Genomic DNA, 232,254 nt, shown 5'->3' with positions numbered 1-232,254 from the left:
TAGCTCTGAGGTAGAGCTGCGTCTGCTGTCGCCCATACAGGCCTGCAGGCACAAATGATGTGTATCATTATCCACAATGTCTGCGGTGGAGCTACCCAACTTCCATCATCCGTGCTTTATGTGTCTGTTACAGTTAAAAAGGATCTCTGAGCTTGGATCATCCCTCCCCCTCCTTCTAAATGCCTTTTTAATAACTCGTGTTACAATGTACGATCATCCTTCAGCCCGAGGGTACACATTTTTATTCCAATTACCACTTTTACACAAGAAAGGGATTATGGTTGTGGGCAACTATTTTAATCAGAGGTGTGTCCGGGATAGATAAATAAATAAATACATTCTAAACAAAGAAAAAAAACCTTCTCAGAAGGGTTTTCACTACCGAATCAATTCACAAGTGCACCGCGACTGTATAAATAAATTAAAAGTGGCTGCAGGCAGGATCATTGAATCCATCTCCCTTTTGTGAGGAAATTGAAATGTGTGAGTGGGATTTTTTTTTTTAAGGCAGAAAGAAAGTTCATATAACCAAACATTCATAGAAAGAGAGACAGAAGAATATTGTGATGAAAGAAGAAGTAACTCTTTATAAGTCCTCTACTGTGTTTGACATAAAAGACCTGGAAAACCTGACACAAGGTTGAGTGAATCATGTTTTTAAATGACATTAAGTACAATCAAGTGCATGTGTATGATTACCTAGAATAGACATGAAAGAAACAATCAGTTCTTTTATCAGCTCCTGTTCAAAGCACAGAGGAGATGAGTGGAGCTGATTCCTGGATACACAGCGTCTCCCAACGAAACCGGCGAGGTTTGAACCCTCAACCAGCTCCAATAACGGTGGTTTACTGCCCTCTAGCGGCGGAATGTGGGAACTGCAACACCAAAAAAAAGAAGAAGACAGAGCCCTCAGGTCAGACTGGGCGCAAAAGATCATGTTGGTTTTTAGATCCAACCGGTGAAAAGGAGCTTTACTTTAACATGAGCATGGTCATTGTTGTAATCTCTGCAGCCTTTTCTGCGCTAAACACAAATCTCTTAGATGAGGCTGTTCAGGAACGACAATCAATGGCAGATAATGCCGTGAAGTGGAAGATAAACACTCACTCTCATGCAGGAATTAGTAAAAGCTCTCACATCAAATTTATATGCTAAAACCTACACTTGTGTAGCACTCAGTGCCATGTTTAAACACATCAAAAAGCATACTTACTGTAATGATTTTCATACTTACCTGTAGCTATTATTACATAAAAAAGATTTTGCTCCCAGATAAAAATAGATTTTTTGGATAACGCTGCTTTTTTTGTATCTATACTCTCTAAAAAGGCAAATTTCAGCAATTACTTGTTACACCATTCAGTTAATTATGATGTGGTAGACTATTGTCAGTGCAATCAGGTAATGTCTTCTTAAGAAGAAAATATTTATAGAGAAAAAACATGATCATTAATGTGTTACTTTGACTCCCAAACCCAGTAACTACGTTAAAATCACGAACAGTTAAAACATTATTGCAAAGGCAACGTGCCGTATCTTTCTAGTAGTATTTCTTACTGCATGTTGACTTTCTTTAAAAAAAAAGAAAAGGCTTTAATAGGTTTTATTGATGTTTGCACACTGTGATTGTTGAACTTTGTCAGCTCGAAGATGTTTTTACAATCAAAAAGCTCCTTTCGCCGCTGCGTGCTGTTCATGAGCAGAATGACTTGAGAAACGGAGGTTGATGTTTTGTATCATTATTGTGAATTTAATAAAAACTTGAGTATATGTCTATAGTATATAGATATAGAGCCGACAACGGTGGGAGGTGAAGATCCTTCTGACAGGATCCGAGATGGGGGAGAAAGAAGTAATCCCAGTCCAGCTTAATGCATCTCACCGTGAACAACAATTACATCTCAACGTCTCAGTCTCGTGCACGAGCTCAGGCTCCTTCCCCGCCAGAGAGAGACATTCTCTGTCCCAAGAGCCAAGACCCACGTCCTTGGCCGCTACATGCTCGTATCCCACCTCCGGCATGAAGTGGAGTGACACAACACAGCTACAGGACTGTCTCAGAAAATTAGAATATTGTGATAAAGTTCTTTATTTTCTATAATGCAATTAAAAAAACAAAAATGTCATACATTCTGGATTCATTACAAATCAACTGAAATATTGCAAGCCTTTTATTATTTTAATAATTAATATTTTAATTTAAAATCCCAGAATATTCAAATTTTTTGAGATAGGATATTTGAGTTTTCTTAAACTGTAAGCCATGATCAGCAATATTAAAATAATAAAAGGTTTGCAATATTTCAGTTGATTTGTAATGAATCCAGAATGTATGACATTTTTGTTTTTGTAATTGCATTGCAGAAAATCACAATATTCTAATTTTCTGAGACAGTCCTGTATACAGCCTATATGGTTGGCATTTTTTCAATTTCACCGGTACTCAAGTGAAGCTGAAGTGATATTCTGTCTCACTCGACTGATCTAATGTGGTTGGAAAACTGGGAACCGTAACAGAGATAGACTGAGCAGTGAGATTCCATCAGGTTCTGCAGCTGACAGGTGCTCATCAACCTTCCTAAGGAAGCAGAGCTAACTGCAGCTAACTTTAACGTGATTACAGACTTCCTGCAGCCAGATAACATCTTCAGGGGGAACCTCTGTTGTGCCGATTGAATTCCCCGTCTAAAAGAGATGTCCAAACCAGGACACATTCAGTTGAACTGTTTAGTCAACGTACAGCTGGAGTAGCTCATTTAATCGGACTGGTTTCTTCGTACCAGCACAGGCGTGTGAGGAAAATCCCTTTAGAGGCTGAGGTGTGTCCAGGTCTGCGTGATAGGCGGTGACAGAGCTGCCTGTGGGATCGTGCTCTTATCGTACCTACCCGGGGGACTTCTGTTTCTGTGTGACGGAGTGTTTTGGATATGGTTACCAAGATACACCGTAGTACCTGCAGCCTCAGAGCAGGAAGACACAGGCAGAACGCAGGAGCATCACTGAATGCGGTTTGTCGTGGCGTGAGCTTTGACACGCCTGTTTCACTGAAACATCCCAGAACTGAAGCAGGAGACGCGTCACAAGGGCTGTGTTTATACAACCAGCTCCCCGTTGTGGATCAAGACCATCTTTTATGATCATAACCAGTACTGGAGTTGTAAAAAAACATCAGGGGGATGGTGGATTTTATCATACGGGGACAAATAATTTGTGCTGATTACAAATAATATAATATATTACAAATAATAGCAGTGACCAAAACAGCTGCAGAAATACTGCAGGAATGACATAGCAGCAGTTAAATGCAGCCTTCTGTAAGCTTTAAATATCCACTGGACTTACATCAAATACATCAAAACACAACAATAAAAAACACTTTTCTGAACTTATCAATATGACTCTGTCCTTCACAGGATAAGTAACATGGATCACTGCAAAAACTCACAATCTTAACGAGAATATTTGTCTTATTTCTAGTTAAAATGTCTTATTTTAGTAAAAAGAATCTCATTACACTTAAAACAAGACTCATCACTGGAAAAAACAACAATTTTCACCTGTTTCAAGTAGATTTTCAATTGAAATAAGTCGAAAAATCTGCCAGTGGAACAAGATTTTTTTGCTTGTAATAAGAAGATAAATCTTGTTCCACTGGCAGATTTTCCTACTTATTTCAAGTGAAAATGTACTTGAAACAGGTGAAAATTGTCAAATAAGTTATTTTTCTGGTGTTATTTTTCTGGTGATGACTCTAAATGTTGAAATAGCAGTAAAACCACATTCATTGATGAAATGACATAAGGGATGGCAGTTTTACAGGGGGGATGATTTGGACCGTTTTTATTTCAGGGGGGATGCCATCCCCCTCATCCCCCCTCATCCCCCCTCATCCCCCCTCATCCCCCCTCAACTCCAGTACTGGTCATAACTGACTGAGAGCGAATACAGTTTCTTTTTCACAGAATCTCAGAAGTCTACACCAAAAAGCTTGGTTGGATGGAGTAATCTTCTCGGCAGCGGGGGGAAAACGGCCCCGCTGAGACAAACTGCTCCGTCCTGTGATGGAAATGGTTTGTAACCATGAACAAGTGCCAGCGCGTCAAGCTGGGACAAAAACACGAGTGGCCTTCCCCTCCGTTTGTGTTGCGGCGCTGCAGAGTGACTGAGGATCTTCTCAGGAGCCTGAAACGACAGCTGAAACGCCGCCCGCATCATTTGTAGCCATGATTGATGCAGGACTGCTGAAAAGTGTAAACTCCTGAGTGAAATGTGTCCGGCAGAACAAGCGCGGGGGGAAATGCACAGACAGGTTGCAAATAGGTTAATTAAAAATGCCAGCTCTCACGGTTCCTGTCTTTGTGAATGTGGAAGGGCGTCTCCATGGAAACAGACGGAGATGTCACTCAGGCTTGGATGAAGACGTATGTGATGCTCGTGCAGAGCTTCTGGTGTAAACTATCCACACGAAACAAACAAAATCAATATATTTGAAACTTGAAAATGGCATCCAGTCAGAGGATGAACTCAGTTTTGAAAACATATCAATTAATTGAGATATTTGATGGCAGCAACACATCTCAAACAAGCTGGTACTTGGAGAAACAAAAGATTGGAAAAGTAAGTGATACTAAAAAGAAACGCCTGGAGGAATATCCATCCATCTGCTGCAGCTGTCACCGCTCTGTTTGGATGAACGGCAGGGGAACCTGTTCATCACAGGGCCACATATAAACACTCAGTCAGACGGGGAACTTAGGGGTCCCCAATGACATGTTTGGACTGTGGGAAGACGCTGGACTGACTGGAAAAAACTCATACAAGGCAAGACAAGGCAAGTTTATTTGTATAGCACATTTCAACAACAAAGTGATCCAAGGTTATTTAAAAAATAAATAAAAAGCATGATTTTTTAAATTGAAACCAAAAAAATATAGATACAAATCAGTAAGTTTCTAAACAATTTTAAAGTATCAGTGCAGATATTGAGCTTTACTCAAATACAGCTGAGAACAGGTGAGTCTTCAACCTGGATTTAAATCATGGATGTATTATATTAACTGGATACCGGAGCGGAAAATGGCCGCCGTTCATTTCAATGGAAGTTGCTCGCCTGGCGCATAAGCCGAAAAAGTTCCTGACTTCCGGGTTTACTTCTGCGTTAACGGGCCCATAGAGCATGCTCAGTTGAGTCACCTCCCATGATGCTCTGGGCCTCCCATCATGCCCCGGGGCAATGAGAACAACTATTAATATAATAAGATAAGATAAGATAAGATAAGATAAGATAAGATAATCCTTTAATAGTCCCACAGAGGGGAAATTTGCAGTTTACAGCAGCAAAGGGGACAGTGCAAAAACAAGAGGCATCAATAGAAAAGTAATAACACAGTAATAATAACACACTATAAACAGTAAACTGGTATATACAATAAGAAGAAGAAGAAGAAAAATAAATAATAAGAAATACTAGTATATAAAAAAATAAATAAAAATAACAGACGGATATTTACAGATGGATATTTACATAATTGCACGTTGCAGTGAATGATATTGCACATTATTTCCCTTATGTACATTTATTGTCAGGTTGCATGTGGTCTACTGTGCTGGTGCTGGTTGTGTAGTCTCACAGCTGCAGGAGGAAGGACCTTGTGTAGCTCCTTCACACACCTAGGGTGAAGGAGCTGTCGCTGAAGGAGCTCTCCAGAGCTCTGATGGTCCTTCATGGGGTGGGAGTCCTTCTCCATCATGGATGACAGCTTAGCCATCATCCTCCTCTCTCCCACCACCTGTACTGTGTCCAGAGTATGTCCATTAATATGTATTAATATATTAATTAATGTATATTATTACATATATTATTAATGTATTAATATAATATAATTATATAATATGTATTAATATAATACATCCATGGAATGCACGGACACGGCCGTGACATCACGGCCAGAAAGAGACTTTTCTTTGACTTTTCTGGCCGTTATAAAACATTTTTGACGGATATAAAGTCCATGACTTAAAAATATAGAATACAAAGATTAGTAATTGCCGGTGATTACAGGTGGAGGTTCCTGTAAACAGTTTTAGAGGCTTCTCTTTTACTATTGCAGTCTATGGGAAAAAAGCGTTCTGGGCCCCATGGGATTTTTTGTTGCAGTACCGCGGCTGGCCACTGGGAAAAATCGGCGTGCCTTCTGAGAGCGAGACTGGGGGCCTGATTTAAATACACAGAACATGTTTCAACTGATCTAAGGCCTTCTGGGACTTTGTTCCAGACATGTGGAGCATAGAAGCTGAATGCAGCTTCTCCATGTCTGGTTCTGACTCTGGGAACTGGTAACAAAAACTAGATCCAGGTGACGTAAGCGCAGGGAGGACATGCAAACTCCACACAGGCCGGTGCCGGGATTTGAACCAGGAACATCCTTGTTGTGAGGCAACAATGTGAAGCACCGAGCCACCACTCTGCTCTGGGGGGACATCCTACAACTAACTATGTTCACTGGCAGCAGGGTTGTTGAATGGCACTGGATCACAAATAGACATTATTCAGTCCAACTTAAAGAAAAACTTTTAAAAAAACATTCAAAATGTTGCAACAAAGCAGTTTTCTGTGAAACAAATGGTTGTCCTTGCATCGTTTTTCCAGTCTCTATACCAACACAGCATATTGCGATGTACTTAATTTGTCCCACAGCTCCAAGCCGCCGCTTAAAATTTGACATCAGCACATGACTCGCGGGATGAACACATCCCGACATCCTTGTGAGTTCAATAACAGAGACGGATCAAAACAACAGAAGATGGATTAGAGCGGATCAACAGATAAAGGCAGCACAACAGTTTTTAAGAGCGTAACATATTTCAACAGTGAAAGGACACTTGCTTCCTTATCTTCTCTCTGTGTAGACAATAATACTGAATCATCCACAGTCATCCTGACATTAGGCTGTTTGATAAACTCAAAGCATTGACATGACCTTCTGCATGAAGTCAGTCAAGAAAAGACAAAGAAATGGAAAGCTGCGAGTTTCAAAGAGACGAGAAGACAAATAACAGACTTTGAAAAACAATGTAGCGAACTGCAGGATAAGAAAAGAAAGATGGAACCCACCCTGGGTGATTAATGACCTTCATGGATAATATGCCTTCTTCATGGGAGTTTTCACAACAATGTGTCCTGTTCTCTGACAGTTCTCTGTTCAAGAAAACATGAAACGTGTACTACAGAGGACAATTAATCATTGGCTTGTTGATTTTTTAAGTAAAGTACATACATAGATAACAACATTTTAATGCATATCCATTTCCTTTTTTGGTCATTTATGTTGTTTTAAAATGGGAAGCTCATGTTACAACAATAAAGTTTTACTGGTTGTCTTGTTTTGGTTATACTTATCTATACTTCTCTCATTGTTTATTTGATTACTTTTTTTGACTAGATCTATAGTTATTTTTTAAACAATATCATGATTCATTAGAATTGATTAAATCGGCTCTTATTCACCATTTTAACGGAATTCGACAGTAACAACATACTAATCTCACAATGATGTTTTCTGCGCCTCTTTTGTCTCTATAAAAACTGAAGATGTCAAAAAAAACCTAGGAAAAAAATCAATTGAATATTTTCCTTATTTGACAATTATACTGAATAATTAAATTCTAAAACGAGCTAAATGTACATTTCGTCGTTTGGCCAGATTATTTTAGAGCGCGTTTCCTGGTTAATATTGGTCTTCTGCGACCGCCGTAGCTGAGTATAAAAGCTTCGTGACCCGGAAGTCCCGCCCCTCTTCATCCTCTCTCCGGCCGACTGAGTGAGTTTCTGCTTCTCACAGTGAAACCGAGCACATTTAATCAACATCCATCCTCTTTTCCAGCGATAAATAAAAGCCTGCTTGGGCCACATTATTATTATTTCACCTTATCGTCACATTTTCAGCTAAAAATTATTATTGTAACATATTTCTGACTGTTTTTGTGACATGAACTGACTCCAAATGTCTCTGTCTCCGCAGCTTCAGTCCGCTGACACGGCAGCATGGTGAGAGGCTTTTCTGATTTAAATGCTCGAATAGCCGCAGCCAGGCGGTGTATTGTCATGTCTTGTGTCTGCTGTCAGAAAAACGCGGAGATATTGTTGATCCGGTCGCGATATAAGTTAAAGTAAACACGACTGGCAGTGGTTTTAGCATTAGCATGGGCTAACTCGAGCCTCACGCTTCAAGTACTTGAGCAACTTGTAATTTAAAAACGGTCCAAATCATCCCCCTGTAAAACTGCCATCCCCCCTTTCCATGCCTTATGTCATTTCATCAATGAATGTGGTTTTACTGCTATTTCAACATTTAGTCATCACCAGAAAAAAGTAACACCAGTAAAATAACTTGACAATTTTCACATGTTTTAAGTACATTTTCACTTGAAATAAGTAGGAAAATCTGCCAGTGGGAAAAGATTTATCTTATTACAAGCAAAAAAATCTTGGCAGATTTTTCTACTTATTTCAAGTGAAAATCTACTTGAAACAGGTGAAAATTTATGTTTTTTCCAGTGATGAGTCTTTTAAGTGTAATGAGATTTTTTTTACTAAAATTAGACATTTTAATTAGAAATAAGACAAATATTCTTGTTAAGATTTTGAGTTTTTGCAGTGATCCATTTTACTTATCCTGTGAAGGACAGAGTCATATTGATAAGTTCAGAAAAGTGTTTTTTTTATAGTTGTGTTTTGATGTATTTGATGTAAGCCCAGTGGATATTTAAAGCTTACAGAAGGCTGCATTTAACTGCTGCTATGTCATTCCTGCAGTATTTCTGCAGGTGTTTTGGTCACTGCTATTATTTGTAATATATTATTTTATTTGTAATCAGCACAAATTATCTGTCCCCATATGATAAAATCCACCACCCCCCCTGACTTTATTTTTTTTACAACTCCAGTACTGGTTATAGATGTATTTTTCCGCCTGCAAGAAGTCCAAGCGTCATAGGCTGCTGTGCCCTTGATGCATTTTCATTCTTGCCAGAATAATGATGGACCTAGTGCTGAGTTTGACTCCTTAGAAACTTCAGTTCCACCGGTCCATGGACAAGAGCTCCTCCGTCAGCCCTGCATCCTTGAAGCTGTTTCCAAGTGTTTAATGTCTGATCTTTTCACTTGTAGCCTCGCAAGATCGAAGAAATCAAAGATTTCCTGCTGACAGCCAGGAGGAAGGATGCCAAGTGTAAGTGGAATGCAGCCTCATGGTACATTAAATAAGCAGTAGAAAATCTAGCACATATGTCCCTAACACAGCACAAATTTAACATGATTACCATGCCAGATTTATTGTTAAGGAATCTGAAATTTCTTCATATAGCAAATTGTTGATGACCTGAGTGTGTTCACTTGACGTTAACGCAGACTTGTCTCTGTCCTCTCAGCCGTAAAGATCAAGAAGAACAAGGACAATGTCAAATTCAAGGTGCGCTGCAGCAGGTACCTGTACACGCTGGTCATCACAGACAAGGAGAAGGCGGAGAAGCTGAAGCAGTCCCTGCCTCCAGGTCAGTACCGGGAAACACTGGTGCTGTAAGACGCCACGGAAATGGTTGATATGTAACTTGTGTGCCCCTGAATGTAGTTATTAAAGTACACCAAGGTGATATAAATGAGGTTTCAGAGCATTCAGAACAAGGCTTTGGAGATATTTTAATTATTTAATTTAGCGTTCATTAATAGGTAAACTTATATTCTTAACATTTCTTATTTTTGATTACTCAACTAGAATTGTGTCACATTGAAGAAAGGAGGGAGGACTCGCTTAACTGACACCTGATTTATACAACTGCGTCGTCTTAGTGCCTTTTAATAAGGCGCTTTTATTTTTTTTTACTACCACAGATGTCAAACATCTTTGTAGATACCCTAACAAGTTTATACTTCTTGCATGCTTTAGGATTGAAGATCAAATTAATTATTCTTGACTGATTATTCTTGACTGACATACAAATTATTTGACTGAGAATCGTCTCTAGGTCACGTGCAGAATAATTAAGACTAATGAGCCTCATGTTTGGGTCGTTTTGAAGCAGATGTATGTGTGATTGTAGGCTAAAATATGGTTGAGGTTTATGGTGTGAGAGTTCCTCATGGAAATGTTTTAAACCAAGCAACCAAAGATCAGCTGCAGAGGCTTGATGTAAATCTGTGCTTCTTGGAGCTTTATGAGGAAAACACCAGCGGACAAGTGTCTGTATTGTCGTTTAGAAAGCATTAACATGGGTGGTCAGTCTTTGAAATCCACAATCTGCACCACAGTTTTGTGAGACTAAAACTGGATGCCTGCAGCTTAAACTGGTCTTTGGACTTGAATCAGTACTTCCAAATGGAGCGCTTATGTAGATGTCTCTTTATTTGTTTATATATTTGTAAATACTATACTGCTGTTAATGAAAAAGGCTCTGATTTTAGGAGAAGTGGACAGAGACTGGTTTAACTATGAAAAACCCTCTCTGTACATATGAGTCAGCAAAGCCGGGCATTAGACTTTTTATTGCGAAATGCAAGTTCCAATCAGCACTCGCTTCACAATAGTCTAAACTGTACACACCCCGAGGAATCAGCGCATCTGTGTCCTCCATACAGCACTGTCTCAGAACATTAGAATATTGTGATAAAGTTCTTTATTTTCTGTAATGCAATTGAAATGATTATGGCTTACAGTTTAAGATTCCCAGAATATTCAAATGTTTTGAGATAGGATATTTTAGTTTTCTTAAGCTGTAAGCCATGATCAGTAATATTAAAATAATAAAAGGCTTGCAATATTTCAGTTGATTGGTAATGAATCCAGAATGAATGACATTTTTGTTTTTGTAATTGCATTACAGAGAATCACAATATTCTAATTTTCTGAGACAGTCCTGTACATTATTACGGCATAGTTTTAACGTCTGAAACGTCCTTAGTTAGTCCGGGGTTGGCTGGTGCTACAAAACATGTCCACATGTTACTCAAATTCATACACAGACCAGACTGGAACTGATGTTCAAACTAGTTAGCGGAGTTAACCGTATTTCAGTTTGGTGAGTTAATGTTTGCTGGCGCTCCAGCAGGTCGTTGTGATATCCAGTTCAGATAGTTTTGAACCACTTCTCTGCATTTTGACAGGGAAACCGTTAAGTCAGGGAAACTTAGTCTAGACCGAGCGGCTAAAGAGTTGTGCGTTTTTAAAAAAGAATAAAAATAAATTGCCAGTTGTAGTGAAGTCTGAGAGGCGACGATAAAAGCAGAGTTTAAATGTCAGGTCTTTAATTCTAGCTGCCATCGTTTATCGCTGCCTCGTCTGTGAATCCTGCAGTTTACTGCACAACGTAGCATTCAGTTGTCACTGGAGTATCAGGTTTGCAAAGTGCCTGCAGTTGTTTGTTTCTGTTCGATTGATCAATCAATCAGATCACATAAAAAGTATAAAGCAGTTGCAGCAATCAGCTTACACACTCAGAAACTATGAATTGTCCCGAGGTTTACCTGCTTTGTTCATAGTTTGTATATGTCTACACCCTGAAACGACTTATTGTCAGAAGTTTGATTTGAAAATGTGTAGATGGCAATCCATTATGTTAAACGTTTTTAAATAATTGGCTGCAGTTGTAAACGGACCAAGCATGCTAATATGGTCTCTGTTCACAGTACAAGTTCAGTTGGTGTTTGTGGGATTGTTACAAATTTCACAAGAAAGTACACTGTAATCTTTGGAGATTAAACCCTATGAAAACAGTTTCTGGCTGATGTTTTGTTGCATGGTACGTGTGAGTAGTCTGTGCCTGGAGTTTGGTAGGGATGATGGTAACTAGGCAGGGAGTTACTCAGAACCAGGAGCACATTCTCGCTAAAGTTCATAATTGTAGCACACAACTCTATTTAAGAATGCATTTGCATTTCTAGAGGGTAATTTGACATGAGTGGACTTGTCATATCAAAGCAAATGTTCAAATATCTCATTTAAAATACATTAAACAAAGTATTGTAAACAAATTGGGTTCTTGAAATGATTTATTGAATTCCTGCATGAATCCACTAAGGAAATAGTGTTGTCTATAATAATGTAATGTTTTAATGAATATTAACTTTCTTTTTTTTTACCCCACAGGTCTGGCTGTGAAAGAGCTGAAGTAAATCTACATGGTGTACAGAAAATTGTAATAAAAGAGAAAAAAAGTGATTTTGTCTCTTTTTTTTTTCCCCCTTTCACGTTGACTATGTTGCCATATAACAAAAAAATCTGGATTATAAAAATACTTTTTCCTTTTTTTGAACAGCATTGTCATATTTAATTATACATGATATAAACTTAATTTGAGTCTCAACTTGAATGACGGACATCGGTGGATGTTGCTGCTAATGGTGGCTGATTTAAATTGGAAAATTATCTTGTGGAGTATATGCAAGCTTCTGGGGAAAGCCATTGAAAAACTGAAATGAATTCAGGCCAGGTCTGTGAGGTGAATATTTTGGGGAGCTGAAACTCCAGAGGTTCCATTAAGCTGTTCCTGGGGAGCAAGTTAAAACTGCAGACAAATGAGGCCCGTCTGGTTCTGAAGGTGGTACAGTACGTGCTCGGCTCACTTCACTCTGTTTTGTGATTACACATTTCCTCAAATCTGTGAGCCAAAATGAAAAGAATTGAACTAAACTTTTATACTCAATCTAATTTATCACACTAGAAAAGTGCATACTCGACACATCATTAGTGCAATACAAAATCTGCACCTTGAGGTGTTGCTGTGGCTGTATTTTTACCCAGTTGAAACCCAGTTTAATCCCTGGAGGGTTCAGCTGTCATCAGGTGGGCAACAGCCTGGACAGGTTGTCCCCATCACAGAAAATCAACCATGCGCCCTCATGTTTGCAAATATACTCTATAATGATTATCTACAGCAGGGGTCACCAATCCTGGTCTTCCTGCATGTTTTTTTTAGTTTTCTCTGCTTTAACACACCTGATTCTAATTAATAATCATCAGCTTGTCATTGAGGACTGCACAATTCTCTTAACGACAGTCACTTTTATCACGGTGCAATGAAGCAGCGAAACGTAAACATGCAGGACACCGGCCCTCGAGGACCAGGATTGGTGACCCCTGATCTACAGGACTGTCTCAGAAAATTAGAATATTGTGATAAAGTTCTTTATTTTCTGTAATGCAATTTTAAAAAAAAAAAAAAAAAAGTCATACATTCTGGATTCATTACAAATCAACTGAAATATTACAAGCCTTTTATTATTTTAATATTGCTGATTATGGCTTACAGTTTAAGATTTATTCCCAGAATATTCTAATTTTTTTAGATAGGATATGAGTTTTCTTAAACTGTAAGCCATGATCAGCAATATTAAAATAAAAGGCTTGCAATATTTCAGTTGATTTGTAATGAATCCAGAATGTATGACATTTTTGTTTTTGTAATTGCATTACAGAACATCACAATATTCTAATTTTCTGAGACAGTTATGTATGTATTCATTTATATTTTCACCTAAACTCTTTGTGGGAGGGTCTGACCAGATGCCTGGCATCTGGGACGAATGTTTCTGTGGTAACTTCTGTGCTGCTGGCTTGTAATGCCTTTAAATGGCCACTAGGTGTCAGTCTAGTCGCTTATTCCGTTGAAACTAAAACCAAAGACCGTTAAACATTAAACTGATATCTAAAATACGCTTAAACACTGGTAAATGTTTGTTTAAAACTTTTCATCGTTTATCAGAGCAAAGTTTTATCAGCTGAACTAAAATAATGTCTCACACCAAACCGAGCAGAGAGCGGTGTGCGCGCTCCCGCGGCTCCTCGTGGTCTCAGCGCGCTGCCAGGGCGCGCCCCCGCCGCTGACAGCGCCGTGCTCGGGTATGACAGAACTGCGGGTCCGCGGACGCGAGGGCACGGGAGCACCATGACTGCCAACTGGTTTGGTTTAGTTTGGTTGGTTTTTTTGAAGTAAAAACCCGAGCCACCGCGGGTTTCTGCGTGTGCGCTCCTGTGCGGGGTGATTTCAGCAGCTGAGCATGGTTCTCTGGTCGCCTTTGTTTGGTGTGAGACTTCATTGAGGTCTGCTCGGACCAGACTGCCCTCCTCGCAGACCCAGAGAGTCGCCCAGGCTGCAGCCCGAACTTTTCTCTCCGGGCAGGGATGTCTCAGGCTCGGGTGGATTACATTGCGCCCTGGTGGACTTACTGGCTGCACAATTTCCCTCACATCAACCTGAGATTTCACCCCACTGACAAAGCCTTCCAGCCCGGAGATGAGAACTACCAGCAGGTCAGTGAGAGAAGAGGGGATCCCAGTTGTGGACTCATAAAACTGGGACATAACTTGTCTGTGGTACTTCCCAGTGAGTTTAATTAAAGTACCATTTGCCATATGGCAATCTCTTTACAGGATACTCTTGTCCTATGATTACTAGTCTGTCTTGTAAACTTGTAGGCTATTTATTATGGGCTTTCTGCTGCAAATGCACATTACACTTTGCATTATTGATGTCAAAAGTGTCCCAATTAAGTCTCTCTGAAGGTCTCCTAGTCCACATAAATTGTAACCATCCATGAGGGTCCGTCATTTATCAGACATTTCAGCCAAGCCAAAAGTGATTTACAGTAAGTGCTGTCATTTCAAGGGGTCTCTCTCTTTCCACCACCAATGCTTCTTTGGAGGAGCACTTCACTGATTTAACTGGCCGGAAAGAACAGGACATGTGCTTGTGAAAACTGCTTTCAGAATGGACTTGCAACACTTTTTTTTCTTCTTCTTTTGAGTGCCACAAATGAGCTGTCTTCATACCTGGCTGGAGAGCCAGAGGCGGCCAGGCGAGCACAGTTATGGGAGAATAGTTGGTATAGGTGGGTGGCCCCTAAGGGATTCCCGTGAAACTCCAGGGGTACTGGCAGCATTGTTTCAGGCAGATCGGGATCAACCTTTAATGACTCACCTGTGAGCAGTTCATGTCCAGTGAATGTCTAATTAATTCACTGCTTCATTTATTCAAAGTTATGGTCCAGCATCTGGAGTGTAAGTGCCATAGGTAGGATACGTGTCTTTTCTTTTTATTTTAGCATAGTGGTCTCTCCAGAGTGGGTTACTACCCAAGACACGAAGAAATGTGCAAAGCTTAAATTTGAAATAACAGACACTGGGACTTGTGCATCGTTCAATTTCCAGAGATGAGATCCAGATGTTTTATGTTAGGGTGTGTGTGTGTGTGTGTGTGTGTGTGTGTGTGTGTGTTGATCACAAGATAAACTGTAGCTATTTTAAAGGACTATTGTGATGAAAAAGTCACAGGAAGTGACCACGATGGTATTGGGTTCCTGGTGTTCTCACAGCACACAGACATAGCAGGACGACTGGGGGTCAACAAAGGGAAGGTGTTTGTAGATGGGGAACCGAATACTCCTCTCATGAGTAAGGCGAGACCAAACAAAGCTAAAAGGAGGAGTGAAATTAGACTCGAGGTTAATAGATACAAGTCAATTTGGCCAAGGAGACATGATTTAATATAACTTTTTGAGGGTTAGAGGATTTACATTTTTTTTTTAGCTAATACTTGCCTGTCGACACAAATATAAATAGAAGGTTGTGGCTGTCGGTCGATATGAGTCCCTAATTGTTTAATTCTGGTGAAAAGGTTAAGTTTGGACAAAGAAACAACCAGTGTTCTGCTCAGAGGAACCCCCTATAGGAGTGGAGGTTTACTCATGCTCTGTAACTGTTATTTTCTGTGCTGTTGTTACTTTCTTGAGTCTTTTCGGTCTTCCGCTCTGTTCACGTTGCCAGCCCAAAAGCGATTCTTAGCGTATCCAATCAGAATCCCTTCATCATGACAGACTATTCCCACCACAGTCACAGCTATTCCGAGGAATCCTCATTACTCTCATAGACTTGGTTGTCTAACTTCTGGGTTGAGGCCCCTCCCCTCATGCGGAGCTAAGATGCGTTGCAGTTCCTTGGCTATACGATAGAGGCTCGCTGCAAAAGCGAGTCAGTCTCCACGGACTCCCACATTAAAATGTTCAACTAGCCTGGTTTGGTCCGAATTTCGTTCGATTTCACATACATGATGTCTTTGAGGAGGACATGTCAGGAGACGCCAGGATAATTTATATAAAGCAATGAATTTATTTCTAATACTTGATTGACAGTCGGCTCAGTCAATGGCTATCCGTTATCACTTTTTCATCCGTACTTGTCATGCTACTGTGCTAAGCGAAGCAACTGACTGTTGGTGCGAACCCAGCTTTGACTAAACACAGCAGTCATTTTAGATTTCACTGTTGAGAACATGTTAAACGGTGTATTCTCCTCTAAACGTCTGCGGGCAGCTCTGCAGGTGTTTCGGCAGGGATCTGTTGAAGGACCTGGTAGCTAAAGCTAACATTGATTGACATATGGTGGGCATGTTCCCGCCAGCTTCCCAAGCTACCTGGCTGTGCCCCGTACGAAGACAAATGGGCTTAAAACCGTTCTTCAGGTACCAGTGGGTCGTAATGCTTCCTCCATTGTAAAAAAAAAAAAAAAAACAATCTATTAAAAACACGCGAACCGTGGACTCAAATGGGATTTGACCGTCCGGACAGTCCGGATGGATCAGGTTGGAGAAGTATCGGTGCAAATCTGATGGGAATTACATTTGAAACAACCATTTTAGGTTTTGCTTCATTTTACACCAAGTTTTAGAGAAACATTTGGTATAAAATATTTAATTTTAACTGGATTGGTGTAGAGATATACTCCACATACAAATGCCAGTCGTGTTTTACCCGTGTTTATGGAACTAGAAGTCTGCTACCAGGGCCAAGTTAAGTCTTTTGGTTGTGCATACACCATAGAGTGTTGGAGTAACTTAGGTAGTTTAAGATAACTAACTATTTTAAAAGTGTTTTAAATAACACTCAGAAGAGTGGACGCATGTATAAACTTTTCCAAAGTGAAATTGAACACTGTGTTAATGTAACCTCAATGATTTTGCTGTGTGCAGATAGAGGGGAGACCATGAGACAAGAAATACAAAATTCCTTAATATTAAATCAAAAACATTCGAAACATTTCAACATGAGAAAAGAAAACCTTCTTGTGCTGCTGTTGTCATTCGATATCAGCACCCGCAGGGGTGAAGCCCACCAGTGGGTTAGAGGTGGAGGTGCCTTTTATGCCTGTGACTTGTGAGAAGATGCACCGTTATCATCAGTTATGTGCTGAAGGATTCAGCAGCAGAGCTCAGAACTGTATTTTGTTTTTATTGCTTTATTCAGTTTTTCAAAGACACATTCATTAAACGGGCAAGTCCCTGGCGGAAACCATTTGATTTGATGAAGCATACGCGTTTCAAAGTCATGAGTAAACTCCAAGCAGAATCACATGGTACCGGGCGGGGATTATTAGTCCTCCTTGATGATTGTCGTCATACCTAAAGCCCCCACATGGGTTGTTTAGGACTCAAAACGGTTCAAGGCTTTGTGTTTTGGTCACAAACACTGCAGTGTTCAGCAACTGATTAGTAGTGCTTGGTAGGACTCGTACTTTTATACTCAATCTAATTTATCATACTAGAAATAAAAGTGCCCCTCAGCGTTTAAACCAAATTAGAGGTTTTTCCTCAATGGCTCTTTGAGTCCAGAGTGCGTGACTCGGTAGCAAAGCCTCGGGGTGCAAACGTTGGGACCTGCATTAGTTGTGGTCCTGGCCTTTCTTTAGAACTTCCTTCTTTTCTCCTAAGAATAGCATTGACATATATCTCATACCGTTGGGCTGTTTGATATTTAGAAAGTTTTGCCCCGGTTGTAGGAAAAGAGAGTGCAAGAGGAATGGTGGGAACACTTTTTTTTTTTCTCCTCGCGCAGCCACTTTCTATTCCCGGGTACGCTGTACAAATCCACTCAGTCGGGGCATAAGAGGGGAAGACAGTGTGTCTTATCAGGAGACAATCGGTTCCTTTTTAGAAACTGTCAGCCATGTACAGTGAATGAGTCCAAAATGGGAAACCCCCGTCACTGCAACACACAGATCTTCCTTGTTTTTTTATTTCTTTGATATTACACCCATTTTATCTCCAAAAACCAACATTCCTACTCCTATTATCATATTATCATATTCCTACTTTTTTTTTGTTTGTTTGTTTCTGTTTCAGATACACACTAAGGCTGCTCTTGTTATGTTGAGCAGTTCACTAATAAAAAGTTCAGGCTGGTGCAGGACTATTTTGGGCACAGTATCTTTTATCTTTTTTTGGGCTGTTTAAATGCAATAGAGATCCTCGTGTTTTAACTATTAACAGCAGTGATTGTTTCTAAGGTTAAGGGATGAATATCTCGCAATAGAGGCGATGCACTGATCTTCAGTGTCTTTGTATAATTGTCAAGAAATGCAAGTCTTAACCTTGTAGTTGTGACTCATCAGTGTACTAAATCTATGTTTTCAACATCAAAACTACTAAATATGGTGGTTAAAAAAACGATTCAGCAGGCATTGGTTCATTATTTCTTCATTTTATAACTCTGTAATCCATGGATTGGTAGACCATTAAGTGCACCACATTATAAGGCACAACAATAATGAAGGGGTCTATTTTCCGACATAAGGTGCACCGGAACAACGTTGTATTCCAACATTTGGTTACAGTTGAATTATGATATAGATCTGAAAATTGGGTTTACGCTAAAAAGCTAACATTGGCTTAGGGGTGTGCGATATGACAATATTAGACCCTGAAGGATTACAACGTGAAGATGATCTTTCAAACTGCAGAGATTGTGGGATCGTCTAGGGCCCATTCTATAAATTGCAGTTCTATGCTGACGCACCGACTCACCAGATGTCTTGATGTCTGACCGACCAATGAGAATTACGGGCAGTGAAGCCCTTTCCTACCCGCTTATTGTTTGTGAGTGTAGCGCTAGCGCATGGAGTGATAGCTGAAGGCCAAACGGAGTTGGTCACAAAAAAATGTCCACCTCAGTTATGTGGATATAATTTGGATTTTTAATTTTGGATTTTCCGCAAGTGATCGAGTAATTTTGCAAAGTGTGCACATAATCCGTTCGTACGTCTTATGGTAACACGACAAATCTGTAATCACCTGGGGCCTCATTTAAAGTGGACTGCGTAGGATTCATACTAAAAGTGCACGTACACCCAAAAGCCGAAAATGCCGGGCGCAAAAAAAAATCTGGATCAATAAAACCATGTGCACGCAATCTTGCGCGCAATGTTCCTTTATGAATCACAGTCCAGCTGGAAGGTTGCTCAGCTGAATCTGCCTCATATCCCGCCCTCTACACGCCCACTTCATACCAAAAATGGTATGTTTTTGCATATGAATGAGCCTGCTGAGCATGCGCAGTGGCTTCCTGCAGCCTGTTTGGCTTCAGGATGAATGAGACGTGTCCAGCCACCGTGCCACTGAATTTCACTGAGATCTGAGATGGAGATGTTGAGGATGAGGTGGAGGACAGTAAAACTACATTATTTTGTGGTCACAGTGAAAGTAGAAATATAAATAGTAGGCTATAAAATAAAGCGAGTGAGTGGCAGCACGCCGTTGCTGCGCTAAACGCCGTGAGTGCCCCGGCACAACAGTGGGGACATGTCCCCCGTCTTTTCAAAATCATGTTTTTGTCCCCCCCACTTTTTACAGTTTAAAAACTAACGGTAGGATCAGCCATTAATTGCAAATCATCGACACACCCTGTGCGAAGACGATGCGAGAACAGCCCCGCAGCCCCGCAGCCCCGCTTCACCCCCCGCTCCCCTTCCTCCTCTCCCGTCTCCCCTCAGAGCTGCTCAGGGCTGATTTATGGTTCCGCGTCACACCAACGTAGAGCCTATGGCGTAGGTGCACGTCACCGCGTACCTTACGGCGTAGGCTCTGCGTCGTTTTAACGCAGGACCCTAATTTAGGCTTACACCCGCACCTAAAGGTTTCACACGCGCGTAAAACTCATTATATATAAAATAATCTGTGTCCCTTTAGGGAAGAAATGAGAGGCTCCGTGGAGCCCCTAAACGCTCTACGAAGCCCTTCATTTGTTCTGTCCTAAAGCGGTGGGTGAAGGAGGTTCCCGGCATGTCACCGCGGCTGCAGCAGCAGCAGAGTCCTGACTGACGCTGTGTTTCAAACACAGAGGAACACGATCAGCGCTATTTTATTATAAGTCTGATATATTTTGTGATATGTGATGACATTATTAAGAGTATGACATGAATCTGGCTTCATTTCACCACCTCAAACCCTGCGTCGCCAGTTCCCCGTGTCTTAAGTAAATTCTTACGGGAGGGTCAGGGTTGCCGTAAAGATAAGCAGATTTCTCGGTTAGTTTTTTCTTTTTAGATCCGAGCCTTTGCGTAGAAGGTGGCTTCCGCATCTTTCAAGCCCTTTTTGTGCGCAAGCTAGCTTTATAGATGAGGCCCCTGAAGAGGAAGCACCCCAAGCAGGACCGCAGGTGGAGGCCAGAGCAGCATGAAACAGGCATTTGACAAAAGCACGTCATATGACAAATCAAACAAACATTGGAATGGGGTCACAGAAGCTGTTACCTTTTATCTTGCAACAGGATATGGAACCGTTCAAGAGGGTAGAAAATGAGGGGTTCAAGCACCTGCTTAAAGTAGCTGACCTGCGGAAGGAGCTGCTACTCCGCTAGCTGAGGAAAGATTGAACGCAAAGTTCAGAAGGTCTAAACTGTCTGTTTATCTTTTACCAATTTAACCCTTTGATGCATGACCCATGATATACTGAGTTAAAAAAAATGTTACTAAGTGTTTTTATGTGTTTTTAGACATAAAAATAAGAACTGATTTGGTTCTGTTATTATACACCAAATTTTCAAGGAGCTATGAACATGACCACTCAGGTGGACAGCATGCGTTTGTGGATTTTAACTAAAATAATAAAAAATCAACAAAGATCAAGAGATATAACATTCACTGTTTATTGAACTATGCAAAAACAATAAAATATACTTTTCAAAATATTTTGCTCTCTTCAAACAACCATTCTGGGCTTTTCCTTTTCACTGAAAAATTAACTACAGTGTTTCAATTGCAAAACTAAACAAAGTGCAGTGCTTCAATTGACAAAACTACACAAACTACAGTGCTTCACTGCATGCTTATGTACTTCCAGTACAAGATCAGTTCACCATCTTGTGTGAAAATTTGCCATGCACCCAGGGCACACAGCCACATTGCAACACGTGGAGCTGGGTCTTGGCACCTTTTGGGCATCGTTTAGCTGGGGCCAGTGGTTTCCAGGGCCAAGTCTGACCTCACGGGTTACCTTGGATACAGGTTTGCGCTTCACAGGAAGAGGAGGTGGGGAAGTGTCACTTGGTCTCCCCTTTTTGCGGACAGTGCCTGAATTTATCAGTGAACGAGCCAAAGATGCCTTGTAAGGCAGAAGACCATCCTGCTCCAATCCAGAGAATCTTAGGAGTTGCCAGGCGTTCACAACAGTCACATCCAGAAAGTGGAAGAACATTCTGATGTACCAGCGCTTGTTCTTGCGTCTGTGGGGATACATTGCCACCATCTGGTCCATCAGGTCGACCCCTCCCATATAATCATTGTACACCTTCACTGCGAATGGCCTGTCAATGGTGATGATCTTCTTATCTTTCTTGGACCATCTCTGTGCAACATCTGTCGGGTGCTTGCCAAGACAGGAAGTGGCCATGTGGCCATGGCATCAGCAATCAAAGGTAAACGGAGTCCCTGTTCAGATGACCAATACATCCGTCTCTGTGGGTAGCTGATGAAGGTCATGACTAAGTTTATCCCAAGGAATGCCTTCATTTCTTCTGCTGTAGCATTCAGGTTCTCCCTTCCCTTCTGGAGGGCATAGAGGTTGGTGTGGTATGTCATATCATCATTCAAGGCCTGTTTTAAAATAGGGATTAGATGCCATAATATGTCCCCTTTAAGTGCACCTTATGGCGCTTTTACACTAGTACCTTCTTAGCCCGACTCGCCTCGCCTTGCCCTCTTTTCTTTTCAATACCCAGATCAGAAGTAGGCGGGGTTGGAGCGAAGCTGCTGTGACGTACCCGATTGTGCGATTGGGCCAATCCCCTGACCAATCGGCTGAGTAGGTACTAGTGTAAAAGCGCCATTATAGTGCGGATAATATGGTAATTTCCATTGATAGATGGAGCAAAGACTGAGTTTTAATTGACTTGTGTGACGATGACTTCGCTCCATTGTGCAGAAACTGCTGAAGTGAGGTTTGTTTGGCTGCTATCATGAATAGTATTGAGCGGTTCAGCGAAGCCCGTAACCCGGGACACATGCACATGCTTTGTTAGGGGAACTGCAATTGCAGCGTTGTAGTGTTGGCAGTCCCGGTGCAGTCTTCTCCTGGCTTGTGGCCATCGAATGTGAAGGAATGCAAGAGGTCGAGATCTTTCTGTTCTTTGTCTGAACCATTGTATGTGGGTGGATGTGTAGTTGTAGGTTCCCTGCTCTGTCTGACACTGCTCTTGTCTGTACAGGAATCACCCGCCTCCAGTTTCCCTCTAATTTCTGTCTTCTGACAATAATCAAGCTTCATTTTTTTCTTTTTTTAATCTGGCCCTCACATATTTCTGAAAATCTCATCAATTTCTGCAATAAACTGACTTGCTGACTCATGGACGATGAAGGAAAAAAAAAAGGCTTTGGCAACCAAGTCTTCATATCGGGACTTCTCCAGTGAAAGACACGTCATGTAGTGTCTTTTTCAGGTTGCTGACGGCAGGAGAATCCAACAACAATTGCTGATGATCATTTTGGGGATTGTGCTGTTTTCGGAGTGAATCTGCTTTGTTTCTCTCATCCAGGTCTGGCTGATGTGGGTCATGTATTCCCCAGCTCACTGTCTTCCTGTCTGGAAGCTGGGAGGATAGAAAGATGACAAAAACTGAACAAGCCAAAAAATAGGACGGGGGCACAGTTTGTCGTGTCTTTTGTGTTGAGACTGCCGTCGTGTGTAGGTCAGCAGGTCCGTGTCCATCTGATTCACTCTCCGTTTCCTTTTTTATCATCCAAATATGTGCCTTTTTGAAATGTCTGTGACGTGCTTTGTATAATGTTTTGACTTCACTACAAATTATTTGCCAAAAAAGAAACAAAAACATCACGTGGGCTTCATCAAGTACCATCTTACTGCTTCCTTATGACCTTAACAGTATAAGTTGCAGTCAGGTGCTGTGAATCTTCAGCCCTGGAAGAGCTGCTCGTCGGTAGATGTGCACCCTCTTTAACAGCAGACGTTTTGGCAGACACGCTCCGTTAAAGAGAAAAGCTTCTTTTTAAACCGTCTTTTACGGCTCCATTCAAAGCAGCTGGCCTTGCGGGTGGAGTCGGACCCCACCTCCCTCTCCTGAGATCTGTTATGGAGCTCCGTGCTACCCACTTTTACTCACAACAAACACAGCATCAGTTTTTTTAGAGAATACTATTTGACAGTCGATTCGAATAATCAGATATAATCAAGCAGGGATTTGTTTGTTTTTTTCTTTCGTTTCCATTTAAAGGGGACATATTATGGCATTTAATGTATATTTTAAACAGGCCTTGAATGTCTTAAAAACAATCTAAAGCTTGTTTTTTCTACATAAATCAGAAATTCAGCCTGTGGGCCGTGTCTATAGTTTTACCGCTTCTAAAGCCTTTTTCTGTGCTTCATTTTAGGGGAGGGGAGGCTATGATAATGAGGCTCTGTGCTGATTGGCTGCTTGAATGACGTGTAGCAGGGGAGGAGACAAAGCGTCGCTCCGGGGAGAAGAGCAGCGGCTGCGTAGCAAAGCGTGTCCACGGTTCTGCGTTAAATTGACATGTACCCTACGCCGTAGGCTCTGCGTTGGTGTAACGCGGAACCATAAATCAGCCTTTAGTCACCTCGTCTTCACACAGGAAGATTGAATTTAATTCTAAACAGTTACACCACGGTTATTTACTCCAATTCCTCATCATTTCACTTCTTATGTTACAAGACAAATGAATCCTGTTAACTGTAAAGAAATCACAACACTGAATTTTCACAAATGGCAACTTTATTGTTAAAATATATAAATACAATTTATGCACTATTGCTGGCTCAAGGAAGGACCGCGCGTCTTTTGAATGTGTCATTGAACAGCTCCAGGTGCATTGCTTGGAAGATCTGAAACCACAGAAGAAAAATGTATTACGGTACTAATAGAGCCGCCGGCGCCCGGAGCTCCCCCGGAGCCCCCGGGTTCGGAGCTCCGGGTTCGGAGCTCCGGGTTCGGAGCTCCGGGCTCGGAGCTCCGGGCCCGGGGCTCCTCGACGGTCCGGTCCGTGAGCAGCTCCGGTGCTCCGGAGCTAAGCTAAATACTTGCCCGTGCAAAGATCATACAAATATAAATAACATAAAAAAATAACGTCACTTACCCCTGACTCGTGTGCAGTTGCCGGGTCCGTTCTGTTGGAACTGATCCTTTTATGAGGGTAAGTGTCGATGCAAAACCTCATTTTAACCGTCCCTCGCTGTTGAAACCGGTGGAAAACAGTCCCCGCTTCTAAACAATGGCTGAAGCTCCAGCCGGCGGAGAGAGTTGTGGACGTGGTTTCAGCAGCAGAGGCCAACCTATGGAAATCTGCTCCTGTCGTGACGTCACGACAGGAGCAGAATCTGAACGGCTCAAAAAAATCACATGACACTGGGGGATTCTGCCGGGCGGGGGTCACAGACCTTGCAGAAATTCATGGGATTTCATCTCCCCTGTGTTGGCAGGGTGAGGGGAGACCACTTTATATATGTTAAAACAAGAAAAAACGTGTTTTTCATAATATGTCCCCTTTAAGCTTCCTTCTAATATTTCGGCGGTGCGCTGTTATCAGCAGCAATTACAGGAAGCTTATTAGCCTGATGCTTTCCGTCTTATTTGGAGATGAGCTGATTGATGCCTCAGTAGGGGTGTAACAATATATCGTGCCACGAAATTTCGCGATACAAAAACGTCACGAAACATGTAGTGGAGGTGACAAACTGTATCGCGATATTGGGTTATTAATATTAATCTATTAGGTCTACTAGTAACGCGCATCCGACCGCGCCTCGACCCGTGGACCAAAATCTTCCTCCGCTCAGAAGAAACTAGTACCGTTTTGAGCGTTTCTTGCATGGTTTTGAGCTATGAACTTTTACTTATGTAAGGCTGATGTAGAGTTAAGCCTTACCTTATTAAATTAAACCTTTTTTGGGGTGGTGAGTAGGAGAAACACGGGGACAACTTCTGCTGAGTTCCAGTGTACTTTAATGTCCCTCAACAGTGTAGGATTTTAGAACATCAACACAGCACCTAGTGCTGTATCACTCCGCCCAATCTAAAACAGTGTTTTTAGTGTCATTATAGTCCCTGATTTACATCAGAATATAAAGAATATATTTATAAAATAATGAACCCTGAATTACCAAAATAACCTTCTTAACAAAAATAAATCTCCTCTTACACTTGCATGAATCAATCTTTTTTTATGATGTAAAATTGGATATATTTATTTACTTCATTTAATTTTAGTTGTTAAATTTCTGGAAAAGAAAAAAGTCAAATCATACATGAGAGAAACTATTCAGTTTGTGGCTAAATATTTGTACTTGTATGAAACTGAAGATGCATAATGCAAACCTGACATTTACTTTTAGTTCAGTTTGTGTAAAATGTTTGGCCTGGCTTTCTCTTTAAAACTTAAACAGTTATAAAGCATTACAAACTGTAACAATAGGGCAAACGCACAGCATTGTTTTGTATTTTGTGTCTTTCAAATAAAAGACCATTTTTTCCAGTCATATGTTCCTCATTCAAGGTTGTTAAAAAAATACTGCTATAATATCGTATCGTATCGTTATCGTGACCTCAATATCGTGTATCGTACCGTATCATGAGATTAGTGTATCGTTACACCCCTATGCCTCAGCCTGGTAATTAGGGTTATTATTGGCTTTTAATTTCATCAAATCACCAGATTATTAGACAGAACCGACTGCCAATTATCTGCAGTGCAGGCTTCCTTATCAGCGGGGCAGTTGTAGATATTCAATTAGTTGATACAACTTCTACTTCAAATATGTTCGCTGCAGAGAAAACCCACAACAGCTCAGCTTCATTTATTTTTCTGTGCTCGATCAATATGCGGTCTGAGGTGCAAAGGTAGAACCGCTCATGTTATCATATGGCGTGACGTGCATGTCCTCAGAAATGCAGTTACACATCTCAGGTCCACACTAGTGAGTTGTGGTCTTAAGTATAAAGGGAATATGACCTCAGTTCATCAACATCATGTAGTGTTTTGATTGTACCATCATATATTTAACCAAAATGAAGTCTGCGTTAAACCAACGCAGAACCTTAAATTAGAGCCGTTGCCGTGACGCCGTTGCCGTGACGCCGTTGCCGTGACGCCGTTGCCGTGACGCCGTTGCCGTGACGCCGTTGCCGTGACGCCGTTGCCGTGACGCCGTTGCCGTGACGCCGTTGCCGTGACGCCGTTGCCGTGACGCCGTTGCCGTGACGCCGTTGCCGTTGCCGTTGCCGTGACGCCGTTGCCGTGACGGCGACGGCGTGACGCCATCGTGAATCCTTCGGACTTCTCCGTCACTCCATTTCTCCGCGGTGAAGTTCCCCCCCAGAGCACTAGTTGATACTTTGTTTAGCTTCCTGCTTTTCCGGTCACAGGGAATCAAAGAGATAAGGACAACTATTGTGCAAAAAAAAAAGAAGAAAAATCGCACACACACGAAGAAAAGAGCGCTGAAAGTTCACGACTGCTTCACGAACCGGAACCAGAAATGCGTTGCTACCAAGCGAACCAATCACAGCCCTCTCGGTCTGCGTTGGGTCGTAGTTCCATTTTTTGGGAGGTGCAGGTCAGGCTACGGCGTAGGCTACGGCGTAGGCTACGGAGAGACTCCCGCGTAGCCGCCTACCCTACGGCGTTGGTTTAACGCAGAACCATAATTCAGCCTTAAGCTGTAGCAAGGTGCTGTGAATTATTATATGATGAACATGTTATCAGCAGATGTGCAGATCTCTATAAGGACAGGTGTTTTGGCAGTTTGCTGAACCGGAGCGTCACTCTTGTTGCTGCATATGAAAAAGGTTATAAATTCATTTCCAAACAATTTGGAGTTTACTGTTTTACAAAGAGAACGATTATTCATTATTGGAAAGGATTCAAGACACTTCTTCCTGGGAACATAGGTCCCAAACTTTTACCCCAAGGTCTGACTCACGACAGGTAAAGTCAAGAGCTGAATCTCAGACCGTAGGGACTTTGCTGAGCGTGTTAAACGTTCAAGTTCGAGGCAGGAAGATTGAACAAATACAGTTTGTTGGGAGGCTTTGGCAGGACGAGGCCTCTTCTGCCTGAAAACAACATGGAAGCATGACTTGAGTTTGGCAAAACTCCATTGAAACACATCACAAGACTTCACACAATTGTCCGGTGGACACGTGAGATGAAGGTGGATTGGTTTTGACCTCAACGCCCAGCGCCGTGCTTGGGGGGAAAACTGAATTGAAGCATTTCAGAAACTCTTCACACTCATTGTCACGCATGGTGGGGGAAGTGTGATGATTTGGGCTTGTTTGTCAGCGCGGTTTCGTTGTTCAGGGAGTAAATGTGAGCCCTGAATCGAGGTTTTGACATGAGCTCAACACAGTTAGATGATTCAAAACAAGAAAATGTTTTTAAACTAAACTAATAAATGAAGAAAAAATGATTAAAAAAAACTGCTGAGTTTTATCATTACAATATAAACAAAACAACGTTGTGATGGACTGGTGACCCGTCCAGGGTTCATCCTCCCTGCATTAGACTTCAGACCTCCAAACCCTGAAAAGATGGATGGATGGATGGATGGATGGATGGACGGATGGACGGATGGACGGATGGACGGACAGTAAAAAATAAAAAAAACATGTCATGACTGTCCTCATCACAAATGGACACTGGTCGTTGAAAACCTAGCTCAGTTTCCCTGAGACTGTGGGCTGGTCAGTTCTACTACTTTATACTTTCCAGCAAAGATTTTTTTTTTCTTGTATTTATAAAATGCCCTTTTAAAAAAGAAAAAACAAGGAAAAAATAAACGACACACTTCTGGAGTAGTCCCATCTCTCCTGTTCTGTATCATCGCGGCTAAAACAATGTAGTCCACAAGTTATTTCGGTAAATGACGTTAATTTATTTGCACGCAGAAGTGAACGACTAAATACCTGGGGATTAGACTGTTCCATCTTTTTCTAAATGCTTTGCTGGAGGAAACAAAGACCAAAGAAATCCTTCATGCATCCCCTTAGCACAGAATAAAGCGTGTAGCATCAGGGTAGAACTGATCGTCTTGGACAAAACGTAACGTCTCACCCCTGATTACTCTGTCTCAGACTCTCTTTTGAAAGCTTTTATCTTGTTATTTCTTCTGGATTGGACGGACATGGGATGAAGTAACAAGCCGTGCACTCTTAATATCACTGTGCCTCAGTGACTTCGTTCCCTGGGCTGAGCTTCCACCCGGCTGCGTCCAGGCAGCCTAGTTTTTCAGACCTTTAAGGTTCTTGTGTTCATTTTTCATCCATCAGCATTTCTTTCACCTTCCTCCGGTCTGTTCACTGATGTTGGACCTCCTAATTTAAATGGTTTTCTTAGAGGCGTTCATGTTTCGCCAAAGCGGAGAGAATTTACTTGAACGTTTGTTTTGTTTTTCTCCACTTTTAAGAAAAGATAATGACCTCCCGAATGATACACTTAGCCTGACTGTACTGCTGCACTTATCTCCCATTAAAGTGCACATATTTGTCTCATAATACTCTTATAACATTAACATTTCACTATCCTGCACCTAAGTGCACCAATCACACCGTTGAGTTAATTGTGTTTGCTTTATGTGAAGCGGAGCTGCAACTTCCGTCGTCTGCTCAGCCGTCCCGATCGCCTTGGAAATGTGCCAACTCCACTCGCCTCCTCCCCGGGAAAATCAATTGTAAATCTGTCGCGTTTGATTCCTGTGCTCCTTGTCCCCCCTGAGCTTCTCCCCACGTGCACAGAGGATTGTGTAACCTCATTGTTAAATCGCTGGTTCACCTCAGCGGAGCCTCTTAAACTCACAGTTTTTTCACTTTCATTTCATTGGCAGCCAGCTATGCTTTTTTTTTTTATGTCTTGCACACACACATCGGACGTGCGCGCACGGCGTCCGCTCAGGCTCTCCAGAAGGTCATTAACCCCAATCTGTCTCAACAATGCTCCAAGCTCCTCATTAACGTCACCTCATTGGCTGGATTGTTTAGCTGGAGTCAGTAGCGTGGAGGCAGGATCCGTTCAGCTGGATGGAACTCCGATGAACCACGGTCTGTGATGGAGGGAGTCGGTGTTTCTGAGCATTTCTTTGGTGGGGGTCATGATTGTGCTTGGTGATCAACAGTAAAGTGGAAGACTTAGCTGGTCGGATAAAAACACTAGGGCTGGGGATTATTATCAAGATTTGATTCGATTCGGATATTGATTTGGGTTAGTGTTATTAAAACAGTTTTTTGAGCTGTTGCATGAATTATATGACTGTAGTTATGCAAAATATTACTACTAGTATTATATTGAGATTCAACAGCAAGTATTGCAGCTAATGATGCTGTAAGGACCAATCAGCTCCCAGAATGCTGATAGAACTGCTTTCAGAAACATCGTGTAGAATTACCAAACAGATCCAGGGAGGAAACAGAGACGGAGGAAATTGATTTTATTTTTTCCCACATTCCGTTTTTATTTGTTCCATTTTCGGTCTATTTTGGTTTTTAATTTTTGAGCATTTGGTTTTTATCATTTTTTGCAAATGTAACCCCAAGACAGTATATAAAGTAATGAAATATAGACAATTTATGCATTTATAATCTAACGCTTTAATGTTTTCATACCTTTAAACATATTTAAAGGCAAAAACATGGCACCATTTATTCTCATGTCCAACAAACATTCCTTTTTTGGGGATAAACAAAAAAATAACCAAAAGTTGTAATGTAATGATGAGAAAAAAATACATAAATAAATAAAATAAAAAAAAAAAATAAAAAAAAATCGATCTCTAGTTATATGAATCGATTTTTAGGAATTAATATGAGAATCGATTTAGAATTGGGAAATCGATTTTTTTCAACACAGGCCTAAAAACCGGGCTGTTAATTTTCCAAAGCTGCGTGAATTTGGGGCAAGTGGATTCAGGCGGCCGCGTCCCCCTCCAGGGTAAACAACAACGAAGTGTGCTCCTCCGTGGAAACGAGGGGGGTTGGGTTTCCTTTGTTGTGGGGGTGTAGCCTCAGCATCATGACCCCTGACTCCCCCGAGGGAAGGGCTGTGTCGGAGAGGGTGCCGAGGAAATAAAAATAACCTGCTTTGTTGCGATTCATGTCCCAGTCAGTGTGGCGTACACAGAGGAGCAATAGTACGCCGCAGCTAAGAGAGGGTTTACTGCATTTCTTTCAACAAAGCAGCACTCGACTCTTTTCAAACCAAGTACTTGCTGACACATGGCTACCAAAGTCCCAAATGATGTGAATTGGATTCAACCCACTCACCATTTAATTAATATTTGGCTTTTCCAAAATACCAAAGAACCACAACAAGGTCAAGTGGTACTTCTGAACAAGCAAGACTTTACTCACGACAGGTAAAGTCAAGAGCTGAATCTCAGACCGTAGGGACTTTGCTGAGCGTGTTAAACGTTCAAGTTGGCGCAGGAAGATTGAACACATACAGTTTGTTGGGAGGCTTTGGCAGGACGAGGCCTCTTCTGCCTGAAAACAACATGGAAGCAGGACTTGAGTTTCGCTAAACTCCATCGAAACACATCACAAGATTTCACACAATTGTCCGGTGGACACGTGAGATCAAGGTGGATTGGTTTTGACCTCAACGCCCAGCGCCGTGCTTGGGGGGGAAAACTGAATTGAAGCATTTCAGAAACTCTTCACACTCATTGTCACGCATGGTGGGGGAAGTGTGATGATTTGGGGTTGTTTGTCAGCGTGGTTTCGTTGTTCAGGGAGTAAATGTGAGCCCTGAATCGAGGTTTTGACATGAGCTCAACACAGTTAGATGATTCAAAACAAGAAAATGTTTTTAAACTAAACTAATGCAGGGGGATGATTCCCCTGCTGGGAATCGTCCCAGCATCCCCGTACGAGTACGACGTGCTTGTGTTGGCCGTGCCGGCGTCGGTGTACCATCAGCACTGCGCAGCAGATGTTAGGGATGGTTTGGTGTCGAACCCCCTCTCTACTTCCTGCCTTTTCGTCCTCTTCATCCATGTCATCCGGGTCACCATTCTTGGACTTAATGGCATCCCAGCTGTCCCCCCCACATCCTTCTAAGTGCACAGTGCTGGAGAGGGCCCCGGCCCCCGGAGGATTCACCTGAATGTTGGAGTGCAGCGGAGATTTGGGAGATGGGCTCCTCTATTGATCTTTTAGCCGGGGGGATTAGTCTCATCGTGATGGATCAGTTTCCCTTTTGAAAGGTGCAGAAGCCTTGATTCAATCCGTTCACGGTTGGACAAATTCATTATGGTAACGTGTAGGATTCTGTTTCAGGAGCTTTATTGACGAAACCCCTAATTCCCTGAAACATTCATTTAAAAGAAAAACGAAAAGACGAATCCCCTCCCACTAATGTGAGGTCATGAGGCTTGACATTTCCTCCATGTCTTCTTCTCTGACTAACTGACCCGACACCCGTTTAACCCCCTTCATGTTCAAAGATCATGGCTGTCCGTTCAGGCTGCACACATATGCATCCTGGTACGCTGGAGCGCACAGCGCCTGCAGACATCCTCCACCTACGCACAGCTGTCTCCCACCTGCTGCTCAGCACAAACACATCTTGCAGAAGATACATTTTATACGGCTTAGCTCGCATTAAGCACCGTGTCTTCCGCTACATGACTTAGTCCCGCTTCAGAGATGCTGCGTTTTCCTAGTGCAGTAATTATGTTTCTCATTTTTTATTAACTTTTTTTCCCTTTTATGATGGCACTTAAGGACATCCGCTTGATGCCTAACACTTATTCCTTCTCTCAGATTTCTATTTCTTTCTGTTCTTTTGCAGCTAGAAACTGTGAATGCTAATCAAGAGACATTTAATCAAGTCAAGTGATTTTTTTCTTTGCCTTTCTCTGATGGACGCTGGGATTGGACGCTTTAAATGGGACTTAAATCATGGCCATATCACAGCTCCCTTTGTCACTTTGATGCATTGCTGATGAAGCTCCTCAAGCTTCCCATGAAGCTGCACTGGGGGGTTTTTTCATCATTTTTTTTCAAAGAGCAATCACAGAGTTGTTTAAACGGTCTTTTTTTTTTTCAAATCTTTTTACGTTGGGAACAAGTGCAACTATTCTGGTCAGAAACCTAAGAATCGTTTCTTTGAATGCGTCCCGTCTTTGTTTTCCAGATGGCTTTGTAATAGGCTGTTAAAGCATCCCTGTCCATTTATCTCATAGTCCCATCTGCGCCACCACCCCCCGCTGGCTTTCATCATACTTCTGATGGGACTTGTGGGAGTAGAAATGCCCCCGGGTTATTTCTGACTCAGGTCATTACTGCTTCAATCAGGCTTCGGCCTTTGTCATGCAAGTGTGTTTTCATATTGGGGGGGGTTTAGACCTCAGCTTCTGTTCATTCTGTGTCATCTAAACTGTTCAGATACACTTCACACAGGGAAGTTCATGCATATATTAATTATGGCAGTGATTATTCATTACACTGTAAAATGTTCAATGTATGTTCGACGTTGTTTTGAACTGGTACAAATGAATAAATGAAAAAATCTAAAAAAAAGCATAATAAAAAAATAAAAAAATAAATATCATAAAATACAGAGATCAGTAAGTTCAAGAAAATGAGTAAATCAAAATGAATATAAAGTATTAACAGCTATAAAAATGTAAATAAAATTGATGTTGCCAAATAATTAACATAGTTACACAAATATATAATCAGTCATGTGCAAAAAATAATATACAGTTTTATTCCTATGATTTTCGTATGAAGACATAATAAAGATCATCTGATCCTAGTGGCTCTTGGGCAAATTCAGACTAACAGTTTGACTAACCTTTTTATATAACAAAGATGGAGAAAAAAGGAAACACTAAACATCCTCTTGTGCTTTCATTAGAAGGTAAGTTGCAACCAGGTGTGGTCTCTAATTCATCAGCCCTGATGAATGAATCATCAGCAGGTGTACAAACCTCTAAAGCAGACGTTTGGCAGTTTTCCAGCTCAAGCCCTGAACACTTTGTAGGTTTGATGGTCGATGGACGTTGTGTTGTAGAAGACTGGTATACTGCATTTGGTGCCTGAAACAGCGCAGCTCTAACTCTTATAAAAGAGAGGAGAGATTACACTCGCAGCAAGGAAATGGGATTAATTTTGTTTTGAGTTTACAAGTGGCAAAAAGTCAAATCTTTATGGTATCATGGCAGTAATTAGGGTAAAGTGCCCGAAAAAGACCACTCGTCTCTGCCAGTTCTGGTACCCAGCAGCATTTATATCCTGGGCCGGCTCTCAGTCTCACGCTGCTCATGGAAGTGTGTGAGTGTACTCATGAAAATATGTCATATGGCCACAGTCTTCAAAACTAAACAGGTGCAACTCAGAACTTTGGCAGCCAGCAACATGTTTAATTAATCATTCTCAATATGACGGTATTAGTCTCGCGCATCTTTTGTGGAGGAGGTGTGGCCCTCTCTTCTTTATAACATTGATTTAGTTCATTGGGGTTTGTGGACATTTGGTTTCCTTGCAGAACTGAAAGTTCCCACAGAAACATTTCAGTCACACTCACAATTAAAGCTGCAAGCAGCGATGAACGGTCCTCCACCCTTGTGCACGTTCAGGCTGCAGTGGAAGCTTGTATGACTTGATGTAGATTCTTCAGGCCTGGACACTTAGCGGATGACACCACCCACGACTCTCTATATCAAACCATTCAAAAGTTATGGCAGAAAGTAGGAACTATCAGATATCGACCAATCAGAAGAAGGGGCGGGGCTTATTTGCACCAATTATGTTCAAAGACTCAAAACCGAGTGCGATGACACCACCCACGACTCTCTATATCAAACCATTCAAAAGTTATGGCAGAAAGTAGGAACTATCAGATATCGACCAATCAGAAAAAGGGGCGGGGCTTATTTGCACCAATTATGTTGAAGGACTCAAAACCGAGTGCGATGACACCACCCACGACTCTCTATACCAAACTATTCAAAAGTTATGGCAGAAAGTAGAAACTATCACATATGGACCAATCAGATGAAGGGGGGCAGCGTTTTTTGGTGTCTAGCGTCGCCACGGTAACACTTTTGAAAGAGAAAAGTAATGCCCATCATCGCAGGATTGAGACCACATTTTGATGTATAACACACCTGGGTGCACGTTACGGCTCAGGCCGCATTAACGGCCCGAAGAAATGGCATAAATTGCGCCAAAATGACACGATTAATTCAAAATGGCTTTTCTTTAAGTTGCGACATGATACAGGTGTGTAGCGATTTTCGTGCATGTACGTCAAACCGTATAGTGGGGCTTGAGGCACAAAGTTTTCTAGGGGGCGCTGTTGAGCCATTAGGCCACGCCCATTAATGCAAACCATTAAATATCAAACTTTTCACCAGGCCTGGCTTGCGTGCAAAACTTGGTGACTTTTGGGGCCCGTTTAGGGGGAAAAAAGGCCCTCATTTCGTCGGAAGAAGGAAAATAAAAAATAACGAGGGAAAAAAAAAAGTTTTGGGGTCAGTCTAAAATTTCATTTTAAACTCTAATTCAATTCAAAAATACTTTATTAATCCCTGAAGGGCAATGAATTAGTGGTAAATACAAAATGTAGTAAATATGATTACATTTGTGTTTAGTTTTTGGCATGTACGGTGTACTGTATTACGGTTAAACATCCCCAAATAGGTCTCAAAATATCAAAAGGTTATCAAAATAACATCATGATAACATCATGAAGTTTCACACCAAACACGCCAAACTTCAGCTAGTCTGCAGAGTCTGAGACTTTCCCTTAATCTGACCCTTGGGTGAACCCTCTGGGATGTCCAAACGTGAACTAATGAGAAACGTACTTGAATGATTACCATATTAATGATTTTATATGATTATCTTTTCAACTGTAGAACGACGGACTCCATATTGTTAGAACATTTCTGTATGCTATTTCCCAGATTTATGGACAGTAACATTTCTTTCTCTAAGTCCATTGCTGATGTTGTTCCTCCTTGCCATTATGTTAACGTACACCTGAAAGCACCAGACAAATAAACAACCAATATTCTGTTTTCATAGAGGCCCTCAGGCTGCCTGGTGGTTGAGGAATCAGGTGCAGTTAGTTAGCAGCACCCGGCTGACGCTACGGATACAGTCATAGTCCAGGACTACTATTATTTATTTTACCCCCAATAACAAATGTACAGGACTGTCTCCGAAAATTAGAATATGGTGATAAAGTTCTTTATTTTCTATAATGCAATTTAAAAAAACAAAAATGTCATACATTCTGGATTAATTACAACTGAAATATTGCAAGCCTTTTATTATTTTAATATTGCTGATTATGGCTTACAGTTTAAGATTAAGATTCCCAGAATATTCTAATTTTTTGAGATAGGATATTTGAGTTTTCTTAAGCTGTAAACCATGATCAGCAATATTAAAATAATAAAAGGCTTGCAATATTTCAGTTGATTTGTAATGAATCCAGAATGTATGACATTTTTGCATTACAGAAAATAAAGGACTTTATCACAATATTCACATTTTCTGAGACACTCCTGTATGTTGTTTGTCCTTTCTTTTGTTAAGTCAGATGGTCCTTGAAATGCACATCATAAGATCTTACTCCTCAACATTCTTCTCTTCCAAATATGAAAAGTAATTTTTATGGTTCAGGATCAGGCAGCACAAATAAACGAGGAAGATTCATGAAGCCGAATGACAGTCAGTCTTTTTTTTTTTTTTTTTTTTAAAGAACTGTATCTCTACCCGTCTCTACAAGCTGCTGTCTTTGGGATAAATAAAAACATCCTTATTCTAGGAATAGGAGGCGTTCGACTATAAACCTGTTCATGGTCGTTGCATCGCCTTCATTTCTTTTCATTATGTTCTCAATTAAGTCTATTAAGCTCAAACAAACAAAGCAAAACATCTCGGCACAACCCTGAATTTAGACATTCAGGGTCTTTGAAGTCTTCCAGTCGATTCAGAATCAATTTGTTGTTCTTCTGGCATTTCAAGTATTGCAGGTTTGTACAAATGGCAGGTCCTTTCAGACACTTCAGTCTGTCCTGCTGCCAGTGTTGCACCACGGCCATGTCTTCTTTGCGTTAACACACAGCAATATCAAGCTGAAATTAAAGATACACATCTTTGTTTTTCCCCTTTTGGTCCTAAATAATGATGCATCTGCATTAAATTGCATAAAGCTAAGTCAGTTAACATGATTCATTTAAAACTCCCTAAGGTTTGTGCTTTGAAAGGCCATCTCCTAAAACGCGGTCACGGCAGGGCAGCTGCAAATATCACTGATGCATCTGTTCACTGCTCACTGTTGCCACTATACGTTGATAATAAATCCTGAGGTTTCTTACTTTTTAATGCCAAAACAGAGTTTTGCACAAGATTCCATGTATAACTAAATGTAACTTGTTGCAGTTACTTGTTGTGGAGGGGAGGGGAAACCTCCAGAAAATTAAATCAAATTCAGAAGTTGGAAAACACACTGTTTCATGAATGACCACTAAGGATGACTTCAAAAATCAATTCCTATTGATTTCAACCCCCAAATGTCCACATTTTTAGCTGAAATAACCATTCTGAGTTTAGTTTCAGGGTTTCCGGTTAAAAGTTTGTCCTTTTTTTAATACTAAATTACATTTGAAATTGACTTGAAGAGTGCTCCGGTGAAAGCAGCGAGCAGGTGTGTGTAGCTGAACTTCACCTTGTGAGATTAGCTATCATTATAGATTTCCACTTATTTAATAATGTTAAAGGGTAAACGGGAACTGAACACAATCTAATTGGACTGTAACACATCACATACCAGTGTTGTGTTTTTTGAGCAATGAATTAGATCATTTATTGACTCGGTAAGTTAAAAAAAATAGGTGGGGGGTGAATATTGTTTGATTACTCATCTTAAAATTATAAGAAAAAAAAGTAAAGCAAATGCCAACATTAAAACAGGCCAGATGTTTGAATCATCTTCTAACTGAACAAGGCCACTTTCAGAGTGCAATGGGACGATACCTGCTCAAATGTACCTGCTTTGAACTTTTAACACTTTCACAGGATGGAATTTGTCTCTAAAATTAAAACTACACAAAAGAAGAACAAGCTACATAAAACAAGAGTCTAATGACGAGGCCTAAGGCCTGTTAAATAAAACCCAAGGCTTTACATAAGAGAAGTCAGATATCTACATATATAAAAAAAGAAAAAACATAAATCTGAGGCTGTTATCCAGTCAGTGACTATGTTTCCATGCAGTCAAAATTCTGGTTATTGCTAATATTCCGGTTACTGAAACATTGGGAATATTCCGTTTACATGGTGATTAATCATTTGGGATATCTGGATCAAACCAGCGACGCACGGAGAACATCATGACGCAATTACCGTCATTTCTGCTTCTTCTTCCTGTATCCAAATTCAAAACAAATGCTGCTTCACGCAACTTTTTTCTCACCTTCTTGTAAATCTTCTATCCCGGTACTTTCTACCGTCTACAAATGCAGAAATGGAGGGAGGGAGGGAGGGAGGGAGGGAGGGAGGGAGGGTTGAATTGGTATTCTTTTTTTTATATCGTTACCAGGATAAATGCCAGAAGTGATCGTGATACATTTTTTTGTCCATACCGCCCATCCCTAGCTCCCACGCTTGTGTTTTTTTAAACCAGTTCTCAGAAACCTTTGGGTGACGTCACAGAAGGATTTTTCTGCTTCTTCTTTGCAGTCTTTGGTCAAAACAGCTCAAAAGTTCCAGTCTAAAGTGTGTCAACTCAAGAGCTCTCCCATGTGTCATCCCTTAAATGAGTCCGTCAGTCATCCTCTGAGACAGAGATGATCTGCCTCGTCATGCACTTGCTCATTTATTTCTGTCTTTTTTTCTTTTTTTTCTTAACATTCATCAGTAAGATTTACTCTGTACTCATGATAAATGGTGTTCCAGCCTCAGGGCTAAGTCATCAACAATGAAAGTGTAACTGGAGAGGAACTGGGTCGAGCTGTGAGAGACGAGAGTCTGCTTGAGGTAGCTGTGTCTCGGTGCATTATGAATGCACGAGCAACACACACAGTCAGTCACTTCTTCAGCTCCCCCACCCCTCTTTTACCTCCCACTGCGCCGTCTTAATGTTACCCGTATACTTTAGGCCTATCATTCTTTCTGTTATTATGTCATCCTCCCTTTCATGTTCCTCTGTGTCATCCTTGTCCAGATCTCGGACAGCCTTTACTCTCAGCCAGATCTTCCTTCCTTTCTTTCCCGTGCCGTTGCCCCCAGACTCATGCTCAACCCCCCCCATCCGTGAGGGCTCTTGGTAGGAAACAAAAGAGCAAAGACAGTAACAGCCCCACGAGATAGCGAGGAGAAAAACACCCGGAGGAGTGATAACACATTGAGCTTTTATGGGAAACTACTCAGACCTAATTTAGGAGAGCAATTAAGTTGTAGCAGCTGCCGGTTTGATTTTTCCCGAAGAGTAAATACGCGCAGACTCTGGTCAGGGAAAGATAAGTGGTGTTTTAGCTTAATGGAAGGTTGGAGTACTTGGGAAGCACTGGCTCCTTTCAGGACGGGCTTGAGGTTTGTATCTGTGCCGTCTCCGCGTACGTCCTCTCACCGAATGGTTGCTACATAATTCAGAAGCCATTATTCTTGGTCTCTACGCCTGAGAAGAAAGGAAAGTAGAGAAAAACAGAGAGAGGTTGAGTGTATTCTTCTCCAACTGTCCTGAAGGCTGGGATGCCTTTGAGTTTTCCTCACAAGCCCTCTGCATTTTTAAGTCATGAAACGGACTATGCATGGACTTGGAGGTTCAAATACACGTTAGCTCTTAGGCTCCATCTCTGGTTCCCCCCATCCTGCCACATTCCCTCCTTCCTCTGGACTGCACGGCTGCAGACGGATCACAAGACCGAGCCAGAGCAGTTTCAGCAAGCCTGTCACATGCTGCCTAATTCAGATTCTCCCTTTCTCTCATCGTCCCTCTCGCGAGGGCGCCGACCAGCCTTCGTGTTACCATGACGATGGGACCGGCTGTGGGGCCCAACATTGGTGCGTTCAGCAGTAGTTCCCCCCCCTTGTTTTCTTTAGGCAAATAATCTGAGGGTATCTGGCACCCATCCCCCCCGACATTCATATTGTCCACCTGCGCCCCACATATCCATCTCATTTGCTGCGTTCACCTCAATTACACCTAATTTATGGCAGCTCTCATCATTTGTAAGCTCACACTGCCACAAAATAAGACAGGCCTTTGTCTCACTTTTACAATCCCTCTATCGGAGCACAATTACTGCACTTACAGGCCCATGTCCTGAAATATTTCCACCATAAGGAACCTTACAGGGTGAAAATGTTCTTACAGGGCTGTGTGAACATTGGGATTTTTCTTCTTCTTTTGCTGTGTTCTTCTTTTTCATCGAATTTTGTGCTCTTGGCCATTTGCGAACAGCAAAAAATGCGCATTACTGCCACTTCGTGGTCGGCTGTGTTATTTTATTCAGTCGTAGTTTCTCGTGTGGCGCTATAGCGTAATGGAAAATGCAGTTGTACATCTTTTTTTGAAGAATAACAACATCAGAAGCACCAAAACATCAGCTTTGGTGGTTTTATGATAATTGCTAAATAACTGTTTTTTTTTTTGGGGGGGGGGGGGGGGGGGGGGGTTGTCAGTTGGAGCACCGTCACCACCATCAGTGGTGCTCCAACTGGGGACTCCATTGTTCTACTGGGGGACTTCAACGCTCACATGGGCGATGACAGTGATACCTGGAGAGGCGTGATTGGGAGGAACGGCCTCCCCGATCTGAACCCGAGCGGTGTTTTGTTGTTGGACTTCTGTGCTAGTCGCAGTTTGTCCATAACGAACACCATGTTCAAACATAAGGGTGTCCATCAGTGCACGTGGCACCAGGACACCCTCGGCCGGAGGTCAATGATCGACTTTGTTGTCGTTTCATCTGACCTTCGGCCGCATGTCTTGGACACTCGGGTGAAGAGAGGGGCTGAGCTGTCAACTGATCACCACCTGGTGGACAGACCGGGCAGACCCAAACGGATTGTGAGGGTCTGTTGGGAACGTCTGGCCGAGCCCTCTGTCAGGAACATTTTCAACTCCCACCTCTGAGAGAGCTTCTCTCAGATCCCGGGGGAGGCGGGGGACATCGAGTCCGAGTGGACTGTTTTTCTCTGCCTCCATTGTCAACGCGGCGGCTCGAAGTTGTGGTCGCAAGGTCAGGTGCCTGTCGTGGCGGCAATCCTAGAACCCGGTGGTGGACACCGGAAGTACAGGATGCCGTCAGACTGAAGAAGGAGTCCTACCAGGCTATGTTGGCCTGTGGGACTCCTGACGCAGTAGATGGGTACCGGCAGGCCAAGCGAGCCGCGGCTCGGGCGGTTCTGGAGGCAAAAACCCGGGTCTGGGAGGAGTTCGGGGAGGCCATGGAGGAAGACTTTCGGTCGGCCTCGAGGAAATTCTGGAGGACCGTTCGGCGCCTCAGAAGGGGGAAGCAGTACTCTGCCGGCACCGTTTACGGTGTGGGTGGGGAGCTGTTGACCTCGACTGGGGACATCGCCGGACGGTGGAAGGAATACTTCGAGGATCTCCTCAACCCGACTGACATGCCTTCCACTGAGGAAGCAGAGAGTGGGGACTCTGGGGCGTGCTCATCCATCACCCAAGCCGAGGTCACTGAGGTAGTTCGTAAGCTCCTCGGTGGCAGGGCACCGGGGGTGGATGAGATTCGCCCTGAGTACCTCAAGTGTCTGGATGTCGTAGGGCTGTCTTGGTTGACACGCCTCTGTGACATTGCATGGAGGAAGGGGACAGTACCGCTGGAGTGGCAAACCGGGGTGGTGGTCCCTCTGTTTAAAAAGGGGGACCGGAGAGTGTGTTCCAACTATAGGGGGATCACACTTCTCAGTCTCCCCGGGAAAGAGTACGCCAGGGTACTGGAGAGGAGATTACGGCCGATAGTTGAACCTCAGATTCAGGAGGAACAATGCGGTCGGAGCAGGAGTTTGGTTCGCATTGCCGGCAGTAGATCAGACTTGTTCCCGGTGCATGTTGGACTCCGGCAGGGCTTCCCTTTGTCACCGGTCCTGTTCATAATTTTTATGGACAGGATTTCTAGGCGCAGCCAGGGGCCGGAGGGGATCCGGTTTGGGGATCTCAGGATTTCATCTCTGCTTTTTGCGGATGACGTTGTCCTGTTGGCCGGGACCTTCAGCATGTGCTGGGGCGGTTTAAGGCAGAGTGCGACGCGGCAGGGATGAGAATCAGCACCTCCAAAACCGAGGCCATGGTTCTCCACCGGGAAAGGGTGGCGTGCCTTCTCCGGGTGGGTGGAGAAGTCCTGCCTCAGGTGGAGGAGTTCAAGTATCTCGGGGTCTTGTTCACGAGTGAGGGAACGATGGAGCGTGAGATTGACAGACGGATCGGTGCAGCGTCCGCAGTTATGCGGTCGATTTACCGGACCATCGTGGTGAAGAACGAGCTGAGTCGAAAGGCGAAGCTCTCGATTTACCGGTCAATCTACGCCCCTACCCTCACCTATGGTCATGAACTTTGGGTAGTGACCGAAAGGACAAGATCGCGGATACAAGCGGCCGAGATGAGTTTCCTCCGCAGGGTGGCTGGACGCTCCCTTAGAGATGAGTTTCCTCCCTTAGAGATGAGTTTCCTCCGCAGGGTGGTTGGACGCTCCCTTAGAAAATAGGGTGAGGAGTTCGGTCACCCGGGAGGAGCTCGGAGTCGAGCCGCTGCTCCTTCACATGGAGATGAGTCAGCTGAGGTGGCTTGGGCATCTGTACCGGATCCTCCTGGACACTTCCCTAGGGAGGTGTTCCAGGCATGTCCCTCCTCCTTAGGGAGGTGTTCCAGGCATGTCCCACCGGGAGGAGACCCCGGGGCAGACCCAGGACACGCTGGAGAAACTATGTCTCTCGGCTGGCCTGGGAACGCCTCGGACTCCCCTCGGAGGAGCTGGAGGAAGAGCTGGAGGAAGAGCTGGAGGAAGTGTCTGGGGTGAGGGAAGTCTGGGCATCTCTGCTGAGGCTGCTGCCCCCGCGACCCGGGAACGGATAAGCGGCGGATGATGGATGGATGGATGGAGGGTTTGTCAGTAAACGACCCTCCTACATGGTGACCGTAGTGAGGTGTCACAGCCATTCAGACGGAGCTAATGAATCTAGATGCAGAAAGGAGGATTGTTGCCGAGGGTTAAAATGTTGAGCAATAACTTTCAAAACAATAGTGTGAAAGTCCATCTCAGACTACATGAACTGTTGCGAGTTTAACATTCCAGAGTACTTTGCCTTCTGCACTTTTATAGACATCATTGACATTGTTCACATTGTTTCTGGATTTTAGTCCCAGCACTTGACTGGCAGGAGGCGTGACATCACAGCTGAACTGCAGATGGCTCAGTACCAGAACCATTTCATACAAACTAAAAGGAAGAAGAAAGGTGAAAGAAAATGGCCCCAAGCTGGAATGAGCCCATCTGCTCACAGATGGATGCAGAGTTTATTTGAGGCTGCTTCAACCGTCTCCTTGCTATTTTTGTCTTCACACTCCACCTTTCGCAGAAGGTGGGATGGGACCTGATGGAGAAATGAAAGGAGAGAAATGGATTTCTCAGGATGTGTCGGCTTTCCAGCGCAAAACAGGCTCCCAAAATGCAGCTGGCTTTGGTGTTGGTTCTGGGGCCGTGGCACTGACCACACATTGGTTTTGATGCTTATTGCACCACTAGCTGCAACTAACAGGAGCTTGTTTGTTGAGAGAACCTCATCCTCATCGTATCTCTATTAAATAGAGAGAATAAAAGCCTGCTTTGTCTGTAACCCTGCTGTCAAAGTAAAACATTGTGATTTTACGAGGCAGGTTGACTTACTGTTGGCATAAATAGTCATAACTACTGAGATTAATGTCCCCATTAAGGCATGTAAGTAAAGTACACATCCCACCCCACACTCATGCGTTTCTCTGTTTGAGTAATGTTTCTCACTTTGGCTTCCTCGTGAGTGCTGCTCAACAAGTCTCTCATCATCTATACGTTTACTGGCGTCACTCCTTCAGCCCTTCCTTTGCTATAGTTTCACAAAGGAAAAATATTTGCGCCTAAAAAAATCTTTGTTTTCTTTTCATATCCAACATCCTGCATTCTATCAGCGTGTTTGATCGTCCGTCCATTCGTTCCTCATGAGCACAAACAACTCTCTGTTAACACTTATACTAACAATTGTTGCTTTGGTTGTCACAGTGTCAGCAGAGCGTCTGACGGGCTGCTTTTCAGACACTATTCCAGACTTTTACACCCGGAAGAGATCAATAATGGCGTTAAAGCAGCTTAGTCGTAATAATAGCATGTGAAAGCAGAGTAGTGGAGGAGCATGTCACATAATCTAGTGATGTTAAGCACCTTTTTTCTGTTTTTTTTTAGCAGCAACTATCTATTTTGTTACTTTTATTACCTGTTTTGTGGTATTGGTTGTTATGTTTAATCTCAACAGTTGTTAGATCGTAACATTACGAGCCCGTTCTGATGCATGACAGTAAATCATCGTGAGGATGAATGAACTTCAAGAAACAACAGCCACTGTGTTTTAGCATGTTTACACATTCATGAGACGGCTTTCTGTTTTTATTCAAAGGCACCCAGCAGTCAAAGCAGGTTGTATTGTAGCTTACATGTAGCATTAAAGTAGTTTTGTACAATATTTGAATACTACAGGACTGTCTCAGAAAATTAGAATATTGTGATTTTCTGTAATGCAATTACAAAAACAAAAATGTCATCCATTCTGGATTCATTACAAGTCAACTGAAATATTGCAAGCCTTTTATTATTTTAATATTGCTGATCATGGCTTACAGCTTAAGAAAACTTAAATATCCTATCTCAAATAATTACAATATTCTGGGAATCTTAATCTTAAACTGTAAGCCATAATCAGCAATATTAAAATAATAAAAGGCTTGCAATATTTCAGTTGATTTGTAATGAATCCAGAATGTATGACATTTTAGTTTTTTTAATTGCATTACAGAAAATAAAGAACTTTATCACAATATTCTAATTTTCTGAGACAGTCCTGTATTTAACAGTGGTTTTACAGAGAAACTGTAAAAGCACTTTATTGCTCCACATTTGTGAGGCAGATCTTACTGAGCCAGCTCCAACATGTTTCTCATACAGTCGTGCCATTGGGAAGATATTACATATCAATTTCTATTTGAAGACTTTATCGTTTCAGCCATGGGACTTTTTCTAAAACATGTCTTGGTAGATAATTTAAATTTAATCATTATTCAAATTATCAGTAATATTTGGGGGATTTCCAGAGTAAAAGGCTTGAAAGTTGGCTACACATGAATAAAGACCTTGTACAACTTAAAGGAGCATGAGGCTCCTTTTAAGAAATGAGACTCTCTAGCGCCACCCTTCACCACGACGGCCGTTGGGGGTACTGCAGCCAACAGTGAAGCCGGCACGGGAGAACGGGGAGAACGTGCATGCAGCGTCATGTGACGTCACATCCACAGGACAGCGCGGGAAAATCGGGACCGAATTGCAGCACATTTTGCAAATAAAAAAAACAGCCTCAAGCTCCTTTAAGGGATGTTGCTGCTCTAACCAGAGCAAGGGTTTATGAAACTTCCCACCTCTCCGAATATTTTACCAGTTGATGTGTTCCTTTGAACTTAACAGAATCCCCTTCTCTCCCTTCTCTCCCTTCTCTCCTCTGCAGTCTCTCATCTTCCTGGGCTGCGTGGCAGCTGCCGGACTCGGCCTCAACCTCCTGTGCTTGGCCATCTACCTTAGCTGTTTGTGCTGCTGCCGGAAAGAAGAAGAGGACGACAGCAAGAAGCCCAACTCCTGCTGCGTCACCTGGTCGGCGGTGGCCGCCGGCCTCATCACATGGTGAGAGAGTTAAGACCCCGGCGGGGCTGTAATTACTCTCACGCAGGCACGCTCTCGCTCTCGCTTGATGTCTTCCCATTGTCTCCTCCATTGATCAGTCTCCGTTCACAGCAGAGATGGAAGTCACAGAATATTAACAGCACAGCAGAATCTGGGTTCCCACAGGGAATTCACACTTACTCGTCTGCAGCACTTTGACATTCTGTTCAGATGTAGCAGAGTTCCGGGCTGATGTATAGAGGGAAAATGAAACCTGGTACAAGCACACCAGACACGGTGTCAGTGCGATGCATTCTTAGCAAGATGCTGTAGTCGTCCCTGACGCATCGTTGCTCCTTATAGTCCATGTTCCAGACCAGATATCAGCACCACTCAAAGTCACAAAACTCGCTTATAGATGCTATTTTGGTCTGATAACCTTCCTGAGTGGCAGCTGGATCATCGTGTATTTGCAGATAAAGACCAGTTTGTGACATTAGTGGCTGTTATAGTTTCATAGGAGCCTAAGGATGCTCTTCTAGTTTAAAGGTATTGTGACATCATTTTTAACATGCTTTTAACACTATTAAAAGTCTTGGCCAACATCCCTCAAATGTGTCTAAAAGAGTGTAACAAGAAAAACTTCACTCTAGTACTCTATTCCTGGCTTTTTATTACAGTGTTTTTTTGCGCCGTGAAAAACGCTTCCTTTCCCCCCTTTCCTGTCAATCATTGCGCCGCTCCTCCTCCCAACCTCCTCCTCCTCCAGCCATACGCTCACAGCGGCGTCAGAGAGTTAAGCCGGGAGCGACAGGCGAAGCATGCACGGAAGAGCAGCAGGGCGAACCACAGCAAACAATCATAAAAATAAAGGCATGCAAGCAGCAGTGTCCCCTTATCTTAAGTCCAGTCAGTGGCCGCGGGTCTTCTTAGCAGTTTTCCTCCGGTGATTAGAACAAAAGAGGCTCTACAGCTCCGTGTTAAGCCTCATTTATGGTTCCGCGTTAAATCGACGCAGAGCCTACGCCGTAGGGTTCAGCGTACGGTGCGCGTCGCCGCGTAACCCTACGCCGTAGGCTCTGCGTCGGTGTAACGCGGAACCATAAATCAGCCTTTATGGTGCGCTGGAGAGGAGAGGAGAGGAGGCAGGGAGCTGGGTGGAGGGGGCGGTGATTTAGCGGGCCGTTACGTAACGGCCCGCCACCAAACCACATGCGCCGTTTTTGCACAGTTATGCGGAAAATCCCAGAAAGCACACAATACACTGAATGTTAAAAGTTCGTTGTTTTTTGGGTGTAATTGATGTCAAGACACCCACACAATGATATAGTAGGGGTATATTATACATTTCCTGAATCCTTATGGTCCTGTGAGTATTCCAGTTTTTGTATTTTGTGTCTCTGTTGTTCCTAGATGACACAGGGATAAAAGATAGTATATGATTTAGGCGAAAATTGTGTAAAAATGTGTGTTGTTTATAGTTTAAAGAGCTGCAGTGACCTCTATGTTGGTCAGAGAGATTCACATCTTAGCTTGAATGAATGTTTAAAAGGTCTCCTCTAAAATGATACCAAAGACAATATAGTAAAACATTAACAGATATCCTGTACATGAGTCTAAACCAGGACATGCAGCAGCATCTGGGGGGTGGGGGTGGGGGTGGGGGTATCTTCATGAGATGATAACTCTGATCCAGCTGCCACTCAGGAAGGTTATCATACCAGAATATCATCTACAGACATGGATATTTTCAAAAATCATAAGTAAGTTTGGTCACCTTGAGCGGTGCTTTTGGGCTCTGGCCCGTGGACTATTAGCCGGTCTCTGTCCTGCACGCCCGTCTGTCCACGTCTTCAAAGCTTCACTTCTGCACAGTAGATGTTTATTTTGGTTCTCAATAGAAAAGCCTGCATCTTTTTATTCCCTTTCTTTGATGATCACGATCCCTGATCCGTCCCCCCATTCTAACATGAATATTGATATGAATCCTTGTTTCAAAAAGATGTCACACCGGATGCTCTACATGGGAGCAGGTATTGTCAAACATAACTCACTCAAGTAGGCACTTGCTGTGCTGGAAAGCATCTTGGGATGGTTTCTCTGGAATATTGTGATTGATCGTTCAAGTGAACTGACACACAGACGTTATTCTGAAGGTCAAAGTGAAAGAATAATGGACTGAATAAACAAGACGCTGTGTGTTGACATGCAGTAAATTGAAGACTACAGTAATGCAGAGGAGATTTAGGAATAATCAGGAAGTATGTGAGTTTTTGTCTTTATGTGGTTAACAAGAGAGTATGATGTGAGGATTAAAAAGTACAAGAAGGTTATTATTCCATACTAAAGGTTTTCTAGTCTTTGACGTGACAGGTCTCAGGGTTTATTGTTTATTGTTTATTGAGATTAGCTGCAGCAGAAACTGAAGCTATTCTTCCTGGGGTCTTAACAAAATAATGCAATACAAAAGAAAACAAATAGAGAAAATAACTTAAAAAAAAAAATACAGAATAAGAGCAAGAAAAAAAAAAAAGAAGAAAAAAAAAAAAAAAAAAAAAATATATATATATATATATATATATATACAAAATCAAGACATTTTAAAATCAAGACAAGAACAGAAACCAAGTAAACTATATCATCCCCACATATACCTAAAATATATATATATATATATATATATACCTTATATATACCTTATATAATAACACTATTATGCAATAATACCATTATACCTCATTTACCAAAACAATCATATTACACAACTCTATTCCATACCAAAACCATTACTTGGATAGATGCTGTTTAAGTATATTCTGAATTGATTATTGTTAACAGAGAGTTTTACATGATTGGGTAGAATTCCATTCTTTCATTCCTCTATACAGAACTGTACGTGATGGCATTAGATCTAACCTTAGGTATTGTAACATTTCCAACAGTTGCATGTCTAGTGTTGTGACAGTGATTTTCTGCACTAAAAGAGAGGTTTTTAAACAAATCATATGGCTTTTTTAAAACAGATATGTTTCTTATCACAATCACCAGTGAGTATATGAGTCTGTCTTTGACAGGGTTGTGACTTGCAGTCACTATGGCTTCTTTTAGTTCCAGATACAGCTCTTAGCGCTCAAATTGCAGCTTTTTTTTTGTGCTTCCTCGAGTTTCCAAAAGTAGATTGAGAGGCAGAGCCTTCAGGCCTGATGCTGCGCTCTCATGGAACCAGTCCCAGATCAGGAAGCAGAGCCACAGTTAACATTCAGCCTGAAAATGTTTCTTTTTGATAAAACTCCTAGTTAGAGATAAGTTAATTTATGGAACGATGCCATCCACTTAGCCCCGCCCCGTCTCTGCGTCTCCATCCAGACCACTTCCTCACATACGGCAACACGTCAGGGGCATTTCAGGGAAAACATGTTGGGTGGACTGGGGCTGAAATTAGAGGGAAAAAATGAATACATTTAATTTAATAATCAGTATCTACCACACAAATTGCTCTCCACAGACACAAATATGAGCTAACACTGATCCTGGTGACAGTTTTGTCATTTTTGGGCCACACTCGAGAGTATTTCTTTGCTGCTAATTCCAGCTAGTATAATTTGATCCGGTATCTGAGCACAGGCACGACGCCTCAGGCATGCACCACCTGTGCTGTGGTTCTCTTTAAAGGAGCTTGAGGCTCCATTTAAGAAATGAGACTCATTAGCGCCACCCTTCACCACGACGGCCGTCGGGGGTACTGCAGCCAACAGCGAAACCGGCACGGAGAACGTGCATGCAGCGTCATGTGACGTCACATCCGCAGGACAGCGCGGGAAATTTGGGCCCGAATTGCAGCACATTTTGCAGCACACAGCCTGTTCAAGGCAACGGAGAGATACACTAGAGGGATCATTGTTTTGGGTTTGGAACGCTTCACCTGACATTATTACTAGAAAACTTAAAACGTATACGAATTTTTTTCATAAATTCTGCCTCAATCCGGCCTCAAGCTCCTTTAAGGTTATACACCAAATCTGTTACTAAAGTACCAATATCTAACTGCCCTGTGCATCATGGGAAATCCCCCAGCCTGGCCTCTACATCAGCGTGCTGTGACGTTCCCCACCGTAGACAAAATAGTCACTTTTAGTAACCTGATCTATATGATGTTTTATGCAAAAGGAAGGAGAAAAAAAAACTAAGAACTGTTTTTCTGACATAATGTCACTGCTTTGCCTCAGTTTTAACTTCCAAGCGGCAGTGGATGTAATCTGATTTGATTACTTGCTTGAGACTGTTGGATTTCCTCCAGCCTGACGTGTGTTTCTCTGCAGTATACAGGATATCTTCACCATGGTCAGAGCTGCAGTCTGTGCAGCTTTTTTTGCTAAATTTTAAACAAATATCCTGTTTAAGCGTCTCTTAGTGGAGAGTACAGTTGTAAGAGAGTTTGGGAGACACTTGGATGGACGCAGCGCAGTCAGCACCGGCATGGGCGGATGGAGAGAGTTCTCAGACCGTCAATGAGCCTGGCTGTTCTCGCAAAATAGATCATCTAATTTGTTGAGCAGAGCAGTCCATACTCCGCCATGTGACAACAGTCCTTATCAGCCACGGGGGAAGATATTCAATTAACCACAAGAATGACTGTTATCATGCTGGCCATGTATACAGGACTGTCTCAGAAAATTAGAATATTGTGATAAAGTTCTTTATTTTCTGTAATGCAATTAAAAAAAACTAAAATGTCATACATTCTGGATTCATTACTAATCAACTGAAATATTGCAAGTCTTTTATTATTTTAATATTGCTGATTATGGCTTACAGTTTAAGATTAAGATTCCCAGAATATTCTAATTTTTTGAGATAGGATATTTGAGTTTTCTTAAGCTGTAAGCCATGATCAGCAATATTAAAATAATAAAAGGCTTGCAATATTTCAGTTGATTTGTAATGAATCCAGAATGTATGACATTTTTGCATTACAGAAAATAAAGGACTTTATCACAATATTGTAATTTTCTGAGACAGTCCTGTACACGTGCAACAGTTTGAAAAAGTCAGCATTAGTCAGCCGGTGAATCACACCGACACAACTGTTTCTCCGCTGCTTGCAGTTTGAAAATATACATCTGATGGAAGAAAAAAGAAGCTTTTTATATTCATTCAGTATTATATATCCTCTTTATATCGTGGCTATGGTTTGAATTTTCCAAAAGATAGTGAGTTCAGCTCATAGCGTTTGAAGAGATTCAATAGGTTGATAATAGTACAGAGAAGAAACACGCCCTATGTTTCAATAACTTTCCATGGAGCCAAACCCTTTTGCTCGGGCAACGCATGACTTGTCAGAGTTTGATAAGGCAGAGTTATTCAGGGTCCTCGGGGTTGAAAAGTGGCTCACATTCCTGCTGAATGCACTTGGCTTCATTACTTGATGTTTAATTATTTATGCGTTGTTACTTAAAATGGAGAGTCCCAAATGCGGCGGTCCTAGCCTCATTAAAGAGGAATACTGCAAAATCCAAATTAGGAGGAGAAAAACCCAGCCGAGAGCACCGGGCAGCCGGGGACGAGGGAGCTGTGGACAGCAGTGAGGAAGCAGATATTTGTTAGTGACGACAGAACGGCTGCTGTTGTCACATGTCGGAGTCACATGACCCCAGTTCTTGGGCAGCTGATTAAATGTCAAACACAAGTCTAACTACAAATGCATGGAGTGCTGCTGGGTGTGAGGAAAAAAGTATATACTTCAGGTGCTCTTCGACATGGGGATCAAAAAGAGGACTTAAAGGAGCATGAGACAGGATTGAGGCAGGATTTATGAAAGAAATTCGTATACGTTTTAAGTTTTCTAGTAATAATGTCAGATGAAGCGTTCCAAACCAAAAAGAATGATTCCTCTAGTGTATCTTTCCTTTGCCTTGAACAGGCTGTGTGCTGCAAAATGTGCTGCAATTCCGGGCCGGAATTTCCCGCGCTGTCCTGCAGATGTGACGTCACATGACGCTGCATGCACGTTCTCCCCGTTCTCCTGTGCCGGCTTCACTGTTGGCTGCAGTACCCCCAACGGCCGTCGTGGTGAAGGGTGGCGCTAATGAGTCTCATTTCTTAAAAGGAGCCTCATGCTCCTTTAAAGGGATTGTGACATGAAAGACACATTTTTCTTGATTTTTTGTGTTTTGTTGGGTGTCTTGACATCAATTACACCCACAAAAACCGAACTTTTAACATTCAGTGTATTGTGTGCTGTCTGGGAGTTTCCGCACAATTATACAAAAACGGCGCATCTGGTTGGTGGCGGACCTATACGTATAGGTCCGCTAAATCACCGCCCCCTCCACTGTTTAGAGCCCCCTCTGTTCTCATCACCGGAGGACAACTGCTAAGAAGACCCGCGGCCACTGACTGGACTTAAGATAAGGGGACAGTGCTGCTACGCATGCCTTTATTTTTATGATTGTTTGCGGTGGACTGCTTCGCCGTGCTGCTTTTCCGTGCATGCTTCGCCTGTCGCTCCCGGCTTAACTCTCCGACGCCGCTGTGAGCGTATTGCTTGCGGGGAGCTACGGTCCTCTGGTCCCGGTTGGACTTCATCCCCGGGCTGTAGTCGCCCTGTCTGGGCTGTGTGTGTGGGTGTTTGTGGTTCGTTGTGCGCGCGTGTGTGTGGAGACGGCAGAAGTGTGTAGCAGTTGGGTTGGAGGAGGTTGGGAGGAGGAGCGGGGCAATGATTGACAGGAAAGGGGGGAAAGGACGTGTTTTTCACTGCGCAAAAAAACACCGTCATAAAAAGCCAGGCATGGAGTACTGGAGTGAAGTTTTTCTTGTTACACCCTTTTAGACACATTTGAGGGATGTTGGCCAAGACTTTTAATAGTGTTAAAAACATGTTAAAAATGATGTCACAATACCTTTAAGGACTTTTGATTTTTGGTTATCTTTTGTATTATTATTGTTTGTATTGCTGTTTGTGTCTTTCTTTACGACTTATGCTGATTGGTTGTTTGTTCACTGCATCTGATTGATGTGCCTGTTTGCTCCTACCAGGTTAATTGATCCACCTGAGCTGATCATGTGACTGTTTACCTGTGTTTAAAGAGCCTACATGGCCCAAACATGTTGGCATTTTTTAACTTTTACAAAGCCGTGATTTAATAAAGGCTTTTTATATTTTTCTATCTTCTTGAGTGCCTCGGTTTTTCTAAATTGTTTCTAAATTGTTTTTAAATGTCAAACACTTCTGAAGAAAATGTCTCGGCTTCAAACATTTGGGTTTTGTAAGCAGCACATACATAGGGTGAATCAGACCCCGACCCCCCCCCCCCCCCCCCCCCCCCCTTCAAAAAAAGAGGATATTAAAAAACTCATTTGTTTGTCTAACCACGAAGGCAAATTGGGAACAACATTTTAATGAGCTTTCATAATTAATCCACTGTTTGACATTCTCCACGCCTTTTCTTATTTCTCCGCTTTGTCTCCCAAAGTAGCGGTTTGGATCAATTAAAAAAAAAAACAGATATTTGTGGCTGATTTGGTTTTTCTTCTTTTTAATCAGCTGTGCTTTTTTTTTCTTTTAAGTAAATGTGGATCCTTAGGGGAAGTTGGAACAATTGGGCCGACACGTCCGCTGTTTGTCTGTGCAGCTGGTAGAAGCTCCACCGTCCTGCAGCTCCTCTGGCTGCAGGTACGAGTGGTGTTACACTGAAAACTGCTGCCCTTCAAACGGCAAGGAGCGGAAAGAGTCAAACAAAAAGCTGAACAAAGAACTAAAAGTGACTGTGTTTCCAGCATCAATAACCCTTTTAAAACCCGAATATTGGCAATAACCCGAATTTGCACGGCCATGTAAACACCTATAACCCGAATTTGCACGGCCATGTAAACACCTATAACCCGAATTTGCTCATATTGGGGTTTTTAAAGACCCCAATATGAGCCCTGGGTTACTCCTTTTAAAACCTGAATATTGGGTCATGTAAACGCCAAACGGAATATCCCCATCAAACGGAACAGGAATTTGTTTTCTGCACATGCTCTGTTCACAAGGAATCCTGGTGTTTTGAGTCCAGGAAGTTCTTATAAACACGGAGAAACCAAGACCAGGAGGAGACTAATCACTTCATAAATGTAATGAAGGATATGAACATTTCTGCATTTGTAGACGGTAGAAAGTACCGGGATAGAAGATTTACAAGAAGGAGAGAGGAAAGTTGCACGAAGCAGCATTTGTTTTGAATTTGGATACAGGAAGAAGAAGCAGAAATGACGGTAATTGCGTCATGACGTTCTCCGTGCGTCGCTGGTTTGATCCAGATATCCTGAATGATTAATTACCATGTAAACGGAATATTCCCAATGTTTCAGTAACCGGAATATTAGCAATAACCCGAATTTTGACTGCATGTAAATGTAGTCAGTGACTCATGAAGTTTGGATAAGTTGTGTGTTTAGGTGATAATTCTTGGCACCTCTTATTCAAACAGCTGCTTTGTTCCTCCAGACGAGTGAAAGGTTTGTGACCTCCAACGTCAATCTGGTACATTTCAATGCACTTATGGATTTACTTTCTTTAAACTGTAAAATATGACATTAGTGTCACACATCAAATATGGCAACAATATCAAAACCCAAAGAAGAGCGAGTCATACACCCCTGAGAACAGTCGTCCTCCCTCAACACTCCAGAACACCACAGCCAGCTTGTCTTCAGCAACTTTGACTTTTTAGTAACAGTTGACACAATTTACTGAGGTTTTGAAGAAATGTCCGGGACATGTTTCGGCCCAAATACCACAGGGAGCTAGTACAACAGATCTAGTACATCAGATCTAGTACAGCAGATCTAGTACAACAGATCTAGTAAAACAGATCTAGTACATCAGATCTAGTACATCAGATCTAGTACAACAGATCTAGTACATCAGATCTAGTACATCAGATCTAGTACATCAGATCTAGTACATCAGATCTAGTACAACAGATCTAGTAAAACAGATCTAGTACATCAGATCTAGTACATCAGATCTAGTACAACAGATCTAGTACAACAGATCTAGTAAAACAGATCTAGTACATCAGATCTAGTACAACAGATCTAGTAAAACAGATCTAGTACATCAGATCTAGTACATCAGATCTAGTACAACAGATCTAGTACAACAGATCTAGTAAAACAGATCTAGTACATCAGATCTAGTAAAACAGATCTAGTACATCAGATCTAGTACAACAGATCTAGTACAACAGATCTAGTAAAACAGATCTAGTACATCAGATCTAGTACATCAGATCTAGTAAAACAGATCTAGTACATCAGATCTAGTACAACAGATCTAGTACATCAGATCTAGTACATCAGATCTAGTACAGTAAAGTCTAGTTACCAGCTGCCTCGTTTCTATGATGTAGTTGTGCTATGACACTACTGAATCGTTGTGCATTACTGCATCACATAAGGGCTTTGCCTCTGAATAATCGTTGATCATCTGCTGCCTTCATCTTTTAACTATTTTGCAACTTTGTTGGTGTCAGTCGCAACAATTTCACAAAAAAAAAAAATAGACATGTTTCTCTCCATCTTCTTCAAAGTTGAGATCCTCTTCTTTTGTTTTGAAGAGAAGTCTCACAGGACGAGACTACAGGAGAGTTCCGCTCATAAAAACAGCGTAACTCTCTGATGTTTGATGGCACGATGTCCTCTGTGCTTCTGTGAACTAACTTCATCGGTGTTGATCTGTGAAATAGTGTCGTCAAGCAGCAGAGCTGTCGCCAGAGACGCCCGGGGGGACATTCCAACGTGTCTGACTGATGTCCCCCAACATCGGGGACATCATGTCTCATGTCCCAGACATGAGAGCTAGACGACACTTCCTAAAAGTACTCAAATATTCCTTCAAATGAAAAGGAAATCAATATTTTAGCATTAAACAATTCAATTGTGTTGCTTTAATATAAAGAGGAGAAGAAAGTAAGAGTTTAGACTTTCCTCTAACTGGGTACAGTGAATGCAGCACGAGGTGGAGTTTAGCTCTGATCCAGGTTTGTGCAAAGTACCTGCAGATCTGAAACGCTGGCTGAACCTGAGCCGCCCAGAGCCAAGTCGCTGACTGTGTTTCCATGCATCAATACCCCTTTTAAAACCTGAATATTGGCAATAACCTGAATTTGCACGGCCATTTAAACACCAATAACCCCTTTTGAATAACCCGAATTTGCTCATATTCCGGTTTTTAAAAACCCCAATATGAGCCCTGGGTTACTCCTTTTAAAACCTGAATATTGGGTCATGTAAACGCCAAACAGAATATCCCCATCAAACGGAACAGGAATTTGTTTTCTGCACATGCTCTGTTCACAAGGAATCCTGGTCTTTTGAGTCCAGGAAGTTCTTCTAAACACGGAGAAACCAAGACCAGGAGGAGACTAATCACTTCATAAATGTAATGAAGGATATGAACATTTCTGCATTTGTAGACGGTAGAAAGGATAGAAGGATAGAAGATTTACAAGAAGGTGAGAGAAAAGTTACGTGAAGCAGAATTTGTTTTGAATTTGGATACAGGAAGAAGAAGCAGAAATGGCGGTAATTGCGTCATCACGTTCTCCGTGCGTCGCTGGTTTGATCCAGATATCACAAATGATTAATCACCATGTAAACGAAATATTCTGAATGTCTCAGTAACCGGAATATTAACAATAACCGGAATTTTGACTGCATGGAGACGTAGTCACAGAGTTGTGTTAGGTCAGAGTTTGAGGTATCCGTCACTTCAAAAATCTAAATAAATCTCCCAAGTGTTTCATAACATGTTTTGTATCGTGTGAACATCATCACGCAGACAGAGGAACAGGCAATAATTTCCCTTTTTAAAAAAACAAAACAAAAAAAAAAACAACCAAATGTTACCATAACTACACAGATGACACAAATCTATAGAACCACATCGCCAGGAGACTGTAATCCTTTTCAAATATTGATCAAATGCATTGATCAATTTACAGAGTGGATTTGCCAGAATTTTCTTCAGTTAAATGAAGAAAAAACAGAAATTGTGTTTGGAGCCAAGGAAGAAAGATTAAGCTTTAATACCCCTCACCTGTAGAGCAAACTCCCAGAATGCACCAGGGCTGCTGAAACTCTAATTTGCTTTAAATCAAGGTTGAAAACCCTCTTATTTACGACTGCATTTCAGTAATCCACCATAATCCAATGCAATCTTTATTTCTTGCATCTCGTTTGTTTCTTTTCCTTTTCCTTTCTTTTTAACTGATGTCTGTCTTTTATTTCTGCTTTTAAACTCTTTTGCTTTTTAATGCATTTTTTAAACGTTTTCATGTAAAGGTTTTGCCTTGCCTTGCCTTTATAACCATATTAGAAATGCCCTTTAAGAATATGTACAACTCACAGAGAGCGTTATCCTTTGACCCTCAGTTAACTCAGTCATCTCTGAAGGTTTGTTTTGACATGTTGGCTAACTCTGACAGTATTTGTGTGATTCATGGAGAATTGGAGAACCTGATATATTGGGAAGGGAGGCCGCCCTGTTCGTCTCCTCGGGAACCACCAGAGATCTCATTGCAATGAGTAGTCACGTCGGACATCTGTGTAAATGCTTTCAAGAACAGAAAGTCATTCTTCCCTTTTTTCTAATCCCATAAGTCCCATTTTAAAGTGGTGAGTAAGCCAAAATCCTGATCTTTTCTTGGCCCTTACCAAGTAGTTTAGGACTCTAAACCGCCTCAGTTGTTAGCAAATCAACATAAACTGTGGAGCCTCACCTGATTAAGCAGTTTTGAAGTCCGGAGTTATGTCACGTAATTGAAATCAAAAGACGAGAAAATGAAGGCAGGAGGAAGTGGAAAAAAACAGCTGTTGTATCATGGTCTTTAACCGTGAATCCTCCCCCTGGTTTTCATCCTCCTTACCGGCATAATGTCACATGTTCACAAACAAATACTCCATATTGACTTTACTGTGTTTGCAGATAGAATATTTCATACGAGTCCCATTTGTAGTTGTTTAGATCGAACATGTGATTTGTACCTTTTGAGAAGTTGTTAGCAACCACTTCAGAGATGAACCACGGTCTTGGGTTGAGAGACGTATGGCTGAAAAATGTAGACAAAACTTGTTTTAGAAATGTAAATGTACATTTTTCTCTCTTGTCTTAACTTCAAGAACTCACCGCCATCTTATTTTATTGGGTAGTGATTCTTGAGTAGCTCTGCACCCAGCATAAACTCCAAAAGGCTGTCATTATTTCAGAGTAGCAAACAATTACAGGGAGACACACCCGTAGGTTTTCTGTTTGAAACTCATTCCTTATAATGCCATATTGGTATAAACTAACTCAATTTAAACTACGCTAATCCAAAACGGAGCAAATGAGCAGATGAAACCAGCCCAGAATATGCCCACCGTTCCTCAGTCGCCAGATTCAGCTTGGCATTGGTCACAGTATTGGAACCAAAGGCTGTCAGAGCGCTGAGCGAGCTGTACCGGGACCCTGGACGAGCCAACGCTCGGCTAATTGACCACGGTGTGGCGGTCGCCAGATCTCCATCGGAACTCAGTCTTGGCGGTAGGTCTGGGGAAATGTTGCTAGGCAACCATGGGCTAGAAGTCTGGTTTATCACTCCCGGCCGATTTGGAGGTTCGCTGGGCCGGAGGAGCCGCCTGCTGCCAGGGTTGGCAGCGGAGGAGCTGCAGGGTCTTCCAGTTGGCACCAGTAGGGCCTTCAGCCGAGCGTGAGAGTCGCTGCTGCTCAGGGTTCCACAGCCTGGGCTCAAACCACACCCCCATTCATGCATGAATTTGTGGCTCTGTTGTATTGTACCTGATGGAGTACATAACATTTCAGCCTCCATACAGTTGTCATGAATGTACAATCGATTTTTGAACCAGGCTGTAGATTGACCTACTTCTGCTGCAAAGTCTGTGATACTAGCATGGAGGTTAACGGAGAGTCGACTCACTTCGGGAGCTGAAGAAGTCTTCATGCAGGTGGTCGTGTTCAGCTGAGGAACAGATTCAAATTGAATCGTGGAGAGAGGTCCCTTATTTTAAATAGGTAAAGGTGTCTGATTCGAGAACTCTGGTTTTTGTTTTGATATCTTATATGTGGCCAAAGGTTGTCGAAATGAACTCGTTACGGGAGGGTTTGGGGGTGGGCGGGGTTCAAACATTCCAGAGAGATGTCCCTTATTCGAAATTGGTGGTAAAGGTGTCAGATTGGGGAACTTCTCTGGTTCATCGTCAGGATCTCCAGATCTGGGCCTTATATTTCGTAAGTCATCTAAACTACAGAAATGCATCATCTTAGAATACCATTCCAACAATCTGGTACGGGGACTTTGACACCTTTGGATATTGTGCATTATTTCATTGAGTCTGGCTGAACTCAAATGAGTGGAGGATAACTCAAAGTCTTCTTCTGTGTCTGTTTTCGGGGAATCTGCTTTATTCTCCTCATTTAGCTCAACGCTCTCAGACAGTTCTGCAGAACGAGCATTTTTTGCAGAATCGGAGTCCCCCCACTCGTTTTTCCCAAATACACCCACACAGTCACCTGTGTTCGTCCATAGTTTAACATTTTTGTCATGCCCTCCTGTGAATATTTTCTCACAAGCAGGATCACACACAACACTGAGTATCTTAGAAGTACTAGCCTGCCAAGATCTCAGCAGTGGAGGTGGAGACCGTGACACAAGGGCACTCTCCAAGGGCCCCATGTCGCTCGTCCTTTTGAAGCCAAAATCTCGGATATCCCACAAACAACCCCTTCCAGTGCGATCACCAGTCAGCAGTGTCGTGTCCCCTTCATCGGTTGACATGGCGGTGATATCAGACCCATAATCTTCCACGGCTTTAAACTTCCCCATCAGCTCCACCTTTCTACCAACTGACCAGGAGAAGATGCTGCCATTGGCTGAAATCAGCAATGTGGCGGTTGTCTTCCTGGCCTTCCTGGTCTTCAGAGATGCAACAATTTTAGCCACATTCTTGTCATTAATGTGGTACCTAGATGTCCGCGCGTCACTTCTTTTGCCCTCCTTCTGATTTTTCCCCACTTGTTTTTTTTTTTTTTTTATTGATCTTTTTATAAGAAACAACATACACTTAAAACATGGAAACGTGTAGTCAAACAGACGCATTATACATTGTCTCCTTTTTTTTTTTTTTTTTTTTAAACACACAATACCTAACAAAGGAACAGAGTCTCTGTAGCGTTAAAAAATAAATAAACAGATGAGCAAGAAATGAAACTGGAAATAAATAAAACATAAAAAAAAACAAATTAAGGAGATGAAAAGAAAATTAAGGGAGGGGGGGGGGTCAGTCGGTGGGTAGAGTCTTCAACGCGGTAAAGTGGTCTATGAACGATTGCCATTTGTGAATGAATTTAGCTGAGTTGCCTTTTACGGAGTATCTCACCTTCTCCAATTTAAGAAAAAACATAACATCACTAAGCCAAATAGAAATAGACGGGGACCTGGGGGATTTCCATAAAAGTAAGATACGACGTCTTGCTAAAAGGGATGTGAAAGCCAATACTTCTGACTGTGTGTGGCTGATATGTGAGGAGTCAACAGAGAGTCCGAATATTGCTAAGAGAGGGGCCATAACAACTTTTTTACCCAGAACTTTAGACATGATCACAGAATAATCACTCCAAAATTTCTGTAACCTAGGACAGGAGAAAAACATATGACTTAAATTGCAGGGAGAACCCTGGCATCTGTCGCATAAGTCTGCAACATTCGGATATATTTCCGATAATCGGGATTTTGATAGGTGGGCTCTATGCAGCACCTTAAATTGAATAAGTTCTAGTCTAGCGCAAGGCGTGCTAGATCGTATGCTACGGATAGCTTTATCCCACAGCTCCCCTGTGAAGTCAAGGCCCAACTCTCGTCCCCAACCCTCCCGAGCTTTATCTACAGAATGATCATCAAATGTCATACACGGTGCATATATCTTAGATATCAGAGACTTTTGACTGAGTTTCATAGTTAGAAGATCATCCCACGGTTGGTTCGCAGGAAGGGAAGGGAAGCATGGAAACAAAGCAGAGGCGCAGTGTCGAAGCTGGAAGTAGCGAAACAAATGGGAGGCAGGCAAATTGAACTTTGACCTCAGATCTGAGAATGTGGAAAAGATACCATCCTTATATAGATCCCTGAAGTGCTTAATGCCCCGGTTGTACCAAATCATAAAAGTGGTGTCTATTAGTGATGGAGGGAACAGATGATTCTTAGTAACAGGTGTATAGATGGATGGAGAAGCAAATTTAAAGTGGCGCCTAAACTGTGACCAAATCTTAAGGGAGGAAAGCACCACAGGGCTATTTGTAAACTTAGAGGGATTCAATGGTAAAGAGGAGGAGAGTAGGGCCGTTACAGAGGATGAAGAGAGTGACTGAGCCTCCAATCTGCACCATAATAACTCAGGAGACTGAAGCCAATAAATTAGTTTGTGAATATGCGCTGACCAATAGTAAAGCATAAAGTTTGGTAGTGCTAGACCCCCATTAAATTTAAATTTTTGGAGAAGCGAATACCTCACTCTGGGTGTCTTACCGGCCCATAAAAAGTTGGAAACAATTTGGTCAAGTGATTTAAAAAAAGATTTTGGTAGAAATAAAGGAGTGCATTGGAACAAAAAAAGAAATTTAGGCAATACAGTCATTTTCACTGTGTTAATTCTTCCTATCAGCGACAGTGGTAGGGAGTTCTACCTCTGTAAGTCCGCCTTCACTTGAGTTACCAGTGAGGAAAAATTAGCGGTGAAAAGAGAGGGCAGAGTGCGGGTCACATTAATCCCTAAGTATCTAAAGCCCGACGGGCTGAGTTTAAAGGGGATATCAGATTGTTTGAGTTGTAAAGCAGAGGAGTTTATGGGGAAGCATTCACACTTGTTAAGATTGACCTTATAGCCGGAGAAGGATCCATAATTCTTCAACAGAGATAATATTGGTGCAATGCTGGTTAAAGGGTCAGATACATATAAAAGGAGGTCGTCTGCATAAAGTGACAATTTGAGTTCCACATTGGACCTAGAGACTCCGCGAAATAGAGGAAGAGTTCTTAGAGCAATTGAAAGTGGTTCGACGGATAGAGCGAATAGCAAAGGGGAGAGAGGGCAGCCCTGTCTCGTGCCACGTGATAATGTAAAATAAGTGGAGTAGTTGTCATTGGTGTGAATGCTGGCCTGAGGGGAAGTGTAAAGAAGTCTAATCCACGATATAAACCTGTGTCCAAATCCGAATTTATGAAGTGTTGCAAAAAGATAGTTAAATTCGACACGATCAAACGCTTTTTCAGCATCAATTGCGATAACAACTTCAGGGAGTGGAGAAGAATCTTTAGAGAGAATCACATTAAGAAGTGTACGAACATTATAAAAGAGCTGGCGTCCCTTGATGAAACCATTCTGCTCCTCAGATATGATGCTAGGAAGGATCTTATCAAGACGAATTGCTAGTGCTTTGGCTAAAATTTTGACATCCACATTCAGTAAAGACAAGGGCCTGTAAGAAGTGCATGATTCAGGGTCCTTGTCCTTCTTCAAAAGGAGGGCAATGGACGCCTGCATTAAAGAGGGAGGCAATGAGCCATGATCAAGGGACTCATTGTACATTGAAAGTAAAAGGGGGGCTAATTTGTCTTTGAATTTTTTGAAAAACTCAGCTCCGAACCCATCGGGACCAGGGGCCTTGTTGCTTTGCGTAGCTTCAATGGCGGCAGCAATTTCTTGCAAGCTGAAAGGAGCATCGAGGCCATTAGCCACATCCAAATTAATAGTAGGGACAGTGATATTATCAAGAAAGGAGGTCATTTCTGCTGTGTCAAGTGGAGATTCTGACTCATAGAGAGAGGAGTAGTATGACTTAAAAATTGTGTTGATGGCGATTGGATCGGTGGTAAGTGTGCCATTAGAATCTCTAATGCTGGGAATCAGTCTCGACGTTGCTTGCCTTTTTAATTGGTGAGCCAATAACCTGCTTGGTTTATCGCCGTGTTCATAATAGTTGGCATGAGCGCGTAATAGGAGCCGTTCAGAATCGGCTGTCGCTATAAGATCGAATTTTGACTGCAAATCAAGCCGTTGTTTCAGTAAACTCGGACTCGGGTTAACTGAGTTTAGTCTGTCTGTGTCCTGAATTTTAGATGTGAGCTCCTGTAATTTAGCCCTGCGGATTTTACTGGCGTATGCTGAATAAGAGATAATCTGTCCTCGCAAATATGCTTTGAGTGATTCCCATACTAGCGAAAAACTGGTAGAGTCTGTTTTGTTTAATGCAATGAAATCATCTATTGAAGCAGATATAGAAACATTAAATGCATCGTCGGATAAAAGCAATGGATTAAACCTCCAGGGAGAAGAAAAACGGGGGCGCTCAGACCATGTTATATTCAAAGTTAGAGGGGCGTGATCCGAAATAACAATTGGGTGGTATACGACAGAAGTAACTTTGGGGAGAAGAGAGCCATCAACAAAAAAATAGTCAATACGTGAATATGACTGATGTACTTGAGAAAAAAAAGAGAATTCCTTATCTCCAGGGTGTGAGAACCTCCACGGATCAACAAGCCCGTTCTTGACTGTAAAATCGGTAATAGATTTTGACATAGAGGATTGAGTCAAAGTACAAGGATTCGAACGGTCCAAAGAAGGATTAATAACACAATTCAGATCACCGCCCAGTATTGTAATATGCGTATTTAAGAAAGGGAGGTTGCCAAACAGCCTATCCGTAAAATTGGGGTCATCAAAATTAGGGGCATATATATTCACCAACAATACAGGGTTACAGTATAGAGTGCCCGCAACAATAAGATATCTACCATTCTTATCAGATATTGTCCTGGAGACGGAGAAATTGACTCTTTTGTTGATCAAAATTGCTACTCCTCTAGACCTAGAATCAAAATTTGAATGAAAAATATCACCCACCCAAGCTCGTTTGAGTCTGAAATGATCTTTATTTCGCAAATGAGTTTCCTGAAGGAAAGCTATGTCAGTGTCCAAGCGTTTCAAATGTGAAAAAATCTTTGATCGCTTAATTGGATTATTCACACCTTTAACATTCCAGCTAGTGAATGTAATGTTTGATCCAGTATCAGGCTTGCGCAGATTACGATCGCTCATAGGCATTCTCTGAGAGAAAATAAGACCGACTCACCCACCACCAGAGGAGATATAAGGAAAAAAGGTAAAAGGGAAAACCAAAACAAACAAAACTCAGGAGTATAAACATACCTACAGAGACAAAAAGCCAACATCCCATAACCCCCGCCCACCCACCCAACGCACATTAGATGATCCCATCCCCAAACGATGGAAACAGCCGTGCTGGCTTCAAAGGAAGCCATTCTCGAAAGGAGATGCTTTCGACTGTAAAGCTAGATACAAAAACGAAAACAAAATTAGCTCCTGCAGAGTTAAAACCTTAAAAAAAAAAAAAAAAAAAATATGAGGCATATGAAACCAACAATCTGAGCCATTCTGACGATCGCTGTCTTGTCAGGGTAACAACAAACGTTAATTAAAATTAAGGAGATCTTTGGCCTATAGAACAATGATATATACATATATGCACTCGCACACCCACACAGACACGCACACACATGCACACAATTTAAGCAAAGACAGGGGTGTGTGCATATTTTCTAATCAAGGCATCATACCAGAGAAATGATTAGGCCTTCAATTTTAAACGGTGTTGTTCCCATTGATAGTTAGAAGAGAAAAAAAAAAAAAATTAATAAATAAATTAAAAAAAAAAAAAAATATATATATATATTAAAAAAAAAAAAAAAAAAAAAAAAAAAAAATTACGACATAAAGTCCCATTTTCTGAATTGACTCAGTCACTCACCCCGGGCCAGAGTCCCGCATGGACAGCAAGCTGGATAAATCGTCCCAGAAAATTAACTGGTAGTCACTTTTTTTATTTTCCTGATGAATGCCAGGGCTTCATCTGGCGACGTGAAGTCACGCTGCTGGCCATCATGGGTTACACGCAGCTGGGCGGGATACAGCAATCCATACCGGACTCCTTCAATCTCCCGCAGCTGACGGCGCACGTCATTAAAGGCAGCGCGAGCCCGCGCTGTCTTGCCTGTGTGATCCGGGAACACGGAAATGCTCATACCCCGGACTTTTATCCGCTGCCACTCTCGCCTTTCTCAGGATGTCAGCGCAGTCGGTGTAATAATGGAGCCTTGCCACAGTGCCACTATTGCGCGGGGCCGCTCCCCGGTCTTCGGTCTCGGCATGAGGGTGCGGTGGGCTCTGTCCACCACCGGCTCTGCGTCGAGGGAGAAGGCTTCCGCCAGGAGCCTGGAAACGCCGGCTGCAGATGAAGAGTCAGGATCCTCCTCCGGGACGCCAATAATCCGCAGGTTCTGCCGACGGGACCTTGACTCCAAATCCTCGCATCTGTCCTCCAGCCTCACATATTCTTTCGACAAGTGATCAACTTTTTTCTGGAGAGCAACGATGTCATCTGAGCAGCTTGAGAGCGAGAGCTCGATCCCAGCGACCGTGGCTGCGAGACCCGCGACGTCCGCCTTCATGGAGGAAATACTGCCAGAAAGATCAGCTTTAAGGGAAAGCAGCTCGGACTTAATGGACGTTAAATTCTCGTTCAGTGCTTGCTGAAGCTCTGACCTAAATACAGCCGCAACATCATTGCGAAGAGCGGAGAGAAGTTCGGTTTTAAGCCGGCTGAACTCCGCAGCTGGAACCTGCGCAGCGCAGGTGCTCTCCGGAGGAGGGGAATCACCGCGGGGCGAGGAGACGGCATGAGCAGCAGGCCGCGGGTTAGCTGGAGGGTTATTCCCCGCTTTGATGGACTTTGGAGGCATTTCCGTGGTAAGTTGTCGAAGTAACCGCGTTGAAAATAGGTTAGTTAAAACCAAAGCCGTGGGAGTGATACAAAAAGTGCCAATAAATGCTGAATTAAAATTAACTCTGCAGGAGCTCCGCTAATTACGTCTCACCCCATGTAAAGCTAAGCCGGAAGCCTTTCCCCACTTGTTTTTGAAGTTTCACACTGTTAGGTGCAAAATGCAAAACTTCTGATGTGTCTGCATCCCAGATAACAAAGTTTCCATTGCTGGACGCAGCAATCAGTGTTGATCCGTGGATGTCCATGGAAAATATATCACTTAATGAATTATGTTCAAAAAGTCTTGAATGTCTCCCCTTAAAGTCCAGGTCCTTGATGGTTGCTGAACCCTTGGCCGAAACAATGAACCTGTTTTTCCTGCGGATGATACCCGTCACGTCCTGTTCTAATTGAACGGGGAGGGCATCAACCTGTACCCCGGTGTTGAAGTTCCAACATGTAACCTTCCCCTTTTCTGTCACAGTGATTAATTTGCGTAGTGTTTTGTTCTGTGGTGTCGTTGTCCATGACAACCTTCCCTGTGGAGACATCCCATACCGTCACCAAACCAGTGCTGCAGACGGAGATGAGCTGCTTGTAGACTGCGTGATAGAGCAAACGGCCCACGTGCACGTTGAAGGATGTCGCCGATTCTTGAAAGACGTCTGTTCGCTTCCCGAGACATTTAGCTATATTCTTGTTGGCTCGGTGGGGCCGTTCCCCCCCGGGAAATTTTTTGAGCATAATGCATTTAAATGCATCAATCTGGTGCACTTTGAAAAGCTAGAATAACAATTTAATAGGGGTAATCTGATCAGAATATTTTGGGGCTGATCACTGGGATGAGTGAAGTTAAATAACGTTATTGGGCTCACAGTAACGTTACTAGTAGTTGTGAGTTGTAGAGGACTGGGATGTTTATTACAATTTCGGGAGAGTCTGCTGCCTTAACTTACCTTGGAAACATACTGTATCTGCTCTCCGGAGCTTCTGTACCCGGCAAAACGTATTCTCCGCTCCTCTGTTTGTGAGCACAGAGCATGCTGTTTCCCGTGCCTGTCTCTGTGTGTAACCAATCAGACGGAGCTGTGGGCGGGACATTAGCTGCACAGTGCAGTGACTGCAGGCAGAGAAGCGCGGCGGCTTCAGCCCCAAAATAACGCAGTTTTAAATTGTACAAACACAATATTGGTATCGTTGGAAAGGGAAAAATGTCCTCTTGATTTTGAGGGGGCTGAGATCAAATTTGGGGGGGGCTTCAGCCGTTTTTTTTTATTTGTAGTGAGAACATAATCCACACAGCAACCGACACAACTCCATTCATGTGTATGTGCTCCGCGGCGCAAGGAAAAGAGTTGGCGCAGAGGCTCCGCCCCCTTCTCTCCTATTGGACACAACTTTCTCCCTTCTCCCTTCTCTCTCTTCTCTCCTATTGGACGTGCCAAGATGTCGCCACAGCGTGGCACGGTGAAATAAAAAAATGTTCAATTCGGGTTGATTGACAGAGGAGGCGCCGGATCCAATCAAATAGGTACCGGATCTTGTTCCGGCAGGTTCCGGCACAAATTAAGCCCTGCTGACAGGGCTGGAAAGTCCTGACTTTTTGTGACGGAACTTCCTTGCTGCACATAATTGTGACAAGTCCAGTGTTTCCCCTACCATTGTTTAGGCCTGGCGGGGCCTGGCCAGGCCTAAAAAAAAAAAAAAAACAATGATCATTTACGTTTATGAGCACCTCTGCAGCGCTGTTCTGCAACGGGAGTCAACCTGCTTCGTTGCCTAGTAAAGCCTGAATTATGGTTCGGCGTTAAATCGACGTAGAGCCTACGCCGTAGGGTACGCAGCGACGTGCACCGTACGGCCGCTCGCTGCGTACCCTACGCCGTAGGATCTGCGTTGGTGTAACGCGGCACCATAAATCAGCCTTAACGACGCGAGTACCGCTGCTGAGAGCGCAGGCATTTTATTATACATTATGGGATGTATAGAGTTTGTAGCCAGCCAACTATGGCGCCGCGCCGGCCAAAAAAAGAAAAATTATCGCGGGCGACAGACAACATAATATAAAGAAATGTTTCTGCAGGTCCGTGTGTTTGTGTTTGCATGTGACGCTGCAGGGAAGCATGAAGGAAAACACAGCCCGACGACACACCAGGCGTCCGCGGGGTCCTAGCGCCGGCACACGTAGAGCCAATGTTATTTTGTGTGTGTGTAATAAACAACTAGCACGTTTATATTTTGCATTTTGTTTTCTTACTGTACCGAAAATGAACCGAACCGTGACCTCCAAACCGAGGTACGTACCAAACCGAAATTTTTGTGTACCGTTACACCCCTAATAAATATATATATATATATATATATATATATATATATATATATATATATATATATATATATATATATATATATATATATATATATATATAGCTGTATCAACATCTGCATCTGACTGTTAAATTAAACAAAGTACATTTCAAGAATATTTGTCACTTAACATTGAAGTATACTGTACATGTGTAACTTGAATTGCACATTTTTTTCTCTTATTAGGTTAAAGGACTGCAATAAAAAATAAAATGGAGAAATAAAGTAGCATTTGAAAAAATACCATAAAATCTACCAGCAGTTTGAATTTCCCTTTTTCTTTGTTAACTGTCTCAACGCATAAGTATGTATGCTTTTACTTTGGAACTCATATCCAGTTATAAATTGGAAAAAATAACTTGACATTGAAAGAGAGAAATTAAATCAGTGTCTCCACTCAGACTATTATCATAATGTTTTTAGACCAAGCTGCTTTAACAAGATCGATCATAGTGATGCAGCAGCCTTCAGACTTTCAAGCCTCGACTTGAAGCTTGCAGAAACTGAAAATATTCCACTTTAATTTCCTTAAAATCAGGCCTTAGATTAGCTACACCGGAAGCTTCGAAACGGCATGAATGATGAGCGAAGAGGGGAGTTATTTGTGTTTTTAAAAGTGCATATTTATAGGACTTTGTGAGGTGGCCCGAGCTGAGAGGGTTCAACATGAACATCATCTGCCATCTCTAGAGGACTAGTGCTGCCGTTTGCTGAGGAAAAATATCAAAATCCAGAGATGCCAGAATCCATTCCCAGTATGCAAAGGCCATTTTTCTGCTCGAGGCTGTTTCCTTTTCTTTTTTCTGGATTTCCAGCAATATCCTTTTATCAATGTTTTTTTCCATTCATCAACATGACAGTCTGGACTTTTGCACAGAACACGCCATCACAAATCTATGATATTCCTTCTCATTGAATTAGATAATGGATGCATCAAGGGGCATAGGGGTTATTGGACGTGGCAGGCGTGGGAGCAAAGAAAGTCTCTCTTTGTCCTCCTGGTTCCCTTAATCAAACATCTCTTCAAATATCTTAACATTTTTAAGTAAATCGGTCTACTTTTACCAACTTTATTGTACTTGGTGACTTTAGCAGGCTTTGTCAGACAGCTCCTTTCACGCTTGTTGACGAGCAAATCTAACAATATAAAGTAAACCAATCAATAAAACTATCAAAGCGTATCAGCAGGTTCAGCGTGGGTTGTTAAGCGAAGCTAATCTTTCTCTTCTTTGTCTCAATGCCTCTCTCTTCATCTTTGTGTCACAGTTTTTGTAGACCGTCCCTGTGTCTCTGAATGCACAAAGTATATGTCATTTTCTTCCCAGGCCCTGTTTTTTTTCATGTAGCAGTTTGTCACGGATGTTTCTCCACAAACTAATCACACTCATCCCGCGTCTCCCACGAGGGTTCGGATAAAACCGCCAAATTGAGAGAGGCTTATCTCCAGTTTGCTTGTTGCGTTAATTGGGACAGTATAGTCCAATAGTTGTTCCACTTTACCTGCACATAAGACTCCTCGCATAGTAATAACAAAACATCGTCTGTTGCTGCGAGCAAACATTTCAGTGTCTGAAGAGACTATTTTATCAAAAGCTGTGTTATAGCACGACTCTCAGTTGTACCTCCAGATTTGACATGTGCAGTGACACCGCTGACCTACACGTGTGGACAAATCTGTTGGAGAAAGAAAAACCCACACTGGTCCCTGGAATAACTCAAACCTGGCCAAAGTAATAATAACTTATAACTCCACAGCATTTGGAATGCAGTTCCAAGAATCGCACAAAAATATACTAATTGAATTCCCAGGACAAAAAAGATGGTCCCGTTAACTTAATATTTTGTTGCACAATCTTCTGACGCAATCGCTGCAATCAAGTAATTTCTGTGACTCTCAGTGAGACGTCTGCACCTCACCATGTCCCCTGAATTAATCGTGTAATTTTGGCGCAATTTATGCCATGTCTTCAGCCGCTTCTTCCCCCGAACTGTAACGTGCCCCCAGGTGTGTTATACATCAAAATGTGCGTCTACATCCTGCGACGAAGCGCATTACTTTTCTCAGTCAAAAGTGTTACCGTGGCGACGCTAGACGCCAAAAAGCGCGCCCACCCTTCATCTGATTGGTCCATATTTGATAGTTCCTACTTTCTGCCATAACTTTTGAATGGTTTGATATAAAGACTCGTGGGTGGTGTCATCGGACTCTGTATTGAGTACTTGACCTTCATTGGCATGAATTAGCCTCGCCCCTTTTTCTGATTGGTCGATATTTGATAAATCCTATTTTCTGCTATAACTTTTAAATGGTATGACATACAGAGTCGTGGGTGGTGTCATCAGACTCGGTTTTGACTCCTTCACCTTAATTGGTGCAAATTAGCCCTGCGCCTTCTTCTGATTGGTCGATATGTGATAGTTCTGATTTTCTGCAATAACCTTTGAATGGTTTGACATAAAGACTCGTGGGTGGTGTCATCGGACTCAGTTTTGAGTCCTTGAACATAATTGCTGCAAATTAGCCCCGCGCCTTCATCTGATTGGTCGATATCTGATAGTTCCTACTTTCTGCCATAACTTTTGAATGGTTTGATATAACTTATAACTCCACAGCATTTGGAATGCAGTTCCAAGAATCACATAAAAATATACTAATTGAATTCCCAGGACAAAAAAGATTGTCCCGTTAACTTAATATTTTGTTGCACAATCTTCTGACGCAATCGCTGCAATCAAGTAATTTCTGTAACGTCTGCACATCACCATGGTTACAGTACAAGAATAACATCAGAAAGGAGGTTCATACCAAGGGTGAGAACAGGTTTGATACAGAGAACTTTGGTTGGCTGGAACTCTGTACCAGTTCATGTTTCTCATGTAGGTACCAAAGATTGGTTTAAGATTCAGTTGAAACAATATCTTTTAAAAGTTAATGAATTATGATTTGACATTTGGAAGGAACAGAATGAAGTTTGAATAGAATTCCAGGTAGTGTAAACCCGATCACAATAAAGGTGAAAAGTGGTCAAGAATTCTAAGATAAGTTCATTTCAGGCAGGTATTGTTTATGAAGGTGTTTTATTTGATTTAATTTCTATGTATTTATGTCTGAGAATGATGGTGATTTAGTTCCTCTGTGTTGTTTGTGACTAACTACTCTATAATTGTTTTTTTTGTCTTGTAGAATGTATGTCTGTTATGTATTAAGTGTTAATTTGTGTGTTGTGTGTACAGGACTGTCTCAGAAAACTAGAATATTGTGATAAAGTCCTTTATTTTCTGTAATGCAAAAATGTCATAGATTCTGGATTTATTACAAATCAACTGAAATATTGCAAGCCTTTTATTATTTTAATATTGCTGATCATGGCTTACAGATTAAGAAAACTCAAATATCCTATCTCAAAAAATGTGAATATTCTGGGAATCTTAATCTTAAACTGTAAGCCATGATCAGCAATATTAAAATAATAAAAGGCTTGCAATATTTCAGTTGATTTGTAATGAATCCAGAATGTATGACATTTTTGTTTTTTTGTAATTGCATTACAGAAAATAAAGAACTTTATCACAATATTCTAATTTCCTGAGACAGTCCTGTATGTCGGACCCCAGGAAGAATAGATAATGCTGTTGCTAATGCTAATGGGGATCCTAAATAAAAACCAACAAACCTGTGGTATTTTGGTCCTCTCCTCATGATCAAACTGCTCCAGATGTCTCAGGTTTGAACATGTTCTTCTCCAGACTGCATGTTTCAGCTCTTTCCACAGATGTTCAATAGGATTTAGATGAGGGTTCGTACAGGGCCTCTTCAGAATAGTCCAATGTTTTGGTCTTCGTCATTCTTGGCTGGTTTTTTTTGGTCATTTTTATTGGTCATTGGAACAAACTGAGATCAAACTTTCTGACTCGGGGCAGCACATTTCTCTCTAGAAGGCCTGGATAGTTTTGAGATGTTATTGAATCCTGCACAGATTCAAGACACCTGCTACCAGATGCATCACGGCAGCTCCAGAATAACCGAGCCTCCCCCGTGTTTCAAAGTAGATGCACTTTCCTGTTCTTTGAATGCTTCATTTTGCATCTGTGAAAAAACAGCTGATGTGACTTGCTGAGAAAAAGCTGAGTTTTGTGTCATTTGCCTGAAAGATTGAAGACACTTGTGGTGCTAATTACCGGGCACACTTTCACTAGTTTAACATGACACTGTGGTGAAAGTATTTTCAAGCTTTTACTACGCGTTGAAATTCATTTGTCCAGTTTCATCAGTTTGTTTTTTTAAATGATTATTTTAACTCAGTTCAACACGTGATTTTCATTCGTCAATGTTCTGTAAATTATTATTTATTGTTTGTAAATTTCAAGTTATATCAGGGATTCCTTTGGGATTTTTCTATCTTCAATAGACAAGTATCAACACATTTCTCTGGACAAAAGATAAAGATAAAAGATATAGTATATGGTTGTGTAATCAGTGAAGTTATCCCTAACTATGTTTTATCAAAAAGAAAAGGATTTCAATCCAATCTTGAAGGTAGAGGTGGTGTCTGCTTGGGGTAGAGGAGCTTGATAAATGAAGGCTCTTCCTCCCAATCTAGTTTTGGAAACTCTGCAGTTGGAGAGGAAAGTGCTTTTTTTAGGAAGTTATGGCGCTATACAGGACTGTCTCAGAAAATTAGAATATTGTGATAAAGTTCTTTATTTTCTGTAATGCAATTAACAAAAACAAAAATGTCATACATTGTGGATTCATTACAAATCAACTGAAATATTGCAAGCCTTTTATTATTTTAATATTGCTGATTATGGCTTAAAGTTTAAGATTAAGATTCCCAAAATATTCTAACTTTTTGAGATAGGATATTTGAGTTTTCTTAAGCTGTAAGCCATGATCGGTAATATTAAAATAATAAAAGGTTTGCAATATTTCAGTTGATTTGTAATGAATCCAGAATGTATGACATTTTTGTTTTTGTAATTGCATTACAGAAAATCACAATATTCTAATTTTCTGAAACAGTCCTGTATGTATTACATGTCTAGATCAGAGTAGAATTATCCAGTTTCTCCATCTCTTAAAGCCATCTTACTTCAAATCAATCAACCTTTTGCTATTTCTTGTGACTGGATGACATAAAACTGTAACAAATTCAAATTTCTGCACACCCCGCTGAGGAGCAGGGTGGAGTCGAGTAGCGTCTCAGACTCAAAAAGCAGCTATTGTGACCAGAGCTGTAAGAACAAGCTTTAAAAGGCTGCTTTTCTACTGAAACGGTCATATTTTAAGTAGGCATGTCAGACATTTCATTAAGGCCTCAGGACACTGCGTGGACTTGCTGACCACATCTCTGTAAGCTTGAAGCGACTGCAGGCAAAGGTTACACAGAGTTTTATCTATTTAAAGTGTCAAGAGTCACGTCATCTCAAAGTCACAATAAGGTCGATCCCGCTCCCCTTCGGTCCTGACCTGACCCACGCTTGGCCTCGATCTTGTGTGCACTTTTTAATGGAAGTATTTAGGATTTCTAGCTAAACTTATCTAGTGCTACTCCTGCAGACAAACTCTACACTGCATCTTGACTTGCTTTCTCCAGTCTGACAACAAAACCAACACCAAAGATTCCACTGAGATGTCTTTAGCGTGTGTTTACAGCTGGTTGTGGTGGTTATTCTCTTTATCCCGGTGCTCCAACTTAACAAATGAGGCCCTTGCATGCAGAGTGTTTTAAAGTGATGCCTTCCTAAACCCTGCATGTGGAATCTGTGGTTGGGAGAATGCTGTTTACATACATGAACATGGGAATTCAAACAGCTCTCAGCTTGGGAGCTCTTCATGCAGTTAGCAGACGCTACGGGATCGGAACTGGAGTTAATTTGCTGCTTTTTCTTTGTAAAGTGCTGTGAGATTATCTTCGTTGCATGCTGTGCTACATAACTTAAACTAAATAGAATAAAACACAATAGACTTTAGTTGTTAGTAGTTAGATGTTTTTAAAAAAAATAAAAGCTCTTTTGGAGAAAAAAAGTCAAAATGTGGAGAAAAAAGTCTAAATGTTGAGAAAAAAGTCTAAATGTGAAGAAAAAAGTGAAAATGTCAAGAAAAAAGTGAAAATGTTGAGAAAAAAGTCAAAATGTGGAGAAAAAAGTCTAAATGTGGAGAGAAAAAGTGAAAATGTGGAGAGAAAAAAGTCTAAATGTTGAGAAAAAAGTCTAAATGTCGAGAAAAAGTGAAAATGTCGAGAAAAAAGTGAAAATGTCGAGAAAAAAGTGAAGATGTGGAGAAAAAAGTCAATGTGGTGAGAAAAAGTCAAAATGTGGAGAAAAAAGTCTAGATGTGGAGAGAAAAAGTGAAAATGTGGAGAGAAAGTCAAAATGTGGAGAAAAAAGTCAAAATGTTGAGAAAAAATTAAAAATGTGGAGAAAAAAGTCAAAATGTTGAGAAAAAATTAAAAATGTGGAAATGGTTATTTTGCACCTGAAACACAGGTAAGTGGTTTGGTGAGTCCAATAACCATTCTTCTCCTGTTTGGGCTCCAAATAATGTCTGAAGCTGAGGACATTGAAGCAAAATTGATATTTGGTGACAGCTCTCCTGTTGTTCTCTGCCCCCTCGCATTGATATATATATCAAACAACTCACCTGTCCTCTCCTTTCTTCTTCTCTCCGCAGCATCGCAGTGGGGGTGGGTTTCTATGGCAACAGCGAGACCAATGACGGCGTATACCAGTTGACCTACTCCTTATACAATGCCAACAACACGGTGGGCGGTGTGGAAACCCTGGTACGTAAAGAAACAACACACATGTTCTGATGTCGGCGTCACGCGGGGCGTCCCACCTGGGCCTGTCAGGCCTCAATCAAGAGGAAATATGCTGAAATACACACAGTTCATCTTACATTTTTTGTAGCAAATATAGTTTATGTATAAATCAGGATGAAAGTTTCTTTCCTTTTTATGACTTTTTATGGCTACACACAAATTTCTGGGCTCCCAGCACACAAACATTCCCCTCCCAGCGGATACACCGCACTCCGGCCTCCGGGCTCCACCTCCTCCTCTGTGGCCTCAGCGGAAGAGGGAAAGTCGTGCCGACTACATACATGTCTATATGCTTCTATTTTTACTCGTGCATCTCACAGATGTCTAAATGCAGCTTGCTGTTGCAAATTTCACACCAATTACGTGGTATTTCTTTCCTCTCAGTGAAGAGTCAAACCCAACTGTTTGATATTTTTTGCTTCACTGTTGGGTTTTTTTTAATTTATTCTATTTATTTTTACCCTTTCCATTTAATTTCCTTTCCTTTTCAAGGTTTCTAAGTGGCTGCTCTTTGTAATTGCAGCTACCCAAGCTTGGCGTTTCCTCCCGCTCTCTGCTGACTAACGCTGCATTCAGTTTATCAACTACAGACAAAAACACAAAATCAGCTCATTTATTACCTTGAGATTATGATAAACAATGCCAATCCCTAATTATCAGACAATTTTATTCAGTTCTAACTCATGTTGTCGTGTTGTCAAGATTGCACACGTAAACTTTATTCCATTGCAAACTTTAAACTATTACATGAAGTACTTACAGTGCATATATTGATGTGGATTTGTAATCTTAGACCTTTACATTTCCATCATTGTAAAGATGATACAAATAACTTGGGTTATTATTTATAAAAACAAAAGGCACAATTTGTTTCACCTCTCTTTATCAAATCCAAAGTTATTTTGTTGTCAACTGTGATGTGTTAGCATAAGCTGTGTAATAAGAGCTGGACAAAACTCCTGCGACATCGCTCGGGTTTTTTGAAGCATCTTTCTGGCGTCTGTGTGGCAGCACATCGGCAGGGACTGACGCCTCCAACCCTGGTAAATCCAAGAGTTAGGATGGTCGCTCCCTGAAACAATCTCATTTTAGCTTAGTTTCCACAAGTTGCCTATTTTAGCCTGACCTACCGTATTTTCAGCACTATAAAGCGCACCTAAAAGCCTTTAATTTTCTCAAAAACCGGCAGTGCGCCTTATATATGATCATTACGGTAATGTCTGTTACTGTAGTCAGGGGGATTGTGGGTAATGTAGTTGGTGTCGCTGAAGTAACGGCGCTAAAAACGTCAGGAATCTACACAGACGTTCAAGACAACAGCAGCGACGCTGACTCACATAATGGAGACTTTGACGAGACGGAGCAAAGCTGGTTTTTATTTTGTTAATAAAGTTTGACATGCAGTACTTCTTGGTTTTTTGTATTTGCTGTAGGATTTTGTAGCATTTCCTGTAGCAGCTCCATCAGGTAGATACGTAACTCAACCCCAGACACTATAGTACGGTATTTTACCATAGATTTAGTGCGCCTTATAATGCTGAAAATACGGTACTCGTGCTAATCTCTGTTGCTTACTAATTTGGATGAAATTGCTCCAAATATTGATATTTTGCCATTAAAAAACAACATTTGAACTGAGTACTGCTGGGATTGAAAGGAGCACTAATGGGACCCTCGATGAGCCGACACCTTAGGCATCGATCGTTGGCCTGGAGGTTCACAGATCGCTGCCAGCTCTCTAGGATGCTCAGTTACCTCAGATGAATCCACTTATCTCTCTTCATTACTGTTGTAGCTGCTGAAACAACCTCTGAAACGAGTACGGCTTGCGCTGAAATAAGCACAAGCCGGAAGACATTCGGGTCTCGTCTCCTAGCAGATTTAGTCAGACTTTTTTTTTACGTCCTTATGAGTCACTAAGCTTCTGCTCAAAACAAAGAGGAGTGATGTGATGGCAGCGGCCACAATGCCAACTTCAAATGCAGCTTGGGTGCTTGTAGGTATTTAGGGAGGTTTTTCAAGGACAAACACAGAAATCAAATGCAGATCTTTCTTCCACGCCTGGGAATGCGGGTTAATGAGTTTATGGAGAGTACAGCTGCATATTGTAGCTATCAAGTCATAAGGGGATGAGACAAGTAAATGCAATCAGAATTCAGCATTAAAGATATAATGTTAATACTTTAACACAGCACTGAATGTAGCTAAACAATCGTTTTTCACATTGTTACAGTCCTAATTAATGATCTCAATTTGAAATGTGTTTTGCCGTAGATCTTCCACTTTATCTCTTTGTTGGACCAGAGTTGCCTGGGGTTTGGTATCATGATGCAACAGCTTCATCAGCAGCTCCACTTTTGACTTTTTGAGTTGTAGCAGGTGATTTGAGCCCAGGTATTTGTGGTATTAATGACAATCATTCACTTTGCAAACAAGTCTGCATCCCTTTCTCTGGTGGAATCAACACATGTCAAAACGTCTGCCTTCACTGACGGCCAGGCCGTGTTTCCTGCTGATTTTCTTACTGCTCTTAATTAATTAAACTGTCAACTCTGGGAGCTAACTCCAGTAGCGACTGACACGCGTGCTGTAGCCTTGATGAGGCCGGTAGATGATGAAGTATGGAAGAGACGTGCGAGAAGTCAACTTTGCCCAACAAGGTAAAATGAGAATCATGATTCCTTCTTTACTTCCTCTCACACCAAGTTGTCTTTCTGGGAAACCTGAGTTAAGTGACCAAAGAGGAAATCTGGCTTATGGTGTTTCCTCTTGAATTCATCGTAGCAAGAGAGCGCCGTTCAAAACCAACGAGGCACAAGCTGTCAGAGGGTATCTCACAAACAAGTTCAGGTGAGCTTTGAGGCCTATAATACCTGACTTCAAGCCTGCATGACGTGACCTCTGACCTCACGGCCAAGGAAACAGCAGGGCTGTAAACATTATTATCAGACTATAAAGGAAAGGCTTTCATCGTCACTGGAGGAACTGCAGTTCACAACAAGTAGATACAGGACTGTCTCAGAAAATTAGAATATTGTGATTTTCTGTAATGCAATTACAAAAACGTCATACATTGTGGATTCATTACAAATCAACTGAAATTGGCCACGCCCCGGGCCACGCGGGGCATTGTCCCGCGTGGCCCGGCACTCCCCGCCTCACGGTTTTAATAACACTGTAGACACTGCACATTCAACATTGAATAAATACATTTAACAAGGATACTTAGTTCTGGAGGGGGGATCATTGTCAGTATGACACCTTGACCTCCCCCTCCCTGTTTTTATGGCATTAATTACATGCACTCAACACCCGGGTCGGGAGGGGGTCCCACATATCCCACGTTCAGCTGAAGTATTGCAATCCTTTTATTATTTTAATATTGCTGATCATGGCTTACAGCTTAAGAAAACTCAAATATCCTATCTCAAAAAATTAGAATATTCTGGGAATCTTAATCTTAAACTGTAAACCATAATCAGCAATATTAAAATAATAAAAGGCTTGAATATTTCAGTTGATTTGTAATGAATCCAGAATGTATGACATTTTAGTTTTTTTAATTGCATTACAGAAAATAAAGAACTTTATCACAATATTCTAATTTTCTGAGACAGTCCTGTATATTATTACCGGATCTAATAAATGACCTCGTACAGATGAGATATTCAGCCTGCATGGAGACTTTCTGATTTTCTCAGACTGACTTGCAGTTTCAAGATGGTTGAATTGATAAATATAAATCTTGTAATAAAATCCCCCCTCTCCTTTTTTTTCTTCTTCTGAATACATCCCTGCGCTGCTAACCATGGCGCTGTGCTGTTGCCTCGCCGGCGCGTAACCAGGAGTTATCCTGTGAAAGTGCCGGCGCTGGCAAAGGCCCGGGGCGACTGGCTGTCGAGGAGCAGGGATTAAGTCTCCATCTGTGTTAATGGAGATTAATGTGGCGGTGTGAGAGCTACTGAGCGCGGTGACTCAACACGGCCTCAGTAATAAACCCCCTCGCCGAGACAGCAGAGAACCCACAGCACTCTCACTGCAGCGTTATTGTGTGTCAGTTCAGGGCATGTCACAGAGGAGATAAGGAGGGTGAAATGATCTCAGATTTTAGTGGAATGTGGTGCTTAGCCACATGACTCGCAGATCTACTTATAAATAATCTAAACATGGAAGAAATCTCTGGTGACTCGTATATTGGAAAGTTGCTGTGCTTCAGGATTAACTCATGTTGCATGTTGATTTACTCCTCTTCTTCTACAGTAAACACATGTTAAACTCATATTACAGGCATGAAAACATGTCACTGTTCATTGACTTTCTCCCATTAATTGTGGAAACATTCTCCCATTTCTTAGTTACATGAGCGAGAGACATCATTAACATATAAATCTTCCCAATACTCGTCAGTGACTCCCTCAGGGATTTGTGAAATTTGTGCAAAGGCATAATTGGACATGGTGGCCATTATTTTAAGTGTTAACGGCCTGCTTATTGTGCGTGTGCGTGCATGGGTGAGTTCATCGCATGCAGCTATAGACTGTTAAGGAGTCTGATTCTTGAGCAGGACAAAGAGCTCAGTGTGCCACACACATTTCCCAGTCCCCCCCCACCTAATCAAGCATGAGCCCGGGAGACAAAGCGCTTTGACTGGGAAGAACAAGCGGCATTTCTCGGGCCGTCTGATTGGCAGAGTCGGGATTGAAATCAGTATTGAAATGGTCCGACAATGAAAGCCTCACTCCTCTCTGGCCCACACAAATGCCTTTTAGCCCGGCTGTAAGAGTTCCTTAGACGGGACTGAACTCTCAGCAGAGGACAGAAAAGGAAGGAAGTTGGACTCTTTGTCAGCGTTGAGACCTCGATTGGTTGCGGTCTGGGATATATGCTTATTATGTCTGGGGCACACGGAGAACATGAACGTACTGGAAGGTACATTTTGGAGCAGGGAAAGATGAATCTGGGCGCTGGATGCATTTTCTGTCCCACGATGGGACTAAGGTGACGTTTGAAGCATTCAGCCACAACATTGATGATAATAATAATAATAATAATTAAAGCTGCAAGCAGCAATGAACGGGCCCTTGTGCGTGCAATTTTTACCAATTATGGTCAAGGACTCAAAACCGAGTCCGATGACACCACCCACGACTCTGTCAAACCATTCAAAAGTTATAACAGAAAATAGGGACAACCAATCAGAAGAAGGGGCGGGGCTAACTCAGGCCAATGAAGGTCAAGGACTCAATACCGAGTCCCATGACACCACCCACAAGTCTTTATGTCAAACCATTCAAAAGTTATGGCAGAGAAAAGTATTCTAGGGGGCGCTGTTGAGCCGTTAGGCCACGCCCATTAATGCAAACCATGAAATATCAAATTTATCACCAGGCCTGGCTTGCATGCAAAATTTGGTGACTTTTGGGGAACTATCAAATATGGACCAATCAGATGAAGGGGGGGCACGCGTCTAGCGTCGCCACGGTAAAGCTTTTGAAAGAGAAAAGTAATGCGCGTAGTCGCAGGATGGAGACGCACATTTTGATGTATAACACACCTCGGTGCACGTTACGGTTCGGGCCGTATTAACTGCCGAAGGAATGGCATAAATTGCGCCAAAATTAAGCGATTAATTGAAAATGTTCAAAATGGCCAACTTCATGTTGGGTTTCGTCCATGGCGCCAAGAGACTTTTCTTTAAGTTGCGACATGATACAGGTGTGTACCGATTTTCGTGCATGTACGTCAAACCGTATTGTGGGGCTTGAGGCGCAAAGTTTTCAAGGGGGCGCTGTTGAGCCGTTAGGCCACGCCCATTTATGCAAACCATGAAATATCAAATTTTTCGCCAGCCTGGCTTGCGTGCAAAATGTGGTGACTTTTGGGGCACGTTTAGGGGGAAAAAAGCCCTCCTTTCGTCAGAAGAAAGAAAGAATAAAGAAGAAGAAAAAATTCCTACAGATACAATAGGGCCTTCGCACTGTCAGTGCTCGGGCCCTAATAATAATAATAATAATAATAATAATAATAATAATACCACCTTTGTTTTGAGGTGGGTGTTGTGAGAGCCTTTGGCTGCAAACAACCAGTCGGGGGACTGGTTTGACATCTCGGTCCGTCACTGGGCGTTTGGCCCAGTATTCAGACCTGGACTGGATGTAGCATTATGTTAATTACAACCCTGGAACATTTCACACCATTGTCATTATAGGCTTTTTGTAATTGCACAAAATAGTACGCCATTTATAATAGAAGGCGAAGACTGAAAGGCCCGGGTGAGGTTGTTCATTTGCATGTGTTTGGTGCTGGGGGAAACAGGAAAGAGGGCGTTCATCCGCCGCACATGCAGCTCTCAGGCTGAGACTGATAACTCCAGACCCCCGTGTGCAGCATGCTCGGAGTGACTCTGAACTGAAATGTTTTTTGACTCTTAAAAATAAGTTTTCTGTGTTTTGTAATGACTCTCCCAAGAAGTTCCCACACTGTTAGACATTGGTCATGGGCGGAGGTGGAGTAATGCTGCAGATCAGCTGACGGATGCGTGTGGAGGAGAGTCTGGAGTCTGGAGCTGGGTTTCCGGTCAGTCGCAGGTTAACTGTCCTGCAACAGACGGCTGAGCTGGTGATTAATGGCATCATGCGTTTCCTGTTGATGTCATCAGCAGCTGTGACTGAGACGCTTTAGTTCACGCTTGAGCCCCCGTTGGGGGGGCATTAATTTCAGAAGCCTAAGCGTATTTATTTATGTTCACTATTATATAAAACAGGAGTTTTGATGTGTTTACTGAAAAGCTGAAATAAAGTTGGTTCTCTTTATTTTAACTGTGTGTGTGTGTGTGTGTGTGTGTGTGCGTGTGCGTGTGCGCGTGTGTGTGCGTGTGCGTGTGTGTGTGTGCAAAGGCAAGTTTATTTGTATAGCACAATTCAAAAGGAGGTAATTCAAAGTGCTTAACATCAACATTAAACGCAGCAAGACACAATTAAACAGTAAATAACAAATAAAATAAAATGATAAGAAAAGAGGTAAAATAATAAAAAGCACAAGTTGTTAAAAAGTAAGGGCAGTAGAGTACAGCAGGTACATCTCATTCTTACAACGGCAAGAATTACGTTTCTATACGGTCAAAACGTACAAAGACCGGGTCAAATACAGGATTACAAAAGTAATCTGTGCCGATTTGTACAGTGAATCAAACCAAAAACATGATTTAAAAAAAACCTGTTGGAATACATAATATTATTTGACAAGCAACGGCATGTCACTTTTTCCCACTGTGCATCTATTTATTTCACAACAATGAAGCTGAAATAAATAAATCATGTGGGCATCACTAAGTACCTCCTCGCTGCTTCTACCGGCGTCAGGAGAGGAAGTTGCAGCCAGTTCCTGCTCAGCATCAGCCCACCGCCTACTGACCACCAGCAGATGTGCACACCCCTATAAAAACAGAAGTTTAGACGGGTCGCTGTTGTGGAGCGTCCAGGGATGTGTTAACACTGTGCTAAAAAGGAAAGACATAAGCCCTCAGGTGCCAGAGTGTTTCTGTGCAGGAGAGCGAACCCCACTCTAATCTGCTGCCCTGCCCCTGGGAGGAAAGAGCCGGCAGGAGTCGCTTTGCTTTTGCTTTACGTAAGAGTTTGTGCCCATAAGAGAGAAACTGAACAAAACTGTCTTGAAATGCCAGTGAGTGGCTCACAGGAGGGATTTGGTAAAAAAGGTTATAACACAAGATGGGGGCAGCTACATTAGGAGGAGATAAGCCACTGCCGGCAGACGACTCTAAATTTAACAAAGTGTGTCTTCTGGCTCAAAACAGACCTCTTCCTGTGTAGTGATAAAGACATTTCGTAGTTTTGCAAGTATTATTTGAGATAAAATCCCCAAAGCAGCTCAGAAAGCCCTTATGTGCATTGAAGTGTTTGTTTGAGAGAGAAAAGGACCTGAATGTGTTTAATACACTGCAGGAGAGGCTCTTAAGAGCTGTTTGGTTGTCAAGTGTCTGATGGAGAAAGGAGACGTATTTCAGAAGCTGAGCTTTGTCACCCACGCTAGCATGTTCCATTTCACGTTCCAGCTCCCACATTCGCTCTAAATTGAGGGAAACTGTCAAACTGGTACAATGAATATGTCTTGGGACAAATATCCAAGACATAACTTTTCCTTTTTTATTTTCCTGTTCAATGCCCTGATGTGCTTGTGCATCAGGCACCGGCGTGGATACAATGATTCCTGGCAATTTGCTTTTAACGGTAAAAATACACTCAAGCTTGGCAAGTAAAAACAAAAAAACTCTTCCTGTTAATCTGACATTAGTCTTTAGACACTGATTTTAAAAGTTGCAAAAAGAGAGAGGAATTATGCAATTGCACGTTTCAACTCGGAGGCTGAGATTCACTGGGAGGTTGGAGCTTTAAATTAAAGATGATTTTTTTTTTTCTTCTGTTTTTAGCTCCCTCGTCTCTGAAGCATCGTTTCCTCTGAGGGGGTCGGCCACCTCCAGCAGGCTCAAAGATAGACATGCATTTTTCTGGTGTAGGAAGTGGTGATTCTGCAGAATTTATGTTGGGAGATTCCAGTTTGAGCACGATTCTAGAAAAACATGTGAATCACGATTTTATTGCTTAGAATTGAGATCCTGATTCGTTTTTATTTCACAAAATGAAATGTTTATTGTAATGTCACGATACCAACCCTGATCCTTTATCCTGACTATAGCCCAGTGTAGTGCCTTTGAATAATAATAATAATGATAATAATAACAATCGCATGAATATGAATTATATATCAGTAATCTTCTGTTCTTAATGAAATTCTGCTGATGATGTCGATGTAACTTTTGATATTAAGGAACTTGATTGCATATTGGATAGGTCTTCTTTTATTGATTGTAAATATTGTATTGTGTAAAACTCTCTTGACACCCTCAAATGACATCCCGTGTGAAGGAGACTAGCTTTTTATTTAAAGCAGCACTATGTAACTTTTCCAGCTTAATCTAATATTTCATCATCATCATTGTGATGGTACATCAACTTCCAACAGGTTTAATTTCTCCTCTGTCATGGTCTGAGGGGTCTGTATCTCCTTCACTGGCACTATGTAACTTTGAGGAGCATGGTAGGAACCCTGCCACACTAAAAAACTACAGATCTTTACGGCTTTGACTGCTTTACGGCATACGTCACTTCCCCCTCCTTCCCCATTCATAGTCGATACAAAGCTGGGCGGGGCGTGGAGCGCAGAGCTCAGCAGAAGCTGGTATCATGGCTGAAGCAGCGGAAAAACCCAAGAAAATAAAAGTTTTATCGGAGGAGGAGAAAAAAGAAAGCAGGAGAGTAACAAGCTAAATGCCCGGACAAGAATAAACATTGGCCCGGCGTTCACTCGCTGGCGTGAGCTGAAAGACGAGGAGGGACGTCCGACAAGAGACTCACAATTGTTATGATACAAATGTAAATGTAGAGTTCTATGTTCAATAAGAATCTAAATTAGAATGTTTTCACTGACAGGGGATTCGTCCTGGGTTCTAGTATTTTTCCTGAGAACTGTAAAATTGTGCAGGACTGATCTGCAAAATATAAGGAATGGGCATTCACTTATTCACAGGTTATAAAGTATTTTTTTATTTTGTCAGTAAGTATGTTGGACTACTAATTTATGACCAAGTCCCTCTAAAAAACGTGATAGGAAAAAGGTGCAGTAGAACAAAACCAGAGCGTATTATCTGCTGAAACAGGACGGGGGGCGGGGGAGACTTCACTAATAAAACCAAGTTGAACTTAGTGATTTTCCACATCGTCATATTATATTGTTTAGCCAAAAATAGATCCATTACCTCTTCACTATCCATCCTGCAAACGACCGCTGAAAACAGAAAAGTAGTTTTGAACCAAAACAAATTCACGCAACAGGGACAGGAGTTTTCCGGCAGTACGAGCTGGTGCTCATGGGAAATGTAGTTCTTTCTGGTAAAGCACTACCGCTTTTGTCCAAAGGAGCCGCCAAACTCAACAAAAGATGAAAGTTACATTGTGCTGCTTTAACATGAATCTATTGCTATCCAGTAGTGCTGGACCGGTACCATAGACTGAAAACAAGTCCGGTACAGAATGAGCCGCCGTGGCTCTGCGCATGTACGGTGGAGGAAAATAAACTTAAAACTTAAACTTTATTTATTTATATAAAAACGCAGAAGATTGAATCTAGATAGCATTTTTTTTATGATTTATTGTACATCCTTAATTATAAAAAGGAGGTCTAATGTGATTTATCTGAAGTAAATCTCATGGGGAGCATGGCTGTTTTTGGGCTGGCCGTGTCTCCAGTGAACTCTGGCCCACCGCCGTGACAGCAGAGATAAAGTCCAGCTGTCTTTCCCAGGAACATCCGTTTCTCCTATCATTTCATATCCGTGTGCTGGAGTTTATAAATATCAGGGTTTCTGCGAAGAGTCCATGAGGCGACGTGCACGTATCGTGTGTAGGAGAACAGATACACACTTCAGCCTTTTTGCATAAAACCCTCCAATCTCCATTTCCATTTCTTGCCGGAAGCCAAACTCTCATTAAAAAATGTTACAGTGCATAGTCTTTTTCTTTTTTTTTCATCCCAAGCTTTTTGTTTTGGTGTCTTAATTGATTTGGTTATCTATCGTGGTTGACTTTTCCTCCCCTGGACATCCCACAGTAAAACGGCTTAGTGCCAAGGTTACGCCTCTGTATAAAATATCTGTTTAGAAAACATGTCGAGGCAGAACAGGCTTCCCTTTCCTCTCCAAAACATCTGAGCGAGATAAGGACTGAGAGGCGAGGACGGGGGAATCATATCTCCTTGATCGGCGTGGGATATTTACACCGCGGTGATGAGGCAGAGTGGAGCAGAGATGAGCTTCATTAGCCGTTTCCCAGAGCGTCTTAGATCAGATCAAACCCTTTTATTTCTGCGTCTTTACTTTGATCTGCTCACTTAGGAGGGGCGGGATCCGTCAGTGATCAGATAAGGAATTATAGAGCGCAACAAGCCTGAGTGTAAGTGAACAGTTGTGCTGCTGTGGTTAATTCTGCTATTTGTTTCCAGGCTGATTGGTGGTTGCAACACAAATCTAAGACCGACCCCAAAGTTTAGATATCTTGCAAGCAAATAGTTTAATTTGTAGTTCAGGCTTTTCTGCACCTTCTATTTGCCTTGAAACCAGAGCACAACCTTTTCATATCATCCCTCTTTTTTAGGGGTGCTGCTTTATAGTACCCACTTGTGAGGTAAAGGAGATGCAGAATGGAGTGACGTTGGAAATAAAGATTGGGAAGCTGGATCATTTCTAATTTGGATAATCTTTTGGGACTGGCAGCCAAAAGCAAAGTGACAACGTCGTGTTTTGCTGATTGCTAGTCACTTTAGATACTTCAATACATGCTCTCAAACAAAAACATGTTTTCTTTTCATAACATGAACCTTAATAAAGTCTCTTAAAACGGAATATTTCAAACAAATGGCAACAAAATGTTAAAACAACGTAAAGTACTCTGAGGAAAACATTAAGAAATGTATAAATCTATGCTTTTCTTCAGGTTTTGTTGTTGTTCTGATGCTTCAGGCAGATATGTAAATGCTCCTCCACCAAAGAGGATTTACATATGAAATACGTTGATATATCTTGTTGTTATTTTCCAATTAACTTGTTTTTTTTTCGTTAAATTTTTTCTTTTTTTCTTTAATGAACGACTGTATTTGATTAGAGATGGACTGGTGTCCAGGGTGAACCTCCCTCTCGCCTGTAATGAGCTGGAACAGCAGACCCCCCTCACCGTGCTGAGGATAAAGCGGGTTTAGAAAATGGATGGATGTATTTGATTACTTTTGTGCTGTTATCTCATATTTTACAATCTTGGATCTCTGCAAACAAAATCTCTTCAGTTAGAAAATAAATCAAAAGCTAAAAAATATTAAAATAAACTTGTTTATCAGTTGATTATATTTTTATATCAACCAAAGTTTGAACCACACTAAACTCAGAAATGTGTTTTGAGATATTTATTTTTTATTTTATGTAAAATTACAGTTTGAATTGTTCTTTGTTAAGAACATCCCGGATGAAAGCACAGTTTTTCTCAGGATGTTTTAACACAGGTTATTTTAGTAGCCCGTGGCTACTAGAGTTGGACTTTAATCAAGGGGCAACATGCAGTTTTTGGAGCTGAAGCCGGTGCAGATGAAGGAAACTGCAGTTCATCCACTGACCACTGGGGGTGGTTGGTTGTTAAAATGTCCAACTTCGTATTAGAAATAAACATACTTAGAGCTTCTTTCTAAAAACGGTTTTGGGCTCCAAAGTTAGATTTCGCACCCATGACATCTTTATGGGGGTGAATTTTTATGCACCTCATGTGGTCAAATGATTAAAAAAAAAAAACACAAATGTATGCATATTTTGGTCTTTTAAGTGACATTTTGCGAAGGTTAACGGCTAGCTGTCATCACTTCAGCTACTTGGCCCTTACCACTGTGTAGAAATGACTTGTAATGTGTGAATACAAATAAAACAGCATTCAATGCTCAACGGCAGGCATGAACATCACCCAAATTACAATAATGCTTCAATTCCCTTTAGTTGTGCAAGCCCAGCTGTTAAAGCGGGAAAGCATCAGCCGAAGAGTCCGCTGTGGAAACACTTAAACTGAGCCGTGACCAGACGGAGAACCGGCCAGATATGCAGTTGCAGTCCGGCCTCCGCAGAGACTCAACAGCCATTAAAAGATATCACCTGGATAGGTGCAGTAAAATGAACTACTTACTGATGGTATTGAACTTTAACAGTGTAAACTAGCTGAAGCTAGCACACTTGGGTAATCCGCTGCAATTGGTATAATAAAACTGTTGTTCAAACTGAAGCATCTATACCGTTACACAGGAGGTAAACTTGGTGATGTGTAGGGTAATAGCTAATGCTCGCAGGCTTTTGCAGTAATATGAAGTCCAGCAGGAGCAGTGGGGTTTATTTAGTTTTATTTGGTGTAAATGCACCTCTTTTTTTATTTTTTATTGAAAAAGCTGGGTAACTGCTGTCATTATTTAACAACAGTGATGGGTTCAGGCTACAACTACAATTAAAGACGTGTAAACACATATTTTCGGAAGCCTAGGAGATGATACTGAAGCAGTTGTAAAGGATTTTCTCTCTTTTTACTTCTAGCTCGACGCTTCTCCCTCAGTATGAGTAATGCAGCCTGCACTAATAACTTCCACCCAACCTCTCCTCATCTCACTTTCAGCAAATCCCGTCTCTGACGAGCACGGAGACAAAATGAGCCGCCTCTGTGGTGAATGCCAAGCACCCAGAGCTAAGTGGAAGCATTTATTGCCCTTTTAATTATCAAATAGTAGGAGGAGGATGCCTTTTCCTGTAAACAACTTATTTCTGCGAGCAAAGCACATGGTAATTAAACTGAGGAAGATGGCCGTGTCTGTGCAGATACTTACATAACGTATATGCAGCCCTGGCTAACAACGTTAAACATGTTGTACATCATTTTAAATTGTTAAGTTCTGTTTGTTTTGTCTCAGAGAGTGCAAGGAGGAATAAATGAGTTGCTTCATGATTATAGTTCTTATAAACAAAGTGCCTGATGCAGCAGAACTGTGTTTGCTTGGGTGTTCAGTCATCCAGGTCTTGTTTATCTAAAAGGAGAAAAAAACCATCATTAGAGGCAACTGCACTTCTTTTCTTGATTGTTGAAGATGTTTCACCTCATCTGAGAGGCTTATTGAGTTCACACTGACGGCTGGTGAGTTTCAGGTTTCTAAGCTGCTGGCGTACTCGTTTAACCTCTGAACTCTTTATTATCGCCTGTTTTCTGGGCCAGACTGATCCTCACAAATAAAAGCCACACTCAGGCCCCGGCGCTCCCTCACCAGCCCTTCTCTTCTCTCTCCTCCTGACCAAGCAACCTCGTATTTAACCTGGCATCACCTTTTGGACAGTTTTGTTGTGAACCTGGAAGAGCAAAAGCAGTGAAGAAAGGAGTTTAATGCTAGCCAACAATTCCAAACAAATAATTTTTTCTGTTATCAGATATTCACTCTTATTCAGTTAGAGGTGGAAGAACTTTCATTTACCTCTTTGTCTTTTACCTCCAGTCACAAATCCTTTATCAAACTTCATGGCCCTCAACTCTGGAACTCTTTAGATCGGTCTCTTAAGTTTCATCATCCTTAAAAATGTTTAGGACCAGCTTGGTGGGGAATCTCTTATCCAGGCTAAATTAATAGGCTATTCTAATTGAAATGAAATTGCCATTTTATGGATATTGTTTGTTTGTGTGTGTGTTGTGTTTTTCTTTGTTTCTTTTACCTTTTCTTTTTTCCTTTCTTTTCTTTTTCTATTGATTGATTTGTTTTTGTGATTTTGTATTGAGGGGGAGTATTTTTTATAAGCCCTTCGGGCTTCTTTTCCTCTCCTGCACAATTATCCGTCCTTGTATTATTAATATAATTAGTTTTATCATTGTGCATATGAATAATAAAAAAAAAAAAAAACTAAGAAACTAGAAAGGTGGAGATTACATTTCTGAAATGGATTATGGATAAGTACTGATGTCTTCAAAATGTACAAAACATTATGCAGCAGAAACAATATTCAGCATGCAAGTGGCCATTGTTCTTTGCATCTTGTGTAGAACAGATTATAAAAATGAATGAGTTTCCCCTGAATACTGAGTCTGCGTCGGCCTCACAGGACAACAGGACATACAGGGATGTTTGTTTTTCATTCCTATTTAATTTGAGAGGTTTCACAAACAGTAAGTTTTGTCTTTGGTGACTGAAACATCCGGCTCTATTGGGTTGAGATCAGTCAAAGGTCCTGAGCTGCGTATGCAGCATGTTTAGGGTTGTTATCCATGTACGGTGTGAGCTGCGTATGCAGCATGTTTAGGGTTGTTATCCATGTACGGTGTGAGCTGCGTTTGCAGCATGTTTAGGGTTGTTATCCATGTACAGTGTGAGCTGCGTATGCAGCATGTTTAGGTTGTTATCCATGTACGGCGTGAGCTGCGTATGCAGCATGTTTAGGGTTGTTATCCATGTACAGTGTGAGCTGCGTATGCAGCATGTTTAGGTTGTTATCCATGTACGGCGTGAGCTGCGTATGCAGCATGTTTAGGTTGTTATCCATGTACGGCCTGAGCTGCGTATGCAGCATGTTTAGGGTTGTTATCCATGTACGGTGTGAGCTGCGTATGCAGCATGTTTAGGGTTGTTATCCATGTACGGTGTGAGCTGCGTTTGCAGCATGTTTAGGGTTGTTATCCATGTACGGTGTGAGCTGCGTATGCAGCATGTTTAGGGTTGTTATCCATGTACGGTGTGAGCTGCGTATGCAGCATGTTTAGGGTTGTTATCCATGTACGGTGTGAGCTGCGTATGCAGCATGTTTAGGTTGTTATCCATGTACGGTGTGAGCTGCGTTTGCAGCATGTTTAGGTTGTTATCCATGTACGCCGTGAGCTGCGTATGCAGCATGTTTAGGTTGTTATCCATGTACGGTGTGAGCTGCGTATGCAGCATGTTTAGGTTGTTATCCATGTACGGTGTGAGCTGCGTATGCAGCATGTTTAGGGTTGTTATCCATGTACGGCGTGAGCTGCGTATGCAGCATGTTTAGGGTTGTTATCCATGTACGGTGTGAAGCTCCATCCCATCGGTTATGTGGCGTTGGGCTGAACGTGAGCAGGATTCATCTCGCCGTGTTGAGGCCAAAATGAATCTTGGTAAGTTTAAAAATACTTTATTTACTTAATCCTTTATTTGAAAGAAGGTGTATGAATGGATTTGTGGGGCATGGTGTTGTTTGTGTTGTATATGGACAGATAAGTTCAGAAGGAATAATTTTTTGTTGGTTTGTTGCCTCGTCTTCGCCTCCTTTCTTGTGTCAGAGCGTCTGCAGTGATTTAATGAGTGATTAATGATTTAATGAGTGATTATTGATTTAATGAGTGATTATTGATTTAATGAGTGATTAATGATTTAATGAGTGATTATTGACACATGCAGATGAAGAGAAGAGTGTGAGAGTGGGAAGCGGGACAGTTTTTTGACCGCAAAGGGCAGATCGCAGAAATTAAATTAAGATGCTTTTTTTGTCTTTGGATGGATACTTCTGCAACAGTATAATCTGCTGAATTATTATTAAATTGCATCAGCTTGGGAGTGACGCTGGATCCGCGTCTGTCTTTTGTTTTTGACTGTGTTGACCCGCTCAGTAGCAGCTCACAATAGTTTGGATAGAGAAGCCGCAACACGCCGCTTCTGTCCACAATCATCATCAATAAACCCCAGCGAGCTTGCAGCCGCGGGCCCAGATCATCACACCGTCTCCACCGTGTGTGGGCCCAGATCATCACACCGTCTCCTCCATGTGTGGGCCCAGATCATCACACCGTCTCCTCCGTGTGTGGGCCCAGATCATCACACCGTCTCCTCCGTGTGTGGGCCCAGATCATCACACTGTCTCCACCGTGTGTGGGCCCAGATCATCACACCGTCTCCTCCGTGTGTCACATGACGGGGTTTGATTCCAATCATGAGCCGTTCCTGTCTCTTCATACTTGTCTCTTCCCATCAATATATCTTGATTTCTTACTGTATGTCCAAAGAAGCTGATTCCAATGAGTGGAGGCTTTTTATTTATTTCTTTTACTTTTTATTTAAACATTTTAAACATTTTACAGAACATATCCTGACATATGACTTCACATCAAACAGAGTAAATGACTACAGAGCAGACCAGAAATGAATCTGCCAAAAGCAAGGTAAATTAAAGATCCATATAATTGTAATATTAAAAATAATAACGGTAACAACGACAGGTAGAAGAACAAATATCTATGGATAGTGGCTGAGCAGGATCTTATAAAGAGGAACTCCCAAAAGTCCTCCCTCACATCATCCCATCCATTAAACCCCCAGGTATCTTGAAATGCAAGTCCATCTCTGCAGGAGAGTGTCCATTGTGAGCTGTAGACTAGCTGTCATTCGCTCCATCATGTTCACATCTTTCAGTCTCTTGTACATTGACCTATAGTTGGTGGTTTTACTTCTCTCCAGTTCACTGTAATCATTTTCTTTGCCACCAATAAAAGAATCCTCAATATATATTGTTTGTCTACATTATACATGTCTTTGGGTATGACTCCCAACAAGAACATCATTGGTTCTAGTGTAGCATCTATCTCCAGAATAGTGTTGATTTCCTTTTTAATATTATCCCAGAATCCTTGTAATACTGTCGTCGTCCTCGGTAGCCACTCGTATTCCGAGTTTGGCAGCGTGTCAGCTCTTCCTCTGTGATTCTATTTCTGTTCCTACAGTTGTTGCTGTTGACGGCGTTGATGCGCCTTCATGTGGCTTAGTAGGCCCAGCCTGTGCTGAAAAAGTCTTGGGCAATGCTCACACTGTAGAGTTGCAGGTGTAGGGTTGTGAGCTTGTCTCCGTTTACGGTCTTGGCGCTTTGGTTCAAGATGTAGCCGCCTGTCATTTTCGAAAGCTTCTACTCCTTTGAAGACTCTAAGACGCCAGGAGTCTCGTTCCTGAGCTATGGTTTCCCAGTTGTCCTGGGGGATGTCAGCCTGGGCCAGCGACCGCTGCAGCTGGTCTTTGAATCGACGCTTTGGTGCGCCTCGGGGACGCTTGCCCTCCGATAGTTCTCCATACAGGATCATCTTAGTGAGGCGCGGTGGTGGCATTCGAGCAATGTGGCCGACCCAACGTAGGCGATGATGCAGTATTGTGTCTTCAATGCTTGGAAGTGAGGCCCTTCTGAGAATCTCCATGTTAGAGATTTTCTCTTCCCAGCGAACATGGAATATCTGGCGAAGCTTAAGTTGTTGAAACCTTTCTAGCTGTTTTAGGTCACGTGCGTAGAGCGTCCATGTCTCACAGGCGTACAGCAAGGTGGATAGGACGACTGCCCGAAATACCATCACCTTTGTTCGAGAGTTGAGCCTGTGGTTTTCAAAGACACGTTCTGCTAGCCGGCCGTAAGCAGCATGTGCTGCCTTTATACGGTTCTGCATAAAGGCAAACTCGTAGTCCAAATGCTTCTGGACTTAACCGTAAAACAAAGCATGTCCTTGCAGACATGCAACGTAGATTTGTCCTGTTGTTCAACATTTGAATTGTCTGTAGAGAAAACTATTCTGTTGCAGTTTTTGATGACAAAAATAATATGAGACAACCAATAATCTGGTGATTCTGGTCTGAAAATCCACAGACGGAGTTTAAAAGCTATTTTTAAGAATAGGTGGGCGGATGGCTAGTTGTCTTTTACAAGCTCTTGAATCACAGAATCTGTACAGTATTACCAGATGAACACTCTTTGGTTACATTTATTTTTCCTTATGGCTCTTTATGCATCAACAGTCATAACTGAATATTGAACCAGCAGACATTTTTATATACAAGACTAACGGCGGCACCAAAATCAGTGGGATTCATCTTCTAAGGACATTAAAACTTCAAAAACATTTAGTGTTTTGTGTATTTGTCACATCATTTCTCTCCTTGATTGAATGTTGATTCAGATGTTGTAAAGCTCACACGAGGAAAAGCTCTTACTCTCTACAATTTTTAAATTTGCCTTGATTGTTAATTTCATGTGTGGTTGCTTGAGCGCAGTGTAGCTCAACATTAACGTCCTGGAGAAGAGCTGAGGAAACAGGCGTCAGCAGCTACTGAACGAGCCGCAGGAGCAGCTCTCCGTCGGCTGGCTGAACGCATCGCTCCAGCTACAAAGTGTCTATATTTAGGGATGCGTCCTATCTGCAAGGAAATGTTCTGCAGCTGTTTATTTAAACCAGTAAACAAGAATATAAAGATTAAAGTATACAGTCAGTGAAAAACTGACTGACCAGAAACAAAGATGGCAGGAGCATAAATCTAACCTGTGCTGTGCGTAGGGGCCTCATCTTCCAACGGGGGCCACGTTTTTCGCGAGGGGACACATTTGCTCAGCAACGCATAAACGTAATGGATGCGTATACGCGCTACTACGGAAGAGTATGAGGGCCATGCAGGAGAAAAAATATTTGAGAGGGGAAGATTTTTTTTTATTGTGCACTTTGAGAAAAAAGTCGAAATGTCGAGAAAAAAGTCAAAATGTCCAGATTAATGTTAAAATACAGTTTCGAGAAAAAAGTCGAAATGTCAAGAATAATGTTGAAATACAATTTCGAAAAAAGGCGAAATGTCGAGAAAAAAGTCGAAATGTCGCGATTAATGTTGAAATACAGTTTTGAGAAAAAAGTCGAAATTTCGCCTCGCCTCGACATTTCAACTTTTTTCTCGAAATTGTAGTTCAACATTAATCTCGACATTTCGACTTTTTTCTCGACAAGTGCATAATGAAAAAAAAACTTCCTCCTCTCCAATATTATTTTTATTTTTCTCCTGCCTGGCCCTAATACTCTTCCGTACGCTACAGTGAGGAGGAGGGGAGAAAAGAGATATGACACGTAATCTGGCCGTGCATTGATTGGCAGCCACCAAAATCTGACCAATCAGAAGAGAGCATGTGCAGGCTCTTGCAGAGATTTCAACTTTTCATCCAAAAAAACATCACCAATCAGGAGCGAGCAAGAGAGGAAAAAAGGCAAAACAGGAAACTCGTGCTTCACTTGAAGGTGGTACAGTGTATGTTGTTGAAATAAAACGTTGTAGCACAAACACCTGAGCTGCCACTCAGACAGGAATCTCTGTCTAAACTGGAGATGTGGGTTTTTCCAGCGGCCCTGATGAACATTTATTAAACGCCTTGTTAATAAAAGAGTGGTCACATGACCAGTTAGTGGTCGTATATAAGCTACAAACCTTAGCCAATATATAATAAATTGGCTATAGTTTTACATCATTTTGAATTGTTCAGAAGTTTGACTATTTTAATGAGATAAATGTGCATCTGTTAAAGGCAAACGTGTGTTTAGCTCTGATTTCTGACCTGCTAGACCTGCTTTCAGTTTTTTGTGGGAGATTGAGGTGGTGGAGGAGCTTTCTTCTGATGAGTAATTGATCGCTATTTGTGACTTGTTTATTTCAGTTTTAAGTTTTTTATTTAATATTTATTAATTTCAGGTTGATTTTTTTTTTTTTATTTATTTATTTATTTCATTTGACTCATACAGTCAAACTACTTTATCTATAAATACCTACATTTGTTATTATTGACGGTTGTCAAGTTAAATGGCATGTTGTGATACAGTCATTTTGTAGCAATGATACATTAGGGATGGGAGTGGCGGGGGGGCTGGGGGGGGACGGGGGGGGCTGGGGGGGGCCTCCGAATAACATTTAGCTTAGGGCCCCAGTTCGCTCAGGGACGGCCCTGAATATAACTGCTAGTGATGCTGCATTTCCTCCATGGCTTCATTTCTCCTGTCCCCCTGCAGGTGACCGGGACCATGAGCAACATGAGGGCCGGGCTGCACCAGCACCTGGCCAGGCTGGACGAGATCTTCGCCACGCGAGGAGACTACGTGCAGACCCTGCAGTTCATGCAGCAGATGGCTGACAACGTGATCAAGCAGCTGCTGGGCCTGCCGGACTGGGAGAACGCTCAGGTGGACCTGGCCATCATCGCCGACCAGACGGCCAGGGTGGAGTATTACAGGTGAGCAAACGGGAGTGCGTGTTCTGCTCGTACGTGCAGGAGAGTCAGGAGCAGACCAAGGGCCCTAAGCTGTTTTCTTTTATCATAAATGTTGCATTAAGTTTTTTTTTTTTTAGGGGGGGGGGGGTCTCATTCTACGGAAGAGTATTAGGGCCAGGCAGGTGAATAAATATTTGAGAGGGGAAGATTTTTTTTTATTGTGCACTTCGAGAAAAAAGTTGAAATATCGAGATTAATGTTGAAATACAATTTCAGGAATAAAGTCGAAATTTCGCCTTTTTTCTCAACATTTCGACTTTTTTCTCAACATTTCGACTTTTTTCTTAAAGTGCATAATGAAAAAAAAAAAATCTTCCTCTTCTAAAATATTATATTTATTTTTCTCCTGCCTGGCCCTGATACTCTTCCGTACCATTCTGTGTACAAGTTGCACATGAATTTCTAAAATGCAACCCACTAAAGAAGTTAAGATGATAGCTGATCAAATTAGCACATATAGCTGCATCTGCATAACTTGCAGCAGGTTTGCAGGCAGACATTTATGAGATGGCACCAGTGAGCAATTTGAACACCATCATATAGTTAATTTATGTGTAGAGAGTTAATATCTGCAGGTTGTGACCTGATATCATGATATCATGATATCAGGCAGTCGGGATGAAATGATGTGTTTGGATGTTGAAATGTATGTGTTACTCACATAAGTGAAGGAGAACTCCTGTACCGACGATGTGGCATGTTTGAAAAACGGGGGATTTAGTTCAAATATTGGTCATCATTTGGACATCTTGTGTACTGTAGCAAAGGAAATGCAGAACTTGATGTCAGGAACTATTATCCTACATGTTATATAACACATGTTCATGTAAAGCCTTGCTCACAACATGCATTCAACCACAAGTGGACTGCTCTATGTGCAGTCATTCATCACAGTTACTGTTCGCCACTGGATCTCATTCCTCACGCTATAAACAAATAAACATATAGGACTTATCTTTCTAACACACTCAGGCAGATGTGATTAGTGGTGCTGGACGGCAGTTAGGTGAGTCAAGTTAAGAGAAGGCACAGCACTTGAAAAGCAGCTCACGCTAAAATGAACAGCAACATTTAGCTTCATATAATGTTTCAAAACTGTATGAATCTTAGAAAGTCACTTTTTAGCACATGTGGGGACAATAGTTGTTTACTGAGAAATATAATAAATTGTAAAATCTAAACTAAATGTTAAATCTAAACTTTTTGGGTAAAACTAAATATTTCATTAAGTGCATATTAACCTGACGTACCAAAATAAGAGCTTTAGGAGTTCAGACTGTGTTTATAGAATCATAAAATGAAGTGAAGCCAATTTACAAGGAGAAATTAACACAGGCACATACATAATCGTGACGATAACTGCCCCCAGAACAGAAATGTGTTTGGAGAAAGTTTATTTGACACAGTCTGACCTCCTCAAGCTTTTATTTTGGTACTTTCACTCACCTACAGTAAGAATTTCCATATCAGTTAAATATTAAGTTTCAAGGAAGGAAGGAAGGAAGGAAGGAAGGAAGGAAGGAAGGAAGGAAGGAAGGAAGGAAGGAAGGAAGGAAGGAAGGAAGGAAGGAAGGAAGGAAGGAAGGAAGGAAGGAAGGAAGGAAGGAAGGAAGGAAGGAAGGAAGGAAGGAAGGAAGGAAGGAAGGAAGGAAGGAAGGAAGGAAGGAAGGAAGGAAGGAAGGAAGGAAGGAAGGAAGGAAGGAAGGAAGGAAGGAAGGAAGGAAGGAAGGAAGGAAGGAAGGAAGGAAGGAAGGAAGGAAGGAAGGAAGGAAGGAAGGAAGGAAGGAAGGAAGGAAGGAAGGAAGGAAGGAAGGAAGGAAGGAAGGAAGGAAGGAAGGAAGGAAGGAAGGAAGGAAGGAAGGAAGGAAGGAAGGAAGGAAGGAAGGAAGGAAGGAAGGAAGGAAGGAAGGAAGGAAGGAAGGAAGGAAGGAAGGAAGGAAGGAAGGAAGGAAGGAAGGAAGGAAGGAAGGAAGGAAGGAAGGAAGGAAGGAAGGAAGGAAGGAAGGAAGGAAGGAAGGAAGGAAGGAAGGAAGGAAGGAAGGAAGGAAGGAAGGAAGGAAGGAAGGAAGGAAGGAAGGAAGGAAGGAAGGAAGGAAGGAAGGAAGGAAGGAAGGAAGGAAGGAAGGAAGGAAGGAAGGAAGGAAGGAAGGAAGGAAGGAAGGAAGGAAGGAAGGAAGGAAGGAAGGAAGGAAGGAAGGAAGGAAGGAAGGAAGGAAGGAAGGAAGGAAGGAAGGAAGGAAGGAAGGAAGGAAGGAAGGAAGGAAGGAAGGAAGGAAGGAAGGAAGGAAGGAAGGAAGGAAGGAAGGAAGGAAGGAAGGAAGGAAGGAAGGAAGGAAGGAAGGAAGGAAGGAAGGAAGGAAGGAAGGAAGGAAGGAAGGAACGAACGAACAAGGGTTAACTTCTACAGTAAATGATTTCCAGATACTGTAGGGGAACAGAGACCAGCAGGTGGTCCTTCTGTGTGGCCTCGGTTCTGCTGCTGGAATCTGCAACCAGATCTCCCTGTGAGTGATGGGCTCTCACATCTTGGATGTCCTCTAGGGATGACTTTACCCCAGACACGTGTGGATGTCGGTGTGACGGCAGGTTTTAACCAGATCTATGAAACATGTCCTGGATCTCTGTCCTTATCTGGAGTCTCCAGTACCAGACAGGTTGGTGTGTTTGTATTGATCAGCAGCTCCTCTGCTCCGTCGATACCTCCCTACCCCGTACAGCTCCGCCCCCATAGGTTAAGCAGTGAAAACGTCCACACATGGGAAGTTGCTAATGGACTCATTATCATTGCTTAAGCCAACCCTCCCCCAAAAACAATTATCTGCGGCTGGATGCGTGCACATGCATGTGTTTTTAATTAGACTAAAGGCGTCGGTGGGGGCCCTCACTGTTGCTGACAGGACAGAGTTCATGCTGCTTTACTGCTTCACAACCACAATGCACCAGTATTTCCAGAAACGCTGTCTCCTTCCATACGGAGCAGTTCAGATGAAGAATATTTCCTGTCATCATTGTCATTCTTCCTCGCCGAGACCTTCATGTTTGAATCTGCTTTCAAATAGATTCCTGAAATGATTAGGTTTTGGAGGCTCTCCACTCCTTTGTGCACGTGTACTTTACTCAGTTAGACTCTAATTGGATTAGGGCAACAAAGAGGAGCACGGAGCCTCAGAGGGCCAATCCCAATCCCCCCCCTACTTTCTACCACTAGCCCTCCCTCACTACCACTAGCCCTAAAAAAGAAGCCACAGATTTTAGGGCCCTTGTAATCTTTCCAGGGCCCTGTCCCAATACTCCCACTACCCCTACTTTTCAGCACTACCCCTAATTTTTGCTTGCTACACTGTGTGGTTTACGTTCGGGTACGTAAGCGACTGTGTAGTTACGTTTGCACATACGTCACACCATATCAGGAAGCTGAGAGATAAAAGCTGTTTTAATTTCAGCTGTAGCGCTGTTAATATGCCACTTTATTAAGTTTTAATATTTTTTCAGGTGTAAAAGTAACCGTTAAGATCCCCAACCTGGGCTCAGTTTATCCAAATAACGCCTGTTAAGAAATTTGATCTGATGTTTTCGGAGATGAGAAGAGCTGCCGGCTCGGAGCAGCAGCAGCAGCTCACGGCCGGGTCAACCTGCGCCGTCGTCCCGGGGAGAAACCTGCAGCTCTGTGGAGAATTACCGCTGGCTGAAATAAATCATTTAGGAATGTTGGTTTAATAGATGAAATCTAACAGTTGTAGCTACGCCTGGTAAGAAATTTGCTCCGAAAATTTCGAGATGAGTACAGCCGGCTGCCGGCTCGGGAGCTGATTTATGGGTCCACGTTAAATCGCTGCAGAGCCTACGGTGTAGGGTACGGCGTTGGGTACAGCGTACGGCGCGCGTCGCCGCGTAACCTACGCCGTAGGCTCTGTGTTGGTGTAACGCGGAACCATAAATCATTCTTTATTCTGGCGAGGTTTGAAAAAGACTTTGCAACAACGGGCAAACGAGTGATTATGTACATTCACTGAGTGAATATTATGAAAGTAAAATATTTATTTCTCGCTAGAAATGTAATCAAAACGCATTTTTATGCAGAAACTAACTCAAAATATTGATTTTATTCACTAAAAAATAAGAAATGTCCGCCATGTTTTTTTTTTTGATTCAGTCCGCAAATGACGACGAAAAGCATTCTGGGAAATTTTTCTGGCCCTAGTTCACCTAGTGTGCATCCGAAAACCCTTGCTCCGTAGGGATAGATCCATAGCCACTACACTCGTTTTCTTCACTACCACTAGGTGGAAAGAGGAATTGGGACACCACTACCCTCACGGGAACGTGCAAAATGTAGGGGTAGTGCTGAAAAGTAGGGGTAGTGATAGTATTGGGACAGGGCCTCGGTGTCATCGATGAGCCTTTTCATCGAGATGCTTCAACTTCTTGCCAGGCGGCGGGAGCAAAGATGAAACGTGAAGGAAACGACAGGGAGGAGGTGAAGAGGCAGAAAGGGAGTCTGGGTAATAAGAAAGATGAGGAGAGAGATTAAACAGAATGCCAGAGAAGGGAAGGGGAGGGATAAAATAAAAAAAGATGGACTAAAGAATTAGACAGGGGGGGGTGGTGGACATGGGAAGGGTTTTGTAGAACGATGGCCGTCCCAGCATCAAACATTCAGCCATCTGGATCTGAAGCTATTCATTATTAACCGTCTGGACTGGTTCTGCGGTGTCCAGCGCCGGGCTTGGCTGCTCTTCTCGTACCAGATGGTTACGCTGAGATGGGGGGGGTTTGTTCACAAATGCATCCACGCACACACAGCTGACCACTGGTCCATGTGCCTGGTGAGGTGTAAAGAAGTGGGACAGCCCTCCTCTGCGGCTGCTCGCCGCCTTCGGGTCGTGGTCTAAAGTCGCGCCTCACTAACTTCACTTCTGTCAACCAGGTTTAGTTTTTTTTGGTTTACTAATTTTGCAGTAATTAGTTACACTAATTGAACTTCTGCTAAACTGTGCTCAACTTTATATACAAGTACTAAAGAGCTGGTGCTAAATAGGCTCTGCTGGAGGAATGCCCTGTTTTGATTGCTGAGTTTTGTTACTATGGAAACATACGCCAGCTTTTAGAGCTCAGTTCAGTTCAGTGCAACATTTTATTAACAAATAAAGGGAAATGATACTTTAGTAGAGGACAGGCAGTCGTCTACAGCACAGTTCTGAATAATTGCTCGGGGGTCATGTTCTGGGTCTCTGGAAAGCGTCTGGAGACAACTTTTGTTGTAATAGACGCTATAGAAATAAAATTGAATTGAATTGAACAAGCAGAAACCTTCAGATGAAACTGAAGAAGCTCCAACGTTTCATCACTCAATTGTTTTGATTGTTTCCAATAGGTTTTTGCAACCAACATTCTTCTTACATGTTCGATATTATGTGCTTTATATATTATTATATCTAAATAATAAGATGGGGAAGCCTTAGTAAGTTGAGTTTAAACTTCCTGAGAAGTTATGATACAAGTTAGAACTGTTCTAAACTCTTAAATAGCTTTCCTATAACAGAAAGAAACCATCTTGGCTATTTGCTAGCGGTTTAGTTTTTCAAGTGATGTTTCTACTGTGATATTTCTTGGTTTCCTCCAGTAATGTGCCCTGGCGTGCATTGTGCAGCAGCGGTTGAGAGTGTGCTTGTGTCGTGTGTGCAGGTGGCTCACCTACCTGCTGATCCTCATCCTGGACCTGATCATCTGCCTGCTGGCCTGCCTGGGCCTGGCCAAGCAGTCCCGCTGGCTGCTCACCACGTGAGTCCCACACACCACGCAAACACACCACATTTGCACAGATGAGCTTTATTTATTCATGTTTTACAACAGAAGAAACCATCTATAACACTTGTAAAGATTTGTAGGTTTAACATAGGGCTGGGGATCCATTCAAATGTCAAGAATCGATTCGATTCCCATTCTTAAGATTCAGAATCAATTATCACGCTTTGATTCGATTCAATTCAATCCAATATCCATTTGGGTTAGTGTTATTAAAAATGTTTTTTAAGCTGTTCCCTGAATTATATGACTGTGTAGTTCTGCAACATATGAATACTAGTATTATATTAAGATTCAACAGCAAGTATTGCAGCTAATGATGCTGTAAGGACCAATCAGCTCCCAGAATGCTGATAGAACTGTTTCAGAAACATTGTGTAGAATTATCAAACAGATCCAGGGAGGAAACAGAGGACGAATGAAATCGGTTTTATTTTTTACCACATTCCGTTTAAATTTTTTCCATTTTTGGTCTATTTCAATTTTAAATTTTTGAGAATTTGGTTTTTAGCATTTTATGCAAATGTAACCCCAAGACAGTATATAAAGTAATGAAATATAGACAATTTATGCAATTATAACTGAAACCTTTAATGTTTTCATACCTTTAAATATATTTAAAGGCAAAAACATGGCACCAGTTATTCTCGTGTCCAACAAAATTGCATATTTGGGCATAAACAAAAAAATACCAAAAGTTGTAACGTAATGATGAAAAAAAAAATCAATCTTTAGACATATTATGAATTGATTTTTAGGAATTAATATGAGAATCGATTTAGAATTGGAAAATCGATCTTTTCAACACAGGCCTAGTTTAACATTTCTTTGCACAATGGGAAGACGGGAGCCGTCGAGGCAACGAAATCTATTCACTTTACCTTATTAAAGGTTATGAAGCTTGTTTCATTTGAAAAGATGACGGATCAGACAGAATCAACACATCACATTCCAGGCTAATTTAGCTGAGCCTTAACACGGTCCTACCTAAGCCAAAGTATTTCACTTTTAACCCATAGCTGCGCTCTAAGTTTATTATCAGTGTCACAACAACTCCATCACGTCGGATTCACACTTAAACTGGCTACAAATTGAAAGTACGTACAAAACTGGAGTTGGCTCTCGATTTGTGATATTCAAATAAAAGTTTGTCAAATAAAAGGGTTATTGATGCATGGAAACGCAGTCACTGACTGTTGAGTTAAAACACCATCATCTATTACATGAAAACTGATGTTTTTCTTTTATATACTAACGTAAATTTGGTTGACATTGAAACATTGTAAGGTGTAAATCTTACAGCTTGCAGCTTTAATTTTATGGCCAACACGTGTGAGCTTGTGGCCTCATGCATGGCCTGAGTGTATGAAACAGATAAATATGAATGTCATTATCAAACACGAGCACTTTGATATGTTAAACCGACGTGCACTTAAAAGAGCCGGCTCTGCTACGCGGTCATTTTTCTGTTTTTGAAAGGGCGTGTTGCTTTAAAGGCCAACGTCATGAAGATGAAAGAGGGAGAGCAGAATAAAAACGGCAAGAAACATAAAATGGATTAACTACAAATGCAATAAATACTGAAAACAAACAACTTTAAAGCTACATAACCGGAGATTTAAGAGCCACCATTAAAGTTTATTGATTCAGAAGTCCACCTTTATTCCTTCAGGAAATAAACCTTGAAAACCCTCTCTGGGTATTTTCCTGTAAAAATAAATTAATACTGCCTACTCTGTGGCTCCGTTTTATCACATCAATATGAATAAAACAGACGTTTTTCCCTGAAACGTCCAGCAAAAGACACTTGATGGAGTTTCTTGAGTTCAGTGATTTAGCAAACGTGGGGGTTTATCCCGAGGGGGGAAGGTCCCCATCTCTTCCCATGGGAAACTCTGAACAGTCGGGCTCAGCCCCGGATCATATCCGTGCACAAACACTGCTCAGTTAGCCCCGTCATATTCCACCATTTGCCTTTCAGCACTCCCAGCAGGAGGTTGAACTTTCTCAGAGTGTTGCCGTCTCACTGCCTTTGCCCTACAAATTGGACTGGAAAGCCGCGGAGACAAAGCCGTTCCAAGTTACCGGCAACACGACTTCCTGTGGATTGTTATTCCAGTTAAACGTTCGGCCTGTTTGAAACAGCTTCAGATATGGAAAACATGCTATTCTGTGGCAGACACCAAAGGAGGGAGTCCCTGGAGCCTTGTGTGGCACGTGATTAATTATTCAGCTCTGTATTTGAGGGTTTTTTCATTTCAATATTTTATTTATTCAAGTACTTAAAAGTGACAGGAAAACTATGGAGCTAGCACAGTCTCATAATTCGCAAATGCACACACCGTTTCACAAATGCACAGGAAAAAATTTGCAAATGCACAGAACAATTCACACGTTCGTAGGACAAGATATACAAATGTATTTTTGATGCACACACAAATATAACCTGATTTACAAATGTTTTTTTGTCAGTGAGCTGCGCTGGATTTGTGTGTGACTTTTGAGACTCCCCTGACGTGACTCGATCCACAAATACGTTTTTTTAAACACGGAAGGATCTGCAACCAATCAGATGTCTTCCTTTGTTTCAGCCAATCATAAGAGCGCACCCCACGTGGGGGATGATTTACTCTAAACCAATCAGATTAAAGGGGTGGATACACCTGCTGTTTGAACTGCGTTCGCTTGTTCGCTTAGAAAAGTGATTCATATTTGGAGTTGGTGGAGTAAAGATAAATAAACAGCAACACGGATGGAGAGGAGATCACTGCTCTGCTTTTCTTGTGATCTCGGTAAAGAAAACAGCGCGATCAGAGATGGTTTGTGTCCCACCAACTCCAAATATTAATCACTTTTCTAAGCGAACGGCGCTAACGCAGCTCAAACAGCAGGTGTATCCGCCCCTTTAATCTGATTGGTTTAGAGTAAATCGTCCCCCACGTGGGTGCGCTCTTATGATTGGCTGAAACAAAGGAAGACATCTGATTGGTTGCAGATCCTTCCATGTTAAAAAAATGTTGTGGATCGAGTCACGTCAGGAGAGTCTCAAAAGTCACACACAAATCCAGCGCGGCTCACAGACAAAAAACCGTTTGTAAATCAGGTTATATTTGTGTGTGCATCAAAAATACATTTGTGTATCTTGTCCTACGCACGTGTGAATTGTTCTGTGCATTTGTGAATTTTGTCCTCTGCATTTGTGAAACGGTGTGTGCATTTGCGAATTATGAGACTGTTCTAGCTCCATAGAAAACAAATGCTCTCAACTCCCCCTGCACGGAAACGGCGCTCGAGTCATTACTGTCTGAAAATACACTCAGTTTTGTACATTTGGTTGTTATTTTAATTCCCTTTATGGATATTTCACATTACTTAAGAATCCTCCTGCCATTCCTGGTCACATAGTCAAGGGTGTGAGCTGAAAACATCCACCCGCCTCACCACAATCCCTCCCCCGAGTGTCCCGGGTGTCTCTCCTCTTCTATCTCTGCTCTTCTATCTCTCCTCTGGGTGGATGTTTCCTTCCACCAGGGAGGAAGTGGTTGGAGGCAGAGTACGCCCTGGCAGCCGGCCAGCCCCCTCTGGTGTTCCTAGCCGGCCTGGCCGGGTTTCCCCGGGACACAGAGCAGCAGCCTCCCCCAGAACTCACACCCACAACAGAAACATCGGGACGGCTCCATAAACTTTGCCGTCAGCTGTTTTTATTAGGATTTCATTGCAGAGCCGTTGTTTTCTTGGATGGTTATTTTTGCTGCTATGGGGGTTTTGTTTGTTTTTCTAACAAACTTAACACGGTACAAAGAATCCGGCTCGCCTTTATCGCAACAGGAAGGTGGAAGAAAACTGGCATTAAAACTGTGCACATATTGGAAAGCAGAGTGTCAATCTGTGTTAAAATGTCACGGAGCAGTTTCAGCGTTATGGATCGCAGTTGTTTCCGTATCGCTAAAAGTAAAGTAAAGAATCTTCCTGCTTCCTTTTCCTCACATTATCAGACTCATTTCTCCTGTTCAAAACATGTTTTTACACATGAAAATGCTTTTGATTACAGTTATTACATATTTGGTAGCAGCACCTTCTTTTTGTCTCACTATATTACAGGAGTGACATCGTCTTGTTGATGACTTAGGTCTCGGATATAAATCCTGAGCAACTCCAGAGTTAAGTTTAAGATGTGTTTATGAATATTTAATAAGTCGTCTTGTAATTTTGCTTCAGAAAATGAAAAATTCTTTCCGCATGAAAGAAAACTTCACAGCGCTTCGTCTTCACCATGTGCTACCACCACATGTTTGTGGGCTTTTGACCTGTTAAAGAAATAAATACAAATGTTGGGGTTTTTTCTCACAAAAACACCAGCGTCTTTGCCTACTCGCAGGGAATAGTTCAGGAAATGTAAACTACAAAATACTACTAGTTTTTAGCCTTTGAGCTAAAGAGGAGAATTTAATGAAATGTTATGTATTTTTCGTGCTTGAAAACATGAGTTTGGGTGTCTGATGCTAATATCAATTCCAAACTTTGAACTAATACAATAATATCACTCTGGGCCCAACTAAGTCTGAAATATGACATTGAGAGATTCATTGATAGATTTGTAAGGTATATTATGACATCACTGACCCATATCCGAGTACAGCGAAGCCGGCACGGGAGAACGGGGAGAACGTGCATGCAGAATCATGTGACATCACATCCGCAGGACAGCACGGGAAATTCCGGCCCGGAATTGCAGCACATTTTGCAGCACGCAGCCTGTTCAAGGCAACGGAGAGATACACTAGAGGGCTCATTCTTTTTGGTTTGGAACGCTTCATCTGACATTACTACTAGAAAACTTAAAATGTATACGAATTTTTTTCATAAATCCTGCCTCAATCCTGCCTCATGCTCCTTTAAGAAAACTCAAATATCCTATCTCAAAAAATGTGAATATTCTGGGAATCTTAATCTTAAACTGTAAGCCATAATCAGCTATATTAAAATAATAAAAGGATTGCAATATTTCAGTTGATTTGTAATGAATCCAGAATGTATGACATTTTAGTTTTTTTAATTGCATTACAGAAAATAAAGAACTTTATCACAATATTCTAATGTTCTGAGACAGTCCTGTACATATATTTAGACCAAAGCATGCTGCAGACGTTTCATTCAGACCTCAGGAAACTTTGTCAACTTCTAAAAGATAAATTGGATAGAATATGTCTCCTTTTAATACGTCAACACTAAATTCTCAACACATGGTGGTGATGATAAACTTCTACTTTGCTCCACGTGGGGTATCTGGATTACAGGGCTTCAAGTCTGGTATGCGGTGTGTGCGCAGGCATGTGGGGAAGGAATACACACAGCAGTAACACTTTAAGTACGCCTTGGTGATCAGAAGTGTGTGTGTTCCGATATGTGCGGTAGCCAGGAGAAGGTGTCATGTGAGTGCAGCCGCAAACTAAAATTGGCCCGTCCGAAGTGGTTAACACGCTTCGCTTCATATTTGGCAAAACATTCGAAAAGAAGGTTCTTTTTATATCAGTGTTACTTAAGGAAGCGTGAGTCAGCTTGGTCCAGAGAGATGCTGCTGCCGTCACACAGGGAAGCCTTTCAGCGTACGGGTTCAATTAGTCTTTAAGCGGGGAAATAACTGACATACTATCAGCGTGGTTCTAGATAATCAGTTGTGGTGTGTTAGGGCTTTAATAGTTGTTCATTTAATTCATCCCATTTTGAATAAAGCTTGGTTCGACTGAAATGCAATCATACCTTTTCAGTTTAAATGCATGCGATGTTCTGCAGAAGTTGAAAGTTTGAATTTGAAATGAAGTCTTTTTTTGACTTCCTGCTCTTTTTTGCAACACGGAACATTGAGAGGAAACCTGTGGCGTGTGCTATACGCCCCCAGGGTGACTCTGTACCTTCTGCAGTGAAGGAAAACTGCTCAGCAAGAGTTAGAGTTCATTTAAATGGAAACGTAAAAAAACTAAGCTATGTTGAAAAGCTTATTTCAACAAAAGTAAGAGAGGAAATGTTATTGAGAGTCTGAGAAGGTTCTCTTTGGGAGACGTACATGTACTTCTTTCCCCTAAACTCTTTCTTACGCCCTCAATCAGCACACTAATCTACAAAGGTGTAAATGTCCCATCAAATGAAAGAGGTCTGAAGTACATGTTTTAAAGGAGCTTGAGGCAGGATTTATGAAAAAAAATTGTATACGTTTTAATTTTTCTAGTAATAATGTCAGATGAAGCGTTCCAAACCAAAAAGAATGAGCCCTCTAGTGTATCTCTCTGTTGCCTTGAACAGGCTGTGTGCTGCAAAATGTGCTGCAAGGCTGGGGCCGCTTTTCCCGCGCTGTCCTGCGGATGTGACGTCACATGACGCTGCATGCACATTCTCCCCGTTCTCCCCGTTCTCCCGTGCCGGCTTCACTGTTGGCTGCAGTACCCCCGACGGCCGTCGTGGTGAAGGGTGGCGCTAGAGAGTCTCATTTCTTAAAAGGAGCCTCATGCTCCTTTAAATACATTAGATATTTGAGACTCATTTTATCATAAATATAGTTGAATATAGAGCACACACTTGTGATAACCTGTCCAATCAGGGATTACGTTTTCAGATGACTTGAACAATAAATACAACTATGGTATTTTGAAAATATATTGAGCGCTGACCAGGAACACCGCTACTTATAAGACGGACAAGATCCTCTTAATCGGGTGGTGCATTGTCAGTTTTGTATCAAATCAGCTGCTTTTTGAGGTAGAATTTTCAGCAAAGTCTATGCTTTTACAATTAGTTCCACTATTATTGCGATAACGACTCAATAAGTTGTGTTTTTGCCTTTTTTTTACATTAGTACAATGGCTTTGAATGAAAAAACTATATGTATGATCAAAGTGTACACTTTCAGCTTTCATTCAAGAGGTTAGACAAAACAATGTCATTTACCATTTAGGAACTACAGCCACTTTTAATAAATAAAAAGTACCTCCATCCTTTCAGAGGCTTTAAATTATTTGGACAAAGTAGCATTTAAATATGGCCATTATTTCAACACTTAGATGAAACTTCATGGACATCATTAAATTCTGTTTCCTTCCTGGAGATGCTTCTACTGCAACCAGATTCTGCCTCTGTCCATTCATGCCTCCAGTTTTATCTTCAATAACTTAAAAAAAAACATGCTCCATTAAGATAAGATCAGCTGACTGACTTGGCTATTGAAGAATATTTCATTTCAAGGTCTCGAGTTGCTTTCGCAGTATGTTTTTCATCCATATCCATCTGCAGATGAGGCATCGTCCCGTCGGTTTTGTAATATTCTGCTGAATACGAGCAGATATTGTAGCTTTATTCACCCCAGAATGTATTTTTTACTACGTCAGTCAGTGGTCACATCATCAATAAACACCAGTGAGCCATTTACAACCTCACATTCCCGCACCATAATGCTGCCTCCACCGTGTTTGACACAGGATGTGGTCTGCTTTGGACTATGAACTGTCCCCGTCCTCCTTTATTTTCCCTGTCACTCTGATAAACGTTTATCTGTCAAAAACGATCTGATTCTAGACCAGGGGTCGGCAACCCAAAATATTCAAAGAGCCATATTGGACCAAAAACACAAAAAACAAATATGTCTTGTATCAGCCTTAGAAGGAAGGCAACACGTGCTGCATGTAACTATATTAGGCCGCGTTCAGACTGCCAGCCAATATCCGATTTTTAGCCCATCCAGATTGAAACTGGATGACTCTTTTGAAGTCTGAACAGTCCCAAACCGCATGAGATCCGATTTTTGCAAACCACATGGAAACCACCTCCGGGAGGTAGTTTCATATCCGATCATTATCTCATTTGGGCAGATGCGTCTCAGACTGAACATCCAAACACTCAGATCGGATATGACTGTCCCAGACGCTCCAAACCACCCGCCCATTTCCAGTTGTGGAGCTACTCATCCTTTCACAGAGAGCATGTACCAAGGGCGTAACCATGGTATAGACATTGGGGGGGTCCAAAAATTTTTTTTTAAAAGGTGCATTTCCCACAGTTCTATGATTTTTATTTAAGGAATAGTCTGCAATTTATCTGAGATAGTAGTGAATAGGATAGCTTTCAGTTGGGAAAAATTACATACCTAAAGCAGGTTGATGTAAATATTGTGATTGGAACGACAAAAAATCCATAGCAGACGATGGACTTTTAATTCACACTGAAACGTTTAATGTGAATGAAATCGTAGATTTGTACAAAGAATGAAATGTAAAATCTTGATGTTAAAATGAATGTATATACAGATTTATTCATTTGACAGTAAAAAATTGTTTAACAGTAAAAGTGCATACAAGACTGAACAAACAAAAAACAATTTACATTTCTCAGTTTCTTAACTCCTCTCAGTGCATTCTTTTTTTTATTTATTATTATTATTAGTGTTGCATGTATTGTTCTCTACAGGACTGTCTCAGAAAATTAGAATACTGTGATAAAGTTCTTTATTTTCTGTAATGCAATTAAAAAAAACAAAAATGTCATACATTCTGGATTCATTACAAATCAACTGAAATATTGCAAGCCTTTTATTATTTTAATATTGCTGATTATGGCTTACAGTTTAAGATTAAGATTCCCAGAATATTAAATTATTTTGAGATAGGATATTTGAGTTTTCTTAAGCTGTTTTTTTAATTGCATTACAGAAAATCACAATATTCTAATTTTCTGAGACAGTCCTGTATGTGTAAAAATGGGGTGAGTATGTGTAAAGGTACTGCAACTACAGACAAGGCAGCAGGGGGCAGAGATGGAAGGGTATCATCTAAATAAATGATCCAAAAACATGGAGGCGTTCATCATTTAAGTCGACTAGTCTCTGACAGATACGTTTCCTGTCCAATGCATCCAATTTTTCTTGATGCACATGGCAAATGGCAATGTTGTTTAGCCGGGTCTGCGTCATTGTTGTTCTTAGCCATGTCTTTAGACGTCTCAAGGCGCTGAAACTTCGCTCTGCCTCCGCTGAGGAGGCAGGAACAACCATCAGCAGTCTCAAGAGGACCTCAACTTGCCTGAAAAGATGTCGCACCTCTGGCACCATTTCCCGGAAAATGTCTGCTACCTCTGAGGAAGATGTATAAGTGTAATTGGCCCGGAACATTTGCAGCTGCACTTCTAAAGCCATGGCATTCAGCTCTGGGTATTCATCTTGGACTGCATCAATCTTCCCAGAGATGAGTACGTCTTCTAATTTTTGCAGCCTTTGAAGCCCCTCCTGACTGAAACGCTCAGTGCACTGCACCAAAGCAGTGTCCAAGGTTCTGAAGTACTGCATTCTGTAGTACGCCTGGGCAGTGGAATGACAATGTGGTGTGGCTGAACCAGTGAAGCGCTTCGGTGGCCTCCGTACATGAGGCATCTTGATGGGCTGCAGGTTTAGAGATGTTACAACCTGAGATGCTTTGGAGTACAGCTGGTCAAAGTGCTCTTCACATCTTTTGGCCTGGATGCTTCTCGTCACATGCTCTACAGCAGCCAGCATCCCTGATGCTGTTTGTCTTCTCTGCTGCAGAGAAAAGTTCAGCTCCTCCAACACAGCCATGACATCTTCTGCAAGAACGATGCCGAGAATGGTATTGCCCCTCAAAAAGCTGTCATGAAGGCCACTTGCTTTTGCAGACATTTCCATCGTGGTGCATCGGGACATTTCTTCTGTGGCTGTGAGCACAGAGTTGTATTGGGTGAGGACAGAGCGCATGGCTGGCGTTCGCACTGTCCACCTGGTGGGGCAGAGAGGCTTTAGAGATGTGTGCGGAGATGTGTGATCTGACTTCGCTATAGCAGTGAAGATAGCCTTGAACTTCCCAGACTGATTGAATAAAACACCCAACTCATGCACTAACTGCATTGCATCTCTTATAATAGGGGAAGATACACAGGTGGCTTGGGTAATCAGATTTACACAATGCGGCCCACAATGAACATACACGGCAAGAGGCTGTTCTTTCTTGAGATGAGCTTGCACACCTTGCATCCTACCAGACATATTGGCTGCCCCATCATAAGTTTGACCCCGTAGTTGTGATAGTGGGAGATTTAGGCGAATTAGCACATCTTTAGCTACATTAGCTATGTTTTCTCCAGTAGTGGATGTAACCTGATATAGGCCGATGAATTCCTCTCTGGGTTGCAAATTTTTGTCAACAAAGCGCAGACAGAAGGACTCTTGCTCAAGTCCTGCTGCATCCTGTGTCCCATCAATGATGAGGGAATACTGAACAACTGGCAATGATTGGATCTCCTTTGTAATTTCATGTACAATTGTGTTACTGACGATTTTCAGGACCTCGTTTTGAATTTTGGGGCTGGTGAAATTATTGTGCCGCTGAAGCCAGCTTGTAAGTTCTTCATCACCCTCTGCCTTGTATTTAATCAGCTGGTGGAAGTTGCCCTCTTTGTTGTCATGCCCCCTTAAAGCATTGCCCTGTCTTGCCAAGCACATCACCCCCCCCACAATCTTTAAGAGATTATTTCTGGCTATGTGCTGCTGCTTTTTTACCTGAGAGGAAAGCTGTGTACTGACAGGCTTTTTGCGGTGCAAATGTGTCGTCATCGCTGCTGAATGACAATCACTGTCTTCATGTTGGGAGAACCTTTGGAGTGCTTTTTTCCAGTTGCTAAATCCTGTTTTAATAAAAGCTCCATCAGCCTTACTGGCTAAAGAGGATTTCTGATCTCCAAAATATTTGGCACAGTAAAAACACAGCACGCCCTTCAAGGAGGGGCTGTAATGAAGCCATGTGTACTGTGTAAACCAACTGTCCTGAAATTTGAGAGTCTTTTTTGCCAGGGACTGAGTCTGAATCAAGCGGGTATTGGGCTGGTGTGGGCAGCTACCAAGCTCCTCCATGCACTGATCACTGCTCTCCCTGCCTGGTTCTGTCCCTACATCCCTGTTAGTCTCCTGAAAAATACACACCATGTAGTGTTGAAATAACTACATTTTTAAAAACTTTTTACTGTCTATGTGCTCTACTAAATTACATTATAGTTCCCATTCCAGTGTCTCACCTGATCATCCATGTCTTCAGAGACTGCCCCTGTCTGGCCTGTCCTGACAGCATCCCTCTCCCTGTCTCTCTGTGCTGCCTGCATTATGACCAGACATTATTATTGTACCAGAAGAACAATAACTGACCCTGAGGATCATTTTATTTTAAATATTCTGCTTCTCTTACTAGTTTTATTTACTTTTTCTCATTTTTCTCATATTTTTTCATCAACAAAACAAATTTTACATTTTTCAAAATAACAAAATAACATATTTGAACCATTTTTCAGACAATAAAATATAAAATGAATAAATCTGAAAAATTGTTCAAATATGTTATTTTGTTACTTGAAAATTTTTAAATATGTTTATGTAAAATATGCTATTTTTGTGAGGGGGGATATATATTATTTTTCGGCATTACCTTGTTCTCTATAGCTGATATAACATGAATTACTCCTATGTGGGATCAATAAAGTTCTTAATTTGGCCATCTGAGAAAATTAAATATATTATATTTGGTGCCTAACTGTTTCCCAAGTATATTAGTGCGTGTGTGAATGAATAAATAAGACGTAAAACGTAAATTTCTTTGTAGAAAGGCGCTTTATGAAAATAAGTAAATTTACTTGCATTAGTTTACAGCGCAGTCTTGAACATCCAATATGGCGGCGACGTTGACGTATCGCAGCAACCATAGACATATAAACGTAGACGCCCCATGTCAACGTCGTCGCCATATTGGATGTGGCAAGACTGCGTACCGGGTGAAGGCTGATTTATGGTTCCGCGTTACAACAACGCAGAGCCTACGCCGTAGGCTACGGCGTAGGCTCTGCGTCGATTTAAGGCGGAACCATAATTCAGGCTTTATGGGAACATATCGGAGAACAACCAGAAGAATATAGAGTGGATTAAAAATAAAAGTTAAGTACTGAGCTACATGTGTCTCCCGTCTGGGCCATTGCAGACTCATTGCCTGAGCATGAAAACCAAACATACCCGCCATCTCTTTGTTCTAATTTACGTGCGCGGCGGCAGCTCGTTGTGTCGCATTAAATGTAGTTCGGGCGTAATACCTGCTTTGAGCTGGTGAAATTAAACAAAAAAAAAAAAAAAAAATAGATAAATTAAACAATTCCTCGAGGCAGAAAAAAATCCTCGATCATTTTTTGTAATCAAATTACTCGAATTATTCGAGGAATCGTTTCAGCCCTACTTGAAAAACTTTTTAAAAATATGTTTATGTGAAATATGCTTTGTTGATGAGAAAATATGTTTCTCTATTTTTCTTATTTTTGTGAGGGGGGATATATGTTTTTCAACGACACAATGGGCGCATTGCATCATTGGGCGCGCGGCACATTTAAAAAAAAAAAAATAAGACGTTTATATGCACCTAAATTAGGTGCATATAAACGTCTAATTTATATAAACGTCAAGGGCGTAACCATGGTTGGGAGACACTGCTCTAGCTTCATATGATACCAGTCTCTTTACTTCAAGCTAACTTAGCTATCTCAACTAACAAACTGAGCCCTTTTTAACGAGTTAAATATTTCAAATTAATTCAAATATTAACACACTCAGTTTGACAACATCACTCCTCTTTAGCTATGTAGTTGCTTACTGTCTGAAAAAAACGTCGTATGTCCTGCTTTTTCCGCTTTTTCGGTAACGAAGGACTCATTGCTCCCTCCACGGTTTCACACAACGCTGTCTATTGTTTCCTCTGTCATTTGGCGGTCGGAGCCGGTGGTTCAAACCGAGCCGCCGTTACATGGACGCAACCAAGTGTACAATTGGGAGGGGGGTGGTCACACACTTTAGTTTTCCTTATAAACGGAAATAAATTGATCGGTAAATTATCGAAAATAACAAGAGACGGACTGTTGAGCCAGGTTTCATAAAATTAGGAAATATTTAACAAATTTGTACATAATATTATTGGGGGGGACAGATTGGTATTTTCCCAGTATTGGGGGGGACACGACCCCCCCAAAGAATGCATGGTTACGCCCATGGCATGTACAATCTCTGATGTCACGTCAAAAACTATTATTTGTAGTTTGAGTGTTGCAAATTCACATTACAACATGTTTTAATAGCAGAAAAAAAGACCGCATTTCCACGTACGGTGCGGGTCGCCGCGTACCCTACGCCGTAGGTCTGCGTTGGTGTAACGCGGAACCATAAATCAGCCTTCAGTCGCGCTGTGACTGAGCCTGAACCTGCAGCCCATCAGGGCGACGGCGGGAGGATTAGAGTGAGATGGGGCAGTCTCAAACGATTTAAAATATTGTACAGTGCATGCCCAGCTTTACAGGTATGGAACAGCATGTGAGCTGGCTCCATATTGTTATTGTTTTTGATGTCGCAATTACATGACTTCACACAATACACGCGCTGGGTGACGCCTCCGCTCCGACGTCGTTGCTACGGCAACGCGTCAGATCAGTCAATGATGTGGCGCAGTCTGAACAGAACCAGATCCGATTTGCACACTTGCTAAAAACAGTGTGGACAGTCAGCCCTGAGAAGGAATCAGATATGAATCAGAATTGCCTGCAGTCTGAACGCGGCCTTAGTTAGAACTGGGGGAAGATTCTTTTTTTCATTCTGCACTTCGAGAAAAAAGTCAATGTCGAGAAAAAAAAGTCAAAATGTCAAGAAAAAAGTCAAAATTTCGAGAAAAATGTCAAAATCTCAAGAAAAAAGTCAAAATGTCGAGAAAAAAGTCAAAATTTCGAGAAAAAAGTCGAAATGTCGAGATTAAAAAGGAAAGGAAGAAAAAAGAGGAAAAAAAGGAAAAAAAAGAAGAAAAAAAGGTCAAACATTTTAGAAAAAGCTCCAGGAGCCACTAGGGCGGCGCTAAAGAGCCCTGCAGACCCCTGGTCTAGACCATCTGAGGCTTCTTTAGATGTTTTTAGACGAAGGCTAATCTGGCTTTTCTGTTGGTCAGTGTTCAGTTTCCACCTTGTTGTAAAACCTGTGTATTTACATACACAAATGCATCTCTAGACTGTTGATTTTTTTTCTACTAAATAATGATACAACTACCCTCTTCAGAGGTTTCTGGACTTCTTTGGCCATTGTTAAGGGCTTTTTCTTCACTGTGTAAGGGATTCTGCCATCATGTGCTGTACGTTCAGGCCTTTGAATGCTGTCCAGCTCATCTGGGCTTCTTTTCCTTTGATTGCGCCTCACCTGAGGCCTTTTAGCTCACTTATAGATTTAGGTTGCTTTTTCAACCTAATGATGGTCTCCTCCACTTTTAAAGTGGAAAATATTCTACTTTTGAAGGAGAAAATGTAAAATAGGGGCTTTATCTCGGAATGTAAAGTCCATTTTCTCCCGCTTTTCTTCTCTGTGGCTCTTTACTGGTTTATAATTCAGTGAACTTTAAGTACCCTGATGTTTAACTCTGTAGTGGACTGAAAGAGGCCATCAACAGTTTGTGTAAGTTTGTTTAATATGTGTTCATAAAACTGTCATCTTCACTTTTGAATAATATGTGCAGCATGTCATGGATAAACCTAGGGCTAAACTTAATTAGAGCAAATAAAAACAATCTCCCTTCTCCTACTGTAAAGCTTTCTGCTGTTAAGTTGAACATGTTAGCATGGGGTCCGTGGAGAATAACTTGCTTTCAAAGTCGACCTGAATAGCCGATCCCAGGAAATCCAGGTTTGTGCATCTGAGATGAAGCTTCTTCCATCCCTGCAGGTTTCCACTCGGCCCAGCGCAGCTCTGTGTGCTCATGATGCGCTCGGACCGCTGGGCATACAGTTTAGATAATAACGGCCTTCCAATACACTGCACTAAGTGCAGGACACATGTGAACTCTTTAATTTTCAATGAGTCAGAAAAGGTTTAGCTGTTGTCCAAAAGCTAAAAGTCCAGGCCATAAGCTTTAAGTTAAAGGATCTCAAAATAGGCCTCAGGTAGCTTTAGGATGTGTGGGAGAAAAACAAGAAAAGATCCGGAGGAAGTTGCAGGTGTAACGTTACTCCTAGTATACAGGACTATCTCAGAAAATTAGAATATTGTGATAAAGTTCTTTATTTTCTGTAATGCAATTAAAAAAACAAAAATGTCATACATTCTGGATTCATTACAAATCAACTGAAATATTGCAAGCCTTTTATTATTTTAATATTGCTGATCATGGTTTACAGCTTAAGAAAACTAAAATATCCTATCTAAAAAAATTAGAATATTCTGGGAATCTTAATCTTAAATTGTAAACCATAATCAGCAATATTAAAATAATAAAAGGCTTGCAATATTTCAGTTGATTTGTAATGAATCCAGAATGTATGACATTTTTGCATTACAGAAAATAAAGAACTTTATCACAATATTCCAATTTTCTGAGACAGTCCTGGAATAACATGTATTTGGCTACCACTGGTCTCAGGTGGCTCCTTGAAGAAGCCGTTGTTTGAGATGAAGAGAATGACTGTGTCTCTCTCCTGTATCACTCAGTCCAACTAGAATGATATTATTGGCTGTCTGGTAAAAGTGGAGCTTTCCCTTTCCTTTCCATAAACTGGTTGCAACAGCCGTACTGTAAACCTTTTAGCTGAGATACAATCATCTGATGTAATTCAGAGCGACTGGAGTGCACTCGCCATCTGCCCTGCTTGTTGGCCCCCGTAATGTTTTCATGGAAGGTGCTTTGCTGCAGCTCTACGCTCCATTTGCTGCTATTCCCTGGATCTCCTTTGCCAAGCGGATCGTGACACTGGGTGTTACGGTGTGGCCTGCCTGGGACACACTCCTCCGGGACTGGGGGGGGACTCAGTGTAACAATTGTCCAAAGCTCTGCTGCTTGGGTGTCACTCAGTGGTCAGATATGCGTGGCCTGTGTGACATGTAGGTCAGTGATTCCCAACCGTCCGGGCCCAGGGCCCTGGGAAACAAACCTAGCGGGCAGTTTGTCTGGCTTTTATCCCTTCCTCCCTGTTGAAGCAACATTTGACCGTGTGAATTCTTATCATTTGTTTTAGGAGCGTTGTATAATAAGTTAAAGGGGACCTATTCTGGCATCTAAAACCTATTTTAAACAGGCCTTGAAGGTCTTAAAAACAAGATTTTGATTGTTTTTGCTAAATAAATTAGAAATTCAGCCTCTGATCCATGTCTTTATCTTCCCATTCTCTAACCTCATTATCTATGCAGGATTCTGAGTGGGCGGGGCTATGATAATGAGGCTCTGTGCTGATTGGCTGCCTGAATGACGAGATACACCACTACGGAAAAATGGCGGAAGCTCCGGCCGGCGGAGTTGTTGTTGTTGTTCTTCCAGAGTTAGTTGTGGGCGTGGTTTCACGCATCACTCCCATCGTTCCCTAACGACGGGAGCAGAATCTTATTGGCTCGTAGATCCACATCACACTGGACGATCATCCGGGCGGCTGTACAGACCCTGCAGAATCTGGTTGTTTCCTCCTTCTCTGAGTTGTCAGGCTGAGGGGAGACCACTTTATATATGTTAAAGAAAGAAAAAACCTGTTTTTCATAATAGGTCCCCTTTAAATAAATATAAAAAGAAAAAAAAAACAAGTATCTTTATCCAAAGTTTAGCAGTGATGGACCAGTCTGTGAGAGAGAGGCAGATTTTGAGACAGTCACACCCTTGGATTATAATAAAGATACAAATGTGTTGAAGCTTCCATCTTTTATCTCTTAATGTGTCTACAGTTCTAAACTCTATCACAAAGGCTGAGAGAACTGAACTGGTATCAAAGGGAAGGCAGTCAGAAAGAAAGAGACAGGGAAGTGTCTTTTGGCTTGTGAGTAATGATCCTGGGGGGAAGAAACCGATGAAAGGAATATTGGACTGTTGGTTAAGTGTCTCAGTGGTCTGATCAGCAGGAACTAACACCATTCTGGGCTGATTATTTCACCTAACCAGAGATCATCTACAAATTGATCAACGCCGTCTTTTTAAAATGACTTCAAGGATAAATGTGCACCCGGCGTCCTTGTCCGTCCCAGTGGTCGCATGATGTCATCTTTTGATAAATTGAGATTATGGTGTTGGGAGCAATAGCGTAAACCAAAGCAGATTTTTCCCTCCTAATGTTTGTTGGAACATCCATCCAGCCAGGAGGCGGTAATGAGATGTAGGCCAGCGGACGGGAGGAGCGCTGCTGCTCATCCCTCCTTTCATTAATCCGCCCGCGTCGAGCAGCGCGTTGAAGCTGCAGTGACAACTCCAGAGACGCCGGGGTGACCTGTAATTCTTTTCCTCCTGATGGCAGGCCAATTAGATCAGCTCTTCTTCCCCCCGTGGACTCACGCTTCACGCTTTCATTCTTCATTTTTCTACTTCACGACACTTCGATTTATCTTTTTCACATTTGCCCGGAGCTTGAAGCCGTTTCCTCCTCGAGTTTTACGAGGAGACTAACTGAAGACACACAAACCATATCAATTCATATGCGTTACTGATGTGCTGTACATTGAATATAGGATGTAGGATGATGGCGGTGCATGTGTGAAAGTACCAACTATTCTGTATCGGAGCAACATGTGCTGCCACACCAGCAAAGCACCTGGCTATTTTCTTCAGGGTCATTATAAGTGCGGGTGCTTAACTTGCCTCCAGATCTGGCACAAGCTTAGAATATTTAGTTATTTTTTTGTGCCCTGCTGAAATCAAAATGAATAAGTATAAAATGTAAAGTCCTCTCATGCCACCTGGGCTAAACTGTGCAGGAGACGGGAAGCACAGCTGAAGATGTGAAGATCAATAGAGATGAGAAGCACGTCCAGGGTCAGACGTCTTGGAGATAAAGACGTCTCGAGAAGGCTAAAGAGGAGGGATGGGGGACAGTAGGAGCCTGGAGACGGAGCTGGAGACGGAGCTGGAGACTGAGCTGGAGACGGAGCTGCCAGGCAGGAGAGGAAGGGGAAGAGCAGGGAGGAGATGTCTGGATGTGCAGCTAGCTGGTGTAACAGAGAGATGTAGAAGATGATGGGTTAAGATGCAGATGACTGATCCTCTGTGGCAAACCTGAAGGGAGAAGACAAAAGAGGAAGAAGAATTGCATCTTATGTTATGCTCCATTGGGTTACAGTTACTTAAATATAAGGTTCAAATGGTTTTTAATTGATATTAAACCGCAACTTCTGCAATACTGTTTTTTGAGAGAGGTTCTGAAGCCAATGTTTAACCCCACTCCACTCCACACTTTTCCTCTTAGCAGCTTCTGATGAGTGAATGAACAGACTAGGTTTCAGCGTGACCTGCTGCTCCGTGTCCCTGCAGGATGATGGTGTTCGGGGTGCTGACGCTGGTCCTGAGCTGGGCCTCGCTGGGAGCCGACCTGGCCGCCGCCGTGGTGAGTTAACTCCATTCAATTCAATTTTATTTATATAGCGTCTAATACAACAAAAGTTGTCTCCAGACGCTTTCCAGAGACCCAGAACATAAACCCCCAACAATTATTACATAAACAATGGCAGGTAAAAACTCCCCTAGTGGGAGAAAAGCCTTAAGCCAAACAGTGGCAAGAAAAACTCCCCTTTAGGAGGAAGAAACCTGGACCAGGACCTGGATCATAAGGGGGGACCCTCCTGCCGAGGGCCAGACTGGGGTTCGCGGACATCAACAGCACAGCAGGCAGGTGGAAGCAGCAACTGGATGACCGGGGGTGGGGGCCGCAGGCAGGTGGAAGTAGCAACGGGATGACCGGGGGTGGGGACCGCAGGCAGGTGGAAGCAGCAGCGGGATGACCGGGGGTGGGGACCGCGGGATGACCGGGGGTGGGGACCGCAGGCAGGTGGAAGTAGCAACGGGATGACCGGGGGTGGGGGCCGCAGGCAGGTGGAAGTAGCAACAGGATGACCGGGGGTGGGGACCACAGGCAGGTGGAAGCAGCAGCGGGATGACCGGGGGTGGGGGCCGCAGGCAGGTGGAAGTAGCAACGGGATGACCGGGGGTGGGGACAGCAGGCAGGTGGAAGTAGCAACGGGATGACCGGGGGTGGGGACCACAGGCCAGCATGCAGCTCCTGAAGCTCCGGCCCAATCAGCAAGTCCCAGATTGGGGTGCAGGGTCGGGGAAAGGTTGAAAAGGGGCAGGGCCAACTCGATTCCCCAGCCCCCTCCGCCCCCCCTCCGTCTCCCCCCTGTCCCCCTCCGTCCCCTCCGGCCTCCCACTATCAAATTCCTCTGATCATACTTGTCGCCTGGCACGTCTTTGATCTCCCCGTCAGACCGCTCCACTAAATATAGACCAACAAAAGAACAAAGACCCAAACACACATTTTGAACAACAGCATTCAAAGTTAAGGACTTTGACGGCATGCAGGGAATCTGATTAGCGCTTTATAGACGCGGTGCACAGCTGCAGTGTTTCCACTTTACAAGTAAAATCATGTTGTGGGAAGAATCAATGTGAAAATAGAAACCAGTGAATGAATGAATATTGATAGATGAGTGCTGGTGTTTGAGTCATCTGCCTCAGGCTGTGTGCACCTTTTTTTTCCATCGGTTGTTGCGTTTGATGCAGAGGATTGGTTACATTTTTGAATTTAAGTAGCTAAAAAAGAGCATCTTGTAGGAAACAGCGAGAGCTTTGTTCTGTTATTGTCCCTTTTCATCTTCCTGTTTCATTGTCCAGGTTATTATCTCCCTGACAAATCTCTTCTCTTTGTGGTCGGCGCTGGCCGGATCGATCGATGGAATCCTCGGTGGATTCCTTTCATAAAAATGCAATAAAACGCTTGACAGATTGCAAAAACAAAAGGTCTGCGAGCAGGAAGTGTTCGGTGCTCCTTGCAGCTTTTCAACAAAATCACATGGATTATCTGCAATTTGGTAAATTTGGAGGCTTGGATGACGGGATCACGTTGAAGTGAATGTTCTCCGCCCAAGAACCTTGCACTGCTGCAGACCCCGACATTCCTTGAAAGCTCAATAATCTGTTCATCAAATTTGTCTTTTTTTCTATTTCTTTGTACACATGGGAGTCGCAGCTAATAATTCAATTCAATTCAGGTCAATTAATATCAGCCAGCGGGAGAAGAAAAGTCAGCAAAGTTCTCCTTATTCTGCCTATTTGGGGCCAAGAATGAGGAATGTGACTCTACAGTAATTGCTTTAGTGTAATCATTTGAACATTTTGTCCTCTTACAAAATCTCAGCGGTCACGTGGAGCCGTTACGTCAGCGGTCTGTCCTGAGGTGTTTTGCTGAGGCTTGACCATGACTGGATCGTGTGGTTGAAAGTCCTCTGAGCGTTTTTCCTGCAGTCGTACGAGCTGCAATTCAAACACAGCAATTACCTGAACTATCCGCACCGCTTCCACACACCAATCCATGTGTGTTTGTGTCCATGGATAGTCAGAACTGTCTCTGTGTTTGTGTAAATGTAGAGATTTAGGAGGCGGTAGGACAGGAGTCTGCAGGGAGGTTATAGAGACAGGTGTTAGGACTCACCCCGGGCTGGGAGGGGCTGAGCTTTTTCACGCAGGAACCTCAGTATTCATGGGTTTCAGTCACGTGACATTTTTTGTTGTCAGCGCCATCTTGAGGACCGACCGAGGACCGCACGTCATGCAGCCAATATGACGTCTCACCTAATAACTCACTTAACTCCCGAAGAACAGCAACGGTATCTACAGAAAATTGATACTTTAGGTTTTGATCCGTATATAATAGCTAATCAATTACTGACTCCACTCTAGTCTGCCAAAAACCTGCCAGATTTGTCGTTTGCAGACATATATATCTACCTGGTCCACAATCCTTCTCCATACACCGGCGAAGCTCTCAAAGCTTTTAAAGTAGCGAAGCTTACTGCTACTTCACATCAGGGTGGGTTAAAGATGCCAAACTTCATCATGTGGAGGCCAAACAATGTTCGTGGTAACAGGAAAGGTAAGTGACAGTCTTGTGATGAATAGCATAAGCGTTGATGCCGCGTTCCATTTGTCCTCGGAAGTCGGAATTTCCCAGTTCCCAGTCGGAATTTTCAACTGGAACGCCCCTCGAAGTGGGATTTCCTACTGGGAAAGTGGGAGAAGCTTCACCACCCCCGAGTTACCATTCCAATATGGTTGCAGTTCCCAGTTCCGATTTCCGAGGTAAATGGAACGCGGCATACATTGCCTGCACAGGATACGTCTATGTAATGAAAAGTAAAGGCAGTTCACTTTTTCAGTAACGTTACTACTCTAGAAAGTAAAAGCATATCATCATGTCACCATAAAACTTTATTAAAACATAAAATATGATTTATTATATTATTAATGCAAATGTTCATCTTGCGCTCCCGATCTCCTGCGCGGTGCGTCCCGTGACGTCTCCATCACCAAGGATTAGGATATTATTTCTTTCTGCCACTTTATTGTGGTTTTTGTGGTGAAATGAGGATGAATCATATAACTTCTCATTTCAACTAACTGGATCAGCCGTTCCTCATCATGACTGTTTCCTACAGCGCTTTCAACCGGCTTTCAACACGAGTGACAGGAAGAAAATAGAACATTTAAATATCACAATATCCCACGGCCCACTTAAAGCACTGATAAAAGGTCAATCCCGTTTTTTTAGACTTATTATTGTCGCATACCACGGCACAACAGATAGACGGCATGTTGGAAGTCGGTCCTTAAGATGGCGCTGCGAGTACTGTGTGACGTCACATGAAACCCATGAATAAAAGCTCACTGGAGTCCCCTCTCGTATTCTATATCTGCTCTCCAGGTGTGCATTCACAGTAACCCCACAAAGGTGCAATATTATCTCTCCCACACCATTTCCAGCTCCCCCGGTCTTCCTGCGAAGACGCTTTATTTCAGTGACTTCTATCAGAAACCTTGCAGCATCATATTGTTCTGGTTTTTCTTCCAACTTTTACAGTCGGCACTCAGTTAGACCAGAAGTGTTAGCTTGTTTTAGCTCTTCTGCATTTTCACCTGGACTCCCAGACAGAGTCAGGTACTACAGGAGGTACTACAGGAGGTACTACAGCAAGTACTACAGCAGGTACTGCAGCAAGTACTGCATCAGGTACTGCATCAGGTACTGCAGCAGGTACTGCATCAAGTACTGCAGCAGGTACTGCATCAGGTACTGCATCACCTACTGCAGCAGGTACTGCATCAGGTACTGGATCAGGTACTGGATCAGGTACTGCATCAGGTACTGCATCAGGTACTGCAGCAGGTACTGCATCAGGTACTGGAGCAGGTACTGCAGCAAGTACTACAGCAAGTACTACAGCAAGTACTACAGCAAGTACTACAGCAGGTACTGCAGCAGGTACTGCAGCAGGTACTGCAGCAGGTACTGGATCAGGTACTGCAGCAAGTACTACAGCAAGTACTGCATCAGGTACTGCATAGCATTTTTCCATCTCCGTAATATTGCAAAGATTAGGAAAATCCTCTCGCAGAGTGATGCAGAAAAACTAGTTCATGCGTTTGTATCTTCTAGACTGAATTACTGTAATGTGTAATTAGCAGGATGTCCAAGTAACTTGCTGAATAGGCTCCAGCTGATCCAAAATGCAGCAGCAGGAGTGCTGACAGGAATCGGCAGGAGAGACCACGTCTCTCCAGTGTTAGCGTCGCTCCATTGGCTACCTGTAAAATTCAGAATCCAATTTAAAACTTTATTACTTGCGTATAAAGCCCGAAACGGCTTAGCTCCGCAATATTTGCAAGACCTGATAGTGCCTTATGTTCCTGGCAGAGCTCTCTGTTCTCACAGTGCAGGTTTACTCGTAGTTCCTAGAGTATCCAAATATAGATTTGGAGGGCGGGCGTTCTGCTACTGCAGCAGGTACTGCATCAGGTACTGCAGCAGGTACTGCATCAGGTACTGCAGCAGGTACTGCATCAGGTACTGCATCAGGTACTGCATCAGGTACTGCATCAGGTACTGCATCAGGTACTGCATCAGGTACTGCATCAGGTACTGCATCAGGTACTGCAGCAGGTACTGCATCAGGTACTGCAGCAGGTACTGCAGCAGGTACTGCAGCAGGTACTGCGTAGCATTTTTCCATCTCCGTAATATTGCAAAGATTAGGAAAATCCTTGAATTCATGTTTATTTGTATTTTTTTTTATTAATTAATTGATTGATTGATCGGGGGAGGGGTGATATGAAACAGGTTTTTGGGTTCAAAAAGACTACTTACGATAGAAATGATGCACATCTCTGGTAATGCTGGTAAGTTTGGCGTGCTCCAACAAGATTTATTTTTCTCTTGTATAAGAACTCAAACTTTCCAAAATGATCTTTACAAAGATGTGAGGGTGTTTTTGCACCATCACGTCCCATCAGCTGCTCAAAAAAGCATCAGATATTTACAGGTAATGTTTGTTCTCTAGGATAATTTTAGCAGACGTGAAAGTGTGATGCGTTTCAGTGTGATGTCTGCAGATCTCAGAGGTGGGGAAGGGAGCCGTGGCACCTGCCGAGCGACTTGTTGGCAATGTGGGGGGGAAGAAATGATCCCGCTACCATCACCAAACCCAAATATATAACATCTTACAACCCTGAAACCCAGAAGCACGGATGAACTCACGCAGTCGCGCAGCTGCGTCTCACTTTAAAAGAGAATGAGTTCGGCTGCTCGGCTCTAATCATGTCAGACCACCGGCGCTTCGGGGGAATGGAAAACCTGCACGGCTCGTGCATCAGCTGTGTCTAGGTACAAATGTGACCGCCGTCTGTTTGACGGATATTTTTGCTCTTCTGCTTTTACAGGACTGTCTCAGAAAATTAGAATATTGTGATGATGAAGTTCTTTATTTTCTGTAATGCAATTAAAAAAAACAAAAATGTCATACATTCTGGATTCATTACAAATCAACTGAAATATTGCAAGCCTTTTATTATTTTAATATTGCTGATTATGGCTTACAGTTCAAGATTAAGATTCCCAGAATATTCAAATTTTTTGAGATAGGATATTTGAGTTTTCTTAAGCTGTAAGCCATGATCAGCAATATTAAAATAATAAAAGGCTTGCAATATTTCAGTTGATTTGTAATGAATCCAGAATGTATGACATTTTTGTTTTTGTAATTGCATTACAGAAAATCACAATATTCTAATTTTCTGAGACAGTCCTGTATTTCCGCGCAGGAATCTCACGTGCAGACCACAGTCTGATCAATGCCTGAAACCACAATAAATATGTGCATAATGAATAAACCCCTCCACAGAGGTTGTGAGTAGAGACGGAGGGCAGGCTGCGTTCTCCCAGGTTTCCCTGCCGTCCCGGCTGGGTTTGCTGATGAAAGCAGCGTGCTGTATCTCATCTGTGCATGTAGGGCTCATTAGCCCAACCCCCAGAGAAGGATAAACTACATGCAGTGTGTTTGTCCCGAGCCTGGGGGACATCCAGCATTCAGACGTTTGCCAGAGACTGCTGCTTGCTTGCCACTTTTCTAATTTTCACCAAGGCTTGTTAGCACTGTTGGGGAAAGTGATTGTGACTGACAGAAATAAAACGTATTCCCGCCTTGACCTGCTTAAGTGGATTAAAGAGTAAAGCATCTTTTCCTCTCGTATGTCAGGGAGAGTAAAATATTCATGTCAGGTCGTTGCTTAGTATTCCACGTGCGTTCGCTCTGGCTTAATTGGTATGTTATAAAATCCTGTTTCAAGCCTCATTATCACAGAAGCCATTGATTCCCTCCCCTCTTTGTTTCCTGTTCAACCTTCTCATAGATCTCTGTTTTTGATTTCAGGGCACGAGTGATTTCTGCGTGTCTCCCGACAAGTACATCATGAGTCAGACTAAAGGGATCATCGGCTCTGGTGAGCTGCACTGTGAACAAACTGAATGAGCTGGTTTTAATGGACTCGTGTTAAGTAACAAATGACTGGAAAATGTCCTTGCGCCCCGCAGATATTCTCCACTACTACCTGTACTGCAACCAGACGCTCTCCAACCCCTTCCAGCAGGTAGGTGATGACCTGCTGTGCAGGATCTACCTAGAACAGGACTTACTGCTCAAAAAAACCTCCTTTTCTCCACATGGAGGGCCTTACTTGTCACAGAGGATAAGTTATGTTAACACAACTCTAACAAGGTATCCAGACAGTCGTGTTTAAACAAAGTTAATACCCTGTCTTTCAGTAGAAGTGTTAGGTTTTTTTTTCATTGTGCCAGATTTTAGAAGAGTAAAACATTGTGGGTGATAGCAAGTACCCCCATGATTCAATAGTTTCTAGATTATTATTTCTTTATTTGGTATGGACATCACAATTACATAGGACAAACCCAATGCACTGTTTGAGTGTTTTAGCATACATGCTAATTTACAACACTTGTCCACAGGAGGCTTTTAAAAAAGTACAGACAATAAAATATACAATAAAATTAGAGGATGACATAAGATATAAAGCAAAGACAACATAATCAAGAGCAGAACCAGACCTGACCTGTTCATGTAGGCACTGTTGTTTAGATTTGAGCCACAGTTTGAGTCCTCTGTTGAAAATATTGCCACGCATTATCACCAGATCCAGCCACCTTTTAGCAAAAATCCATTTTGAGAAGTTGTTTAATGTTTGAGTTTATCTGCCTTTCACATCTGTAAAAGCAATATTGCTTCAGTACAGTGAGGTTTTTGTTAATTTGCTCATAAACAACTGTGATGATATTATGTGGGTTGAGGTCTGGACTTGGACCTGCAGAGGATCAGTTCATCCAGCTGCTCTTTCAGCTGGTTGCAGGTTTGTTCTCCTCAGAGTTGGCCGATCCTTGGTCTGTTCACATTACAGGAGCTGCTGTGTTTGTTATCGGGAGTCTTGAACATACAGGGGGAGTGGTAGTCTAGTGGCTACAGAGGAGGGCTTTAGTCTGGAGGTCCCAGGGTCAAGCCCCAGAATAACAACCAAGATGAAGCACCTTGGGCCTCTGAGCAAGACCTTAATCCTAATTGCTCCCCGTGTGTTTGTTCTCTCTGATCTAAGTCGCTTTGGATAAAAGCCTGATTCAGGTCTAGACTCAAAATACTAAAATTTGTCTTGTGAAAAACAAAAAGCTGTGGCTTTAAGCACCGTAGTCCAAAATAAACCACCACAAATGAGTTTTGTTGCAAAGTTGTTGTCCTAACAAATATTTAAAGATGTTGTTATTGCAATATCTGTTGAAGATTTTAACACCAGTAATTAAAAAATCTTCTGTCACAGATCAATAATACTCACAACCAGGTTAAGGGAGGAAAAGTGAACATGAACAATGAATCCACACTGACAAGTCTGATTAACACAAGGCCCCACATAAGCAAAACCATCCAAAATGTTTACAATTTAAGAGGATAAATGAAGGAAAAATTGGTTATTAAAAGTACTAGATCAATAACGTTCAGTTCCTGATGCAGAAGAAGCAACAACGTGCTGCTCAGTTTTTACAGTCTCTACTCTGCATATCTTCTGTCTTGTGATTCCCCAAGTTCTGTGCTCATTTGTTCCTCCCCTCAGGCTTCGTCCTCGTCCTGCTCTTCCTCTCTGTCCCGTCCTGTCCGTCTGAATCACATCACAACTTCACCTCCCCGTTGCCAGGCACCCCAGTGTCTCAGACTGTCCCTCTCTCTGCTTCTCCTGCATCTCTTGTTTGGCCAGAGCACGACTCCGTGACACAAAGCTGCCACGACCAAGCAGAAGAATCTGCTGATTAAATGAAACGGCTTGTTTCATCTTCATCTTTCCTCTCTCCTGCCGTTCTGAGCGGAGTAGAGATGCTCGGGTCACGTTGCTGACTTCGCTGTTAACAGAAGTCAGCAGATAAGTCCATTCCTGCACGCTCTGGCACAGCAGGGCTCAGATCTCGTTACCCGGCTCTTGTAGACGATCCCCGCGGAGCCACGGTCAGACCATTTATAAGAGTGCGTAGGATTCATACTAAAGGTGTACATGTGCTCAAAAGCAGAAAATGGCGTGCGCACAAAAAAATCCGGATTTATAAAACCCTGTGCACCCACACTTGCACGCAATGTTCTCTTTATAAATCACAGTCCAGCTGGAAGGTTGCACAGGTGAATTTGCCTCATATCCCGCCCTCTACACACTCACTTCATACCATAAATGGGCAATGCAAACTACTTGATGATTGTATTTGCATATGAATGAGCCTGCTGAGCATGCGCAGCGCCACCTGCAGTCTGTTTCTGCTCCGTCAGGATGAATGAGACGTGTCGAGCCACCGTGCCACTAAATTTCATGGAGACTGAAATGGAGATGTTGTGGATGAGGTGGACGACAGGAAAACCACATTATTTGGTGGTCACAGTAGTAAAAAGCCTGCCAGAATGTGATTTCTGGCCGCGGGAGCGCGCACAGCAGCCCGTTGAGCAATAGCGCTGAAACGTCAGATTTTCAGATTATGAAGCTCAAGAATGAGATCAAGTCATATTTAGGCAGAAACAACTTTTCATTAACTGTATTTGGTCTTCAATCAATTTTTGGCAGGTAAAAATGCCCATTTTCAGGGGAGAAATCAGATTCTGGCAGGCAATCACTTTTTGGCACGACACCGGCCCGGCGTGTTCTGCACCGCGGACACGCCGGGCCGGTAGGATGATTTGACAGATGAAAATACCCCGTCAGATAACGCTTCCACATAGACATCAACCTTTATCTATGTGAAAGCGTGATCTGACGGGGTATTTTCATCTGTCAAATCATCCTACCTGCATTTATCTATGTGGAAGCGTTTCTTCCGCCGAAGCGTCGTACACATGGATCTATGTGGAAGCACTTTCTGACTTCCTGCTGTTAAATCGTCTATTTGCATGAAAAAGCATTTGGAAAAAAACTAACTGAGATAAAAGAAACAGGGATGGTACGGTAGTATTTTCTGCAGAGGTTGGACACCTCGGCAGAACCCCGGCTTGGGTGTACATGGATCTATAAGTCTGATATGTGATGACATTAACAGTATGACATGAATCTGGCTTCATTTCACCACCTCACCGTCTGCGTCGCCAGTTCCCCATATCTTCAAAATGTTCCTGTCCGAGGGTCAGGGTTGGCGTAAAGATACACACATTTTTCGGTTATTTTTTTTTTTTAAATCCCAACCTTTGCATAGAAGGTGGCTTGCGCATCTTTCAAGCCCTGTTTTGTGCGCAAGCGAGCTTTATAAATGAGGCACCAGCGCTGCAGAGAGCAGACCAGCGTCGCCCTGCTCGCTGACAGCATATCTCTTCTGCCTCAGTTAAGGACAAAAAAGTGAAACAGTGAGAAAATGAATGAATGACTGAAGATAAATGACAAAAACAAGAGTTTCTTCCTTCATTTTCACTGTTTATTTATTTCTTTTTACGTTTTAATTAGTAAATTCTCAGTTTCTCTTTATTTTTCCATTCTTGTTGTCTGAATGTTTTTCTTTTTCTCATTCTCTTTCATCCCTGTTTTAGACATTGCTTTTCGACTCAAGTGTCATGCTGAGTCAGCGTCCACGTCCTCGCGCTCTGACCGGCTGACGAGTCCAGAAACCAGCGTTGTTTCTGCAGCGACTCGAGGAGACCGGTTAATCATATTGCTTATTTTCAGCAAGCTGTTTCTGATCAAATCTGGGGGGAAAAATAAAGACTGCATGCAAATCATTTTGTCATCATCATCAGTATTAGGGTCAGACGGGACAAAAATAATAATTTAGAGGAGGAAGATTTTTTTTTTTCATTATGCACTTGGAGAATAACAAGAAAAATAGTGCTGGGCGGTATGACCAAAAATTTATCACGGTATTTTTCAAAATTATATCGGTTTCACGGGCCGCTCGGTGGCGCAGTGGGTTAAGCAGCGGCTCATATACTGAGGCTACAGTCCTCTTCCTGCAGCGGTCGCAGGTTCCAATCCCAGCCTGCGCACCTTTGCTGCGTGTCGTCCCCATTCTCTCTCTCTACCCCTTTCCAGTCTGCATCTTCAATAAAGGGCCACTAGAGCCCAAAAAATCTTTAAAAAAAAAAAAAAAAAAATTAGATCGGTTTCACGGTATATCACAGTATTTTTTTTTTCATGCGCAACTGGGTGTTAACCACATTTTCAAATGATTTGGAAAGGAATTGCTGCAGTACATTGGCTTAGAATGGCCTATTTTACTGTCATGAGGAGGAAATATTGTAGAAAAACATTAATGTCCACACTAGTATAAATACAGGTTTGCATGGCCTCACAAATTGATGCCGTTTACAATGAGGTGGCAGCATTTATGATTCTAATGAAGTGAGAGAATCAGAATGCATGACAGTTGTAGTCAAAATACAGACCTCTTTTATTTATCAAAATTTGCAAACAAAATAACGATTTCGAGAAAAAAGTCGAAATGTATTTCAACTTTATTCATGAAATTTCAACTTTATTCACCAAATTTTGACTTATTCTTCAAATTGTATTTCAACATTATTCTTGACATTTCAACTTTTTTCTCGACATTTCGACTTTTCTCAAAGTGCACAATAAAAAAAATATTCCCCTCTCAAATATATTTTTTCTCCTGCATGGCCCTAATACTCTGCCGTAGTTATTTGGTTTTAAATACTTTATAAAACCATTTTACCTGCATTTCCAGCTTTGTTTTAGTTTTTTTATGTGTATATTTCAACATGGGTCTGGTATTTCTAGCATCAGATGATGGATAGACTGCAAACAGGTGCAAAGTTGGCAGGAAAGCTGGCAGCGCGTTGGCAAACATGCAACCTTCCTTTGTTTTCTCTTCATCTTTCTTCCGTCTCTCTCAGATTCGTGCTCCCTGCTCGCTGTGAAGCAGCAGGGATCCTCACATCTTCGTGTTTCCTTGCTTCGGGCGTCTTACCCGTGTCGGTCCCGTGTCTCTCCACAGCTCTTTTTCTATTTTCATCACAACCCGTCTCCCTCTCGTCCCTGCCCTCCTGCCCTGATCTCTACTGTAGAGAGATCAGAACGATCGCCTCAGCTACACTAAAACTCCAGATCAGGGGCCGGATTCACCAATATGTTCCTAAGAACGATCTTAAGAAATGTCTTAAGATCTAAAATTAAGAAGTTCATAAGAAAGTTCTTAAGTGCAATTCCTCAATATTTTCTTAAGAACCGTCTTAAGAACTGTCATTTCTTACGAATTTCTTATTTTTCCTACTTAAGAACTTCTTAAAATATGTCATTGCATTGCACGCGCCAACAAACAACATTTATAGGTAGTTTGGTCTTAACCGTCAGTCACTCACTAAACATGGAGAAGGAGAAAAAGAGATGCAGGAACTTTTCAAGGTTATGGTGGATGAGACTTCCGGTGTAGCGACTAATGGACTAGGACGTGTTTTTTTGAGCTCCTGCAACAACCTTTAAAAATATCTATTTTTGGTACAGCTTTTTCATCTTCCTTCGGTTTATTTTTCCCGACCTTCATTATTCTACTTTGGCCCCGTATTTTTGCCGACCAAAATGCCTCCAAAACTCAAACCATCCGCACCACCCCCGCGGCCCTCTCCGCACGCAGCATCCCCGCCTCGTGGTGACCCCCCGTCCAGCCTGGCCGAGGCCGCCGGGGCCGCTCCTTCACACGACTTTAAGGCCGAGCTGCTCGCATCACTCCGCGTTGAGATGGCGGCTGTTTTTAAATCGGAGCTTCAGACTGCTTTAAATGAAAACCTGTCGAGCATCAAGACTGAGCTGCAAGCGGTGAAGTCGGAATTATCAAAAAGCATTACAAACATCCAGTCTGATGTGCGCGCTCTGAAGAACACCGTGGTTGAAATGGAAACATCTCTTTCATCCTGCACCGATGACATCACAACCTTACAGGCTAAAGTGGAGCATCTGTCAGCTGAACTGATGAGGCTGGATGGTAAATGCGAGGATCTGGAGGCGAGATCCCGGCGCAATAACATACGGATCGTGGGAATTCCTGAAGATTTTTCCACCTCTTCTGCTGTTACGGATATTCCCTCTCTGCTCAAGGAGGCTTTCAGCCTGGAGAAGGAGCCTCTCCTGGACCGGGCGCACCGCACCCTCCAGCCGAAGCCGAAGCCCGGAGAGCGCCCTCGTCCCATCATCGCCCGTCTGCACTATCATACAGACTGTGTGGATATATTGCGCCGAGCCAGGGCTCAGCAACGGATTACGTGTGGAGAGTTGACTTTTTCTGTCTTTCCCGACCACACCCAGAAGACGGCCCGTGCCCGAGCCGCCTTTAATGACGTCCGCCGCCGGCTCCGCGAGATCCCGGGGATCCGATACGGTCTGCTGTACCCCGCCCGCCTCCGCATCACCCACAACGGCGCAGAAAGGGAGTTCAGGTCGGCAGAGGAGGCCAGCGCTTTCATCACGTCGCTCAAAGTCTAGTTGAACTTTTTTCAGTTCATCAGTGTCGGTTTTTTTTTTTTTTTCTCTCCCATATATACACGGTATGTGGTTTTCAGTTTAACTTGGTCGTGATTGGTTGTACCTCTCTGTTAATGTTGCTGGGCTTGCAGGAGCTCAACACGAAGCTTGTTAGTTATTATCTTGTTAGTTATGCTTAAAGCCGTAAGTGTTCTTTTCAGGGATCTGACTCCTTCTGGAGTTTGCACTGGGTTCTCCATCGTTTGGGGATGGGGTCGTTGTAAGTGCAGTTGGGGGGTGGGGGGTGGGGGGTTCAGTAGGTTAAGTTTGTTGTTGTTTTCAATTTTCCCCCTTTTTTTTATTTATTTTTTTTTTTTTTTTTTTCTCCCCCCTTTTTTTTTTTTTTTTTTTTTTTTTTTTCTTCTTCTTTCCTCTTTCTTTCTTTCTTTCTTTCCTCCCTCCATCCCTTTCTTTCCTTTCCTTCCTTGGGGATCCGCATTCGGTACATCTCTATCTTTAGGAATTTAACATATGGCCACTAATACTGGTACTTCTGTGAGGTTGTTGAGCTGGAATATTAAAGGCATGGGGAGTCCAATTAAGAGATCGAGAATATTTGCTCACCTGAGACGTCTTAAAGCTGACTTAGTGTTCCTTCAGGAAACCCACATGCGCACCAAAGACCAGGTCAGACTTAAATGTCCCTGGGTTTCTGAGGTGTTTCACTCTGATTTCAACTCTAAGGCCAGGGGGGTTGCTATATTAATTGGTAAGTCAATGCAGTTTTCAGCATCTAAGGTGATTTCAGACAAAAACGGCAGATACTTAATTGTGGCGGGTACGCTATTTCATATTCCCATATTATTAGTTAATATATATGCCCCCAATTTTGACAACCCACACTTTATGAACAAGCTTTTTGAATGTCTCCCCTCATTGAACGACAGTCTTCTTATAATTGGCGGGGATATGAACTGCGTAATTGACCCCAAACTAGACCGCTCCAGCCCACGAAATCTGACTCCTTCTTCAATGTCGAGGTCTCTTTCAGATTTTGTGTCCAAGAACGGTTGCACCGATCCTTGGAGATTTTATAACCCTTGTACCAAAAAATATTCCTTCTTTTCTCAGATGCATCAATCTTTCTCTCGGATTGATTATTATTTTATTGATGCTAAACTAATTCCCAAAGTACTGTCTGTTGATTATCATCCTATTGTGATCTCCGACCACGCTCCTCTTTCTTTGGATATTCAGTTCTCTTCACAGCCACGCTACTCAACATCTTGGAGGTTCAATACATTACTTCTCTCAGATGATAAGTTCACCAATTTTATTACAACTAAAATTGATGATTACATCTCTATAAATCAAAATGATATGGAACCAATTTCATCTTCACTGCTGTGGGAATCATTAAAAGCATATTTGCGGGGACAAATTATCTCCTTCTCTGCTCACTTGAATAAGTCCCGGAAAGCCAAATTACAAGAACTCTCTATTAAGATCACAAAATTGGACCAACAACTTGCTACTTGCCCCTCTCCCAGTTTTCTTAAGCAACGTGTCGATTTACAGACTGAATTTGATCTCCTTACCACTAATGACGCAGAGCGACTTCTTTTACGATCACGCTCCGTATATTATGAACATGGAGACAAGGCAAGTCGGCTCATGGCTCATCAGCTACGTCGCCAGGCAGCCTCACGTATGATCCTTCAGATAAAAGATTCATCAGGCTCATTGCATCAGGATCCCACCGCCATTAATTCTGTCTTTCACTCATTTTATTCCTCTTTATATACGTCTGAATCTCCATCTGGCTCCACTGAATTGAATTCATTCTTAGATAGCCTCAACTTTCCTGTTATAGGCTCCGATGCTGCTAAAAATCTTGACTCGCCATTAACGGTAGAAGAAATTAATCTCGCTGTGAGAAGTATGCAAAATAACAAAGCTCCTGGCCCTGATGGATTTCCAGTGGAATTTTTTAAGAAATTTCAGGATAAATTGTCCCCTTTATTGCATGCTGTTTATAAGGAATCACTGGAACATGGCACTCTCCCTCCCACTTTAAGGCAAGCCTCCATAAGTCTCCTCTTAAAAAAAGATAAGGATCCAACTCTCTGCGGCTCATACAGACCTCTTTCGTTAATAAATGTAGATGCTAAGATCCTTGCTAAAGCCTTGGCTTATCGCTTGGAGAACATTGTGCCAACTATTGTCTCAAATGAACAGACAGGATTTGTTAAGGGGCGACAGTTATTCTTTAATGTGCGGACACTTTTAAATATTATTCACTCTAAAACTATCACCACAACACCTGAAGTCGTAATCTCAGTCGATGCTGAAAAGGCATTTGATAGGATTGAATGGGACTATTTATTTACTGTACTGAAGAAGTTTGGGCTGGGGAATGGGTTCATTTCTTTGATTCGTCTCCTTTACACGTCTCCACAAGCAAGCGTTTCCACTAATGGCATTCAGTCCAATTTTTTTACTCTAGCCCGTGGCACCAGACAGGGGTGTCCCCTCTCTCCCCTATTATTCGCACTAGCTATAGAGCCCCTGTCAATCTTTCTGAGGTCCTCCCCCACTTTTACTGGGATCTCCCGATTGGGAACAGAATATAAGCTGTCACTTTACGCTGATGACTTACTGTTATATGTCTCGGATCCTGTCCTCTCCATTCCTTCAATTTTATCTGCTTTCCAGAGATTCGGGTCTTTCTCAGGCTATAAAGTGAACGTATCTAAAAGTGAATGCTATCCCATTAATGACTCAGCAACACAGCTCGTACAGTCAGATATCCCTTTTAAGATTAGTCCTTCCGGCTTTAGGTATCTTGGGATCAACGTAACCAGAACGTTAAGCTCTCTTTTTTCTGCTAATCTCTCACCTTTAATGTCTACAATTAAATCTGACCTCCATAGATGGAAAAGCTTACCTCTTTCATTAATTGGAAGAATTAACGCAGTTAAAATGAATATTTTGCCCAAATTTCTATTTCTGTTCCATTGTCTTCCACTTTTCTTACCAAAACACTTTTTTAAAATAATTGATCAAACTATTTCTGACTTCTTATGGTGTGGGAAGGCTCCTAGAATCCGCAAATCCACACTTCAGAGATGTAAATTCAATGGCGGACTGGCACTTCCCAATTTCCAACTGTATTATTGGGCAGCACATATTCAAAAAATTTCATTTTGGTTCAAATCGGTGAATATGCCATGGTGTAAATTGGAGGCACAGTCATGCATTTCATCCTCTTTACCTGCTCTACTTACCTCATCTATTCCATCCAACCTCTCTGTCTTTACAAATAATCAAGTGGTTCACTCCACACTTAAAATTTGGTATCAATTTAGGAAACACTTCAAATTTAAGTCAGCATCTACTTTAGCTCCATTACTGAACAATCATTTATTTCGACCTCCGCTTACAGATTCAACCTTTCTCATATGGCATAATAAGGGCCTGAAAAGTTTTGGAGATCTTTACAAGGATGGTATCTTTCGCAGCTTTGCAGATCTCTCAGGTGAATTTAATCTCCCGCCTTCTCATCTCTTTCGATACTTTCAGATTAGACACTGCGCTAAAGCTTTGTTTCCAGTTTTTCCATCCTCTCCGCCGATTCTACAGTGGGAGGTGCTTTTAAACCATGATCCACTTCAAAAATCACTGATCTCTAAGGTTTACGATGACCTTCTGTCTTTCGATCTCTCTCCAGTTATTAAAGTTAGGGCTGCCTGGGAAGATGAACTGGATCTAAATTTGGAGGATGACTGGTGGGACGCTGCTCTTAAAAAAATTTACACAAGTTCATCCTGCGCTCGTCTTACACTTATACAGTTTAAAGTACTGTTTAGAGTCCACTTTTCTAAAGCTCGACTCTCACAGATCTATCCCAGTGTCACTGACGAATGCGACAAATGTCATGCCTCGTCCTGCAATTTAACCCATATGTTTTACTCTTGCCCACTACTTTCTCGCTTTTGGTCGAATTATTTTGACACCATGTCAAAAATACTCTCGGTGAATATAAAAGTCTCCCCCCATGTTGCCATATTCGGGCTCCCAGAGGACCATGGCCGGTTTACTTCAAACCAAAAAGACATTTTGGCTTTTACTTCCTTACTGGCAAGACGCCACCTTCTTCTCCACTGGAAGTCGACTAAGGCTCCTTCTAGTACCCAGTGGCTCAACGACACCATGTTTTTTCTGAAGCTGGAAAAGATTAAATATTCACTGAAGGGTAGTTGCAACAAATTTTATAATAAGTGGCTTCCCTTTCTCACATTCTTCCACTCTCTCCAGTCCCTGCCTCCTGATTGACGGATCCCCCCCCTCCCTCTCTTCTCTCTTTCCTTTCTTTCTTCCTCCTTTTTATTTATCTTTTTATTTACTTTTCTTTTGTTTTTGGGTTTTTTTTTTTTTTTTTTTTTTTTTTTTTTTTTTTTTCCCCTTTTTATTCATCTATTTTTTTAATTCATACTGTTTAGCTTAAATACTTAAATATTACTTGTATATAAGAATATAATAATTTTCGTGTATAAAAAAAAAAAAAAAAAAAAAAAAAAAAAAGGTTATGGTGGATGAGATTAATGTGTGAAAAAAAATACTATTGGGGAAAATTAATAATAATTAACTACCATGCTAACTAACATGCTAACAAACAGTTAACAGGCTCTTTGTGTAATTAATTACAAAGTATATCCTCAACTATGACCTACTAGTCTAAACTTGTCTAAAATGTGTTGAAAAAGGTGATATTAGAGTCTTACCTTTTCACAGAAGACATTTTAAGACAGGTCAAGGTTGTCTGAAGTTAAGAAAAAAGTCAAGAACAAACTTTTATTTCAAGAATACCATTTATTTTTAAGTTTTTTCTTGAGAAGAAAGTTGAGAAAATACTTAAGAACTTTTATGGAGAATATGACTTCTTCTCTTTTTTCTTCTTAAGACTGAACTTAAGAAATAAATGACACATGAGAGAATGTTTTGTGAATCCGGCCCCAGATCAGTTCTCCCGGGTCTCGGTGGAACTGAGGGCTGTCGGCTCAGTCAGTCGTGTAGTTTCAAAAACAAAAGGTTTCTATCAAACATTTAGCAACAGGCCAGATGGTTTCCCGGCTTCTCGTGTTCGGTTGGACGGCCGTGAAGTTGCACTTTACGCTTGGATGTTTAGATGTTTGGATGTTTTCAAAACTGGTGGAGGCTCGTTTGCTTCATGCAAATTTTAGATCTCCATAAGATATTGTGATTATTTTGCCTCTGGTTGTTAAAAATCCTAAATAACAATAAAATAACAGTCTTTTTTGGTTTTGTTTTAATGCATATTTCTGAAGCTTCAACAGAAACTTACTAATATAGATGATCAAAATTAGTAAAGAATGACACTTTTTGACTTGCAGCACAAGAATTCTGTTTTAAAAAGGAATAATTAAAAAAAACTGGGATAAAACCTGAATTTAAACTAGTTTAATCACAAATTAGCTTCATGAACTTTGGCTGGGATAGCAGACCACCGTGACCCTGCAAAGGATAAAGGGGGGGATAGAAAATGGATGGATGGATGGATGGATGGATGGATGGATGGATGGATGGATGGATGGATGGATGGATGGATGGATGGATGGATGGAACTTTGGCTAATTATGACTACTCACATTTTCCTGAGCCTAATAAATGACACCACATTACATTATAATTTCTAGGCTAAAGTATCTAAATGAGCCCCCACCCCGCACCAAATACAATGAAACCGTAGGTTAAACTCATTAAAATTCAATATCAGATAATCTGCTCAAAGCTAAGTAGCCTCACTTGGTTCCAGATGATCATAATAACTGACACAGTTTGATTTCTTTGGCAACAGAAGGTTGTGTAAGTTTCCCAAAAGGCAATAGCAAACGGTCAAATGTGTTATTACGGTGATTTTAATCTGAATTTGAGCCATTCATGATACCAAATTAAAACAAAGTTCAAAGCTAACTGAGGCGCTTGGTATGTTTTTATAATAATCTTATTCTGATGGAGCATTTTAAATTCACCCGTCTCTGCTAATCATGGTTTGTAATGACATCATAAGACATCACGAGGATCCCGGTCTCTTCATGTGCTCGTGTTCTTCTCGTCTCCAGCCCCTGACCGTCTTCCAGAGGTCTCTGACCACCATGCAGATCCAGATCACGGGTCTTCTGCAGTTCGCCGTGCCTCTGTTTCCAACTGCTGAGGTATCGTGACTGAAGCCATCGCTGCAGAATAACAGTCTCGTGGAAACGACTGCAGGAGTATTTGTTTTAATGACGTGATCTCTCCCACAGAGAGACCTCATGGGTATCCAGCACGTGCTCAACACGTCGGAGGCCAGTCTGCACCAGCTCACCGCCCTGCTGGACTGCAGAGGACTCAACAAGGTTGGTTTCCTGCACAGTCACGCTGGTACAAAGTAGGGCAACTAAGGAGCGGGAGGAATGCAGAGATTCAGCGTAAAACTATCAAGGGCAAACAGAAAGGGTTTGAACCTTTCTGTTTTTTTTTTACCTTTCTTCAGTATCTGACTTGTACGTTGTGGTGCAGAATTGCAAATGCAGTTAACACGACTAATGCTGAACATCACAGCATAACGTGCATGAATAAATGTAAATGTACTTTATTTCTATAGCCCTTTCCAGCCATCTCTAGGTGAGCCAAAGTGCTTTACAGAATAAAACATACAGAAATACAACATACAATCATAAGACAGAGCAAAAGATGAATAGAATAAAAGAAAAAGAGTAAAAAGTATCACCACACCACTGGGTATTAAAAGCCATTCTAAATCAATAGGTTTTACTTGAAAAGGCTCGGTCTCCCCAGCGGTTGAACTTTAACCTGGGCACTTCCAACAACACTTGGTTTGAGGATCTCAGCCCTGCCAGGCTCACGCACCCATAAAAGCTCCGACAAATAGGGCGGGCGAGGCCGTTCAGGGCTTTAAAAACAAACATTAAAAGTTTAAAATCAATTCTAAAATGGACAGGAAGCCAATGGAGTGAATAGAGGACGGGAGTAACCGGAGTGCTCACGTCTTTTAGTGTCAGTTAACAGACGGGCAGCTGCATTCTGCACTAGCTAAAGGCTAATAGAGGACTTGGAGACGCCAACATACAGAGCATTACAATAGTCTAATCTGGAGCTGATTAGAGCGGGAACAGCTTTCTCCAGGTCGTGACCATGTAGAAAAGATTTCACTTTGGCTGATAAAAACTTGTCCTAACAACATTATCAACTTGTCTGTCAAATTTGAGAAAACAAATCAAATCAAATCAAAAATCGCACAAATGTGTCTTCCACACTCATTTCCCCAGAGCTTTTTCATCTGTGTGTGGTTTTGTGTGCTGTGATGTCAAACCTGTGGAGAGAGGACAGCTCTTTAACGCCGGTCCTCTCCGTCCCTCTGCAGGACTACCTGGATGCCATGGTGGGGGTGTGCTACGACGGGGTGGAGGGCGTGCTGTACCTCTGCCTCTTCTCCATCCTCGCTGCCTGTGCCTTTACTGTCATGCTGTGTGCCATTCCCCGGGCCTGGAGACAAATTGCCTGCAGGTTAGTCACTTCTCTGGCTCGTCTTCCCTCCCGCGTGCCCTCGTTTTAACCAGCAGAATCAGTCCGTGTGCGTCTCCTGCTCTGTCTGGGACAACTCCTGTGTCTGTTGGTACTGTTTTACTGCTGTCTGTTCTTGTGAACAAGTCTAAGTATTTAGTTTTTCCCTTTTCTTTTTTTTTTACAAGTTTCCCTGAGTTATTAATAGGGATGGGAATTTTTGATTGTTTAACAATTCGGTTCTTTATCGATTCTCATTTGGAATAAAAGGACAACAATGAGGCAAATGGCACTAATATGAGAGGCAGTGTTCATTAGTTCATTAGTTACCTGCTGTATTATTAGCCAAGGAAATGCTAATGTTGCTGCTGGGTTGAGAATTACTGACATTGAATGAATGAAATGAATGTTTATTTCGGTACATTTGTAACTGAAAGGGTGTAGGTAGAAGCAAGGCTTATATATATATATATATATATATATATATATATATATACATACCCTTTTACTGGTACCTTACATTGGTTACAGCGAATACAAAAGAGCAAATCTCAAGACTTTGAAATGAATTATCAGTAAACTCAAATATCCTATCATAGCAAAATAAAGAAAGGCACAGAGCTCAAAACCCAAAATAAACTTAAATTTCCCATCATAGCAGAAATAAATAGTAGTGCATTGCACAAAACCCCAAATATAACAGTACAGAAGTTGGGAAACTTAATTGTCCATGCCATAACAAGAAATTACGTAATTATTCCAGAGCATATTGAAAACGCAACATTCATTGATCGTTATTGCTGCTGTGAGTTCAAATGTTTTAGCATGTTGGTAGTATTTCCTCCCTTTGATGAAATATTCACTTGGCAAGTATTGCCAGTTGCCCTGTTGTCGTCTTTTTTACTGAAATCTAACCAGACTTTGGAGCGTTTGTATCGCTCGGGCTCCCTGTTTTACTAGTGACTGCTGGCTACGTGATGATGTCATCCGTGCCCCGCTGGAATCTAAAAAGGAATTGTCTGCAAAATTTGCAAACAATTCCAAGGAATTGAAAGACCGGGAACCAGTTCTGAACAAGACCTGATTTCTCGATTCCCATCCGCAGTAATGAATGACATCTCTCTATCATACTTTGATCTAAATACTACACGAATAAAGTACAAATCCTCCATTTGAAGCAAGTCTTGAGAGCTCTGTTACCAGCCAGTGTGAGGGGGTGGAGTCAAGCGCACCATGCGGCTCCACCTACTCCTCTGCTGAAATATGTTCAAGGTTAGTGCTGCTCATTTCAAATGAACAAGAAATGCAGCATGGCATGACAGGGATGTAGAGGCTGGATAGTGTATTTCTGATGGGGTTTTGTGACATCACAGCACCCAGCAGATGAAGAACTGAGCGGAGGACACATTTATAGACTTATTCTGCTGCCAACAATGTGACAGAGCTGGGTCATATTGGAGTTTTTGATTTAGTCTTTTGTTCAGAGGCACAAATTAGTGGACTCAGTAGCAGAAAAGTCTCTTTTTTTTCCTCTTTAAGAATTTTTTTGAACACCTCGGCTTGTCCAAGGATAAAAAAAGATAAAAACATCACCTCGATTTGAATTTGATCTGAAGATTTTTATTTCGAACATGCATGATAATGCATGAAAAAACCGAATACAAGTATGTATGTATGTGTGTGTGTATGTATGTATATATATATATATATATATATATATATATATATGTGTGTGTGTGTGTGTGTACTGTATGTATGTACAGCACTTATATAATAAGTATAATAATAGTTAATGGATCCACCAACATGCTGGAAGTAGAAATCAGGTAACCACTTATCCAGTCCTACCCCTGAATCTTACATACATTCTTACATCTAACTTTCTTACATATAACAAGACGAGTTTCAATAACTGTTCAATACAGTGATATAATACTCAATTATATGTTGTGAGGAACCAGAGCGGCCTCCCCACGTACAAGGGGACAAGGTAAAACTGGACCTGGGTGATGAGGTGTAAAAAAAACCTTGCAGAGCGTAGAATGCCAAAAAATAAAGCTTTTTATTTTGTGTAAAAAAGCACAAAGACATACAGGTGAAGGCAAAAACAGTAGTCTTAAAAATGGCACAATGGGGCATAGCCTCTCTGCAAGCTATCTCAAATCAGCCGACTCCCTTTCTGGTATCCAGCCGCTGTTTCTAAACCCAGGCAGGGTGGAGAGGTTGATTGGACACAGGTGTGCCACAGCAGAAGCAGGCACACCTGTGTGCTGCTCCCCCGCAGACCACGCCCAATCCTCCACTCTGACACACACATTAAAAAAATGTCTGGTGATGGTGAGAAGGGGAGGGTTTGCTCACTTTCTCACATATGTATATATAAATATAATAAAACAAATCAAGGCAAACAAAAGAAAACAAAACAAACGCCCAGCATTAATTTGTGCTACTATGTATGTATGTACTAGTAGAAGTAATTCTAATGCATAGTATTACTTTCTCACTACTTTACTATAATACTACAATATAATAGAGAACAATAGACAGCAATGGCATAACAACTGGCACTGCTTTATAACTTGGTGTGGTATATAACTTGAAGCCAAGGACTTTCTGTTCATGTCTGTTGATTTTCCTCTCCGTGTCCAGAGAGCGGGAATACGACGACATCGACGAGGAGGACCCGTTCAACCCTCGGAGGAGGAGGGTGGGCTCCCAGAACCCCCCCCACGCCAACATGCACAGCTTCTGCAGCTACAGCAGCAGCATGGGCAGCCAGAACAGCCTGCACCCGCCGGCCCCCACCGTCTCCAACGCCCCCATGTCCGAGTACATGTGAGAGACTCCCGGCCACGCCTGTAGTCAAGTTTCTTATGTTTAGTACTGGAGTTGAGGGGGGATGAGGGGGGATGAGGGGGGATGGCATCCCCCCTCATCCCCCCTGAAATAAAAACGGTCCAAATCATCCCCCCTGAAATAAAAACGGTCCAAATCATCCCCCCCTGAAATAAAAACGGTCCAAATCATCCCCCCTGTAAAACTGCCATCCCTCCTTTCCATCCCTTATGTCATTTCATCAATGAATGTGGTTTTACTGCTATTTCAACATTTAGAGTCATCACCAGAAAAATAACACCAGAAAAATAACTTATTTGACAATTTTCACCTGTTTCAAGTAAATTTTCACTTGAAATAAGTAGAAAAATCTGCCAGTGGGACAAGATTTATCTTCTTATTACAAGCAAAAAAATCTTGTTCCACTGGCAGATTTTTCTACTTATTTCAAGTGAAAATTTACTTGAAACAGGTGAAAATTGTTGTTTTTTCCAGTGATGAGTCTTGTTTTAAGTGTAATGAGATTTTATTTACTAAAATGAGACATTTTAACTAGAAATAGGACAAATATTCTTGTTAAGATTGTGAGTTTTTGCAGTGATCCGTGTTACTTATCCTGTGAAGGACAGAATCATATTGATAAGTTCAGAAAAGTGTTTTTTATTGTGTTGTTTTGATGTATTTGATGTAAGCCCAGTGGATATTTAAAGCTTACAGAAGGCTGCATTTAACTGCTGCTATGTCATTCCTGCAGTATTTCTGCAGGTGTTTTGGTCACTGCTATTATTTGGAATATATTATATTATTTGTAATCAGCACAAATTATCTGTCCCCATATGATAAAATCCACCATCCCCCCTGATTGTTTTTTACAACTCCAGTACTGATTATGTTCATGGGAGGAACCCAACATCACCAGCCGCTTCTCCCTCTCTTCTGTGCAGGAACCAGACGGCTCTCTTCGGGGGAAACCCGCGCTACGAGAACGTTCCTCTGATTGGACGAGGATCCCCTCCCCCCTCGGTGCGTTGGGTCCCGGAGGCCAAGTCCTTCCTCTGACATTTCCTTCACATTCAACGCATTTAGCCTTCACAACAAAGCAAATTCACTCAGTGACAGTGTTCTTGTTTCTTTAAACGCTAACTTCACCTAACTGAAATGTAAAGCTGCATTTGACCGCCTTTCTGTGACTTAATCTGCTCTCTGCACCGTATGTAATGACACTGTGCCTTTCTCTGCTGCCGGTGACGTTAAGGCGGCTCAGTGCCAGAGCGAGGAGAGAATAACTAGTCTAGTTAATATTTCATACGAACAGAACACCGTTTAACCTCTCAGGCCTCGTTCCCCGGAGAAAAATACACGTGTATTAACTCTTTCAGCGTTGTCAGTCAGGATTTTCCTCCTGGCTGATTCCCCCTCGCCCTGCTGGGCCACGTGTCCTGTTATATCAGCCAGATAAAATATAGAAGTGTTTGCAATCAAATATTCATTTGGACCAGTCTTAATAACATTAATAACACATACACTACCTAGATACATCAATAATGTTTATTTAAAAAAACTTCTTTGTTAGTGTGTAGTGATGTCAGTAAGCACATTTTTATGATGATAACATTCATCTGTTAGTGAAAATACACCCTCTTTAAAATCATGAGGTTTTATGTACATATCAGGACATTATAAAGAAGAAAGAAAGTCCACCGGTACTTATCACATCGTCAAATTAAACCATCATAACCTCGGATGAACAACCTCTGACTTATTCAACTGTGTCAACATTTTCTTGAATAAAAGCTAAGCTAAAGTGCAGAGCTGGTTTGTGGAAAAGCTGAGAGCTGAACAGTATGCAGGAGCATCCCTGCAGCAGTAACTGGTTTTCTTATTGATATTAACAGTTTGTTAAAAATGTGGAGGAACTTAGTCCTTCTGTACAGGACTGTCTCCGAAAATTAGAATATTGTGATTTTCTGTAATGCAATTACAAAAACAAAAATGTCATCCATTCTGGATTCATTACAAATCAACTGAAATATTGCAAGCCTTTTATTATTTTAATATTGCTGATCATGGCTTACAGCTTAAGAAAACTCAAATATCCTATCTCAAAAAATTTGAATATTCTGGGAATCTTAATCTTAAGATGTAAACCATAATCAGCAATATTAAAATAATAAAAGGCTTGCAATATTTCAGTTGATTTGTAATGAATCCAGAATGTATGACATTTTAGTTTTTTTAATTGCATTACAGAAAATAAAGAACTTTATCACAATATTCTCATTTTCTGAGACAGTCCTGTATATTTACTTCTCTCATTGAGGTTTGCAGGCACTGATTTATGCCCAGCTCTCACGGCCTTTCAGTCAGGATGAAGTCTAGAGTTTGTCTGGGTCATCGCAGCATCTTGACTGTTTTCTTTTTGAGCCTTTCGGTTGTAAAGTTGCGGGCGTGTTCGGGTTCATTGTCCTGTTGCAGTCCGTCACTGACAGACACACGGCCTCACATTTGACTCAGAAATACTTTGGCGTACAGAGGAGTTCGTGCATCGTAGCCAGATCCTCTGCACATGACTCCCCCAAAACAACCCAAACCCAGCTCCTAGCGTCACCCTGGGCCGAGCTTTACAAGCACGAGCTGTTCCTGCTAATGGGCTGCATTCGTGTTTTAGTTTCATTTCCAAATCTTTCCAGTTTGATCCAAAGGACAAGTATGTCTTGTGGTTTATTCAACTTCTCAAGCCTAAGCTGTGCTGGCACATTCTTTTAAAGCCACTACATGTAGCAAACCATTTGACCACAGACGGGACAGGACGTCCCAGGAGAGTTAATTCATCAGCCCAGACTTTGTGCATCTCTAGTGGGGCGAGGGCACCATTCAGAATTCCATCCTGGATAACAAACAGCTGTGCTATGGTACAAACAGAAGCTGGTCACATGACGCTTTCCACCGGCTCCTGCATAAGTGGCACATTGCATTATGGGATTCAGTATGCCATCTAGAGCGCCACGGATATTGTGAACCTAAGATTGGTTGCAGTTCCTCAACTGACCACCAGAGGCTGTCTGGAAAAGCCAGTCAGTCTCCACTGAGACTAACTCGTGTTAAAATGTCCAGCTTTAGAGCGGAAATAAACATTTACAGGCTGGTTCAGAAAAACTTTATAGTATTTATATGAAATTAAATGTATTGCATTACTTTCATTTATAATGGGATTGACAGTTGGCTCAGCCAATGGCTAGCCGCGCACCGGCCTTAACGAAGCGAGCAATGGTTTGTACGGACGCAGTGTCTGCGAAACGAGACTAGTCAACATGTTAAACGGTACATATCAATGTGCTGATATTTTGCTGTGGATCTGCTGAAGGAACTGGCAGCCAAAGCCAACTTTGATTGACATATGGTGGGCGTGTTCACGTCGGCTTCCCTGCAAACATGGCTGCGTCCCGTACGAGGAACAAGAGGCTTCCAAACCACTCTGCATACTGCATACTTCAAACTACATTTAGACAAAATCGGTATGGACTAGTACAGGGGTCAGCAACCCGCATGCGGCTCTTTAGCGCCGCCCTAGTGGCTCCTGGAGCTTTTTCAAAAATGTTTGACCTTTTTTCCTTTTTTTCTCTTTTTTTTCTCCTTTTTTTCTATTTTTTTTCTCTTTTTCTTTTTTTTTCTTTTTTTTCCTTTTTTCTTCTTTTTATTTTTTGTCTTCCTTTTTCCTTTCCTTTTTAATCTCGACATTTCGACTTTTTTCTCGAAATTTTGACTTTTTTCTTGACATTTCGACTTTTTTCTCAAAATGTTGACTTCCCGACTTTCTCGACATTTCAAATTTTTTCGCGAAGTGCATAATGAAAAAAAATAATCTTCCCCCAGTTATAGCTAATATAGATACATTCAGCACGTGCTGCTTTCATTCTCAGGCTGATACAAGACTTTTCATGTTTTGCGGCTCCAGACATATTAGTTTTTTGTGTTTTTGGTCCAATATGGCTCTTTCAACATGTTGGGTTGCCGACCCCTGCTCTAGTAGTACACGGTGTCCGGTTTTGAAAGTGACATAAGTGGTGTTACAAGAGACACCAGACTTCCCAGACCTCCGGACATTATCGCAGGCTCTCTAAACAACGCAGCTCTTATTAATCACAAAAAGAGAGGGACTCCAAATCACTGATAAATGGCTTCCTGATCCTGGTTTCCCCCTGACTGAACGGTCCGGACCACCAAAGCCCTGCAGGACTGCTCTCCCAGCTGCTGCTGCTAAATCAGCCTCATGTGATTAGCAGGACTGGGCTGACTCTACTGGGTCTTACGGAGGCATTAACTTTGTATTTCCCAGACACAGAGTAACCTGTCGTGTGTTTCTGTTCATACGACGTTTGATTTATTTAATACTCGTCGTCACGCATAAAACCTTTGACTTGAACGAGGTTCTCGTTTTCTTTTTTTCTCCCTCGACTGAATACAAAAGCACTTTTGCATGTCAGTTATCTTTACCTGTCAGCTCAGGTCTCCATCTCAAAATGAATCAGAAAACAGGATATTCTCTGCCTCATCATTTGTTTTACTAATGAGCCACCAGCAAGTAATGTATATTTCAGTTTCCCCTCATGACTACAGCTCTGCAGCACCATGCAGTCGTCTTCGGCTAACAGCTTCTTTATATTTATTTTTTTTTGTATTTGTTTGTTTGTCCTGTGTATGTGTGTGTTTGTTTGTATCTTTCATTTCTATATTCCCTCTTTTTTTAATCAACTTTTGGAGATATACTCTCAGCAGTATAGACATCGAGTAAGTCTTTTCTATTCTTCCTCAGGATTAACACCCTTATCTTTTCCTTTGTCTCTTGGTTCATTTCCTCTCTGTCAACACACAAATTTAGTTCCTGTGCAGTTTTTTTCTTCTTGTTTTCTTCTTGTTTGGCATGGCTTCCATCCCCACAACTTCCTCTGCTCATCTGACAGTTGTTCACTTAGCGAGGGTTGTATCTCCCCCTGGTGTCCACAGGAGGAACTACAGCTCCCACTTAGCTCCCACTGTGCATGCAGTCTTGCTCGAGTCATTACACTAAAACATAAAAGTGCTCAGCAGCTATTAAATAGATTTAATCATGGAAATATGTGATATAATGTGTTTTGATGAGTGTGGTTTGTTTGAATTAATCAGGTAGTCATGATTTAAAGGAATTCTCCACTGAAAGTGTATCTTTTGCTTACATGTCTAAGCATAAAATATTTATTTTATAGTCTTTAGCCTGCTCTTTTTTTGAGGTTAGAAACTGTTATCATCTTCTTACATCAAAGGTTGGGCTGTTGTTTGAAATCATTTGATTTCCATGCCATTCTGGCTGATAAATTGAGATTCTATTCGCTCTGAATCCGGACTAGGGCTGGTTGATATGGACCAAAGTCATATCTCCATATTTTCTAGCTGAATGGTTATACTCGATATATATCTATATTTTTTCTGTGACATAATTGAAGTTTCCCCCAAAGCATTATAGCATAGCATCTCTGTTAGCATCTCTGTTAGCTTCATTTTTTTCTGAGGCAAACCCTTAAAAAAACAGTCAGTTTTAATACAAAGTCGTGCCAAATGTCACACAGGTACATTTATTAACAGAGGTCTGCACAATATCAACATGTATAAAACAAATGAAACAAAAATAAACTGCCTGCATATATAGAATAAAAATGCTTCTTGAATAAAATAAAACAAATATCCCTTTCCTGCATAACAATTAAATTAAAATACACTGTGCAATTAATACAATGTAGACAGTAACAGGCAGACTTTTCCACTGAGGTTGACAGATGTGCAAATAACAAAACATTTGTGCAAATCTCAAATAAAACATTCAAGTCAATTTGTCACAAAACAAGCTATATCAAAATAATTATTTTATTTATTTAATTTTTTTAAATCGATATAAACGATATTGTCTCGTACCATATCGCGTTTGAAGATATATGGATATATATTAAAATCTGGATATATGGCCCAGCCCTAATCCGGACCTGCCGTTGCTTTTGTTGCAGCTCCAGACATTTTCCCAAAAGGTAGATTTTCAGTGGATTTCTCCTCAGAGCCCCTTTCCCGACCTTCCCCTTACTCTTAAGTGATTTAAGTGATTGTTCTGCTCAGTTCTTGAGCTGTGCAACATCCCCGCTGGCTCCCAGAGCGGCCGTGTAACCGGCGTGTGTGTCTGTGTCCGTCTGTCCTCCACAGTACTCCCCGAGCATGAGGGCCACCTATCTGTCCATGACCGAGGAACAGAGCAGACACTTTGGAAACGACTACCAAGTGTAGACTTCTGACCCGCCCGAGAGGGGAAGAGACGTCTCTCACACACACACACACACACACACCTCAACAAGAGAGGAGTGTGTGATGAGAAGCATCGCGGAGGACAGTGTGCAGCATCTGTGTCAGGCAGATGGAACAATGTCTGTACTCTTTTATGTGTGATTAACGCTCCTAACCTGCTAAAATGTTTTAAAGCTGTTCTTACACTGTTCTCGTGATTGCTCGACACCCGACACAAACAAGTTTTTTCCCGCGACGGTATTTTAGAAAGAGGATTTCCTGCCTGCGACTCTCCGAAGTGCCGAGACGCACAATCACTTCTGACAAAGTAATCAGGCCTTTGCTAAAGGAAACTGCGAACGCGGCCGTGGGTTCTCATGCACGACGCTTCCAGGTGGATGTTTGTGAAGCACAAGTCCAGCAATGACGGCACACTGCAGGAGGTGACGGCGAGGAAACGTTTACTTCCATCCTCACACGCGTAAACATGTCCGGAGGTGAAGCTTTACGTCTCAGAAACCTCCACGGACGAGACCACCTTCAGACGACGACTTCTGTAAATACGCTGTACAATAGACTGTTCTGTTATTCCTTTGTTTAAACTGTGTGCCATTTTTATATATTTTTTTTCTAATTTTGTGTGGTTGCGTCACATCGGAACATTTTTTCATATTGTCTAGAAGGTTATTAATTCATGTCTTCTTTATCTAAACTGAGCAATCCAACAAAGCTGTCGTTCCTATCTTGATTTGGGGAAGTCTCTGCTCAGCGATGAGTATAAAGGTCATTATTTTCTACCAACAACCCAACAGCACACATTTCTATTGACTGATAGTGATTTTCTGTAGGGTTTTAAATTCAAGCAGTGTCCTTTATTAATACTTTTCTTTCTCTCTCGGCATGTTACACTGTACAGGCACTGGTGGTGGTGCTTAATTTTGTGTGTGACCACGAACCTGAGGGTCTAATTGTGAGTTGAATAAACCAGCTTTGGGTACAAACTGATGAGTGGTTTTTTTGTCTGACAGAAAAAGCCATTAGGAGTTGATCGCTTTCTACGGCTGAACTTAACTTTGGAATTGGGATGGTATTTTTTGACAGCAGAGCAGGCGTTTAAAAGTACAACACATTGGTGGGAGAATAACACTGACGTGTCCTAGGATAATATACCACCTTGTCTTTTTACAAACAGCACTGTTTATGATGTCATATGATTGTCATATGTAAAATAAAAACATTTCAAAACAAATATTTGTAATACATTTTTAATTGAGGAACCCAAAATATTGATTTTTACACTCATTGGGAAATGTTTTATAGAACTCAAGTGTTCCAAATTGTGATATATATATATATATATATATATATATATATATATATATATATATATATATATATATATATAATAGACTAGAAAGCCTTTATTATCATTGCACAGGTACAGTGAAATTAGGCAGCAGCTCCGTCAAAGTGCACACATGCAAAGACTGTAAACAAGGAAACATAAATATATATATACACACACACTATAAACAAGAGTGAATGGGAGGATAAAAATGTACATGAATGGGTGGGGGGATATTGCACTTAAATGGATGGAAGAATATTGCACTGAAAGGATGTGAGTATTGCACATAGATAGTAGAATATTGGGACATTGTGGATAGAAGGTAGAAAATATTGCACAGAAAAATATGAGGTAGCTTATAGGTTGAGAAAGTTCACAGCTTTGGGGAAGAAGCTGTCCCTGAATCTTTTTGTACGGGTTCGTAAGGACCTGAAGCTCCTCCCAGAGGGCAACAGGTCGAAAAAGTGGAAACCGGGGTGGGTGTTGTCCTTTACAATGTTCTTTGCCCTGTTGAGGCAGCGGGAGCTGTAGATGTCAGACAGGGAGGGCAGAGAGGGCAGAGGGCAGCCCATGATCTTCCGTGCTGTGTTTGCCACCCTCTGCAGCCTCTTCCTGTCTGCTGGAGTGCCACACTGTCACGGCCTGGGTCAGCAGGCTCTCTATGGTGGACCGGTAGAAGGCCACCATAGGCCACCATATATATATATATATATATATATATATATATATATATATATATATACACACAGTGCAGTACAGACCAAAAGTTTGGACACACTTCCCCATTTGTTTGAATGAAAATGTGTACAGACCAAACAGACCACACACAGTACAGACCAAAAACTTTTGGTCTGTACTGTGTGTGTGTGTGTATATATATGTATGTGTGTGTATATATATGTATGTGTGTGTATATATATGTATGTGTGTGTATATATATGTATGTGTGTGTATATATATATATATATATATATATATGTATATATATATATATATATATATGTATATATATATATGTATATATATATATATATATATATATGTATATATATATATATATATATATATGTATGTATATATATATATATATATATATATATATATATATATATATATATATATATATATATATATATATACAGGTTGTTTTTATCTCGTCCAGCAGGTGTCAGTATAGTGCAACGCAGCTCGACGCTCACCCGGGTTTTGCGAGCCTCTGGTTGGCATGGTAACCACTGTTGGTTACCATGTTGCAGGTTATATGGACAAAAAAAATGAGCACTACAGCAGGTCATCAGTCTTCGAACGCAGTGAAGTTGAACGTAAATTAGCACAGGAACTACACGCCGGCGGAGGGAGACGACTATGGATGTATTATATTAACGGAGGCGACCCGCGGGTCACGTGACGCTGCCCCTCCGGACCCACTCCCAGCTGGAGCCGCCGGTGTTCTGCCAAAAAATGCTACCTAATGCTTTTCTACCTTTGTAGAGCTACAGTTTTACTGTGTTTTACTCCCTAAACCACTTCCTTTCCCCCCCAAGTGGTCCTGTCTCTTGCCAGGCCGTCATTATAGACTGTACATGTTATTAATGTTATTAATGACCTGCCTGGTTAAATAAATGCGAATAACCGAATGAATATCAAATAAAGCGATAGATTTTTTTCCCTCTTTATCGTATAATGTTCACAAAGTGTAATGCAATTCATGTAAATGGGTAATGTATTTCGAAGGATCAAATACTCAACATCCCATATATTGAAGACGAAATGATTGGCGTCGCAATCAAACTTTGAAAATCGACTGTGCGCATGCGCAGAACCACAACGTAGCATTTCTCGGCAGGGAGCAAGGATTGGCAGAACACCTGTTTGTGCGCATGCGCAGAACCACACCGTAGCATTTCTCGACAGGGAGCAAGGATTGGCAGAACACCGGCACCTCAGTCTGGAGGAGGAGGCGAGAGGAGCAGGTCGGAGGACGGAGACCCGAGAACCGACACCCGAGACCCGAGACACGAGACCAGCTCTCTAGTGGCGACACTTTCCTCCGGGAGGACATGCCGGCACCGCCGCCCCGGAGCACCGCGGCCCGGGTCCCGAGCCCCGTCCGCGGGTGACCGGCTCCAGCAGCTCCAGCTCCGGCTCCAGCATGAAGGACGCGGGGGAGTCCAAGGACCAGCAGCTGACCGTGGGTGAAACACCTCCATGTTACATTAGTTACTCACCAGCCGTCTGTGTTCAGGTCCAGACTCGTTGACAGCTCCACATTCAGCAGGAACAACAAAACAAAGGATTTAAACATAGTTAAAGTCTATAAAAGTGGTAACCATAGTAACCAGATCAGAGTCAGCCGCTGACTAAAGGGTGTGATGAGGGGTCGCTGCAGAGACATGTGTCAGTTATTAATATCCATTATGTACAGTATTCTTCCATCCATTCAAGTGCAATTTTCTCTCATTCATTCATTATCATAGTAAATATATTTATGTTTCCTGTTTCTTATTTTGTTGTTTACAAAGTTTTTATTTACATAGTCTTTGCATGTGTGCACTTTATGGAGCTGCTGCCTAATCTCATTGTACCATAATGATAATAAAGGCTTTCTATTCTATTCTATTCTATTCAGTTATTCGGACCAACTGAATAGAATAGAATAGAAGATGGGGACTAACTTGGTCCCCATCTTCATCTGAGTACATTTCAGGTGATGCTCAAGGAGAGGGTGACTCTAAATGAGTGTCCCAGAGGAGATGAAGGTCATCAAATTTGCAAGGAGAGACAAATTACTGCAAAGAGCCATGCTTAGTAATGCTGGAGCATGTAAAGATAGTTGAGCAACGACATTAAAGGCTTATTTTCAGGTTTGTTTCCCAAACCTATGGTTGTTATTATGGCCTCACGAGCATCCCATGTGGGTATTATGTGCTGGTTTCTCCTCTCGGTCCCTGCAAACCTGAATTATTGACGTGACCGGGCTGCCTGGCCTCTATGCAGCAGCCTGTAATACACCTTTCACTGGGTGCTGACAGAGTCTCTGACGGAGACGGGGCTTTATTATTCCCATCCGGTGCCCGGGTGAAAACAAGCAGAGTCAGCATCACTGTTCTGACTTTAGGAAACACGGAGGCTTATTTTTCACTTTTAACCAGAATAATAACTGTAAACCTGAGTCCGCTGCTGCTACTGTAGTTTTTGTCTTCTTCTCTTTTTAGCCCTTTTATTTGATGCACAAAGCTGTAATACCACTAGAAAAAAGGCTCAATCCTCTGAAGCCCCTCATGCAAGCGCTTACTACGAAGAGCGGTGTAAAAACATGCTTTAAAAGGGAGCTTTTGTATCGTAATCTTGGTGTACTTGGATTAAAGCATGAACAATATTTCCATTTCAATCCAACAAGTTACCTGTAACATCCTGAGGCGTTGTTCCAGATAAAACTCCTCGTGGAATAAGTGCACGTTTGTAACAGTGTTCTTGTGTTCACAGTTTGACCTGAAACATTCAGGAGCACCTCCCAGTTGGTGGAATGTCAGGATAACTGGGTTTGATCTTTTTGCCGCAGGTTGCATTGAGGATCCGACCCCTCAGCGATGCTGAGAAGGACGAGGGGGCCGCCATCGTGGCCCACAGAGTGGACGAGCAGGTAAGGGCCGTCCTCTGTGTGCGTCTGTGAGTGACGGATGAGGTCAGCGTCTTGTGTTTTCTAAAAGCCCTCCCTGCCAGCGGTGGGCCTGGACGGATAAGCGGGTCCGCAGGCACTTTGGTGAAGCCGGCGCCTCTTTAGAAAACTGGTGTGTGAAGATCAGCTGTCACATTTCATCTGTGAGTGAATGCTGGAGGCGTCGCGCCTGACGGTCACCTTTCTGATAACCGTGAAAAGGAAAGCTTTGCCGCCGTAACGGCAGGAGGTGGATATCATACCGGGGACTTCACAGCGCTGGCGTTCCTCCAACATCTGCCTTATTTGAATTAAAACAGAGTTACCGTGACGATAGCAGATTGTATTTAATGCTCTTATTGTTGTATATTTTACTTGTGTGGAGATTCTTTTTTTTTTTGTCAGCTATAACAAGAAGAGATGCAGTTTTATTTGAAACATAATTGATCTTGTTGAGGGCTGCCTCCTACGGTGGCCGAGACCCGCCATTGCTGAAAATAAAATTAACGCTGCAAACAGAAACAAACGCCGCTGCAAATAAAATAAACGCTTAGCAAATAAAATAAACGCTGCAAATATAAAGAAACACTGCTGCAAATAAAATAAAAAAACCACGCAAATAAAAAAGCCACAACGGAAGTGAATTACCGGGGACTATTTTTGCTGATGCACCGGTGTTGCACATTAAAAATTACACGTAGCGACGTTGAACACTAACCTTTTCACTAATTTTCTCGTTCGTTGTTCTTCTTATTCCTCGCTCTTCTTATTTCTTCCTTTTCACTTACGTCCTCTTCGTCTTCTTCTCCTCTCACGTAAAAAACACCGGTGCATCAGCAAAAATAGTCCCCTTTAATTAACTTCTGTTGTGGCTTTTTTATTTGCGTGGTTTTTTTTTTAAATTTGAAACGGCCTTTGTTTTTATTTGCAACGTTTATTTTATTTGCAAAGCGTTTATTTTATTTGCAGCGGCGTTTCTTTTTATTTGCAGCGTTTCTTTAATTTTCAGCAATGGCGGGTCTCGGCCACCGTAGGCCTCCTCTTAGGACTTATTTCCCTAAATTATAATAATATAATAATTTAAACGGGCGGTAACAACAGCCGTCTGCTTGGTCTTTCATTAGGCAACTGAACGTCTGAGCTGTGTTTTCCCTTAATATGTTTATGTAACAACACAAATGTGCTGGTTATTTAATGACGTTTTCACCAGATGCCACATGTGCCAGCCCCATCAGGACCATATTTCCCATCAGCCCCGGTTCCCAGCAGCTCCCTCCTGGAGATCGTTTAGCAGGGTGATGATGAAGGCAGCGTGAAGCGCTAATGACCGTTCTGACGGCGAGCCTGCAGAGGTGTCTCCTCACTGACACACGGTGCCGCCGGTGCCGGGTCAGCCTTTCCTAACCCAGAAGCAGCAGCCGGAGCTCAGAGCTCCGTGTGCCGGGCCGACGGGCCGACGGGGGTTTGTTTAGAAAGTGGAGAGAATCAGCCGCGCCGAGGCCTGACTTGTTTTGTCAGACGTGATTTAATTACAGCAGATCTTCAGGACAACATCAGCACTACTGTCTGCCATGACATCATTAAAACAGGCTTGCACTCGGGGGATTAGAGAGAACAACATCCTGCTGACACTGGGGTTTGTTATTGTTGTTATTGTCTTCCAGCTCAGCCCAACAGCAAATAAACATGCTGTTTCTGCTGCTGAAGCTGCAGCGCTGTCTCTGGGTCCAAATCACCTCATTCTCCTTCATTCTTTCCTCCTGCTCTCCTCTTCATTCTCCTTCATTCTTTTCTCCCTTCCTTCCTTCCTTCCTTCCTTCCTTCCTTCCTTCCTTCCTTCCTTCCTTCCTTCCTTCCTTCCTTCCTTCCTTCCTTCCATTCTCCCTTCCTTTCTTTCTTTCTTTCTTTCTTTCTTTCTTTCTTTCTTTCTTTCTTTCTTTCTTTCTTTCTTTCTTCCTTCCTTCCTTCCTTCCATTCTCCCTTCCATCTTTTCTTTCTTTCTTTCTTTCTTTCTTTCTTTCTTTCTTTCTTTCTTTCTTTCTTTCTTTCTTTCTTTCTTCCTTCCCTTCCTCTTTTCTCCCTTCCTTCCTTCTTTTTTCCCTTCCTTCCATCTTTCCTCCTGCTCCCTCCTTCCTTCCTCCATTCCTTCTTTTCTCCCTTTTCTTTCTTTCTTTCTTTCTTTCTTTCTTTCTTTCTTTCTTTCTTTTTTTTTCATTCTTCTTTCCTCCCTTCTTCTCTTCCTCCTTCCTTTAACCCTTACCCAGCCCCAGGCTGAAGCTGCAGTGTGTTGTCCCTGGGGGACCTACAGGGCCTACAGGGCCTACAGGGCCTACAGGACCTACAGGACCTACAGGGCCTACAGGACCTACAGGGCCTACAGGGCCTACAGGGCCTACAGGACCTACAGGGCCTACAGGGCCTACAGGGCCTACAGGACCTACAGGACCTACAGGGCCTACAGGACCTACAGGGCCTACAGGGCCTACAGGGCCTACAGGACCTACAGGGCCTACAGGGCCTACAGGGCCTACAGGACCTACAGGACCTACAGGGCCTACAGGACCTACAGGACCTACAGGGCCTACAGGACCTACAGGACCTACAGGGCCTACAGGGCCTACAGGACCTACAGGGCCTACAGGGCCTACAGGGCCTACAGGGCCTACAGGGCCTACAGGACCTACAGGGCCTACAGGGCCTACAGGGCCTACAGGGCCTACAGGACCTACAGGACCTACAGGGCCTACAGGACCTACAGGACCTACAGGACCTACAGGGCCTACAGGGCCTACAGGACCTACAGGGCCTACAGGGCCTACAGGGCCTACAGGACCTACAGGGCCTACAGGGCCTACAGGGCCTACAGGGCCTACAGGACCTACAGGGCCTACAGGGCCTACAGGGCCTACAGGGCCTACAGGGCCTACAGGGCCTACAGGACCTACAGGGCCTACAGGGCCTACAGGGCCTACAGGACCTACAGGGCCTACAGGACCTACAGGACCTACAGGACCTACAGGGCCTACAGGGCCTACAGGACCTACAGGGCCTACAGGGCCTACAGGGCCTACAGGACCTACAGGGCCTACAGGACCTACAGGGCCTACAGGGCCTACAGGGCCTACAGGGCCTACAGGGTCTACAGGGCCTACAGGGCCTACAGGACCTACAGGGCCTACAGGGCCTACAGGACCTACAGGGCCTACAGGACCTACAGGGCCTACAGGGCCTACAGGGCCTACAGGGTCTACAGGGCCTACAGGACCTACAGGGCCTACAGGGCCTACAGGACCTACAGGGCCTACAGGGTCTACAGGGCCTACAGGGTCTACAGGGCCTACAGGGTCTACAGGGCCTACAGGACCTACAGGGCCTACAGGGTCTACAGGGCCTACAGGGTCTACTGGGCCTACAGGGTCTACAGGGCCTACAGGGTCTACAGGGTCTACAGGGCCTACAGGGTCTACAGGGTCTACAGGGCCTACAGGGTCTACAGGACCTACAGGGCCTACAGGACCTACAGGGCCTACAGGACCTACAGGGCCTACAGGGTCTACAGGGCCTACAGGACCTACAGGGCCTACAGGGTCTACAGGGTCTACAGGACCTACAGGACCTACAGGGTCTACAGGACCTACAGGGCCTACAGGACCTACAGGGCCTACAGGACCTACAGGGCCTACAGGGCCTACAGGGCCTACAGGACCTACAGGGCCTACAGGACCTACAGGACCTACAGGGCCTACAGGGCCTACAGGGTCTACAGGGCCTACAGGACCTACAGGGCCTACAGGGTCTACAGGGTCTACAGGGCCTACAGGGTCTACAGGACCTACAGGACCTACAGGACCTACAGGGCCTACAGGGCCTACAGGGTCTACAGGGCCTACAGGACCTACAGGGCCTACAGGGTCTACAGGGTCTACAGGGTCTACAGGGCCTACAGGGTCTACAGGACCTACAGGGCCTACAGGACCTACAGGGCCTACAGGACCTACAGGGCCTACAGGGTCTACAGGGCCTACAGGGTCTACAGGGTCTACAGGGCCTACAGGGTCTACAGGGTCTACAGGGTCTACAGGGTCTACAGGGCCTACAGGGTCTACAGGGCCTACAGGGCCTACAGGGTCTACAGGGCCTACAGGGTCTACAGGACCTACAGGACCTACAGGGCCTACAGGGCCTACAGGGTCTACAGGACCTACAGGGCCTACAGGGTCTACAGGACCTACAGGGTCTACAGGGCCTACAGGGCCTACAGGACCTACAGGGTCTACAGGGCCTACAGGGTCTACAGGGCCTACAGGGTCTACAGGACCTACAGGGCCTACAGGGCCTACAGGACCTACAGGACCTACAGGGCCTACAGGACCTACAGGGCCTACAGGACCTACAGGGCCTACAGGGTCTACAGGACCTACAGGGTCTACAGGACCTACAGGACCTACAGGACCTACAGGGTCTACAGGACCTACAGGGCCTACAGGACCTACAGGACCTACAGGACCTACAGGGTCTACAGGACCTACAGGGCCTACAGGGCCTACAGGACCTACAGGGTCTACAGGACCTACAGGGTCTACAGGGTCTACAGGGTCTACAGGGCTACAGGGCCTACAGGACCTACTGGGCCTACAGGACCTACTGGGCCTACAGGACCTACAGGGTCTACAGGGCCTACAGGGCTACAGGGCCTACAGGACCTACTGGGCCTACAGGACCTACAGGGTCTACAGGGCCTACAGGACCTACAGGGCCTACAGGGTCTACAGGACCTACAGGGTCTACAGGGCCTACAGGGCCTACAGGGCCTACAGGGTCTACAGGGCCTACAGGACCTACAGGGCCTACAGGGCCTACAGGGCCTACAGGACCTACAGGACCTACAGGGCCTACAGGACCTACAGGGCCTACAGGACCTACAGGGCCTACAGGGTCTACAGGACCTACAGGGCCTACAGGGCCTACAGGGCCTACAGGACCTACAGGACCTACAGGACCTACAGGGTCTACAGGGCCTACAGGACCTACAGGGCCTACAGGACCTACAGGGCTACAGGGCCTACAGGACCTACTGGGCCTACAGGACCTACAGGGTCTACAGGGTCTACAGGGCCTACAGGGCCTACAGGGCCTACAGGGCCTACAGGGTCTACAGGACCTACAGGGTCTACAGGGTCTACAGGACCTACAGGGCTACAGGGCCTACAGGACCTACTGGGCCTACAGGACCTACTGGGCCTACAGGACCTACTGGGCCTACAGGACCTACAGGGTCTACAGGACCTACAGGGCCTACAGGACCTACAGGGCCTACAGGGCCTACAGGGCTACAGGACCTACAGGCAGCAGCCGTACAGGGTATCAGCCATGCGGCGTCTGTCAGGTGATGTCACATCCACTCAGGGATGTTTGCAGCAGGATTAGTGGAGCTTACAATACACACTTGTTGAGACAGTGGGACGGAGGGGGGTGTTTGTTTTTGAACTCGGGGCTTACCTGAGCCGTCCTCACCTCAGCCCAGGGGGGGGGGATGTGCTGAGATTACAGCGCAGGCGTGTGCTGATATCCGCTCGTACGTGAAAAGCACCACATCCTTTTCCACAAAGCTGCGTGCTGCTTACTTGGCTGGTTGGGACGGTAAACACGCTCAGACCATATGGCTCACTTGTTGTTTCCTCAGACGGATTAACAGGTTTCCCGGTGGCGGACTTGGCCGCCTGGAGGGGAGTAGCCAGATCTGGCTGCAGCGCTAGAAAACAGGCAAGTGGGAGCTGAATAAGCCTGAAGGGATGAGCTCCTTGGATGGGTTTTAGCCTAAGTTAAGCCTCCTGCCACCTGCTCTTTCTCTCTCCCCTCGGCTTACTCCCCCCCCCCACGCCGTCTTTCATTGGTCCACAAATGCTCATTCCACCAAATGGGCTTGAGTGAAGTGGGTCAGAGGTCAGGTGTGTAGCCAGGTGGATTTGTGAATGAGATGTTGGAAAGAGAAAGGTGTCACCGGGACTGAAGAGTGGTTTACTGCGACTCCATACTAAGGCTGCTTTCACACCTGTGGCCCGTTTGTTTTGTTCCCATTCAGGGGCAGAATCGATACAGTTGTTCCGTTTCTCGTTTGTGGAGTTTGTGTTCACAAGGCAACCGTCCGTACCGTTTCAAAGCTGATAACAAATGCCATGCGTGAACCAGCTGCTCTCTGATTGGTCAAATGAACGCGGAAGGAGTTTCTTCTTCCACACCCCGGGATAAACAACACAGCCCTTTCAGCGCAGACCGCAGCCGCCGGCTTTAGGCTGATTTATGGTTCCGCGTTACACCAACGCAGACCCTACGGCGTAGGCTCTGCGTCGATTTAACGCGGAACCATAAATCAGCCTTTACCCATTCATGTATGTGCTACCGGTGCAGAGCGGAGCTCAGCGTCGGACGAGAGGCCGCCTGCCGCAAACCCTGCCCGAATTGAACATCTTTTAATTTCACCGTGCCGCGCTGGGACGACATCTCGGCACGTCCAATAGGAGAGAAGGGGGGGGAGGCTGCACCAACTCCTCTCCTTGCACCGCGGTCGCACATACACAATGAATGGAGTTGTGTCAGTTGCTGTGTCGATTATGTTCTCACTACAAATACAAAAAATTAACCGTTTCACGTCTGGAATGGAATCGGGCCGAGAACCTAACCCTAACCTCTCCTAGGAGATCTCGGCTCGCTTGTTCACCTGAGCGCGATTGCTGTGTTCACATATACCAAACGTTCCGATCTTTAGGGGGAAACGTTCCCTGTTCCGGAACAACTGCTCCAAACGGGACAGGTGTGAAAGCACCCTAAGGCCGCGTTCAGACTGCAGGCAAATCTGATTCATATCTGATTCCTTCTCATATCCGATTTTCAGGGCTGACTGTCCACACTGTTTTTAGCAAGTGTCCAAATCGGATCTGGCTCTGTTCAGACTGGGCCACATCATTGACTGATCTGACGGGTTGCCGTAGCAACGACGTCGAAGCGGAGGCGTCACCCAGCGCGTGTATTGTGTGAAGTCATGTAATTGCGACATCAAAAACAATAACAATATGGAGCCAGCCCACATGCTGTTCCATACCTGTAAAGCTGGGCATACACTGTGCAATATTTTAAATCGTTTGAGACTGCCCCATCTCCCTCTAATCCTCCTGTCGGACCTCTGTTACTGGAACTAGAGGCTGGTTTTGGGGCAAAACGTGCGTCCTGCCCACCCGATCAAAGGTAATGGGGATCCTTTATTTTTTTATAATTTTTTTTTTTATATATATAAAAAAATATATATATATCTGTACCGTTTCTGATTGGGTCGGCACTGCGCATCATTTTTAGACATAACAATGAACGCATACCGCAAAAGTTGTGTGATCGGTGGAGGGACCCGGCGTCTCAGCAAAATGAGAAACAGAGAAAAGTGTTCAGAACAAAACCACCAGCAAACTAACAAACCAACCAACAAAGCTCAGAGTTAACAAAACGAACCAGCAATGAACAACAAATGAGCTGACGGGCTGCAGGTTCAGGCTCACAGCGCGACTGATAGGAAGATATGAAGGCTGATTTATGGTTCCGCGTTACACCAACGCAGACCTACGGCGTAGGGTACGCGGCGACCCGCACCGTACGTGGAAATGCGGTCTTTTTTTCTGCTATTAAAACATGATTTGTAATGTGAATTTGCAACACTTTAACTACAAATAATAGTTTTTGACGTGACATCAGAGATTGTACATGCTCTCTGTGAAAGGATGAGTAGCTCCACAACTGGAAATGGGCGGGTGGTTTGGAGCGTCTGGGACAGTCATATCCGATCTGAGTGTTTGGATGTTCAGACTGACACGCATCTGCCCAAATGCGATATGAATGCGATATGAAACTACCTCCCGGAGGTGGTTTCCATGTGGTTTGCAAAAATCGGATCTCATGCGGTTTGGGACTGTTCAGACTTCAAAAGAGTCATCCAGTTTCAATCTGGATGGGCTAAAAATCGGATATTTGCCTGCAGTCTGAACGCACCCTAAGAGTCCACCTAGACTGGATCCTCTGTACGAGAGACGGGCTCGGTTCCGGCCCATCCGGCCGCATGTGTCTTTACCTCCTTCTCAAAATCCATGGCTGTGCTTTCATGCTTTCCTGCTTCCAGCAGGGTCGGTCTGTCGGGAGCTCACACAGTTGCGAATGCTTTCTGGTGAGGCCTTGTCTCCATGGAGACACCTAGGCAAGGCCGTGGTTGTTGTTGTTATTCTGTAGCACATACAGTCCTGCATATAGAAGAAGTAGAAATGCAGCAGGAGAGTTCCTGCCGTTGCGTCTGCAGGTGAGCTGGTGGTCGTCACCTGGCTCATTTGTGCACAAAGCATTGATCTGCTGAGAGTTACGCTGCTTTTGTATGCAGACCGTCGGGGGGCTTGAAAGCTCTTTCTCCCAAACAGAACAACGACATAAAAGACTTTCCCATTTTGTATTTATTCACGCGTTAACTGCAGAAACGGCGCAGAAACGGCGCAGAAACGGCGCAGAAACAGGTGGGCCGAGCTGAATGTCCCGCAGCTTCGTCCGAGCTCACGTCTGCTTGGTTTCTGACGTCCCTCCAGCTCCGAGGAGGAGCTGCTCCCCTGGAAACAAAACCCCAGCTCTCTGAGCATCATCAAGCTCTCACTGCCGACTACACAAGTACATAAATAATAGTTTGGTGCACGACGCTGGACTTGGCCGGCTTTGATCAGCGTCAGGACGTCAAGCCACATGAATGTTGTTGTTTCTTTATCAAACAGGTTTCTTTCTGATTAAATATGCATCAGTTTCTTCGTGCACCAGATTTTCTTGCCACTGAAAAATGCTGCCTTCATTTACTGTCTTTTGTTACATCCCCCTTTGTGATTATTGTTGCAATAATAGCCTCGTAAAAAAAAGAAAAACGGTGAAAACTAGAGAAAAGATGCACTTTTGTCTCAATTCTTTGTCTCTTCTTTTATGTGACGGCGTGTTTGAATAGCTTCACGTCAGGATGAGACAGTGAAAGGAAATACAAATAGACATGCCCTTTGTGAAGATTTAATGTCACGCACATGGAGCCAGAGCAGCCGGGACTTGGACCAGGAGCCAGCGCCGGAGGAGAAACGGCCTCCGGGAGTTTGAACACGTTTAGATTTGCGTGTTCGAGGGAGTCCTCCCTTTTTATCAAAACTGGGTTAACATGTCACTCTTAAAGCTCTACCTGTCCCTGAAAAGCGGATGATCTTTCTCTTTCCTCCTTGGCCTCCAAATGCTTGCGTCGGGAACTGCCAAGATCCCCGCCCCGTCCTTTAAGTCTCCTCTGCAACAAAGAGCTTTACGGCCGGGTCTGTGTGTGTCTGGGGGCTGTTTGCCCTTCCTGCTCCCACACTTAAACACGCTTGATCGTGGTGAGAGGCCGGTGAGAGGCCGGGGCTCAGCACCTCGTCACCCAGCAGCCTCTGGAGGAGACGAGGCTCGAGTGGGCACTTGTTAGTTCTGGAGGACGGAGTATGGCACAGAGAAGCAGAGAGAGCCAGGTGTACCGGCTCGTCGCTGATATTCTTAGTTTTTATTTTTGTAAATCAGTTCTTTTAGAGTTTATTTTACAAATAATTAAAAACACAAATACAGATAATAATCAATCAATTGAGGTTTGTAAAATGGGACTCCCCAGAAGCTACTGTAGCTTATGAATAGGGGCCCAGTCACACAGCAAAACAACTATAAATTACACATATAATACACATAGGGCCCGATTTACTAAGATCCTAAATAAAGAGTACTAAATTGCGTGTGCACTGAAAAAGTTTGCGCGTGCTGTTGTTGTGTTGTGTTTTGCGGGTGATCAACTAAGATTGCGTGCGCAATTGATAACAGGTGCAAACCTCAGTATTTAAATGAGGTGTTGCGTGTCTTGCGGTTTGCGGCGCAAACTTTGCGCCATGGAGAGTCTGGATGGAAAGCAGGATAGTCGCAAGCGCAAAATGAAATTTGACGAGTTGGAGTTAGAGATATTAGTGGAAGAGGTAAATTGTTGTGCCGTATTCAGCACCCCTGCCGTGAAAAGCACCCCCTCGTATATTCAATGATAAGTAGACCAAGAAAAAAAACAACACACTGACACTTCAATATATTTATATATACACACTCACACAAACACATACTTAGGAGTTTATATTATATATATTTACAAATATTATGGAAGACAACACAGTAAGCAGGCTATTAATTAATGACATCAATAACCATTTACCCGATTTTTGTTATCTGTGACTGTGATTGTGGGAAAGTATGACTATTGTGGAATCCATGAGCGCATTTCAACATGAATCATTAACACAAAACTGGACGCTAAACAGAACATGAACAGAACACGGAATGAGAATATCATTTTTGTCAGACGAGGGGGTGCTTTTCACGGCAGGGGTGCTGAATACGGCACAACACCGGGGTATGACAACTGCAGAACAAGTATAGGCGCACAATAAGAAACACGTTTTTCTCCATGAAAACACGTGATTTATTTATTATCACAAATAAAAAAAATGAATGTGCCTCCTGTGGCAACCTTTTGCTGAATAATACTCGATTTAACATTCAATTAAAATATTTCTCCTTTTGCATGTGGAGATTAGCACCTTCCTTTCAAACGTATTAAATACAGACGCAATCACAATCCCCGCAATAACTTTCAGGCTTGGTAAATCTCATTGCGGGTGGTAAATGGTCATATTTGCATTTTCCCCTCCCAGTATTTAGGATTTCTGGCGGGTACGCCCCATATTGATTATTCATCAGGGCAAAAGTACTAAATGAACAGCGTGTGCTATTTTGCTCATTTGAGAGGCGCAGTCCTCTTTGCACGCTGTTAGTAGATCAGCTGGCACATTGGTTTGCGGGTGATGTCAAGTTTGCACACGTTTTTACGCACGCAAACCTTTAGTAAATCAGGCCCATACAGTATAATAACCTTATAACCTAAATAAGAAAAAACACGATAAAACCCTGAGACCTCCTCAGATTTCCTAAATACAAAGATATTCTTATAAAAATAATACATCAGGTATTCGTACATAAAAAAAGAGACATCATTTAATAACAATTTTTGTTTTAGTCTCTTTTTAAAAGTTGAGAGAGATCCAGACTCTTTTATAGCAACTATCAATCTCATTCCAAATGTTTGGACCTTTACAGGTTACACTGAAACTTGTACATTTCAGCTTCCTTTTCTTTCCCTTTAAACGTTGTTTTCCCCTTGTGGTGTGTTCATGTGTTCATGAGTGTTAGGGTTAGGTTCATGTGTTCATGAGTGGGAACATAAATGGGGATGAGATGACAGAGTCTGTCATTGAGTCTAAACTACATTAACATTACACAGGCATTATGGAAAATGTTACTCAGTAAGTTTCATGTGATAACAGCTCGTACTACTCTGTCATTTGCGTTTGGTCTCATTTTCTCTTCCATCATTACTTTCTTGGGTCTCTTACTCTACTCTAGCGCTGAGAAACTCGCTCGGCGAGCCGGTTTTGTCATAAAGACAAGAGTTTAAAGTCGCCACTACCTGGCACTGGAAACTACAAGTCATTTTGACCACAGTTATAATGTAGTTTCTCAAATTAAACTCATATTTTGATACAAAACGCTAAAAGAACAATTGTGCAGCATAAAAAAGCTGTGATGTAGAAGGAGAGAAGAAAACAGATGGTAACAGTCGGTATATAACCACTTATATGTTGTAAGAAGAAGATTAAGATCAGGATTCAGTCTGTAAGTACCAAGCTCTTTTGTTTTTTTATTTATCCCTTAACCCTTCCGGAGCGATGAGGTCATTATGTTTAAGTTTAAGAAAGCAACACAAACGAACCCGTGTGGTGTCATTGGTTAGGTGTGTGAGTCCTCAGTCCACAGGGATGGAATTACCCAGAGGGCTTTTTAACCTCATCCTCTTGTTATGTCGGCTTTTATCAAAGCGCAACAGGTTTTCTGATTTTTCTTGGAAGATTAAGTAATGAGCAAACATTTCAAATGAGAATTTAGCTAAATGAGAGGAAGCTGTTTCCCAGCTTCCTCTAATAGCCCAGAGGAGGAAGTGAAGGCCGTCTTTATTGGAGGACGGACAGGGGTTTCTCCATAGCAACGTTGTTAGAGCATCTGAAGTGCACAAGAACGCCCAATCGGCCTTTTTTGTATTTTTTTCAAACATAAAAAAGGTTTAGGGAAATGCCGTGAGGACAGACGGAGGAGCAGTTAGCGGCGGTGGCGTGTTTACAGCTGAAACGTTGTCTGCGTTGGAGGTTAGAGGTCTAGTGGGAGTCGATCTTCAGGGGCCTTTCAGTCACGCTCCAGTCAAAACAAGTGGTGTCTGTGGTGGGGCCGTCCCCGACACCCCCGTCCAATACAGTACCTGATAACATTTATGTCTTGTGTCAAAAAACAAGCCCTCAAATCCAAGGATCTGCTTTTATTTATTTCATAAAGGCGCTACCTGATACATGGCTAGTAAAAACTACTAATACTCCCTCCAGGATTTATCGTGTCGGTGTAAAGAAAACAGGAGTGAGGCTGCAGAGAAACAGTTTCTCTGTCCTAGAGACGATATATTTGAATATTTTAGTCACGAGCAACGCAACACCTCCATCATGTTATATGTGCAGGGTCTTTTGGTGCAGTGTTTGTTTTGATTTTTGATTTATTGGTTAGAAAGCTATAAAGAGCATGTTCATACCATCACGTGGCATTTAACCTGCTTGATCATGAAGTACCTGACGTAATACGTTAATGTTGTTAAACTCGGGTACAAACAGCTGCTGGGATTCAATTCAGTTTCTTTATTTTTTAACAGGGACTGTACATATTGGTGAACACAAGTAAATACGTATGGTTGTAGCCAGAGGATCATTTCCACCATTCGTCCCCTCGGCAAACCAATGCCAGACACAAAATCAGACACCAGCAAACAAGGAAGACAAGATATAACAACAAAACCCAACATTAACCCTTGTACTGAATATGACCTCATTCTCCTGTCCTCTTTCCTTCCTTCCTTCCTTCTTTCTTTCTTTCTTTCTTTCTTTCTTTCTTTCTTTCTTTCTTTCTTTCTTTTCAACCTTCCTTCTTTTCTCCTTTCCTTCCTTCCTTCCTTCCTTCCTTCCTCCTGCCCTCTCCTTCCTTCCTTCCTTCCTTCCTTCCTTCCTTCCTTCCTTCCTCCTGCCCTCTCCTTCCTTCCTTCCTTCCTTCCTCCTGCCCTCTCCTTCCTTCCTTCCTTCCTTCCTTCCTTCCTTCCTTCCTCCTGCCCTCTCCTTCCTTCCTTCCTTCCTTCCTTCCTTCCTTCCTCCTGCCCTCTCCTTCCTTCCTTCCTTCCTTCCTTCCTTCCTTCCTTCCTTCCTTCCTTCCTTCCTTCCTTCCTTCCTTCCTTCCTTCCTCCTTCCTTCCTTCCTTCCTTCCTTCCTTCCTTCCTTCCTTCCTTCCTTCCTCCTGCCCTCTCCTTTCTTCTTCCTTCCTTCCTTCCTTCCTTCCTTCTTCCCTTCCTCCTTCTTTCTTTCTTTCTTTCTTTCTTTCTTTCTTTCTTTCTTTCTTTCTTTCTTTCTTTCTTTCTTTCTTTCTTTCTTTTCAACCTTCCTTCTTTTCTCCTTTCCTTCTTTTATTTCTTCCTTCCATCCTTCTTTTCTCCCTTCCTTCTTTCCTTCTTTTATTTATTCCTTCCTTCCTTCTTTCCTCCCTTCTTCCCTTCCTCCTTCCTTGACTTGAAGACAGCACAAGGGTTAAAAGACACGCCTGAGCTAGATAAAATCAATAAGAAATAAAACATGTTAATGGAGTAACCGTCATGTTTAAAGTGCTAAGTGCTTAAGTGCAAGAGTTTTAAAGTGTTGATGCAGATCGTCCCATTATTTCTTTAAAGTGCTCTAATGCTCAGATTGTGCTTTAAGCATCACGCCGGATAACTGTCACAACAGTGACTGCTGATTTTAAAACCTTCAGAGTTGTCTTTCCGGTGAGGTTTCTTGTTCACTTCCACGTTTTATTTAAATTTTTATTGTTACTCTCATTTTAATCAGGCAGATAGTGAAGCTGTTTTATTAAAACCAGCACCTGGACGCTTTGAAAGATGCGTCTTCCAACAACAGACACGTTTGCTTGCAGATAAAGATCATCATCTTGACAACTGGTCAGATATCTTGTCCATGTTGAGTTAGTACTAGCTGTAGTGGAAATGCCCGCTATGGTGTACTGATTAAAATCAAGCAGATTGGACGTGTAACCGTCTCCCACTCTCAAAAATGGCTCTTTATGTCTTTATTTCTATTAGGTTCTATTTCAGGAGCTCATGTCTGAAGGACACCACATGCGCTAAACTCACCGGAAAGTTCATTGTGTTTTTCTCGAAGCACCAAAAGACTCGAACCCAGCAGGAAACGGTAATGGCTGCTTTTGTGCCGAACACTGACGTCTCCCGTTCTGCCACGTCTGATGGAGAAAAAATGGGCTGAAAGGCTGAAAATAACATGCTCTTGAGCACCACTTTGCTGTTACTGCTATTACATGAGAGCACGGGTGTGAAGTTAACCTGACACGGTGCTAAAGGAGTCCTTGAAACAACTTGAAAAGCCTGAAAATGTCCTCGAAAAAAGCTTTTACCCGCCAGGTTCGGCTTGTTTAATTAATATATATGCTGTAATTGTAATGAATTATACATGACTGAAGAGAATCACATTATTCTGATATGATATGACGAATGAAACAATGCGGTGACCGTATTTAGCTAAAATAACGGGGAATTAAATCAAAGATTTCACATTTAGTTTCGTAGATTCAGAATCTATTTACACCAAAATAATAATATTTAGACCAAATAATGCCGTAGTTTAAAGCCCTCGGGGTCCAAATTAAAACTTGATGTGATTTTTAAACTAGAGATTTACTCTCTTATGTTTTGCTTTGTACAATAAAGTCTTAGATTCAAGCTCTGTCTCTCCAGTGATGGGTCTGAGGTCAAATGTTGACCGAATGAAACCTTTGTGTCCTAAGCGGAGCTTGTTTACGTGTGGATCAGTGGATACCTGTGTGCCGTTGTCTGGGTAATTGATGATTACCCTCATTTGTTTGTTTATGTCTGACCTCGGCCCTCGGCCTGGAGCTTCCCTCTGGCCCATTAACCTCCACCGGTTCTTGGCGTCCAGCTACCGAGCTGTCCAGGCTTTGTTGTTTGTGATGACGCGTGCATGTGGTTAGATAATAGGGGTGCAACAATATATCGTGCCACGAAATTTTGCGATACAAAAACGTCACGATACGTGTCGTGGAGGTGACAAAGTGTATGGCGATATTAGGTTATTAATATTAATATATTGTGTTGACTAGTAACGACCGCGCCTCGACCCGCGGACCAAAATCTTCCTCCACTCAGAAGAAACTAGTCCCGTTTTGGTCCCGATCACGGGACTCTTGCAGGGTTTTGAGCTCTGAACTTTTACTGATGTAAGGCTGGTGTAGAGTTAAGCCTTACCTTATCAAATTAAACCTTTTTGGGGTGGTGAGTAGGATAAACACGGGGACAACTTCTGCTGAGTTCCAGTGTACTTTAATGTCCCTCAACAGTGTAGGATTTTAGAACATCAACACAGCACCTAGTGCCGTACTGTGGCGTATCACTCCGCCCAATCTAAAACAGACTAATCACTACAGATAAACTGACTAGTGTCATTATAGTCCCTGATTTACATCAGAATATAAAGAATAGATTTATAAAATAATGAACCCTGAATTACCAAAATAACCTTCTTAACAAAAATAAATCTCCTCTTACACTTATAAGCTGAGCATGAATCAATCTTTTTTATCATGTAAAATTGTATGTATTTATTAATTTTATTTATTTATTTAATTTTAGTTGTTAAATTTCTGGAAAAGAAAAAAGTAAAATCATATATGAGAGAAACTATTCAGTTTGTGGCAAAATATTTGTACTTGTATGAAACTGAAGATCATAATGCAAACCTGACATTTACTTTTAGTTCAGTTTGTGGAAAATGGTTGGCCTGGCTTTCTCTTTAAAACTTAAAGGAGACCTATTATGGCATTTAATGTATGTTTTAAACAGGCCTTGAATGTCTTAAAAACAATCTAAAGCTTGTTTTTTCTACATAAATCAGAAATCCAGCCTGTGGGCCCTGTCACTAGTTTTACCGCTTCTAACCCCTTTTTCTGTGCTCCATTCTAAGGGAAGGGGGGGGTATGATAATGAGGCTCTGTGCTGATTGGCTCCCTGAATGACGTGGAGCAGGGGAGGAGAATAAACCCCGCTCCGCCAGAGCAGCCCGAGCCTGTAAATTATCACAACACTGAATTTTCACAAATGGCAACTTTATTGTTAAAAAAATAAAATATGAGTTGTATATAAATAACATTTATGCACTATTTCAGCCGGATCTGCCCGGCGGATGCTGAACGCTGGCCCCGGAGCCACGCCGGGCGCCCAGCGTGGCTCCGGGGCGCATCGCCGGTTACCGGTGATCAAACGACAGATTTCGATGAAAATCTCGGAGGGTGAAGCTGGTCCAGCCTGGGACGTACCCCAGAAATCCCTGCTCCCAAAGCGGCTGGGAACCTGGACAATTTAGTCGGACGGACCGCGCTTTGGGAACCAGAAAGTAAGCTGGAGCAGCGCGCATCACCGCGGCTTTAACCGGGGAATCTGACCGGTTCGACCGGCCGGGACCACAGGAACCGGCCTGGACTGGTAGCAGGGACTCCCGGGGACCGACCAGCGGAATTTCAGCCGGATCTGCCCGGCGGACGCTGCGCGACGGGCACCGCAACCCCACGGCGGGCGCACAGATCGGCTCCGGAGCGCATCCGCGGCGCATCGCCCGTTACCGGGGATCAAACCGACAGATTTGGCTGAAAATCTTTGAGGGTGAAGCTGGTCCGACCTGGGACGGACCTCCGAGGACCCAGCTCCCAAACCACCCGGGAACCTGGATGATTTAACCCGGATCCGGCTGGCTGAAGGAAGCACCGCTCCAGCAGCGGAGAGAGCTGGTTGTGGGCGTGGTTTCAGCAGCGGAGGCTTAACCTATGGAAATGAGCGCCTATGGTGACGTCACCATAGGCGCAGATTCAGAATGGCTCAAAAAAAGGTCACGTGACACTGGGGGACTCTGTCCGGCGGGGGTCAGAGACCTTGCAGAATTTCATGGTATTTTGTCTCCCCTGTGCTGGCAGGGTGAGGGGAGACCACTTTATATGTTAAAACAAGAAAAAACGTGTTTTTCATAATCCCCTTTAAACAGTTATAAAGCATTAGAAACTGTAACAATAGGACAAACGTACAGTATTGTTTTGTATTTTGTGTCTTTCAAATAAAAGACCATTTTTTCCAGTAATATGTTCCTCATTCAAGGTTGTTAAAAAAAACTGCTATAATATCGTATCGTTATCGTGACCTCAATATCGTGTATCGTCCCATATCATGAGATTAGTGTATCGTTACACCCCTTTTAGATAATGCCTTCGCTGGAAATCTACCTGCTTGAGACCGTGTGTTTTCAGATATCTCAGAAATTGCCAACACTAGGGCTGAATGATTATATGGGAAACTTGCATACATATGAAGGACACTGGAGGCCGGTCCGATCATTAAGCTTTGCTAAGACACGTGTGGCAGGGCTGCGCAGTGCCAGGTTTGGTCACCGAGGTGACAGCAAGCACCAACATTCTCAACTTCCCAGTGCAGGAGTGACAAGGAAGTAGGACAAGATGCAGTTCCTCTACTGACCACTGGAGGATTCCTCCAAAAGCGAGACACTCTCCGTTGATTCCCGTGTTAAAATGTCCAACTTTGCAGCAGAAAAGAAATATCTTTACATCCTGGTTGTTAAGAACCAGGATGGTTTTGGAATCTGAAGCCAAATTTCTCAGCTACGTCGCCATGACAACTGTGGGGAGGGTTGTTTTTGTTTTTTGTACAAGGTCAGGTAAAATTGTATAAAACAATTAATTTATGTTCAATTAGGGGCATGGACATCTGATTTATCCCTGGCACAGCCAGCAGCTAGACCTCATCATTTTTCTACTTAGCATTTAGCTCTGTGTTGGCTGCATACTAATTAGTTTTTTTAAAGAGAATACATTTTGTTGCACTGATGATTTTACTTACAGAGTGCCATGACCGGCCGTGGGTTCATCTGGAAGGGTCGGAGGGTTCAAGCTTAGCAAAGAGGAGCCAGTTTGTGCCAATTGAGTGTCTCCAAAGATCTTCTATACACAAGATAGCGCATTGCCGTTACTGCCAATGGTATGGAATGGTATACTCTTCCGGTCTCCTAAGTGGGCGTGGCCGCCCCTCTCCCCACATCGTTTTGGAACATAAAACACTAGATACAGTACAACTTTCTTCCAAAAATACTTAAATAATAAAAATAACAGTATTATTAAGCAAAGAAGCAAGTTTTATTTTAGTTTTAAACTTAATTTTATCCGATGGGAAAACGATGAGAGCCAAATCTCGCGAGAGTGTGTTGCTCAGACAGAGACAGGTCTCAAACAAAGTTCATTTTCTCCTAATCTATCGGTCTGAAAATGTCCATTTTGGTGTCAGAATGTTCAGAAGGTTTGTGGCTTTTGAAAGATGGGTCCCATATTTACTTACGTTACTATGGGGCGAAGGAATTAGTAATAATCTGTGCTCACGTTCTCTGGTGTCTCTTAAGCGCAGCAAAATACATTTTAAACGGTTGCAACCGTTCATGGGCAGCTTTGCAGCTTTTCCAGTGTGGATCAGCTGAAGGAGCCGTGGCCACGAGTGATAATTTTTGGATATTTCCGAGGTGGAAGTCTGTTGGGATCCGGGGGTTATCAGGCCGGGGGGCCGTATGTTTGCCTGATCACAAAGGGCCTGACCGTTTTAGCCGCAGGAGGAATGGCTCTGCTAATCCTCATTTTAGCTCTGGCAGCACTCGTCTCGACGTTGTTCCAGTAGCAACACTTACTTGAAATTAGGATGTTTGGACTAATTTGAAAAGAATGATTGTGAAGCAATATCAATTAGCATCACAAATTAGCATAAACTAGGCCAGTACAGCTAAAATGGCTCATTTTGATGGAGGCAAGCTGGGTGTTTTTCAGCTGGCCCCTTCGTTCCATCAATTTGCAACCTAACGCCACACAGTACGAGGATAAAGAGGCAGAAACCTTCTTCAGAAAGCCTTTCACAAAAGCCGCTTTTGCACTAGTATCGCTTCTCCTCGGTTCTACCCGCCACGGCCCCATTTTGCGCTTTCGCACTAGGGCTGAGACGGGTAGAGCCGCTCCAAGTCGATACTTTTTCTGTAACCATTTCAGCCAGGTTCTATAGCAGGCTGAGCCCGGACTATTTCTGAGGTCACCACCCTCCTCGCCACCGATTGGTCGGGGGGCGGGGCCGTCAGACGTTTGAATCAGGAAGCGGGAGTCAGAGCGAGAGCGAGAGCGACTCGCGGCTCGTGGCGATTTAATTATAAAGCGCAAAACGTCTGTTTGGTGATCCAACTCTGAGGTGCAGATGTTCATAAACCTGGGGGCTGACGAGAGAATTAAAAAAGGGATGTAGACGGGCTGTTTTACTCTCAGCTGCTCGCGGCTCCAGCTGATTTCTCATCAGCGCCGACATGAACAAAGCGGTTGCGCAATCGAGTACGTCACAGCAGCTTCACCCCAACCTGCCCACTTCTCCCCTGGCTGTGGAAAAACACACAGGGACAAACGGGAAGAGCCGCGACGAGCCGCGACGAGCCGCGACGAGCCGCGACGAGCCGAGCCGGGCTGGGCTAAGGTGGTACTAATGCAAAAGCGCCAAAAGGGTTGTCCAGTTACTCTTATACATTCTATGAGTTAGAAATATCTTACTAGTATTGTTGCTGGATGCTGGAGATGAATGCTGGTGGTGATTCTGGTGGTTTACGGTGCTGATCATCACTAATACATAATACTATGTATTGTATGTTGTATATTATGTATTGTATGTATTCAGTGACTGGATCACAAAAACTTCACCAGACACTTGCGTTGAAAGTATCTCAAAATGCTTCACAAAGCTGCTTCTTCATATATCATGTGAAAGGCAGCAAGATCCCAGGGTGCAGTTCTTTTTCAAACTTTAACGCTGGCATGAGGCTGGTTGCCTCATTGGCAAAGGAGCTCACCTGAACTGTGAAATGAATCGATCGTTTTATTAAATAATTCAGTTCTTTCTTCTCAAAGAGGCTCTTGAATGGCTGAAAAGACACTGTGAGTAATTGCCATTTTTGAGCCACGCTCGTACGGAGTCGTGTTTTCAGAGGTTCCAGCTTGCAGCCTTGCAGGACGGCGCGTCGGTGACCTGATCACTTAGGGGTTGGCTCTGCTCTTCTTCTTGTTCTGCTTCACTTTCGCTCTCAGCTTTCCACATTCTGACTTTGGTCGACCTTGAAGCGAAGTGTTGTAAGAGGTCAGCGTATCGAATGAACACTTTCACTGCGTCCTGGTGAGAACTCGCTCCATCTTCACTCATACACCACACCAAACCAACCAGCCCGAGACAACAGTAACTGTGTTTCCATGCATCAATACCCCTTTTAAAACCCGAATATTGGCAATAACCTGAATTTGCACGGCCATGTAAACACCAATAACCCCTTTGAATAACCCCAATTTGCTCATATTCCGGTTTTTAAAAACCCCAATATGACCCCTGGGTTACTCCTTTTAAAACCTGAATATTGGGTCATGTAAACACCAAACGGAACATCCCCATCAAACGGAACAGGAATGTGTTTTCTGCACATGCTCTGTTCACAAGGAATCCTGGTCTTTTGAGTCCAGGAAGTTCTTATAATCACGGAGAAACCAAGACCAGGAGGAGACTAATCACTTCATAAATGGAATGAAGGATATGAACATTTCTGCATTTGTAGACGGTAGAAAGTAGGAAGGATAGTGAGATTTAAAAGAAGGTGAGCGAAAAGTTGCGCGAAGCAGCATTTGTTTTGAATTTGGATACAGGAAGAAGAAGCAGAAATGACGGTATTTGCGTCATCACGTTCTCCGTGCGTCGCTGGTTTGATCCAGATATCCTGAATGATTAATTACCATGTAAACGGAATATTCCCAATTTTTCAGTAACCGGAATATTAGCAATAACCCCAATTTTGACTGCATGGAAACGTAGTCAGTGATATCAGAGAATCAAGAATTTTCAAGAAAGGTGATTGGCTTGTGATTTGGATGAAAGAGCACTCTGGCAACCTGATTTTCCTTTTTTTTGTTTGTAAGCATCTATATTTTAGTCATGTATCAATACATCTCTGCTATGTCTTAAAACAAACACAAGGATGAAGAGAAAAGAGAAAAACGATTTCTATTATCCAATTTTTCTCTAATTTCAGCTCTCTTGTTGCTTTGAACGAGGCATTGAGAGTCCGACTGCGTCCATTATTGAGCGCCCTACTTGGAGCCGCAGCGGCGCTCATCAGACGGTACTAATTTGGCATTAGTTAGCCCCAGCCAGACGTCTTATGTAACCTCGACTGAAGCGCAGACTTCTCTATCGGGCTCGCTGTATCAAGTACGCTGAGGCCCGGTCTAATGATGGAGAGCCCCTGAAACGGGATATTGGCTGGCATTGTTGGGGTGCAAAGGCCAGCTGACGCTTTCTATCAGATAACCAGCAGCAATTGTGCCGGGTGGATTTTCTCCAGCTTTGGTTGGGTTTGTGAAAGAGCAGCTTGAAAGGTCGCTCCATGAAGGTCACTGCATGGATGTAATTGGTTTTTTTGTGCGTGTGTGATCTTGATCTTTTGTTCTCTGCTGGATACTCATCACAAATGGTATTTGGAAACGTGCTGTTGTGCAGACCTGCAAATAATAAGAAATGTATGCAGAAAGAAGAAGCACATGGTAGTATGGTGGATGTACATTCCTTTATTTCATTCGAGGTGAATATCTAGATGCAAATGCAAGGAAGATGTGAAAGACTGTCAGCTGTCTTCCTTTCTCTAACCCAAACTTCAGCACGTTTTAGTCTTGGATCCGCTCGACACACAGCAGTAACAGTTGAGATGTGTCAGTCGGGGATCGATCCAACTTTTTCCCTCTTAATGCAGATGCTCGAGTGCTGCGTATCAGTCGATACCTGATATTGATCTGGTACCATTGCTGAACTAATGAGCCGTCTACGTCACGACAAGGAAGAAACCAACCGTATCTGGCTTGACTTCAACATTTCTCTCCAAACAAACTAAACGTGACTCAGTCATGCACATATAAATGCAATAAACTATTATCTCCAAGCCCTCTTTAAAAAAGATTGTACAGTTCTTTTGGATTAAGGTAATGCATTCATGAACTGGAAGCATGCTGCCATGGTAACCACATTATCACCGGGAAATGAGGGCTTTTAACAAGGAGAGGGCCTCAGGGGAGAAATTAAATGCAGAATTGGACATAGGACTTGCATGTGACACACGGACACAACTTAATCTCTGCCAAACATTGATGAAAAGGATGTGACCTTTTGTCCGTTGAAGCCGGAGCCATCGAGACGCAGATGTAAATAAACATGACATGAGAACAGATGGAGTCTGATTCAGACCCCATCTGCAGGTTTTTGTTTAAAATTGTGCCTAAACTCGAGTTGTTTTTTTTTTATGTTTACTCTCTTTTTCTTTAACCCTGATCTAACGGCCACATTTGTCTGCTTGAGTATTTATTTATTTTTTTTTTGCCATATTAGTACAGCATGAGCGTCTTATAACCCTCTCCTTTGTTGTTTTATGAGATACCCAAGTCTTTATTTAGGTGTAATGAACCTGTTCCCGGGAAAGTGTGTATACAGCTGCTGACTTTTGTTGCCGGCGCTGGCAGCGTTTTTGCTGCCTGGCACGCGGTGCTGGCAGGCTGGTGAAACCGCACCACATCCAGGCTCTGAATTATGGATTTGCAGTGGTAGCGAACGGCGCTATAATCAACGGGACGGCCAGCCAAGTGATCCCTGGTGCTTTAATGAGCGGAGCAGCAGGTGCCGGCGATCAGCCAGGAAAGGCACGGGCCGCGGTGCTCCGTCGCTCTTTGTGCTGTTCAGAAAACTCCATCACGCTAATTGGTTTCATGTCATTGCATAAGCAAGCTGTTGTTTGACTTTGGCTCCTTGTGAGGATATGAATATTTTAGGAGCTTCTTTTTGCACGGCCACAGTGTGTAAAATCCACGTTCTGGCCATTTATGTTGGGATCAAGTTAATTTGAGTCACGCATGCTAAAGAAAGAGGGCAGTAGTATGCGATGTGCATTGTGACAGATGACAGCATTCGGTTAAAAATGCTATTACCGTATTTTCCGCACTATAAGGCGCACCTAAAAGCCTTTAATTTTTTCAAAAGCTCACCATGCGCCTTATAATCCGGTGCGCCTTATATATGGATCAATATTGAGCCGCAACAGGTCTCGCAACCATAGACATAAATACGTAGACGCCTCATGACATGCTGGAACGTAATCCAGCGTCGCCGCCATATTGGATGGGTCTCCTCACTCCAGGCTAAATTAACTACACTGGAGTTATAGAGTGTCCAGATCACAATAATCTTCCAATTTAGAAATAAAATATTAAAGAACTATCACAAATAAAATACACTTCAATGAAATACTTTTTTTGTAATTTATTTTCCCAAGCCACTCGGAGCCGCACTATAAGGATAAAAGAGTTGAGACCCTTGGTCTAATGGATGATAACGTAACCCCAGCCTCTACTGTAGCGCCATAGAATGCGGTACGCCTCATATATGGAAACAGTTTTAAAATACGTCATTCATTGAAGGTGCGCCTTATAGTGCGGAAAATACGGTAGTAACTTGTTCTGAGAGGTCGGCGGCCAGGAAATTGCTTTCCTCCTCGCTTAGAGCAGGTCTGATTTCTTTTTGGCTTCCGGCCCACTTGGGTCAAAATTGATGGCTACTGCAGCGGCAGCCATGAGTCCACTGGCAGTCAGTGAATAAAGAGCTGATCGGTGGCAGCCAGAGCCAATTTAAACCTCCGTGGAAACTCTACCCATGACGTCTTCTACCTGAAGCTCTGATCTTCCCTGATCTTTGAGAGATCGTGGTAAAGAAGCTGAACCAGGTGCTGCTGGTAGTTGATACAGTAATGATGTCATTCGCTGAGTTTTAGCTGTGAAATTATTATTATTATTATTGATCAGGTATCGGCTTCTGAATTTTAAGCGAAAAGCATAAGGAGTTCAGAAAAACATGAATTTGCAATTTGCTCAGATTGATTGAGTTGATTTGTATTAAAATAACACAGAAGCTTAGCTTCTTTCGGACTGATTCAGCCTGACGTCAGACAGACCGGGTTCATGACTAGAAGACATGGATAAACAATAGGGGTGTAACAATATATCGTGCCACGAAATTTTGCGATACAAAAACGTCACAATACGTGTCGTGGAGGTGACAAAGTGTATCGCGATATTCTGTTATTAATATTAATTCATTGTGTTGACTAGAAACGCGCATCTGACCGCGACCGCGGCCGCGACCGCACCTCGACCCGCGGACCAAAATCTTACTCCGCTCAGAAGAAACTAGTCCCGTTTTGTGGTCAGGTTTTGAGCTCTGAACTTTTACTTATGTAAGGCTGGTGTAGAGTTAAGCCTTACCTTATTAAATTAAACCTTTTTGGGGTGGTGAGTAGGATAAACACGGGGAAACTTCTGCTGAGTTCCAGTGTACTTTAATGTCCCTCAACAGTGTAGGATTTTAGAACATCAACACAACACCTAGTGCTGTATCACTCCGCCCAATCTAAAACAGACTAACAACTACAGATAAACAGACTAGTGTCATTGTAGTCCCTGATTTACATCAGAATATAAAGAATATATTTATAAAATAATCAACCCTGAATTACCAAAATAACCTTCTTAACAAAAATAAATCTCCTCTTACACTTATAAGGTGAGCATGAATAAACTTTTTTATGATGTAAAATTGTATGTATTTATTTACTTTTATTTATTTATTTTTAGTTGTTAAATTTCTGGAAAAGAAAAAAGTCAAATCATACATGAGAGAAACTATTCAGTTTTTGGCTAAATATTTGTACTTGTATAAACTGAAGATCATAATGCAAACCTGACATTTACTTTTATTTCAGTTTGTGGAAAATGGTTGGCCTGGCTTTCTCTTTAAAACTTAAATAGTTATAAAGCATTACAAACTGTAACAATAGGGCAAACGCACAGTAATGTTTTGTATTTTGTGTCTTTCAAATAAAAGACAATTTTTTCCGGTAATATGTTCCTCATTCAAGGTTGTTAAAAAAAATACTGCTATAATATCGTATCGTATCGTTATCGTGACCTCAATATCGTGTATCGTACCGTATCGTGAGATTAGTGTATCGTTACACCCCTAATAAACAACCACGGTTTGGTGATATTGTACCTTTTCCAGCTGTAGCATTTGGCATAAAAGTTATTTAAGGGATACTTGGATACTTGGGGTTCTTTGAAAGGCGCTATATAAATGCAAGTTATTATTATTATTATTATTATTAATGAGTGCAGTGACTAATGATGATGTCACTATTGATTAGTCACTTTATTTGTCTGCCTTGCATGAAATTTTAAATGCTGAACTGGCACACACATTCAATTTTGAATACTTTTCTTTAATATTTTAAAACCAAAATAACAGTTTTATTCTCACCTCTTACTGTTTCACCTAAAGGAAAAAAAGGTCTTAATCTTTTTTTTTTTTTTTTTTTCAGAGCAACAGCATTTTTGTTGCTATCGAAGTCTTTTACTTTGGAGGATGTTTGTCCATACTTCCTGTAAAAGGCTTGTTGTTTTAATTGGGCAGCCTACTGAACAAGTAGCCTGGCCAGCTGACCTCGTTCTTTTAGTCTGATTCCACTTTAATTTCCGGGAACGCAAAGGAAAATTGCCTCCACTTACAACCGATCAGACGAACGAAGGAGCCATGTGACCCAGGAAGAGCGGGAACGGGACTAGTTTCAACAACAGACGCGCAGTAGAGCAGGAACACCAGAGAATGACTTTGATTTGATCTGACTTTGACTCTGAGATGTTATTAGAACTTCTGCCGCTGTCTTAGTTGATTTTAATTGTGGCTCTTGGACGTTCTTTTATGAGTTGTTACAACAAGCCTGCCCTTGCCCTGCTGTGATTGGTCCGGTGCGTTCTGTACCGGTGGAGATGGCTGTAAACGGGAGGTGAATGGGTGAACGCGGAACCATAAATCAGGCTTATGCGCTCGGCGCAGAGCGGAGCCCGGCAGCGGACGAGAGGCCGCCTGCCGCAGCCGGGTTTGCACTGCTGTTCAATTCGGGCAGGGTTTGCGCAAACCCTTCCCGAATTGAACATTGTTTCATTTCATACAATGTTTAATTTGTGCCGTGCTGGGACAACATCTCGGCATGTCCAATAAGAGAGAAGGTGGTGGAGGCTATTATAATGTTTAGCCGAAAATAGATACATTACCTCTTCACTATCCATCCTGCAAACGACCGCTGAAAACAGAAAAGTAGTTTTGAAAGTCCGTCCCGTCTTATTTCATTCACTATCAAAACAAATGCAGCGACGGGGACAGGAGTTTTCCGGCAGTAGCGCTGGTGCTCATGGGAAATGTAGTGTTCTTTCTGGTAAAACACTACCGCTTTTGTCCAAAGGAGCCGCCAAACTCAACAAAAACTGAAAGTTACGTTGTGCTGCTTTAATCACACGTCTACAGTAAAAATCCACTAACGCCCTTAAAAAAAGAAAAGGTGTTAAACCTTTATTTCATGCCCTTTGGAGATCTCTCCACCTCTTGACTTGAATATTGAAACTCACAGAAACGTCTGCAAGGATACGTGCCCACTTTAATCAGACAAACAGTGGTAGCCGGTCCCGGTTTCCTCTCTGGTCAGTTACGCTCCATGCCACCTTTCCTGCACAGACCTGCGTGTCGCAGAGCACACGCGTCTTCCTCAGTTGCTATGTGTGTGTACGAGTACGTGTTTCCATGCAACTGGCCGAGGGAACATACGTGGGAGATTTATCTAGGAGACAGCCATGTTGCTTAACATGTCCTGTTCTCAGTTAGGACATCAGGGCTCAAGAGATAATACCGTCCTGTACTTCAACCCAGAGCCTTTTGTTTCTGGGAAGCGTGCTAAAGCAGAGGACGGTTCAGGGTGAACGGCGCCTGCTTGGAAGTCTGTTAACTGGCATCCAAACCTGCCTTGCATGCCCAGACCTCTGGGACTTCCTGTCCTGTATTGCCAAAAAGGGCCATTAAGGCCAGCGCCGCAGAATCTGATCAGAACACGCACATGCACCAGAAGCTGCTGCATGTGCGTGTTCACGGGTGGAGCCGTGTAAGTCAATAACCAAAGGCGACAGATGGGACTTGAGGTGTCATGAACACCCTTCGCCTCTAATGATTTTCCCAAGTGCACACACGGAGACAAAGGTGTGCATGGACATTTGACGCCCGCTACACTTGCAGTTATGTAAGCGCAGCGGTGCATGCTCGTCAGCTTTCTCGAGCACCATTTAATTACCAGGACAATTACCAGGACACACCCTGCATACCTGAGCAGGTGGCGTCCGTGTCACAGCTGTGCTCCCACGAGTGTCGATCTGCTTCGTGTGTTTACTGGACGACATCGGGGGGAGATGTCGCGTGTGTGGACCCGATACCTCGTCAGCATCTCGTTGCATCTCCAGTTCAAGAGTTTTCATCCGCCTGCATTCATGATGATGCCACGGAAAGTGTTAAAAAAAGAAATGAAAAAGAAGCATTCACGGTTCAGTAAACATGCCAATAAATGCTACAGGAATGAAAATGTCAATGTTTTACATTGAAAATGTCAGATTTATGTCGAGAAACAAGCTAGGATGTAAAGAGATAGACGAGAGCTTTACACGGGTCACTGAGCAGGGACGACAGGCATGATGGCGTTGGTGAAGCCAGTCCCGCTGCAGGACTCATCACTCAGTGCTTTTTGACAAACTCATTCTTCAGACTTTGCTGGCGTTGTTTGTGAAGCAGCTAAAATTTACTTTACCCTCACTACAAACGTACAGGACTGTCTCAGAAAATTGGAATATTGTGATAAAGTTCTTTATTTTCTGTAATGCAATTAAAACAACAAAAATGTCATACATTCTGGATTCATTACAAATCAACTGAAATATTGCAATTGTATATTAAATTGTAATTAAATTGTATATTATTTTAATATTGCTGATTATGGCTTACAGTTTAAGATTAAGATTCCCAAGAATATTCTAATTATATTTGAGTTTTCTTAAGCTGTAAGCCATAATCAGCAATATTAAAATAATAAAAGACTTGCAATATTTCAGTTGATTTGTAATGAATTCAGAATGTATGACACTTTTGTTTTTGTAATGTCATTACAGAAAATCACAATATTCTAATTTTCTGAGACAGTCCTGTAAATGTCCTTTGTGGAAGATTTCAGACGTCACTGCAGCTACAAGGACTGAATAATATGAAATGATTTATTTTTGTTTGGATCAAGTTTTCCTTTTCTCACCCCCCAAACACACACGCTCATACACTGTGGTCATTTCATTAAAAGTGAAATCTCAGCTCTTGAATTTCAATTGAGAGGCTTCAAAGTGAGCGACTGCGGTGGAGGGCATCATCAAAGCGGCCGGGCGCTTCGGCGTCACGGGTCTCCGAGGACTCTCAAGATCCACGGCTAAACAAAGCTGACCCGCTGATCCCAGCTTGTAAAATCCCGGCTGCTTTGTGATCCTGACTGAAGTAAAAAAAGATGTAAAAAAGAAACCCTGCTAAACCGCCTGCCTCTCCCTGCCCGCTTTTTCTCTCTGGAAGCTGCCACTATTTTCTTCATTCTTTCTATCTTTCAAGCTGATCAAAATGAGTCGTCTAATTTGCGCAAGACTAATTGTAAATGCGTGCACCCCAGGGGTCGGACAAAGACGCTGCTGAGTGCTTCTGTTAACTCCTTTGATAATTTACTGGGCTTTCCATCTGATAAACGCACAGATATGATTACAGGTCGTGATTACATCAGCGCCAGCAGCTGCCGTCCTTTAAGGTGTTCCTGTAAGAGCCAGATTAAACAAGTTAAAATAACAAGGTCACAAGCAAGACATTAGAGGAGCACAGTTGTTTATAACTGATTATACGCTTTATTGATGTCGTATAATGATAAGCAGAGTAGCAGGTTGGAGACGTTTCAGTCGGTTTTCCAGGGTGGAAGACCCCGACAAACAAAAGACAGGAAAGAGATGAAGGACAAACGGAGGTTATCACATCCAGGTTCATCTCCATTTGAAGTACAACATCTGGCAGGTTGTTGTAGTTTTTTTTTAAAGTAGGGATTGTGTGAAGTACCTGAGTATTTAGCGTTTTTCCTGCAATTAACTCTCCGTTCGCCCCCGAGCTGACATCTGCTCAGAATGAGCGCCGTAGCGGACCCGTTCTTCCTCTGAAACAACTCCAACATCAGGAAACTCAGAGCAGTTCAAGTGAAGGCTGCATCACACAAGTGCATCATTTTTGTAGTCGAAGGTTGTTTATTCGCTCATTTTCCCAAAGAATTCACATTTGGCAACTGGAGGTGACTTTTCCTGAGGTTGGAGTTGTGGATGGTGACAGTTGCCTCCTCTGTTGGTCCCATGATGAGTAGCTGTCAACGTTTAGGGGGTATTGAGGATTTTTACACTGGATCACTTTTGCTTGGGACAGCTGCATGGACCATGTGGGGACATGGATGTTTTCCGGTGAAGGAAATTTAGGGACGAGGTCCAAAAGTAGGCAATTTTAGATATATGTAATGCAGTATTTGCTTAAAGTGCGATTAGATTGATGAAATGGGATTAGTTTTAGATGGTGAGAAGTAGTTCTTAACTTTTGTCACCACCGGAGCTCCTCCCTCGTTCTCCAAACTGAGAGCATCGTGGCCGCTGTCTACTGGAGCGGATCTTCTTCATACCTGTCTGAGATTCTCCACCACCACATCCCATAGAGCACTCCGTCAGCCGGGAAGCTCCCAGGAAGCTCCCAGGACCAGCTTAAAACCACCCCTGGTCATCCCGTTGCTGGCCCCCCCTTCTCCTCCCTTTTCTCTCTTTTGTCCTGCTGGTGGTCGTGGGTGGCTTGTAGCTTGCATTACGGAGCACAAGTCTTTCCCCGACCCTGCACCCCAACCTGGGACTTGCTGATTGGGCCGGAGCTTCGGGAGCTGCGTGCTGGCCTGCGGTCCCCACCCCTGGTCATCCCGTTGCTGCTTCCACCTGCCTGCTGTGCTGTTGCCGTCCCTGACCCACCAGTCTGGCCCTCGGCAGGAGGGTCCCCCCTTATGATCCTGGTCCTGCTCAAGGTTTCTTCCTCCTAAAGGGGAGTTTTTCTTGCCACTGTTTGGCTTAAGGTTTTTCTCCCACTAGGGGAGTTTTTACCTGCCATTGTTTATGTAATAACTGCTCGGGGGTCATGTTCTGGGTATGGGTCTCTGGAAAGCGTCTAGAGACAACTCTGTTGTATTAGACGCTATATAAATAAAATTGAATTGAATTGAAAATTGAAAACCAGGGGGGACAGAGCCTTGGCTGTGACCCCCAGACTCTGGTACTACTGGTACTACTGGTACTATAACTGGTACTATAACTGGTACTATAACTGGTACTACTGGTACTATAACTGGTACTACTGGTACTATAACTGGTACTACTGGTACTATAACTGGTACTATAACTGGTACTACTGGTACTATAACTGGTACTATAACTGGTACTACTGGTACTATAACTGGTACTACTGGTACTACTGGTACTATAACTGGTACTATAACTGGTACTATAACTGGTACTACTGGTACTATAACTGGTACTACTGGTACTACTGGTACTATAACTGGTACTACTGGTACTATAACTGGTACTACTGGTACTATAACTGGTACTACTGGTACTACTGGTACTATAACTGGTACTACTGGTACTATAACTGGTACTATAACTGGTACTATAACTGGTACTATAACTGGTACTACTGGTACTATAACTGGTACTATAACTGGTACTACTGGTACTATAACTGGTACTACTGGTACTATAACTGGTACTATAACTGGTACTACTGGTACTATAACTGGTACTATAACTGGTACTATAACTGGTACTATAACTGGTACTATAACTGGTACTATAACTGGTACTATAACTGGTACTACTGGTACTATAAGCCCCCAGACTCTGGAACTCCCTCCCCCTTCACACCCGGGCAGCCCAGTCTTTACATAGTTTTAAATCTCAGTTAAAGACCCACCTTTTTTTCCTTGCTTTTTAATTAGTGTCCTTTTATATTGTCTTATTCAGATTTTGTCTCTTAGCCGTTTTCTTGTCCCTTTTTTATGTCTTGGCTTTTTAAGCACCTTCTGTGAAGCACTTTGGTTGCGGCTCAGCCGTTTGTTTAAGTGCTTTACAAATCAAATTTGACTTGACTTCTTTAAACTTGCCACCATAAACCCACCATAACGTTTACGGAGCTGTGTACATGAAGGGGATTGGATGAGGGGACTCGGGCTGATCTGAACGATGTTGCCGTTTAAGTCTGTTTTGTTAGTTATAGTCTAGAAGTTTGTTTTTTTTGCTTCAAATTTTGACTAGATTTATAGAATATGAGACTTATTTCTTGTTTGTACAGTCTCACCACAATAAAAGCGTCTCACTAGAAATACGGGATACATTTGAAACGGGTATCTGACGTCATGTTTCAGGCTTCACCTCACTGACCTGAGATCACATTCACTGGTTCATCCGCCTCTCCACTGTGACTGATGGAAGACACGCTCCATCCAGTCAACGGCCTGCCTGGATGTGAACGTGGGCTGGGCCACGAAGCCCCTACTCCTGCCGTGTAGCCGCTCTCTGATTGTCCTGTCTCTCCGTTCTCTGTCCTCCTCAGATGGTCGTCCTCATGGACCCCATGGAAGACCCAGACGACGTCCTGCGTGCCAACCGCTCCAGGGAGAAGACCTACATGTTTGACGTGGCATTCGACTTCTCAGCCAGTCAGGTGGGTCTAGAGTAAAGCTGAGAGAAGTGAGGGTAGTTCCTACGGGGAAGCACAGGAAAGGTTTAACCCTGGTGCTGTGTTTGGGTCAAGGGAGGGGGGAGGGAGACGAGAAGGAAGGAAGGAAGGGAGAAAAGATGGAAGGAAGGAAAGAAGGAAGGGAGAAAAGATGGAAGGAAGGAAAGAAGGAAGTAAGTAGGAAAGGGAGTAAGGAAGGGAGAAAAGATGGAAGGAAGGAAAGAAGGAAGTAAGTAGGAAAGGGAGTAAGGAAGGGAGAAAAGATGGAAGGAAGGAAGGAAGTAAGTAGGAAAGGGAGTAAGGAAGGGAGAAAAGATGGAAGGAAGGAAGGAAGGAAGGAAGGAAGGAAGGAAGGAAGTAGGAAAGGGAGTAAGGAAGGGAGAAAAGATGGAAGGAAGGAAAGAAGGAAGTAAGTAGGAAAGGGAGTAAGGAAGGGAGAAAAGATGGAAGGAAGGAAAGAAGGAAGTAAGTAGGAAAGGGAGTAAGGAAGGGAGAAAAGATGGAAAGAAGGAAGTGAGGAAGAAAGGAGAAAAGAAGGAAGGAAGTAGGAAAGGGGGTAAGGAAGGGAGAAAAGATGGAAGGGAGGAAAGATGGGAGAAAAGGAAAGAAGGGAGGGAGAGAAGAAGGAAGGAATGGAGAAAATAAGGAAAGAAGGAAGGAAAATCAAATAAGGTAATAAAGGAACAAATGACGAAAGGGAGGTAGGAAGAAAAAGGAGTAAAGGAGGAAAAGAGGAAAGGAAGAAGGAAGGGGAGAGCATGGCAGGAGGAAAGGAGGATAGAAGAATTGGGTCATTTTGACCCAAAGACAGCACAAGGGTTAAGACGGAGTGGAGGGTTGTTCCACACGTGTGTTCCTCCCATGATGTTTCCCTCTCCGTTGCAGGATGAAGTGTACCGAGCTACAACCAAAGGGCTCATTGAAGGCCTCATATCGGGCTACAACGCCACCGTGTTCGCCTACGGACCCACTGGTGAGCACGTCTGTGTGGTGGTGGTCTGATGAGTTTGTGCACAGGGGTGGACAGTTGTGGATACGTGTTCAGAAACTTTCCACCGGAAGTTAATTTATACATAATATAAAAATAAATGCTGTGCATGTCTTTATTCTGCCAGATGAGAGCAGCGGGAAATGAAGCATCTCAAAGACACTAATATAATGCCGTATGCAGATATACAGGACTGTCTCAGAAAATTAGAATATTCAATTCAATTCAATTCAATTTTATTTATATAGCGTCTAATACAACAGATGTTGTCTCTAGACGCTTTCCAGAGATGCAGAACATGAACATAAACATAAACATAAACCCCTGAGCAATTATTACATAAACAATGGCAGGTAAAAACTCCCATAGTGGGAGAAAAGCCTTAAGCCAAACAGTGGCAAGAAAAACTCCCCTTTAGGAGGAAAGAAACCTTGAGCAGGACCTGGATCATAAGGGGGGACCCTCCTGCCGAAGGCCAGACTGGGGGAGTCGGGGACGTCAGCAGCACAGCAGGCAGGTGGAAGCAGCAACAGCAGACATCCACGTAGGCATGTAGAATATTGGTAGGATATTGTGATAAAGTTCTTTATTTTCTGTAATGCAATTAAAAAAACAAAAATGTCAAACATTCTGGATTCATTACAAATCAACTGAAATATTGCAAGCCTTTTGTTATTTTAATATTGCTGATTATGGCTTACAGTTTAAGCTTAAGATTCCCAGAATATTCAAATTTTTTGAGATAGGATATTTGAGTTTTCTTAAGCTGTAAACCATGATCAGCAATATTAAAATAATAAAAGGCTTGCAATATTTCAGTTGATTTGTAATGAATCCAGAATGTATGACATTTTTGCATTACAGAAAATAAAAGACTTTATCACAATATTCTAATTTTCTCAGACAGTCCTGTACAGTTAACTTTAGTTGGTCTGAAATTTTATTCTTAAAAAATTATGGATTTTTGGAGGCAATTGTCACCATCTGTTGGATGCAGCAGAAGTTCTTAGTTTGTATATGTTAGTTAAACTTTAATACCGCACGTATGTACCCCAGCTGTATCACCAAACCTTACTCATACATAGTCCTTGGACTCAAATAGTCCCGTTGTGGTGCGGATGTGATGGAGGAATAACCGTTCAATCAAATGTATTGAGTTGTGTTGAAGGTTTCTTCCAGCCACCATCAAGCTTTAGTCCCATGAATGACTATAACTCTATATAACTGATCACTCACATGGGAAGCTGCCAGCCTTGAGTGGTGCAGCCCTTGTTCAGTCTGAACGGCAGTGTAAACCCCCTACCTTATCTTTCTGGTCAGCGTGAGTCCGTCTGCGCCTGCTGGGCAGAGGATTACGCATAGGTTTCACTTTCTACTTTCAGCTAAGATTTGAGGAGTAAAGGAGTCGTGCTCGTCGTCCAGGTTGTCTAGTGGGGACAGACAAAAGCACGTTGAGGACCGTCAGTCCATCAACTTACCCACCTGTCTCTTTGGCTCCCTACCATGTGCATAGAGAGCTCTAAAAACAGGGATTTAAATGTTGTTTTCATGGGAATAATGTTTGTTTGACTCTCTTGTGTTTCCTGGTCAGGTTGTGGGAAGACGTACACCATGTTGGGGACGGACAAGGAGCCCGGCATCTACGTGCGCACACTGAACGACCTGTTCCGTGCCATCGAGGAGACCAGCGACAACATGCTGTACAGCGTCTCCATGTCCTATCTGGAGGTACGTCTCCCAAAACGTCCCTCCAGAGACCAGTTTTCATTACAAGACGAGAGATTCATGTACTCCACGCCACACTGGCCAAATGGGCTAAAAGAGGAGGCTCATCATCACTCGGGGCTTTCTTGTTGTTTCTTATGACTACGGCTGGGTATTGAAATCCATACCTTCCTAGTATTGCTTTGATACCATCAAGTTTTGGAAAAACTGCCTCAAATCACTCAACCTGCACATTAGGGCTGAACGATTTTTGAAAATAATCTAATTGCGATTTTTTTCCTCAATATTGCGATTGCGATTTAATATGCGATTATTTTTTCAAGGTCTTGTTCTCATGTATTTTTCAACTACACAAGCAATAAATCAATATTGTTTAATAATAAACAATGTCAGATTTATTTAAAGCACAGATTACAACAATAAAGAAAACAAATCTAGGGCTTTACATCTTTAACACGTCCACACACGAGTGTTATGGGTCGTTCTCTCTGAACCCAATCACACAACACCAAAACGAGGCGTAGTTTAATAGAAAAACACAGAAAAACTCCCACAGGGAACAAAAAAACCTTCCTCACAGGAAACTCAGAACTTCTTCACAAATACCTTAAAAATCACAGAAAGAACCACCAGCAAACTAACCAACAAAGCTCAGAGTTAAGAAAAGAACCAGCAATGAACAACTCGCAGCCGCTCTTTAACCTTTAACCTTTAACCTCTCCTCCTGATGAGCTGTCGGGCTGCAGGTGTGGTTTAAGGCTGATTTATGGTTCCGTGTTACACCAACACAGAGCCTACGCTGTAGGGTACGCGGTACGCGCACCGTACGGCGCGCATCGCCGCGTAACCTACGCTGTAGCCTACGGGTTAGGTTCTGCTTCGATTTATCGCGGAACCATAATTCAGGCACAGCGCGACTTCACTGTCCGCCGGGGCGCGCCCGGCTCGTCACCGCGCGCAGCTCCTCGCCACGCCGACTCCGCGCTCACATATTTAATAAATGTATAAAGCCCATATATTTATAAAGCCCTGCCTGGCCCGAGCCCTAACACTGAGGCCATGGTATATAGGTTACACGCGGACACGCGGCACTGTTGACTTTTTTTCCCTGCCAGCAACGTGACCAGATCACGTGACTGGTCAAATCGCAGCCTTTGCGGTTAGAAAATCTCGTTTTATCACATCGCGATATTATCGCAAATGCAAATAAATCGTTCAGCCCTACTGCACATGTTTCAGACAATCTTTGGGAAACGCTGTTTGTGGGTTGGGTGTGTTTGAGCAGACGTGTCTCTCCCTCTGCCACGGAGGTGGATCTACCCGGGATGAGAGCAGCTGCTGCGGCTCCGCACTGCTGCCATCTGCTCTGTGGAGGTTTTACCTGGTTTTACTCGGTACATCTCGCTGGTCACTAGCCCAGTGTCTGGTCCCAAGAGTCTCTGCTGTGTAAATGTGTAGACCGCTTTGAGTAACCGCGGCAGAGACGCTGAACTCTGTTAGCGGTGTAGGGCACCGTAAACCCCAGGCGAGAGTCTCCAGGGCTTATTTTCAAGGATACCCAGCCCTGTTTATGACTCACTGAACCTGGTTGATGCAGTTTGTTCAGGACCCGTTAACAACACTAATTCCTCCCTTTTGAAACCATTTCTTCCTTTTTTGTTTGCTGCCTGTTTTCCTACTTGCTTCATATCATTGCAGTACCCCCGACGGCCATCGTGGTGAAGGGTGGCGCTAATGAGTCTCATTTCTTAAAAGGAGCCTCATGCTCCTTTAAACAAAGTCATGTAAAACAATCAATTAGTCGGTCTTTGCTTTAAATCTTTCAGCTCAGCTTGTTGTGTCACATCCATCACAACTGCAGTAGCACGACCTTTAACACATTATACATGTCAGAATATATTAAAGAATAACTTTAAAACATCTGTTCCTTTTTAAAATGAGGTAAATCAATCACAAATCAACAACACATGGTATAGTACGGCATGTAATTAAGTATTTAATGAAAGTTAAGTGGAAATGCTACGTATGTGTGAAACACCAAGTACCGCTCAGTGCTGCAATGGGGAGAGAAAGAAGCAGCACGTTGCACCTATTATAGTCTTCATCAGCGGGTGTTAGCACTTCTATAACATTTTATCTGTGTGTGTTAACACAATGCCAAAGAGGAGAGACATCACCAATGAACTTAGAGAAGCAAAAAGTTAAAAGGCTGTTTTTTCTAAACAATCTGAGAGAGAAAAATGACTCACAAATGGAAAATATCTTTCACATCAATCTTTTCAGGACTGGACATCCCAGCATGTTCAGGAGCAGTCTTAAAAATGTATCTGGTTTGACAAAAAAAATTGCAAAGTTATGTTTGTTTTTTCTTTCTCAAATAAATGCGCTATTGTGAAAACTTTGCAAATTGACGACTTGTTGGAGGATTTTATTCATAACCTTTAGGTGCACAACCTCAGTTTTGCTAAAGTTGTGCTTAAAAGCACTAAGTATAAAGATTAGCTGGTCAGGTTTAGTCTGACGTGTGCAGGCTGTCAACATAATATAGAATAAAAGAGGGAAAAACATGGACAAGGTTTTCTTGGGGGAAGAAATAAAAATAAAATAGGACAAAGCACGAGGCAGATGATGAATAGAAGTCTCCACACAAAGAATGAATGTGGAAAGAACATGCAGCCTTCAATGTTAAAGCAGCAAATAAGCACTTGTTGAGCACAGACTTCATGGGAGGGGCGTTTGTTTCACCGTCAAGCGCCGCAATTATGTCCACTTGAGTGACAATATTATTACTGCCGAGCTCTTTATCGGCACTCTGAGTGGGAGGAAGAGGCATTTTTCCGATGAAAACGATCACGTTTGAATGCGGCTGCTCTCTGACCTGTATTGATTTCATCACGGTGAATCCTGACACAAAGGTGCATGTGACGTGTGTTTGCTGTTTCCAGGGAGCAATCTGTTGCCGGCGCTGCCTCGTCACAAAGAGGTTAAGCGCTATTTTATGAGTGAAGTGAACGCCTGAGTGAAGTGCACACATCTGTTCTTGTTCCAACCTCCCTCCGTCACGTGTACAGGACTGTCTCAGAAAACTAGAATATTGTGATAAAGTCCTTTATTTTCTGTAATGCAAAAATGTCATACATTCTGGATTCCTTACAAATCAACTGAAATATTGCAAGCCTTTTATTATTTTAATATTGCTGATCATGGTTTACAGTTTAAGAAAACTCAAATATCCTATCTCAAAAAATTTGAATATTCTGGGAATCTTAATCTTAATCTGTAAACCATGATCAGCAATATTAAAATAATAAAAGGCTTGCAATATTTCAGTTGATTTGTAATGAATCCAGAATGTATGACATTTTAGTTTTTTTAATTGCATTACAGAAAATAAAGAACTTTATCACAATATTCAAATTTTCTGAGACAGTCCTGTACATAAACACAAAGAAATCCGTTCCTTTTCCACCTTTTTTTTATGTTTGTATTATTTTACATTAATGGGATGGCATAGTCAGGGTTGGTAGTTGCAGGATGAAATCTGACACCTCGGTATCCTTTAAAAATGGTCGTTGACGTCACAACTACTCTGGTTTACTCTCTAGCGCCACCATAAGGGCTACGTTTGTCTTCTTTAGCATCTTTTTGAGTAAAATGTCCTGAAAACGTACAGAAACAAAACAGAACATTCAAGCTGGAGGGTGCTCTTAGTGCCACACTCTCAGCCGTGTTTAAACTTCACTAGCAGTAAGAGTCCAGGTGGGAAAAAATAACATAAATAAGCCTCTTGTCGGCCTTTCTTGGCTGGACGAAAAAACCAAACTGCCTGCAGATTGTCGACGACTGGTCACTTTTCCAGGATGTCACTTCCTGCTCTTGGCTTTCATGTGGCCGAGTGGCCTTCAGCTAGGACGTCGCTGTTGGTCCAAAGCTGTCACCTGAATATTCCCTCTATGAAAGGAGGCTACTGACCGCCGGCCACCCAGCAGGATCCTAACGATGGATCTGGTGTTTGTGTACCAGCCTCCAGTCCTGAATGGAGGCCTGTCTGTACTCAAGCCTTCTCACAGGTTACACAAGGGTGGACATTACATTCTGATATTAGTTCAGAGTGATTTAAAGCAGCACTATGTAACTTTTCCAGCTTAATCTAATATTTCATCATCATCATTGTGATGGAACATCAACTTCCAACAGGTTTAATGAACCTCTGTCATGGTCTGAGGGGTCTGTATCTCCTTCACTGGTACTATGTAACTTTGAGGAGCATGGTAGGAACCCTGCCACACTAAAAAACTACACATTTTTACGGCTTTGACTGCTTTACGGCATACGTCACTTCCCCCTCCTTCCCCATTCGTAGTGGAGACCAAAGCTGGGCGGGACGTGGAGCGCAGAGCTCAGCAGAAGCTGGTGTCATGGCCGAAAATAAAAGTTTTATCGGAGGAGGTGAAAAAAAGAAAGCGGGAGAGTAACAAGCTAAATGCCCGGACAAGAATAAACATTGGCCCGGCGTTCACTCGCTGGCGTGAGCTGAAAGATGAGGAGGGATGTCCGACAAGAGAGACAGAATTGTTATGATACAAATGTAAATGTAGAGTTCTATGTTCAATAAGAATCAACATTACAATGTTTTCACATACAGGGGATTCGTCTTGGGTTCTAGTATTTTTCCTGAGAAGTGTAAAATTGTGCAGGACTGATCTGCAAAATATAAGGAATGGGCATTCAGTTATTCACAGGTTATAAAGTATTTTCTTATTTTGTCAGTAAGTATGTTGGACTATTAATTTATGACGAAGTCCCTCTAAAAAACGTGACAGGAAAAAGGTGCAGTAGAACAAAACCAGAGCGCATTATCTGTCTGAAACAGGACGGGGGGGCGGGGGAGACTTCACTAATAAAACCAAGTTGAACTTAGTGATTTTCAACTTCATTATATTATATTGTTTAGCCAAAAATAGATACATTACCTCTTCACTATCCATCCTGCAAACGACCGCTGAAAACAGAAAAGTAGTTTTGAAAGTCCGTCCCGTCTTCTCTCATCAAAACAAATGCAGCGACGGGGACAGGAGTTTTCCAGCAGTACGCGCTGGTGCTCATGGGAAATGTAGTTCTTTCTGGTAAAGCACTACCGCTTTTGTCCAAAGGAGCCGCCAAACTCAACAAAAGATGAAAGTTACATTGTGCTGCTTTAAGCTTTTATCTTCTATTTCTGTTGCAACAGATCTACAATGAGATGATCCGTGACCTGCTGAACCCGTCCTCAGGGTTTCTAGACCTGAGAGAAGACTCTAAAGGTGTGATTCAGGTGGCAGGCATCACGGAGGTCTCTACCATCAATGCTCAAGAGGTACAGGGTAACCCGACACGTCACAACACGATGCTCTTAATCCACTAAATCCACCAACGAGTGTTTCCGTGGGGTTTCAGATCATGGAGCTGCTGATGAAGGGCAACAAGCAGCGCACGCAGGAGCCCACGGCGGCCAACCAGACGTCGTCCCGCTCCCACGCCGTGCTGCAGGTGGGCGTGAAGCAGCAGAGCCGCTGCCGCGAGGTCCTGCAGGAGGTCCGCTTCGCTCGCCTCTTCATGATCGACCTGGCCGGCTCTGAGCGAGCTGCACAGGTGCGTGTCCACGCGCTGCTGGAAACCAGCTTTCATTTGCTCTCACGGAGATCTTTCTTTGGTTTGCGCAGTGTTCGGACTAACACGTTATTTAGTAACGCGTTACAGTAATGCCGTTAGTTTTGCGGTAACTAATACTAATACTACAGTGAAGCTTTTTTTCCCCACACGCGGAGACTGGAGGAAACGTAGCGTGTGTTTATTCAAAAACATGACGGTCATGAGCCAAGAGAAGGAGAGTTTCTCAACATGGAGATATTGTCATTACGGTAATCCCTGGTTTTTCGCAGGGGTTACGTTCCAAAATGAACCCGTGATAAGTGAAATTATTTTTACAATTATTATAGAAGGTTCAAATTGCGGAGATCAGCCCCGCCTCTCACGTATTCCACTGCTCTTCTGATGCTGCTGCATCCCGACTCTGTAGTGTCTTTTTCTCCTAAAGCCGCGGTGCAGGAGTGTTTTTACCAGACAAGAAAATAGTTATGGTTGTTGTTGTCGCTCTTTTTTCTTCTGGGTAAAAAGATTCTTCTAAACCGACACCATTGGTTATATTTGAGACTGTAATGAACGATTCATCAAAGAGTCCCGTTCCTGAGCTGCTGCTGAAGCTCATTGGTCGTTCTCAGCTTGTTGCTAAGCAACCAACGTTATTGACACAGGAAGTGAAGAAGCGGGGAGACTGTTTAGCCAATCAAAAAATCAGCTTTTAAAAAAATGTTTTTATTTAAAGTAACTAAAAAGTTACTTTTCATAGTAACGCATTACTTTTTGGTCTAAGTAACTGAGTTACTAACTGAGTTACTTTTTAATGAAGTAACTAGTAACAGTAACTAGTTACTATTTTTCAGTAACTAGCACAACACTGGGTTTGCGTCAGCGTTACCAGAGACGTTCTATAACCGAGACAGCCCACTACGGTTGTGTTTTCTGTATCTGTGTCACGTGACTGCCACACCCCTTTAGGAGACAGGAAGTAGGTCCTGAGTCTATTGAGTCCTATGGGAAAAGTGAACGTGAGCACAGATTATTACCAATTCCTTCGCCCCATAGTAACCTAAGTAAATATGGGACCCATTTTTCAAAAGCCACAAACCTTCTGAACATTCTGACACCAAAATGGAAATTTTCAGACCGACAGATTAGGAGAAAATGAACTTTGTTTGAGACCTGTCTCTGTCTGAGCAACACACTCTCGCCAGATTTGGCTCTTATCGTTTTCCCATCGGATAAAATGAAGTTTAAAACTAATATAAAACTTGCTTCTTTGGTTAATAATACTGTTATTTTTATTATTTAAGCCTTTTTTGGAAGAAAGTTGTACTGTATCTAGCGTTGTATGTTCCAAAACGATGTAGGGAGAGGGGCGGCCACGCCCACTTAGGAGACCGGAAGTGGATACCATTTCAAACCATTGCCAGTAACGGCAATGCGCTATCTTGTGTATAGAGGATCTTTGGCGTTACTTCTGTTGAGCTCAGGCGGCAGCTCAGGTGGACATGGGTGTTAGCCTGCAGGCTGCTTCTGCAGAACATCATCAGCTGCAAAACCACCCGAGACCCCAGAGGATGTTGAGCTGGGAATATTTACTCAGGGCGTCACGGTTCTGACAGTCATCTCATGGTGTTACATTTATTCTCTCTTCTCTCTTTGTAAACCAAGAGAGGAGCACGATTGTTGCAGGTGTAAACAATACGATGCAACAGTTAAGTATCCGTGACTTTATCAGCTGCAGCAACACAATTGAGGGATTTGGGGCCTGATCTCTTCCTCGGGAACTGTGTGAACATTACCGAGTGTGATTTCTGAGGCCCAGGATCCGAGCTAATCACCAGCACCGTCGTGCTTCCTCCCGCCCCCGATCACAGGTGGTCGTCAAACTGAGGCTGAAAGCTTATGTAGATGTGTGTCGTCATGTAGGCATGATGCTCAGCACCAAGTTCTGGTTGGTATGGTTTTTCTGTCATGTGAGTCAGTGACTAGTAAATCTTCTATCCCGGTACTTTCTAGCGTCTACAAATGCAGAAATGTTCATATCCTTCATTCCATTTATGAAGTGATTAGTCTCCTCCTGGTCTTGTTTCTCCGTGTTTATAAGAACTTCCTGGACTCAAAAGACCAGGATTCCTTGTGAACAGAGCATGTGCAGAAAACAAATTCCTGTTCCGTTTGATGGGGATATTCTGTTTGGTGTTTACATGACCCAATATTCAGGTTTTAAAAGGAGTAACCCAGGGGTTTTTAAAAACCGGAATATGAGCAAAGTCTGGTTATTCAAAGGGGTTATTGGTGTTTACATGGCTGTGCAAATTCAGGTTATTGCCAATATTCAGGTTTTAAAAGGGTCATTAATGCTGGAAATGCAGTCATTGATGGGATTCTCTTCATTGTTGCTGTCATAACAAAAGCTCCAACGTGAGACAGCATGAGATGAATATGCAACAGTGGAGGATTTATTTACCAATCAGACTGTTGGGACAATTCAGTCCCAAACCATCCATGAAACACACATATGACTTCCACTGGAACTGGAAAACAGAGTGAGAGAGCTGTTTTGCTCGAGGTGAGGCCGAGGGGAGAGTTTTCTCTATTTGGTTTAGTCCACTGATGAACCAGAGGAAGCAGGCAGCGCCATCTACTGGTCAACACTGAGATGACAAGCCCAAAGCCTTAAACCTTCAGTGTTCCCACATTTGAAAATGATTGAATCTAATGTGATTAAAGGATTAGAGGCAAGTTTGAAATGAGTTTGATGTATTTGGTGATATATATATCAGTGTGTCTGTGTGTCACTTGGACAAACTCTTCTCAGAGTTAAAATACTGAGGAGTAAAGGTAAATAAAATTGGTGAAACTTGGCTGTAGTTGCGTATGACTCCCGTCTGTGCACAGCTCCACTTCATGTTAGCATCTCAGTTTCTATGTTCAAAGGTCTGAAGGAAAATAAAACTCTCTTTGAGTTCAGGGTTTTGTTAAAGGGGACCTATTAAAAACAGGTTTTCTCTTGCTTTAACATATATAAAGGGGTCTCCCCTCAGCCTGCCAACTCAGAGAAGGAGGAAACAACCAGATTCTGCAGTGTCTGTACAGCCGCCCGGATGAGCCGTCCAGTGTGATGTGGATCTACGAGCCAATAAGATTCTGCTCCCGTCGTTACGGAACCAAAATGCAAACCACGCCCACAACTATAAAACCGTGTAACTGCATGAGCGTCCGACTATCGTAGCACTGCGTGACATCGTCTCTCTGTCCATCTCCCTCCAGCAGCTGAACTTTATTGAGGTTGTTGTAGTGAAATGAGGAGGAATCATAGAGATAACTTCTCATTTCAACTAACTGGATCAGCCGTTCCTCATCCATGACTGTTTCCTACAGCGCTTTCAACCGGCTTTCAACGCGAGCGACAGGAAGAAAATAGAAGCAGGGCGTCCAACAAATGTTCAGCTCAAAACGGCTCAGCGCTGCGTCGTGCTGCGTCCAGTTAGGACAGTCCAATAGAAAATAAAGCAATGGAATGGATTTTGTCGCTGACGCTCGATCGCATAAAGGCTGATTTATGGTTCCACGTTACACCAACGCAGAGCCTACGCCGTACGGCGTAGGCTACAGTGTGCGTCGCCACGTACCCTACGCCGCAGGCTTTGCGTTGGTGTAACGCAGAACCATAAATCAGCCTTAACTCCGCCGGCCGGAATTTCCTCCATTTTTCCGTAGCGGTGTATCGCGTCATTCAGGCAGCCAATCAGCACAGAGCCTCATTATCATAGCCCCGCCCACTCAGAATCCTGCATAGATAATGAGGTTAGAGAATGGGAAGATAAAGACATGGATCAGAGGCTGAATTTCTAATTTATTTAGCAAAAACAATCAAAAGCTTGTTTTTAAGACATTCAAGGCCTGTTTAAAATAGGGATTAGATGCCATAATAGGTCCCCTTTAATGTAAGTGTGTGTGTTTCAGACTCAGAACAGAGGTCAGCGTTTAAAGGAAGGAGCCCACATCAACCGCTCCCTGCTGGCTCTGGGCAACTGCATCAACGCCCTGAGCGACAAGAATGGCAGCAAGTACGTCAACTATCGGGACAGCAAGCTCACCCGCCTGCTGAAGGTACGGTGCTTCATCTGCTCATACGGAGCGCTCTGCTTGGTCCCGTCTTCCCCCTCACCGTCCTCTGCCTCGCTCTGTAACCACAGGACTCCCTGGGCGGGAACAGCCGCACCGTGATGATCGCTCACATCAGCCCCGCCTCCATCGCTTTTGAGGAGTCTCGGAACACCCTGACGTACGCTGACCGTGCCAAAAGCATCCGAACCCGGGTAAGATCTTGGATGAAAAACCACTTTCGGTTAGGCTTAGCAACCGTCCCTTATTTATAAACTAAATCACTCGTCCCGTATGGAGCTGAAATGGGACACACTTTGTCCCGTATTACTGTGAGAGTCAGAAAATAGTCATAACATGCCAATGGAAAATGGCATTGAGCTGTTGAGTTCATAAGTTATTTTGTTCTGTTTTACTACAACTGTAGCTACAGTCATGGCCAAGTTTTCTACAGACTTTCTGTTTGCACTTTTTATTATTGCACTAAAAATGTGCAATATGTAATATGCAATATGTACTATTACAGGATGGATGTTCTGCTTTCTTTATATTGTTTTATATTAATTTATACAATTTGAAGTTAAGCAGGACAGGTTTCTGTTTAAGAAAGATACTTAATTTATTCAGTTAATTTTGTTATTTTGTATTAAAGTGAATTGCTGGATAATAATTAGTTTTCCATGTGTCCATGGCATTCAAAAATATGAATCTAATTCAATTCAGGTTCGAGTCAAATAGTTAAAAAATCGTTTCACTCACAAAAAAAAGGGGCTAAAAAAATGAACCGCGCCAGGAAGAGTGAAGGGAATGGGGTTGGCCGGCCCTGAGGACGACGTGTCCCTGATTTATTGTTCAGGGAGTTGGCAACCCTACTTTCGGTATAAAGATTGATATATTTTGGTTTAAGTGTTTCTTTTTTATTTTAAACGTGTGTGTGCTTCAGGTCAAGAAGAACCTTATAAACGTGTCGTACCACATTGCTCAGTACACCAACATCATATCAGACCTGCGCTGCGAGATCGATCGGCTCAAGAAGAAGATCTCAGATCAGGCGAGCCGCCAGATCAACCCGGACCGCGCCGACATCCGTAATGTCCAGGGTGAGTTCCCTCCCTGCCTGATTTCTTTCTGCAACATTCTCCAGCAGTGCCTGTTCCCCTGACGTTCCCCGTACGTTCCCCCCTGCAGCCGAGGTCCAGGCCCACTCCAGCCAGCCGGGCCGGGCCGGCATGGACCAGCTGAAGGAGCAGCTCCTGGACGCTTTCCGCCAGCAGATGGAGATCCGGAGGAGCCTGATGGAGCTGGAGAACAGCAACATGGAGATCCAGATCGACACCTCCAAGCACCTGCTGACCATCACAGAGTTAGTGTTTCACATTTACACCAGATCTTCCCATTCCATCGTGATGATTCAGCGCTACTGTGACCACCATAGGGATCCAGTTAGATGGAACCAAAATATGAAACAAACAATATCTAGAGAGATACCATTATGTAAAACATAGGACAATTAAGGAGAATAAGCTACATTACTAGAAAACAGGAATCTGATGAGGATGTGCAGAGAAGTTCTGGAAATTAGTTAAAGTTTGTTAAGCTGGGCTAGCAAAAAATTTTGAAATGATTTGTGCTCGAGCATTCTCTAATATTGAGTGGTAAGGTGTTCCAATAAAGAGGACCAATTGGAAATTGAGGAAAAAGTAGTCCTGAAAAAGGTGGGATGGAGATTGTTTGCAGACCTGGTATTAAAGTGATGAATTTGGGAATTTAATTGAAATAAAGAATGAAAACAGGTTGGAAGTAGCTTGTGGATGGATTGATAGACAAAAAGACAAATCTGAAAAACATTTACAGCAGAAATAGGGAGAATACTTAGGCATTGGATCAATAGGGTGGGTCTAGTAAGTCTATTGGAAAATGTAATCATTTTGATAAAACGTTTTTGCAGGATTAAGATACAGTTGAGGTTGATCATGAAGGTACTTGCCCAAATGACATTGCAATATGAAATATAAGGATAAATCATAGTATAATATAAATTAATACAGATTTTTCTTGGTAATAGATGCCTTATACGTCTGATTACTACAGTATTTTTTGCAATCAAATCAAGAAAAATATTTTTGCCATCAAGAGTGTTCAAGTATTGATTCTAATCTGCAGTGATCACTGACATCTTTTCCTTTTCCCCCGTAGCTGGGAGCGAGAGCGGAGCAGGCGCAGGAGGAAGTGGCGCGCTGAACGGAGGAAGGAAAGCACGAGTAAGGATGAAAGTGAGAAGGACTCGGACTGCCCCGAGTCCCCCCCGGACAGCACAGAGAGCCAGGGCGTGGCCCTGGCCCGGGAGAACCTGGTCACCCTCATGGCCGAGCAGAAGAGGATCCACAAACAGAAGGTACCGGCACCGCCTGGGAGACGACGTCTGCAAACGTTCTGCAACAAAGGCCTGGATATGACCTCAAATCAATATCATGATCAATTGGGCGGGTTTACTTGGATAATGATAAATGCAGGATAAACGCCATGCTATGGTGTACTTTTTGTCACTACTTTCATGAGGAGTTTAAAGCTGAGGTATTCATTATTATTGTTGTTATTATTATTGACAGCAGTGGTCTCATTCTGCTCTAAACAAACAAAGAAAAATGTAATAAAGAGACACATTTAGCCCCAAACTGGCCCCTGAACGGTGATGGTTTGTGTTTGTGTGTTTAACCCTGGTACTGTGTTTGGCTCAGAATCACCTCATTCTCCTTCCTTCTTTCCTCTGCTCTCTCCTTCCTTCTTTCCTTCCTCCCTTCTTTCCTCCTCTTTTCTCCCTTCCTTCTTTCCTCTGCTCTCTCCTTCCTTCTTTCCTCCTCTTTTCTCCCTTCCTTCCTTCCTTCTTTCCTCCCTTCTTCCCTTCTTTCCTTCTTCCCTTCTTTCCTTCTTTCCTTCCTTCCTTCCTTCCTTCTTTCCTTCCTTCTTCCCTTCCTTCCTTCTTTCCTCCCTTCTTTCCTTCTTTCCTTCCTTCCTTCCTTCTTTCCTTCTTTCCTCCCTTCTTTCCTTCCTTCCTTCCTTCCTTCCTTCTTTCCTTCTTTCCTCCCTTCTTTCCTTCTTTCCTTCCTTCCTCCTTTCCTCCCTTCTTCCCTTCTTTCCTTCTTTCCTTCTTTCCTTCCTTCCTCCTTTCCTCCCTTCTTCCTTTCTTTCCTTCTTTCCTTCCTTCCTTCCTTCCTTCTTTCCTTCTTTCCTTCTTTCCTCCCTTCTTCCCTTCCTCCCTTCTTCCCTTCTTTCCTTCTTTCCTTCCTTCCTTCTTTCCTCCCTTCTTCCCTTCTTTCCTTCTTTCCTCCTTTCCTCCCTTCTTCCCTTCCTCCTTCCTTGACCCAAACACAGCACCAGGGTTCAGAGTGGTGTGTGTTGTAACTTCAGTTACATCCGCTACGCATTCATGAAACACTTGAAGCTGAAACTCAGTCCTGACCTGGCAACAAACAAAATCCATGTTCAGATTGTCTGATTGGTCGGTGACTCCAGACAGCTCTGAGTTGAGAGCTCAGCACGGCAGCGTGCCGGGACTCGTTTGTAAGACGGGCTGTTGGAGTTACTGTGCACGTGAAGTTAATTGTTAAATGAGACTTGAGAGCCGTGTTATTTTGTCTGCGGTTTTATCAGCCGCTTCTTCCTTTGAACCATCATCCATTCTGTCGGTTTCCCTTCTCGTTCAGACTGGATGGGTGGAGTCACGCCATTACAGACACGCTGTCTCTTAAAAGGGAATGAAAATAATAATAATAATAATCAGAACAGTCAAAACAGACAAAAAGACGTTTATTTTATATTTTTTTTATCAACACGCCGAATTTACCGACATGGGAAAATTGACGTCGGTCATCGCACTGAATGTCGGTAACGGTACATTTTCAGTCTATTTTTTGTATTGTATTTTATTTTTAATGGAAAAGAACCGGTGACAGTACATATTAATAATAACATTTTCATGTAAATATGCTAGATTAAAGCCAGTGGCTAATTTGCATCTTTAGTCCCTGGGGCAGGTTGATATAAAAGAAGGTTCCAGACACAGTACATAGAGTCCAAGAAATGATGACACACAGCAGTAAAATACACTGATGAATACACAATAGAAGAAAACACAATAAAATACACTAAAGCCTGAATTATGGTTCCACGTCAAACCAACGCCGTGCCTACGCCGTCACCGTGACGCCGTCGTGAACCTTCAGACTTCTCCGTCACTCCATTTCTCCGCGGTGCAGTTCCCCCCGTGACCGCTAATTTGCGATCTTTTCCTGAATGTTTTATCCGACTTTGTCCGGTCACAGTGAATCAAAGAGATGAGGACAACTATTGTGCAAAAAAACAAAACAAAAAAAAAATCACACATGCACGAAGAAAAGAGCGCTGAAAGTTCACGACTGCTTCAAACCGGAAACCGAAAATGCGTTGCTACCAAGTGAACCAATCACAGCCCTCTCGTCTGCGTTTGGTCTGCGTCGCCTCGACGCGTAGTTACAATTTTTGGGAGGTGCACGTCAGTGACGGCGTGTGGTCTGCGGCGACGCGTAGCACACGCCGTAGGCACGCCGTCGTTTTGACACAGAACCATAACTCAGCCTTAAAATATAAGATAAAACATCCAATAATGGCCCAGGCCGACTGCAACACCTTGCTCATGTATTTTTGTCCTCCAGGGCCTGCTGGAGCGCAGCTTCGAGGGGCTCCGGGACCGGGCGCGGCGCCTGGAGGAGCTGCTGCCCCAGAGGGTGAGCTCGGAGGAGCAGCGCGAGATCCTCGGCCTCCTGTGCAAGGTGCACGAGCTGGAGATCGAGAACGCTGAGATGCAGTCACACGCGCTGCTCAAAGACAATGTGATCCGGCAGAAGAACTTCGTGGTGCAGCGATTCGAGAGACACCGACACCTGTGTGACGAGATCATCCAGCAGCAGAGGCAGTTCATCGACGGTGAGCTGCTCGCTGCTGCACTGGAGGGAACTTTTACTATAACCTTTATCCTTCCTGTTGGGATGTGCAGCAAACATTTCTCAACATTAATATTAATAAAAGCATCAAAGAAAAGCTGAAGTAATTGTGAAGAAGCTTCTCATTCAGTCTGCTTGTTCACGGAAGAGTATTAGGGCCATGCAGGAGAAATAATACTTGAGAGGGGAAGATTTTTTTTTATTGTGTAAAAACTCGAAATGTCGAGAAAAAAGTTGAAATGTCGAGATTAATGTTGAAATACAATTTCAAGAATAAAGTCGAAATTTTGCCTTTTTTATCAACATTTCAACTTTATTAACAAAGTTTTGACTTTTTTCTCAACATTTCGACTTTTTTCTCGAAGTGCATAATGAAAAAAAAAATCTTCCTCTTCTAAAATATTATTTTTATTTTTCTCCTGCCTGGCCCTAATACTCTGCCGTAGCTTGTGGTTAGACATAAATAGATACACTTTTTTTTTGCAACTTTCTCTTTATTGGTGATTTCAAGTTTTTTCCAACAATAAACAAAGTAAAAAATAAATAAATAAATAAAATAAGAGAGCAAACAGGTTGACATAGGGCATACATTAATAAAAATAAAGAAAACCCCCCCCAAAAAACAGGATTTTACATTCACACAGTCAGGCGATCGACGGTGAGTTGGTCGCTGTTTCCTGGTCAAAATGCACTTTTGAACTTTGACAATAACTTTTATCATTCCTTTTGGGATGTGCAGCAAACATTTCTCAACATTAATATTAATAAAATGATCAAAGAAAATCTGAAGTAATTAATAATAATAATAATAAACTTTATTTCTATAGCACCTTTCATACGAAAGTCGCAGCTCAAAGTGCTTCACAGTAACAATACAAACATGTCAAGAACAATGAGAAATAGAGAAACAACAACAGCAAATAAAACAAAAAACACAAATATTTAAGTGCAGTGATATAATACATAACCCTGACAAAATTCAGTTCTAAATTCCTCCACAGAACAACTACTAAGATAGGATAAAAGCAATGTTGAATATAAAAAGGTAAAAATACTGCGCTGAGTCGTAGGCAAATGAAATATAAAAAGATAAAAATATCAACAAATAAGACCACAAGATAAAAATGATCATATAAAAACATTTAAAAGTATAAAAGTAATGCAGACAGTAAAAATCAATGCTTTATACAGTAGATAAAAGGAAAGTAGAAACTAGGGCGCGGTTCTCATGCTTAAATGCTTGAGTGAAGAGAGAGGTTTTAAGTTGCCTTTTGAAGATTTCTACTGACTCTTCCCTGATGTTTTTTGGGCCGTGTGTTCCATAGTTTTGGGGCGTAGTTGACAAACGCTGCATCACCGATTACCAATTAAAGAAGCTTCCCATTCAGTCTGCTTGTGGTTAGGCATAAATAGATCAACTTTTTCAAATGACTGTGTTCCTCCAGACCACAGTCTGCTGGTCCCAGCGCACCTGCAGGAGCTGTACAACATGTACCTGAGGGAGCTGGACGAGAGGAAGCTGGACCGAGCCATGGCTCTGGACAAGGTCACCAGCAGATACACCGTGAAGGTAACGCCGGCGTGACCAATCACGTTGTCAAGACACTGACGTATGGATGAGATGAGGCACATCATCCCCGTTCCCCGCTCTGTTTCCCAGGAGGGCTCTCTTCCCAAGATCGCGCTCCCCGGCCAGGGCAGCGACAACACGCAGGACGTGGATTCGGACCAGGAAAGCGCCCGCTACATGTGCTCCGACAGCAGGCGAGGTCAAGTCAAAATGCGCAGACACACTCTGCCTCCCATCCTACCGGAGCCCGAGCTGTAAGAGAACGAGCCTCTCCTCATTTCCTGTTCGTTAACTGCAACTAAATACAGGACTGTCTCAGAAAACTAGAATATTGTGATAAAGTCCTTTATTTTCTGTAATGCAAAAATGTCATACATTCTGGATTCATTACAAATCAACTGAAATATTGCAAGCCTTTTATTATTTTAATATTGCTGATCATGGCTTACAGCTTAAGAAAACTCAAATATCCTATCTCAAAAATTAGAATATTCTGGGAATCTTAATCTTAAACTGTAAACCATAATCAGAATATTAAAATATTAAAAGGCTTGCAATATTTCAGTTGATTTGTAATGAATCCAGAATGTATGACATTTTAGTTTTTTTAATTGCATTACAGAAAATAAAGAACTTTATCACAATATTTTAATTTTCTGAGACAGTCCTGTATAGCCGGGAAATAACTTTTGTTACTTTCCATTTGCACCAGCAGAGTTTTCAAGAGCAGCCCTCAGGCCAGGCAGATAAAGCAGTCAGCGGTGATGACGCCCCCTCCTATCCACATTAACGGGAAGGGAAACAGAGAGGTGAGGAGCAGTGTGAAGAGGCATGAGTGTGCTCAGGTGTTGCTGTGAGGAGGCACGGCTCTCCGCTTCACACCACTTTCCCTTCACAAGAGCGTTTTGGTGTTCAGCCCACACACCTGGGGAAACACGGTGGTTGTTCATGAAGTGTCTCTCTGCTGTGTCTGCAGCTGCAGCCTCTGGCCCCGGAGAGCTTTCTGAGCTACAGTCACCTGAGCCACAGCGTCAGCAGCCACCTGGACTCGTCGCCCGAGAGCAGCGAGGCCGGGGCCGACGTCCCGCTGTCCAGGAGAGGTAGGACGCTCTTATTGGCCCTTTTGCACTAGTCCCGCCTCAGCTCGGTTCTACCCGCCACGGCCCCGTCTTGCGCTTTTGCACTAGGGGCTGAGACGGGTAGAGCCGCTCCAAGCCCATACTATTTCTGTAACCATTCTGGCGAGGTTCTATCCGGGCTGAGCCGGGACTATTTCTGACGTCACCACCCTCCGCGCCACTGATTGGTCGGGGGGCGGGGCCGTCATCAAACTACAGGCCACTGATTGGTCGGGGGGCGGGGCCGTCATCAAACTACAGGCCACTGATTGGTCGGGGGGCGGGGCCGTCATCAAACTACAGGCCACTGATTGGTCGGGGGGCGGGGCCGTCATCAAACTACAGGCCCCTGATTGGTCGGGGGGCGGGGCCGTCATCAAACTACAGGCCCCTGATTGGTCGGGGGCGGGGCCGTCATCAAACTACAGGCCCCTGATTGGTCGGGGGGCGAGGCCGTCATCAAACTACAGGCCCCTGATTGGTCGGGGGGCGAGGCCGTCATCAAACTACAGGCCCCTGATTGGTCGGGGGGCGGGGCCGTCATCAAACTACAGGCCCCTGATTGGTCGGGGGCCGGGGCCGTCAGACGTTTGAATCAGGAAGCGGGAGTCAGCGCGAGCACGACTCGCGGCGATTTTATTATAAAGCGCAAAACATCTGTTTGGTGATCCAACTCTGAGGTGCAGATGTTCATAAACCTGGTGACTGACGAGAGAATTAAAAAAGGGATGTAGACGGGCTGTTTTACTCTCAGCCGCTCGCGGCTCCAGCTGATTTCTGAACAGCGCCGACATGAACAAAGCGGTTGCGCAATCGAGTACGTCACAGCAGCTTCACACCAACCTGCCCACTTCTCACCTGGCTGTGGAAAAACAGAAGGGGACAAAACGGGTGGAAGCGGGTAGAGGCGTGACGAGCCGAGTCGGGCCGAGTAAGGACTAGTGCAAAAGGGCCATATGACAGCCGTTATTCAGTCGAGGTCAGAAGACCTCTGAGCCGGGGATCTGCAGTTGCAATACCAACACCGTCAACAGTGTTTGTGACGGTAGTGCTCGTGTAGAAAGTAGCAGAAAATAAATCCCCATCATGTCCTTGAGTTTACTGAACAATGTAAGAACCTGCAACTACTGGCTCTTATTCAGCTCTCAGCTTTTACATTTTGCACGACGCTGGTTAAATAATGTGCTAATTAAAAATGAAAACCAAGAACAATTGACACTTTATTCCAAAATATATCTATCCTCTGTGGCGCATGTGCAACTCTCAGCAGAGATAGGAAAGGGAGAGTGATGCCTGACTCTGTTGAAAAACACGTATGGAGACATTAGTGCATGTGGCAGGGTGCGTGCCACGGGGGCCCGCCCGAAGGATGGAGAGACACAGAGCTTACGTGCAGACCCTTTTTTATTATGTTAAATCACCAACACCCCAACACAGTGCAGAAGCACACCGCATGACAGCAGCTCCTCCGACCCTTTTCTGCTCTCCAGCTCTGCGTTATAAAGGCAGGCCGGGTGGAGGCGTGGCAGCCACTCAGGTGGATGGGACACAGGTGCGTGTCCCGTCAACCTCCCCACCCGGCCACACAGCCCCAACGCCAATCTCGAGCCGGGGTCCGTCCGGAACGAGCCTACTCCCCCCCCCGCCCCCTCGAAGCGGGAGAGGAAGCCCGGAATCCTCCGGGCCTTCCTGGTCGGGGGGTCGTCCCCGGCGTCGGCCTGACCAGCGCAACGGTCGGGGGGGTCGCCCCCGGCGTCGGCCCGCCCGCCGTGGAAGACGCTCTCGGGGCCGGGCCCATGGTGGCCTCGGGCCACACGGTGCGTCCACGACCGCGTCCTTCACGGCGCAGCCCCGCTCTGGAGCTGGTGCGTCCCGGACCACGCCCTCCTTGGTGACGCAGCCCTGCGCCGGCTGCTGGTCCGCCTCCAGGACCGCCACTTCCCCCACACCTTGCTCTGGCCGCAGGTCCGTTCCCGTCTCCGCGGGACCCGCCGTCGCTGGCGGCTGCGCCTCCGCAGCCGCCTCCCCACGCAACTCCGCCTCCCCCTCCGTCTCCGCCGCTGACTCCATCCCAGGAGCCGTCGTCTGGTGGCCCGCAGCTTCTGCCTCGCGGCCCCTAAGCTCCGCCACCAGCGCTGCCGCGGCGAACCTCAGACGGGGTGCAGGGATGGGTCGCTCCGTCGGTCCCGCCGTCTCGGGAGCCGTCGCCTGGCGGCCCGCAGCTCCTGCCTCCCGGCCGCTTAGCTGCGGCGCTGGCATCTCCTCCCGCGCTGCTGGCGCCAGGGTGGGTTTCCCCGCGGCCATGAGCGCCTCCATTGCGGCCAGCTGCCGCTCGCCCTGGTCGCGGAACATGGCCGTCATGCCCGCCATGGCCTGGGCGAGCGCGTCCAGGGCCCGCTCCATGCCTCTCTCGTCCACCTTCGAAGGCCCCACATTGGGTGCCAGATGTGGCAGGGTGCGTGCCACGGGGGCCCGCCCGAAGGATGGAGAGACACAGAGCTTACGTGCAGACCCTTTTTTATTATGTTAAATCACCAACACCCCAACACAGTGCAGAAGCACACCGCATGACAGCAGCTCCTCCGACCCTTTTCTGCTCTCCTGCTCTGCGTTATAAAGGCAGGCCGGGTGGAGGCGTGGCAGCCACTCAGGTGGATGGGACACAGGTGCGTGTCCCGTCAACCTCCCCACCCGGCCACAGTGCACAATTCTCAGCAGAGATGAGTAGTCGATAATTAAAGTCGTTGGTGACTATTTTAATTTGTGTACTTGCCGATACCGAGTACCGATACGATACTTCTACCACAAAAATAACTAGGCTAAAAATGCAATGAAAAATGCAATGAATTGGAAGACAGGTTTTATTTGCAACAGATAAATTCAATAAAAATAAATAGGGGTGTAACAATATATCGTACCACGAAATTTCGCGGTACAAAAACGTCACAATACGTGTCGTGGAGGTGACAAAGTGTATCGCGATATTGTGTTATTAATATTAATCTATTGTGTTGACTAGTAACGCGCATCCGACCACGCGTGCCGACCGCGCCTCGACCCGCGGACCAGAATCTTCCTCCGCTCAGAAGAAACTAGTCCCGTTTTGGTCCCGATCACGGGACTCTTGCAGGGTTTTGAGCTCTGAACTTTTACTGATGTAAGGCTGGTGTAGAGTTAAGCCTTACCTTATTAAATTAAACCTTTTTGGGGTGGTGAGTAGGATAAACACGGGGACAACTTCTGCTGAGTTCCAGTGTACTTTAATGTCCCTCAACAGTGTAGGATTTTAGAACATCAACACAGCAGCTAGTGCCGTACTGTGGCGTATCACTCCGCCCAATCTAAAACAGACTAATCACTACAGATAAACTGACTAGTGTCATTATAGTCCCTGATTTACATCAGAATATAAAGAATATATTTATAAAATAATGAACCCTGAATTACCAAAATAACATTAACAAAAATAAATCTCCTCTTACACTTATAAGGTGAGCATGAATCAATCTTTTTATGATGTAAAATTGTATGTATGTATAAATGGGCTCAGCTCAGTATCACTGATACTCAATCTGAAATCCTCTCTCCATGTCTGCACAGAACGGCAGCAGATCCTGAAGGGCGTCCAGAACATCGTTGTGAAAGCGGCGCGTCGGCGCTCCAAAGCCCTGGAGGTGGACGTGCTGCGTCTGCCGGCCGCGTCCTCCCCCCTGGACCCCAAGAAGCAGAAGAGCAGCCTCTCTCTGAGCGAGCCGTCCCCGGCAGGTCCGCCCTCTCGGCGGGGCCGGCAGCCCAGCCCCGAGCTGAGACACGCCACCTCCGACGACAACCTGTCCAGCAGCACCGGCGAGGGGCCCGGCCCCCAGGCCACGTGGACCCGGCCCCGGAACCGCCCGGTCGCGGCCAAGAACCAGACGCCTCGCGCCATGGACTTTGAAGCTCGGCGCAAGAAGAGACGCTCGCGTTCCTTTGAGGTCACTGGTCAAGCGGTGAGTCGTTGTCATTTGATGCGCACAAACATTGATGTAAATGGCTCCAGAAACAGAAAGATATTGTTTTTATTGTTGTTATTTTCCTATCTTTGCGTCTACCAGTGTTTTAGTTTGAGTCCTCGGTAGGCGTGTTTCCATCAGCGTGAGTTCCGGGTAAACCCACCAGACAGGAACCCTAACTGACTGTGTTTCCATGCATCAATAACTCTTTTAAAACCCCAATATTGGCAATAACCCGAATTTGCACGGCCATGTAAACACCAATAACCCCTTTAAATAACCTGAATTTGCCCGTGATTTCCTGGGTTACTCCTTTTAAAACCTGAATATTGGGTCATGTAAACACCAAACAGAATATCCCCATCACACGGAACAGGAATTTGTTTTCTGCACATGTTCTGTTCACAACGAATCCTGGTCTTTTGTGTCCAGGAAGTTCTTATAAACACGGAGAAACCAAGACCAGGAGGAGACTAATCACTTCATAAATGTAATGAAGGATATGAACATTTCTGCATTTGTAGACGGTAGAAAGTACCGGGATAGAAGATTTACAAGAAGGTGAGAGAAAAGTTGAAGCAGCATTTGTTTTGAATTTGGATACAGGAAGGAGAAACAGAAATGACGCTAATTGTGTCATGATGTTCTCCGTGCGTCGCTGGTTTGATCCAGATATCACAAATGATTAATTACCATGTAAACGGAATATTCCCAATGTTTCAGTAAACGGAATATTAGCAATAACCCCAATTTTGACTGCATGGAGACATAGTCACTGTCTCTTCGGCCCCTCAGGTGCCGCATTTCCATTACACTGTAACTCCAACCCAGGAGCCTTTGACTGGAAAAATAGCGCTGCCGACCACTAAGTGGTGGTGATGCTAATTTTTTGCAGTACGCAAACAACTAGCAGAAAAATTAAAAGAAGAAATATGTAAACAACTTAATCTCCAACTTCTCCAACTTCATCAAATGTACTCGTAGCAAAATGTCTCTGGTCCAAATGCTTAAATAATGAGTGATTTTGTGATATGTGACATGATTTAAGTTCACGTGAGAGGGCTGAACGTAATTCCCTGCTTTTAGAGGACCCAATCAGCAGACTACCCACCAGGTAGCCCCTCTCAGCCCAAAAACAGCCATCTCCTACTACAGGGCCTTTATTTGGGCCCCGTAAAGGTTCCTGGAGGCCACTTTACAGAGCTGTTCCTGATAATGGAAACGCAGGCACACGGCCCTGCGCGAAAAATCTACCTGGAACCCCCGCTAGTGGAAACACGCCTAATCCAACTGAACTCAGATGTGTTATCAGTAGAAAACTCCCAACAACGGGACTAATGTGGTTTAAACCAGTGGTCTCCAACCCCCGGGCCCCGGCCTGGTACCAGGCCATGGGTCATCTGGTACCAGGCCATGGGTCATTCGGTACCGGGCCGCACAGAAAGAAAAAATAATTTCTGTAGCCCCGACTGATGATGTCTGACTGACTGACTGACTCTCAAACTGATGGTTCACCATGTTTTTATTCCTTGGATGTAAATACACTGGAAACACACCGTAAGAGCTATAAAGGAATAAAATAGAGTTAGTCTTTCTACATTCATATAAGTTTTATTTAACTTAAATACAGACCGACACAGCTGCTGCTCGCTCAGTAATAACAGCTACCGTTAACCACAATACATGAGTAACCATGGCAACCAAACTCAAGCTGGACATAAATACGACATAACATTTCAAAGAAAAAAAATCTTCATCAGCAGGTGCTTTTTGTGTCAGTTAGGCTCCACTTTAACATTCCTGACACTAGTTTAGTCTTTCAGACACACTTTCTACTGCCGTTAAACTTTTACCCTTAAAGTCCGAAGCGCAGGATGTTTACAGGGTCTCGGCGAGACCCCTTGAAAATAAAAGCACTAAATATCGGTCTCCTTAATTGTGGCCGGGTGGAGAGGTGGACGGGACACGCACCTGTGTCCCATCCACCTGAGTGGCTGCCACGCCTCCACCCGGCCTGCCTTTATAAGGCACAGCTGGAGAGCAGAAAAGGGGTTCGGAGAAGCTGTGTGTGATGCTTGTGCACATGTGGGTGGTTTGTGAGAAATAAAAAGGGTCTGCACAAAACTCTGTGTCTCTCCGTCCTTCGGTCGGGCCCCCGTGGCACCCACCCTGCCACATTAATATATAATAAATAAAATAAAAGCCTGGCTTTAAATAACGTTAATGAGACATAAAAACAGATTTATAGAAATACTCATATTAAAAGGTAATTTACAATTTCCATTATTTTATTTTATTTTTTCGAAAATTATGTTTTATTATTATTATTCATTATTATTACTATAGAGAAAATACGACAGTTTTTAATGCCGATCTTGTCATTTTATTTAGTTTTTATCAGCTACACCTTTAGATTGGGCCGTGAAAATATTGTCAGACATTAAACCGGTCCGTGGTGCAGAAAAGGTTGGAGACCACTGGTTTAAACGGTCTCCAAATAAAGTGTGTAAATGTTCTCCATGTGGCGCGTTAACTTGGTCTCTCACCTGCAGCTGCCTCAGACCAAGACCACTGCAGCTCAGAGGTTCCGCCCTCTGGACAGCACGTCAGACCCGCATCTGCACATCAACGGTCAGCCGCAGGCCCCCTCGCTGCGGCCCCAGTACCGGGGGATCCCCCCGCTGTCTAGAGTCAGGCCCCCCCACAACACCGCCCATACAGGTAAACCCCGGCCTCGGCCACGTCATCTCTCCCAGGGTTTCCTCCTGAGCTTCCTCCTTTCCTGTTTACTCAAGTTACTCTTAAATTAAATACTGACCTGCTGGACTCTACTGCCCTTACTGCCTAACAACTTGTGCTTTTTATTATTTTACCTCTTTTCTTATCATTTTATTTCATTTTATTTGTTATTTAAGCGTACTCTTAAATGAAATACTTTTTTTTTTTGAAAACCGCGCAAAGTTATGGATCAGCCCTGAATGCAGGCATTGTGACGTAGAATTGTCAAATTGGTTTAATTCACCTTACGAATTGTTACAGATTACTTTTGTAATACTGTATTTGACCCGGTCTTTGTACGTTTTGACCGTATAGAAACATAATTCTTGCCATTGTAAGAATGAGATGAACCTGCTGGATCTACTGCCCTTACTTTTTAACAACTTGTGCTTTTTATTAATTTATCTCTTTTCTTATCATTTTATTTCATTTTATTTGTTATTTACTGTTTAATTGTGTCTTGCCGCTTTTAATGTTGTTTTTACTTTTGTATGCTCGCCGTCATTGTAAATGAGGGCTCGCCCTCAATGATTTTCGAGTTTGAATAAAGATATTTATACCGTATTTTGCATATAAGCCGCATCCGCTCTATTTAAAAAAAAGATATTTAGCCGCAGATATTTCTGTTGTTAGATTAGATATTTACTACATGTCCAGAAGGATTCTGAACTGTAAATGATGTACATGTTTGTACCTAAATAGATCTTTCCTAACAGTGTCTTTTAACACGGCAGCAACTTTGCTGATTAAAACGGGTCAGAACCAAGAGAAAATAACCTGTATTTATTTATCTATTTATCTGTTTAAAATCTGCTTCTACCTACTTCTATCTGCTAAAGAAGAAGTAGTGTATTCTTCTTTGCATTTATTTTGTCTTAGTTTTGATTCTAATTCCGGTTAGAGCGGTGGAAGAAAAATCCACAGAATAGTTTACCTTTGTATAAGCTGCATGGTTGAAAACCTATGAAAAAAGTAGCGGCTTATAGTCCAGAAAATACGGTATATATAATGTTGATGTAAAGCACTTTGAATGACCTTGTGTTGAATTGTGCTGTACAAATAAACTTGCCTTTCCTCCTGTTCTCTAGGCTCTGAGTCGTCCACAGCCAACCTGAATAACCTGAAGCGAGGAGCGCAGCTCCGCCAGCCGCTCCTCTACGTCACCACCACGGGCTCCGGGGCCCAGCGGACCCGCAGACACTAAACTCTGAGCATTGCCAGATGAAGGCGAAGCCCTCGCTGACTGACACGAGGGAAGGTCACGAGCGTCTGCTCTGTAGGACACTAACCCGACGAAGGCTGCACGCCTCCACACAGCTCTCCTCCTGTATTAGCTGACGGCGCTGAGCGGCTCTGAGATCCACGAGTCTCAAGACGCCAAACAGTCGTAGATGTAGGTTTGGTGTTCTGTCAGGTGTTTTCACTTTAGCTCGCTGTCGTGCTGAGTTTCTTGCGTTTCCATCAAGTCAGGATGACGTCAAGCTAACTGTGAATGCAAGACCGTAGTCTTCGTTCTTAGTGAGTGTACGTGGTTTTTATACGTTTCAGTGGTTATTACGACGACTGAACAGCTTACATAAGCTTACATAAGTCTCAGTGTAATGGTGTATATATACGAATCTGGGGCGACGACTGTCTTTTATTTTCAAAATAAAGTTGAGAAATGTGTGAATACTCTGTAATGAGCTACAGCCGGCTGTTAAAATGCATCACCATCAATGTTTCTTGTAGTGAGTAATTAGTTTGAATATGACACTGATATCTGTGGAGAAAATGTGTTTCTTGTACATGTTGAGGTTCCACATCGTATTCCCGCTCATCCGGGAAATTCCCAATGTTAAATGTTTGGTACCATAAGATGTTTTCCCAGATTAGTTGGTTGTGTTTTTAATTAACTATTTAACGGTTGCCTTTTCTTTTATGATATGACTTTTTCATAATTATTACTACTTTCTATTCTTTATTTTGTACATTTTTTTTATTTGTACGCAAATAAATCTAAATGAATTGTGTAAAATGGTCCGTGTTTACTGATGTACCGTCAGCCCGGTCTCTGTGTATTGAAGGAGAGAGAGAGACAAAAAAGCTGTAAACGCTCCCAGTGCTGCGGCACGGAGCAGCACCCGGACACCTCTTTGGTGAAGACCTTTGGAGCCCACCAGGGAGATAACCCACTCATAAACACTTTACTAATGGAGTTATTTCTTTGATGTGTGCCTTTTTCTTCCTTCAGTCCCACTCTTGCCGCGCCACAGTTTGTCAACAGACTTTTTAGGCGTCATCCTTTACCAGCGGATTCAAAGTCCAAGGATGCCGTTTATTAATATGCCTGGAGACGTTCAAGTAATACTGGATCAGCAACTGAATTCCTTACATTGTTTTGGCAAAATTAAAATTGGCTGTTACCGTACTTTTTAGCAAACCGGGATGGCCTTTAAAAAGTCTTAAATTCCATTTTCCTAAAATAAGGCCTTTTAAATGTCTTAATTTGTCTTAAATCTCAATCCAAGGTCTTAATTTTTTAATCTTAATTTTAGAGGGAATTCACTCTTCCTATTAGGAAATCCAGAGTAATCCCAACAGCAGCATGAGTGAGCACAGGCAGTTGGAATTTAGACAGGACTGCATGACTAAAATAATCAAAAAACTGCAAATCAAGAGTCCACTGAAGTACTCAGTCGAGAGGCAAATGTGTCCTTGGACCCAATAAACTTGTTTTCTGACCATGACATGCATGGATGTATTATATTAACTGGATACCGGACCGGAAAATGGCCGCCGTTCATTTCAATGGAAGTTGCTGTCATTACCCGATGTGAGTCGCTACCCGATTTGAGTCACACATGCGCAGTCGCATTATGAATGTAAAATGATTGTAATGTTAAAAATGTGTTAGTTTATACCATTCCCAACTGAAAAAATATGAACATATCTATGCATCTCTCTCTATCTCTATATATTATTTTTATTGTCTAAATTTTTGGGGTAATTTTAAACTAATGAAAATGGTGTTTCTTCTCATTCATCATTAGTAATATCAAAGGGAACTTTTACTTATTTCATTAAAATTCAGACCAAATAGGAAAAGCAATCATGTAAATAATAATATCCCTAACTTATTGTGAGTAGTGTATATCAAAACAAGTGTGTGTTTAGATCTTGTCTATCAAGTCTGGCGACGTAACTGTAGTTTGTCCAAGCGACTGCGCATGTGCGACTCAAATGACAGTTGCTCGCCTGGCGCATACGCCGAAAAAGTTCCCGACTTCCGGGTTTACTTCCGCGTTATGGGGCCCATAGAGCATGCGCAGTTGAGTCACCTCCCATGATGCTCTGGGGCCTCCCATCATGCCCCGGGGCAATGAGAACGAGCAAAGCGCGCTCTGGACAAGTGCTGCGCGCTCATGAGTCCTTGTAAGTGAGTTAGATGTACACAATGAAATTATGGATTTACAGGGCAAATCAACCGATGGTGTTCTCAAAGTCATGGTTATAGACTATACATGGTTCATTTGTGTGTTTTTTTTTTTTTTAAGTAAAGATAAAACTAGTCATTTTTATTTAAAGGAGCCGTCTGTAAGAAATGTCCAAAACTGGTACTGCAGTCACTTTCAAAATATTGTTGAGCGGCGTGTACCCTCCCCCTCCTCCCCCCGACCAGAGGTTGCCAGGTAGGCTGCAGAATGCAGCAGGAACGTAGGCTGCCATGGCTGCCATAATTAGAGCCGAGCTGGCAACCCGGATGCCTAAACAATACTGACTTGGTGATTGGGAGATAGGTGGAGGGTGGAGCTTCAGAAACAATACTGACTTGGTGATTGGGAGATAGGTGGAGGGTGGAGCTTCAGAAACAATACTGACTTGGTAATTGGGAGATAGGTGGAGGGTGGAGCTTCAGAAACAATACTGACTTGGTGATTGGGAGATAGGTGGAGGGTGGAGCTTCAACATAAACATCAGTTGAGGGCTGCAACTCCTCTTTTTAAACTGGAATATCCTGGCTTGAATGCTGTTGTCAGTGACATAAGTATTTGAAATGAACATGATTTTTAAATGTCTGTTGACATATCGGGGTCATTTTATGATTCGTTTTATTATTGCTCTTACATATGGCTCCTTTAAGGTGAGACACCCCAGGTGAATATGGTAAAATAGGGTAAAAAATGTAAATAGCAGGTATCACCATGAAACTTCCCAAGTTTATCACTTACATTAAGACAAATATTTTTTGTATTACAAGTTTTGTCAAATATTATGTTTAAATATCTAAATGAGGCAATATCTGATGAAAAATGCGCTAATTTGCATACATCATGTTTTTAGGAATAAAATGTTGTATAAATCGGGCTGTGAATGCTATATCAACAATCCCCCCTGGAAAAACCTTCAGAACATAGACTAAAAAGTGCAGATTTCGGGTTCAGAGTCTGAGGAAAAACTTATTTTGAGAAAACGGCCTTTAAAGACTTGTATTGTAACATTCTATAGATTATTAATGTAAATCGGACTTTTACTAATGGTTGCTGATACGGAGGAGATGACAATTTTTGGAGCTTCTATCATTGTTCAGGAGAGAGAGCTTTAATGATACCCGACAAGACATGGGTCAGACAACAGGCACAGCACACAGCAGCATGTTAACTTTTGGCGAATTTAGGAGAAATCTACCAACAACTGTGTTTTTGCCTGGAATGTGTCTCGCCTTAAAAAATAAATAAATAAATAAAAAAAGATAAGGATAAAACGAGCCATTTTTATTAAAAAATAACTTGTTTTATCCTTACTTTAAACAACACAAATTAACGTATTATCGTACCACGTCTATTAACATGACTTTTTGAGAAGACCGTCGGTTGATTTGCCCCATAAATCGAAAGTTACGCCTGTAATTACGGTTCTATGAGTCCCGGATGACCGCCAGGCGGTGCTGTAAGCACTGGATATCTCCCCTCGCGCATGCGCATGTCGAGTACAATACCAACAATGTCACGTCACCCGTGACCCCTGCATGACCCCCGGAAGGGGTATAACTTCCGGCGTCAGCATGGGATCGACTCCTAGAATCTTCTCTCGAGAGCACGAGGATTCGGAGTGACCGGCAGGCCTGGCGGTCATCTGGGACTCATAGAACCGTAGTTACAGGCGTAACTTTCATTCTATTTCGTCCCTACTGACCGCCAGGCGGTGCTGTAAGCACTGGATGACGAATACCAACAATGTCACGTAGGATCCCGGTCACTTACCTCACTGACCAGGGGCAGAAGGACCCGGGAGTAGAACCACGCCCAATGGTTGGGGAGTGGCGACATTGATCCGGTAAAATCTGGAATCTGGTGTCCGGCGACGTCCACGAAGCCGCTGCACAGATGTCCTCCAGAGGCACCCCCTTCAGGGCAGCCAAAGAAGCTGTGACGCTTCTGGTCGAGTGGCACCTCACCCCCACTGGTAAGGGGCGGCCACTGGCCCTGTAGGCGTGCTCGACGGTGTCCACCACCCAGTGGGACGGCGCTGTCTAGAAACAGCACGCCTCCTGTTAGGGCCACCATGACAGATAAAAAGCTGCTCCGACCGTCGCACAGGCGCGGTGGCAGCAACATAAGCAGCAAGGGCCCATACGGGGCACAAAGGGGCTTGGCCCACTCTCTGCAGGCTCGGGGTCGAACCAGGCAAGCTGGATAGGCCGATTAGCATGATCGTGCGGCAGGACCTTGGGCAGGAACGCCACGTTCGGCCACAACGTAACCCCTGAGCCATCCGGGTTCCACCTCAGGCAGTACCCGCTGACTGACAGGGCATGTAACTCACTTTGCCGACGTCATAGCGAGGAGAAAAGCCGTCTTCATAGAAAGCCACTTCAGGTCCACCTGGGCCAAGGGCTCAAAAGGTGGAGAAGAGAGGGCACCTAGCACCATGGACAGGTCCCACACCGGGGCCCTTGGGGTCCTTGGGGGGGCGCAGCCTCAGAGCCCCCCTAAGAAAGAGAGAAACCAGCCGGTGGCACCCCACGGTGGCATTCTCGACCAGGGCATGTCGTGATGAAATGGCCACCACGTACACCCTCAAAGTGGACTGAGCACGGCCATCATCCAGGAGGGACTGAAGGAACTCCAGGATCGTGGCCACAGGGCAAAGCACAGGGTCCTCTGCCCTGTCCGCACACCAGGCAGAGAATCCCCTCCACTTGCACTCATACTGGAGGCGGGTGGAGGGCGCACGGGCGTTCAAGATGGTAACCCTGACGGGCTCAGTACAGCTTGACACTAACGGGTCGGGCCCTGCAGTGGCCAGACCCAGAGTTGAAGGCGACGGGGGTCGGGATGCCAAATCTGACCCCTCAGCTGGGACAGAAGGTCCCTCCGGTCGGGGAGGCGACATGACATGTCGCAGCAGAGCCTCCGGAGCAGTGGGAACCACGGTTTCCCCGGCCAGAAGGGGGCCACCAAGAGGAGCCTGTGACCTCTCTGGAGGACTCTCTGCAACATCGGCAGGATCAAAGGGAGTGGGGGGAACGTGTATAGGAGCCCGTCGGGCCCTAGGGCATCCTGACCCAGAGGACTGGTCTCCTCTGTCCAGGAGAACCAGAGGGGGCAGTGAGCCGAGTTGCCCGAGGCGAAGAGTTCCATCACCACTCTGCCGAAGAGGACCCAAATCATCCCCACCACCTCCGGATGAAGCCGCCACTCTCCCGGGGGAGGCTTGTGTCGGGACAGGAAGTCCGCCACCTGATTCCTGTCCCCTGGCAGGTACATCGCCCGCAGGCTGAGGAGGCGAGGAGCGGCCCATGTCAGAAGGCCCCAGGACACCCGCAGCAGCTGTGCAGACCTGGTGCCCCCCTGGTGGTTGATCTGGGAGACAGTGGTATATTGTCTGACCGAACCAGTACGTGCCTCCCCCACAGGTGAGGTAAAAAGTGCTTGAGTGCGAGGTGCACAGCACGGAGCTCCAGCACATTGATGTGGCGTGTGCGGTCCCGCGCAGACCACTTTCAATTCAATTCAATTCAATTTTATTTATATAGCGTCTAATACAACAGATGTTGTCTCTAGACGCTTTCCAGAGATCCAGAACATGAACATAAACATAAACATAAACATAAACCCCCGAGCAATTATTATATAAACAATGGCAGGTAAAAACTCCCATAGTGGGAGAAAAGCCTTAAGCCAAACAGTGGCAAGGAAAAACTCCCCTTTAGGAGGGAAGAAACCTTGAGCAGTGTGAGATTAATCCAAGTTTTTCATTGTGAAACTGTGAAGAATCAGAATCAGAAAACTGCCTGTTTATCGTGACATGCTTTGATACTCAGGAGGTTAAAACTGCTGACTTCCTGGTTGGTCAACTGAACCATTGTCAGATGGACACATCTGTCCGAGGTTTACTTTAAGCTGACTGTTGGTTATCACATGTTAACAGATGACAGCGAAGCCCTTCCTGAGTTTGAGATGTCCAACAAATACCCCATTGTCTTTAGAACCATCTGTTCAAACCTCTAAAAGAGGTCCTGTTTTAGTTCCGGGAGGCATTTGACCCTTTTGACCTTTTGTGTTTCTTTAAAGTTTAAGTTTCACATGTGTGACCTTTCAACCATCATCTGATCTATTTGACCATCTGTTTCTGTCTATTGTCCATTCAACTATTTACTATTGGGTGTCTTTCACCCCCAACGTCTGTTATCTACCAAATATGGTTTTTCCTGTCCTCCGTGCTGAATAAAAGCGCCAGCTCTGCAGACAGCCAGTTGAGAGAAGTTCTGACGAGCTCGAAAGAGGAGGGCCGTGTTGCCTAAAGCTTCTCAGGATTTCTCTCCAAACTTCTGCAGAAGGCCATTGAAAGATCATTCCACAGGTCTCCGGTGTCTTTTTCTAAGTTATAATATTGTGATGACTTTTTAACCTAACATTTGGTGCAGAGAAACCCGGGATCTCAAGTTCTGGCGATGGAACGGCGTACGGTCAAAGGAGGCCATCTAAAAATCTGTCGACAGCGTTTCCGACTTTAGGGAACGGGCCCAGATTTGGTCTGCGCTGTTCCAGAGTCCAGACGACGAGATTTCCCAGCCAGGGGAAAGCACTTGGAGACTGGTGAGAAAACTCCTCTTACTTAATACCTGGGGTATTGAAGTATTTTTGTGTAAAATACGAGTGAAATTCTGTGTGCTAACAAGAAGGTTAGTGAAAGAGGTGATTGGCAGCAGGTCGGGGACACGATTTTTATAAGAAGGCATAGGGGCCTCTAAAAATACTATGCCTGGGGCAGTGCGTAAGGCCAACACGGGGGTTTCGGACCCGACAGAATAACAAGAGGAGGTTTCTTAGGAGTGATTTTTTATGGTTTTGTTTATGTTTGTCTAATGTTTGTCTGATGTTTATGTCTGTTCAATGTGGGGTTTCCAAAATTGAGAGGAAAAATTTTAAGTTGTTCACTAAAAGATCAGGCTAAAACCAAACTGTTGAAAAAAGGAAACTTGTGTCCTGAGAGAAACTTAGGAAAGAAAATAACTGACGAAAAATAGCAGAGGCGTGGTTAAGCTGAAATTTATGCTTAAAGAATCTCTAAAAGATGCTTAATTGATGGGGAGACGTCCTCAAACTTAAGAAAATGGAGACAAATCTTGCTAAATAATAATATAGGGAACTTAAAAAGAAGAAAATCAACTAATTTAAGACTAAAAGAAAAAACAAGAAGTAAAAATGGGTTAAAGAGGTGGTATTGATGAGAGACTGGGAGGGGAGAAGTGGGGGCTGCAGCAGGATGTGATTCTCTGTGTGTGTGACAAGCTCTCTCTCTCTCTCTCCCTCTGTGTGTGTGTGTGTGTGTATGTGAGAGACACTGTCTGTGTGTGTAAAAGTGCTGCTGCAGTGTGGCTGCACGTTTACGAAGAGCTGCATGAGATGACAGGCTTAGTGAAGCTTAAGAGGGAGGTGTCTTCTCATTTGGAGACTACATGTCCGTGAGTTGAGGGTTGAATTTCCTCTCTGTTGAAGTTTTTGTTAAAATGATACAAATAGCAGCCGAAAGCTCTGTGTCTGTGTGTGACTCTCTGTGTGTGTGTGTAAGGCTACAGCGCTATGTGTGTGTGTGTGTGAAAGCGTGCTCCAGCAGTGGGTGCAGCGCTTTACGAGCGGCTGCAAGGCTCTGTGTCTGAGGGAGAACTTTTTTGTGTTTCTGGAAAAAGGGGGGTTTTCAGTGGTGAAGTGAAGTGAAGTGAGCTCTCCTTTTGGAGGAGACGTAGAGATGTGGAATAATATAGTTTGTTCTATCATTCTAAGCCCTGAATGAGGGCATAGAATCATAGAAGGTTTAAATTGGGTTAATTCATCATTTAATTTGCAGATTACTTTTGTAACACTGTATTTGACTTGGATTGTATGGAAATGGGATTCCTGCAATTTGCGAGCATGAGATAAAATGATTGGGTTGTTTGTGACATGAATGTAAAACAAATCAATCATTTGTCCTTACTCTGTCTGTTGTGAAATCACTACTGATGATTGACAGCTTCAGAGGATGGGTTTTGTACAATGAAATTAGCGCCGCTGTATTTTTAGAATACAGTGGAAGGGGGTGTGTTCATTAGCCTACTGTCATTTGTATGTCAGTGATATTTTACACAGAAAGGATTGTATGCAGGAGTAACAAACCCGTTGTACAATCTTTTTAGAAAAGAAAAACTCTGAGTGCATACTAGCCTATTCACACTGAAAATGTGTACATTTGTGATCAGTGTTGCTATCATTTAGTTTGGGAGTTCATCTGAAATGCACCAATTGAGTTTGGTTAGTTTAGTTTGAGGATAAATAATTTACACATTTGCAGTGATACACAAACCCACATGCAGATGATCTGAAGTTGTGTTTAATGTTAGTGGGTTTTTGTCTATGTGTAGTTTACACATGGGGATTTATCCCACAATTTTCTTAAGACTTCTATGAGTTTTTCATAGAGAGCATGCATTTGCGTTGCAGCATGCAAACAGAAGATTAGGAATCTCCTGAAGACTTTTATAAGTACTCATGATTTATCTGGAGACAATTTTATGACAATTTTATGACAATTTTCTAGCGTTTCTTTTGATTTGGGGAAAATATAGCTCAACAACAGTTGAGAAGGCATTATTTGATAGAATGCTCCTTTCAGTCCGACATTTTGTGACTATGACTTATTGTTTATATATATATATATAAGTTCACTGAAGACTACTGTTTACGTTGCAGGAAAGTTGCTGCACTGACAGTTTTTGTGTGGTGTTACTTTAATAAGACCATAACCTACCTGGGTTGAAATAAGAACGTTTTTCAATGAGAAATTCTGTAGTCTAATCTACGGTGGGAGACAGAGTTTAAAAGGTTTTTGCCCCCATCTAATCTGGTGATGGGAGGGGGGATCTCTGAGGGACATAGATATCCAACCCTAGAGAATCATTAAGTCAGACTTGCCGACCTGCCAGGATGCAGAGGTCAAGAAGTGGGAGGGCCACTTATCTGGGGAGCCTGACTCTGGCAGCCTGACTCTTCCAGGGAGAAGTCAAAAAGGAGGGGGTCTAATGACACAAAACCCCCACCCCTGTCGGCATGCAAAAAATGCTGTGTAGCAGACCAGTGCTTCCAAGGAAGTTGTTCCCCCTGGTGGCTAAGTTGAGCCATAGGGAGTTTCTATGGCTCAACAGGAGGGAGTGGGAGTATGTAAGGGTACATATGATACATCATGAGGATTAAATACTAAATACCCTTTAAAAAATTTTTTTAGTAGGAGCTTTCCGACATGTTGCAGATACAACATGAAAGGACCTATCCATTTGAAGTTGTTCATATGGATTTCATTCTTGGAGTGAACTAATGGCCTGTTAAGTTAAGGCTCAAGAAAGCCATGGCCTGAATGACGGCCATTAGTTGAACTGTACATGAGAATCGTCTTCTTGTACGCTGCTGTTTTCTTCCTCTCTCCCTCTCCTAAAGCAGGAACTGCTGAAACTGGGTAACCGGATCCTGAGTCGAGTGGTGAAACGTCATCACTCCGTCAGGACGGGCCCTTTTTGCTGTCCAGATCAGGACACCGGCAGCAGTAAAGGCTGCTGGATGATCTACTGCGTTCACCAGTTGCAGTGAAAGCTAGCAGAGAAATGCCAGGCTCGAGTAGTGCAGGAAGTCGGGCGGTACCACAACCTTTGCCCGCCGAAGTAATCAACTGATGCCTATCTCGCCAGCCCAGCCTGAAGAAGAAGACTAGTCAAACTGACTTGCGACAACAAACTAGGAGAGGAGTCCGAGGAATGGAAGAGACTTTTTCACTACTGAGTCATGCTGACATAATGACTGAGATTACGATTACGATTCCGACTATTACTGTCTTTGTACTGTTCTGTGTTTTCATTACCTGTATGTTTACGATGACACTGGAGTGTTTTATTTTGTTTACTGTTGAAGTTTCAAAATGATAAAAAAGGAGGGAAATGTGAGATTAATCCAAGTTTTTCATTGTGAAACTGTGAAGAATCAGAATCAGAAAACTGCCTGTTTATCGTGACATGCTTTGATACTCAGGAGGTTAAAACTGCTGACTTCCTGGTTGGTCAACTGAACCATTGTCAGATGGACACATCTGTCCGAGGTTTACTTTAAGCTGACTGTTGGTTATCACATGTTAACAGATGACAGCGAAGCCCTTCCTGAGTTTGAGATGTCCAACAAATACCCCATTGTCTTTAGAACCATCTGTTCAAACCTCTAAAAGAGGTCCTGTTTTAGTTCCGGGAGGCATTTGACCCTTTTGACCTTTTGTGTTTCTTTAAAGTTTAAGTTTCACATGTGTGACCTTTCAACCATCATCTGATCTATTTGACCATCTGTTTCTGTCTATTGTCCATTCAACTATTTACTATTGGGTGTCTTTCACCCCCAACGTCTGTTATCTACCAAATATGGTTTTTCCTGTCCTCCGTGCTGAATAAAAGCGCCAGCTCTGCAGACAGCCAGTTGAGAGAAGTTCTGACGAGCTCGAAAGAGGAGGGCCGTGTTGCCTAAAGCTTCTCAGGATTTCTCTCCAAACTTCTGCAGAAGGCCATTGAAAGATCATTCCACAGGTCTCCGGTGTCTTTTTCTAAGTTATAATATTGTGATGACTTTTTAACCTAACAGCAGGACCAGGCTCATAAGGGGGGACCCTCCTGCCGAAGGCCAGACTGGGGGAGTCAGGGACGTCAGTAGCACACAGCAGGCAGGTGGAAGCAGCAGCGGGATGACCAGAGGTGGGGGGGCGTCAGCTGCACACAACAGTCATGTGGAAGCAGCAGCGGGATGACCAGAGAGGGGGGGGGGTTGCAGGCAGGCGGAAGCAGCAACAGCAGACATCCACGTAGGCAGGTGGAAGCAGCAACGGGATGACCGGGGATGGGGGGAGGAGGGCCAGGAACACAGGCCAGAACGTAGCTCCCGAGGCTCCAGCCTGCAAACATGCACAAAAGAGAAAAAAGGGGGGCCGGCACAAGAAACTACAGGTACGATGGACAAAAATGATAGCTATGAGATATTTATAATAGATAGAAATGGTACCACTGCCCTTGGGCAGGCCTGCCGCGCCAAACAGCACCCCACCCCGAGAGGGAAGCATCTGCGTTGACAGTCTCCCGGAAGGAGGGGATAGTGCCCAAGGGCACACCCCCAGCAGGAATGCCCTGTCTTTCCAGGGTGCCAGGGCACGGACACAAAACCGCGACACCCTGACCTGCCTGTGCCTGTGCCTTTCGGCATCCAGGCGAAGGCTGTTCAGCCACATCTGCAGGGGGCGTAGCGTCAGCAGGCCCAAAGGCACAACAGCCGAGGCGGTTGTTAATTTGCCCAAAAGCTGCAGGAACTGGACGTAAGGCAGCCGTCTGCCCCTCCTGAATCAGGGGGGAGCCGCAGGATGTCGCTCACACGCCGCGGTGAGAGACAGGCCCTCATGGTCACCGAGTCGAGTACCAATCCCAAGTAGGCGACTCGCTGGGAGGGAGCCAGACAGCTCTTCCCTCTGTTCACTGTGAGCCCTAGTTTGGCCACATGCGACAAAAGGAGGGCCGTGTCTGCCATCACTTGTTCTCGGGACGGCGTGCATATATTTGGCTGTAACTACTGAAATAAAATGCAGCAAATAGCTAGAGGTAGGCTAGTAACCTCAGAAGACTAGATTCAGCCGAGGAGAACACGTATGATGCACAATGAATGAAGACAGAGGCAGATGGCTTCAGTTTAGGTACCGTGTATTAGAAAAAAACACAAATCAAATTACTCAAACGTTGAAAAATAAATATGGCCACGTAAATAATAAACTTTCTTCAAGTATTGGAATTCAAATTAACAAAAAAATTAAACAATGACTTCAGCTTAGTTAGCTTATGTCAGGTGCACCATTAGCTTCAATTCTGTTCTGTTCCACACTATTTACTCAAGTGTGGAATAAAAGAAAATACATCAACTCAAAACCATCCCAAAAACAACAAAACAACCTGCCAAAATAAACAATGAATGTGGGTTCCCCACTCAAAAAATAAAGTTAACTGTTTTTCACAGCTCTGGTTCCTCAGAGTTCTGGTCCTCAGCACCAGTCAAAGCAGTCAGTCAGTCAGTCTATTAGTCAATCTGGGTGCTGGGTCCAAGTGTGTGGTTGAGTGAATGGGGCAGAAGAGATGAATGGGGGGGAGTTTTGCTGCAGTGGCCTACCGCTGTGGCAGACACATGATTACTGTTGAGTATGATTCCTGGTTCTTCCACGTGGACTCCTGATCACTGGATTCTGGAATAGCTCACCATCCGGGATCACAAAACCTGGCCTGTTCAAACATAAGGCCAGAGCTCTTATTACAGGTTATCATTTACACAGAAAATAATTATCTGCTGGTCATCTTAACATGCATAAATGTAATGATTAAATAATTCAAGCATTTAAACTAAACAGTACTTGCGCACTGAATGTGCGTTCCTCACCGCAGCATCAGCTGTTACCAATCAGCTGATTGACACGCTACGTCAACATAAGACAAACATTTTAACAAAAGACCCGGTAATTAAACAAACAAAACAAAACATGCCTTACTGGAAGTGCTAAAGTTCAAGTAACTCAGTCATTTGGAAAAAAAAACTAAATGACTAAACTTAAAACACAACTCACCAATTCAGGCAGTCAAGTATTCAACAGGTTTCTGACATCGACAATCAAGTATTCAGTTTCAGACTTCGACAACCTCCCGACAGCCAGTGGACAATCTGCAGTTGGCAACAAAGTGGCTGTTAACCGTCATATGACACTATATTGTGAAAACGCCAGCAACAGTTTACTAACCTGCAGCCGCTCCGCTCCGTGCATCGGCTCCCATTCATCCACAATGAGAGCGTCTGCTTCCTGTAAATAGCAGAGCGGCTCAGCTGATTGGCTGAACGCTAGTCACATGACGTCACACTGACGTGGTCTGAATGAGCTTAAAATGAGTTTATAAATATAAACATAAATATATATAAAATATAATATAAATATGAAATAACTGCTCATTTAGCACCTGGGTTACACATATCAGCCAGTCGTCCAGGTACGGCAGAACCTTCATACCCTGTGCCTGCAGGGGAGCGAGGGCTGCCGCCACGCACCTGGTGAAAACTCTTGGGGACAGGGAGAGCCCGAACGGGAGCACCCTGAACTGGTAATGGCGGTCCTGATAGGCGAACCTCAGGAACCGCTGGTGTTGTGCCGCAATCGGCACGTGACAGTAAGCGTCCTGTAGATCTACCGTCGTACACCACTCCCCCTGACCGACCGCACGCAGAACATCTGCTGTGGTCAGCATCCGGAAGGGCAGGGCCTTCATGTACCCGTTCAGGCCTCTCAGGTCCAAGATGGGACGAAGGCCGCCGTCTTTCTTGCTGACAAGAAAGTAGGTTGAGTAGAACCCCCGGGGCTGCAGCAGGGGGTCTACCGGCACAATGGCACCCTTGGCCAGCAGGACGGATAACTCCTGAGTCAGATCCAGAATGTTCGCCGGGTGTCTGATGACGGTCATCTTGCCCCGGCCGGAGGTAGGGGGCCGGTGTCGGAACTGCAGTACGTACCCGAGGGTTAAGGTGGAAATTACCCAGGGGTCCGACGAGCAGGCAGCCCAGTGACTGAGCTGCTGCCGGTAAAAGCAGCTGACGACCGGCCCCGTGGCCCTAGCGCCGTCTCCCCCGGCCTCTGGACGTGCCGGGGGGGCGATGGTCGAGGCCAACAGCCCGACGCTGCTGGGCCGGTCCGCGCACAGGGGGGCAAAAGCCCCCGGCAGGCTGTCCAACGGGCCGTTGGGAGCTGCGCTGGCTCCCGCGGGCAGGTGGCTGGGGGCGACGTCCAGGGGCGGACAAAGGGTCCCTCGGTGTACCGGAAGCGGGCGCCCTCCTGTGAAGGTGCACCAGTCGCTGCCTGGTCTCATCGGCCAGGGCGGTGCGGTTTAGATCTTCCAGGGCAGTTGCCCCAAACAGCTCCCCCGGTTCTGCCGGTGCCTGACGAAGAACCCTACGAGCAGTCTCCGTCAGGGGTGACTGCGCCAGCCAGACATGACGGCGCGTGTGCACCAGGGTGGACATCAGCCGCCCCAGCTCCCTCGTCTGGGAGGCAAAAGCCTGTAAGGACACATCACACAAGTCCCGTGTGGAATCATCCACCTGTGCATCCTGCAGGGAGGTGGAGAGAGCCAGTAGCAGATGAGAAAGGGTGTTCCCCAGCCGGCCGATGCGCGCCGCTGTGTCATAAGCCTTACAAATATGCCCATCAGTAACCCCACACTGGGTAGAGGGGCACTTGGGATCTGGCTTCAGAGCCTCATCAGGAGCCACTATCAATGCTGCAATGGAGGGCTCGATGGGGGGCATGTTGTGGAGACCAGCCACTGCCGCGTCCTCCATCGCCGTCAGAGCGCGGTCATCAGCTGTCAGCCTGGAGAGGGCTGTGACATCTCTCCAGCATGAGTGCAGCTCCCTCAAAAAATTTGACGAAGGCGGAATGGTGAATTCCACCGGATTGCGCCTGTGGAAGGCGCTAGAGGCCACCTCCGCACGCGGTGTATCCAGCTGCAAGTGCGCCAGGGCAGTGCGAATAATGCTCTCCACGGAGGAACAAGCCGTCCCCTCCCGAGAGCTCGAGGGGAGAACCCCGAGCACTGTGAGGCCGGGTCCCCTGATGACACGTTGAAGTGGCTCGCCGAGGCTGCAATGGAGATGGCGTCCTCTGGCAGCGGCGGTGGCGACCCCAGAGCAAACTCTGGCATGGCAGGTTCTACCTGGCCAATACCAGGCTGCAGATTGAGGAGGAGCGCCTTCATCTGCTCCATGTCGGCGGCCAAGCGATCTACGTTAGAGGAGAGCTGGCTCGTCATCCGCCGTCGTTTGGGGGCCCCCACCACTCTCTTCGCCGATCGCTTCAGAGAAGACCCCGGCTGGGATGAGGGGAGGCTGGCCAACGGCTCCGGCTGCTCAGGACCCAGGCACGACACGCAAAGGTCCTGGTCATCCGCAGGATCCAGGGCGGCCATGCACCCTGGGCATGAACGCTCCATCACAGCGACCGGTGGGAGAGGGAGCGGACACGCTGTCGTCACCACGGATGTGCTGGCAGGAGAGAGGAGCGGACATGCTGCCGTCCACACGAATGTGTCGGTGGGAGAGGGGAGCGGTCACGCTGCCGTCACCACGGATGTGCTGGTGGGAGAGGGGAGCGGACGCACTGCCGTCACCACGTAGGTGTCGGTGGGAGAGGGGAGCGGAAACGCTGCCGTCAGCGCGGATGTGTCAGTGGGAGAGGGGAGCGAAAATGCTGCCTTCACCACAGCGAGCACGCTGCCGTCACCACCAATATGCCGGCGGGAGAGGGGAGCGGCCACGCTACCGTCAGCACGGATGTGTCAGTGGGAGAGGAGAGCGGAAATGCTGCCGTCACCACAGCGAGCACGCTGCCGTCACCACCAATATGCCGGCGGGAGAGGGGAGCGGCCACGCTACCGTCAGCACGGATGTGTCAGTGGGAGAGGGGAGCGGAAACGCTGCAGTCACCACGGATGTGCTGTTGGGAGAGGGGAGCGGACGCGCTGCCGTCACCACGTAGGTGTCGGTGGGAGAGGGCAGCGGAAACGCTGCCGTCACCACAGCGAGCATGCTGCCGTCACCACCAATATGCTGGCGGGAAAGGGGAGCGGCCACGCTACCGTCAACACGGGTGTGTCAGTGGGAGAGGGGAGCGGAAACGCTGCCATCACCACGGCGAGCACGCTGCCGTCACCGCCAATATGCCGGCGGGAGAGGGGAGCGGCCACGCTACCGTCAGCACGGATGTGTCAGTGGGAGAAGGGAGCGGAAACGCTGCCGTCACCACGGCTATAAAGAAAAGGCCAAGAAAGGTGTCTTTCATCAAAAAGAAAAAACAAAAATAATCCATTTCTGTTTTTTGTTTTTTTTTTTCCAAAGAGAAAAAATAACTGCAAGGAAAAAATAATGTCACAATAAAGTGGGAGAGGGAGCGAAACGCTGCCGTCACCACGAATGTGTTTTTTTTTTGTTTTTTTTTCTTTTTTCTTTTTCCTCAAAAGAAAAAATTATCTGCAAGAAAAAAATAATGTCACATTAATAAAGTGGGAGAGGGGGCGAAACGCTGCCGTCACCACGAATGTGCCGGTGGGAGAGGGGAGCGGCCACGCTACCGTCAACACGGGTGTGTCAGTGGGAGAGGGGAGCGGAAACGCTGCCATCACCACGGCGAGCACGCTGCCATCACCGCCAATATGCCGGCGGGAGAGGGGAGCGGCCACGCTACCGTCAGCACGGATGTGTCATTGGGAGAGGGGAGCGGAAACGCTGTTGTCACCACAGCGAGCACGCTGCTGTCACCACCAATATGCCGGTGGGAGAGGGGAGCGGCCACGCTGCCGTCACCACGGCTATAAAGAAAAGGCCAAGAAATATGAGGTGCCGTGAGGGACATAATTCTGAATTACTGTTCATAAACACATATGAAATCCAAAACCTTTTATACACACAGGTGAAATGCTCTTACACATACAACTGGAAATGTTCATAAACACATATGAAATCCAACTCTTTTACACACTATACTGAAAACTTCTCACACTCACTTGTGAAATCTCTCATACACACAGGTGAAATGCTCTTATACATACAACTGGAAATGTATCCACTCACATATACAACTGAAATGTGCTCACAGATACTACTGAAACGCTTTTACACAAACTAATGAAATCTACTCATATATACAGTTGAAAATTTTTCCTCTCACACACAGTGGTGAAATCCTCTCACAAACACTAGTGAAAATCTTCTCACAAACACAACTGAAAATCTTCTCACAAACACAACTGAAAATCTTCTCACAAACACAACTGAAAATCTTCTCACAAACACAACTGAAAATCTTCTCACACACAGTGGTGAAATCTTCTCACAAACACAACTGAAAATCTTCTCACAAACACAACTGAAAATCTTCTCACACACAGTGGTGAAATCTTCTCACAGACACAACTGAAAATTTCAGTAGAAACGGAAGTCATTTCAGTAGAAACGGACGTCATTTCAGTAGAAACGGAAGTCATTTCAGTAGAAACGGAAGTGGGTTGTTTAGCGCGATTTTTTTTTTTTTTTCCTGGCAGTTATTTTGACTGATTGATATAGCAATATCTTCTCAGCAGCATACAACAACTCTGACTGAAGAAAGAACTTTACTCAATAATATTAGCTTCAGCAGAGACTGCTGGATGAGCCTCACGTCACTTTTCCCATCACAGTGTTCTGTTTGATGCTACCCGTCGAGAAATGCTACTTTGTGGTTCTGCGCCATGATTGATTCACATGAGCAACATTAAGTCTAATAAAGTTCCTAAATGTCGGTTTCCATTATTTTTATATTAATTGCCCAGCCATAGTGCTTTTATTGTATTATTAATTTAAATGAATGTATATCTTTAATTTGTTTGTGCGAGTGCGAGTCCTGCAGTAGGTGGGCACATTTTGAATGTATCCACTATGACAAAGTCCCACATTATAAGTGCCAGAAAAGTGGCTAACTACTCTGTTTGGCATTTTGTTGTTGTTTGTGTTCGTTAACTTTTATTTATTATTGTTATTGTTATTATGTTATTAAATGTAATTTTCTGAATTTAGCACTCTTCTTTTGAAACGACAAATTGAGACAATTTGTTTGTTTGTGTGCCTTTACTTTTATTTCTTATTATTTTATACTTATTATCAATCCAAAAATAGTGATCACAAAATTGATAAATTGGGGGGTGTAAGTATGCTGACATTCATCCTGCAGTGGCAGTGAGGTGATTAGTATCTTACCTGAATGCATTAAGTGACGGGAGCATTATTTGATAGGATGTTACTGGACTATC

General features: G+C 43.3%; 2 protein-coding genes across 4 annotated transcripts; both read left to right on the top strand.

The window, feature by feature from the left end:
* The first annotated feature begins 13,886 nt into the window (after positions 1-13,886).
* On the top strand, positions 13,887-150,056 carry ttyh2 (tweety family member 2). Of its 2 annotated transcripts, XM_061707711.1 has the most exons (15): positions 13,887-14,306; positions 45,068-45,240; positions 74,142-74,253; positions 94,725-94,945; positions 100,670-100,765; positions 119,113-119,185; positions 125,556-125,625; positions 125,717-125,772; positions 138,261-138,353; positions 138,444-138,536; positions 139,565-139,707; positions 142,354-142,539; positions 143,484-143,562; positions 147,301-147,327; positions 148,765-150,056. In XM_061707711.1, the coding sequence occupies exons 1-15, from the start codon at positions 14,178-14,180 to the stop codon at positions 148,843-148,845; spliced, it is 1,632 nt and encodes a 543-aa protein (XP_061563695.1). In that variant the 5' UTR covers positions 13,887-14,177; the 3' UTR covers positions 148,846-150,056. The 2 variants fall into 2 exon arrangements, with proteins under 2 accessions (XP_061563695.1, XP_061563696.1); XM_061707712.1 differs by lacking the exon at positions 147,301-147,327.
* A 2,058-nt stretch (positions 150,057-152,114) lies between these two features.
* kif19 (kinesin family member 19) lies at positions 152,115-214,871 on the top strand. Of its 2 annotated transcripts, none has more exons than XM_061708620.1 (20): positions 152,115-152,381; positions 153,753-153,833; positions 185,848-185,958; positions 186,859-186,946; positions 188,553-188,689; positions 193,917-194,042; positions 194,123-194,317; positions 198,278-198,424; positions 198,511-198,633; positions 199,362-199,518; positions 199,607-199,781; positions 200,615-200,813; positions 203,110-203,380; positions 204,843-204,967; positions 205,058-205,221; positions 205,680-205,776; positions 205,944-206,067; positions 209,686-210,074; positions 212,630-212,798; positions 213,944-214,871. In XM_061708620.1, exons 1-20 carry the CDS (start codon positions 152,343-152,345, stop codon positions 214,057-214,059), a joined length of 3,033 nt encoding a protein of 1,010 aa, XP_061564604.1. In that variant the 5' UTR covers positions 152,115-152,342; the 3' UTR covers positions 214,060-214,871. The 2 variants fall into 2 exon arrangements, with proteins under 2 accessions (XP_061564604.1, XP_061564605.1); XM_061708621.1 differs by having other exon boundaries at positions 152,116-152,381; positions 205,683-205,776; positions 213,944-214,869.
* The last annotated feature ends 17,383 nt before the right edge of the window (positions 214,872-232,254 follow it).

The sequence above is a fragment of the Cololabis saira genome, chromosome 19 (assembly GCF_033807715.1).
Source record: "Cololabis saira isolate AMF1-May2022 chromosome 19, fColSai1.1, whole genome shotgun sequence".
Taxonomy (NCBI): Eukaryota; Metazoa; Chordata; class Actinopteri; order Beloniformes; family Belonidae; genus Cololabis; species Cololabis saira.
Note: the sequence above shows the minus strand (reverse complement) of the source record. Positions and strands in the feature narration are given on the sequence as shown.

Excerpts from the sequence above, each read along its gene's own strand:
- ttyh2 (XM_061707711.1), top strand. The coding sequence starts at position 14,178 with ATGTCTCAGGCTCGGGTGGATTACATTGCGCCCTGGTGGACTTACTGG. Across the intron at positions 45,241-74,141 it reads GCCGCCGGCCTCATCACATG|CATCGCAGTGGGGGTGGGTT; the intron begins GTGAGAGAGTTA and ends TTCTCTCCGCAG. Across the intron at positions 143,563-147,300 it reads GAGGATCCCCTCCCCCCTCG|ATATACTCTCAGCAGTATAG; the intron begins GTGCGTTGGGTC and ends CAACTTTTGGAG.
- kif19 (XM_061708620.1), top strand. The coding sequence starts at position 152,343 with ATGAAGGACGCGGGGGAGTCCAAGGACCAGCAGCTGACC. Across the intron at positions 185,959-186,858 it reads TCGACTTCTCAGCCAGTCAG|GATGAAGTGTACCGAGCTAC; the intron begins GTGGGTCTAGAG and ends TCTCCGTTGCAG. Across the intron at positions 204,968-205,057 it reads CCAGCAGATACACCGTGAAG|GAGGGCTCTCTTCCCAAGAT; the intron begins GTAACGCCGGCG and ends TCTGTTTCCCAG.